Source organism: Trichomycterus rosablanca, chromosome 17, assembly GCF_030014385.1.
Source record: "Trichomycterus rosablanca isolate fTriRos1 chromosome 17, fTriRos1.hap1, whole genome shotgun sequence".
Taxonomy (NCBI): domain Eukaryota; kingdom Metazoa; phylum Chordata; class Actinopteri; order Siluriformes; family Trichomycteridae; genus Trichomycterus; species Trichomycterus rosablanca.
The window spans coordinates 23,083,893-23,298,310 of NC_086004.1; the positions used below are offsets into that span (position 1 = coordinate 23,083,893).

Below are 214,418 nucleotides of genomic sequence, written 5' to 3' on the forward strand. Positions count from 1 at the left end.
AGATTTCCCAAGCTTTAAACATCTCAAGGAGCACTGTGCAAGCGATCATATTGAAATGGAAGGAGTATCAGACCACTGCAAATCTACCAAGACCCGGCCGTCCCTCTAAACTTTCAGCTCAAACAAGGAGAAGACTGATCAGAGATGCAGCCAAGAGGCCCATGATCACTCTGAATGAACTGCAGAGATTTACAGCTGAGGTGGGAGAATCTGTCCATAGGACAACAATCAGTCGTACACTGCACAAATCTGGCCTTTATGGAAGAGTGGCAAGAAGAAAGCCATTTCTCAAAGATATCTATAAAAAGTCACCTGGGAGACACACCAAGCATGTGGAAGAAGGTGCTCCGGTCAGATAAAACCAAAATCGAACTTTTTGGCCACAACGCAAAACGTTATGTTTGGCGTAAAAGCAACACAGCTCATCACCCTGAACACACCATCCCCACTGTCAAACATGGTGGTGGCAGCATCATGGTTTGGGCCTGCTTTTCTTCAGCAGGGACAGGGAAGATGGTTAAAATTGATGGGAAGATGGATGGAGCCAAATACAGGACCATTCTGGAAGAAAACCTGTTGCAGTCTGCAAAAGACCTGAGACTGGGATGGAGATTTATCTTCCAACAAGACAATGATCCAAAACATAAAGCAAAATCTACAATGGAATGGTTCACAAATAAACGTATCCAGGTGTTAAAATGGCCAAGTCAAAGTCCAGACCTGAATCCCATCGAGAATCTGTGGAAAGAGCTGAAAACTGCTGTTCACAAACGCTCTCCATCCAACCTCACTGAGCTCGAGCTGTTTTGCAAGGAAGAATGGGCAAAAATTTCTGTCTCTCGATGTGCAAAACTGATAGAGACATACCCCAAGCGACTTGCAGCTGTAATCGCAGCAAAAGGTGGCGCTACAAAGTATTAACGCAAGGGGGCTGAATAATATTGCACGCCCCACTTTTCAGTTTTTTATTTCTAAAAAAAGTTTAAAATATCCAATAAATTTCGTTCCACTTCACGATTGTGTCCCACTTGTTGTTGATTCTTCACAAAAAATTACAATTTCATATCTTTATGTTTAAAGCCTGAAATGTGGCAAAAGGTTGAAAAGTTCAAGGGGGCTGAATACTTTTGCAAGGCACTGTATATATATACATATATGTAAAAAGACCTACACTGTTTACTCTTTGGTGTCTAGACTACTGCTTTGGCAGGTCTGACCCTATCTTTAAGCAGCAAGTAGTCAGAGATACAAGTCGGGGCATAGGAAAGTGGCAGCCAGAAAAACTTTGCATCCCAGCCAGGAGAGTAACGTGAGCGTGGGTGCACAGCTGAAACGGCATGCTCCATACAGCTCACAACCTTCATCGTGTCACCATCTGGCACCTTGGACAACTTCTCTTTCATCTTCTTCTCCACTAGAGTGCACAGTAAAATTCAATATTCACTTCTTGTTAATTAAACATTAAAATACAATTGAAGCTGCTGTTTGGTTTTTAGTTTTCACATTAATACCTTGGCTTAGGAATTTATCTCCATAGTCATCTTTTGTTTCTTTTGGCAGTCGCTCCCAAAGCATTCTAACATTCCTTAGTAGCACATCTGTGTCTGTCACACTGGTCTTAAAGAAACCTGGCTCGATACACAAAACCTTTACTCCAAATGGTTTCATGCACCTCCTGAATCCTCAAAAAAAAAAAATTGTCATGTTCTATCTTAACAGTAATTTCATTTAAATGGTACATGCCATCATGTTTATGTTACAGAAATAAATATTATTGATTTGGCTGTATAAACCACTGTTGTAAACATAAAACTATCCATACTGTACATTTGTAAAATAATCATAATTAGTTTGCACTGAGTATTCTTATCTCATTGTCTTTAAAGAGTTTGCAGGACTGTCTGTGGACTGTCTTAATTATTGTCTTAAATGTGCCTTTACAGTATTTACCATTAGCTCTGCTCAATAGCTATGGCCTGTTACCTAAACTGCACCAAACCCACCATGATAACCATCAGTAGAAAGTGGTTACTAAAGATTAATATTATATTTATATTAATATTATTTGTAGAACATTAAAGCAGCAATTGTGCAGTTCAAATTTTACCATCGTTGAGTATAAGCCAATATCAAGACAGTCCTAACGTTTTTTAAGTCAGTGTATCCACTTATATACAGTTATGTACTAATTATATGCCCACTGATTTTAAAAGGACTGCACCAATAGTTTGTTCAACTAATGCAAACTTTCAAACTTTTTACCTGAGGCTGTCGTTGAATGCTTCCACACCAAATTTGGATACACAGTATGGTCCCCCAGATAAACTGATCCGACCAGATACACTGGCCACATTCACAACACGTCCTCTTGCTTTCTTGATGAGGGGAAGGACACTCAGTGTGATTCCAATGACACCATCCAGGTTGACTTCAAGCAAGGACTTGTAATCCTGCAGGGTCAGCCAGTCACAGGGTCCCGTGGGTAAAGAGACCCCTGCATTATTCACTACTGCCCATAGACCTGGTGATTGCAGCAGAGTTTGTACAATGTATCTTCAGCAGAGAGCTAATGTTTTCTTTATTTAATATTTACAATAGATCTACAAATTATGAGACGTTTTATGTTTCATGTAATGCTATCATTCTTTTTTCAAAACCACCTTCTTTAAATTTGAGCATTCCTCAGTACAGCTACCGACCTGAGAGTATAAGAGCTAGACACCAATCAGCCACCCTGTCTGTTCAGGCTGAAACTTGTGCTGTGTTTTAATGCAAACTCATGTTTACTTGGCCCATTTTGTGCACATTATCTCACAGAAACCTAAGACTGGCTAGTATCACTCTGACTGACAAGGAAAACATGAGAAATGCCACATCTGAAATGTTTCTGTGCTGTGTAATCTTCTCACCTCTCTGCCCCACATGATCTTTAATAAAAGCTGCAGCCTTCTCAATACTTTCAGGTTTCCTCACATCCAGAGACACTGTAGACATTCTAGATGAGCAGGATTTTCTCAGCTCCTCTTCAGCCTTCTCAGTAAAACATCCTGCCACCACACAGAAGCCACACTTGTCCAGATGGCGTGCTAGAAGGTTTCCAAAGCCTGTGTCGCAGCCGGTGATGTACACATACTTTGTACCTCTGTCAGGGACTCGTTCCAACTCACGGAACCAGCGCATCACATAGTACAGCACAATCAGCACCAACACGTACATCCACATGACTGCACAGAACAGTTACAATAGTGTCATCATACATGGTGCAACTTCCTAAAACAGTTTTGTAAAATAAACCAAACATCAAAACATCTGGAGCCCTATCTGATTACATTCCATTGTAATTATTTAAGTTATCTAATTGAAATGACCCAATTTTAAGCTTAGTTGTGTGATAAAAATGAATACGCTAGAGACCAAATTATCTGTGATGAAATCCAATCATGTCATATAATATGTAAATGCCTGCTTTAGTGGTGTATAAATATATATATATATATACAGTGTATCACAAAAGTGAGTACACCCCTCACATTTCTGCAGATATTTAAGTATATCTTTTCATGGGACAACACTGACAAAATGACAATTTGACACAATGAAAAGTAGTCTGTGTGCAGCTTATATAACAGTGTAAATTTATTCTTCCCTCAAAATAACTCAATATACAGCCATTAATGTCTAAACCACCGGCAACAAAAGTGAGTACACCCCTAAGAGACTACATCCCTAAATGTCCAAATTGAGCACTGCTTGTCATTTTCCCTCCAAAATGTCATGTGACTCGTTAGTGTTACTAGGTCTCAGGTGTGCATAGGGAGCAGGTGTGTTCAATTTAGTAGTACAGCTCTCACACTCTCTCATACTGGTCACTGAAAGTTCCAACATGGCACCTCATGGCAAAGAACTCTCTGAGGATCTTAAAAGACGAATTGTTGCGCTACATGAAGATGGCCAAGGCTACAAGAAGATTGCCAACACCCTGAAACTGAGCTGCAGCACAGTGGCCAAGATCATCCAGCGTTTTAAAAGAGCAGGGTCCACTCAGAACAGACCTCGCGTTGGTCGTCCAAAGAAGCTGAGTGCACGTGCTCAGCGTCACATCCAACTGCTGTCTTTGAAAGATAGGCGCAGGAGTGCTGTCAGCATTGCTGCAGAGATTGAAAAGGTGGGGGGTCAGCCTGTCAGTGCTCAGACCATACGCCGCACACTACATCAAATTGGTCTGCATGGCTGTCACCCCAGAAGGAAGCTTCTTCTGAAGTCTCTACACAAGAAAGCCCGCAAACAGTTTGCTGAAGACATGTCAACAAAGAACATGGATAACTGGAACCATGTCCTATGGTCTGATGAGACCAAGATTAACTTGTTTGGTTCAGATGGTCTCAAGCATGTGTGGCGGCAATCAGGTGAGGAGTACAAAGATAAGTGTGTCATGCCTACAGTCAAGCATGGTGGTGGGAATGCCATGGTCTGGGGCTGCATGAGTGCAGCAGGTGTTGGGGAGTTACATTTCATTGAGAGACACATGAACTCCAATATGTACTGTGAAATACTGAAGCAGAGCATGATCCCCTCCCTCCGGAAACTGGGTCGCAGGGCAGTGTTCCAGCATGATAATGACCCCAAACACACCTCTAAGACGACCACTGCTTTATTGAAGAGGCTGAGGGTAAAGGTGATGGACTGGCCAAGCATGTCTCCAGACCTAAACCCAATAGAACATCTTTGGGGCATCCTCAAGCGGAAGGTGGAGGAGCGCAAAGTCTCGAATATCCGCCAGCTCCGTGATGTCGTCATGGAGTAGTGGAAAAGCATTCCAGTGGCAACCTGTGAAGCTCTGGTTAACTCCATGCCCAGGAGAGTTAAGGCAGTTCTGGGAAATAATGGTGGCCACACAAAATATTGACACTTCAGGAACTTTCACTAAGGGGTGTACTCACTTTTGTTGCCGGTGGTTTAGACATTAATGGCTGTATATTGAGTTATTTTGAGGGAAGAATAAATTGACACTGTTATATAAGCTGCACACAGACTACTTTTCATTGTGTCAAAGTGTCATTTTGTCAGTGTTGTCCCATGAAAAGATATACTTAAATATCTGCAGAAATGTGAGGGGTGTACTCACTTTTGTGATACACTGTATATATATATATATATATATATATTCTTCTTCATTCTTTATTTCATTAACCTTGGACACTAGGTGCAAGGCAGAAATACCCTGGACAGGCCACCAATCCATTGTAGGGCTTTAACACCCCCAAACACACACACACACACACACACACACACACACACACACACACATACACTCAAAATCAGTCATGTCTGTGACACTCGATAGCACAGCTGAGGTTTTGACTGAGGTATTTGGCATAATAGACCTGGATTTAACATTAGATGAGGTGAATATACTGTAGTTAATCAGTAGCAGGGACAGGGCTCAAAGCTCATCAGGTTTCTACATATCTTAGTTGCCTGAAACCAGTGTAAGAGGAAATGTCCTACAATGTCCTGCACAGTTTCAAAACTCGTTTACACTAATGTTTTCATTCACTAACACCTATGCTACAGTATTGCCAGTGTCCAACTCAATGACAGTACAGTGTATCCTTTCTGGAGGTTAGTAGTAAATCATATTGACATAAATGCTTCTACCCATGTGACTTTAATGTAAAACATACATTGTACTGATCATGATGCTAATTGGTTAGTGGGGCAGTTTACACAATTTTGAATTCAAACAAATACCCATTTTACAAAGTGGTTTAGTATTTTATCAGCATCTAGCACCAGATGGTAGAAGACATGTCCATATGGTTTTTTTCCAGGTACTCCTATTTCCTCCCACCTCTAAAAACATGCTGAAGGCCTCGTGCAATAGACAATGGTCTAGAATTTAAGTTCTGTATCAAGGTGTTTTCTGCCTTTCACCCAGTTAATCAGACATTATCAGGCAGGATAAAGCGGTAAAAGAGACAATGCATGAATGAATTATTGTATTTGTATCAATATTGACAATTTTTTATTTTAAACAAATAACAGTCACAGTTACACAGGTTATTTTGCTTCAAATAAATGACCATAAAAAAACCAAGAGTTCACTATTTAATAATTAATTGTTTTCATTGCAAAACAGTAAATGCAATAATTTTTAGCACTGAAATACAAATAAAAGAAATATAAAAGCTTACCATAGTGTGTGTTCTTTATTATGAGAATTTATATCTGTGTGTTGTTCAAAACATTTCTGAAAATCTATAGCTTGACCACCAGTCACAGCACAACATAAAATTAGAACAGATCACTTATTATATTATATTACAATATATATATATATATATGTATATTATCTTTATTTTGTAAATATATTTTATATATATTATCTTTAGAGGGCTCTGATGGTTCCACTTTTGTGACATGATTCAAAACTATGCAATTACTATGTCATTTGGTAGTAATTACTAACTACTACATGTTTTGTTTTAAATGAGATTTAAAACACAGGGTAATTTATACAGGACATGTATTGCTTTATTCTACAACACCATTATTAACATATTTTAATGCATTAACATGTATTTATTTTAAAGCGTATTTGATTCTAATAAATAAGTGCAAACAATTTAGATGCAATAATTTTCATATCATTGTGGAAAAAATGCAAACAAATCTAAGACTTATTTACTGCACATGAACCACAAGCATTATAATTTAAAAGTTCAAGAAACTGTACAGATCACAGAAGGTGGATCATACGTTTTCACAAGTAAGGACTATGAGCCATACTTATGTACAAAAAAATATAAAACAGGTCTGATTGCTAATGTTTGAGGGGAAAAAACTCCTATCATATATATCATATTTTTGGAAAACCAACAACAACGTATAAAATAACTTTAAAAAAGCTTCTCACTGTAAATGAGACAAAATCATTAATGTCTTAACACTGGCATTACATACATGTCAGAAGTGTAAGGTAATTCATATCTTTAAGACTTTACCAAATCAAAACTTTCTAACCTTGAGCAGTTTCTCTTCCCTAATGAGGGGGCCCGTACAGGCACGGTTTCCTGTGTAGGTTATCACTAGTGTTGTGCGATACTGCAAAATTTGGTATCGATCAGATACCAAGTAAGTACAGGGCCAGTATCGCCGATATCGATACCGTTACTGATACTTTTTAATAATCAAGGTAGATGCATCATTAAATTGCTAAATCTGAATGAATTTTAATGACATTTAAGTGTATTAATGTAATACATAAATTTTCTGTAAGTAGCTGCTATCAGCAGGGTTGTAAATAAATTCAGTTGTTTAAAGCGGTCCGATTTCTTGTTTCTGGTGCTTTACTTTCTCACAACGTTACCATCATGCAGAGGTGGAAAGAGTACTAAAATATTGTACTCAAGTAAAAGTACTATTACTTTAATGCATTTTTACTTAAGTACGAGTAAAATTACTAGTCTAAAAATCTACTCAAGTAAAAAGTAACTCATTTAAAATGTAGTAAATGTTACTTAGTTTTAACAGGAGAGGGTGTCTCTTCTGTGTAATGCAAACAAGACAAGTGGATATAAATCTTACAATAGTTGTTTTTAATTAAAATATAATAGAAAAAAACATGTTGATACAACATTTAAAACATTTAGGGATGTGTAATGTGTAATTTTAGTACAGACCATTCCATAAAACTTTTTCAAACTGTATAACCACTAGTGATGGGTCGTTCTCGAACAATCCGATTCTATTGAACGGCCCTTTAAAATGAACGAAAGGAACCGAGTCACGCCTCTGGGAGCCGTTATATATATATATATTTCTATTTGTGCACAGTTCTTATCGGTGGTAATCCACCCATTCCGCTTAGCAGAATCAAACACAGTATGTCTCTTCCCTGTAGTTTTTTCTCTATCATGTATTACCGAGTGGACCTTCAAAAGTCAAAGAACTTGTTTTTTTAATGCAAACTTGCCCTAAAGTTTGTAAATTTTACTAAATTGTTTTTGTGTTTTTAATGTTTTTTATGCTTGAAATGTAAGCCCAGTTTGGCTACAAGTTATACAACAGATGATTTATTGCAATTACTTTAAACTATTTTTGTTATTAAAATGTACTTGTTGTCAATTTGTATACTTTTGACAACAATCTTTTTTTCTCATTTAAGTGTTGTTTGAATTAGGCTTAAGGCAAGGTAGCAAAATGTGTTCATCATTGATGTTAATATCGGGTATAGTTACCCAGTAGCGCCTCTCGCTGCCTAAAAAAAGAACGAAGAGCCATTTTTTGAACAGTTTATTTTCCATCGCAGAATTCACTGCAGCAGTTTCCTAGACGCGATTTTTTTTGCGTTTTTTTTTTTTACTCAGTAACGGATGTTATTTAAAATGTAGTGAATTACAATTCTCAATACAAAACATACTTAAATAAAAGTAAAATTACTGGTACACAAAAAAATACTCAATTACAGTAACGCGAGTAAATGTAATTCGTTACTTTCCACCTCTGCCATCATGGTCACCACAAAGCGGCTAACACATAGTTGTGTTTGTTGGGTAAATACATTTGTACATTTTTAATAGTTACCGAATCCATGTGTCCTTGTTAATTTAAAATTGATGCTATTCTGTTTACATTTATAAGCACAAAGTCAAAAGAAAAAAGCTCTTATTCACCAAAACATGGAATAAGAGCCTCACTGCGCATGCTCCGATTCATGTACGTAAGGTGCGTCCGTACCTTATGTACGTATAGTTTACACCAGCCTTTCTCAACCGGGGTGCCGCGGCACACTGGGGTGCCATCTGGCTTCGTCAGGGGTGCCGTCAAAAATATTCTGATAATGATGGGTCATTCGCGAACGATCCGATTCTATTGAACGGCTATTTAAAATTAACAAAAGGAACCGAGTCGCGCCTCTGGGAGTCACTATATGTATTTTTATTTCTGCGCAGTTCTTATCGACTGTAATCCACCCATTCAGCTTCCATCAGTAGAGGGAATTAATCAGTCATAATAAGAGCTGTTTATTGTTGAAATTCAAATCCAAAAACAGAGAGCGGAGAGCGAGCGAGACACACACACACACACAAACACACACACACAGAGAGAGAGAGAGAGACACACACACACACACACACAAACTGATCGTTATTACTACCTCATTACTGTAAGTATAATCATTTTTATTGTTATTATTTTGCACTGTTTTTATTAATATTTTATTCAATTTTATATTTTTTGCACGTTACTGTTTTGTATATATTTGTTCTTTCTTACTGTTATTTTTTATTATTTCTCTCTAACTTGCTTTGACAATACGAATGTCTTTATTTGTCATGCCAATAAAGCTTCTTTTGAGTTTGACTTGAGAGAGCCGTAACCGAGCTACAGAGAGAACATGCAGAAAAGAAGCAGTACTCTTAGTATAATGACAAATAAACTATAAACTTAAGTAAACTATAAACTTGTTTAATTATGTTAAATCTGATCCATCCCATCACAGTAGTATCGATCCGATTTCAATACCAACGTTGGTGTAGATAATAGCGATATTTGGAACGATCTGCCCACCACTAGTTATCACAGTGCAGATCATGAAACTCCATGAACCTCGAGTGCAACACACTGTAAGCCATAAATCATGTGACATGCATATTTGAAGACCGTAAAAGTTGCTAAAGGACAAAAGACTCTGTGCTAAATTTATAGTTCTTAATGTGTCCCAAAATTTAGTTTACTATAAGCGCACTTTTAACACTTAGTTTTAAAGGGATTAAGACTAACGCTGCAAGTACAAGTTCAAGTACAAAACTAAACACTCTCAAACTCAAAATACTTCAACAAAACATGACTTGTTCTAACATGCATCTGAAAATAACGTTATTTAAAATAGGACTTGTAAAAAGAATGTTTATTTCGCGGGAGTATGCAGACTACATATTTCTGCTAAAGCTTAAAAAGTTCTGTCAATTTAAAGACACATAATACGTCAGACCTACCTGCTTCTCTGCGTCCAGAACAGACTGAACAGGTTCTGCGCAGTACTGAATTACACTGCCTGGCCAAAAAAACGTCACACGAATATTTTGTTGGACCGCCTTTAGCTTTGATTACGGCACGCATCGCTGTGGCATCGTTTCCACAAGCTCCTGCAATGTCACAACATTTATTTCTGTCCAGAGTTGCATTAATTTTTCCACAAGATCTTTTATAAATGATGGGAAATTTGGACCACTGCACAAAGACTTCTCCAGCACATCCCAAAGATTCTCAATGGGGTTCAGGTCTGGACTCTGTGGTGGCCAATCCATGTGTGAAAATGATGTCTCATGCTCCCTGAACCACTCTTTCACAATTTGAGCCCAATGAATCCTGGCATTGTCATCTTGGAATGTGCCATCAGAGAAGAAAAAATCCATTGATGGAATAACCTCGTTGTTCAGTATATTCAGGTAGTCAGCTGACCTTTCCTTGGGCACATAATGTTGCTGAACCTAGACCTGACCACCTGCAGCAACCCCAGATCATAGCACTGCCCCCACAGGCTTGTACGGTAGGCACTAGGCATGATGGGTGCATCACTTCAGCCGCCTTTCTTCTTACCCTGATGTGCCCATCATTCTGGAACAGGGTAAATCTGGACTCATCAGACCACATGACCTTCTTCCATTGCTCCAGAGTCCAATCTTTATGCTCCCTAGCAAATTGAAGCCGTTTTTGCCGGTTAGCCTCACTGACACGTGGTTTTCTTAAGGCTACACAGCTGTTTAGTCCCAATCCCTTGAGTTCCCTTCGCATTGTGCATGTGGAAATGCTCTTACTTTTACTATTAAACATATCCCTGAGTTCTACTGTTGTTTTTCTACGATTTCATTTCACCAAACGTTTAAGTAATCACCGATCACGATCATTCAAGATTTTTTTCCGACCACATTCCTTCCTCGAAGATGATGTTTCCCCACTGTCCTTCCACTTTTTAATAATGCGTTGGACAGTTCTTAACCCGATTTTAGTAGTTTCAGCTTCTCCTTAGATGTTTTCTCTGCTTGATGCATGTCAATAATTTGACCCTTCTGAAACAGATTAACATCTTTTCCACGACCACAGGATGTGTCTTTCGACATGGTTGTTTAACAAATGAGAAGCTACTCACTGCATCAGTTAGGGTTAAATAACTTGTTGCCAGCTGAAACATAATCACCCATGCAGTAATTATCCAATAGGAGACTCTTACCTATTTGCTTAGTTAAATCCAGGTGGTGACCTTTTTATTGGCCAGGAAGTGTATTTTCTTTATAGTAGTCAAAACCAAAGCCTCACAGTCAATCAGCACTGACTTCTCTGTCATGTGATCACTAGTTATACCCAGAGCCATAGAGAGAGAGTTGCAACACTCCTTGATGTTGCTACCACGCGGTCACGTGGTTCATGTAACCCTTCAATAGTTCCAAACAAACCCGGCGCTGTCATGTTCTCATATGGGACAGGCAGCAGTGAATGAAATATTCAACGGTAAATAATAAACATTTGTACAATTTCTGGGTATTTTCAACTGCGTTTACATTTACTGCATCTGCTTTAATGTCAATTTGGTATATAAAGTGGAAGACTGATGTTTATAATGACTTGTTAATAGGTTAATAAACTTGTTAACACACAGTACATTATATTAGCACACATTACATAATGTGATATCATTAAGTAGTAGAGACAATATACAGTACAGAGATTAAAGAGTTTTTTTGTTTTGTCTTTTTGCATGAACTAATCTCCCTTCACTTTCCTGAGGATTCATAATAATATTAATTTTGGCTAAACACTAAGCCATGTGGATGGATTTATAAGGTTTGCCTGCACTGAATGAACAGATTCATAAACACACCATACCAAACACACCATACCAAAACATTATAGTGCAGGTACAAGAAATAGCATTAATTCATGTCTTATTTCTTGAGTGATTAATAATTTATTCCTACATGTAATACATTAATGAATTAATTATGAATATGCACCAGTTCATTTTGTCTAATGTAAGTGGTGGACAAGGTACACAAACCATGTAGTTGAGTTAAAGTAGAGATATGCAAGGTAACATATTACTCCAGTAAAAGTAGTAGTAAAAGTAAAAATACTCTTTACCTCCACTTGAGTAGAAGAACTAAAGTATTTACCTTCAAATGTACTTAAGAATGAAAGTAAAAGTACCATGATTTATTATGGCTCTAATGTTTTATTATCATTTCTGTAACAAGACTCTTGATTAATCAACTCATTTTAGGTGAAAAGACTCTAGTGGCATTAATTAATCTGACACTAATGTTTATTAAAATTATCATCAGAACAAAACACTGGTGTGATCGCTTCACGCTTCTTTCATTTCCACAATGTTACATTTTTATTCAAACATAAACCAAAAGGAACCACAGATTGTTCATAATGTAGTGGAGAAAAATGTAAGACATTTAACTACCAAATGTGGTGGAGTTAACGTAAAAACTCACCCAAAATGGAAATGCAGATACACAAAAAAAACTATTTAAGTATAGTAACTAGTAACATTTGCTTAGTTACTGTCCACCACTGGTAATGTATGCCTTAATTAATGCAGGAGCAATATGTTAATTATTTTAGTAATTAAGGTACAAATGTCATCAGTTATTCATGAGATTCATACAGGTCATCAGGATGACCATCACAAATATGACCTCATGTCATGTTTGTGGTGCTTAAATTGAAAAGTAAAATATTCCTTATTTAATAATGTTCTGTTGAGGATTAAATAACTGAAAATGTGTCATGAAATCACTGAAAATGCTTGCTAAGTAGTGGAAATGAATGTGGCTCTATGGGTTGAAAGTGAATGTTTGGAACTATTCAGAGCTCCACAACCCGGAAGCTGCGCAGAAAAATTTCCCGCCCCCGTTAAAACGGTACCCTATGGGAGTGCCGCCACTCTGTTCTCTCTACCGCTCTGGTTATACCTATCTTTGTAATCGATGCTAAATGTTTACAGTTTGGTTGTCTTGGGCTCTCCTTTCTTCTAGTGTAAAAACAATCCTGAACTAGCTTCTAGGAGTTAGAATGCTTAAGTGTGTTTATTGTGAAATTTCTAAACATATGATAGGTCAAAATATCCACACAGAACCGTGCATATATACACAGTGGAGTTCATATATCTACTTAAAAAATCTATTACCAGTTATCCTTTATCAACTGGAGTCCATCCATTGAAACATTAATTGATTAGATATTGTTTGTAAAGGGACAGACCTGCGTCTATTGAGGCCCACATTTATATTGCATGGTCAGGTCCAACTCACGGAACCAGCGCATCACATAGTACAGCACAATCAGCACCAACACGTACATCCACATGACTGCACAGAACAGTTACAATAGTGTCATCATACATGGTGCAACTTCCTAAAACAGTTTTGTAAAATAAACCAAACCTCGTAAACTGGAGCCCTATCTGCTTACAAGTTATGAATCCAGGTTTTTGTGTAAAGTTTGCATGTTCTCCCTGTGTCTTGGGGTTCTGGTATAAACCCAGTTTGACACTAATCTTGAATTGAAGAATCATGTGTAATCTAACTACCTGCCCTGTCATGAATGTAAGTGTTAAACATGACATTAAAATCCTAATAAACAAAATTCTACAGTAGCTGCTGCCTTCTCAATACTGTCAGGTTTCGTCGCTTCCAGATATTTACTTTCTAAACACAGTGTCTGTGAAAGTGTGTATTTGATGTACTGAATTGAGACATTTGTTTTTATTACAACCAGACCTACCTTTATTAATGTTTTTCATTTTCACAGGAACAGGTCAAATAATTAATAACAAACTATTATTTGTATTAAATGTCCTATCTTAGTTGCATAAATACAGTGTAATAGGAAATGTCCTACACAGTTTCATCTTAATACATAAATATTTAATATTGATACTTGGGAAAACTCTGAACTAGACCACCATTGCATGCCTCATTTACTAAAACCTATTTTAAAGTATAGCCAGTGTACAACTCTAAAATACATACTGTATCCTGTTTGAAGGTAAGTAGTATTTCATATTGGAATAAATGTTTCTACCCACACACACACATATATGTATACACACACACACACACACACACACACACACACACACACATACAGTGTATCACAAAAGTGAGTACACCCCTCACATTTCTGCAGATATTTAAGTATATCTTTTCATGGGACAACACTGACAAAATGACACTTTGACACAATGAAAAGTAGTCTGTGTGCAGCTTATATAACAGTGTAAATTTATTCTTCCCTCAAAATAACTCAATATACAGCCATTAATGTCTAAACCACCGGCAACAAAAGTGAGTACACCCCTAAGAGACTACACCCCTAAATGTCCAAATTGAGCACTGCTTGTCATTTTCCCTCCAAAATGTCATGTGATTTGTTAGTGTTACTAGGTCTCAGGTGTGCATAGGGAGCAGGTGTGTTCAATTTAGTAGTACAGCTCTCACACTCTCTCATACTGGTCACTGAAAGTTCCAACATGGCACCTCATGGCAAAGAACTCTCTGAGGATCCTAAAAGACGAATTGTTGCGCTACATGAAGATGGCCAAGGCTACAAGAAGATTGCCAACACCCTGAAACTGGGCTGCAGCACAGTGGCCAAGATCATCCAGCGTTTTAAAAGAGCAGGGTCCACTCAGAACAGACCTCGCGTTGGTCGTCCAAAGAAGCTGAGTGCACGTGCTCAGCGTCACATCCAACTGCTGTCTTTGAAAGATAGGCGCAGGAGTGCTGTCAGCATTGCTGCAGAGATTGAAAAGGTGGGGGGTCAGCCTGTCAGTGCTCAGACCATACGCCGCACACTACATCAAATTGGTCTGCATGGCTGTCACCTCAGAAGGAAGCCTCTTCTGAAGTCTCTACACAAGAAAGCCTGCAAACAGTTTGCTGAAGACATGTCAACAAAGGACATGGATTACTGGAACCATGTCCTATGGTCTGATGAGACCAAGATTAATTTGTTTGGTTCAGATGGTCTCAAGCATGTGTGGCGGCAATCAGGTGAGGAGTACAAAGATAAGTGTGTCATGCCTACAGTCAAGCATGGTGGTGGGAATGCCATGGTCTGGGGCTGCATGAGTGCACCAGGTGTTGGGGGGTTACATTTCATTGAGGGACACATGAACTCCAACATGTACTGTGAAATACTGAAGCAGAGCATGATCCCCTCCCTCCGGAAACTGGGTGGCAGGGCAGTGTTCCAGCATGATAATGACCCCAAACACACCTCTAAGACGACCACTGCTTTATTGAAGAGGCTGAGGGTAAAGGTGATGGACTGGCCAAGCATGTCTCCAGACCTAAACCCAATAGAACATCTTTGGGGCATCCTCAAGCGGAAGGTGGAGGAGCGCAAAGTCTCGAATATCCGCCAGCTCCGTGATGTCGTCATGGAGGAGTGGAAAAGCATTCCAGTGGCAACCTGTGAAGCTCTGGTAAACTCCATGCCCAGGAGAGTTAAGGCAGTTCTGGGAAATAATGATGGCCACACAAAATATTGACACTTCAGGAACTTTCACTAAGGGGTGTACTCACTTTTGTTGCCGGTGGTTTAGACATTAATGGCTGTATATTGAGTTATTTTGAGGGAAGAATAAATTTACACTGTTATATAAGCTGCACACAGACTACTTTTCATTGTGTCAAAGTGTCATTTTGTCAGTGTTGTCCCATGAAAAGATATACTTAAATATCTGCAGAAATGTGAGGGGTGTACTCACATGGGTGTACTTTTGTGATACACTGTATATGTATACACACACACACACACACACACATATATATATGTATATATATACAGGTACATGCACATATACACACACAAACACACACACACACACATATACTGTATATATATACAGTGTATCACAAAAGTGAGTACACCCCTCACATTTCTGCAGATATTTAAGTATATCTTTTCATGGGACAACACTGACAAAATGACACTTTGACACAATGAAAAGTAGTCTGTGTGCAGCTTATATAACAGTGTAAATTTATTCTTCCCTCAAAAAAACTCAATATACAGCCATTAATGTCTAAACCACCGGCAACAAAAGTGAGTACACCCCTTAGTGAAAGTTCCTGAAGTGTCAATATTTTGTGTGGCCACCATTATTTCCCAGAACTGCCTTAACTCTCCTGGGCATGGAGTTTACCAGAGCTTCACAGGTTGCCACTGGAATGCTTTTCCACTCCTCCATGACGACATCACGGAGCTGGCGGATATTCGAGACTTTGCGCTCCTCCACCTTCCGCTTGAGGATGCCCCAAAGATGTTCTATTGGGTTTAGGTCTGGAGACATGCTTGGCCAGTCCATCACCTTTACCCTCAGCCTCTTCAATAAAGCAGTGGTCGTCTTAGAGGTGTGTTTGGGGTCATTATCATGCTGGAACACTGCCCTGCGACCCAGTTTCCGGAGGGAGGGGATCATGCTCTGCTTCAGTATTTCACAGTACATATTGGAGTTCATGTGTCTTTCAATGAAATGTAACTCCCCAACACCTGCTGCACTCATGCAGCCCCAGACCATGGCATTCCCACCACCATGCTTGACTGTAGGCATGACACACTTATCTTTGTACTCCTCACCTGATTGCCGCCACACATGCTTGAGACCATCTGAACCAAACAAATTAATCTTGGTCTCATCAGACCATAGGACATGGTTCCAGTAATCCATGTCCTTTGTTGACATGTCTTCAGCAAACTGTTTGCGGGCTTTCTTGTGTAGAGACTTCAGAAGAGGCTTCCTTCTGGGGTGACAGCCATGCAGACCAATTTGATGTAGTGTGCGGCGTATGGTCTGAGCACTGACAGGCTGACCCCCCACCTTTTCAATCTCTGCAGCAATGCTGACAGCACTCCTGCGCCTATCTTTCAAAGACAGCAGTTGGATGTGACGCTGAGCACGTGCACTCAGCTTCTTTGGACGACCAACTCGAGGTCTGTTCTGAGTGGACCCTGCTCTTTTAAAACGCTGGATAATCTTGGCCACTGTGCTGCAGCCCAGTTTCAGGGTGTTGGCAATCTTCTTGTAGCCTTGGCCATCTTCATGTAGCGCAACAATTCGTCTTTTAGGATCCTCAGAGAGTTCTTTGCCATGAGGTGCCATGTTGGAACTTTCATGACCAGTATGAGAGAGTGTGAGAGCTGTACTACTAAATTGAACACACCTGCTCCCTATGCACACCTGAGACCTAGTAACACTAACAAATCACATGACATTTTGGAGGGAAAATGACAAGCAGTGCTCAATTTGGACATTTAGGGGTGTAGTCTCTTAGGGGTGTACTCACTTTTGTTGCCGGTGGTTTAGACATTAATGGCTGTATATTGAGTTATTTTGAGGGAAGAATAAATTTACACTGTTATATAAGCTGCACACAGACTACTTTTCATTGTGTCAAAGTGTCATTTTGTCAGTGTTGTCCCATGAAAAGATATACTTAAATATCTGCAGAAATGTGAGGGGTGTACTCACTTTTGTGATACACTGTATATATATATATATACAGTATATACTGTACACTATATTGCCAAAAGTATTCACTCACCCATCCAAATAATTGAATTCAGGTGTTCCAATCACTTCCATGTCCACAGGTGTATAAAACCTCGGCATGCAGACTGCTTCTACAAACATTTGTGAAAGAATGGGTCGCTTTCAGGAGCTCAGTGAATACCAGCGTGGTACCGTGATGGGATGCCACCTGTGCAAGTCCAGTTGTGACATTTCCTCATTACTAAATATTCCACAGTCAACTGTCAGTGGTATTATAACAAAGTGGAAGTGAACGACAGCAACTCAGCCACAAAGTGGTAGACCTCCAAACTTCATGTGGCCTTCAGATTAGCTCAAGAACAGTGCGTAGAGAGCTTCATGAAATGGGTTTCCATGAGCGAGCAGCTGCATCCAAGCCTTACATCACCAAGCGCAATGCAAAGCATCAGATGCAGTGGTGTAAAGCACACCGCCACTGGACTGTAGAGCAGTGGAGACGTGTTCTCTGGAGTGACGATTCACGCTTCTCCAGCTGATCCGATGGATGAGTCTGGGTTTGGCGGTTGCCAGGAGAACGGTACTTGTCTGACTGCATTGTGCCAAGTGTAAAGTTTGGTGGAGGGGGGATTATGGTGTAGGGTTGTTTTTTTTAGGAGTTGGGCTCGGCCCCTTAGTTCCAGTGAAAGGAACTCTTAATGCTTCAGCATACCGAGAGATTTCGGACAATTTCATGCTCCCAACTTTGTGGGAACAGTTTGGGGATGGCCCCTTCCTGTTCCAACATGAGACTGTAAGCCAGGCCTTCTCATCCAACATCAGTGTCTGACCTCACAAATGCGCTTCTGGAAGAATGGTCAAAAATTCCCATAAACACACTCCTAGAACTTGTGGAAAGCCTTCCCAGAAGAGTTGAAGCTGTTATAGCTGCAAAGGGTGAGCCGACATCATTTAAACCCTATGGATTAACAATGGGTTGTCACTCAAGTTTATATGCGTGTGAAGGCAGACAAGTGAATACTTTTGGCAATATAGTGTACTGTATATTGGCCTAGTAATGTTGAGCAGGTTACACAGATTCCCAAAATCCCTGTGCTGTGTCTTACTATTCATCTTTTAGTTGTTTTAATATTTTACTTAACAAAAATATTGTCATGTTTTGACTTTCGTTATCATCGCACTTTACCGCTGATGTGTATTTGTGGTGTGTTACCATCTGCTTATTTCGTCCCAAACAATGATTTTCTCCAATCAAGCAGCTTAAAAGACAAATCCAGTATAAAAACTTTCTCAATGTGTTAAATGTCCCAGAGCATACAGTAATTGTTTACTAAACTAACGCTTAATACTTAATATTTAATACTTAAGGTTTAATGGGATTAGGACTAACAATGCAATATACAAGTACGAAGCAAATATAAACAAAACATTACCTGTTCAAACACCCTACATTCATCTGAAAATAACGTTACTTAAAACAGGAATTTTGTGGGAGAATGCAAAGTACATATTTCTGATGAAGCATAACAGGCTCAAAAATAACAAGAATAACAAGCTCTGCAAGGCAAGAAACTATTTTAATCAAAGCCAGACCGTCACAGCCAATCAGCACTGAGGTCGCTGTCATATGATCACTAATGATTTTTTAACACCTTTGTAAGTAAAGTCAAACGTTTGGGCGGCACCGTGGCTTAGTGGGTAGCACTGACGCCTAACAGCAAGAAGGTCCTGGGTTCGATTCCCAGGTGGGGCGGTTCGGGTCCTTTCTGTGCGGAGTTTGCATGTTCTCCCCGTGTCCGCGTGGGTTTCCTCCCATAGTCCCAAAACATGCCACCAGGCTAACTGGAAACACTGAATTGTCCTATAGATACCTAGCCGCTAGATGCACAAACCAGTGCATTGTAGTGCCGGTCCCAAGCCCGGATAAAATAGGGAGGGTTGTGTCAGGAAGGGCATCCGGCATAAAAATTAATGCGGATCATGATCCGCCGACCCCGCAACCGAACGGGACAGAGGCAGAAGAAGAAGAAGTAAGTAAGTAAAGTCAAACATTTACATACACTTCACAAGTTAACAAACAGTATCCGGCACAGATCCGGGTTGGATCTATCAATACAGCTGGCCCAGCACTGACCCAGATCTTTATGCTTAAATGATATCTTTGCAATATGTTTACAAGATATTATTGTACTTAAATAATAATTAGGGCAGTATTAAGAAATACACAAGGAATATTAATGCAATTTATTTAAATAATGAAATAAATATTCTTTAAAATTCCATTTAATGTGAAACGAAAAAAAATGAACCAATACCACATCAATGCTTTAATAAATAATATACAGTGGATATATAAAGTCTACACATCCCTTTTAAAATGGCACTTTTTTGTGATGTAAAAATCAAAGATAAATAATTTGATATTTATTTCCCTGTTTAAACTGAAAAACAAACAAGGGGAAAACTAATGTCATTGTATAAGTTTACATCCATTTTTTTATTTAGTTATGTGGCCGTGTCTATAATTAACCAATTATAAACACAGTAGTGTTTGTATTGACACAGCAGTCAATACACACCTGGCATGACTCTGATTAACCCAATACAAAATTTTGCTTTTTTTGTAGAATTTTCCTGATGTACTTAATTGCATCTCACAGCAAAGAGTTTACAAAGCATCAAAGATATCATTCATGAGAATGGTAAAAAAATTTGGTACAAAAAAGCATTACATACATCATGGAACACTAGTGTCACCTAAATAAGTATCTGTAAATAGAACTAGGCAATATTGACATGCTGCTTCCTGCTACTGCACCTGTGCCCAGGGTAAATTATCTTAAAGTCTTTCTACTTCAGTGTTGGTGGTGTCAGGGACACACAGCTCCTTTTCACAGCATCTATAATTAAAAAGAGATTGTCGTAATCAGCAATAATTTTTTATATTTAGTTCTAAATTGTTATCATATCATGTAATGTGCATAAGATCCTGGCCATCCATCACAACATGCATTCTGGACTTTAAGCAGCACATTAACCAAAAAATGAGTCCCTTTGCCTAGGGCCTAGGGCAAATTGTTTTTGTTCATGAGAATGTAAAGAACATTACACTCAGGAACACACAGCTGCTTCAGAAACCACTAAAATTATTTTAAACACTGTAATTCAAACCAAATGACTGATAAAACAATGACAATGAGAAGGAAAGGGTTGTTAAAGAATGACTTGGGCTGATAAAACATGGTTTGTGAATTTGCATATGTATGTATGTAAGGTGTTAATGGTCTTATTGTTATTGCCCGCCCTCAGTGCGTCTTGCTTTGTAGTAATGAGCTATATTTCTAAGAATGCTGTGCCGTTTTGGACTACAACTTTAACAATTGGTGCAAAATAACTCTGTTTTTGACTGTTTAACCACTAGTAATATGACCTGTAATATGACAGTTTTACCATCAGGTGGTGGTGTTTAAATAAATAGAATAGAATCTTTATAGACACTATACACAGGTACAATGAAAAGCATCTCTCCAATAGAGGTAGTAACAGCAGTATAGAATAGTAGCAATAATAAAAGCACAAAAATTATTTACACTCTTCAATAAAAAAAAATACATTTTTCATAAGTAATATACATGTGTAAGGTTTATGACTGGGATTAAGTAGTCACATGTTGTGGGTTTGCATGACCCGACATCTATTAAAGAACAACAAAAACAAAATAGCCCCTCTGGACCAGAGCTCATTTCATTTGAAAGACAGTGAAAATGTGTTTTGTGGTCAGAACATTGAGTTTTCCATGACAAAGATAAAAAGGACTATCTAGGTTGTTACTAGCAAAAGCTGCAAAAGTCACCAACTGACATGATATGGGGGTGCATTAGTGTCCATGGGTGACTTGCATATGTGTGAAGGTACCATTGATGCAAAGGTGTATATTTTGCTATTAAGGCAATGTATTTATGTGCTTCAACAGTGTGTATTCATAGACACAGAGTGTGTGTGCTTGACTGGCCTGCCTTCAGTCCAAATCTGTCTTATGTTGAAAATGTATGGTGCAACGTTAAGTGGAAAATCAGACAATGGCGATCATGGACTGTTAAGCAGCTAATCAGTGTCCTCAGTTCTCAAAACCATTAAAAAAGTTTTAATAATAGGACAGCTGATTAGTTGAAGAGAATTAAGGGTGTTCATTGAGTTACCAATGGTTTAGTCATGTTATAATTCAACTTTAGATCATACAGGCTAGCAGTAGGTTTTAAAATAATTCTCGTTATTGTGACCTTACTATTAACAAAATATCCAGAAACTTTAAAATACCACATCATTTTTTTTCTTTGTTTATTTGCTGCATTCATTTAATAAAGACTTAATTTATAGCAAAATCTAATTTTGCAACAACAGGTATACACACACCACAGGAATACTATATATAATGGCACTTAACTTTTTGTTATTGAGGAGAATTTAGGGTCATTTGTCTGTCACCATACAGCAAAACGATGATCCACAAAAACAACTATACAATAAAATTCAAATCTACATGGCTGAAACAGAGTATTTTGCATAAGTATGTGGACAACTGACCTGAATATTTAGTTCTTTTCAAACAGCAATGGGAGATCAACTTTTAATGGATTTGGAATAAAATGTTCTGCAAGCGTGTAATGTGTTCACATAATGTCAGCATGGTAGTGTAATCCCAAGCCAGAAACACAGGAGTGCAATGACCGATCAAACAGTTACCTTACTTTAAAGTACAGTCTGCAATGAAAACAATTCTATGAATTTCATCAGACTATCAACAGTCTCGTTAGTCTTATTTCAGCATTGGAACACATACAGTGCATTTAAAAGGTAGTTACACCCCTTTACTTTGGTGTAATTTATTGTGTTGTGGATTTGATTTTACATGGATAAACTGCCCATGTTACCAATCATTTAAACTTTAATGACCCATAATGATCATTAAAGGAAAATCTATTTATTAAAGCATTAAGACTCTTCACTGTGGCACAAATTGTGGTCATGTAAATTTATTTGCTTTAATTATCTTTTATTATCAATTATCCTTTATTAACTGGAGTCCACCTGTTGAGATCTGAATTGATCACATGCACACATCAGGATCTATAATGGTCCACAATTACACTGCATTGTCAGAACAAAAATTAAACCCTAGGAACGTTTTGTGGCAATACACAGATTAAAACAAGGATTTAAAACAATATCTAAGGCTTTGCGAGTTTCCAGGACTTGTGGCCTGAATAATATTGAAATGAAGCCTGGCACAATCTTGAACCTTCCTATGAACAAATTTACCATGAATTCACCAACTTTCACAAAAAGGAATTTATTTTTTTTCGTTCTACTATTGCTTTAGAAAATACCTGATAACATTAAGTATAAAATATTTAGTTAGTAATGAACCGGTATGCATGCGCATTTGTATTGTGCAACTGAATTCCTGATTCCTGAATGATTTTCTCAGCACTATTTGCACAAAATGGTCATTCACCCTGGCTGAAGCACAAACCTGCTGGACATTTACCTTGCATAGCATGAACAACCACATGCGCACACAGACGACACCTGCACAGATTCCATACCAGTTTCCTCAAACTTTGGTGCTCAGGAGATGACTAAATTGTAGCTGCACTGTGAGAATATATGGATATTGTATTTGCAGTGAAATTGATTTGGAGTTACAAAAACCATGCCAGGGTCTGTGAAGCTGAGGAGCATCAAGAGGTTTGGACAGGAGAATAATGCCTATGAGGTTTCAGAAGGTGAGGAGTGGGATCTGTAGGTTATAGCTGCATGGATGCTTCTGCTATGTAGTCTATATAGTTTAATCTGTTTCCATCATTGGTAGACTGTGGCTTTTTTGACATTTGATAGCCTTTTAGCTAATAAATGGCAAAGGCCAAAGCCAAAGGTTTACATGTAAATGAACATTTTGATGGAAGGAATATTTCTTTATGGCTATAGAGCTACATACGTGTTGTGCGAAAGGAAATTTAATTTATTCAGACAAACACAACCAGCATGATTACAATCTTAAATGCTGACTTTCCTGTCAGCAGACAACTGAAACTAACCTAAAAGCTGACACAATAACTTACAATGTAACAAAGTCAAAAGACTCACAGTCAAGATACCTTTCTGTTATCACAGATTCTAAAATTGTTTTAAATAAACATTGTGATAAAACATGTATACTTTCTTCCAATAAACAATTGGATATCTGTATTGACTCTTTCTTAGGTGTTGGATTTTTATTTAACAAAGGTGGTCTTGACTAAAGTCCTACAAAAATGCTAGATTAGTCCTTAAATGTATCAAAAGCTGTGCAATTGTAAATCACAACTAATGAAACAGATGAAGCTATACACTAATAAAAAGTTTGGTTAAAAGTGGTTAAGTAATTGTTAGTCTTTGTGGACAGTGTGTACCCAGTTATTGAAGAAGCCACATGAGAGCTGGATATTATTTTGGTATTTGTGATAAGTACATATTATAATATCCTAATCATATTCATTTCAGAATTAGAATGTATTGGTTTATAGAACAAAATATGTCAACCTTCTTTATGCCACTATCCTTTTAAATTGATTGTGTCTAAGGGTCAATCATGTTTTTAAAATGCACATTATATTTTATTTTCAGAGCCAAATGAAGATTACATGTAAGTCGATCCTTTTTTTGTTGTAACAGGTGGAATCTATGGATATGATGAGACTTGGTTTTCATGGTGGTCTTCTATATTTTGTTTTATTCACAAACCGCAATTCTAGAAAAATTGCATTTTTAGCATGGCATGTCTGATGTGTGCTTGAATATTGCTCTTAGTAATTTTTATTTAAAAATAACATACAGTGGTGTGCAAAAGTAATGCCCCCCTGTTGACTGTTCTCTGTTATTGCATAGTTCTCTAATTTTATGGATCTTAAACTTTAGCATTAAAACGATGCAGTTAAAGTTTCTACAGGAATCTTTCAGTGACATGAAGAAACTTCAGGGAAGCTGTTAAAGTGCATTCTATATATACTGTATAGAACACTACACTAAGTTGAGTTGAGTTATTATCTCCAAATAGAGGAAACTTGAAATGGTGGTAAATCTTTTTATGATCAGCCACTGAATTCCTTCAAGTAATCCCAGAAAAAAAACAATTTAACGATTTAACAAAAATCTACAGAACTGCAGATCTATTTGATTCATTCAGTCCAATCAATTTTGGTGGCAACACTTGAGATGAGCATTTTTTAAATATTACTCTGTAAAGCAACCCTGGGTATAAGAATGGTGCTATATAAAGTAAACCTTTATTACGAATTAATTTATAATTAATTACAGCATTATTAATAATAATAAATAATTTCTTCTTTTTTTCTTTTTGTTATTAGTGTGATTGCAGTAGGCAAGCACACTATTGTTATCCGTTAGTCATATTATTTTTCTTATTATTATTCCACCGTTTTTTGTCCGGCCTTCTTCTTCCGCAGTTTTCGAGATATCGACCCCGTTCCAACGCCAAATCGTCCGACCCATACGGGAATGGACGGCTTGTATACAGGTTTTCGATCCGCGAGCTTGTTCGCCCGCCACGCCCGTTTTTCCGAAAAATTTTTCCCATAGACTTCCATTCATTTTTTAAAAAATTTTGAGATATCGACGCCGTTCCAACTCTATATCGTCCGGCCCGTTATTGAAATAACTTCTTGTTTTTTGCTTTTCGATCCGCCCGCCCGTTCACCCGCCACGCCCGCTTTTTTACCGTTTTTTGGTCCCATTGACTTCCATTAATTTTTTCTGAATGGTTGTTGAATGGTTATTTCTACAACCTTTAATTAACCTACAAGAGTCCCATTCACTTCCATTCATTTTTTGAAAGTTTGAGATATCAACGCCATTCCAACTCTAAATTGTAAAGCTCACTGATGTAACCCCGACTCAGATAAAGCATGGGGATTCGAACCCACACCCACCTGCCACGCCCGGTTTTTGTCCCCATTCACTTCCATTCATTTTTTGAAAGTTTGAGATATCAACGCCATTCCAACTCTAAATCGTAAAGCCCACTGATGTAACCCCGACTCAGATACAGCATGGGGATTCGAACCCACACCCACCTGCCACGCCCGGTTTTTGTCCCCATTCACTTCCATTCATTTTTTGAAAGTTTGAGATATCAACGCCGTTCCAACTGTATATCGTTAAGCTCACTTATGTAACCCCGACTTGGGTACAGCATGGGGATTCGAACCCACACCCACCTGCCACGCCCGGTTTTTGTCCCCATTCACTTCCATTCATTTTTTGAAAGTTCGAGATATCAACGCCGTTCCAACTCTAAATCATAAAGCCCCCTGATGTAACCCCGACTCAGATACAGCATGGGGATTCGAACCCACACCCACCTGCCACGCCCGGTTTTTGGCCCCATTCACTTCCATTCATTTTTTGAAAGTTCGAGATATCAACGCCGTTCCAACTCTAAATCGGAAAACCCACTGATGTAACCCCGACTCAGATACAGCATGGGGATTCGAACCCATGCCGACCTGCCACGCCCATTTTCCGGCTCCATTCACTTCCATTCATTTTTTGAAAGTTTGAGATATCAACGCCGTTCCAACTCTAAATTGTAAAGCCCACTGATGTAACCCCGACACAGATACAGCCTGGGGATTCGAACCCACGCCCACCTGCCACGCCCGTTTTTCAGCTCCATTCACTTCCATTCATTTTTTGAAAGTTTGAGATATCAACGCCGTTCCAACTCTAAATTGTAAAGCCCACTGATTAAACCCCGACACAGATACAGCATGGGGATTCGAACCCACACCCACCTGCCACGCCCGTTTTTCAGCTCCATTCACTTCCATTCATTTTTTGAAAGTTTGAGATATCAACGCCGTTCCAACTCTAAATCGTAAAGCCCACTGATGTAACCCCGACTCAGATACAGCATGGGGATTCGAACCCACGCCCACCTGCCACGCCCGGTTTTTGTCCCCATTCACTTCCATTCATTTTTCGAAAGTTTGAGATATCAACGCCGTTCCAACTGTAAATCGTAAAGCTCACTTATGTAACCCCGACTTGGGTACAGCATGGGGATTCGAACCCACACCCACCTGCCACGCCCGGTTTTTGTCCCCATTCACTTCCATTCATTTTTTGAAAGTTCGAGATATCAACGCCGTTCCAACTCTATATCGTAAAGCTCACTGATGTAACCCCGACTCAGGTACAGCATGGGGATTCGAACCCACGCCCACCTGCCACGCCCGGTTTTCAGCCCCATTCACTTCCATTCATTTTTTGAAAGTTCGAGATATCGACGCCGTTCCAACTCTATATCGTAAAGCCCACTGATGACACCCTGACTTCGGTACAGCATGGGGATTCGAACCCACGCCCACCTGCCACGCCCGGTTTTTGTTTCCATTCACTTCCATTCATTTTTTGAAAGTTTGAGATATCAACGCCGTTCCAACTGTATATCGTTAAGCCCACTGATGTAACCCCGACTCAGATACAGCCTGGGGATTCGAACCCACGCCCACCTGCCACGCCCGGTTTTTGTCCCAATTCACTTCCATTCATTTTTTGAAAGTTTGAGATATCAACGCCGTTCCAACTGTATATCGTTAAGCCCACTGATGTAACCCCGACTCAAATACAGCATGGGGATTCGAACCCACGCCCACCTGCCACGCCCATTTTTCAGCCATATTCACTTCCATTCATTTTTTGAAAGTTCGAGATATTAACGCCGTTCCAACTCTAAATCGTAAAGCTCACTGATGTAACCCCGACTTGGGTACAGCATGGGGATTCGAACCCACACCCACCTGCCACGCCCGGTTTTTGTCCCCATTCACTTCCATTCATTTTTTGAAAGTTTGAGATATCAACGCCATTCCAACTCTAAATCGTAAAGCCCACTGATGTAACCCCGACTCAGATACAGCATGGGGATTCGAACCCACGCCCACCTGCCACGCCCGGTTTTTGTCCCCATTCACTTCCATTCATTTTTCGAAAGTTTGAGATATCAACGCCGTTCCAACTGTAAATCGTAAAGCTCACTTATGTAACCCCGACTTGGGTACAGCATGGGGATTCGAACCCACACCCACCTGCCACGCCCGGTTTTTGTCCCCATTCACTTCCATTCATTTTTTGAAAGTTCGAGATATCAACGCCGTTCCAACTCTAAATCATAAAGCCCCCTGATGTAACCCCGACTCAGATACAGCATGGGGATTCGAACCCACACCCACCTGCCACGCCCGGTTTTTGTCCCCATTCACTTCCATTCATTTTTTGAAAGTTCGAGATATCAACGCCGTTCCAACTCTAAATCGGAAAACCCACTGATGTAACCCCAACTTGGGTACAGCCTGGGGATTCGAACCCACGCCCACCTGCCACGCCCGGTTTTTGGTCCCATTCACTTCTATTAATTTTTTGAAAGTTTGATATATCAACGCCGTTCCAACTCTATATCGTAAAGCCCACTGATGTAACCCCGACTCAGGTACAGCATGGGGATTCGAACCCATGCCCACCTGCCACGCCCATTTTCCGGCTCCATTCACTTCCATTCATTTTTTGAAAGTTTGAGATATCAACGCCGTTCCAACTCTAAATTGTAAAGCCCACTGATTAAACCCCGACACAGATACAGCATGGGGATTCGAACCCACGCCCACCTGCCACGCCCGTTTTTCAGCTCCATTCACTTCCATTCATTTTTTGAAAGTTTGAGATATCAACGCCGTTCCAACTCTAAATTGTAAAGCCCACTGATTAAACCCCGACACAGATACAGCATGGGGATTCGAACCCACGCCCACCTGCCACGCCCGTTTTTCAGCCCCATTCACTTCCATTCATTTTTTGAAAGTTCGAGATATCAACGCCGTTCCAACTCTATATCGTAAAGCCCACTGATGTAACCCCGACTTGGGTACAGCATGGGGATTCGAACCCACGCCCACCTGCCACGCCCGGTTTTTGTCCCCATTCACTTCCATTCATTTTTTGAAAGTTCGAGATATCGACGCCGTTCCAACTCTATATCGTAAAGCTCACTGATGTAACCCCGACTCAGGTACAGCATGGGGATTCGAACCCACGCCCACCTGCCACGCCCGGTTTTCAGCCCCATTCACTTCCATTCATTTTTTGAAAGTTCGAGATATCGACGCCGTTCCAACTCTATATCGTAAAGCCCACTGATGACACCCTGACTTCGGTACAGCATGGGGATTCGAACCCACGCCCACCTGCCACGCCCGGTTTTTGTTTCCATTCACTTCCATTCATTTTTTGAAAGTTTGAGATATCAACGCCGTTCCAACTGTATATCGTTAAGCCCACTGATGTAACCCCGACTCAGATACAGCCTGGGGATTCGAACCCACGCCCACCTGCCACGCCCGGTTTTTGTCCCAATTCACTTCCATTCATTTTTTGAAAGTTTGAGATATCAACGCCGTTCCAACTGTATATCGTTAAGCCCACTGATGTAACCCCGACTCAAATACAGCATGGGGATTCGAACCCACGCCCACCTGCCACGCCCATTTTTCAGCCATATTCACTTCCATTCATTTTTTGAAAGTTCGAGATATTAACGCCGTTCCAACTCTAAATCGTAAAGCTCACTGATGTAACCCCGACTTGGGTACAGCATGGGGATTCGAACCCACACCCACCTGCCACGCCCGGTTTTTGTCCCCATTCACTTCCATTCATTTTTTGAAAGTTTGAGATATCAACGCCATTCCAACTCTAAATCGTAAAGCCCACTGATGTAACCCCGACTCAGATACAGCATGGGGATTCGAACCCACGCCCACCTGCCACGCCCGGTTTTTGTCCCCATTCACTTCCATTCATTTTTCGAAAGTTTGAGATATCAACGCCGTTCCAACTGTAAATCGTAAAGCTCACTTATGTAACCCCGACTTGGGTACAGCATGGGGATTCGAACCCACACCCACCTGCCACGCCCGGTTTTTGTCCCCATTCACTTCCATTCATTTTTTGAAAGTTCGAGATATCAACGCCGTTCCAACTCTATATCGTAAAGCTCACTGATGTAACCCCGACTCAGGTACAGCATGGGGATTCGAACCCACGCCCACCTGCCACGCCCGGTTTTCAGCCCCATTCACTTCCATTCATTTTTTGAAAGTTCGAGATATCGACGCCGTTCCAACTCTATATCGTAAAGCCCACTGATGACACCCTGACTTCGGTACAGCATGGGGATTCGAACCCACGCCCACCTGCCACGCCCGGTTTTTGTTTCCATTCACTTCCATTCATTTTTTGAAAGTTTGAGATATCAACGCCGTTCCAACTGTATATCGTTAAGCCCACTGATGTAACCCCGACTCAGATACAGCCTGGGGATTCGAACCCACGCCCACCTGCCACGCCCGGTTTTTGTCCCAATTCACTTCCATTCATTTTTTGAAAGTTTGAGATATCAACGCCGTTCCAACTGTATATCGTTAAGCCCACTGATGTAACCCCGACTCAAATACAGCATGGGGATTCGAACCCACGCCCACCTGCCACGCCCATTTTTCAGCCATATTCACTTCCATTCATTTTTTGAAAGTTCGAGATATTAACGCCGTTCCAACTCTAAATCGTAAAGCTCACTGATGTAACCCCGACTTGGGTACAGCATGGGGATTCGAACCCACACCCACCTGCCACGCCCGGTTTTTGTCCCCATTCACTTCCATTCATTTTTTGAAAGTTTGAGATATCAACGCCATTCCAACTCTAAATCGTAAAGCCCACTGATGTAACCCCGACTCAGATACAGCATGGGGATTCGAACCCACGCCCACCTGCCACGCCCGGTTTTTGTCCCCATTCACTTCCATTCATTTTTCGAAAGTTTGAGATATCAACGCCGTTCCAACTGTAAATCGTAAAGCTCACTTATGTAACCCCGACTTGGGTACAGCATGGGGATTCGAACCCACACCCACCTGCCACGCCCGGTTTTTGTCCCCATTCACTTCCATTCATTTTTTGAAAGTTCGAGATATCAACGCCGTTCCAACTCTAAATCATAAAGCCCCCTGATGTAACCCCGACTCAGATACAGCATGGGGATTCGAACCCACACCCACCTGCCACGCCCGGTTTTTGTCCCCATTCACTTCCATTCATTTTTTGAAAGTTCGAGATATCAACGCCGTTCCAACTCTAAATCGGAAAACCCACTGATGTAACCCCAACTTGGGTACAGCCTGGGGATTCGAACCCACGCCCACCTGCCACGCCCGGTTTTTGGTCCCATTCACTTCTATTAATTTTTTGAAAGTTTGATATATCAACGCCGTTCCAACTCTATATCGTAAAGCCCACTGATGTAACCCCGACTCAGGTACAGCATGGGGATTCGAACCCATGCCCACCTGCCACGCCCATTTTCCGGCTCCATTCACTTCCATTCATTTTTTGAAAGTTTGAGATATCAACGCCGTTCCAACTCTAAATTGTAAAGCCCACTGATGTAACCCCGACTCAGGTACAGCATGGAGATTCGAACCCATGCCCACCTGCCACGCCCGGTTTTTGGTCCCATTCACTTCCATTCATTTTTTGAAAGTTTGAGATATCAACGCCGTTCCAACTCTAAATTGTAAAGCCCCCTGATGTAACCCCGACTCAGGTACAGCATGGGGATTCGAACCCACGCCCACCTGCCACGCCCGGTTTTTGGTCCCATTCACTTCCATTCATTTTTTGAAAGTTTGAGATATCAACGCCGTTCCAACTCTAAATTGTAAAGCCCACTGATGTAACCCCGACTCAGGTACAGCATGGAGATTCGAACCCATGCCCACCTGCCACGCCCGGTTTTTGGTCCCATTCACTTCCATTCATTTTTTGAAAGTTTGAGATATCAACGCCGTTCCAACTCTAAATTGTAAAGCCCCCTGATGTAACCCCGACTCAGGTACAGCATGGGGATTCGAACCCACGCCCACCTGCCACGCCCGGTTTTTGGTCCCATTCACTTCCATTCATTTTTTGAAAGTTTGAGATATCAACGCCGTTCCAACTCTAAATCGTAAAGCCCCCTGATGTAACCCCGACTCAGATACAGCATGGGGATTCGAACCCACACCCACCTGCCACGCCCGGTTTTTGTCCCCATTCACTTCCATTCATTTTTTGAAAGTTTGAGATATCAACGCCGTTCCAACTCTAAATTGTAAAGCCCACTGATGTAACCCCGACTCAAATACAGCATGGGGATTCGAACCCACACCCACCTGCCACGCCCGGTTTTTGGTCCCATTCACTTCCATTCATTTTTTGAAAGTTTGAGATATCAACGCCGTTCCAACTCTAAATTGTAAAGCCCACTGATGTAACCCCGACTCAGGTACAGCATGGAGATTCGAACCCATGCCCACCTGCCACGCCCGTTTTTCGGCTCCATTCACTTCCATTCATTTTTTGAAAGTTCGAGATATCAACGCCGTTCCAACTCTAAATTGTAAAGCCCCCTTATGTAACCCCGACTTGGGTACGGCATGGGGATTCGAACCCACACCCACCTGCCACGCCCGATTTTCGGCTCCATTCACTTCCATTCATTTTTTGAAAGTTTGAGATATCAACGCCGTTCCAATTCTATATCGTAAAGCTCACTGATGTAACCCCGACATGGGTACAGCATGGGGATTCGAACCCACGCCCACCTGCCACGCCCGGTTTTGGGTCCCATTCACTTCCATTCATTTTTTGAAAGTTTGAGATATCGACACCGTTCCAACTCTATATCGTGAAGCCCACTGATGTAACCCTGACTCAGATACAGCATGGGGATTCGAACCTACGCCCACCTGCCACGCCCGGTTTTTGGTCCCATTCACTTCCATTCATTTTTTGAAAGTTTGAGATATCGACACCGTTCCAACTCTATATCGTAAAGCCCACTGATGTAACCCCGACTCAGATACAGCATGGGGATTCGAACCCACGCCCACCTGCCACGCCCGGTTTTTGGTCCCATTCACTTCCATTCATTTTTTGAAAGTTTGAGATATCAACTCCGTTCCAACTCTGAATTGTAAAGCCCCCTGATGTAACCCCGACTCAGGTACAGCATGGGGATTCGAACCCACGCCCATCTGCCACGCCCGTTTTTGGTCTCATTCACTTCCATTCATTTTTTGAAAGTTCGAGATATCGACGCCGTTCAAATTTTAAATCGTAAAGCCCACTGATGACACCCCAACTTGGATAAAGCATTGGGTTACGCGCGCCCGCCCGACCGGCACACGGCAATCACACTCGCATTTTCTCCGGAAATGCACATCTCTAGTTATTATTATTATTATTATTATTATTGTCATTATACATTTTCCTTTATCATTACAGGACAATGTCATCTGCTAAAAAGGATAAAAAGTAAGTAAGCATTTTCCCTTTTGTGTCAAAAACATCAGTTTGACATCAACAATACAGCTTTCTTGTCTTTGCAGGAACAAACCAGGGAAGGAGAAACAAGAAACAGTTATTCGTGTTGGGTGCTTTCAACTGGTAATTGTATCCATTTCAAAATAAATAAATGAGGAGAATGGCAAAACATTGTATGATTGTTTCATTGTTTTAAAATATCCCAATAAAAAAACATGCCTAGGGAAACTAGGGCCCAATCCTTGGCTCATTCCCAGACAGTGTCATAGCTACCTGTTTTCATAAGGCCAAGATTGCATTAATGTTTCTAGTAATCATCCCTATATTCAAAATAAATCCAAAATACAAATGGTTTCATACAAATGGTAGATTTGATAATAAGGAATTAAGAAAGTGATGAACATCATCATGTGCCCAGACAGCCTATATACACACTAAGCTTTGTTATTTACGTAACTTATGCACTGCATGTGCATTCTGTTTTTCTTATCACAGTTTCACTTTGCCACATGCCGGGAGATTGGAATGATGATTATTGGAAGTGTATGTGCCATCCTGCATGGCTCTGCACAGCCACTCATGCTGCTTGTGTTTGGAATGCTGACCGACACCTTTATTGACTATGACATTGAGCTGAATGAACTGCGTGATCCAGCCAAACATTGCCTTAATAACACCATTCAGTGGCGGAACCTCACAGCCGAGGAAAACATGGAGCTCAACATGACCAGAATCTGCGGGTAACGCTCTTTATAGTTCTTCTTGACAGTTGTGCACATTTAACAGTGGTTTCTGACCCTTTACATACTGACATTTCTACAAATTCCCTGAATCTTTTTACAATATTATGTATGGTAGATGATGAGGGACCTAAATTATTTGCTTCTTGTATGTGAACTGTTCTTTTTGAACTGAGTGACAATTCGTTCACAAACTTTGGCTAAAAGTGTTAAGCCACAACCCTTCTTTGCTTGCAAAAGACTGAGACTTTGGTGGATGCTTCTTTTATACCCAATCATGATTCCCTCACCTGTAACCAATTCATCTGTTCATGTTTTAAAACAGTGTAACAAATATTCTATAAATGTTTTGCTCTTATTTTTCCGAAGTCTAATTTTAAGTGTGTTGCAAGCATCAAATTCAAATATATTTATATTTACAAAATGCAATCAAATCAGTTAGCCAGAACCTTGGAAATCACTTCTGTATAAGGCTCAGGGTTAAAGTACAGATTGTTGATTCACTTTCAATCTCTTCTAGGATTTTAGATATAGAATTTGAGATGACTAATTTTGCTTACTACTATGTCGGCATTGGAATGGCTGTCTTAATCCTAGGATACTTACAAGTAAGTCATGTATGCAATATGTACCATGTATTCTAGGTAGATTAGCAAACTTGGCATGCAGTTCAATGTTCAACCCTAGTTTCTAGTTGTAAATCATATCTTATATTAAAAATGTGAACTTTCTAATATTTATTTAATGATTCTAAATATTCTGCATCAATAAAATGAATATTCATAATGTGAAAGAACAGTTTTAAATAATGCCTGACGCTGTTCAGATCTCGCTGTGGGTTGCAAGCGCTGCTCGACAGATCAAGATCATCCGCAGACTCTACTTCAGCAAGGTTATGAGGATGGAAATTGGCTGGTTTGACTGCAACTCTGTAGGAGAGATCAATACCCGCATGTCAGAGTAAGATGAACATGTAATCACACTCATATACCATTAAAGTCAAAACTTTACATACACTTGTAAGAACAAGTATGTCATGACATTCATGGAATTTCAATGATTTCTGCCATTGTTCTCTTATTTAAGGATAATTAATGATAATGAATTAATGAAACACGTCTTGTGTCACTTTGTCCAAATACGTCCAAATAAGTCATTAAATAATTTATTACAGTTAGTGAATATTGTGTGCTTATATAAAACAGATAGTTTAATTGTTCCCACAAGCATTACAATAAAAGCCTTTAAATCATTGTGCAGATCTTAGAAAGCCAATCATAGATTTTCACAATTTCTAAGCAACTTTATGTTTCAGGGTCAACAATAACCTCATTAGCTGTATTTAATCGCTAGCAAGAAACAAAGAGTCCATGCCACAATGTGTAATGTTAAAAAATAAACCATAAAAGAACTTAACTACATTCGTTTTTAAAAACAAAGATGTGCATGTTCCAACTGAAAACATTAGTAAAATTACTTTTAAAACTGCACTGCTATGACATTTATGTTCCTGACAGGTATATGCAATCCTTAATGGTACACTCATTACGATGAAAAGAATCCCTTAGCGTGTGTTGTACTGCACCTCTGTTTCATCTCCACCACAGTGATATCAACAAGATAAATGATGCCATGTCAGATCAAGTGGGGATCTTCATTCAGCGCTTCACCACTTTTGTATGTGGTTTTCTCATGGGCTTTGTGAAGGGATGGAAGCTGACTCTGGTCATTATCTCAGTGTCTCCACTTATTGGACTCGGAGCTGCTCTCATGGCTTTGGTGAGGACCATTCTTAGCCTACATACACTGTCAAAGAGAATGTTAGACATGAAATCCTTAATAACATTCTAAATTTAAGTCCTCAGAGGAAGATCACCTTAGGGAAATTAACTTGTTAGCAGTATGTGTTGGTTGTGCTTTTTTCAGTTTGTTGCAAAGCTGACAGGACGAGAGCTGCAGGCATATGCTAAAGCTGGTGCTGTGGCAGATGAAGTCCTCTCCTCCATCCGAACTGTGGCAGCCTTCGGAGGAGAGAAGAAAGAAGTTGAAAGGTTTGTAACATGAACTTTTTTTTTCCCTTGTGTACACATTCTAACAAAAGATATTAACAAAATATAGATTTAAGTAATATATTGCCTAAAACATATACAAATACACATTATGACACTATAGAAAAACTGGTCATCTGTATTTGTGATTGTAATAAATTAAGGCTTGATTTTTTTTCAACTAGGCCTAGCTAGTTTGTTAACCTTATACAAATCATGTATCTCTCATCTTTAAGATATTTATTTAGTATATATCGTGATTTTCTAAAAATATTTATTTTTGGCCAATATTCCAGCTTTTTTAACATCTCAATGCTGTTAATTCTCAATTTTTAAGGTATGATCACAATCTGATCTCAGCTCAGCGCTGGGGCACTAGGAAAGGCCTGATCATGGGATTCTTCACAGGCTACTTGTGGTTCATCATATTTCTTTGTTATGCACTGGCCTTTTGGTATGGCTCCAGTTTAGTTATCGACACATTAGAGTACAGTCCTGGAACTCTGCTACAGGTATCACATATATACACACATAGAAACACTGATAAAAAATCTTCCAGGATAAAATCCACACATGTGTTTTTATTACTGCTGTGTGTGTTCTGACTACAGGTGTTTTTTGGAGTGCTTGTTGCAGCACTAAATCTTGGGCAGGCATCTCCTTGTCTGGAGGCTTTTGCTGCAGGTCGAGGTGCTGCTACCATTATCTTTGAGACTATTGACAGGGTAAGAACCCATTCACAGAAGTATGGTTCATAAGTATTTGAACAGTGACTGCAAGGTTTTAGGTGAATACCATTTTACAGCATACACTAAATGTACAGCCAGAAAAATATCCATGGAACTGAATAAACACCTTCATGACCCAATATAAATAAACACTTAATGTAAATGTTTTTAAATGTACAAAGCTGGAATTAATGGAAGGACTGTCATTAGAGAATGTTAAATGTCAAAATCTGAAATTACTGTTAAAAAACACAAATGTCAGTGTAAGAAGCACAAAATCTGGGCCCCTAAGGTTCTTTTATATAATTTTGTCTGGGCAAATATCAGCAAAAACATTTAATGTCATGCAGAATTATTGGAATTATTTTTAGGAGCCCAAGATAGACTGTCTGTCTGAAGCTGGCTACAAACTGGACAAGGTAAAAGGAGATCTGGAGTTTCACAACGTGATATTCCACTATCCATCCAGACCAGAAGTCAAGGTAAAACGTTTGCAAAATATATTAAAAGTTGTTATATTTCACAGTGAATTAAGTGCAAAGTGTATTAAAAGTTAAGTTATATTTTGCATTAAATATTCATTTACATAAATTATCATATTTCACATGTGAATTTCATGTGAATATTTAATATGAAATATATAAACCCAATTTTTTTTAATTCAATAAAAAACAGACTCAGATTTCCATGCATAAAAAACATGATAAACAATCAAATTCACAGATCCTGGATCAGCTGAACCTGCAGGTAAAATCCGGGGAAACCACAGCATTTGTGGGGCCAAGTGGTGCTGGAAAAAGTACAGCTATACAGCTCATCCAGCGCTTCTATGACCCTAAAGAGGGCATGGTAAGAAGAAGGAATATTTATTTCACTCAGAATCTGTTGCAGACTGACATACATTTTCACATTTTAGCATCTAAGATTATTTAAAACATCTTACCTCATTATTCCTCTGTCTATTCTTAATTTTTTTTTATTGTAGGTCACTCTGGATGGTCATGACATACGTGGTTTGAATATTCAGTGGCTTCGCTCACTTATTGGAATTGTGGAACAAGAACCTGTTTTATTTGCTACCACTATTGCTGAGAATATTCGCTACGGACGCCCTGGTGTGTCTAATGAAGACATTATTAAAGCTGCCAAAGAAGCAAATGCCTACAATTTTATTATGGATTTACCACAGGTATGTAATGCCACTTAAAGTCTTAATCATCTGTGCACCCCTATCACAGACCTTCATGTATGTTTCATACTTTGAATCTTTAATTTCAGTGTCAATTTTTGGTCAAAATGGTGGGGCAATAAGATATTACTGAAGTAACTGTGATACTGAATTGCATTTCACAGCAACATGATAATATTTTGTTGATTTTGGGGATTGCTTATTAAGGATAAAACACAATACACATTCCAAAAAAAGTTGTTGAAGATGGTTCATTATCTTTATATATATATATTGTTATATTATTATTATATAAGTGTGGCACAAAGTGGTGAGCCACAACCCAATTTTGAGTCTTTGGGGAACCCAGTCACTATTTTGGCTCTGTCCCAACTTTTTTGAGTGTGTTGTAGCCATCAAATTGTAATTTTGTTTAAATGAAACAAATAAATGTTTATAGCCCTTAACAAATCACAAATACTCATTTTTATTCCATTTTACAAAATGATCAGTTGGTTGTATGCAAGGGTCAGAATTATGGATATATGATAATACAGTCCTAAATGTGAACTCATACCTGTTATTAAACAATTATTCATCAAGCTGTAGTAATAATTTCAGATAAAAATGCAGTTAAATCTCAGAAGAAAAGAAAATAATACATTTGTCCTTTTTATTGCCTTTCATTCTTGTTCTAATATCAGCAATTTGACACGCTGGTTGGGGAAGGTGGGGGTCAGATGAGTGGTGGCCAAAAGCAGCGAATAGCAATCGCTCGAGCACTGGTACGGAATCCCAGAATCCTTCTGCTGGACATGGCCACATCAGCACTCGACAATGAAAGTGAGGCTATAGTACAAGAGGCCTTAGACAAGGTCAGCAACAAATTCTTCTGCATCTGCTGTACAGATGTATTTATTACTTATTATACTGTGATGCTTCTTACTGTATCATCTCATCTTTGTCTTTCTGCTCAAGGTCCGAATGGGTCGTACCACTATTTCCATTGCCCACCGTCTATCTACAATAAAGAACGCTGATGTGATTGTGGGATTTGAGCATGGACGAGCTGTGGAGAGAGGCAAACACGACGAGCTGTTGGACAGAAAGGGTGTTTATTTTACACTCGTTACTCTACAGAGCCAGGGAGACAAAGCTCTCAATCAGAAAACCCAAAAAAGTAGGCCACACTCCATGTGTGTATATACCAAACCATGCAATCACACGCAATAAGGTTTTTAAAACATGAAATTATTTAGTAATTAGATGTGTTTTGTTCTCAGTGGCAGAAAATGTTGAAAATTCTGATGAGGAGATGATGAATCTTTCTCGGACTGGAAGTTATCGGGCAAGTCTAAGGTGACAAAGATTCAGTCAATGCAAAATAAAGTAAAAAATGTATTTTTTAAAGACAATAGTGTCTAACTGCATCTGCGGAAATGAAACATTAGCGACACAGTGCAGTACTGCACACAATGGCCGATTTCTAACTTAATTATATGACAATTTAACAAAATAACAAGCTTTTTCGCATGCTTTATAAATTGTTTACAATACACTCAACCTGTGTTTGGCAGCTACTACATAAGGCATTGTTTTAAAGTTAGCCAGCTTGGCTAATGACACCTCTCCAACAGTATATATTTAGTAGCAACTTTACTTACTAGCTAATTTTATGCTAACTATTGTGTAAGTAAACCTAGTAGTAAAGAACCACAGCCCCCCATCTTGTGGCTATAATACCAAAGAGAAACCTAAAAAATTATAATATAGCGAAACCATCTGATTACAATCTGGATGTAAGTAGATTACTAACTGTAATGATTATATGAATGTGATAATGTTAAAGTATGATGTAAATGAATATATTTGCTATTGGTTATGGGTGGTAATATTTCCATAATTCTCTTGTTTTTCTGCAGGGCTTCAATTCGCCAGCGGACTAAATCAGGGCTGTCAAACGTTATCCCAGAATCCTCAGTACCAATTACTGGAGAACTGGGTCCACAATCATATTCTGAATCCTACATTTCACAAGAAGATAGTAGAAAGGTCAGTGGCCATCAAAATTATTTAGGTCTACTAAACAAAAAGTCACATTTCACATTTAAAAAGAAGCTGTTTCAAATGCTGCTTCAAATAGAGAAACCTAAAAGCATTTCTGCTTCCAGTGGAAGAGTTTCATTCTCAACAATACAGCCATGCATGGTTAGAAGTCTAGAAAAGCTCTGACCATGATATTTCTGTACCCCGTAAAGATAAAAGTCTCAGACATCTGTAAGCTCATGAGTTCTAAAGGCAACAATTAACAGACTCACCAAGACAATTGATCTACCTAATGGTTATACATGAGCTGCAGTTTTAAGAAAGTGGTAGCTGACTTAATCTGTATTAGAGGAAGCACATTTTAGGCCTTATTTATCTAGGTTGTTAGGTAATACTTAGCTAGAAGGTGGGAATCAGCAACTATTGGGAAAAAAATATAAAATTGGACCAAACAAATTAATTATTGAATATGTTGAATAATATGTCTCTGTGTTGTTTATAGGCTGCACTTCCTGAAGATGAGGAAGAAGTGGAACCAGCCCCTGTGGCTCGAATTTTAAAGTACAATGCCCCTGAATGGCCTTATATGGTTATTGGTTCTATTGGAGCAGCTGTGAATGGAGGAGTCAATCCAGTATACTCTTTACTCTTCAGCCAGATCCTGGCAGTAAGTGCTGACCTAGTTCATGAATCAGTCTGAAATGAGCATTTTATTTATTTATTTATTTTCATTTTGGCAATTTGAATTCATAATTAAAAATAATTTGCACTTCTGTTTTTACATGCAGACGTTCTCAATGTCTGATCTGGTTGCCCAAAGAAAGGAGATTGATGGGATTTGTCTGTTCTTTGTGCTAATTGGTGTGATCTCATTTTTTACACAAGTGCTGCAGGTAAATACTATTTATTATACACCGACTAGGCATAACATTATGACCACTAGCATTATTAACCCTAGTGAATAACACTGATTATCTCTTCATCACGGCTGCTGTTAGTGGGTGGGATATATTGGGCAGCAAGTAAACATTTTATCCTCAAAGTTGATGTGTTAGAAGCAGGAAAAATGGGTGAGTGTAAGGATTTAAGGACCAAACTGTGATGGCTAGACAACTGGGTCAGAGCATCTCCAAAACTGCAGCTCTTGTGAGGTGTTCCCGGTCTGCAGTGGTCAGTATCTATCAAAAATGGTCCAAGGAAGGAACAGTGGTAAACCGGTGACAGGGTTATGGGCGGCCAAGGCTCATTAATGCATGTGAAGGGGATCTGTGGGATGTGCTAAACAAACAAGCACGATCCATGGAGGCCCAACCTCGCAACTTACAGGAGTTAAAGGATCTGCTGCTAACATCTTGGTGCCAGATACCACAGCACACCTTCAGGGGTCTAGTGGAGTCCATGCCTCAACGGGTCAGGGCTGTTTTGGCAGCAAAAGGGGGACCAACACAATATTAGGAAGGTGGTCATAATATTGTGCCTGATCGGTGTAAGTAATAATAATTATTTATTCTGCTAATTCTCATAATGTATTCTCCTATTCTCATACTCCTATTCTCCTATTTTCTCATACTGTTTTTCTCATAAAGCCAGGTCCTTGCATCTAAAACACACTGCACAAAAACACCATTTATTAATCACTAAAAACACACATTAATACATGTACTATCAGGCTACACATGCAAATTTGTACCATTTATTTACCATTTATATTTATATATAATATATACAGTGTATCACAAAAGTGAGTACACCCCTCACATTTCTGCAGATATTTAAGTATATCTTTTCATGGGACAACACTGACAAAATGACACTTTGACACAATGAAAAGTAGTCTGTGTGCAGCTTATATAACAGTGTAAATTTATTCTTCCCTCAAAATAACTCAATATACAGCCATTAATGTCTAAACCACCGGCAACAAAAGTGAGTACACCCCTAAGAGACTACACCCCTAAATGTCCAAATTGAGCACTGCTTGTCATTTTCCCTCCAAAATGTCATGTGATTCGTTAGTGTTACTAGGTCTCAGGTGTGCATAGGGAGCAGGTGTGTTCAATTTAGTAGTACAGCTCTCACACTCTCTCATACTGGTCACTGAAAGTTCCAACATGGCACCTCATGGCAAAGAACTCTCTGAGGATCTTAAAAGACGAATTGTTGCGCTACATGAAGATGGCCAAGGCTACAAGAAGATTGCCAACACCCTGAAACTGAGCTGCAGCACAGTGGCTAAGATCATCCAGCATTTTAAAAGAGCAGGGTCCACTCAGAACAGACCTCGCGTTGGTCGTCCAAAGAAGCTGAGTGCACGTGCTCAGCGTCACATCCAACTGCTGTTTTTGAAAGATAGGCGCAGGAGTGCTGTCAGCATTGCGGCAGAGATTGAAAAGGTGGGGGGTCAGCCTGTCAGTGCTCAGACCATACGCCGCACACTACATCAAATTGGTCTGCATGGCTGTCACCCCAGAAGGAAGCCTCTTCTGAAGTCTCTACACAAGAAAGCCCGCAAACAGTTTGCTGAAGACATGTCAACAAAGGACATGGATTACTGGAAGCATGTCCTATGGTCTGATGAGACCAAGATTAATTTGTTTGGTTCAGATGGTCTCAAGCATGTGTGGCGGCAATCAGGTGAGGAGTACAAAGATAAGTGTGTCATGCCTACAGTCAAGCATGGTGGTGGGAATGCCATGGTCTGGGGCTGCATGAGTGCAGCAGGTGTTGGGGAGTTACATTTCATTGAGGGACACATGAACTCCAATATGTACTGTGAAATACTGAAGCAGAGCATGATCCCCTCCCTCCGGAAACTGGGTCGCAGGGCAGTGTTCCAGCATGATAATGACCCCAAACACACCTCTAAGACGACCACTGCTTTATTGAAGAGGCTGAGGGTAAAGGTGATGGACTGGCCAAGCATGTTTCCAGACCTAAACCCAATAGAACATCTTTGGGGCATCCTCAAGCGGAAGGTGGAGGAGCGCAAAGTCTCGAATATCCGCCAGCTCCGTGATGTCGTCATGGAGGAGTGGAAAAGCATTCCAGTGGCAACCTGTGAAGCTCTGGTAAACTCCATGCCCAGGAGAGTTAAGGCAGTTCTGTGAAATAATGGTGGCCACACAAAATATTGACACTTCAGGAACTTTCACTAAGGGGTGTACTCACTTTTGTTGCCGGTGGTTTAGACATTAATGGCTGTATATTGAGTTATTTTGAGGGAAGAATAAATTTACACTGTTATATAAGCTGCACACAGACTACTTTTCATTGTGTCAAAGTGTAATTTTGTCAGTGTTGTCCCATGAAAAGATATACTTAAATATCTGCAGAAATGTGAGGGGTGTACTCCCTTTTGTGATACACTGTATATATATATATATATATATATAATTTGTATATATATATATATATATATATATATATAATTTGGTCTAATAAATAAAATAAAAAGGGAAAGAAAAAAAAGAACATCAAACAACAATAAAATTAAAATAAAATTATCAAGAAATATATATTATTCCACCTCTGCCTCTTAGGGTTATTCATTTTCCAAGTCTGGAGAGTTTCTGACACGTCGACTGAGGCGCCTGGGTTTCCATGCCATGTTAGGACAGGAGATCTGCTGGTTTGATGATCGCAGGAATAGTCCTGGTGCACTGACCACGAGACTGGCCACTGATGCTTCACAAGTCCAGGGAGTAAGTAAAATGAAAAGAAACCAACCAGCATCCTTTATACAAACTTGGTTAACTGAACTTTAAAATAAGATAATAAACTTATTTCTTTGCAGGCAACAGGCTCTCAGATTGGAATGATTGTGAACTCCCTGACAAATATTGGGGTGGCTATTATCATCTCCTTCTACTTTAACTGGAAGCTCAGCTTGGTCATCATCTGCTTCTTGCCTTTCCTTGCACTTTCCGGAGGCTTCCAGGCAAAGATGCTCACTGGGTTTGCAAAGCAGGATAAACAAGCAATGGAAGCAGCAGGACAGGTAGAGTTAAGCAAAGCTATTTAACCCTTAAAAATACTACACTTCGGAATTCTTTTTTGTTTTTAGCAAATAATTTGTCAGTTTTATTCCAGATATCCATGGCTGCTGTATAATGGCTGCTGCTATGTAGGGCATAGGAGTAGGTTATAAGAAAGCTAATAACTTCCACACTTCATGACTGCAGAGAGCGGAAGTGTACTGATTGTGCTGTCAAAATAAATCTTTAGTTATTTACTGTTTACAGATGTGGATGCCTTATGCAGATTCTGCATTTTGCCATAGCAGCAAATATACAAGCTGAGTGTAAGAGATGAGGTTTACTGTACTGTAGATCCAAGGAAGTGGCTTGGATGCAAGAGAACATGCCAAACTTCACAAACAGTAATAATATCATGGATTGAGTGGAGGAGTTTGGAGTTTGGCCTAGTTTCATAATTATATGTACTGGTCATTTCAATTGCATTCATTTCATTGCAATGGATTGCTGTATTGGGTATTCCTGCGTTTCGGCCAGAGTTCACGTTAGAACTGGACCTGCTGCAGTCCTGACCAGGATAAACAAACTAAATGTTATTAGATATAACATTAGATATAAAATGTTGTTCTCCATCCTTCACTGTGTGTATTATTGCAGATATCTGGTGAGGCACTGAACAACATCCGTACCATTGCTGGTCTGGGTAAAGAGCGTACGTTCGTGGAGCTATATGAGGCTCAGCTGGAGGCACCATACCAAGCTGCTTTAAAAAAGGCTGGTGTATATGGTGCCTGTTATGGATTTTCTCAGTGTGTAGTGTTCATGGCAAACTCAGCATCCTATCGGTTTGGGGGATACTTGGTCCGCCATGAAGGCCTCCATTTCAGTTTGGTTTTCAGGTAAGACTTTTCATTATATGCCTTAATAGTTTGCTTGAATAAGTGTGTGAAGGGAGCATTTAATAAAAAGTAATAGTTTGTTTATTAGGATTTTAACGTCATGTTTTACACTTTGGTTACATTCATGACAGGAACGGTAGTTACTTATTACACAAGGTTTATCAGTTCACAAGGTTATATCGAACACAGTCATGGACAATTTTGTCTCTCCAATTCACCTTACTTGCATGTCTTTGGACTGTGGGAGGAAACCGGAGCACCCGGAGTAAACCCACGCAGACACAGGGAGATCATGCAAACTCCACACAGAAAGAAAGTAATAGTAATATGGTTCTGGAATGGGTACAACAAAAAGTGTTTGACCAAGCATTGAGGTATTTCGAGTTTAATTTGATTCAAGTATTGACATACAGTAGGAGGAGTTCATCAGAGTTGGTGAAAAGCCTTTATAATAATCACATATAATTAAAAGTGACACAAATCAATATCAGACAACTGTGAGCTTGTTAGTAAAGATGGGGACAGTTAGTTCCCCCTTTCAGACATGTTAATCTCCACAAACATGAATGCTGAAATAAAAAAATAGGTAATTGGCAGTGACTAAACTGGGAGAAACAGGGTAAAATTAATTTATAATACAATACTACATTTAAATTAGTAAGCAATAATAGAAACCTCTCTTCATTTTGAAAGGGTAATCTCTGCCATTGTAACGAGTGGAACAGCCCTAGGCAGGGCCTCCTCATACACACCTGACTATGCCAAAGCCAAGATCTCAGCAGCACGCTTCTTCCAGCTGCTTGACCGTGTTCCCAAAATCAGTGTCTACAGTGACAAAGGCGACAAATGGGTGATTAACTGAACTAAAATGATTATAAAATATCATTAACCTTAAATGTGTAAATAAAATAATCAAACACTGTGTTATTTTTTTCTATATTTCTAGACTGATTTTAAAGGAGATATTGAGTTCATAGACTGTAAGTTCACCTATCCAAGCCGACCAGATATCCAGGTTTTAAATGGCCTAACTATCAGCGTGAAGCCTGGGCAGACTCTTGCCTTTGTGGGCAGCAGTGGTTGTGGAAAAAGTACCAGCATCCAGCTGCTTGAGAGGTTTTATGACCCAGACATTGGACGAGTGGTGAGAATACATTAAAACACAGTACACTTACACTGATTCTTTACTAATATGTGTACATTTAGGATTTTGTATACTCTGTTGGTTACTTCATGTCTGAACAGCTGTAATGAGAAAGGACATACTGTCAGCTTCATAATTACTGGCACCCTTGGTAAAGATAAAATGTTTTTGGGGTTGACTAGCTCAATCTACCAATGAAAATGACATTTAAAAAAAAATAAGACATAAGCAATTAACAGCAAATGACATTTAAAATGTTATTTTCTGTTGTATTAAAGTTATTTCAAGGAATTCAAACCTTCATCAAAAATAATTGTTTAAAAAACACATGGGTCGAGCGCCGAGATTCTGAACACCTCTGTTCGAAACTTGGTTTTGTCACCGGTCAGCTGGGTGTCCCTAGTGGGCATAATTGGCAGCGCCTGCAGCAGACACGGTTCTGCTAGGCGGGATGACCGGACTATGTGGGTAGGGTCTTCAAAACGCTGTGTAAGGACCCAGATTGGCAGATAGAGAGGTGCCTCTGCAGAGTGCATTGGTGAAAAAGGGTTCTGCAAAAAGGCTGTGCGTAGGTCGTCGGAGGTGTGAGCAGCAATATACCCACCTCAACTGCAATCAGGCATCCCCCAGCAGCGGAAGACAAATTGACTACGCTAAATTGGAAGAAAAATGGGAGAAAATGCATAAATACAATAGAAAAAAAAACACATGGGTCACAATTATTTTATATTAATTATTTATTATTTGCATCTCTACATTTACTATTTGCTATTTATTTACTGCACAAATTCCCTGAAGGTCAACACACTTCTTAATCTTACAATGTTGATAAAGTAGCCATGTGTCACCTCATATTTATACTACTTATGAATTATGACTTATGACCACTTATGAATTTTGTACACTATAAACTTTTAAAAGTGAAATATAAACACAATGTTGTTTAATTTGTTACATTATTTTGTTAAACATATTTTAATAGTGTTTTTAATAGGGATGTAACGATACACTCTACCCATGATGCGATACGATTCACGATACTGGGTTCACGATACGATTTTTTCCCGATTTTTTAAACTGAAATTGAACACAAATTATGAAGTTTCCTTTCATTATTTCTCTTATTTGTAATTATCTTTTATTTATCTAAATAATGAATGTCCTTTTAATTCTGAGGTAGGTACAAACTATGCAAAACAATTTTGAATTAAGCCCAATTTGGCTGAAAAACCCCGAATTTGGCAACCAGGCATATAGCGTCAGTGACATCAACCAAGCGAGATGTATAGCGCCAGTGCCCTCTGCTGTTTAAAATGAATATCGATTTATTTTTCATGTCAAATTGATTTGATTCGTGGAATTTTTTAATCGGTTGTTAACCGTTACATCCCTAGTTTTTAAAATAAATGTACTTACTTAAAAGTTTGATTTCTGTGAGAACTTAGAAATCACAAAGATATTTTAATAACATTTACTTCCTTCATCCAGTATTTAATCAAGAACAACAATAATTCTGGAGATGACTGTATTTTGGTTTTCTTTTGTTTTCCAGTTAATTGATGGACGTGATTCCACTTTTATCAATGTTCCATACCTGCGTTCTAAGATCGGGATTGTTTCTCAGGAGCCAGTTCTGTTTGACTGTAGCATTGCGGAGAACATTCGCTATGGGGATAATCAGAGAGAGCTCAGCATGAACGATGTGATCTCTGCAGCCAAGAAAGCCCAACTGCATGACTTTGTCATGTCACTTCCTGAGGTGGTCATGGTCAAGTCACTTTCCTGTAACAATGATTTAGCCACTTTATTCCAGATCATACTTTAGGTTATGAACCTCTGCTGGAGGCCCATGCTTGGAGTGATCACATTTTATTTTAGCAAATTAAGTGATCATGTTAAGGCATGTTTAATGTAATGGTCTTGGTTATTTCTTCATGTCAGTATAAGTATGTCTTGCACTTAACAGATTTAGAATAAATTGTGTCGTGGTGCAGCGTCCCATTGTGCTAGCTATCATTGTTATTAATAATCATATTGTGCTGTATATAAATGAACTGAAACATCAGTTCTGAGGCCGGACTTTTCGTCCAACATCAGTGCCTAACCACATTAATGCTGTTTTGACTGAATGGGCATAAACTCAACGGGCACACTCCAGAATCTTGTGCAAAGCCTTTCCTGTAGATTGGAGGCTCTTATAAAACAAAAAGAGATATTAATGGCCATAGTTTTGAAATAGGATTTTAAGTAAGCTTAGGGTCAGCCAGTACAGTGTTCTATGCAACCAGAACAGTACTCAGAATTGTTCTTTTCTCTTGTTATTTCCATACAGAAGTATGATACTAATGTAGGCTCCCAAGGTTCACAGCTCTCGCGTGGTCAGAAGCAGCGTATTGCCATTGCCAGAGCTATCATACGTGATCCAAAAATCCTCCTGCTGGATGAGGCTACATCAGCACTGGACACAGAGAGTGAGAAGGTAAGAGGAGAAGCAAACAGAAAGAGTTAAATATAATTGCAATTAAGAACTTTATAACCTCATACAGCATTTTTATTTGATTCAACAGACTGTACAAGAAGCTTTAGATAAAGCACGGGAAGGCCGTACTTGCATTGTCATTGCCCATCGCCTCTCCACCATCCAGAACTCTGACATCATAGCAGTGATGTCACGGGGCATCGTGATCGAGAAGGGCAGCCATGATCAGCTCATGGCTTTAAAAGGAGCTTATTACAAGCTGGTCACAACTGGCGCACCAATTAGCTAACTGCTTACCACTGATCCAACCAGTGTTTAGTGATTCCATGTAGTTGCATAAGCTACAATGAAAATTTATCTTTTAATTGCAATGAAACACATTTGAACCCTTTGTAATTACCTGAATTTCAGCACTAGTTACTCTATTGAATTTATTGAACACAGTGATGAGTCCTTACAGACAGAACTGGACAGAAACATATTTGGACTCTTGTATTTAGTAAGCAATGTACCCTTATTTTCAAGGAATTATATTTCTTATAGTTAATCCTCTGCTTTCATAAATCCTGTGCTGATACGAATTTTGGAATTTTAGACCATACAGGTATTTCTTGCGTTAACAGCCTTCTTTGGTCATGCCATAGCAGCTTGGTTGGGGTAAGGTCTGGATTTTTACTTGACTGTTTAAACACCATTTAAAAAACATTGTTGATTTACTAATGTGTCATTTTACACCTTATACGAAGTTTTTGGTGTTAGAGCGCTACTCAGATATTGTCTTGTAACATTTTTTACACAAATTTAAATTTACTATAAGGATTGCTGTTTAGGCAGTGATGATCCAAAAAGCCCCAAACCATGATGCCCACAATGCTTTACTGCTCTTTTTTTTTAAATAAAGCAATGGTTTTGTAATATTGTTACTTATAGTGTACATTTATTTTCCTATAATTGGGCAAACAACAAAAATATGTTTTGCTGTTACTTTAATCATTGTTTGTTTGTTTATAAGGATTTTAACATTATGTTTTACACTTTGGTTACATTCATGACAGGAACGGTATTTACTCATTACACAAGGTTCATCAGTTTACAAGGTTATATTGAACACAGTCATGGACAATTTAGTGTCTCCAGTTCACCTTACTTGCATGTCTTTGGACTGTGGGAGGAAACCGAGCACCCGTAGGAAACCCACGTGGACATGGGGAGAACATGCAAACTTCACACAGAAAGGATTCGGACCGCCCCACCTGGGAATCAAACTCAGGACCTTCTTGCTGTGAGGCGACAGTGCTACCCAATTAGCCCCTTTAATCATTGCACATTATGCTCTGGGTGTATTTGCTGGACACCCACTTGTAGGGAGAGTAACAAATGTCTGTTATAGAAAATTTGTCTGACTGTGTTTTGATAAGCACCCAAAATGCCTTTGTAGCTTTTTTCAGATTTACTCCTTAAAAGACTTAACATTTGTGAGCCTTTTGTAGGACAGGGTATCTTTACAAGCCACACCTCCAATCATATTGCCTTTAAGACATCTGGAAAAACCTAAACTGTGAATAATTCAAGCCCATTAATGTAGACAATCCAAAGGGTTCACAAACATCTTATAACTGTAGATTTAGGGAAACAAATGTATTGTTTTAAAACCATAGCATGAGAAGAAGTAAAGAATATATACATGAAGTTAACATCTAAATTTATTTTAAATAGTAATTTTTTTGGTGTTAGTAATGTATTGTAAAATCTGGACACATAATTTAATTTTAAATGTAACATTTATAGCAACACTGCTGAAAACCTAGAATTACAAATGTGAATTATGTTTAGAAATGCATAAACACATTTACTGTAGTTAAAGTTAAAAGTTGACGTACACTTGAAAGGGAAACTTAAAGATTGTATATATGTATACCTGCACATTAGTCCTAAGTTTTTAGGTCTTTTTGTACCTGAATGATTAAAAATTTCTTCAAATTCACCATGGATTTTCAACTAAGTCAAAAATATACACAAAGCAACACAAGACATTTAGTGTAGAAAGTATATGTGGATACATGTACAGTGTATTCAGAACTCCTGACCTTTTTGGACTTTATTGTGCTGTGGATTTCATTTCATTCAGTTAAATGGATATAATTGCCATCATTTTCCATTTTTAAGGTTGCAGTGAATTCAGATGGAAACATTGATGAAAGGCTCTCAATCAATCACAGAAAAATACAGGCCACCTGCTTCATGTTCATGACACAAGGAAAACATGCAAAACTTCTTACAGCCAGTAATTATAAGCGAGGATCAAACCCAGGACTTAAGGACACATGTTGTTTTGTCTAAAATATAAAAAATAGTAAATAAATGAGTCTGAATTATAAAATGAGTTCAATCAAGAAAATACATTAAATGGATAGTACTGGTTAAAACAATCACAACACTTGCAAACTCACCTATGAAAAAATATTGAGATCCTCTGCTATATAATAATAGAGTTGCTTCTATTCAAAATATACCACAGTATAGTTTACATAATGCTGTGATGTCATACACATTATATACATTTACACCAGGGTACTTTGGCAAGAAGAGTAGTATTATTAGTAGTATTGAGTACTTTTCACACTATCACTACCAACACTATTATTATTTCTACTATAATAATACTTTTGTTTATTTTCATTTGTCTTCAGTAATTGCTTTATCCCGGTCAGGCCTGCAGTGGGGCCAGGAACACTGGGCATGAGGCAAGTGTTTAATAAGGTGTGTGATTCTCCTCAGCAAGTGACTGGTTTGTCAGTGGACATAGAGTAATAGAATATATCCAAATTGTGAAAGAAATGTCAAAAAGAAGCATTTAAGATAAAAAAAAGACACATGTACTATATAATTACTACTACAACTAAAAAGGACATGAGAAATCTCAAACACTTAATCACAATTTATTGTTCTGCAGAATACATAAAAGAACAATTACTGAAATAATTATAAACTGAATTAACATCAACATTTATTCATTTTGTTGACTGTTGAAGAGTTAGAGGTGTTTGCTTGTAGCAGCTTGGGATTTGAACTCAATGCAGTGTGATTTTATGTCAAAAGTCTTATCCACTGAGCTACCCTTATATGCTGAAATATAAAGTCCATAACTGGTACATATAATCCTATTTGTGAAGCTGTAGTTAACTATGATAAGCTGGTATTTCCAGCAGGGAGTTCAAAGTCCTCTTTTTGATTGACCAGCTTGTCTATGTTCCGACCTGCTTCATCAAAAAAGGTCTCGATTGCTCTAAAATTCTGGGCTGCTAAGATTTGTGCTACGATTGCATTAATGATGTCTGGTGACTGGCAGGGGCTGTGGACCACTCGGTGTCTGACTTTTCTCATCGGTTCCGTTATTAAGAACCCAGCCTTAAACGGAGGTCCCTGGACGGCGGTTCTTTCCTTTACATTGTGTCGTAAGTATGAGGCATAAAGCTGAAGCAGTTTAGCTAATCCTGTTCTGTAAGACAACCGGAGAGACTCAGCAGACCCTTTGGGGACTGACAACAAACGAACCCCATGGAGTCTAATGTGCAGGTGAATGGCTGCGCCATTGATCCACTGTTTAACTGCAGCTGTGTTCAGCTTGCGATCAACAGTCATGCTGTTATAGAGTTTGATAAGTGCAAGCTTCAGCTTCCGGTCGTACATGTCTGTTAGATCTGCCATCACATCATTGTCATTTACCGACCGAGGAATGAGCCTTAGATACTCACAAGTGTTGTCGGAGATCTCTGAAGAGTTACCAGGTCCAAAAACTCTCTGACATGGGTCCACAGGCTCTGTGTCCATCTGTCCAACCATGGCAGCAACAAGTGTATCCAAAAGTAACGATACAGCAAGAGCCACAACCCCAACACCACCATAAGGTAGCTTAGTGCTCTGGCTGAAAATGGAGAATAAGTTGTTGTCTACTACAGCAAGTTGTTCTTTTGAGAGGCGCTCTTGGATGGTGCCATATTGATAGTTGAGAGCAAAACTCGAGTTCAAGGAGAGGTAATTAGACATTGTCCTATCAAGGGTAATGTCAGGAATGATACCACCAGCCTGACCAGCCATGAAAATGCTATCAACGATTTCAGGAGATGCACTGCAAGCATTATTTCCCATGTTTAGGATGCTGAATACTGTTCCTCACCAATCTTAAGTTGTGTATCACCCATTTAAGGTACCCATGACAAGTTCTTTCATAGTCTTGACTTTAGAGCTTTTAAAACTGCCAGACGAACAAAGGTCCCACAGTAAATTATTAGCTTATCCAAAGACAAATATCAACCCCAAAGTTTCAAGTTAAATATTAACACTAAAAAAGGGCAGTTCAGTTGGCACACTAGTTCATGGCCACACCAGGCAGTCAGTACATTTTGCCACCCTTTACAATTCCCTACACAATCAGACCTATTTGTATTCATTCCACATTAGTGGGAACAGAAAAATTAATTAATTAATTAGCATATTCACAAAGGGGTGACAAGGTCAATCCATAAGAATGGCAAAAAAAAAAAAAACCTTTAAGATTTCAATTTAAGGTTTGTTATTGTACCATAAACCGCAGGAGCTTTAGTTCTGAAAACTACTCAGCTGTCAATTATCATTATTAACATTATTAACCCACTCTGTGCTTGTAGTTTTAAATATTATTGGTCCATCTTACATTGAGCTGGTTAAAAGATCTCCCAATAGATTTCAAATAGTGTTTTGGTCAGTTTAAGTTTCTAGCCTGGATTTGCCTCGCTTACATTTTCATCCAAAATGTAGTTGTTGATCCCTTCTTTATTTTACTTGTGTAGCATTTCCTGTGCCACTGGCTGCCACTTAACACTACAACATAAAATACTCTCCATTTGCTTGGCAGTTGGCAAGATCCTTACTTTTTCACAACACAGCATTTATATTTAAAATGCATTTCTAAATATTTTTGCATAGTTTACAGTTTTTTTTGTTTTTAAAATGGGCTAGCAGATAATGCTTTTTTTTGGACGACTCTTCCCTGCACCTTGTGTTTAAACATTCAACATGGCACAGTAAAATCTTTGCTCTTTTTTGCATTCTCCAAATTTGCATATACTTCATTTCCCTGAATACGCCACCATTTCAAAAATATCCTCGCTGGTTTAGGAGGGACACAGGATAGCACATGCTCCCTTTAACATTGCTGTTACAAAATTAAATGCTTAGACTTGTGTTTACAGAACTTTACCTATTACTGTTACTCACTTACATGGTTTTCTTTTGTAAACTAATTTAATAGCTCTGCCTTGAAGAGTTTTAAGTTGTATAGTACTTAGTCAGGATTAACTCAGAGGGAACTGGGCAGATCTCGGTTCAGCCTCATAGCCAAAAGTTATGTAGGGTTCAGGTGTTTTAGCCACACTTATTGCTGCTTTTATCATATGGAGTGACTTAGGCTTCCAGCCATTAAAGAAAGCATTGAATTAGTAAATTAAGGGTAGCAGGGAACATGCAAATGGTCGATGTGTCCACCTTTTAAGAACATTTTTAAGGAAAATGTATACAGGGTAGTGGTCCATCAGATTGTTTATAACAGACGTTGAATGAAGCAATCAGACAAATCATGGCTGATGTAATGTGAAGGCTTGGGCCTGTTTGCTGCCTAATAGCCAAGACAGCTTGCAATTACTGAAGTAGTGTAGCAGCCCAAACCTAAAGCTTTATAAAAGATAAATAATGTTACAAATCAGAGATTTAAAAACACCACCACCATAGTTTAGAATTAAAATCTGTGTTTTGTTTAGTCCAGTCTGGGCTTTGTTTTTGCGGTGACATTGCTTAAAACTTCTACTTACTAGTGTGAAAGTCTAATCCTGAGCTATAGAAGTAGAAGACAGTAGTTCTTTGGATAATTAGTTTAGAAAGAATGTGTTAATCTATTATATTATAATGACAAATAAAAATCTGAACAAATTTTATAAACTATTACTACAGACATTTTGATTCACAACGCATTAAATAACAGGACTCAACGACTGTTTAGACTCAACATATGATGGTTTATTACAAAACATTGACTGGGCTGGCAAACAGGTGTAACGTTACAAAAAATAGATATAAAATTATTTTTACAAACCAGCACAGACCAAAAACAATGATCCTCAAACATCTCAAAAACAGAGGACGTCACTTTTGCATATAAAGGTACAAAACTAGGGTTTTGCTGGTCATCATCATAACTTTCCTGTTTGTTTTGACCAGTTCTGAAATGATGAAAATGAAAGAAAGACCAGTACCACCAATTCATGAAAACAAGTTTTAACAGAGGTTCAGGTGCTACACAACTAGTCTGAAAGAACGAATAATTTTTCCATCCACAATGTACAGTGAGCATTAATAGCTTAATAAACATAAGACTGGGACTGATTAAATCCACTGCAAATTTGACAGAAAGCCATTGGTTTGGTTAGACTGCACCAGGAGACACATACTGCACTTAGAATGCCATGCGAGCATTAATTGTGCGCTCACTATACAGTACATGCAGCATGCAATTATCTGAAGGTCTTAAAATTAGCCCGCGTTTGAAACATTAACCACATTAACCACTGTTAACCATGGAATGCATTACAGATTCAAACAGCACCAATAATAATAGCAAGATGCATTTATGCACTAGAACAGAGGCTCCAAAGTACCCATGTAGTTTTAATCTGAAGTTCTTAAACTCAATGTGTTGATCTCCAGTTGAAGTTCTTTAACTTTAGTTAAACTTCTGATAAAAGTAATTTACTGTAGTACCATTAAAAATGTAATCTTTTAGCAAAGAAACCAGGTTCAGTTCCGTAAGGAGACCTCAGTCATCCAGACAAACAGCAATATCTAGTTTTAGGCTACTGGACTATTTGTGCAATTTTTTTTGTTATGACTGAGACCTTTAGGCATCTTCATGTGCACTGCTCCTACTATCCGCATCTTACACCATTTAAAAATCCAGTTAGGAAGAGCGAGATATACATTGTGCATAAAGATTTGCACAGAAGCTCATATTCATGAAAAATGTAAACATTCTCCCTATACAAAAACAATGTTAAAAAAAACATTATATTCTCATGCATACATTAAGCACATCAATGTCCTTTAAAAGCAGGTAAATCTTTGTTAGGATGTCTTAAATAAGGTGTAATAAAAATGCACGGTGAGCCATTGATGATTTCATATCCTATGTAAAAGCTCTGTGTGCAATCCTTTAAAGAGACCTTAAAGAAACAGAACATTTAAAACACTAGGGGAAAAAAAGAAGATTTGAGATCACTTTTGGAAGTGTAACAGGAGCAAGTGATCCATTCAAGCTGACTGGTGAAAATGCTCTGCAGTTTTCCAGTAAGCATAGCATTCAAAAAGATTTGTTCACAATTTAAACAAATAACAATAATATCTACAATAATAATAATAATATCCTACAAGTGGTTAAATGGGTCACTATATCCACGTGTCAACTTTGAGGCACCACAATATCCAGCAGAACAAACTAAAAAAAAAAAAAACCTGAGCCCTTTTCCTGAACACCACCTTTGCAAACAATGTGAAAGTCCTACAGTCAAAGGCTTCGACAAAACGCAACCAAAATGTGGCCTGACTGTGTGAAATGCAGTGCATCATGTGAAATAAACATTAAACTAAACACAGCTGCAGTCAAACTGTGGGGTGGGGCCACCTGTGGGGGTGTGGGGGAATTGCTGGGGGAAAAGGAGTGAAATGGATTTTAGTTAAGCTTTTCCTAAAAATAACTTCAAACTGCTAAAAGGTTTTTACAGCTGAAGCCAAGTTTCACACTCTTGTAAACGCTGTGGGTAACAAGAGTCGTGGGATTTCAATGATTTCTGCAGCCTTTCTTTTTACATTACTGGGGATTCTATAACGTCTTTCAACTTTGTGACACAGACTGCTAATTGCTATGCTAAAACAAGGTTCTGTCTGCTTAACAGGTGCAGTCACACTAGCTCTTTATCCTGGTCAAAGTCACGGTGAATCTGGTAACCCTGGAATTACTGGGCACAATGAGGTACCACAATAGATGTAATCCATGAAGGGACATTAGCCAACCACCTATAAGACAGTGCCATTTGTGTCTGTATTGGATGATAACACCACCCAGACCAACCATGAATTTCAGCAGTAATGCGTTAGCGTAATTCACTGCTGTGCAACCTGAACACCCTATTAAATGAATTTATATTGGTGTTATATGGATCATTTTTGACCAAGCAGAACTCATAATATGTATGTACATCTTTTGGAAAATGTTTCATTTCATTGCTATCACAGCTCCATACAGGTCAGGGTCGCGAAAGGCCCAGTTCCACCACAAGGCACAATGCAGGATACCCTGGACAGGGCATCAATCCGTCCGTAGACATAGTAAGTCTGTTTAGTCGTCTGGCTGGCCGATAGTGCTGCTGAAATTCAAACCAGGGTCTCAGAACTGGTTGGCTAGCTTAATAGACCGCTGTGCCACCCAAAAACGTTTAGACAAAGAATCATGTTCCAATGATCACATCACATGTAAAAGAACAGGTGCAAAAGTCATGAATCATAAAATCCCAACACTGCTATGAGCATATGTAAACTTTGGAATTCAGCAGTAAATAACAGACAGTTGTAATAATCTCTATATAAATCATGAAATATAATATGTAAAATAAGCTAAATATGCGGATACGTGACACTTTAAGAATGAACAAGAGCTGCTGAATAAACAAAAATATTGATATGTTTGTTTAGGTTGAAAAACATAATTGATTGTGTGTGTACATTTGTTTAGCCCTCACTGAATCATAATTCTCTTACACACCTAGCCATGAGAATTCAAGCTACCATTTACAAATAAACTTTCTGTCCAAAAATACATTTTTCATAAAAATGTCAAGTCTTTGCCATTTTATGGTTTCGAAGAACAACTGGTTACCACAAGTTCTTCTTCACCGCTGGAATTCCAACACGCATTAAAAAATTATAAATAATCCCTGTAAAAATCTAGCTTACTTCACTTTCAAACAAATTTACAAAACACCAACTTGCACTCCAATCCACTCTGCATATTCTGTGAACATTTAGCAGGAGTGCTAAAAGAATAGTAGAGATCACCTGCTACATCATTAGCCCAGTCACTTCCCTTTAAGTTTCCCTTTCCTCGGACTCATCTTTGATGCTTCCTTTGAGTCAGCACTGTGATCTTTGCTTTTAGGTGCCGCTGCTGATGACATCCTGGAAGAGCAGGCACTTTCTGATGCTTCCTTGCTCTCTGTGTGTGATTCATTCCCTCCTTCGCCTTCTGTATGCGAATCCAGACTCACACTTTTGTTTTTCTCCATGTCCTCATCATCAGAGCAAGGCTGCCAGTCCTCTAGCTCTTCACTCTCTGAGCCCTGCACAGCAATCTGGGGAACCAGAGGAACCCTCCTCACAACACACTCCTCCATGGACTGAGAGTCTGGCACCATCCACTCTGCTTTGTGTTTGGGCCGGACATCAGCTGGTTTGGCTGAAGTCTGTCCGGCTCTTTCATCTGGCTCATCAAAACTCACTTCCTGTACAGCCTCCTGCTTTTTGAAGGAGTCGCGTCGCTCGGACAGATTGAGCTTTCGCATGACGACAATCTGGCCAGCTGAGAATCCGCCGAGTCTGCTGTGATCCGGGACGTACTGAAGCTCTGGCTGTCCATCCAAGCTACCGTCTTCACAATAAGGAACCTCTAAAGTGTGCCGCCGTGGACCATGAGTCTTCTTCTCTCCGTGAAAGATGCCAGAGAGCTTTTCAGCAGACTGTACTCTTTTCAGTAATGGTGAGACTGGGATCTCTGTGCTGCGGGGTCGAACCCCATGCCGGACAATAGTGGGAGGGGAGAGTGTTTTTCCATGGAAAGAGTGGATTGTTTTGGTGATGCTGGATAAAGGGGAAGATGAGTGCTGTGGAGACAGGGCCTGGGAGGAGGAGGTACAGGCAAGCGGTGAGGGAGGAATATTGCTGGTGGATTTGCGTCGACCAACTTTAGTGTAGCGCTGGGCATTCAATTTGGACCCAAGGCCGTGCAAAGAGCTGGGCCGCATTTGGACAGCTTGTGAATTTGGCGAGTTGGAGCATGAGGAACCACTCTGAGAAAAGTTTGCATCTAAAAACAAATGACACATACAAATAAAAATCAGCCTGCAAAAATACAGACAGACAGTGATTTTACAATTACTTAATCATCATCTTTCTTTTGGCTGCTCCTGTATTTTGGGTTCACCACAGCAGGCCGGCATAGCTGATTTGTCACTGTTTTACATTAGATGCCCTTCCAGTCGCAACCTTCCTAATTTTTTTCAGGCCTGGGACCAGCACTGAGCGTGCACTAATAAAAGTACCTCCCAAAAGCCAGGCAGGCTGGCCACCCAGCCGATAGCACCTCTGAGATTCGAACCCCAGATCACAGCGGTATTGTGCTAGTATATTTAACTGCGGGGCCACCTGAGCTTCCCATAAAAGACTTATTCATAGTATTTGGTCTGAAATAGATTCCTTGATAAACACTTTCATACTAATATCACAAAAGTCTATTAAATTATTTCAGAATTATATACTGTTAAGGTTAAGTGATTATTCTGAAAGGCCGCATGAACATCCCTCTTCAGGTTATGCCTCTCCTATCATTTAAGGTCACATTCTTTAAAACTATTCTGTAGTTTATCAACTTTTATATTATATAATTTTTATTTTTTTAGTACATAATGATAGTCCATCCCATAAAGCATAATAACAGTTTGCATTAACATCTTGTAAACTTTCTTATTAAAACTTTTAATCCATCGTTTCTAAATTATTGCAAGTTGGGGAAGGTAGAGGGGAGGGGTAAGCTGGTTGTGAGCATGAGCTTGAGTGCTTGCTGAGCTTTTCTAAATACCACCCTTCTATCCAATTCAACTAGTAATTATATGATTGTAAATAAAGGTTCAAAGAAATTAAATAAATGTTTAATAGAAATTACAGCATTCAGAGAATGACAGCATTAATGAAGCTGGAAAAAGTTAACCCTATATGTTATGGATTATACCTGCAGCGTGGTCTGGAATTGGGCTGCGGCATGGTGTGGAGGGTCCGGGGGACAGGCTGTGCGTGGGAGAGCCAGGTAGACTTTCACTTGAGGAAACTGAGTGATGGAGACCGGAAGAGAAGCTGCGGCTGCTGTGCATTACAGTGCTCTGCTTGGACAGCTTCTTTAAGACGCTTCGCCGTCTGAGGAAAGAACACAAAAGTTTTTGATCGTACGAGCTGAATGGCTTTTGTCCATTTAATATGAAATGTATGAATTGTATTTAGTGAGGATTCAAGAAAATTACTGACCGGTCCTGGTTGTCCTTCCTTTTGCTTTTCTTGCTTCGCCGGGCCATTTTACCCTTGTAGCTTGTTTTCCGTGCAGGCCCGACTTTTATTGTTGTGTCCTCCAGTGCAGTTGTTTGCAAGGCCACCTTGTTACCACTCTGTAAAACAATAGATTGTTTGTTAGTGCTGCTTAATTTTACTTCAAAGAATGTGCTACCGGCAGCACCCATTAGAGAAGCAGTCTTTGTAGGAGAATCAATCCAGCTATTGTGGATTGTTTGTATGTCCTACCTTAAGGAGAAGCTCCATCATTTCAGTGTGTACTAATCCCTGCACCGACTCTCCATTGACATGGGTGATCAGATCTCCTGCTCTAAGACCAGCTTCATGGGCTGGACTGCCTTCCTCTACACTCTATACAAAAACAGAATCGCATTACACTAGTAAACCTCACTAGTTTTAGTTCATGCTATTCAATACATAAAACCTTCTGTATCTTTTAAAAAGAAAAAAAAACATATTTAGACCATGATATATAAGAATTGCACTAAGCAAGTATTTGCTTGGATCCCCAGAAGTGTTATCAGCTGGTTGGGTGTCTATGTATAGATATGACTGGCAATATATTTTGGGGAGGTCTGTAAAGAATAGTCAGTTGCTACTCGTTTTACTTTATAATAACATCATTTATTTGTGTAATTTTATTAATGAAGAATCCAGTGACTTTTAAAGCCTGTAAAGGAAAATTAGAGTTCCTGTAGTCTGCTTACCGAGACCATGTGGTGGATGGTGTAGACGTCGCTGTTGCCCATGTAGACACGAATGGTCTGCAGAGTAAAGCCGTACTTCTTGCCAGAACTGTGGATGAATATGGGAGGTCGGAGGCTGGTGAGGCTCAGGGAGAGGTCTCGGTTTGGGGAGGAATCCCGGGATGAAGGGTTGGAGGAGACGGAGTGTGGGGATATCGGGCTGGCCTGAAGTCCTCCACTCATGTCATCTGTATTAAAAATAAATAAATCTACTTATTAAGCGAAGTTGTAAAACTAAAGAGGAAAAAGAAATAGTCCACTAAAGGAAATACAGTAAAACCTTAGTGCATAGTTTGTATTGCTGATTGAAGCATATCATGAGGGTACAAAACATACAATATCAAAGGGGAATGGTTGTTTGGCTATTTTTAATAGTGTAAAATGCTGACGCTACATACAGTGTATCACAGAAGTGAGTACACCCCTCACATTTCTGCAGATATTTAAGTATATCTTTTCATGGGACAACACTGACAAAATGACACTTTGACACAATGAAAAGTAGTCTGTGTGCAGCTTATATAACAGTGTAAATTTATTCTTCCCTCAAAATAACTCAATATACAGCCATTAATGTCTAAACCACTGGTAACAAAAGTGAGTACACCCCTTATTGAAAGTTCCTGAAGTGTCAATATTTTGTGTGGCCACCATTATTTCCCAGAACTGCCTTAACTCTCCTGGGCATGGAGTTTACCAGAGCTTCACAGGTTGCCACTGGAATGCTTTTCCACTCCTCCATGACGACATCACGGAGCTGGCGGATATTCGAGACTTTGCGCTCCTCCACCTTCCGCTTGAGGATGCCCCAAAGATGTTCTATTGGGTTTAGGTCTGGAGACATGCTTGGCCAGTCCATCACCTTTACCCTCAGCCTCTTCAATAAAGCAGTGGTCGTCTTAGAGGTGTGTTTGGGGTCATTATCATGCTGGAACACTGCCCTGCGACCCAGTTTCCGGAGGGAGGGGATCATGCTCTGCTTCAGTATTTCACAGTACATATTGGAGTTCATGTGTCCCTCAATGAAATGTAACTCCCCAACACCTGCTGCACTCATGCAGCCCCAGACCATGGCATTCCCACCACCATGCTTGACTGTAGGCATGACACACTTATCTTTGTACTCCTCACCTGATTGCCGCCACACATGCTTGAGACCATCTGAACCAAACAAATTAATCTTGGTCTCATCAGACCATAGGACATGGTTCCAGTAATCCATGTCCTTTGTTGACATGTCTTCAGCAAACTGTTTGCGGGCTTTCTTGTGTAGAGACTTCAGAAAAGGCTTCCTTCTGGGGTGACAGCCATGCAGACCAATTTGATGTAGTGTGCGGCGTATGGTCTGAGCACTGACAGGCTGACCCCCCACCTTTTCAATCTCTGCAGCAATGCTGACAGCACTCCTGCGCCTATCTTTCAAAGACAGCAGTTGGATGTGACGCTGAGCATGTGCACTCAGCTTCTTTGGACAACCAACGCGAGGTCTGTTCTGAGTGGATCCTGCTCTTTTAAAACGCTGGATGATCTTGGCCACTGTGCTGCAGCTCAGTTTCAGGGTGTTGGCAATCTTCTTGTAGTCTTGGCCATCTTCATGTAGCGCAACAATTCGTCTTTTAAGATCCTCAGAGAGTTATTTGCAATGAGGTGCCATGTTGGAACTTTCAGTGACCAGTATGAGAGAGTGTGAGAGCTGTACTACTAAATTGAACACACCTGCTCCCTATGCACACCTGAGACCTAGTAACACTAACAAATCACATGACATTTTGGAGGGAAAATGACAAGCAGTGCTCAATTTGGACATTTAGGGGTGTAATCTCTTAGGGGTGTACTCACTTTTGTTGCCGGTGGTTTAGACATTAATGGCTGTATATTGAGTTATTTTGAGGGAAGAATAAATTTACACTGTTATATAAGCTGCACACAGACTACTTTTCATTGTGTCAAAGTGTCATTTTGTCAGTGTTGTCCCATGAAAAGATATACTTAAATATCTGCAGAAATGTGAGGGGTGTACTCACTTTTGTGATACACTGTACTAATGCAGGAGTGGTGAAAATGTGCTATTTACCAGATAATATGCAACCGAAAGCAAGAGAAATCTGGACCAATGGCATCAGTGTGTCCGTAGAAGCCCAGATTACCTTTTCACTGATAAATCAACAGGGCAGTAGCCTAGTGGTTAAGGTACTGGACTAGTAGCCGAAAGGTCGCTGGTTCAAGCCTCATCACTGCCAGGTTGCCACTGTAGGGCACTTTAGCAAGGCCCTTTATTGTCCACTGCTTAGTAAGTATACTGTATATCACAGTACTGTAAGTCGCTTTGGATAAAAGCGTCTGCTAAATGCCGAAAATTTAAATAAATCAGACCTCATATTTCATGCCACAAAAAATCTTTGGAGTTGAATTTCAACAGAGAAGGTTTATCCAAGAACCCTCTACACAGCTATATCCATATAATGTCTTGGTTTGCTTCTCAGATCATTTATTTGATGAGATTGCTTAAATCGAACAACATAAGAAACATTAATGTCATGCCTTTATCATGGTGTGAGTCACATGTTGAGTCACTGCTGTCATATGCACAAGACTTGAGTCTGAAACATGAACAATTTCTCACCAGGAGTAATGATGAGGGACAGCGTAGATATGGAGGCGGATTTCGGCACTTTGCCCCCTGGAGAGAGATGCTGTCTGTCAGGGGTCTCGAGCTGGTTGCCAAAGCACCGGGGACTGGCGTGTTCCCTTGGAGATGAGTGCTTTGTTCCTGTGCTGTTGCTACGCAGCCTGATTCGCCGTAAGTTCGACACAACCACCTCAGCTGCAAAGTGAACGAGAATAAAAATTCCTTTTAATTTCCAGCTAGCATAGTGAGCCTTATGTCTGGGAGGTCTGTACACAAACTGTGCTTATAAAAGGTGTATAAGAGATACAGTAACAACTGATTTGTTGATACAAAAAGAAAGGAAAGGGCACACACTCTTTAATTTAAAAACTTTGTCTATTTCTGTTTAATGTAAAATCACACTTTTGGCCTAGAACTCTCACCTTCATCATCTGTGGAGAGGGCGAAGCGTGGCATGGCCTCAAGGCTGTGTGTACTGCTTGCCACCAGAGGGCTGACACATCTGTCTGACTGTGAAGAGCTGGATGAGGCTCGTGGCCGTAGACTGTAACACAAACAATTAGATATTTTAGAGTTTGTGAGGATAATAAACAAAAGAAAAAAATGCTAATGGGATTTCTGTCTGGGCACAGTTTGGGGAAAAATGCTTACAACTGTGCTTAAGATGCATTCCTTGGCAAGAGGACAACCATTAAAACTGTTTGAGTGGGATGGCTAAATAATAAAATAAACCACTAATTTTACACTACTGTTATAAACATTACTTTGCTCTTCAGCTCCAAAAGGGTATGTTAAAATTGATTGAAAGTCCAGCATTAATTAAAATAATAATAATAATAATAATAATAATAATAATAATAATAAGACAGTAAAAACTGACCCTGGTCTCTGTCCTGAAAGTCTCCTGTTGTCCTGAGCTCCTGTGCTGCTTTGTCGGTGCATTTCGCCAGGTGAGTGGCGCTCCCTGCTCTCTGCATGATCCTCATGCTCTTCACTGTGACTTCGGTCAGAAGAAAAACTTAGATTGGAAGGTGTGGCTAGATATTCGGTGCTGCTATACACCTAAAATATGAAAAATAATATATATAAAAGTTTTAGTGTGCGTTTTGAAGATCTAGTATTGTTACACATAGTTGTATTATTGCAGCATGAAACAATTCCAACCTTGCTAAAACGATTGGACCATGAGGAAAACCGGCGAATTTCAAGGGAAGACTCATCATCATTGGTTTCGTCATCTTCGTCAGATGCTAAATGATGGTATCGATCAGATCGAGCTGGATTTATGAAAAAAATACAATCAAGAGTATTACAGAAGTACAGATAACGTGGCAAAATTTTTTAAATTATTTTATAGATAGATAGATAAATAGATAGATAGACATGCTTTTCTAAGGTTTCAGAAAACCAACGTGTCACTCACTATCAAAATAACTAGTGTCATCCTCTCCTTCGATCTGAGGAATAAATTCAGCTTTTTGCCGAAGCAGCCCGTTCCAATCCAGACCAGTAAAAAACGTGTGCTGTTTGACCTCTGTTGCTCCTCCTGCACATTAAAAGAAACAGACATGTAATCTTGTAATTGCATTTAAGGAGCACTTATCAACATTTAATTGATTTTATTACTACAAGTAACATGGAAATATCTGCAGAATATAGTGAAGCAACTGTCCTCCTGAGAAAACAGAGAATGTAAAAATACAGTTCTCTGCTGGACAGCCGTGTTAAACTGGTGTCATGCATGTTAAACATGACCCAAGGGCATTCTTTAAATGCAAACACTTCAGTGCTTGATGGCAAAGTAAATTCAAAGTAATTCCAATGCAGTTTACCTTAAACAGTAAATTCTACCCAACACTCATTTATTAGGAACAGACATGCGAAAATCAAAGAGTGTAAAGGTGGTAGAGAAGCATGATTCCTGAGCTTGGTCCCAGCTTCCAGTGTTTTGCATGTTCTTCCTATGTCTGGTGGTTTCTTCTATATTTATTATATTTGAAATGGGTGTAGCAATAAAGTGCTTACATGCATTTGGCCATTAAGTGTACCAGTGCAATAAAGTCCATGATCAAATATTAGTACCGATTTAAAATCACTAAGATTACCTGTTCCAAGCCTTTCAAGTGGGCACTGTCTTAATAAACGTGTTATTAAATCCTGGGCATCAAATGGCAATGCATCATCCCCTTCTGGCCAAATAATCTCATCTGTAAAAAAGTACATTCAGTTAATTTAGTATTTAGTAAACCAAAATAATAAGGATTTAAAATGCTGATACGTTTTTATCCCAGTAAACAAACCAGCAAGATTTCATATTTTCATCTGGACTTACCACTGACCACCTGACCAAACAGCTCCTCTGGTGTGTCTCCAAAGAAAGGAACACAGCCCACCAGAAACTCATAAAGAATAATTCCCATGGCCCACCAGTCAACAGGCTTGCCATAACCCTGTCGTAGAATGACTTCTGGTGCAATGTACTCAGGTGTGCCACAAACCTAGAGTGGGATTCAGTATATATAAGAAGAACTGGCAAGCATATTAATCCTTAAATCTTAGAGAACCTTAAGTTAAAACATGGTAGCATCCTAATTCCAACACAGTCCATTAATTATGGTTAATGTCAGTTCTTTCAGCTCTAATTAAAGCATTACTGATAAGGTTCCTAATTCAATGTAATAGAATGAACTGGCTAAACTAACAACTGAAAAAAAGCAACAAAATATAGTAGAACAAAATGCTAAAAACAAGACAGGCTAATAAAGATACCACAAATTTAACACAACACTGTTTTGTTTCTAAATATTGTATACAATCAGGCACAAGCCCACTAACCTGTTTGTCAACGAACTCTCTGGTGTCTTTCTCAATATGGCCTTCATATAGGTTGGTTGTCATGTTCATCAGGCCGACTTTGGACAAGCCAAAATCTGTCAGCTTAATGTGGCCCATTGAAGTTATCAACAGGCTGTAATAGTTTTAAAATACTTTAATATAGAAACCTTTTATTGTGTAACTGAATACATACAGGAGTATTTAATGTACATGTGTGATTATTACATACTTGTCAGGTTTAAGATCTCTGTGTACTATGCCATAGCTGTGAAGATATTCCAAGGCCAGAACAGTCTCAGCAAAATATAATCGGGTCATATCAACTGGCAGTGGTCCCATGTTCTTGAGCAGATTTGCACAATCACCACCTGTTAATATTACAAAACTGAGTTAGTTTTGTTCAGATTAAAAAAAGTGGCTTTTACATTTATAACAAAAAGCATTTTTAATTTGCATTTATTTTAGGATGCAGTCAATTAAACTAAATACAATCTTTATTAATTAATACCAACTGTACCCATTATATCCCTCAGGATTAAAAGAAAAATGACATAACTGGTGGATACCAAACATCAACTGCTGTGATTTTAATTATTTCAGAATAAAACCAGCTGTTTAAGGATTCCACTACTAGTATCGGACTTTGGGATAAAGTTGTGGAAAGGCACAGACTCTCTCTCCATAGCGCTCTGTACCATTCAAAGCATTATTAACCAAACCATGATTCCATACATTTTTCCTCTACACTGAATGATTCCAGATTTGTTCTTCTATTTGATCTGGAAATAGACATCCCATTAATTAAAATTTTTTTTTTTTTTAAACATATGCCTCATGAAGTCACATGGTTCGGCAATTCATGAAGAACAGCTGTGTGCCATATCTGTGATTTGTTTATTAGCTATGAAGTAAAAAAATGTGAGTAAGAATTCTTAGTGTGGTGATTTCATTGTAGGTGTGCATATGCAAACAGACTGATGTCTGTATATAAAAAGGATTTTTTTTCTGACAACAGCTTGATTTTAAATAGCTTATCTATCATAAATGTTCAAATTTTTACATAAACTGTAGTTTGTGCCTACGTCATACCTTCCACATACTCCATCACCATGCAGAGATGTCTACGCGTCTCAAATGAGCAGAACATGCTGACGACAAATGGGTTCTCTGCAAACGTCAGGATGTCCCGCTCAACAAACACCTGCTGTATCTGGTTTCTCATGATCAGGTTCTGCCGGTTGATTTTTTTCATTGCAAACCGTTGACGGGTTTCTTTGTGCCTAACCAGGTGAACAGCCCTGAAAGAATCACACAAAAACAATGCAGAAGCTTCAATTTAAAAAATAAAAAAGTTACTTTATGCACTAAACAGACATGTCTGATTTTGGAAACAGACATGTGTATTTGGGAAATGTCTGAAACTATGACTCAGACAGACTTCAGAAGCATGTAAACAGTAAGCTGTGGTTTAAATCTTTTACAGGTTTTAATTAATCTGATTCCTGCAGTCATGTTCCAACACGTCAATAAAACTATCTACAAATAAGTGGAAGCTGCAGCAAGAGTAGAAATGTGCATTCCATAATCATGTCCATAGTTTTGGACATTACATACAGATGTACATACCCATAAGCTCCATTGCTGATCAGTTTTATGGTTTCAAAGTCACTCTCCAGTGGTTTTCTTCGTGGTGCAGTATGCACAGACTTGATCTGCTTGACAAAAAGCACCAAAAGGAAAAGTTTATTTTGCCCAGTTCGACTAAGGCTAGTATTAAAGTGAGCCAGGAAAACTTAAGACTAAACATTACACACCTCTGAGTCCTCATTATCTGCATTAAGGGTGGGCCCGGAATCATAGTGTTCCTCTAACTGATTCACCTCTGTAAAAAAAAAAGAAAAAAACAATATATCATTTAAAACAGCATGTTGTCAAGTGTGTTCAAACATTATGTTTATTTCATCAAACATGTTGTACCATCTAAGGGGTCTCGATTTAGACCCAGCTGACTAATAATGTATTGAGGAATGTCCGTTTTGATGCCTTGGCCAACTTTAGCATGACCCTCTGCTGCCTCCAGCAGATGATAAAAGCCTTCAGGGTCAAACTCCTGTTAATTAAAGACATTAAGATTAGTCAGACAGTGCTACCAGTATCCAAGCCTAAAATGATTAGCTTTTTTTTTTTTGTAAATGCATCCGCTTTAAATGTTGTGGGGTCTTACCAGACATTCTAACAGCCTTGCAGGACGTGCAATGATGATTAGAATCTTTTTCACCACCTGAGTAATGACTGTAACCTCCTCACTCTCAGAACGATCCAGTGCCTAACAGCACAAAAGCCATTTATATTATATACACAACAAAAACAAGTCAGTTGTATAAGAGTTTTTGGTGGTGTGTTGTGTTGTGTGGGTGAACATGAGTGATGCTAAGCACACGCCTTTATGATTTGGATACCACTTCATTGGAATAATGAACTGATTTAATATTAGTGCACGTGGCAAATGACTCAAAACTAATCTGTTGATGCATGCTCAATAATCCAGGTACACAAATCCACATTAATTATTTGACTCCCTTGAATTTACATTAAAATTAACATTTTTTATACTCTCCTATTTGCTGGCACTAATGTTAAGATGTTAAAGATTTGTGGTTTAAACTTGGCTTATTACCTGGACATTGGGCATCATGGAAACATCTGGCATTAAAGGACTGTGACTAGTTACACCTTAGTAATATATGCATGACTACAACTTTCTAAGAATTCAGTTAAAATGTGTGACGTCAATGTGTGCATGTTAATTATGCTTTTGCATGCATCATTGTGGTTCTACTGCTTTGATAGACTTCATTTAAATATTTTAAATATTTAGATTTCCCTAAGTGGCTAAAAAATCCAAAGTCAACAGTGTGTGAATATTAAAAGAAGAAATACGCAATTAAACTAAATTTAACAATACATTTTAAATATAATATAAAAAAAAAAAATTTTTTTGTATTTGGTATGCCCATATTTATATGAAGTAACAAGTGGTTGTTTACTTCCACGTGCTTAAAGATCTGCTGAAAAGGAATACGACCTTTTGTACAAAGTAATTGCCATGGTTAATTGGCCTGAGGTGTTTACTTACATTTTAGTAATGCCAAATACTAAGTACGGCATTTGTAATAAAATGGCTGGAGGAGTCAGGAGGAGTTCGGCATAATATTTTAGGTTAAGTAGGGCATGTGGCATAAACATATGGCAGGCCGTGCCCTTATCGTGTATCAAATTAAAGTATGATATTAAAATAATAGACCATTGTTTGCGATTCAACTGCCCTTTTGTCTAAAAACTCTTTAGAGAGAAACTAGCATCACATGCTTGCTCATTACTAATGTCATATGTTGTCACATTGTTCATTGTATGACAAAACAGTCTTTGTTTCTTTCAAGAAATGTCAACGTTTACATTCATGCCCAAGCAGGACACCAAGTAATGCATATTTGGAAGCCTTGAATGCATGCGGTGGATAAGCCTAGCTCAGCCTCAACACATAATGTCCACAGCAGCCCTGCGAATCTGACAGCCAGAGATGCGTCCTGCTTGGGGCTGTCTACACACAAGCCAGAAGGTGGGGGTTGCTATGGAAACTACAGCTCGCTAGAAGCACAGAGGAATCTTTTAGCCCAGATGGGGGAGATCAGCATACCAAACTCTAAGCCACAAGCGAGGATGACACAGAGGGAAATTCCCTTCCGAATGGCAGTGATCCCTTAGCTTTGTGAATAAGTGCTTCATTGTGAGTGACGATAATGTTTATTAAAAGCGGCTTTTACAGGGAGCTTTACATTTAACCTGTTGCAGCTTTCTTCTCTAAGAAGAGTAGCAGGTGTGAAGTGGAATGTTTTGAAAGTGTAAACTCAAGAGGCTGATGAGGTAAAAATGGGGCATTTGCATTTGCCAAACTGGCAACAGGCTTAGCATAGATGAGCGTGTTGTCGCCTCCCCTTTCTCTAACAGCAGGGGCTTTGTTCTGCTTGATTCTGCCTGGTACCAACACAAACTGCACAGCAGCAGACTTCAGATCACTGTCAAAGCGGTCTATGTCACAGATTAGCAATAACAAATATTGTATCCAAAGAAATGGCACCTGGATCCAGAAGAAAAACAAACCTGCTAGATCAGTGGATTCTATCATATAATATATAATATATAATATAATAAAATCAACAGCATTCTTTTGTTATGACATTCTTTTTCCAAAATAAATATTTGTAGCTCATGACTTGGTGTCCCAATCAAGTTGTGGCCAATTGCCCAGTGGAATCTTTCCCCCACTGCTGTAGACCCCTGTGCTGCCCATACCTAACTCACAGCCCCTCCAATACATGTGCAGCTACCAAACACTTCTTTTCACCAGCCCAAGAAGGATTCACACACAGAGCAGTAATGCATACAGAAAATCATGCACTGCTATTCATTATTCACAACGTCTTTGACAGCCAGCAAAGGCCGCAATTGCAGCCGCAACGAGAAATCAGTTTGACCATCCCTACTCATAGACACAGCCAATCATGCCTGTGTAGGTGTCCAGCTAGTCAATGGCACAGCTAAGATGTGAATTTGGATCCCAGTTAGCCCTACAATGTAAACACATTTTTTGTATTTTGGCCAAATGAAATTAAAGGTGTTGCAAAAGTTACAGACTAATTAAATCACATTGGTTGGGCCCTGGAAATAAATCTTTTTAAAGAAAACAAAAGTGGTGGCAGTGTTCCTTAGCGTTTTTTAACCCACACTATATGGACAAAAGTATTATTTTTTTTGCCTATTCATCCAGAAAACCATTTGAAAGATCAAACAGTGATGTTAGACAGGAAGACCACTCTTTGTTTCAATTTATTGCAAAGGTGTTTGGTTGGACTGATGTTAAAGAGAGACAGAGAGTGAGAGAGAAAAATTGTTGTCTAGATGATTTAATCTTACCTCATGCAGCAGCTTTTCCAGTTTCTCTTGCAGTTCTATGAAGTAGAGTGAAGTGATCAGGCCGTTCTCTGACTTGTCCAGACAGTCTCTGGCTAGCTCCACCAGCTGGTGCTGAATGAAGCCCAGTACTCCATCTCCCAGGGGCAAAGTGTTGTCTGCAGAAAAGTGTGTGATGATGTCCTGCAAGCGCTCCTCCATCTGCGCCGTGGCCTGCACACAACAGCTTGTCATTAGTTTACTTGTAGCACACAGGGATTAAAGTTGGATTTATTAAAAAAAAAAAAAAAAAAAAAAAAACATTATGACTAATACATTAAGCACAGATTCCCTTTAAACTGGTTTCTTTCCAGGGCCCAACCAATGTGATGTATAACTTTTACAACACCTTTAATTTAATTTAATTACAAGAAACAGGTTTACATTGTACGGCTAACTGATTTTTTAACTGTTATTCAGTGCATGTAAATTATTATTATTTTTTATTTTATTTTATTTCTATGAGTTGCTGACTGCAAATGTGTATGTATGGGGATAAAACGCTTGTGTTTGCAGTATAACAGATCTTACAAGATCATAGTAGGGCAGTAGAAAGTGTGTATAATAAGTAAATGTTGTTGTAAACTACACTAATATATATTATACTTACAAAAATCAACAAAACATGGAATTTAACATAGGGTGTCCAAACTCCTGCATAAAACTATACAATCTACATAATGATGATAAAATGTTTTCTATAATTAGCACTACTTTGACAATGGACAATACAATTACTACATTTAGAAAGAAGCAGGTCGAATGAACTGGAAAGTAAAGCTTCACTCCAGATTGTCACACGCACACAATTGAGATTGCTAACTGACTCATGTAAACTCAGGCTTCCAGGGATCACATTACTGAAATGAAAGTAAACCCAGTAATTTCACTCCAGCCATAATATTCTAATAATAATAATATCCTGTGCAATTCTACCAGCTGTGGCACTATACCACACACAATCCATTATAAAATAGGACACAGTCTCAAATAAAATCCCAGCTAAGCTAGCTGAACATGTGACTGACCACGATCTGAGTTTAAAGTTTATTATTTGAGAACTAGTCAGAAAGCATACCTTAGGAAACCTCTCCTTGTAAATGTGGTTCATCATCACAGTTTCATTATCAAACGAGCCACTTGTTCGCCCAGGACTGCAAAAAGACAAAAAATGTTGTTGTTTTTTTAACAATACATGTGTTTTTACATTACATTATTTCATCCTATTTAGTCATTTCCAATTCCCTGTTGGACTAATGACCCCTGCCACATGCACAACACACATGCTGGCCAAGTAGAAAACACCTTTCTGACATGTGAAACAGTCATCCTGTTCTTCTTTTTCACTATAGAGCAGCTGGTTCCTACAGAGCATTAACTCTATATTACTACACTTATGCTGGCAACTCAATAAGACAGTAGAAGTCAGTAGTGCAGCAGCTAAGAACTGACCCCCAATCTGGCCATTCTTCCCAGTCCAGTTTTACCAGGAAACAGTTTGCAAGGTTGGAATACCAGGGCTATAGCCATAACCCCCCACACCACCACCACCAAGACACAGCCAATCATGACTGTTGAAATGCTCAGCTTACTAATAGCACTATGGGCTGGTGGGCTAGCTTAACACATCACCTGAGCGCCTTTAATTCCTTTTTGTACATCTAAAAATTCCTAAAATGCAAGCGGGCTGTATTTTTTGTAAACAGTAGAAAAAAAAAATCACCCAACTGTGTTACTCATGAGTAGGTGGTGTTGGGAGTGTGTGCTTTAGAGTGGTAAGCCGTGTGTGGGAGAGAACCTAATCTACAGAGAACTGCTGAATCCTTTAGAGTGGGAAGATATAGAGGCTCAGATAGGCAAGCTAACAGCCTCAAACTAACACATGTCATAACATCATACAGCACAACAAAAACAATGCAGCATTTCAATTTACCCCAGTGAAACTCAATACATTTACATTTTCAGCATTTAGCAGACGCTTTTATCCAAAGCGACTTACACAATGAGCTGAACATGATGAGCAATTGAGGGTTAAGGGCCTTGCTCAGGGACCCAACAGTGGCAACTTGGTGGTGGTGGGGCTTGAACCTAGGCAACCTTCTAGGCAACCTTCTGGCAACCTTCTGTTTACTAGTCCAGTACCTTAACCACTGAGCTATCACTGGCCCCAATACGTTCTAATACAGCATCACAGATATTTGACCGCAGCTGTTGTTAATGAGATGCTTTACAATACTTTTCAGTCAACAAAGCAACAATACTATATTATAAAAATGTTCATACATTTATATTCAGTAACTGCTTTAGTTTGGGTTTATCAGGGTCACTTGCTCAGGTGGTGCAGCTGCCTATTGAGCTGCCCATCACCACTAAAACCCGGATTCAAATCTAAGTGGTGCATCGGCCGACTGGGCATCTTTATAGACATAACTGGCTATGTCTTGCAATGGATTGGCAGCCTGTTCAGAGTATTTCTTCTTTGCGGTCAGTGTTTGGTCGATAAAGTTAATCCCGTGACTATACTAAGTAATCTAAAACGGGGAGCTTATATGTGGTATCCTCTAACCCTTTATATCTGCAGCTCTTAATCATATAAAAAATTTATCCAACTAACATTTACAGTCAAACAATTGACAAGATTAGATAAAACAAAAATAAACACTGTAGTCAATATCACTTTGTGTATGTGTATACATAAGATTACCTGAGACTACGGGAGCGTGGGCGAATTAACGATGAGCATCGGCCATCATCATCGGTCACACTCTCCGAGCTACGGAAGTGTCTGAACAGGAAATGGAGCTCATCTTGTGTGGGTTGGTATGGAAGCTGGTGCAAGCGTTCTTGGGAGGAAGAGGAAGACTGCAACCAAAAGTTTTGTTATTTTCCAAGTTATTTCATGTGTATGATGTATTTAGCCCAGATCTTTTAAGAAATGACACTTACAGAGACAGTGGAGCTGGGTGGATTGGTGCCATAGCCAGATGATGAAGGAGATGCCACTGACCACCTTCTACCTTCCACTCTGGGGGAAAAAAACCATGTTGAAAATGCAATGAAAAAACATAACCTAACATGCATTTAAGTTATGCATTACAAAGGTAAATTCATTAACTAGCCCAGACACGGGACGAGAAGCTTATGTACATGCTTCTATACATTCAAATAGTATTGTCTAAATAATCATAATTCATAATAGGTCTGTCCTAGGTGCCTGGGCTTGTCCACTCCAGCAAGTACAGGGTTATTTACATACTGCACCATGCATTCTCAATAATAGTACTTGTCTGTGTTCTTGTAATTAAAAAAAAAATACATTACATATTAAAAGATTAATGGAATGCAGAGTAACACTGGTATTGATGAGATGTGTAGACAGTTGTACACCAAATTGTAAAAAATTCATCTTTAAAAAAAGTTTGTAGCCTCTGTAACCATGCATGTCACTGTGAATTTACATATTGCCTCATTATGCATACATGGTAAATATATGACTTATGTCACAATTGTCCAGGAGTGGTGTAAACTACACAGTGGTAATCTTCTAACCCAGCTGGTAAGGGTACCAATGTACAGAAAGGGCAACATTTGAATGCATGATATTACAACCTTTTTTTAATTAACATGGCTACATGTATTTGATATGTAAAGACACAATTTAAAAATAAAGACATGTATTTTTAATGAACACGTCTGTATAAATACGACACCAGAACCTGAACTAAGCCTGTTTAGAGCTATTTCATCAAGTGAAACTATGAAACCAGGAAATTACTGAATGTTCAGCTCATGCAAATTAACAAAAGAGAGATTGGCTACCTGTCAGCTCGAGCCAGGTGGCTGAGAGGACATAGAGAAGGGAAGTAAAGAAAAGACCATCAGAACAATGAAGGCTAAGGACAGTGAATGCTGATACTCGGTACTTTCAGGAACAAATGCACATTAAATCAAACAGCAACAAGCTTTGTGAATATGTCATTAAAGCAGCTACTTACCTTCGGGCAAAAGGAAAGTTGAGAGAGGCAACGGCAGACACATTTCTTGGACTGTCTAAAGGGCTGCTGGCAGCTAGAAAAAAAGTAATTAAAGATATGCCAAAAAATAAAACACTGTAAAGCAACACAATCTTTGTTAAGTACTATTATTGCCATTTTACATTGTTAACGAACAAGTGATCAGGTTTACTGGAATAGGCCACTTATTTACACAAGTCAGACGCAGTTTCTGGTAAGTTCATGATTAACAAAAGCAAAAAAGATCGAATACCTGGCTGTACTTCAAACTGCAAACTACTGCACTAAATAGATTGTCAAATTAGTACACTACCAACTGTGTCTTTATTATTTTAAACATATGCTACTACTTAAGAAGCAGTATAAGACTTGGGATGTGTATAAGAATGTAAGAATGTGAGAATGTGTGAATCTTGACTTAACTAGGGAATTTAGCTTTAAAACAGAACTTACCTGTGTGAACTGACAGGGGTGAGAGTGGACGCGTCGGTGATGGTGTCCCAACGCCAAGGTTTTTCCTACTGTTGCTGCGACAACTGTAAAAACAGACATAAAACAGAAGGGATACTAATTAAATTACATTACGCTAAAATGACAAATAGCTAGCCAGTACATAATCACCCAAAACCACCCAAACCAGCGTATACAAAAAGACATCACTGTTTTTGTACAAAAATCATTCTTTATTACAGCTGAAAGAATGACCTGGGTACAATTTGGCATATACATATGCTGACCAAAAAGTGCAATGCAAATAACCCTCATCTTCAACACTCATTCGCAAACTGCAATCATGTCTGCTTACAATGCAATACACAAAGGCATGCAAATAGGCTTTATCATAGACTCTTTCAAATCTCGGCTCCTGCCTTTAAAACACAAATTAAAACACATATATTCTCAAAGTGCTAAAATAACTACAGGGGCAGTTGTAGCCTAGCGGTTAAGGTACTGGACTAGTAAGCAGAAGGTCGCTGGTTCAAACCCCACCACTGCCAGGTTGCCAATGTTGGGTACTTCAGCAAGACCCTTAACCCTCAATTGCTTAGACTGTCTACTGTAAGTCGCTTTGGATAAAAAGCGTCTGCTAAATGCTGAAAATGTAAAACTAAGCAGGTATATAATTCTGTGTATTCTTTCCAGTCAGCACTTTCAAATGATCATTATTAAGCCTCCTTAATGACCGACTTTCTCTGCAAATGATCTTTCTTAGTGAGTGATGTTTATGTAAAAAGATTGTAATGTTTATTTCACAGTCATCTGTGATTGTGCAGTCAGTTTTACAGAGAAATCTTGAGTTTGAGAAAGGCTTGATACTTACTGACGTTTCTCTGTTCTGTTCCACAGAATCAATGCAATTAGATCAGTGATTCGTCAATTGAATCTGATAATGAATCTTAATAATATTCATTGTGAAGCAAATCAAGACCTTAGGCAGTGCTGCCATATCCACATGAACCACACGTTGCATTAAAATGAATGTATAAAAATAACGCCACATGCAATTGTCAGCGTACTTAGAAAAGTATAACTCAGCAGCACTTCAGTTTTATTACTTACCTTTTGGACCGCTTAAGCATTGCACCAGTGATGAAATGAGATTTGCTATTTGTTAATCCACTCCAGTTACTTGGGTCAGACATGGCATTAGTTTATCAAGCTGTTTTGCTCTGATATTAAGTTGTCTCGTTTATGTCGTTAAGCAAGCTTGCATTATCGAAGACAAATCCTCATCCTCTTGAGTTTGCTTCATGAAAGCAAACGAACCACACAAACAAAGAAAGTTGGTCAAAAGTTGGTCAAAAGTTTCCAAGCGAACCCATCTTGCTTTGTTAGTCAGCTGGGTAGCTAACTGGCTACGTAGACGAATTAGCGAGTTAGCTAGCTAGGTACAACTGGTGCCACCAGCCAACAAACTTTGAACTTCTTCATCTTGACTGAGGCGTTCTCCATAATTCTCGCGTCCAGTTAGTAAGTCAAACATTTAGCAGCACCAGTAAAGTTTTAATAAAAACTTTGCAACGCACACAAGACATGTTACAGTGTTTCCACTCTATCAGTTAGCTAGCAGCTCTTGCTTTAGTACGTGTGCAGGCTCTGTTGTGTAGACTGCCGGGCGATGACGTTAGACTATACCATCTCTGTGTAATATGGGGGAGACCAACGTGTATTTTCACCTAAAACTATATCTTATAACTATCTTTAATGATTTTTTAAAAAACATTCCTTACTGACCAGTGTAAACAAACTCCTTAGTTATTTTTGTTAGGTGTTATTTCTAAGGTTTGTTTTATCTCTTACACACGACAGTCAACAGTTTACATACATTTGTATGAGACGTTTGTCATGGCAGTCTTTGTATTTCAGTGAATTCTGCAAATGTTCTTTCTGTTTTTAAATATTAAATACTTACAACACTACTTTTTGTCACACAAAAATAAACATCACGACGTTTGTTTGTTTGTTTTATTAGGATTTTAACGTCATGTTTTGCACTTTGGTTACATTCATGACAGGAAGGGTAGTTACTCATTACACAAGGTTCATCAGTTCACAAGGTCACATCGAACACAGTCATGGACAATTTAGTGTCTCCAGTTCACCTCACTTGGATGTCTTTGGACTGTGGGAGGAAACCGGAGCACCCGGAGTAAACCCACACAGACACAGGGAGAACATGCAAACTTCACACAGAAAGGACCCGGAACGCCCCACCTGGGGATCGAACTCAGGACCTTCTTGCTGTGAGGCGACACGACAGTGCTACTCACTTAGCCACCAACATCATGACGTAAAACCTGCATACCAGCAGCTTCTGTTAATGACAGACCTGTTTTTATGTCCACTTTTCATAGCATGATACCCTATGATTTAAAACATTTCTAAACTTAGGGTCTTACATTTAGTTGTTTTCATTACTAAATCACCCATACTGTACCTAAGTACTCCTGGTTAATTTGGTTTCCCTTCTTGACCAGACACCATGTGCATCGCATGATACATTAATGTGTACCATGAATGTAAATGACTACAGCATACTGATGGGTGAAATGCAGTTAAGCAGTTATTTAAAAACTCAACTGTCATAGATTATAGTTTTATCATTCCAAATTTGGATGTGTACCGGATTGTACTGTAGGGTACTGTGCACTAAAAAAGGCTATTTTTTCACCTTTAGACAAAAGACCCCAGCTCCATGTACTGTGTACTTACGACCAATTGTAACTAATTAATTGATTATCTTAATTAATACAAACTGACTTGGGAGATCGTTAAACTCAGTTTTTTGAGATCTGTGCAGAATTACTCAAGACTTCATTGTCATAGTTGTTGCTCATAGTAATTGGTATGTATTTCTGACAGCAAATTTGGCCATATTTTTGGAAAACCCACAAGATAAGTAAGGGATAATAAGGTTGTCACAGGAGCCGATCATATTGTGACAACCAGTTGTCATTTCTGCGCTATCCCTTTTCTGTTCACTTTCACACGTCACAGGACACATTGTGCCGTGCTAAGCCCCACACCTGCAAGAACTGAAAATGAACCCAAGTTCAGGATATCTGACCTAGAAGCTAGAACAATATTGTGGCTACAATATCACTAAAAAAAAGGGGTGAACGAAATAATTAAAATAAGACCCTTAACCCTCAATTGCTCAAATTGAATTCATTCGCAATTGTTCTAAATACAATTGCGTAAAAGCATCTGCTAAATGCCATGAATGTAAAATTAACATATCGATCATCTGCACCTCCTGGGCCCCTCTGCCAGCCATAACTGGGATGGCAGCTGAAGAAAAATTCTGCAGTTAAAACCTTTGCACATATATAATGAATTAATAAATAAATATACACGTATATATGAGAATTAAATCCTGATGATTACTAGGCATTTAATTTAAGATTTTTTTGACTAAAATAACATTGCAGTTACCTTTGCTTTGCTTTTATCTTAAACCATAGTTTTAGGGTGTATAAACTAAATTTGTATGTTTTTAGTATATATAACGACTGTCTTACCTCCATGGGTGAAGGGTTTGTAAAGGGCTGCAGGGGCTGCATGGGCTGCAGGGGCTCAGGGTGATTGGGCTCTGGTTGGGTGACAAACTGAAAGTCAAGACATTTTCACATGCATTAGTGCACTGACCAAATCTGAGTTGCTTTCTGTTTCCCATCATGTCTGTTTTTGTATTAGCTGCCTTAAAAGCAGCTCACCTGTAATTATATTAGAAAGATGAATTCCAAATCAGATTAGGCTAGGTCTAAATCAATTTACATTGTCAAACTTTGTTTGGACTGTTGCATAGTATTTTTTATCAAGCACTTGATTTTAAACACTGGTTTGGACTTTAAACAAAATTTATATTTTAATTAATACTAGTATGATCAAATGTGCAATTGGCAATTAACACTAATTAAACCATAGCATTACTTTTTGAATACACAAATGCTGAACATGATTAAATACTTCTGGGTAACAGATTCTAAAAAAGATTTTGGTCAAACTGAGTTTATTGAAAAGGGTTTTACAAAGTATTACCAAACTCATGTGATTATAATGATTACAGAAGTATATTGGTTTTTAATGCAGTGCAATCTGAGAGGTCGATGATCACCGGCATTCAATATTGATTTGGGTATTTCCTAATGTACAGATATTTCTCTGAATTGTAAAAACCTAAGTAATTTGTTAATTCCCCTTTATGCCCAGTCATGGTAGAATCACATATGTATATGATGTACATTGCCACTGTCTTAACTTGTCAAAACAGTGGAAAAAAACACCCATGCATTTAAGCTAAGATGTGGCCAAGATCAGCAACTGGCCAGGTAAACAAGTGACTCACTTGTTGAGTAAAATGTTCTCGCTTTCTCCTGGGCAAAATCTGATCCTAAATCAGTCCCTAAAAATGCAGTTCTTTCTAGCAATTTTGTTCATTTCATTCAGATTTTTGTGTGACATTGTCAATTACAATTAGGTCTTAATATGTTACTACTGGGAAAAATCTTTTTTCTAGTGGCAACAGTCACAAAAACAAAATACAATGGTCAATCATAACCACAGGGCATTGTTGGAACTAGACTATAGAACCAGTCTATAATGTTGTCAACTGCAGTCACTAATGCAGAGACCTATTTTCTCAAAATGTTGCGCAAAGATGTCTTATTTGCTTCCCCCACTGTACCAGGTTTTTAAAAATTAAGTTTGTAACAAGAATACATTAAACCTTTTAGTAAATGTCTCATGCAGATGATGTTCAAGTCTTTAATATGAAATCCTAAGTTATCACTGTGCTTAAATTTACCACTGGAAATGTATCCACCTATATGTAATACAATATCATACAAAGTCCCTGCATCTCTTGTGGTAAATTTCATTACTGTCCCAAGTTCAACTAAGTGTCATGGAATCAATAGGCTAGTGTTGAGGACAACAGGTCTTTGAACAAATCGATTATTGTGCCTCAGTAACAGCACTGTCCTATCTTGACACTGGCAATACCAGCCTCTGCCCTCTATTACCTCAGAAATGTTTCACAATCTGCAAATAAACGCAACTGAACTGAAATCTGTAAAATTATTTTGTAATAGACATTATCTCAAAGCAACATTACAAACTCCATGTCCAAAGCCCCTAATGAGCATCTAAAAATAGTGGTGGTAAGGAAAAACTCCCTGAATTAAAAAAAAATATAATAAATCTAAAGAAGAACCAGACTCAATGTGGACTCCTCCTCCTTAGGATATTTGGATGAAATAAATGTAGATTCAGATTAAACTGAGATTTAACTGAATAAAAATGTAAATGTTATGCCTGGATAAAAGCAAATTGTACTCAGTCTGGCAGTAAAGAGCACATAACAGTGCAATGGATAGCAACATGTGCTGCAAAAACATGAAGGTGTTGTCATAGTGATGCGAGAGAACTGGAGAAAAACCAAGCGTGCACAAAACCCTCAGTGCTTTGCAATGCCATTAGTACGTTTGCTTAATCACTGCGTATGCTTACTGGTTGTGTGCTTATTTACACCTCAGTCTCTTTTATGAGTCATATTGTCATATACACACTGTTCCTGTTTAAGCATGAAGAAAAATAAAAAGGTAAACATGTATTTTGAATATCCTTATAACAAATGATACTGATGCCAAGCTGCTGATGTAAACCTGTTTTATGGATCAGCATCCTGTGGGTAGAGGAGGGCAGCTATATTTACATAGTTCCTGGAGTGGGAGGACAGAACATGAGTACTGCAGTGATCGTCTCCTAAAGCAGGCTGAAAGTGAGGTTAAGAAAGCAAGCAAACATACCTCATAAGTGTAAAAGAGAGATTAAAAACACTCAGCCTTTATGTATAATAAATACAATTTGTCCGTTGCTTGTGAATTCTTCTTCTTGTAACATATTCAAAGGTATAAGTATCATATTAGTTAATGCACATCCCCATAAACTCATTATAAGTCACTATGTAGGCACTCAACTGCTATACTTTATAGTACTAAAAAGGGCTGGGTGGAACGTGTACCTAGAGTGTATTACTGCCAACCCATGCGCTGATATACAATCTCTACAATTGGCAAAGATGGGTGAACAAAGATATAAAATATATTTGTACCTAATTAACAATAAATCTCACACTAAAAACATTAAAAACATTCTAACTTTAATCTATGGTTTGGTCTGAGGGCTAGGATGGCCATGACAAAAGCTTAATTTGTGAAAAGATTCCAACCATGACCATTTAAGGCTTCTCAGCAAAGGCAGACCATCCTCATTAACAATCTCGTGATTACTGTATTTTAATATACTTATTTATTCTAGTTCTTATGTACACCATATTACCCAAGAAACCTTAACTAAACAGGAGCCTACAAAATAATTTAGTTAGGGGAAACAAGCATTTAAGCACTTTTTTTCAAAGCCACAATTACAGCTTTATGAGATCTATGGTTAAAAAATACATGCTTTTGCCACATTGTGGTTTTCTTTTCAGGTTCTTCTTATGTGTAATGCAGGGAAGCAGTTCTATATCATGATGCTCCCACCTCCATACTTATTATTATCTGAGTTAAAATGCTGCCAAAGACTTTTATTCGTATTTGACAGTACATTGTATCCCAACATCTGTTAGCAGACAGTTAACCAGTCATTTTGGGACTGCAGCAGAGCAATGCCAGACAATCAATTGATTGTTATACAATCAGGAGTATTTATAAATTTGCTTATTAATCACTTTATGATGAACCCATTACATCTGGCAACACAAAACAGCCAACGAAACAATTATGTGTACACAGTCTGATATTATGGTATAGAGAGCATAGGGCATTACTTTCTATGCATTTACATTTACATCTTATGGCATTTAGCAGATGCTTTTATCCACAGTGACTTACAGTACTGTGATAGTATTTTGTTTAAGCAATTGAGGGTTAGAGCCTTTCTCAAGGGCCCAACAGTAACAACCTGGCAGTGGTGGGAATTAGCACCTTAACTGCTAGGCTACATACTGCCCTATGCATAATAATAATAATAATAGTAATAATAATAAGCAAAAAGGTGGCACAGCTGATAAATTAAATGCCCCACACCAACAATTTTATCCCTGTCTCTAACCACTATTTGTCATGAGTTTTACATGTTCTCCATGTGTCCACATGTGTTTTCCTTTTGGCACTGTGGTTTTCCTTCCTTCTTCCATAGAACTGACACCCTGTCCAGGGTATATTTTAATGTGGTGCCAGAGCCACCACAATCCTAAACAAAATGAAAATGTTAACAACGATAAATAAAAGAATGATATTCAAGGGGGAAATCAATTACAGGGCAACATACACTCACCTATTCAGTAACCTACTCATTTACTTATAGCTAAGGAAAAGTAAGGTAAGCCAATTTATCTGCATCTGGAGACAGACAATGACCAGAGGCAAGGATCAAAGCCAGAACCCTAGGACCCATGTTGCTGTGCAACAACCACTCAGCCAGATGTGCCATCATGTCACCATCAATAATAATAATAATAATAGTTGTTCAGATGGCTTGTTTTAAATCTTTTAACCTTAAATTGACTAGATCTTTAAATGCAATTTGTACTTTGAAACATCTGCTTAAACAGACATAATACAATTAAACACACATAATACAAAGAAGACACAGATATAAGCACCAAAAATTATTAGTGTCCCCCTCTCAGCCCCCCTACCCTATTTTGCTCAGCAGTAGTGAGGGTTTCCCCTCTTCTTCCAGCGGTTACTCCTAAATTATTCATCAACGATGGAGATTTTTTTATAAAAGTGAACTTACTCAAGAGTGAGGGAGGGGATCTTCAGTTTGTCTCTTCTCTTCATGCCTCCCAACAGCCGACAGCAACCCAAGAAGCGAAAGCTGCCTCAAATCTCACGGAAAACACAAGTGCAGCCGAAAACTACCCAACGATTTACACATCGCCATATTACTGATCAGCAGCTACTGTTATCACCATTACTGAAATATGACGAACAGTCGAGTTTAATGAAGTGAAGAGGAAGTGATCACAGGTTGAAGAACTGAAGCAGAATCTAAACACGCTTCCTACTGAATGATGCGCTCATCTGCTCTCTCTCTCTCTCTCTCTCTCTCTCTTTATCTCTCTCTCTCTCTCTCTCTCTCTCTCTTTATCTCTCTCTCTCTCTCTCAACACTAGAGGATGAGGTGGGTGATGGGCACGTCAGCATAATTTAACTATTTACACGATAAACTGTGTACATTCATTAATTCCTTTTAAATTACCGTTTTATCCTGATCAAAATAGCATTCAGCCCGACGCCACCCGAAAATGCTGAACGCATGGCATGGAAACACCCTGAACTGGGTACCAATCCATCATTTTTACTCACCAACTTATTCACTTACTTAGGCTGAGCACCAATTCAAAATACATTTACCTTCTGCTTGTTTTACAGTGGTGGGGATAATCGGAGTACCCATAGGAAACCAACACAGACATTAGGACATTAGGAACCATGTCGCTTTACAGCACCAGCACTATAAACCGTGCCACCTCAAACTCCAGTGTTGGGGGTATGGATAGCCTTTTGAGCATGTAGCAGGTAGAACCACTGAGACATAAACTCTTAAACTTAGACAGTATGCAAAGGGGGCTAGCGTGCTAAACTGCTGCAGATTCTGCCCAGTCTCCTCCTCCGTTTGGTCAGTGGTTTGTCCCTAATTATTTGCACTTGTGTCTACTTTAACAGTAGTTTGTGTATCCACCTTGTGTGCATGCCGGTAAGAAATGGATAGGTTGTTGGTTCAAGTCCCACCACTGCTAGATTGTCACTGTCCCCCCAAGCAAGGTGCTTTGGATTGATTCAGTCACAATCTCTTTTAGACATCTCTAGTTCTAGAACAACTTTAAAAGGTGCTATGTTATGATTCTAGATAGAACTTTTTTGATGCAGTAAATGCTAAATACTGCTCAATATGCTGCTGATTAAAATTCCATTTCCAGTTTATTTTAATATTAGATGCAAGCTCAGACAGCACATCATATGGTCTAAAGATCCAATAAGCAATCACACTGAAGTGCTGCAATCCAGTGCAGTGGAAAGAAAAACAAAGATCAGGGCTTTCCTTTCCATCATTCATCATATGCTAAAAGCCTCAGAGCTGCAAAATAATAGAGCGTGAGAGAAAGAAAGAGATAGGGGTTTCACAGTTACCATGGTGATGGAGGATTACCCATACCATGACTACCACTGTAGTCTGTTCCCTCACAGGGAGAAAAAAAACGTTTCCGACATTAGGGTATAAACAATACCCAGATGTTTCAGATCTTTACATTTAAAATAAGAAACAAATCAATCGAGTAAACACACAAAAAAGTTTCAGTACATTTAGTTGTTTTCATTACTAAATCACCCATACTGTACCTAAGTACTCCTGGTTAATTTGGTTTCCCTTCTTGACCAGACACCATGTGCATCGCATGATACATTAATGTGTACCATGAATGTAAATGACTACAGCATACTGATGGGTGAAATGCAGTTAAGCAGTTATTTAAAAACTCAACTGTCATAGATTATAGTTTTATCATTCCAAATTTGGATGTGTACCGGATTGTACTGTAGGGTACTGTGCACTAAAAAAGGCTATTTTTTCACCTTTAGACAAAAGACCCCAGCTCCATGTACTGTGTACTTACGACCAATTGTAACTAATTAATTGATTATCTTAATTAATACAAACTGACTTGGGAGATCGTTAAACTCAGTTTTTTGAGATCTGTGCAGAATTACTCAAGACTTCATTGTCATAGTTGTTGCTCATAGTAATTGGTATGTATTTTTGACAGCAAATTTGGCCATATTTTTGGAAAACCCACAAGATACGTAAGGGATAATAAGGTTGTCACAGGAGCCGATCATATTGTGACAACCAGTTGTCATTTCTGCGCTATCCCTTTTCTGTTCACTTTCACACGTCACAGGACACATTGTGCCGTGCTAAGCCCCACACCTGCAAGAACTGAAAATGAACCCAAGTTCAGGATATCTGACCTAGAAGCTAGAACAATATTGTGGCTACAATATCACTAAAAAAAAGGGGTGAACGAAATAATTAAAATAAGACCCTTAACCCTCAATTGCTCAAATTGAATTAATTCGCAATTGTTCTAAATACAATTGCGTAAAAGCATCTGCTAAATGCCATGAATGTAAAATTAACATATCGATCATCTGCACCTCCTGGGCCCCTCTGCCAGCCATAACTGGGATGGCAGCTGAAGAAAAATTCTGCAGTTAAAACCTTTGCACATATATAATAAATTAATAAATAAATATACACGTATATATGAGAATTAAATCCTGATGATTACTAGGCATTTAATTTAATGGTTAATTTAATGGTTTCACAGTTACCATGGTGATGGAGGATTACCCATACCATGACTACCACTGTAGTCTGTTCCCTCACAGGGAGAAAAAAAACGTTTCCGACATTAGGGTATAAACAATACCCAGATGTTTCAGATCTTTACATTTAAAATAAGAAACAAATCAATCGAGTAAACACACAAAAAAGTTTCAAAATCATCATTTCATTTAAGAAATAATGATGAAGTGAAAAACATTATCCCACACCAACTGGTATTAAACCTTTCCAGCAATGTGAAGTAGGATAAACAAGCAGTTACCAATGCTGCAAACAAAGAAAAATCCAGAAGTCATAAAAATACATTCATTTAAATGTATCAGTTTGGAAATTGTTACATAGCCAATTGGGTTAAGACCACCCAATTAATGTGACTAAGTTTACACTAATGTGTAAAGTTGCATCTTATCACTTATAATACAAGCAGTTGAAGTGTACGGGCCTTGCTTAAATCCTCATTACTAGTCCAGTACTTTAATTGCTGAACAACCACAGTCTTTTCTTAAATCTATGTTAATTGCTTTGGCAGGACCTTAAACAGACAGTTTATGCGTAAATAAATTGAGTTCTAATGTGGCTGCATGTAAGCAAATCTGCAAAAAGAGTGGGAAATAGTTCTTTCACATTAATGTGATGCAGTTGTTGCTAAAAGTGGCTCAGTTATTACGTTTACAGCCAATATGTAGGTGTGTATATAGGTGCAGATAGCTAGTTTCTTAAATAAAGACAATGTAATGTTTTTTCTTGTCATATATCACATTTTTATGAAGTTCTGAAACCATTGGGATACTTTAAAAATAGATTAAATAATGTGGGGGTAAAGACTTATCACTTCTCTAAATCACTGGTCTATAATCAATGAATGGGTTCAGCCCAGAATACATCTCAGAAATGTTTAGAGAATATAAACCTAGTAGATCTCTTAGATCCATGGACTCAGGTCAGCTAGTTGAGCCCAGAGTCCAAACTAAACATGGTGAAGCAGCATTTAGCTGTTGGGCTGCATATAACTGGAACAGACTGCCAGGAGATATTAGATGTTCCTTAAATGTAGAAATGTTTAAATCCAGGTTAAAAACTTTTATTTTTTCCTGTGTCTATGATTAAGCTCAAAATTTTTGCTATTACCCTCATTTTACCATATTTCTTTTAGTTTTTCATGCTCTTAATAATTCTTTTTATAGAGTAGTGTACATTCTAAATTGTAGGGTATATTTTACTATATTTTCTTTTAGTTTTTATGTTTTAATTGCTTATCTCTCTTGTTTTAATTTCGTATTTTCCAAATTGTAGGGTATATTTTACAATATTTTCTTTAAATTTTTCATGTTCTTAATTTTTTATCTCTCTTGTTTGAATTTCATGCTCTCTTAATTGTAACTAAATGTTTGCAAGAAGTCTTTCTGAGGTTCTAGATCTCAGGAATGTTTTAATGCTTTTAATTCATTTTTTTATTTATGTAAAGCACTTTGAATTGCCACTGTGTATGAAAGGTGCTATACAAATAAACTTGCCTTGCCTTGCCTTCTAAGGTTCAACCCAATTCTCTGGCCATCATGATTTAGCCCTTATCAAAGTCACTCAAGACTTAATGCCTGCCCTTATCTGATGCATTCAGTTTGTGTATTATGAGTAACTACAACAAGCCCAACATTCACTTTATATCCCTGACCATGACTTGCAAGTATCACAAAATAGGTATAGCCATTAAAATGACTAATATAGAACAAACAATAAACCATAATCTGTCTTACTGTATATATGGCATCAAATTCTAAGGTGTCGATTGTGGAAGTGCTTACCTTGTTTATGCACATTGGTTATTATATGATTATTATGATTATGTGCAACTGGTGTAGTTTATTTGCGTTTTGATTTTCAGTGTAAGGATTTCCCTTTTACTTCCCTTTCCATTTTATAAATTTTTTGTATGTATATTTATATTGTGTGAAATTTTTAAATGTGCGTTAGTAAACTTGTCCCAAATGGTTGCCCATTAAACACAAAGTGCACTACATAGGGTGTATAAAATATTATTTACTTATTTCGCACATATAGTGTTTAATCATTTATTTGCATTAACCCCTGGCATGTGTGTTTTCAAACATAAGATCATCACTTTCGTTTACATAGAGCCTCGTCCACAAGATGCCCACAAGATGGCAGTATTGTAATCAATCGCAGGGGTACAAACCTCTTTCGACCCGCAGCTCCTCAACCAAAATAAAAGGAAATGAAACATAGCGCCCCTCTAGTTACACCCTGTATAAAAGAAAATATTGCATGGCGACGCCATAAACATGAAGTCTAGTTTATGACTGTATTTAAAGGTCAGTTTAGATTTTTTTTTGTGATTAATTCAAAACATTAAAGCAAAACATTAATTTTTTCTTCTAAATAATCACATTGTCTGGTGAGAATAAGATCATAATACGTGGCCACCACATAGTCATGGGAATGAAATAAGGCCTAACCACGAGATATACAAAGATGTTATATCCTGGTTTGGGTTAAAACTTAAAGCATTAGCATAAATAAAGACAGGATTACCTATCTAGGACAGTCATATACATGAATGAAAGCAATTACTTTTGCTAACTGTATGTTGCTAACCATTTAGCAAGACAGCCTGCACTGTTTTTGTTTGTAAATTATAAATATTGTGAAGGATTCACAGTATTCTAAGATCATTTACAATATTTAATTCTTACAAAAACAGACTTCATTCATCAGCAAGTTTAGAAACCACCGGTTCCAGGAAACTATAGTGACCCACGTGCACCTTTGCATACATCATCGAAAGCAGATGTTGGTGGTTAGAGGTTGGTTTCATATGACCTTTAAGAGTACACGTATGAACTTGAGTTAGGTAAAATAATTATTGCTGCTTTTCTTTGTTATAAATTAAAATTACATATGACATACAAGAAAACATTATAATGTAATACCATGAAACAAAAAGAAATGAGTAATTACTTAAAAACTTGGAACATCTATGTAAAAGAGCACTTTTACTACTTTTTACTACTTTTAGTAGCAGTGTTCATCTTCAAATGCAGATTAAAAAGAAACATGCAACTTAGTTAAGGATGAAATTTAAATTTTAATTTTGAAATGTTTTATTACCAATTTACTACAGGCTCTGAGACTCCGGCAAACCATAGTCAGGGTAATGTTCTTTCAGTCGTGTCCTTTGTCTCAAGCCTTAGTATTAAGTTATTTCATAATTATATTTAATAGAGCAAAGGTCAGGGCTCTGTGCTGGCCACTGGAGTTCATCCAGACCAAACCAGTCAAACTGTTTTAATGGACTTTTTTTTACACCCATTAGCAATGTTTGAGAATTAAACACAAGACTTAGAAGGGAAAATAGGAGGGATGTCCACATATAGCATTACTAGCAACTACTGAACTAGTGCAATATGTTTTAACCTGGTACATTTATTTTGTAGGAGAATATTAAAAATCAGTGCTCCTTTCTCCTAACATCATTTTTAACCACAGACAAGTGGTTAAAAAAATCTGTCCTATCAACTTACCAACCACCACAAAAGCAGAAGTAAGACTCTTAATTCTAACCAGGAAACTAAAAGACAAGATGAATTCAGATATAAAAGAGACAGTACCACAAATCTGATTTTACATAATTACATCCATCAGTCTGTTTGGATATGTTTATACCAGCTTTGTTTACCTTGGTTGGGGAATATTTGTGCATTCCTTCTTGCAGAATAGTTTGAATTCTGTTGAATTTCATTATAAGTGGCAATGCAGTGCTTTTTTCAAGTCCATCCACTGAATTAGGTTAGGACTCTGACTTGGCCACTAAAGGACATTCACCTTTTGTGTGTGTGTGTGTGTGTGTGTGTGTGTGTGTGTGTGTGTGTGTGTGTGTTTAGTTCGTTGTCGTATTAAAAGGTAAATCTCCTCCCCGTCTTCAGCTTAGGGCTGCATGTCTTCCTTACAAATTTGGCAGCATCCATTTTCCCTTTAATTCTTACCAATTGTCCATTCCTGCCAAAGAGAAACATTGCTATAACATAGTGTTGCCACCACCGTGCTTCATGGTAGGTGTGGTGGTGTGCCACATGGCATTAGAATCTTTCAAGTCTTTCTAAGTTGTCTTTCTTTGCACAACTTTATCACAGAGCACCTTTAAAAGCACCTTTTCCACCATGGTGAATTTACATGTTACAATGCACTACTAACAGTGGAATCCTCAACCCCTTTAGAAGACCTGAGTAGGCACTCAAACCTCAGATTTTTACAGTAGTGATGGGATGCTGGTCTTTAGGGAAATGCAACAGGCTTTATTTAAAACAGAACAAAGATGTGAAACAAGTTTCAGGAGTCAAATCCTAGTTTTAAACCTAAAACCTAGTTTAATAATTAAACTTTTTTTTAAATCAGAATCTGCCCATGACAGTGAATTTTAAAATAAAGTATGATTACTCAGTGTCTAATTTCAGAGTTATCTTCAGTGTGCAGCTGCTCGGGTGTTTGAAAATGGCTTAAAATAAGGTAGATGTTTACTGCAAACCTACTGGCAGCTCATCTCATGTGAGTTATCATAAAAGTCCCCTCCCCAACATGTAGTGTGGTTTGTGGTCATGCACTTTGGATGTCTGTTCTTGTTAAAGAGATGCATTCTGACATGAGTAAACATAGGTTTCAGTTTGAGACAAAGACACAAATGTTACCTTTTGAAGTTTCTAAAGCATTTGCTTCAGTGTGCTGTAGCAGGTAGAGTCATGTGGCAGACTGTCGCTGATATATCAGTTTGAAAGACTCTGAAAGTGATGGAGATTATAGGAGTTTGGTTGCTGTTTTTTGCTTTATTTATTGATAAAGGTATGTGTGTATCTCGATCATTATACTTATTTAGATAATTAGATTAGATAAGTGACTAACTATTACTGGAAACACTTAAACTAATATTGAATCTGAGAGTCTACCTGACATAACTTATTGTAATGATAATGGCCAGATTTTAAATCTAGTTAACTGACATGACAAACTAAACCATTTAACCATGTCTCAAAAACAACATTTATTTTGCTGTTTTAGTGGGAGTTTTGCCACTGCATCACAAAGGTCACTTGGGGTTTTTTATACCTTAAGCAATACTCTAGCCAGTACCAAAATCAAAAGTATGTTTTTGTTAGTTGTTTTCCATGATGTCTTATTTTCCAACATGCTATACTGTTTCAAATATAAAATAATGACATGATATTTGAATAAAATTGACAAACTGCCATTTTACTAACTTACTTTATCTGCATAAATGATCAGATATTTGCACTTGCTGACAGTTTTAGACCTTGGAATGCAAAAATGTCTAAAATTATTTTTAATTAATTTTGTCTCTCCCTCAGACAAATGCAATCATTTATGTGTAAATGCCTGATAGCACTGCTGAGATTTGAACCTGGATCTCAAAGGTGGTGGGCAAATGTATTAGACAACAGTACCACCTGAGCACCTAGTTTCTTTAGACCATAATAAAATGGGATACAGCTTATGACAGTGGGCACCCAGTGGGTAGGGCTGTGGGCTATCAACCGATATATGACAAAGGCATTCAATTCAATCAATTAAATTTAAGTATCTATATTAATTGGGCTTTTCATAAAGCAGTAAATAAAGTAAAGCTACATTCTTGATCTTGATGTCATTGCAGGAGCAACATGCAGTGTCTCGAGTCCTGAATGTTATAAGAAAAGTACTCAACCTGATGAGGATTTTATATGTGAATGGGTGGATCAAGACAATTCTAAGGATGTAAATTATACTCTTTTTATGCAGTAAGTAAATCATTTTTATATTTCTTTGAACAGCATTTGACAGAAACAAAACAAGAATATTAAGAATACACATTTAGATTACTAAAAGATGCATTTTAAAAACTGTTAGCACAGTTACCTTTTATTATTTGCAATATTTAAAAATCATTCTACCTAAAATTGCTTTTCCAAACTCTATGTAAAAGAACACATGTTTGTGCTGTTAATTAAGGCTCAGACCTCCCATAGTAAGACACTAAAGGTTGCCAGATGCAAAATTTGGCTGCCTCTTTTTGTCACTGAACTGGAAATTGTGTAAACATTACATAATTGAGCATATATACTAAAACATGCACATGCATTATAAAGTTTCTATGTCTATGTTTCATGCTTCTCCTGCTCCCATTCCTAACATTAGGTATGAACATCATTACTTTATTATGTAATGCATTAGCAAATGGATTATTTAGAACAGTGGTTCTCAATCTTTTTAGACCGAGTACCACCCATTATCAAACCAAAACTTCCAAGTACCACCTATGTTTCTCATCACAGAACCACATATGGCACAAATTAATTAGGTGTGTGTGTGTGTTTATATATACAGTACAGGCCAAAAGTTTGGACACACCTTCTCTTCAATGTTTTTTCTTGATTATTTTTATTTTCTACATTGTAGATTAATACTGAAGACATCCAAACTATGAAGAATTATGTAGTGAACCAAAAAGTGTTAAACAAACCAGAATATGTTTTATATTTTACCAACTCTACCTCTGCACAACCCAACTGATGGTCTCAAACACATTAAAAAAGCAACAAATTCCAAAAATTCACTCTAGACAAGGCGCAAACATTCATTGAAAACCATTCCAGGTGGAAACCTAATAAAGCTGGTTGAGAAAATTTCAAAGAGTGTGCAAATCTGTCATTAAAGCAAAAGATGGCTACTTTGAAGAATCTAAAATATAAAACATATTCTGGTTTGTTTAACACTTTTTTGTTTACTACATAATTCCATATGTGTTCCTTCATAGTTTGGACGTCTTTAGTATTAATCTACAATGTAGAAAATTTAAAAAAAATTAAGAAAAACCACAGGAATGAGAAGGTGTGTCCAAACTTTTGGCCTGTACTGTATATATATTTATATATATATATATATATATATATATATATATATATATATATATATGTGTGTGTGTGTGTGTGTGTGTGTGTGTGTGATGGGAATTATGGCTTCTCGACGGGAGCCGGATCTTTTGGCTCGGTTCCTTTCAAAGAGCCGTTCAAAGAGTGACTCATCGCGCTACTAGGTCAACTATAAGACACGCCCTATATTAACATCAAATTTGAATTTGCATTAAATGTAGGCCTAATTCAAACATCACTTAAATTAGAAAGCTTAATTTCAAAACTACAGGGAAGAGACAGACTGTGGTTGCATTTCATTAAGTTTCAGAAAAATCCTCTCTTGTATAGAGATGTGACTGTGTTTGTTTCTGCTTTAAAACATAAGCACAATGAAATAATCAGATTTGACAGAATTAAACAAGTTTATAGTTTATTTCTCAATTATTTGTCATTATACTACCAGCTCTGTGTGTGTGTGTGTGTGTGTGCGTGCTCGTGTGTGTTTCGCTCTCCGCGATACTGAAAGTGTTTCGGATTTGAATATCGACAATAAACAGCTTTTATTACAACTTACGATCAATTTCCTTTACTGATGGAAGCTGAATGGGTGGATTACAGCCAATAAGAACTGTGCAGAAATAAATGACTCGGCTCCTTTCGTTCATTTCAAAGATCCGTTCAATAGAATCGGATCGTTCGTGAGCGACCCATCAGTTAGCGCTGAGCATGTGAGTGAGTGCGCGTGTTTAGCGGAGCAGCCTTGTGATGTCAGGAACGAGATCAGTGAGATTCAAACGCAGATCTGCTCTGACAAAAGCAAGAGAGCTACTGATAACTTTACTGATAACTTTACTGATAACTTTACTGATAACTTTACTGATAACTTTACTGATAACTTTACTGATAACTTTTTATTTATAATGATTTATACTGATTTATTTATTTATAATTATTAAATTATTTATTTTTTCGGTGCATGTAATTACTTTTCCGAGATTATCTGGCGTACCACCTCGTGCTGCTTCACGTACCACAGTTTGAGAACCACTGATTTAGAATATATGTGATATAATCTGACTTCTATATAGGGCGATTCAATTTACCATTGCAAACTTTTAAACCATATCCAAAAACAAGATCTACCTGAGCTTTAAAACACAAAATAATTAAATTGAACTTTATACAGTGCCATTTACAGCATTTATTGAAAAACCTTACTCGGTGAAAGTTTATTCAACTATAATATTATTTATCATGTTAGCAGTTGCAGAAATCACTGGCCCTCTAGATTCCTTGAAAATCCCTGTAATAATAAGAAACAGTTGGGCTTTTTTTCCAAATTAATAAATTATTATTTTAATAATATAATCATTAAACATATAAACATTACATTAAATGTTTCTTTTAATATGTCACTTTTTCAACTTTAAAAATACATTAAATACATTTATGTCAGTGTTTTTGTTTGCCAACACAATGTCTGTCATTTGCCTTTGTTATGTATTAAAGCAATTCTTTCTAACATTGGATGTTCGTAAATGATACTTTTTTAGGAACACGGACAGGATTTGTTCCTCATACAATAGTAATTTCTATGCTAAAGGAAAACGGTTGCAATTACCTTTGGAAGATCTACGCATAACATGTCTGCTGGATATTTGGGTGCAAAAGCGAGTAGGCCAAATGACCTGCAACTCTGAAAACACCTCTGTGGTCCTTAGTAATTCCGGTAAGAGTTTCAACCGAGAAATAAATGTCATTCATTTACTATGTGTTAAACTAACACACGTTTACAGTTGATTTTGATGATGTAGTTTTAGATTAATTAGAGTGACCTGTGATTGTACAGTATGTTAACTTATATGGCTGGTTAATTGTAAATAATTCTATGGAAAATTATAGCTGACGCTAGGTGGCTTAAGATGACATTAGCTATTTTAATTGGGTAATTGGGCAAGTCTGTGTAAAATCATGTCAAACTACAACAATAGTGACAAAAATCCACAGCCACAGCAGATTGTTTGTCTTCATATTTGAATTGGCACCTTTTGTACGCTGGCTACCCCTCCTGGTGCAACACTCAGTGTCTCCTCAGTGGTTAGAATCACGTTATGCCATGTGCCTTCTGTATTTGTGAGCTTAGCTCGTGAATATCAGCAACGTGGCTCCTACCATTACACCCCATAAGCTTACAAAAATAAGTAATTTAGATAATAAATATAAAATAAAATAAAAATATTATAATAATAAAATATTATCAGAATAATAAAATTTTTCATTGACAAAGTTCTCTGAACCTACATTTGTTCTATTATTCTACCAAATATTAGATGATGTAATTAAACTGAAATTACATTAAATTACATTGTTAAAATTAAATTACAGTATTCAATAATTAACGTAAATAACATTTATTACTTTTTTTAAAAACATGGATGCTATTCAAAGAATAATCTAATGTTTCTCATAATCAAATATTTATCATGTTTATGTTTTCTGTTGTGTTTTTCCTCACCTCAATGATTAGTCATTTCCCTCTGTTCATTCATCTCACACTGTTTTGGTCAGTTATTCAAAATGTACAGTACTGTATCACTTCAGTATATAATAGAATTGTGTTTGAAATATTATGTTTTATCGACAATTGTAGATAAAAATAAATATAATGATAAATGTAAAGGAATTTATATTATATAAATATATACACAAAATGTATACATCTCAGTCAAATAATAATGGTTTAAATTCACCTGTGTTTTCAGTCAAATATAATCCACCTATTGTAATAACAGTGAGAAATGCTGGAAATCTCACATTAAGCTGGGCCAGACCGAACGATAACAAGGGTGCTATTCATAAGATCAGATGGAAGAAGATTAATGGTTCATGGCAAAATGTAAGCCATTTCTATCTTTCTGTTTCTGGAAGTGTTGTAATTTGTTAATCTGATATATCATTTAATTACAGGAAATCTTTGCGACTTATGACAGAGTAAATAAAGGTAGGTTTGTCTACTTTTTAATCAAAGTTTAAATTCTAATAAACAGCTGCCACTGTTTATTAAAGCTGAGTATAAAGAAGCACAGATTCAGGTCCCCTCTAGAAAGGACCTCGATATGTTTGTTGGATGTTGGATGGGAAGGGTAATTGACACTCCAAATTATCCCCAAGATGTTTGGTGTGGTTGAGGTCACAAGCTCTTTTTTTCACTTGCTTGTCTGTTTATGTGTTTATGGGCCTTGCCTTGTGCACAGGGACACAGGGGCTGTTGCCAAAGTAAAGATATAGTTAGATATGTAACAGTTGGCTTCCATAGTGCCACTTTTAGATGTTGGTGAAAACCAAAATGGTCTAGGCTTCTTTTAATCTGTGTCAGTTATTACTTTGCAGTTCAGCATAATAAAGCCTTTGTGTAAGTAAGGTCCATAATGTATTGAGTTAGAAGTTTAATGTGGAAAAACCTTAAATTAAAAATCTTTGGGATAAATGATCCACATCAGATTTTTAAAGTCACCAATACTCTTATGTCAAACAAAAGTTTATCCCTGCATCATGATCCAAAATCTAGTGAAAGAAATGCAAAAAAAAAGTGAAGGGTGTTTCAGCAGCTAATCAGAGACTATGATGGGTGATGCATGTCCACAAACTTTTTTTTTTAATATAAATACATTTCATACATTATAGATAACTTAGAGACATACACAATGCAGCTAGAGAAGGATGCAGCGTACCAGGTCCAAGTTCGGCGGAAGGAAAAACAAAGCCTTCTGTGGAGTGACTGGAGTCAGATGCATGACATTCCCATTGGTGAGTCTTGCCATGTCTTTTTTATTTTAATGCTGGCACTACACTTGAAATAAAATAAGTTTGTGGGTTAGGTGAAACATCAATCCTTTTAATATTAAAGATTCAGTTTTTTTTAAGTCAATTTACAAATCACTGTTTTCTATTATTGTTAGCATTTCTTATGCTTTACCAGCAATTTTGAAATTGAGGTTTCTACACAATATGCTTGCAATACTTCTGATTCAGTAAGAAATTAAAGCATTAGTAAAATACTTTAGTAAAAAACCTAGAAAGTGATTTTATTGAATATGTCCTAGTACGAAAATCAGAACTTTTAGCATCAGTAATTTTGTATCATATTATTTTTATATGGCAATAGACAAAAACCTTTACTGAAAGCATTTTTAACACCCAGGACACACTGTGGTACCCTAACCAGATAATTAGATACACAATGCTTCCTTTTCTGGTGTGTATATAGTGCAGTAATACGACTGAGCTGTAATCTGGTGAAGCATTTTAGTAATCATTGCATTACAGCAGTGTAAGAGAGAACAGATGAAAGCATGACTCACATTCTTAGCATTTCAAATGTGTCTGTCGGGTTTTGTTTCACGAGTGAAATGGCCAGTCCTGGTAAATTATTCATTTGTGCTTTTTAAATGTTTCTCTGTTCAATTTAAGTCCTGCTTTTCATCGCAGGGTCAGTGCAAAAATATTTCACTCTAGTGTGTCCATGAATTAAACATCATGATTTTAAATTACAGATAAAATATAGGATTTAAATTAAACGTATTGTTCTTTAAATACAATACTAACCTACCAACCTAACCTTAAACCATTGATTTTAATTTCATAATATCACTTGGGTCAAATTATTAGACACAGTATAAGCGTTGATGAATACTTCTTTAGCCAGGCTTAAATAAACATTTAAACATGACAACTGATTACACCATTGATAGTGCACTAGTCTGACGTACTATTTAGTACAGTCATCTGTGGTTTAGGATGCAGCCAAAACTGTGGATTTTGTGGTTTGATGGTGAATATGGTAGAATCTTGACTACAGTGGTTACAACTCCATGTTATGTTTTCCCTGCAATCAGATTATCATAAGATGCAAAGCATTTGGCAAGGGAGTCTGCCATGTTTTATTCGTAAGCATTAAATATTTTGGTGGAGTAAAGGGCTTTTGAAGTTCTGGTTGTTACATGATTGGCAATATGAATGTAATGAAGCCAGCTGGGTTTTGTGTTTTTTAAATGCTGTTGATGCATTTGTTTAGATTCTGGCGATATTTTGACCTTAACTGCAGGGTGGCATGGTGGCGCACTGTTGCCTCACAGCAAGAAGGTCCTGGGTTTGGTTCTTTCTGTGAGGAGTTTGCATGTTCTCCCCAAGTCTGCGTGGGTTTACTCTGGGTGCTCCGGTTTCCTCCCACAGTCCAAAGACATGCAAGTGAGGTGAATTGGAGACACTGAATTGCCCTGTAGGTCAATGGGTGAGTGTTCCAAGTGTTCCAAGGCACTTTAATCTGTTTAGCAACTGTAAAACACTGTAACTGTCTGTTTTGCAGAAATTAAACCACTTGATGTCAAGTGGAGAGAAGAAAAGCTTTATGCAGGAAGACGGAAAATCATACTTTATTGGGATGTAAGTTTCCTACGTGAGCAATGGGAATATACAAAACATACAAAATACATATTTCTTACAAATATAGTTGGCTAAGTTTTGAAATTCAAAAATGTACATTAGGATTAAACCTTTGTTTAGTTTATGTACTGTCAGCACATATATTCACTGTAAATTTACATTAGAGTCATTAGATTCTGCACCTTGTTTAACTACTAAAGACGTTGCCCTTGGCTGGGAGGATTTTACACAGTAAGTAACATTAACGCTAATGAACAAAGAGCTTTCAATCAAACAATACAATATAAAACCTACAGGGCTAAACAAAACAGCTTACAATTGATTTGATCATTATAAAGTGGAAAGCGGATAGGTGTGTCACGCAAGATTTAACAACATGCTCACTGAGAGCAAGATAAAAGCGAAGCCACCAATGACTGACCTAAAAACAGCATAAACCACAGTTCCACGCTGTACAAAAATAAGCGTCACTGCAAACATCTTCATTTTTAAACCCCAAGCACAGGTCCCTTACACAAAAAGCACTGAATTTGCACACAAGCATTTTGACAGATCAGAACAATGGGCAGAAGGAACAAAAATACATCTTTTAGCATACTTAACTCTTAACTCATAAGAGAAAATCGTTTTAATGTATAAAAGTATCATAGCCACTTACATTATTCATTTATGCTGTTAAACTATTTCCCTCTTATGTTTTTAAAGGTATAGGTACAATGTCAAAAAGCAAAAGTGTAAAAAGTGGTTGAATCTTGCTGTATGTTAATAAACATGTATTTCTTTTTAGAAACCACCTCGTGAAGCTTCTTTTGGAGGTCTTACATACAAACTGACTCTACATCTACCTTGCCAAAACAAAACTGCAACCACTAACATTACGTCTTTTGAAATGTTTGTGACTTATTCTGGTGCCAGGGTGTCATTTGTTGCAACCAACAATGTGGGGAGCGTATCCTCTAAGCAGATCACCATTCCTCCTGTTAAACATTTACAGTGTAAGTGTGGGTTTGGATTTGTTTATGTGCAAAACATGAGATTGACAAACATTCCTCAATTCTTATTTCTCAACTGATATCTGTTTGTGTCTATTACAGACTGTCCCACAGATACACTACAAGAAATCCAACCCAAAAAACAATACTGCTTAGAGTGGTATGAGCTTAGAGATGGTAAGACTCGACCAAAAAAAGTAAACATGTTAAAGTTCACTAGGCTTGGGAGGATTAAAAAAGGTAAGTAGGTTAAAATGTCAACTAAAACTTAACAGAAAATATATATATATTTCATTTGATACACTATATAGCCAAAAGTATGTGGACACCCCTCCTAAATATCAAGTGTAGGCATTTTAGCCAGACCTTTTGTTAAAAAGTATATAAAAGTAATATAATAGCCCAGGTGGCGCAGCGGGATATTCCTCTAGCACACCAGCGCCGAGATTCTGAACTCCTCGGTTCGAAACTTGGCATTGCCACTGGTCGGCTGGGCGCCATCTAGAGGGCATGATTGGCTGTGCCTCTCAGGAGAGATGACCGGAATATGTGGGCAGGGTCTTCAAACACTTTGTAGGGACCCTGATTGGCGGATAGAGGCGCCTGTGCCGAGTGCATGGGTGGAAAAGGGTTCCGTTAAGGGCTGCGCACGGGTCGGAGGAGGCGTGAGCAGCAATAAATGCAAAAAAATAAGACAGCCCATGGTTTTGGAATGCATTTATTATTTATTACTTAAAGATGCGTAGTGTTTTGCATTAATCATGGATCGGCACTCTGTCCAAGGTGTTCCTGACTTGCGCCCAAACCAGGTCTGCCATGACCCTGATCAGGAGTTATTTAATGAAAGATAAAATTAAGACCAATGTATTTTTGCTCAGTAGACTTTTTGCACTTTGGAGAGATTTGTGTGTGTTCTTATTTCAAAAATAGATTTGTGTTTTAATTTCAGCCATAAACAAACTTGCACATAATAATTCAGAAATAGAAAAATTCGTGCGGCATTACTATTTTCTTCACACTGGGAAAGATCAACATCGAGCCACAGAAATCATGTGTCAATTTTATTCTACTGAAGGCAGTAAGTTATCCAATATTTAGTGCTGCAAATTGATTTTAAGAGAAAATATTGCAGTTAAAAGCATTGTTTGTTTGTTTTTTCCAGAACCTGCTAAAAGTCCACAAAATGTGACAATTTCAGATATTAAACAGGATTCAGCTACGCTGTCATGGAAATCTATTCCTGTGCAGGACCAGCATGGCTTCCTAAAGGACTATGTTATATGGATCTCAAGAAAAGGTCAAACAGATACAAGTGTGTGGACATTTTCGCTTTAATGTGACACAAGAGGATATTTGTTTCAACAAGTTACTGCAACAAGAGTTTTTATATACATTATGGCTTTGATTTCCTGCAAAAACACCTCCAAAACATTTTTGGCTAAATAGATTCTGTAATGTATAATCAGTTGGACTTCATACAGTTGTAACAGGGTGGGTCATGTCTTGCCAAAGACACACCACATAAAGCCCTTGCACCTGTGAGGTCGTAATATCTGAACCCAATATGCAGGATGTTTAACCAAGGCAGAACAATACTGTGGCTAAAGAGCCAGAAATGAAAAGGAGAAAACTACTAACAAAATACAGGTGGCCAAAAAACAGAAACTGAAAGCAAAAGTAAACAATGAGAAAGAAACTCTGTATTGAGGGGTGGCTAAAACTAAAAGGAATAGAGCAGTCAATCCACTCAACTGACTCAAATGGCATGGCAGGTGGGCATGATTCTGTAACCCACACCCCCTGCCATACAGCACCAAGTTTTAAAGAGACCTGAGTTGGAGCTTCACCTATATTCACAGTCTGTGAGAATTTGGCATATACAGTACTCCCTGTGACCATGTTGGCTATTTCCAGGTGGTCTGGTTTCTTTAGACTTTACACTGGGCACTCGCTTTGCTAGATGTGCAAACATGCCATCCAATTAAAAAATAAATGTATTAATTAAAAATGACAATATTATGTAGATAAGCAAATTTTAATATACTCTTTAAATATAGTTATATAATATAATTTTTAATATATCTCTGTTGTTTTTCAGCTTATCAAGTACCAGCAAATCAAACTAGTTTCCCTCTTAAAAATCTTGAGGCAAACATTTCTTACACAGTTTATATGGCTGGGAAAACTAAAATCGGAGCAGGACCTAAAATCAACGTGACCTTCACAACCATCTCTTCTGCTGACAATGGTGAAGTGTTTTTTGAATTATTACAAACTTACATACTATTTAATGTCATGATTGTCAACATTCACAGTGGCAGTAGAAAATCATCATACCCAATCAAATTTAAGCATTCCCAGGACCACAAAGACTTCATGGAAGAAACTTGGCACAATCTTAAACCAACCGTCTCTGCCTTTATAGCAGTGGCATGACAAAAGCCAAGGTTAGGTAAAAGGTATATGACAGCTTGCTTAGAGTTTGCTAATGGCAACATGAGGAAAAGATTCTCTGGTGTGAGGAGATGAGAAGTGGTCTCTTTGAGCTTTAACAGCAAGCACCATGTCTGGTCAATACTGATACAATTGCTACAGTGAAATATGGTGGTGGCAGCATTGTGCTATGGGGAGGGGGGGGGGGGGGGTTCTCAGCTGCAGGGACAGGGAAACTGGTAAGATATAAAAACAAAGGATAAATGCAGCAAATACAGTATTATCATTACAGAAAACCTCCCCCGCAGCACACACACACTTAGAGTGGGGTGACAGTTTATGTTTAAACATGAACAGTGAGCTGAGGTGAGGCTTCCAGGCAAGTCTCTGAATGTTCTTGAGTGACCCACTCAAAGCTAAGATTTAAACCTATTCAACATCTGTGGAGAGATCTGAAGCAGCTGGCAATCCAATCTGATGAAGCATTAGAGGATCTGCCGTGAAGAATGGGATAAACTGCCTTAAGTCTGCAAAGTTTTTAGGGATGTATCCAGATTTGCAGCTTTAACTGCTGCCAAAAAGCTTTGACAAAATATTAAATAATTGGTTTGAATACTTTTGTGAATAAGCAATTTTGTTGAGTTTTCATAAACTCTAAAAACAGGTTTTTACTTTGCTGATATCTATGAATAGATGGAGAGAGATGTGTAAATATGGGAAATATATTAATCTAAAATTGAAACCACACCACAATATGCTGTGCAAAAAGCCAATGGGTGTGTGTAAATCCCCTGTGTGTGTATATACAGTAGCAATCATATTATGTAACTGAATAGCATATACGACCTACACTGTTAACCACACTAATAAACTCCTGGCAACCGCACACACTTACACAAATCCATAAAGTGGTCTCAGTTGTTGTGGTGAAGGGGGGAGATCCCTTCAAACACACTAGTGATAGAATAATATATGTTCGTATATGTGTCTGAGCAGTTCTTTACCTCTGAGGGGTCCACAAAAAATCTTTACAACAGAAAAGAAAAAAATACTTTGACATTTCCAGCCTGTCATTTATTTTAATAATGCAGTAAAACAGCTAAAGAAATATTTACATTTGAGCCACCTGCAACTAAACCAAATTCTCCCAATTTATTTTATTATAAAAAATATATATTTTATAAAGTTTGGGATGACTTAAAATTTGGTAGTAAATTTTGCTTTTTAGTAAAATTAGTAATATTATTTTTTATTTAGTAAAAATATTTGTATTTTATTTATATATGTATTTTAAGGCTACATGATTAAAACGGATACATTTGTGGTAAATGTTTTGGCCACAATAGCAATTTAAATGTGTTTTCCAAAATGTAATGTTCAAGAAATGTGCTGTGGCTTTTCCATACTGTACTGACAATGGGTAATGTTATAATGCATGAAAATACACTGATCAGCCATAACATTAAAACCACCTCCTTGTTTCTACACTCACTGTCTATTTTATCAGCTCCATTTACCATATAGGAGCACTTTGTAGTTCTACAATTACTGACTGTAGTCGGTCTATTTCTCTGCATGCTTTGTTAGCCCCCTTTTATGCTGTTCTTCACCACAGAGCAGGTATTATTTGGGTGGTGGAAGATTCTCAGCACTGCAGTGACACTGACATGGTGGTGGTGTGTTAGTGTGTGTTGTGCTGGTATGAGTGGATCAGACACAGCAGCACTGCTGCAGTTTTTAAATACCGTGTCCACTTACTGTCCACTCTATTAGACACTCCTACCTAGTTGGTCCACCTTGTAGATGTAAAGTCAGAGACAATCGCTCATCTATTGCTGCTGTTTGAGTTGGTCATCTTCTAGATCTTCATCAGTGGTCACAGGACGCTGCCCACGGGGCGCTGTTGGCTGGATATTTTTGGTTGGTGGACTATTCTCAGTCCAGCAGGGACAGTGAAGTATTTAAAAACTCCATCAGCGCTGCTGTGTCTTATCCACTCATACCAGCACAACACACACTAACACAACACCACCATGTCAGTGTCACTGCAGTGCTGAGAATGATCCACCACCCAAATAATACCTACTCTGTGGTGGTCCTGACTATTAAAGAACAGCATGAAAAGGGGCTAACAAAGCATGCAGAGTAATAAATGGACTACAGTCAGTAATTGTAGAGCTACAAAGTGCTTCTATGTGGTAAGTGGAGCTGATAAAATGGACAGTGAGTGTAAAAACAAGGAGGTGGTTTTAATGTTATGGTTGATCTGTGTATGTTTTAATGTTTCCTTTATCCTTCAACTGCCAAACCCACATGCTAAAGTATAACTTCATACACTAACTGCATGTGTAAAATATTTGAGCTCTTTCTGTATAAGATGCAGGTATTGACAATATTTATTCTTTCTCTCTCAGGATTACTAAACAAGATCATTACAAGTCTGTGTGGATGTTTACTTTTACTTTCAATTGTATTCTCCATTGCTATTAGAAGGTAAGATCATCACATATCCTGTATTAGAGTTGAGTTTCCACAGGTGTAGAGAGGAGCTAATGCTAAAATTGCACTGCATCATTATGGAGCTCTGAGTGTTATGCGGGGCACATGTAGGGCAGGGTTTTATTTGCATAATATCCACTATAGGCAAGCAGTATTTAGTCCTGACCCAGTGTCTGGCAGTGCGAGTTACTCATAATGTCTGTACTTTCAGCTTCATTCTTTCTGACAAATAAAGTACAACATTATTATTATTATTCATTTCTTTATTTTGACTTATTATTCTGATCAGGGTGGGCCATGTGCCACCTTGATTACAAGGTATAAACCCTAAACAGAGCACCAATCCATCACAGGGCAACACCTACTTACCCTTTCACTCACTTACCTAAACCATGGAGCAGTCAGTGTACTTATTTGAGAACAGAAAGTGTGGGGTAACCAAACATACTTGGAGACAACCTACATGGACCCAGACAGAACATAAAACACGTAATAACACTTACCAGGAGGTGGATCTCTGCATCAGTGTTTGTTTTTGTTAGTTTTGTTTTTTGTGTTAGGTTAAAGGTAAGTGCTTGGTTCAACTGGGCAGTTGCTTAAACAAACTTTTGTCCTGAAAAAATCTTGCAACCTTAAAAGTACATGTTGGTGATATTTGAATAACCTACCAAGAACATGAATGGAGTTCTCCCTCATATATATAAAACTTAGATTGCACTCAGGAACTTTATTCAGTTTTCTCCAGTAGCTTGTCTCAGTTTTGTTAACTATGTAAAGAATATTAATTATTAGTTTTTTTAATTATTTATATTAAGTGTTAAAAATGTATTTTAATTATCTGATATGTCTTCTAGGCTACGGAATAAGCTGTTGCCAGCTATCCCAAGTCCAGTGATCACTACAACAGCTATTCATCTAGATGCCCAGGTTAGAATCTCTAATCGTTTCATTCTAATTATTTTTGAAAGTATTGCTGCATTTTTCAATTGGTTAGTTAGAACCACTGACAAAAGCAAAAACCTTTGTGTTCTCTATATTGACGACAGCAAGGCATGACCTAGAAAAGGATTTCCCCAATGTGGTTAAGTCATAAAAAAAAAAAAAAAAGTCCTATAACATCAGCAAAGTTCACTTCTAAAGGACATGGCAGTCTGGGGATTTTATTAACTTTGGCAGCTGTTGACTGTGATTGAATGATTGGAACACATTTTCCATAAAAACATTCATGAATTGAATTTTTTTTATGCATTTATTGTGGTTCTTTTTAAAATATATGACTAATAGACCTGCTGGGTAAAATCATTCAACAGAAAGTTAAAGTGGTGTAGAAAGTCAAAATATAATAATATAATTTAACATTGTGACAGGGTCAATAATTATGATTGACTACAGCTGGTGACTTTTCTGTGCCCATGTAAAAACCCTGGATAAGAACATGTCTGCCACAAATAAAAAGTTTATGGCCAAGCAAGTTTTATGTCGTGATGGGCTTAGAGTCTGGCAAATAAAAAAAAAAAGCCTTTGCTCTATAATCAGCCCCGGGAAGCTCAGCTAAAGATTGATGCTCATTACAAAGACAAAGTTAAAGCACAAGCAGGGTCTTCTTTCTGTTTGTGTTTTACAACTGTTCAGTCTCAGAATAAGAACTGTTGCAAAATTTATTAAAATCCCAAGCCTGCCATGACATAAGTGTCCCTTACGATTGTATAAAATCTTTTGACCTAAACTATAAGCAAGTAAGTGTATTCTCGAACTAACTGATTTATTTTTATAGAATATGAAATCCGTGACTGAGGAAGTGCATGATGTCATTCTTCTGCGCCACACTGATCAGCCTAAACAAAAACAGCACACTTTACTACAAGACTGTGAGAGCAGTGTTAATGACCACGAGGAGGATGAAATAGCTGAAACTCTTTTTACTTCTTTAATCATTCGTAATTCCTATCCGAACCCTAATTATAAAGGACAAACCATCACATTTTCTGAGCTTTTGGAGGTAGCAGATAAAAGTGAAGAGGAAACATGTGAGGTCAGCACACCCTTATACAAAAATGGCCTGTTTTTTGACAGTAGAGGGTCAGAAAGTGAAGAAACATCTGTGCAATTATAAAATGTGGTTAGTAATAAACACTGCTGGAGCACTACAGTCTAAAACCTCTGGTAAAACTATCACTGTGATTATAACTCTAAAACAACAACACTTCTTTTGCTCTGCTGAACAGTTAATCTCAAAAAGAAATCAACCACCTTCATTATATTTGGTGTAAGATGGTGCAGTCTTTTTTACTTAGTAATTTTTAATTTTCATGTAGTGTTTTTAATTTTGTATATATGATGTAAATGCTATTTTGTAACAGTGTGACATGTAATATTCAATATACACTTATAAGCCAAAACAGTTTGACCACCCTCCCTCCGAAATGCAAATACTAACTCCTATTTCATAACAAAAGTGCATGTCATGGTCAGTGATGTATTAAAAAGTTGGGCTAATTAAAGTTACATATTGTTTACGTGTTAAATGCAGCAGATATGTGCAGGTGTAAAGACCTGAGTGACTTTGATAAGGCCTAATTCCTATGGCCAACTGGGGTGAAGTTTCTCTAAAATAGCAAGTAATGCTATTTTCACTGGACTGTATTGAGCATGTTTGCGGCAGATCTGGACATGCTATGAAGGAACGTTGCCTAGTCTGGTAAATCCTATTATCTCCTAGATCATGTGGACCACCGGGTGTATGTGTGTGTCATTTGCACCAGGATTTGCACCAGGATGCACCAGGATGCACTGTAGGACTGTTCACCTCACATCACGTAGAAGTTGAAGGACTTGTGGGTAATTTTCTGATACCAGATACCACAGGATCTTTAGAGGTCTTGAGAAGTCCTAATCAGGTCATAATGTTTTGGCTCATCAGTGTAAATGAAAGTGTGGTTGGAACAACTAAACGAATACTCTCTAATTCTCTCATTTATTTGCTAAATATTTTAGTAATAAGGGCTGTACTGTTATTAAAATCAATCTTTTGTGAAAATCTAACCTGGAGACTTCAGTAGGTTACTATGTGAAGAAATGTGTGTTGACAGCACTAATCTCACCACAGATCACACATTTACACTATGTACACATTAAAGTCACATTTTATTACAGAAAATATGAAACTTTGAATTTACAACCCGGTCAGGCTTTGCTGTGTTTAGTTGTTTGAAGCCATAATCATTTATTTTTGTTGAGTAAATGAGTTTGCATGCTCTTTGGAGGAGGTTTATTCGACCATATTCCTATTTGGCTGCATTTATCTGTCTCTGCATTCTTACCAGTCTATGGTAGTATCTAAATGATGTGCAGTGCTTGTTTTTGTCAGTTATAGCACTTGCTGTTTTGCCTAAAAATGTCTTAACAGACTAGAGAATCTTTTCCCTCATGTTGCCAGAATCCTTGGTAAGCCTTCATATACCATATATCTGTTGTGCCACTGTCACAATTGTAAGACATTTTTTTTAATCATTTTTATACATCCTTTTTATCAGGATGCCCAATTTGAATAGACAGTCAACTCTAGGAAGGCTGAAGGTTGTTTCAAGCAACTTGGATTTTAAAATGTCACTGTGGTCCCAGAAACACTCAAAGTAATGTAACAGTGGGTGCCTTTCGAAACTATGTCCAATAAATTCACATTGGATTTCAAGGATAGTTTAAGCAAACAGAATGCAGCTGACCAGCTGAACGGCTATGAGGTAAAACTTGCCAAACCATTCTATGACTACGACATGATGCGAATGACGGTGTTAATGGGTTCTACATTTTTCTTTGCTACTAACATGTGAGGTTGGAAATAACCCAGTTATGAGAAACAACCTGTCATCTTCTCAGCAAACAGTTCAGTTGGCTGTGATTAGTCATACCAGCTCCCAGTTGTGGTAGCAGGTATGAATTTATTTTACTTCACTCTTAGAGTGAAACTGATTTAAAAAATAAAACATTGTTTTTGCATACACTTGATAGAGTAAAAATACAGTGCATGAAAACAGGTATTAAACCATATTTGTTTTTTGTTAAGTAGTAAAATTTCCTCTTGTAAATATGGATACAAATTCAGGATTTATAAGCATAAACAATGATAACGTTTTAGAAAATTAGGAAGTAATCAGTAACCTTATTAAGTTGCTCCTTAAAATCGTATATGTTAAAAGGTCACATAAAAATACATCAAGAACTGGACATTAAGCAAACACCTTAAATATCCCTGTCAGTACAATTGGTTCAATAATGCACAAGTTTAAAGTGTATGGAACCACGTGATCATCCCCAAATAGATTCACCACAAAAGAAAACAGAAACAGAAAGGACAACAGTTACACAGGAACAAAATACAATAAATTATATTAGTTATCTTAGTTTGTGCACACCATGCAGAACTTCTGCTAAAATATGAAAACGATACACATAAAAACTCTACAATTTGCAACCTATTAACAATAATTTAGAAATTTGGAAATTGCTAATTACTTTTACTCTAGATGTGTCAAAGCTATTATGGTCAATAACAACCTTTACAAAATACTATTATTAATTTGTGGTATCTGAATACTTAGATATTTTTGTTTTAGCTAATATATAAATATGTTCTTTATATTTCTAAAACTCACCTCAGAAACACACTTAATTTGTAGATTTGAAATGGTTGTATGCACTGCACATATGCTGTAAATGACGGCGATATATTTACTATATGAATGACTGAATGATATGGATCTAACCAGGAAACAAACTACACTAGGTTACTACACTTTAAATATTTGAGCATATCTGTGGCACTGATCTAACCCCAAATCAGATATGTTTACACAATATTAAGATAAGAATAAAGCAGAAATGTACTATATCTAAATGTGGTTGAAATGCAAATATAAGGTACGAATCAATGTAAGAAGTCTAATTTGCATATTTATTTATTTATACCAACCCGTACTGTATCCAAGATAACAAATACAGTGTGATGATTTGATTATAACAGAGTGATGACACAAAAATGCATAAAGAATACTTTAAATTCTGTAACATAATACAGCAACAAAAGTGGTGGCAGCTTGAAAATAGTATGTTTCACCTTCTCTAAATCAGCAACTTTTAGCAATGCACCAGCACCACTATCAGAACCAGGGCTGTGGTCTTGAATGAACGACCCTTTCAAACATGCTTTTGGTCTCTGTGGCTATCTAAATTGATTGTTTCCTCACCTGACAACAAAATTGTCCTCCAAAAACCCTCAGCCATTTTTGTTAAAGTAATAATAAACAAACTTTAAGTTCAACATACAGGAACACTGAGTGTAAGGCAGAGATAGGTCATAGAAAGAACATGTCAAACTCATAAGATAAAACGATTTGTAATATGCTTAATACTAAACCATATTCGGGTGTGTGTGTGTGTGTGTGTGCGTGCGTGCGTGCGCAAAAAAAAAAAGAAAAGAAAAATCATGTGGTTTCAAAGTGACTTCTACTGCCATCTGCTGCCACACATTACAACAGCACTGTGTGTCCTGTAGTTGTCAAACACCCACAGATTTTTGGCTATATTGTTCATATCTGTATGAGTACTACTGCCAGTCCTGAACAAGCTTGTTCCTGAAACTAAGACCTTTGTACTGCATTGGGGGCCAATGAAAAAAAACCCCATAATTTTCCATTTTCGTGTACTGTAAAATGTGACTTCTGTTCCAAGGACAGTGGCGTGATTACTGTTATTGCAACGTAAAATCAAATAGGGTACAGTAACACGGAGATACGTACTGAATGTAGCAGAGAAACAGTAAAACTAAAGTATCAATACTATCGGTATTTGGATCGATCTGCCCACCCCTAGTAATAAGGTTAAAATAGCCGTGTGAAGGTCAATACCTACCCTTGCCAACTAGTTCACAGCTGAGATACTGACTAAAACCCAAATAACTCATAAACCATAACTATTATTATTATGAAATATATATAATAAAGACTTGTGCACTTGTACACTAAGTATACGAAAGACATTACAGCTGTGAGCTAACAGCCAAGTTTAACAACACCAATACTTGTTAGCTTAGTTGCTAGTGTTAGCTGTTAAGCTAATTGCAGTGATTTTTGTTTCTGAAAGCACTCTGTAAATATAACTATCATATTAATATTGTAATACCACATACATTTTTGTAAGTAGCTGTTCTCAGTAGGGTTGTAAGGTAGGTCAGATTTCTTGTTTCTGGGTGTTTTACTTTCTTGTCATTTCTAAGGTAAAACGTTACCATCATGGCGTATCACCACCAAGCGGCTAACTAACTCAACACGTAGTTGTGCTTGCCAGGTGAATAAATATGTACATTTTAAATAGAGACCGAATATATGTGTCCTTGTTTATTTACATTTATAAATAGATGCTATTCTGTTAACATTTACAAGCACAAAGTCAAAAGAAAAGAGCACTTAATCATCAAAACACAAACACGCGGAATGAGAGCCTCACTGCGCATGCTCCGATTCACGAACCTGACCTAATTTAAAATGAATTTGCATAAGGTGCGCAAATATGGAAGTAAATCTGTCTCATCAGATTTTGAAATTTAAAAGCCTTTGAATTTTGATTACTGAACTTCAAGCCTTTGAATTTTGATTACTGAACTTTTTTGCCTCAGAATTCAACCCACACATTTTACAATAACTCATTTTCACTTTCATTTTTTGATGTTAACAAATTCAAAATCAAAAATTCAAGTTTATAAAATTCAAATAATATATATTCAGGTTGCTCAAATTCGATAGGTCAAATTCAGATCACAAAATTCAGATTAAAAAATTCAGACTAAACATCCGGGACACGCAGGATGAGCAATCGATTCCAGAGCCGTAGAGAGAACAGAGTAGCGACACTCCCATAGAGAACCGCTGTGACGGGGGCGGGACATTTCTCTGCACAGCTCCGGGTGGAGCTCTGTTCATTTCCACTACTGAGCAGCATTTTCAGCTGTATGTTGCTTTGTTTTAAAGAAATAATGAATTTGGTGTCATTAATATACTTAATACTGTTATTGTTTAGCATTTGCTCAGCACTAAATGTTACATGTTTATCTTATTTAATAGGTATAACTGAATTTAGCTGAGTCAGTTAAGCTTAATTAATGCCACTAGAGTCTTTTCACCTAAAATGAGTTGATTAATCAAGAGTCTTGTTACAGAAATGATAATAAAACATTAGAGCCATAATAAATCATGCTACTTTTACTTTCATACTTAAGTACATTTGAAGGTAAATACTTTAGTACTTTTACTCAGTGAAGTGGAGGTAAAGAGTATTTTACTTTTACTGGAGTAATATTTTACCTACTTCTAATCAACTACATGGTTTGTGTACCTTGTCCACCACTTACATTAGACAAAATGAACTAGTGCATATTATTATGAATTAATTCATGTATTACATGTAGGAATGAATTATTAATCACTCATGAAATAAGAGATGAATGAAGCTATTTCATGTACCTGCACTATAATGTTAAAGGTACGGTAATGTGTTTATCAATCTGTTCATTCAGTGCAGGTAAACCTTATGAATCCAGCCACATGGCTCAGTGTTTAACCAAAATGATTATTATTATTATTATTATGAATCCTCAGGAAAGTGAAGGGAGATTATAGTTTATGCAAAAAAAAAAGAAAGAAAAAAAGCTCTTTAATCTCTGTACTGTATATTGTTTATACTACTTAATGATATCACATTATGTAATGTATGCTAATATAATGTACTGTGTGTTAACAAGAACGATCTATTAAGTCATTATAAAAATCTTCCACTTCATATACCAAACTGACATTAAAGCAGATGCAGTAAATGTAAAGGCAGGTGAAAATACCCAGAAATTGTACAATATTTTATTATTTGCCGTTTAATATTTCACTCACTGCTGCTTGTCCCATGACAGCGCCGGGTTTGTTTGGAACTACTGGAGGGGTACATGAACCACGTGACCGCGAGAACAAGAAGTGTCGCAACTCTCTCTCTCTACGGCTCTGCTGTAAACGAAGCCGCTTCGTTGTCACTTGATCGCTGGAGTGTAACTTGATTGGCTGGGTGTCGGTTCGATTTGAGACAGAATCGATCAGAGCCGTAGATAGAGAGAGTTGCGACACTCCTTGTTCTCGCCGCCACACGGTCACGTGGTTTATGTATCCATCCAATAGTTTCAAAAAACCCCGCGCTGTCATGTTCTCATATCCCAGCTAGCACAATCATCTGGTCCAGCTCCCTCTTTTCTATCGGCACAGTCGGCCGAGTGTCAGAATCGGCCAGAATCAGTGTAGCCAGATCCGGTCCAGTTGTTACCACAGCTGGGTTTGGCTGGTGCTCGTAGAAACGCGGAACAACGTCACCATAGCAACAGTGCGATGCGAGCCGTTAAAAAAGAGGACTAATTATTTGTTCGTGTTTGGTAAATTAACGTTGAATCTTAACATTTTACTTAGCAAAATGTAAGCAGAAAGTCTATTAATGAGTTTTGGATTAAGATAGAGAGCAATTTGGAAATGGAAACTGTTAGGTAATGTTATCTATTGAGTTTCAGGTTAACTGGTAGTCTGAACTAATACACTTCAGGTAACGTTAGCTAAAAGGTAAACAGTTTCTTGCATTAGCCAACAGCTGCAAAATAATTAAAGCTCATTCAATAGTGTATTAAATACTTAATAATAATAATTAATAATATAAAATACTTATTTCCACCACTGTATATATATATATATATATATGTGTGTGTGTGTGTGTGTGTGTGTGTGTAAAATATTTATGGTATGTATGTAGGCTGTATTAGTAGATGTAGTTGTAGTAGTAGTATGTTTAGTAGTATTGTGTATGCGTAGTATAGTATGTATATTTACAATATTGTTCACTTTGATAATTATCATTCTTATATGCAATTATATGTTATTTTCTATATATAATATTAATATAGTTGTCATTTTGTTTCACTTTTATAATTTGTCTTATTTTTAATATTCTGATTATTATTATTATTATTATTATACTTGCTGCAATTATCTTAATAAAATACTTTCTGCTGCACAATCTGTAGTTAATCTGTAGTTAATCTGTAGAATAAATGTATTATTTTATCTATGAGGATGTGAAAGGAGAAGAAAATGGGAAATAAATGGTATCGCAGTGTTTTGGGGGCTATTCCGGCCCAGCTGCGCCGGAAGTGGGCCACAATTACAAGGCTAGCTGGGATGGGACAAGCAGCAGTGAATGAAGTATTAAACACTAAATAATAAACATTTGTACAATTTCTGGGTATTTTCAACTGCCTTTACATTTACTGCATTTGGTATATGAAGTGAAAGATTGATGTTTATAATGACTTATAATGAATAGATCGTTCTTGTTAACACACAGTACATTATATTAGCATACATTACATAATGTGATATCATTAAGTAGTATAAACAATATACAGTACAGAGATTAAAGAGCTTTTTTTCTTTCTTTTTTTTTTGCATAAACTATAATCTCCCTTCACTTTCCTGAGGATTCATAATAATAATAATAATAATCATTTTGGTTAAACACTGAGCCATGTGGCTGGATTCATAAGGTTTACCTGCACTGAATGAACAGATTGATAAACACATTACCGTACCTTTAACATTATAGTGCAGGTACATGAAATAGCTTCATTCATCTCTTATTTCATGAGTGATTAATAATTCATTCCTACATGTAATACATGAATTAATTCATAATAATATGCACTAGTTCATTTTGTCTAATGTAAGTGGTGGACAAGGTACACAAACCATGTAGTTGATTAGAAGTAGGTAAAATATTACTCCAGTAAAAGTAAAATACTCTTTACCTCCACTTCACTGAGTAAAAGTACTAAAGTATTTACCTTCAAATGTACTTAAGTATGAAAGTAAAAGTAGCATGATTTATTATGGCTCTAATGTTTTATTATCATTTCTGTAACAAGACTCTTGATTAATCACCTCATTTTAGGTGAAAAGACTCTAGTGGCATTAATTAAGCTTAACTGACTCAGCTAAATTCAGTTATACCTATTAAATAAGATAAACATGTAACATTTAGTGCTGAGCAAATGCTAAACAATAACAGTATTAAGTATATTAATGACACCAAATTCATTATTTCTTTAAAACAAAGCAACATACAGCTGAAAATGCTGCTCAGTAGTGGAAATGAACAGAGCTCCACCCGGAGCTGTGCAGAGAAATGTCCCGCCCCCGTCACAGCGGTTCTCTATGGGAGTGTCGCTACTCTGTTCTCTCTACGGCTCTGGAATCGATTGCTCATCCTGCGTGTCCCGGATGTTTAGTCTGAATTTTTTAATCTGAATTTTGTGATCTGAATTTGACCTATCGAATTTGAGCAACCTGAATATATATTATTTGAATTTTATAAACTTGAATTTTTGATTTTGAATTTGTTAACATCAAAAAATGAAAGTGAAAATGAGTTATTGTAAAATGTGTGGGTTGAATTCTGAGGCAAAAAAGTTCAGTAATCAAAATTCAAAGGCTTGAAGTTCAGTAATCAAAATTCAAAGGCTTTTAAATTCAAAATCTGATGAGACAGATTTACTTCCATACGCAAAGTGCGTTCATACTTCACGTACGTATAATTTACACTATCATTTCCATAAAATTGCTGCCTGTTTATGTATGTTCAATGAAAAATATTCAGAAACTTACACTCTTCTGTCAGAATTGAAAGAAGAACGAAAAAACTTTTTGTAAGATCCAGGAAAAAGTCTCAGCAGGGAGATTGATATAAGCTTCTGCTAGCTTTAAAAGTGGCACCAAGGACACAAAACAAAACCGTGGACTAACATTAAATGTGGTTTGCATTATTTATTTTTCTGACAATAATAAGAAATACATATGTATGTATTTATACGCTTATATGCCAGCGTAAATAGTGATTTTTTTTCCTGATTGGTACGCACTTTTCTAGTAATACCCTTTACTTTAAGTTTTTTTTTTGCTACTTCACCAAAATCACTAACTATGTACAAGCCTATTTAAGGTTTTTGTTATGGCTCATAATATGTTAAAAACAAAAGTAAAGTTTTAAAAAATGAACTGGTTGTTACTGAGCTTTATTATAATAAAGTTTATTCCGTTGATTAGCCTAGAGAAGTGTAGGTAGAAGTGTAGATAATGTTGTATAGTGTCTAATGGCCAGAAGGAGGCGGTATATAACACACTCACGTGTTATAACACTTACAGTTCTGAGCTGCAGCTGCTGGAACAGTTGAAGAGAATTTCCAGAGCTGAGGAACACAAATGTGGAGAGTAATCTCGTCTTCCACCAGTCTGCAACAAAGAAATCTCCTTCAGATTGCACTAAATAGCGAAAATATGGAGGAAATATCGCTAGAGACATTTACCCAACCAAGAAACTCTTTGTTCTTTTAAAATGAAAACCGAACGGACACACCAGTGGAGAAAAACTACTTTATGGTGCTGTTAGATCTGTTAGATCTGTTAGATCGCTGTTAAAGCAACTTCATACTCGAAGAAAAGGTTACAAAGGGAAAGTTGACGGTGGATTTACTTCACCTCAAACCAGTTGAGAAATATTTATCCAAACACATTCGTGGAAGATGGGGTAAGTAACTCTGTACAAGCCTATTTAAGGTTTTTTGTTTGTGATGTGATGAGAAGAAAATATCCAGTCATTGATCCAAATCGAGTACACAGATTCCTCTTACATTCTTATAAACGTGGCAGAGCAAATACTGAATGTTCACGCTGTTCCTAACAGCTTTCCTCCATCATCCACCTCTCTCACTTCCATATCACTGACTTTTGGTAAAACTAATAAATACCACTACAAACTGGTTCCTCATTCTAGTACCTCAAAAGATATTCTCATATATACAATATAAACTCAATTTTACCTGATATAAAACTATATAAACCACTGTGACCTGGACGTGAATTACAGAACACCAAGATATTTGAGTTCTTTTTGTATTGTATGTGTAGCATATGAAGTAATCAATTAATAGGTCATGTCAAATGTATTTGTAAATCACTTTATACAATAGACTTTGAAACAATAAAAAACCTATTGAGCAAGCCAAGGGCAACACGACAAGGAGACACTCCAATAAAATGTCAAGGAAGAAACCTTAAGAGGAACCAGACTCAACATGGACCCATCCTTTTTGGATGGCCAAGAATTAGTATAGGTGTACCATATCAATGCAAATTGGTTTTTTTTTTACTTTGTCCTCCAAAACTAAGAAAACCCAGTTCCCAACTTAATGTTTAGTATATATTTCAACTGTATATAAAACTCTGACTTGGTTCAAATCAAATCAAATCAAGGTTTATTTGTCACATACATAGTCATACATAGTACAACTGGCAGTAAAATGCTTTAGTGACTGCTCAGCCACATTAGTTACAAAAACGTACAATAGTCAAAATATATGTTATACAAAAAATATAGAAATGTTTTTAAAATGTAGAAAGTTAGATAATTTAAAAATATAATTAAAAAAATAGAAGCAATTAAAGTGAACAAGTGTGTAAAAGTGACAAGTAGTGCAGAAACTGTGCAACATAATGCGAGATGTGATTACTATACACAAATACAAATCTATACATATACATGGTTGTATTTTATGTACAGGACACTTACTGTACACTTACTGTGTTTGCAAAGTAGGGTGCATCTGGTCCTGTCAGTTTGCTTTTTTATTTTTGTGGCCTCATGTATGACTATGTGGACAATAAGATTTTCACCATTCCATTACAGATCCCCAACTGTACCAAACAGTTGACAGACATTATGGGTTGAAGTAACCCTTTAATAGCGTCCAGACGGAATGGTGAATGTTGACTCACAATATATCCTATATTTGTGATGCCTTAAAGTCAAGGTCATTTTTCACCTGGTGTGTCTTTTATTTTGCCCACATCTGTACAATTTGCCACACTTTTTATTGTTAGTAGGTGGTTTAGTGCAAAATAGAACAGTTATTTTAAGTCTGCCTTATTTTGTTGTTTAGATTGAGTAGATACATATGACCTATAGTTTTCATGTTGCTTTCTTTGACCATGTGTCTGTGGATAGTAATTTGTTTGAGCTACATTTATTGCTAATAACTCACTCCTGAGTTACAAACCAATACTGGAAACATTGCATTGTTTTTTATAAGCTTTGTGAAACAATCAAACTTGACCATAAAATCATCAAATACATTACCAAGTGTTGGCTAGACGGGTGTAAATCATTTTGCCGTAGGACTGGAGTGATAAATCAAGATTTACCATCTGGCACTTTGATGAATAAATGCCATTCCTTGTTACTGAGTGGAATGCATTACATTAAAAAAGTGTGAACATTGCACATTTACCATCCCACATCCTCATTTGCACTAGCTCATGGAGGGAAGTGAGCCAAAGTAAGAGGCTGTTCTAAAACAAATCCACTCTAGAGACCAGTGCAGAAGCTCTGGCTGTTGACTGTGTGGATAAGACGGATGGTGCCAATCAGATGGTGCCTTTCTTGCAAGCGAATAAAAATGTCTGGTTGTCCAGTAAAATATCTGGTTTTAGCTATAAACAACACCTCATATTCTTCATACCACTGGTGCAGCACTGATGACAGTTATAACCAATGTATCAACAGAGCGTTCTGAAGGAATTGTTTTTCTGTCAAGTATTATTTTAATGTCAGAGGTTACATTTGAATTTATAATTCATATAGTTTCAACTAATACAATACTTTTCACAGCTTGTTATAAATATTATAATCAGAGTTAGAGAGACTCATGTATTTAATACTTTAAAAACAATAAGCTCCTCTGACACTGCTCTAATACTTCAAGCAGGATTTTGGAGATCATTGTAGTGCCTCACATAGTAGTGCAACCAAGCTAGTTAAAAACTGTTCCTCACTGTAAGGTTTACATTTGCTTCCAGTTGTTAATTTTTTTTTTCTATTATTTTCATATGGGTGCACAAAATTCTTGTGTATTCCATTTTTTGATATCAATATTGTGATGATCCACAGGGAGCAGCCTCTCTTCAGTGCAAAGGCGCATGTCTTTCAGATTGATCCGGCCACTAAACGAAACTGGATTCCTGCCAGCAAGCATGGCCTCACTGTCTCTTTCTACTATGATGCCAGCAGAAGTGTGTACCGCATTATCAGTGTAGGAAGCACCAAGGTAAGATCACTGGATTTAGATCAGTAGCTTCAGCACCAAACTGTTAGCATCAGAGTCACCACCAAAATTACTTGCACTTTTGGTAAAAAAAAAAAAAATATGATTTTGTTACATTGTCCTTGTGGTTATTTATCTCAATTCCACACTAATATAAAAAGGATTTAATTTAGGCCCAAGACAATAAATGACATTCAGGATGAGAAAATATTATAACCAGGTCACAATTATCATAAACCATGCTTAGCAGCTTGCAAACCCTGCACAGCCAGTCTGGAAACAAAAAAAAGGAAAAGTTTCTACAACAGGACAGCGATTTAAGCATATCTTTAAATCAGTCATGAAGTACCTCAAGGATATTCTATTCTGCAAGGAAACTTGGCTAAGCATTCTTCAGCCATGAGTATAGCTAACTACAAACAGCATATGCAAGCTGTGATGTCTGCCAAAAGGAATGTTACTAAATACAGACTTAGTATTTCACACCTGCCACAACTTCTATTTTTTATATGTAAATGACTGTACATGACATTTGCAGAATAAAATGCATTAAATTGCTGCAGAGTTTGTGTTCTTCACTTTAAAAATCAACAAAATGTTTAAACTGGTCAAAGGTACACAAACTGAACATACAGCTATATATGTTGTAATTATCTTTGTTACAAAAAAGTTCATTTTGCATCCTTTTGGTATTCACTTTGACACAGGCAGTTATAAACAGTACAGTGACACCCAACATGACCTTCACCAAGACCTCACAGAAATTTGGCCAGTGGGCAGACAGCAGGGCCAACACAGTGTATGGCTTAGGCTTTTCTACAGAGCAGCAGCTTCAACAGGTAAAAGGCTTTTAAAAAAATAATTGATATTTAAGTAATTATTTAGCAATATTTCTTTGTTTGTGATTACAAACATTTTAATAGGCTGAATATTGTATTTAAAAGCTGCTTTTGACTAATCAGCCTATTTGTGGGATTGCATAACCACAAACTTTATCCATGCATTATGTACAGTTGTGTTAACATTTCATTGACAACAAATGCGTTAGAACACGTTCATCTCGAAGACGAGTTCGTTCAGAATCAGCTACTTATCACAAATCGACTGACTCGATTTTGTTAACTTCTCATACATTCCCCTAGCGTCAATGCATTTGCCCGTGGAAGCTGAGTGTCTATTCACTTCAACGGGACTGCATGGAACGGTTTTTTTCATTGCTTTGAAAACTTGGATAAATACCACAATTTTGTCCCGCCCCCGGACGCTGAGCGTCTCTGGGGGTGAATGGGGCTGTGGGCGGGTCTGGACACGGTCACTTAATTAGTGGGAGCTTCAGTCCCATCGCGGAGTTCATGATGTAAGCGAACAATTAGCTTCCCCTCTTTGAAAGACCAGCAGCCGCCACTGATATATACTGTATATATATATATATATATATATATATATATATATATATATATATATATATATATAAATATATTAAACCTTTCATACAAAATACATTTTCTTTTCTAATGCTCAAAATAATGGTAAAGGATTTAAAGGAATTGAAGTTCATTGACCTTTCTTCTGTGTATTTCAAAGTTCGCCGAACAGTTTAAAGAAGTGAAAGAAGCAGCACGTCTTGTGAGAGAGAAATCTCAAGAGAAGTTTGAGCTTATTAGTCCTGATCTAAACATTGCTGCACCTCAGGTCAATAAGCTTTTGTTAATAATTTACTGACTTTAATTCAGTTATGTCATTGTGTGCACCTTCTTTTCAGCCTGGAGTCCATTTGGATGTGTGAAAACAGTTTTTGAGATCCATTGTGGTCTCGGGTGTTGATTTCTGGTTGACCTGAAAACAACAATCAGGGTTTTAATTTAGATACGCTTGAGTGCTTAATTATGGCAAGCATTGTAACAAAGAAACAGTAGTTCAAAACGCAATGCATTGATTAATTCAACAGTAATATTATGCTCAGTGTATGTTGGAAAAATTAAAAAATCTAAAATGTAAGATTGCTTATATTTGCTCAACATTTTGATTTCTGCAAAATCTTACTTTCATTATATTAATATAATATTTATTAGATTAAATTCTAACATGATATAAAAAACTACTTATAAACTTACAATTTTATTTATTTCATAACATGTCTTTATACCAGATGCACTTCTGTTATTTCTGAAGAAGTTTATAGCCACTGAATTGAAGATATTTATTTTTAATCTGCCTGATTGTTCAAACACAGTTTGTGTGCCTAAAGTGCCTGGAAAATGTTTTTGTTCTAAATTAATAAAGCCTTTTGGGAGAGGTACTGTATGTGAAGCCAAGGGTGCTTAAAACATGAATGTAAATAAACAATGAGCTTCTGTACACACTCAGTGGCAATATAGTCTCAGCTATTCTTTCTGGGTAACTAAAAGGTTACCCAGTACCAGGCTGATCACACCACAGTGTATTAATATTTAACATTAAGTGTTAGCCTAGCAGTTAAGGTACTGGACTAGTAATAAAGGTCACTGGTTCACAAGAAATTATTGGATAGTTTTATTAAACAAAAGCAGCCATCTTTTGAATATATAACAGCCAAATACACTGACTGCATGTTTCTTGCATCAGAAATTAAATATGGTTTAGAAACCTCCTCCAGAACCATTGTAGAAGTTCCCATATTCAGGGCTTTCACTTGTAGGTTGCTTTACTTTTACCCCTTTGTCCTGTTCATCCTTATAAATTTTGGTTTCTTGTGTTTGATGTGCAGGCCCTGTCTGAAGATTGCCACTCTCCACCATCACCCCTGTCTATAAACGGCCCTGAAGAGGACAAGCAATTTCACAGCAGGAGCGCTGATATGGAGTCCATCTCAGAGAAACAGCATGTTATGAAGATGCACTTAAAAGGGTAATCCACTCTGAAGTAGTTACAATATTTCGTTTAAAAGTCATGTTTTCATACAGTTGCAAGAAAATTACAGGGTTGGATTTTTCATAAATTACTCTTATTACAGTGTAGAAACGCTGTAATAGACATACTCATTTGGCCCTTAAAAGACGAATTTTGGAGATTCATGAAGCAGAGTATTCTTGGATATTCATCACTCTACAACATGTAATTCAGCTGCTTTGTGACTAACCTATGGCGTAATCTGAAGTTGGTTGATGCAAGAAGACAGTGATCCAAAGTAAAAGAAAGTTTAAGAATATGTATGTATTATATGTAGCCTAGTAGTGTTAGTAGCTAAAACTCAGCCTTTTAGAATGCTGCTTAAGCTAAGGCCTGATGTTCAGGTGATTATACATAATTGGGTTTTATGCATGATTATTTAAATTTGCTGGTAATTATGCTTGATTGTCTTGACTTTTCTTTGATTAAGCATGATTGTTTTCTGCAGTACATTCAAAAATTAGGTCACAACACATCATTACAAACATTGTTTACAGCACAACTACAGTCCATAAATCTTATTTTGTGCACAGTGTTTTAGCTGTATTCATTATAGCGTAACATATCAAAATCATGTATTTAAGACAGTAAAAGCAAAAAAGCTGAAAAGTGTTATGGTAATAAATAAATTCATAGAAATACAAACAACTTTGACATTAAAATATAACGAAGATTTCACACAATATCAGGAAACTAAGAGATTGCTAAGCTAAATAAAAACATTTGCAACTGCTTTATAAGGCTGATTATAGATGATGCTTAATGAATGCTAACTGGTAGTTATTTATTTATTAGGATTTAATGTCATGTTTTACACACTTTGGCTACATTAATGACAGGACAGGTAGTTACTGGTTACACAAGATTCACCAGTTCCAGTTCTTTATTCTCAAACACAGTCACCACAATTTTGTATCTCCAATTCACCTCATGTTTTTGGACTGTGGGCGGAAACCGGAGCTCCTAGAGAAAAACCCATGCAGACAAGGGAAAAACATGCAAACTTCACAAAGAAAGGACCTGTACAGCTCCACCTGAGGATTGAACCCAGGACCTTTTTTGCTGTGAGACAACAGCTACCCGTGCTAATTGGTAATTGAGTTCCAAACCTTTGGTGCCTAAAAATTGAACGCTGCTTCACCCGTCACTTATGCTTCATCCTGGGAACAGACTACTACACTTCTGTAATTCATTATTCACTAGAATAGCTAAAACCACAACTGGCAGATTATAATTTGATCTCCATCTGTGGTATGGTTTTCTGTAGATCAGTATGTGAGGAAAACATGGAGACAGAGTTGAATACTCTAAGGGAGAGCAACGCTCAACTTGTAGCAGCACTTCATGAAGCCAACAGCAGCATCGAACAGTGGAAAAAGCAGCTAACCGAGTATCAGCAGGAAACGGACAGACTTCGAGAGCAGGTATGGGGTTGTTATTCCCCTTTATTGTTATAAGACAGTTGTTTATAAGAGGCAGTTTATATCTTTACATAACCAGTGATCAAGTGTTTAGCCACAGAATTATGTGTGTATTACTTTTTACATCTATATACCAGGTTGCAAATATAGACAGTTTGCCCATAACTAGACATGTTGACCACACACATCAATCCACCTGTTTATTCTTGGATGTTAAATCTTCTCTTACAAGCTATAAATGACCTCATTTCATAAGGATCTAAAAGGTAGATTGACAGGTAGATTAGCATCACATAACATACTATTCAGAACTTTTATAAGAGCATTCCACAAAAGATAAATATAAGCGTTAGTATATTCTTATGGGACATACCCAACCACTGTACTGTGCATAGGAAAACAAGTGGTGGTGGGAAGTAGTTTAGGTCTCATGGGAAGATATAAGAAAAGCTATTGCATTAGACTAGAACACTGACGTATAGAACACTATATTGCCCTGACGTAAGAATAGTGAAATACAGCAGGGAATTTGCTTTTAGTTTCATTTAACGCAAGCAGAAATATAAGCAGTGCTCTAAAGCCTGAGTGTGCTAAAAATGCCAGCAGTATCCTGACCTAGTTTGCTTTGCCTCGAGAGTAAACAAATTTTGCAAAAAGAGATTACTTATAAAGCATGGCACATTCTTACTTTGTTCTTTGCAAGATGTACATTGGAGGCACTGAAGGATTACAGTGTAAACTACGAGGACAGAAAGACTGAAAAAGAGCAGCAAAGAGCAGCCAAATGTCCAGTTTGCCCTTTAGAAATCTAATCTAAGGTGTTCCTGTTTGATATAACACTTCAGCTTCTCAACACTCCTGGATCTCCTTTGTCACATGCTGTGCTCAATAATGCGCCACATGTTTTCAATAGGAGCCAGGTCTCTGACAACTTTTGGTCCTCACTCTACATATGCTATCAGTTAGGTTAAACACATATACATGCTAAATTTGGGATTGTAGTAGGTTATTTACTCAGCTTTTGACCAATAAACTGTTATTTAAAGATGGTATTCATTAATTAGAATTGCATATTTTTTAAGGTAGCAGAGCTAGAAGAACAGAGTGGATATTCTGCTTCTTCTGAAAACAGTAAAGAGGAACTCTGCCAGTCTGTAAAAGAAATGGAGGCTCTTATAATGGTTAAAGATAAAGTAAGTGAACATCTTCCTGTATTTGAATGGGGATGTCATAGAATATTTTAGATATTCTGTAGCTAAACTTTAAAAAGGTAACCTTTTACATTCATGTGTTATCCTTTTCTGTGAATAAGACATTTTTACTTTCATTAGAGGACATAATGCAGAACAGTCATGGGTAAAAATATGCTTGCAGGACATTACCCAGCTACACTGTGGACAGTCTGATTTTGGAGAGCTGCAAAAAGAAAGGGAGGAGATTATTAGAAGAATGCATGTAAGTATGAGTTACATAATTAAAGCGTTTGCCACTGTTTTGCATGTTCTTTTTCTGTTAAGACAGCAGGTAATTTGAAAATTTGATTTAATTCAGGTGGCTGGTTTGCTTTGTGTTTAGGAGCTAGAGGAGAGGAACAACGAGCTAGAGCAGCAGGTGCAGAAAGCCGAGCAAAATTTGGCTTTTTCAATGGATGCTCAGCAGCAGGCAGAGAGTGAGGTGCGGAAAGTTATTGAAGTACTAGACGTCAAGATTTTGGACTTGAACAACTTGCGACAGAGTCTGGCCAAACTTGTAGATAACTAACAGTCACCACAGTGAAATGACTGATAAAGCATCAAGCAGTGAATGGCACGATTTCTAAAGAAAGCATTAAAAAGAAACGCCACTCTTCAGCATGTATCAATGAACGTTTGGGCTCACAGCAATATATTTGACTGTACTGGCGGTTTCACTTTCTGACTTATTTGTGTTTACTTGCAAGTGCAAAAACTGGTATGTTTTGGGAGAAAGAAGGAAGCCACAGTACCTGAGGGAATGCCTTATGGACAGTAACCTGAGACAAGAATTTAATCCAGGACCTTGTAGCTGTGCATAATCAACACTAACTACTGTGCCACCATTCTGCCCTTTAACTTGCACTTAATTCACTGAAGTAACACAGTTGCATGGCAGACCTGGGAGTTTTACATTTTTAGCTCATAGTCTAATGGTTTTGGCCTCATCATTCTTCCTGTTTTGCTTTTGATAAACAAACCTTTAAGGGTTTTCAGATGTGTGTGTGTGTGGTTGGGGGTTGTTCTGATTTGTTTATGTGTGCACCTAAGCTTTAGAAGCACAATGGAATTAAATAAAGATCAGAAATAAAAAGTTCAAATGTTTTAATTGACATAATTATACCAGTATGATTTTGTTAGAGATTATTGTGTACAACTATAAATACCATGTTTTGATGTTATTATAGATTATTGGTAATGAACAAAAGTCATTTTAATAAACACTGTTCATTTACATTTATTTCCATTAGCTGACCGAACCAGAAGAGCAGTAGAACGATTAAACAAGCGTTCGTCTACCATAGAAATCAGTTACACCGTCACCTAACATTCAGAAGACAGTTTTTAAGCTTAAAATAAGTTTATATTTGGTAATATTTATTTTAATAGAAATACGATTAAAATCACTGCATATTAATTCGAAATAGATAGCTATTTAAAGAGGAACTTTGTATAAACTTACATTTTTATTATAAAGACATTAATGCTTTAAAATGATAAGAATTATTTTAGGACGCTTTTAGCAAATAAAAATACACAAAACATAATGTTTACACATTTAGTTGCACAGTCCAGTATTTTCTGCTATATATCTGCATCTAGTTGTCTTATTAAAATTTTAAATAAAACATGTTTTTATCTGTGTAGAAGTATAATTTTAAATGTTTGTGTACAGATGTTTGTGTATAGATGTTTGCAGTATAAATCAGCGCCTCTCTTCGGTTTGTATGTGGAATTGCTGTAATATTCGATGTATTTTTACTTTCTTACCAATAGAAGGTGCTGTGGTGCTGTACAACACTAAACTGGTGACAGTGGTTTAAAATGAGAAACAGACCAAATTAATGCGAAAATGCATTTATGAAGCTACAGGATCATAAACTGTGATGATTACATTGTTACAGAATTAATGTTGCTGTTTAAATTCTCACCTGTAAGTTTCAACTATATCTATTACTGTTACATTTACACTGTGGGAAGAACAGCTGTAAAATATAAACACGTTAAATATAAACAATGAGAAAACTATTCATAAATTAAACTGTAATGCTTTAGTTTGATGTGATTTGTTTGGTGATAGTAAATGTAAAAGACTGAGTTGCGTTGTATTGCTCAGGCTGTACTGCAGCGTCTATTCACAGGCGCGATCCCACTACTGATCGGCACGGGGGCTTTGACCTGCTCCGTTTCCGACCTGGATCGGTTCACCCCTCCTTAGACGACCTGGAGGTCCCGAGCTCCCTCAGGAGCACCATATCGATACCGAACTTAGTGCGGACACCCGATCGACATAGTCCACAGCAGCCCAGAACCCCTGAGCTCAAACTCTCCGCCAGCCTCAGCCTCCCGGTAGCTTGGATTACAGGCACGCGCCACCGCGCCCGGCGAGAGCAGTACAGAGCTGAAGAGCATTTCAACACAAACTCAATCTGTTATACTCACAGCGCCATCTAGTGTTCGTTCTGACGACTACACTGACCCAGTGTTCATTCTTTAATTCCACGTTTTATTCTTTACCTAGAACAGCGGTTCCCAAAGTGTGGGGCGCGTCTGAGTGAAATTAAGCGCGGAACCAATATTTTAACGTCGGAATTTTTTTTACGGTGGTCGATAAACAAACCGTGTTTTCAGGTCTGTCAGGATTCATTCTGACAGAGAGTCTAGATCAGGAGTGCTTAATACATCGATCACACAGTACACGCTGGTAGATCGCGCCTCATTCAAACAGCTCAGCGTGACTGACATGAAATGTGGCCACTGTTTGTTTCATTTGCGGTTTGTTACCATGACTACACCTCATCCCCGCATAAAGCACCGCTCATTTATAAAGTTTTCTGAGGGAGATATTTTAATCTACAATCTGACATTTATATGAAGTCGAGGGCCTCTGCTGGACAATTCGGAACTGCCTTTTCCCACATAAAAATAATGAAGTGTAAATATGGGTCTATCCTTACTGATGAACACCTGAAAAACTGCTTGAGCATCAGTAGCTCCTGTCCAGATACATAAACCTGACTGATACCATTTAGAGCAAATCATCAGAATAAGGTCAGTGTGATTTATCAGTCACTTGCTCTGGAAAAGCTGAATATCAATACAGGAACTGAATCACATTTTAAACAGCTTTAAAGCTTTTTTTGAAAAATGATGAGGGGACCGTAAAAAGTAGATGGTGATGACCTGTAGTCTGAAATAGTAGATCTCAAGCCATGAAAGTGTGTGAACCCCTGGTCTAGATGTACAGAATGGAGAGGTAATTGACAGGGATAAAAAGAAAAACAGCCACTAATACAGTGATAAGACTTGAACTCTCACAAATTGGCAGAGATTGAACTCTGTTATCTTTTTTGCAAAGTGTTTGCAATTTTTTTTTTTTTTTTTTTTTGACATAGCAGACTGATTGAAGGAGCAGTTCAGTGATGTGTCAAAAGTGGTTTGATAAAGTCAAGTACAACAGAAATGACTGATATAAAGGTGAAAGGAACATTCATGATCTTTGAAGTTATATCAACAAAGTTAAAATTGGCCTTTTTTTAGTCAGCATTTTGTTGGGACGGGGGTGGAGGGGGCATGACAGATTTTCATCTTCCAAAGGGGGGCATGACAGAAAAAGTTTGGGAACCACTGACCTAAAAGTACATATTAATCAGGAAAATGATTCTAACCATAAAACAAGAATGTAGCCATGAATTACACATTAGTGGGGACCCGATTTTACCGAAAAAAAACTCATGGGAACACTGACAAATCTTAACATTACAGAAAACTAGTGAGGGAAATCTGTTTATTATGATTTTTCTTTATTTATTTTTTATTCAGTTTATTGAGGGGCATTTAGAGCATATCTGAATATTGGTGGGCATACTCCAGTACATATTGTGATAACAGCCCTGCCATAAACATATGATTATATAATTCATATGATTTATATTTGTCATTTATATTACATTTTGAAATTGTATTTGTAATTCAGTTTAGCTTAAGTTTGTTTTGTTTATTTTTAATCAAACATTTGTTTGTTTTAAACAATACTAGTCCCACTAAATAGTTTAATTATTTTTGTCTATTTTAGGATGCTTTTTAGCAGTTCATAAATACATAAAGCATATTGTTTACACACCACTTTTACAGTTCAGTATTTTGTGAACATTGTTTGCTATATACAGTGCCTTGCAAAAGTATTCGGCCCCCTTGAACTTTTCAACCTTTTGCCACATTTCAGGCTTCAAACATAACGATATGAAATTGTAATTTTTTGTGAAGAATCAACAACAAGTGGGACACAATCGTGAAGTGGAACGAAATTTATTGGATATTTTAAACTTTTTTTAGAAATAAAAAACTAAAAAGTGGGGCGTGCAATATTATTCAGCCCCTTTACTTTCAGTGCAGCAAACTCACTCCAGAAGTTCAGTGAGGATCTCTGAATGATCCAATGTTGACCTAAATGACTGATGGTGATAAATAGAATCCACCTGTGTGTAATCAAGTCTCCGTATAAATGCACCTGCTCTGTGATAGTCTCAGAGTTCTGTTTAAAGCGCAGAGAGCATCATGAAGACCAAGGAACACACCAGGCAGGTCCGAGATACTGTTGTGGAGAAGTTTAAAGCCGGATTTGGATACAAAAAGATTTCCCAAGCTTTAAACATCTCAAGGAGCACTGTGCAAGCGATCATATTGAAATGGAAGGAGTATCAGACCACTGCAAATCTACCAAGACCCGGCCGTCCCTCTAAACTTTCAGCTCAAACAAGGAGAAGACTGATCAGAGATGCAGCCAAGAGGCCCATGATCACTCTGAATGAACTGCAGAGATCTACAGCTGAGGTGGGAGACTCTGTCCATGGGACACAATCAGTCGTACACTGCACAAATCTGGCCTTTATGGAAGAGTGGCAAGAAGAAAGCCATTTCTCAAAGATATCCATAAAAAGTCACCTGGGAGACACACCAAACATGTGGAAGAAGGTGCTCTGGTCAGATGAAACCAAAATCGAACTTTTTGGCCACAATGCAAAACGTTATGTTTGGCGTAAAAGCAACACAGCTCATCACCCTGAACACACCATCCCCACTGTCAAACATGGTGGTGGCAGCATCATGGTTTGGGCCTGCTTTTCTTCAGCAGGGACAGGGAAGATGGTTAAAATTGATGGGAAGATGGATGGAGCCAAATACAGGACCATTCTGGAAGAAAACCTGTTGCAGTCTGCAAAAGACCTGAGACTGGGACGGAGATTTATCTTCCAACAAGACAATGAACCAAAACATAAAGCAAAATCTACAATGGAATGGTTCACAAATAAACGTATCCAGGTGTTAGAATGGCCAAGTCAAAGTCCAGACCTGAATCCCATCGAGAATCTGTGGAAAGAGCTGAAAACTGCTGTTCACAAACGCTCTCCATCCAACCTCACTGAGCTCGAGCTGTTTTGCAAGGAAGAATGGGCAAAAATTTCTGTCTCTCGATGTGCAAAACTGATAGAGACATACCCCAAGCGACTTGCAGCTGTAATCGCAGCAAAAGGTGGCGCTACAAAGTATTAACGCAAGGGGGCCGAATAATATTGCACGCCCCACTTTTCAGTTTTTTATTTCTAAAAAAAGTTTAATATATCCAATAAATTTCGTTCCACTTCACGATTGTGTCCCACTTGTTGTTGATTCTTCACAAAAAATTACAATTTCATATCGTTATGTTTGAAGCCTGAAATGTGGCAAAAGGTTGAAAAGTTCAAGGGGGCCGAATACTTTTGCAAGGCACTGTACCTGCATATAACTGCTTATTAGGGTTTTAAATAAAACATGTTTTTATCTGTGTAGAAGTAACTTTGTATAATTTCTCAAAAACGTACTTTTTGCAATATACAAACCAAATAGATGTTTGTGTATAAATGTTTGTGTATAGATGTTTGTGTATAGATGTTTGTGTATAGATGTTTGTGTATATATGTTTGTGTATAGATGTTTGTGTATATATGTTTGTGTATAGATGTTTGTGTATAGATGTTTGTGTATAGATGTTTGTGTATAGATGTTTGTGTATAGATGTTTGTGTATAAATGTTTGTGTATAAATGTTTGTGTATAGATGTTTGTGTATAAATGTTTGTGTATAAATGTTTGTGTATAAATGTTTGTGTGTATATGTGTGTGTATAGATGTTTGTGTATAAATGTTTGTGTATATACAGTGTATCACAAAAGTGAGTACACCCCTTACATTTCTGCAGATATTTAAGTATATCTTTTCATGGGACAACACTGACAAAATGACACTTTGACACAATGAAAAGTAGTCTGTGTGCAGCTTATATAACAGTGTAAATTTATTCTTCCCTCAAAATAACTCAATATACAGCCATTAATGTCTAAACCACCGGCAACAAAAGTGAGTACACCCCTTAGTGAAAGTTCCTGAAGTGTCAATATTTTGTGTGGCCACCATTATTTCCCAGAACTGCCTTAACTCTCCTGGGCATGGAGTTTACCAGAGCTTCACAGGTTGCCACTGGAATGCTTTTCCACTCCTCCATGACGACATCACGGAGCTGGCGGATATTCGAGACTTTGCGCTCCTCCACCTTCCGCTTGAGGATGCCCCAAAGATGTTCTATTGGGTTTAGGTCTGGAGACATGCTTGGCCAGTCCATCACCTTTACCCTCAGCCTCTTCAATAAAGCAGTGGTCGTCTTAGAGGTGTGTTTGGGGTCATTATCATGCTGGAACACTGCCCTGCGACCCAGTTTCCGGAGGGAGGGGATCAAAAGATATACTTAAATATCTGCAGAAATGTGAGGGGTGTACTCACTTATGTGATACACTGTATGTTTGTGTATAGATGTTTGTGTATAGATGTTTGTGTATGTATGTTTGTGTATAGATGTTTGTGTATAGATGTTTGTGTATGTATGTTTGTGTATAGATGTTTGTGTATAGATGTTTGTGTATAGATGTTTGTGTATAGATGTTTGTGTATAGATGTTTGTGTATATATGTTTGTGTATAGATGTTTGTGTATAGATGTTTGTGTATAGATGTTTGTTTGTGTATAGATGTTTGTGTATAGATGTTTGTGTATAGATGTTTGTGCATATATGTTTGTGCGTAGATGTTTGTGTGTAAATGTGTGTGTATATATGTTTGTGTATAGATGTTTGTGTATAGATGTTTGTGTATAGATGTTTGTGTACAGATGTTTGTGTATAAATGTTTGTGTACAGATGTTTGTGTATAGATGTTTGCAGTATAAATCAGCGCCTCTCTTCGGTTTGTATGTGGAATTGCTGTAATATTCGATGTATTTTTACTTTCTTACCAATAGAAGGTGCTGTGGTGCTGTACAACACTAAACTGGTAACAGTGGTTTAAAATGAGAAACAGACCAAATTAATGCGAAAATGCATTTATGAAGCTACAGGATCATAAACTGTGATGATTACATTGTTACAGAATTAATGTTGCTGTTTAAATTCTCACCTGTAAGTTTCAACTATATCTATTACTGTTACATTTACACTGTGGGAAGAACAGCTGTAAAATATAAACACGTTAAATATAAACAATGAGAAAACTATTCCTAAGTTAAACTGTAATGCTTTAGTTTGATGTGATTTGTTTGGTGATAGTAAATGTAAAAGACTGAGTTGCGTTGTATTGCTCAGGCTGTACTGCAGCGTCTATTCACAGGCGCGATCCCACTACTGATCGGCACGGGGGCTTTGACCTGCTCCGTTTCCGACCTGGATCGGTTCACCCCTCCTTAGACGACCTGGAGGTCCCGAGCTCCCTCAGGAGCACCATATCGATACCGAACTTAGTGCGGACACCCGATCGACATAGTCCACAGCAGCCCAGAACCCCTGAGCTCAAACTCTCCGCCAGCCTCAGCCTCCCGGTAGCTTGGATTACAGGCACGCGCCACCGCGCCCGGCGAGAGTAGCACAGAGCTGAAGAGCATTTAAACACAAACTCAATCTGTAATACTCACAGCGCCATCTAGTGTTCAGTGTGCTAATTTCAGACACTTGCAAACATAAACACTTGATTTCAACGGTAAATGCGACTTTCACTTACAATGCTCTTTTGTAAAATTATAAAATTAATATTGAGAGAACAAATACGATACATAATTTCAGTCCTATAACTTCCCATGCATGCTGTATTTGTGCTCACAGTGCAGATTGACTGCCTCCCTTTCAAAGCAGTTGTGTGTGTGTTCCAAATACCATCTCTTATGCTAGATAGTGTGCGATTTCCACCCATGGTGGGCCATACTGTTCCAAGCACACTGTATAGGATTGTGTGTGTAAATTAAGACCGGGCCCTCCAGTTTGACAGCTGAGCAGTGACCTTTTTGCAAATTATACAAAAATGATGTTGAGTTATTGTATGCATTCTGTAAAACAGTCTTCATTCTTTAAGTATTGCTCAGACCATCACATTTTAGTCCTGATCATGGACAGTATTAAACAGCTTGTATCTGTTTAATCTTTTAGACATCATCTGTTTGAGGTGTTTGCTTTGGCTCTAGCTATTACTATATATATTTGTCCCTGTAATTTTTTGGCAACATTTTTATCTTTACCATTTATTTGTACTGCCATTAATCTTTCTAAGCAATTACACAATTTGCATGTAAGCTTTTTTGCACCAGTAATATTCAACAGTGGAGCTGGAATTTTGTGGTACTTTGAGTTACAGGATAGAAAAAATGAATTGGACTAAATGGCAGGTTTAGTAACAGAAATGTGGGTTTGGTTTCTGGCAAGGAGTTTTTGGCCTGAGTTTAGAGGTGGTCTCATAGAAGTGCATGATTTAGCAACGGGTCAAGTAGCAGAAGTGCCTGGTGTAGTGGCTGACGGGGCTCTTGAGTTTAGTAAGCTTTGAATATGAAAATTGTTCTGCTAACAATTAAGAAATGTCAAAAATTAGACATGGGCAGTGCAATTTTCCTCCAGTTACTGTCTGTGAGATATGTTGAATGTTTCCCTAGTGTCAATCTGAATTTCACTTCTGGTTACCTCCCGCCTCCTGAAAAACCTGCAAAAGATGGATTTTTTTCCAAGGTGTATTCTTGCCCTGCGCCCAGACCCACCATAGCACTGATAAGACAGAAAGGTTGACTAATAATAAATGAATCAATAAAATAATTAGATGTTACAAAGCAGGTTGATGTATTTATTGGAACACTGCAGCACTCATTTACATATGCTACAATACTGTGCATCACACTTATTTAAACTCACATTTTTTAATTAGTGATCCCAAATCTCAACATTGACTTAGAGCAAAAACTGATAAAAAAAGATCCAGTGTACATTTTGATTACTGATTGTTACAAACTAAAATCTACTGAAAAATTGTTTGTCAATTATTTAAATAAATTATTCTCAATACAACACACTTTCATTGCTTTCTCATTTAAATTTAAAGCGTTTTCTACTGTACCATAACCCTCAGACCTCTCTTAGCTAAATCCTCCATTTACTTATTAGCATAAAACCGTCTTCTTTCTTGTCAAATTTGGATGATTTAGCTAATGATTTGCAGTATACACATATGTACATATATAACAAAGATTTGGGGTATGTAGAAAATAAAACTATTGCATTCGTATGATGATCCATGTTAGACCTAGAAATTCATGTTACTGGAAGTGTAATGGCACACATACAGCCAAGTCAAAGCTTCCCATACACTTGTAAGAGAAATGATTGTCATGGACATGGAAGTCTAGAGATTTCTATGATGTTGTTTTTTCTGACTGTGTGCCTGGAACACATGTTTCTTTGTTCAGAGACATACCTCATTTTTTATGACAAATTAAATCAAAAATACATAGGGCACACCACAAGTCTCTTTGCTTTTTTTACCCTGAGCAAACACTTTTGACAGCCATCAGCTTCCTGGTTAACTGTAGTTAAAATTTAACTTAAGAAAATTACCCGCACAGACTTGTCTTTTCAGTAGAGTCTGAAAGCTATTCCAAAAGCTTTCTTTGAAGTCTGATTTAGTATCTGCATTATGTATTTTGTTCTGAAAAGTCTTTTTTAGATTACAGCATTTTAGATTACATTTCAAGTGTGTTTTGACAGTGTTTATACAGACCACAGTTCACATACTATCATATCTTTTCTCAAAAGATAAGAAAATAGGTTCTTATTATACATTTAGCTCGCCAAATGCAGAAGACAGTATGGTGCTTTGTGGAATTAGGTTTTTTTTGCTGTATGCTCCACTAAAAGATTTAAGAACAAAACAGAATTTGAGAATATTGGTGCTGTTAATATTTATTAATATATTATGATTGCTATTATGTATGTTGTGAAATGCCAGTAAGTGTACAATATAAGAAGTGAATTTTCTAGTGATCTGAAAAAATGCACTTCCTTCTACAAAAATGCCTGAGACAAACCAGCAGTGTATCAAAACATTCTCTGACAGATGCTAAGAATAATGTGGTGAAGGCAGTCCGGTACATTAAACAGAATTAAAGTATAAAACTATTAATGAGACATCTATTGGATGTCTTAACCTGCCTCTACACCTGCATGTGCAAATAGTTAGACATGCTGAATACTTACAATAAAGTACAGCTTAGCATGCCATATATAACATGTCATCAGCAGTTTAAGTTCAACATCTGTAATAATATAATCACAAGTATTCGGTCAAGCTTACAGAACAGCTTTACTGATACACCTTTTCTTCCCCAGTAGATTTTAATTGTGTGCATGCATCATGCATGTAGCTTCTTAATCCACTCTTTAGAAAGTTTATGGGTTGAACAATATGCTCAGATCATCCAGCATCCTAACAGTAGGAATGTAGGTAGGTTTTCACACACCTTACCTTTATTTCCAGGGAATCAGTACATGGAATATATACAGTATACAGTGTATCACAAAAGTGAGTACACCCCTCACATTTCTGCAAATATTTTATTATATCTTTTCATGGGACAACACTATAGACATGAAACTTGGATATAACTTAGAGTAGTCAGTGTACATCTTGTATAGCAGTGTAGATTTACTGTCTTCTGAAAATAACTCAACACACAGCCATTACTGTCTAAATAGCTGGCAACATAAGTGAGTACACCCCACAGTGAACATGTCCAAATTGTGCCCAAATGTGTCGTTGTCCCTCCCTGGTGTCATGTGTCAAGGTCCCAGGTGTAAATGGGGAGCAGGGCTGTTAAATTTGGTGTTTTGGGTACAATTCTCTCATACTGGCCACTGGATATTCAACATGACACCTCATGGCAAAGAACTCTCTGAGGATGTGAGAAATAGAATTGTTGCTCTCCACAAAGATGGCCTGGGCTATAAGAAGATTGCTAACACCCTGAAACTGAGCTACAGCATGGTGGCCAAGGTCATACAGCGGTTTTCCAGGACAGGTTCCACTCGGAACAGGCTTCGCCAGGGTCGACCAAAGAAGTTGAGTCCACGTGTTCGGCGTCATATCCGGAGGTTGGCTTTAAAAAATAGACACATGAGTGCTGCCAGCTTTGCTGCAGAGGTTGAAGACGTGGGAGGTCAGCCTGTCAGTGCTCAGACCATACGCCGCACACTGCATCAACTCGGTCTGCATGGTCGTCATCCCAGAAGGAAGCTGACGCACAAGAAAGCCCGCAAACAGTTTGCTGAAGACAAGCAGTCCAAGAACATGGATTACTGGAATGCCCTGTGGTCTGACGAGACCAAGATAAACTTGTTTGGCTCAGATGGTGTCCAGCATGTGTGGCGGCGCCCTGGTGAGAAGTACCAAGACAACTGTATCTTGCCTACAGTCAAGCATGGTGGTGGTAGCATGGTCTTGGGCTGCATGAGTGTTGCTGGCACTGGGGAGCTGCAGTTCATTGAGGGAAACATGAATTCCAACATGTACTGTGACATTCTGAAACAGAGCATGATCCCCTCCCTTCGAAAACTGGGCCTCATGGCAGTTTTCCAACAGGATAACGACCCCAAACACAACCTCCAAGATGACAACTGCCTTGCTGAGGAAGCTGAAGGTAAAGGTGATGGACTAAACCCAATTGAGCACCTGTGGCGCATCCTCAAGTGGAAGGTGGAGGAGTTCAAGGTGTCTAACATCCACCAGCTCCGTGATGTCATCATGGAGGAGTGGAAGAGGATTCCAGTAGCAACCTGTGCAGCTCTGGTGAATTCCATGCCCAGGAGGGTTAAGGCAGTGCTGGATAATAATGGTGGTCACACAAAATATTGACACTTTGGGCACAATTTGGACATGTTCACTGTGGGGTGTACTCACTTATGTTGCCAGCCATTTAGACATTAATGGCTGTGTGTTGAGTTATTTTCAGAAGACAGTAAATCTACACTGCTATACAAGTTGTACACTGATTACTCTAACTTATATCCAAGTTTTATTTCTATAGTGTTGTCCCATGAAAAGATATAATAAAATATTTGCAGAAATGTGAGGGGTGTACTCACTTTTGTGATACACTGTATATATATACAGTATATTGTAATATGTAATATTTCTATAAGCAGACACTAATAAATAATATTAAGTGATCATGTGCATCAAAACAAATGATGACACATGATTGTGGTGACTACCATAACTTAATCAAGTGTTGTTTTATAATTATAAAAGAACTACTATTGCCTTTGATAAGTGTTTAAAACACATACAACAACAACATAAAATACATCGTACAATGTGTCTTAGACAATTAAATTGTTTTCTTGGATCTCCAGATCCAAATCAGATGGATTTAACCAGTCCTGTGTATTTGGCAGGACATCACATCTGATCCATTTTACAAAAAAAACCTTACATTTAAAAGACGCAAACACCATGTGTATGGCTTTCAATATGCCTGATGATAAATATGAGACTTGATTAGATCAGCTAAATAAATTACAGACAGTACCTACAACTAGCTCATTTACAGGCCAGCTTTCAGTTTTTTTCTTAATAAAGAAGAAGTGTGTGAATCTTCTTCCTTCTTCCTAGAATCTATAAATCCTCTGGCAACCACTTTATAAAGGCCTACGCTCTGAAGCTTCTCAACCAGATTCAAGCTGAAAATGTTTTTCTGCCGTTTCTCTTCTTGATGACCCCCACCTTTAACTTCATCCTGCAGACTTGTGTTGGAGGAGGGTCTGAGGATGGGCTGAGTCGCAGCAGAGATGCCTTGTTCCTGAAGCAGCTTGACAAGACCTTGCGAGGGTGTCGTGCTTGTGACTGTTCTATGGAGCAAACCATGATATGCTGGAAACTGCTGAATATCCGATGAAGTCCTTACATGCCCCCCACTTCCAGAAGAGGGCAAGTTACCCACTGCAAGGCTTTAAAATGACACATAACAAAAATGGCATCATAAATACTATTGCTAAACTTTTGGTTAATAGTAATATGTTAGTATATCACCAGCCAAAATACTTTAGACAAACCGGTTAAATAAAAACAGAAAGGGTTTGATGTTTTATGCCTGGTTTTGGGTGCAATAAGGGCTCATTTTGCCAGAAAATTGTGCATTATGTAAAAACTGGTTTAGGAGTTTAAACATGCAATTTAATTCAGTAGGCACATGCCAACATAAAAAAGTGCAGTTCTCTCTTTCATACATATGCATACAAGTGCAAATCATCTGTTTGTTCAGCAGCTTCCCAAATCAGTAGCAGGCTGAGAGCGGTTTAAATTGACTGATAATCCTAGACACAATTTGAGCGCTTATTTGTAAACATGCACTTTTTGCAAAACCTACACACATTTTGACGTCTAGCCTTGAGTGGGTTTACGTGCACACAACAAAATCTGATTGATGAATTTCTGCAGCCATGACATTATTCAAGTGGCCATGTAAACAGTATGTGAATGACCTAAAATATAATCAGAGTTGAATATATTAGCTAAAGGCACCTGGATTTTAATAATTGGGCTATTTAGTGATTGTTGACTACTAACTGGATCCCTATGAATATAGGTACAGCTTAATGAGGGCCTTGTAATAACATAATTTAAGAAAACACAGGCTAAATCACAAAACACATATTACATGACTAAATACTACGTAAAAAAAAAATGCTCAGTGTCAATTACTCATTAGTAACTAATAACTAACATTATCTTTTACCCGGCTCATGACTTAAACTGTTAAATGTAAATGTATGAAACAGTGCAGAGGGACATTAAACATGATTCACACATTCCAGGCAAACGTCATGCCGACTGGATTGCTTATTTCAGGATTAAACCAGGATTTAAGATAGAGTGGGTTTAAAATCAGACTTTTTACTTAAGAGTTGGATGGACTATCTGGCACCTTTCATTGTAGGTTCTTATTTTGTGGAGTTAAGTTTATCAGAGCTGTAAGAAGAGCTTTGACCATCGTTTCCTGTTACTGAAAGAGAGTGTATTAAAGAAGAAGAGAGAAAAATCTAAATAGTTGATTTGCCGTAACAGTTACCATAATGCTTCTTTAAAATACCAACAGTTAAACATTAGTGGAAGAGACAAATAAAATGAAGGCAAAATGGACATGAGAATGATGGAAAAAGCTTTAGTTGAAAGATCTAGTGACCAAGTCTTCTAGTATAAAATATTTGTCAGTCTAAACAAATAAGAGGACTATGGTGATTCTTACCTAGTGGAAAAGGAGGACAGCAGAATGGATGGATGAAGGATCTGAGAGTTGGTGATGGTGTGGGTGGGGCAGGTGTGAGAGAAGTTGGATCCAGATGAAGTGACTAAGATTTACACACACACAAAACTTACTAAAACACAAAACTAACAATAAATCTGGACTGCACAACATGTATACTAAACTGCACACAGCAAATAAATACATTAAGTATATCCTGTTCAGCAAGCTAAGGGTGACAATGGCATCCACACGAACACAATTGGCTGTGTTTGAGGGGGCGAAGGTACTACTTCCTACTGCCACTGCGATATGCAATCTTCTGGACTGGTCCTGGCGTCTGTGCGGGAAGGGGGGGGGGGGTGTTCACATGGAGCTTAACATGGGTCTACATATATTACATAGCGCTATGCGGAAACCCAACACTAGCAGCTGATTAAAAAGTGGCTGCAGATTGGACACATGTGCATGTGGTGATCTGGATCAGATTGTGGGTCGTGCAAATGGAAACGGATTCACATTTAGGAGTTACAAATGACTAAATCTGGAGATAAAGGTAGAGGGACCAGGAAAAAAACTGATGCGAGCTGTTGTGTATGATACCTGTTTTATTTGTAATTTTAGACCTGGTGTGTATATTCTCAAGCTGAATTCCTCACCTATTGGGTTCTGAGTGGAGTTAGAGAGTTTAGACCAATCTGGTTCATCCTCCTCAAGGTCGGTGAGGTTATAAACATCCTGAACGTCCACATCCAGCTCCTTGAAGTCTTTGGTGAGGATACCTGGTCGTGGTTCAAGGATGCCCCCTAAGTTGGGTTTAGCCAGTTGCTGCCAGTGGTGCAAGGTAACTGAACCTAAAGTACACACAGTGAAAATCCATGAGTACAGCTCTGTTGTTAAAAATAAAGGTAATGTTACACATCAAATTTGGAATATACAAAAATATATCATAGTAAAAATAGATAAATATGGTATTTCTGTACTGTTTTAATTTAATACATTCTATATATATTATAAAAAAGTTTACATATTAACATGAACCAATCTTTTTGTAAGTTTATATATATTACTGATTGATAAGTCTCCTTTTATTATTTAGAAACATCGGAATCTTGAAGCCCATCAAAGTATCTAATGCTTCTTTTAGATTTAATGAACGTTACTGGATTAGATTAGATGAAGATTTATAGTGTTAGTGTTTGCTGAAAAAAAAATGTAGCATAATATGTGGTGAGGCAAGGGGCCCAATGCACTGAATGTTCAGGGAATTCAAATCTGCTATCAGTTTTTATCTCTAACTTTTTTGTGAACATGTGAAAACTTTTCTATGTACTACTCATAATAAAACAGTGTCAACATCAAAATGTTATGTGTGTGTGTGCTTACCCTCTAGTGGTTTGACTATCTGCAGTCGTTCGGGTAGGTAGGAACGTGAGCCGGATGAAGCAGACGAAGGATGTGACATTCCTGAGTAGTTGGTTCCTGTTGAGGCCAAGCTGTCATTGGGAGTGAGGAAGCCACTAGAGCCTGCTGCACTGCTGCTGCCACCAACCAGTAACCTGAGCTTTCTCTCACGCTCCACCTCAAAGAACGGCCGATCAGAGGAATGGCTCTCCTGGCGTGCAGAAAGGGAACGCAGAGCCTCCTCAAGGTCCTGTCCACCTGGCATCCCCGGTTGACCCAGACGTTTAAACTCCACAAGACTGTTAGAGCCACACACAATTAATAAAATGTGATCCTCAATATTTTTATTAAAATAAAAGTATTGGGACACCCGACCATAAGCTTGTTGGACACCCTATTACAAAGCCATGGGCATTTTTATTGAATTGCTTCCTGTTTCCTTCCTAGCTTTAATATAATCTGGGAAGCCTTTCTATAAGACTTAGAAGTGTGTCTGTGGGAATTTGTGCCTATTTAGTCAATAGAGTCAGTGATGTCAGGCACTGTTGCCACAATGTTAAAAGCATATAATTAGTAATAAATAACTACTTTTGGCCATAAAGTTTCTCTTCTGACTCACCATGCTTCATAACATTGTCCCAAAGACCTGGGGCTTATTAGGGTGGTAACATTTGCCCTGTATTAACTTGCCTCAACAAACAGCTAAATTGGCATACCAATTAACTGAACTGGTTAAATTAATAATCGAGGGGCAAATATTTTACAAGACATCAGATCTCTGTACCTAACATGCTAGAAACAAAATGTATATAATAAAACCACCATCTTGCTTTCTTGCTCACCTCTGCTCATGTGAAGGTGTTACAAAGTGGGTTTTTTCTTCAAAGTTGAGGCTAACAGAGTCAGAGCCATAGTAGTTGGTGCGTGGTGTGCTGGTTCGACTAGACGGAGAAGAGGTGGGACTAGATCCAGGTATCTGAGGGGAGTGGCTGCAAGAGCGGAGCCGAGCAACCTGATTAGCCACCTTCACTGTCTCAAACACGCGATAAGGGTGGGTTCTATTAACAAATAAAAACAAGCAAAAAACAGTAACAAAAGTTTTTACATTAAATAAATCTCTAAATTGATTAAAATTGACATTCACTTGCATTTACTTACTCACTTAGGAAATATTTTTTATTAAAATATAACTAAATATATACAGTATATTATAATATATAACTAAAACTGGAAAAAAATTAAATAAAATATATAAATACACTTAAATATCCATATTAATCTCTTAATCTATTTGTAAAATTGGTAAGAACTTTATTCTAATCAGGGTCACAATTTCTAATTACAGAGCACTAGGTAGAAACACAACTTGAGACACCACCAGTCTATCACATTCTTATCCATTATCTTAAAAACTTACTTAGAGGGGCTTTAAAAAGTAGCCATTTACCTACTGGCATTATTTTGGAAGGAAAGTGGGAATCCATATAAACATGGGAAAACATGACTACAACACTTAGCACATTCAGACCACAGTGTGACCCAGATAAAGTCTGGTTTCTTTAGGAAATTATTAAAAATTACTAATATCCAGCTTTGTAAATAACTCTAAGATGTGCGTCTGCATGACTGACTTGTATTCTGAGGGAGCAGGACTGTCCAGGCCTTTGCGGAAAGTTCCTTCGATTTCGGCAGCGAGGGAGTCCATAGGAAACACGGCAGCGAGGGAACTGTAGCGCTGCACTGTGCTGTTGGGCAGGCTCTTATTGCGCAGGTTCTTGATATCCTCTCTGGCTTCCCATAGCATGTCTTTACACTCTGAGTACCTCTCCTGCACGTCCTTCAGCTGCACACATGAAGAGACAGACTTTTACAATTACAATGAACCTAATCTTTGATCGATTACAGTATAAAATAATAGTGCCAAGGGGGATCACATCAGTAGAATGTAAGCAGGGCAAACCTCTGTCCTGAGTTGTGACTGACTTTCTCGTGAAGCATTCAAATGCTGGGTCAGTTCCTCATTCTCTTTGATTTGCTGAAAGGCATTATGAATAATAGTTAAAAATGCAGAGCAGATTCATGCAGTGTCAATGTTCCATTTTAGCACATCTCTCTTACCACTTTACAGCGCTGCTGCAGGTCGACAACCTGGCCTAACAGAGAGCTAATCTCCTCCTGATGCCGGAGAGAGTCCTCAACCTTTCGAGCCAGCTCCTCAGACAGATCCACCACCTGCTTATTCACTGAAGCTGCACCAAGGGAAAGAAAAATCGTAAGATATGTTATGCATCTAATAATATATTATAAACAATGACTATATTTGTTACAGTAGGATTGCAGACCAAACCACTGTTTTAAAGATATAATACTTTGACAAAGTTTGTACACTTTGATACCCTTTGGTGCTTATTGGTTTTTAATGCATTTGTATCTATTTCTAATATATACAGTATATACATAATGCCATATGCAGAACTTTGGGATTTAGGGAAACTGATATTTGACTTACAGAGCTCTTCAACACACACCATCATCAGCTGCTGCTCTTGCTCCTCATAACTGGTGGTCTCTGATGTTAGTTCATTAGCCTGTAAGTAAAAAGAAATACACAAGAAAACTAATATCGCAATAAAATAAAGGGCAAAAGTAATTCTGAGGGTGCAGCACTGGTCTGTAAACAACAGTTTTTTAATTAGCATTAAAAGTGTTAAATTCAAAAGAGAAAAATTTGTATTATATAAAACAAAAAGTTGGACCAAATAACAGAACCTAAGCAGTATTTGTAAAATTACCTTAGCCCGCAGTTTGAAATTCTCCTCCTCCAAATTCTTAAGCTTCTGGTCTAGGAAGTCATAATTAATGTAGTTACTGAGAGAAGAGCTTGACTCAATTCTTCTAAACCTGAAACAAAAGCAACAAGCACAATGAACATCTCTAATACTGTAAATAACTGTAAATGTGTAAAGGTTGGTACATGCCATGTCATGTCCAAGAGTGTATGTTACACTTACAGTGAACACGATTCTGCAGAAGTTTCACCCTCCTCAGTCCCGGCATAGAATTGCAGAAGATCATCTCGCATGGAGAGCTCATGACGCAGCTGAGCTATCTGTGAGGTTACACAGTTCCATTACGTATTGCTCAGCGTGTATTAATATTTCATTTGAATTTAATTCAGTCATGATAAACAAGATGAGTAATTTAACATTCCACACACATATGTACAGTCTAGCTTGTTTACACACAATATTTTAGTCATACTACATGCTGACCTCTTCTTTCGCAATCTCCAGCTGTTCATCCAGCAGTTCATTCCGTTCTTTCAGTGTCTTGTTCTGTTTCAGCAGTGACTGGCCGATTCGAGCTGCCAGCTCTAAATCTCGTTCTTTCTGCATAAAATGCATTTGAGCATTTAGCACAGAGAAAAATGTAAAACACAAAATCACACAAACATTTTACATGTTTTTGTATTAAATTATTAATTGTTTGACACTGTGGCTCAACAAATATACATCATAAGTTTAGGGTCACTATAAGATAAGAATCAGGATGTAATCATCATATTGTGAAAAGATTTAGGGCAAGAACCATGACCACTTTTGAATGTGTGTGACGCTCAAGCCCTGAATAAGAATCCGTCAAGCTACTGTTCCCAAACAATTAAAAGAGTAATTAATAAGAAAGGGGATGTAATACAGTGGTAAACATGCCTCTGTCCCAACATATTTAGAGTTCGTTGCAGGCATATACTTCTAAATTTGTTTATATTTACAAAATACAATTAATATGGACAATAAAAAAACATTCGTCAAATAAATAAAGGTTTAAGAGAATTTACAAATCACAGATTCTTCTTCTGCATAATTTTGAAAGGTGGAACCACCCATACCACCAGCTACGTCACTGAGCTGCACCACATCATAATTTCTATAAGAATCTCTGGAGCTGGAGGAGGAGTGCCACAGAAGGGTGTGGAGGGCACGGTGCTTGCCCATTGAAGTGCGGACAAGGGGCTTTGCAGGAAGGTCACTTTGCAAAGGTTATAGCGTCCTGGGCAGCACTGGTGCACAGAAAAGGAAAGCCATCAGAAAAGCTTCAGAAGCAGCAGAGAAAGCTTCAAGATGGTTGTGGTTTAGGAGGGACAAACCGTGGGCTATTGCTATTTGGACACAGGCTGGGAACTGATCAATCCCGGTCAGGTCGCCTGGGTGAGGGTGTCTGTAGTTGAAAGACCCGAAACACCCTATGACCTCAGGTACTATCACTGATAATGTGTCCATGTGCATCACTAGATGGATAATGCAAATATGATCTGTTTATTCTTACCTCTTCCAAAAGGTGTGTGACAGCTTCTATATCATGGTATGTCTTTGTGACCTGTCCAACTCTCTCTGAACACAGTACTGTAAAGAAACATGCAGAAAAAAAGAGAGAGAGAAAGTAAGAGAAAAATGTTATGCATGAACTATTTACAAAGACAGGTTGAGGCACTGTAAACCTCAGTCAGACACTGGGTGTTATTTAGCACATGATACTGATACTGGGAAAAACAGACACTTAGTGTGCCCATTCTGAGCCTCTTAGAGTGATCTCATTAGGTTAAGTCCATCAGTCCTTTTCTAGTTGATAAATATATCCATGCTATCGACCAAACCTGCTGTTGGCAAACAGACCTAAGTAAAACAGCAGCAACATTTTTACGTTGTGATAAAATGAGTTGGTTTAAGGAATGAATTATTAATAAACTAAAACTAAAAATTAATCATATTAAATAATACATACAGTAAAATGCTCTTCCCTATCCACCCTTTAGCATCTTTATTGCTATGCACATGCGTTTTGTTAGAATTTTCTATGCCACTGATGTTCTGGACTCCGCCCATTGTCTCATTACGGGTATGCACCCATTTGCCAATCGACTTTTTTCCACTCAGTTCATTGTTTTTCATGAAGTACTGTCTGTTTAATTGCTGAAATTAAACAGATACCAATAGTTTTAGTTGTATGAGGCAGGAAACAAATTCAAATTTAAATGAGAATAAAGTTAAAGAAAAACCAATTGTGTATAACAATTAATAAACTAATTAAATCATTTAAATGTGCCAATACTTCAATGGGCCTGTTTTTCATGCATGGGTTAAACAAAGACCCAATGAAATTACTTCTGAAATCTTAGTGTTTTTCTAAATACCTAAATTACCAATGTTGCCAAATGACAAAAACATGATTAACATACATGTTAACATGCATTACTGTCCACTCAAAGTGACCAAACAATGTCTACAGTAAAAGATCAATGTAAATGATAAACCCACATAATAGAGATAAAACAACTGGGATTGATGAAGTTGGTTACTTGTTATGAAAAAAAGATCAAACACTTAATGATTAGAGATACCATTGTTAAGTTAGGGGTAATACAGTGGTGAGGGCAGCTAACAGCTCCAGGGTGTAGGTTTTATTCCTGGGGGGGCTGTGCTTTCTAATATACTTGCCTGTCTTGTTTTGTCCTTGCGTTTTGCTATGTTTCAACTGTATTTTTAAATGTTCAAATATAACCTTAACACACCGTTACAGGTCAGATAAAGGAGGACCATGCATGAGATGAAGCATTTATAATATTTCAGTGCTAAATACCAAATAAATAAAGATGGTGGATGTTGAAATAGGATCTATCGTGGAATTGTTAGGTTAAGTTTGTCTTAATTTTGTCTTAAGTTTGTCTTTGGTTTTAAGCTTGTCTTCCAGTCTGTGCGCTTGCTTCTCCAAAATTCAAACCAAACAGTCTACATTTATACACAGTAAAATACAATGATGAGTTTTGCAAGGCTAACAAAGTACATTTGTCCATTTTTTTATCCTGACTGCATAACATTAAACCAATGTCATATCTGATCATAAGAGCATTAAAGAAGCTACCAGCCTCCATAAAGGTCAGTAAGGTCAGACACTCTCTAAAGGTACAGTCTGGTGCAAGAAAGACTAAACAAAAACGCCATACAGTAATAAAATTTAGTAATAAAAAGTGTTGGTTACAACTATGAAAGAAAGTGGAACACATACAAAATTAGAATATTATATAATTAGAAAACTCAAGGAACATATGGGACAATTCTTAGTGATATGTAAAGGAACACATCAAACACAAAAGTAATAAATACACAACCTAATTAAGACTGCATGAGGGGTGGAGACAGGGTCTGATAACAGGTACAGTAACTGCAGTACATTCTAAAATGACCAGCCCTACACTTTAAAGTGGGATTGCCCACAGCAGCAATTTTTCATTCCAAACTAAAATGAGGGAAATGGTGTTTAAACTCTGCAGCAAACCATTTTAAAAACAATTTTATGACGGCTGCTCATGTCAGGGGTTGCCACAGCCGCTGTTTCATCAGCATATTTCTTTTTAGCAGGTTTTTGCTGTATGCTCGTTCTCACGCAACCCTTCCTGATGCAATATCGATTAGAAGATTGTGGATTTGAATCCTGACTCTGCCATGCAGCCACTGTTGGGCCATTCAGCATGGCTCTTAACCCTTTTAGTTCCAGTGGCACTGTACAATGGCTGACCTTGCACTCTGACCCTAGCTTTCAAGCAAGCTGGGATATACAGAAAAATAATTTAATTGTACTGTACCCGTGTATATGTATATACAGCAGATAAAGGCATTCTATTCTATTTCTAGCTCAAACTGTCAGCATCTTATATCACCACCCTATCACAGTCCTCTTCTTATGAAAGGTTCTTTCAGCTCTGCCCCCTTTTATGCACAGTATGTCAAGTTTGCCCCAAACAGCTGTCATTACCTTCCACCAGCTCTCTGCACAGACCCTCAGTGCTTTGCCCTGTTTCGTCTTCAGGCTCCTCTTCTTCCTCATCCTGACTTCCACTGCTCTCCTTCTCACTGTCGTCTCCTCCCGAGCTGCTCCACACCTCCATAACACTCCCTGCTGCCTTTTGCTAATGTTATTTAATTAGAACTTTTTTCTTCAGTCCACCTATTTAGGTCTGATTTGTTCAAGTTGGAAATCTTCTCTGTCTATTAATTCTGACTGACAGTCCGGTTGAATATCTGTAGTTCCTTTACAATCCAAACACACACACACTGATGCCTGCAAGCTCTCAGACTGTCTGCATGATGACGTTAAGGACAAATCCTCTCAGTGCTTTAGCTTGGCACTTACCTGGATTTTCTGAGCTCTGGGTACAAGATAAGATATAAAGAGGGGTGGAAGGGTAAAGGTAAACTCAATGGAACTAACAAAAAAAAAACAAATGACCCTGCCGGTGATTTAATAATAATATATTTTAATAATAAGATAAAGAGAGATCATTTGGTGAAAAGTTAAAATGAGATTAGAGGGGGATTTCAGTTTATAAACACCCCCTGCTTCCAAAGCTAATGGTATGCTCCATTTTGCTGCTTAAACAATTCATCAATAGATGCAATGCTGCTGCAGACTGGCACTGCTACACACTGTATCTGTGCATTTCAAAATTTCAGAACACTATAAAGAGCTGAATTTTGCTGTCTTTATTTGCTTACCAAGAAAATGTGAATACATTTTTGTTTACCTAGAATCAAACAGACAGCTTTCTAAAGTGTGTACTTTATATGCATCCATTCATTCATTATTTAAATACATTGATTATTTCCTTTATGTCACAGTTGCGGTAAGTTTGGTGCCACCTCAAAACAGTGCACAAGGTAAGAAAACACCCTGGCCATGTATATAGTGATTATACTCTTTTATTATCGATATGATATTGATGTCAGGCTTGTATTATTAGATAATACCCTGTACTGATTAAATTATGACATTTTTGTAACCAAACTTTTGTGAATGTGACATTCTATTAGGTCCCTTAAGATATACTGTAGATATAGATACTAATTCAGACTTTCATACCAGTATGTTATTAGTTGATGAAATAGTCCTGTAGGCTTGTTGTTTAGAGTAGACCACATGACAATTTTAGGTTATTTCTATCATCTCCGAAATTTGTTAACAATTACATGTATGTCTTCATAGCAATAACTGAGGAAACATTTGCACATCTAAACCTAGGTGATTGTGATAACTACTTTATTTTGTAATTACGAGAATTTGGACCACACCATGTTTTTGCCACCCTGTATCAAATATTTATGTCTGGCTTCATAAATTTTTCAGCTTCAGACTGGTCAGGTATGACACTGCTACCTCACTGATCTAAACTTCTGACTGGGGTTGGAATAGAAGTTCCATCTGCACTGCCTGTTGTACATTGAAATACTTAAAAAAGCAGGATGTTTTTAATTAAAGCCTGACAAACTAAAACTATCATATAGTAATATTAGGGCTGTCGAAGTTAACGCGATAATAACGCATTAACGCGATCTCAATTTAACGCGATTTAAAAAAATAGTGCCGTTAACGCAAATTCTAGTTCATGTTGAGACTTGACTGGTAGAACCAACGTTTTAATGTCGGACTTGCCACCGTTGTTCATTTGCGGTTTGTTAAAATAATATAACTGAGCGTCGTAGGGATGCACTTGCATAATAAAGAAATAAATACACGGTATATTCACAAGTTGTCGGGAGAAAAACACTTTAACTTATTCTGTTACGGCACTGAATACCGGAGTCAAGCACGCTAGTCCATGAACTATGGAAGCCCCAAAGGGTCAAAACACACTTACTTCGTGTAGAAACGTCCATCAAACCATTGTCACGATACAAGCACAGAAAAGTCTGTTACAATAACTACGCCTTATCCCACCTAAAGCACCGCTGATCTACAATGTTTGCTGATGGAGAAATTCTAACCTACAATCTGACATTTATACGAAGTCAAGGGTCTCTGCTGGATAGTATTACTGCCTAGTATGTGAGTGAATAAAACAATCTTACAGTTTTCTCTTGTCCCAGCAGTTTTTAACATAAGTACATTTAGCATAAAATGTGTTCACCATTTTAATGGTAACATTTCACTTAAAAAACCTTGTTTTCTATAACATTTACACAGATTTTATTTAATGCGATTAATCGCGATTAACTATATGAAATTCTGAGATTAATCGCGATTAAAAATTTTAATCGTTTGACAGCCCTAAGTAATATGTTTACTTTATAATGTTATGCTTGATGTAAATGAACAACGGTCTATATTGTTCAGCTTGTTGTTAATGAACTAAGGTCAAACCAAAGGCAGAACATGTTATACCTTGAAGAAAAGCTGAAGTTTAAGATGTCTTGACTTTAGTTCATAAGATTAGGTTGAGCTAGAAGACCCTAAAACATTCATTCACTGTTCTTGTAGATAAACATACTCATACAAGCCTCACACTCATTTACAAGAGTAAATTCAGCTATGAATTCATACCAACTGTATTACAGAAATTCTAGGTGAAGTCATGCATGTTGGTCGTAGCAAATTAATGTTTACAATTTAATGCAAGAAACCTGAGGCCACAGTCCAATTACTTTATGATTGACTTTTCTAAGAACTACAAAAGTTATAAAATATCAGTAAAGCTCCATTACAGCTGTTGTACTTGATGAAATATTTATGAAGAAGTTTTTTTTTTCTCACATTTCCTACCATCCACCCCTAAGTATATTCACACACACACACACACACACACACATACACACACACTTAAGCATGTGTTTTGCCACATTTCTCTCACAATTTCTGTTTCAGTATAGTGGGGTTGTATCAATCAAATAACTTTACACTTACAGTGAGTGTTAACAAGGTGTGTATTGCTAAAAAGATGCCAGTGTGTTTAAACAGTATTTAAAAAATCCCAACAACACTGCTACACCTGATACACTTATATCAGAACAACACATTTTACCATGTGTGCAGTGCTTAGAAAGGTTCACTACTCTAACATCTGGTCGGGGGAGGTTCAATAGGGGACCCTTCAGATTAATAAATTAGACACACAGGGTGACAAAATATACAGAGCAACAGACCGGCTACAGTCAGTAATTGAATACAAACCAGGTTGAATTGAATACCAGGTTATCTGTATGGTAGGTGTATTCAATGTATGTATCAGCTAGATGTAAATAATAAAGTGCTGAGTGAGTGTACACTGATGAGCCAAAACTTTTTGTAATAATCTGTCATGTCGTATATTCAATTAGATGGTAGTTACTTCTGGTACTTGTGTTACATGCAGCAAAAGGACCTGCTGGTAATGGCCTGGTACCAAATACCACATGATACCTTTAGTTTAAAACTGCAAAAACTTAGATGACACTGTCAGGTGCCATGGTACCAAAATAAACCATCAACTAATTTGGAAGTAAAAAAAATCATTAATAAAATATAAACAAGTTAGTTCAGCACTAGAAGAAACACTGGGTGGGACTGGATTGCTGTAGGGTTTTGTACATCAGTACTTTATTTGCATACTGTGGTCTGTGAACAGCTTTACCATGTAATGCCTTCAAATCTAACCTGTATGCATGTGCACCAAGACTGCTAGGTCTGTCCCTAAACACCAAAATAAACTAAGGGCTAATGCACTCACTTAGTTCAGCCAATCATTAAAGATCAGACGACAGCAACAAATGAGGTGATTTGTCAGTTATGACGTCAGTCCGGTCGAAACAAGGTCTGGGAAGAGTGTCGAGCACACAAGCTACTGAGACGGGGTTCTGGGACTGCTAAAGGAGGTCAGTTATTCTGACAATCAGCTAAAGCTAATCAGCTTAATGGTATCAGGCATCTGTATCTGTATGTAGGATAAAGCAGTGGTAAAACCATGGAAATAAAATGACATGAATACAAATGTTTCATATTCCATAAATGCATAATTCTTACATTAAATTACTGCTGAGATCTGCATATTCATTAACATTAATAAAACAAAGTACTCCTTAAATCCTGAATGGCCTCGTCTCATTGCACAGGTAAGTGAACACAAGCACAGATGGTAAGAAAGTGGACACTGAAAGAGGTTATAAAGGTGCAGACTTACAGAAGTATTTGAGTGTTTCCTCGATCTGCTCGTAGGTGAGTCCCAGAGCGGCCTCAGGTGGCAATAATGGAGTGTGTAGCCAGTCATCATGGTCGTACCCAAACACGTGATCTGCCCGCAGAGTGTATCTGGGTAACTCCTCTGTCAGCAAACTTACTATCTCCACCTCTGGCAGGTCCACACCGGAACACAGATCTGCATGTAGGTGATACAGGTCAAAATTAGAAAAAATATTTGGATTACCTCTGGCCTGTGATGAACTGTTGACCTGACAGGGGTGACAGGGGATCTTTCGCCCACTGAATAAGACCCACTGCAACCCTGACCAGGATAAATCAGTGGTAAAACAAACAATGAATGAATGAATGAGGATTTAGATGACCTTTGTTTTTCAGATTTCACTTGATGCCAATATTGCATCCATGCAAATAACATACAAAATTAATTTAACATGTTTTTTAAACTGTTAGCTCAGTCGCATATTGTATTTCTATAAAAAATAAATAAATAAAAGGGGCATTAAAAGTGGTTCACTTAATTCCTAAAATTTTTAAAAAAAATGATCAGTTCAGCAGTAGCTGAAGCCCCTACCTGTGAGAGTGGACACATCATTGTGTGTTTTATCCAGGGGCAGGCCATGGCTCAGGTTTCCGTGAGACAGGTAGAGGTCGTGGGTGAGGGGACCACATCCCTCCTCCTGGTCCCCGTTCAGGGTGAAGAATGCCCGCGACTCCAGCAGGGCCTTAAGGAGGCTGAACTGAGAAAAGGGAACCTAGGTGGGGTTGGAGCTGCTGCTGGGGTACACTAGAATTCAGGCTTCAGTGAACTTCTGAAAGCCTACTGTGAAGTGGTTGAGCTGATACCTGGTGGATCAGAGATAGAAAGAGAAGCACTGGGACAGGATCAGTGTGCACTTCTTTATCTGACCTACAAGAAAGAAAAGGTGGAGAACATTTAGAAAGAAGTATTTCTCCAGTCCGAATTTGTAAATATTTAATGCTAGAAAAGGCTATTTATTATTATTAATAGAAATGTCATATCCTGTCAGTTATGGACACAGTGACACTTGCCATACAGCTTTTTTTTACAGATATCAAAATGTCAATCATTTCTACACACTTCTTCTATAAATTGCTGGATGTATAGTTCACATATTTTAAGAAAACCCACAGTAAACTTATTTAAAAGCTTTTATTGCAACAGAAATGTGTCTAAACTTTTGACTTTAACTGTATATAACAATGTCTTCATTCATTTTTATTGTAATTAAGGGGAAAGACAAGAACAAACAACAGTGATGTTTTTGTGCAACCCATATCACATTTCTCCTAAAAGCAGACCAGCCTGCTCAATACCATTGATCTGAAACAGTAGACGCTTTTACAAATCTGCAGCAAGAAAGACCATGGCAGGACTGCATTCATCTCTCCTGGATCATATATCGAATCACTTGGTAGACTAAATAATTTATAGGTTATTTACTAACATCGGATGTTACTCGTGGGTACTTTTTTAAATGCCACAAACAAGTGTCTGGAGCTTGCTAAAAGCTATTAGAACTTTGACTTGAACTTAGTTCTGTCGTCAGGACAGTCTAACACAGCATTTTGGCAACAAACACAAAACTTTTGCTGATTTCTTTGAACTGATAACCAACTGTCAACCTATTGACAACTAGCTGACAAGCATATAGGATATAGAAAACACATCAGATAATAAAAAGCAAAGCAGTGTAACAACTGCAAATGTGGCAGTTAGGTGGAACAATTAAGATGAACATAAACACCATGAACAAAACCAGTTTAGTAAGACGTAGGTCCTACACAAACTCAGTAGCATAGAGTTCATTACAAGCATTAAATACACATGCTTATCATATTGAATAGAGATGCATTCTGTATATCAAAGATCTTCCAGACAACATAACGGTAGTTATAATAAGATTATAATCAGAGCGTTATCTTTATACTTGGGCATGATACAAAAATCCACATCACATTCAAAATTAAAATAAATAATGTTACTCATAGACCCACAAATGCAGAGTTTTTTTATGCAGTCTCAATAAATGTGCAAAACAGCTCCCTTTTTATGATTTTAATGTGTAATAGTGTAGCCATTCATAATTTAAATACTATAAATGCATGGAAAAGTTTTCCTGCTTGGATTTGAATCTCAAAATGTACAGACTGAATCTGGGCTCTCAATTGAAATCAAGCATCAGCTGTTTAAAATAAATGTAAATAACATTTTTACCAACAGAAGTAATGGAACAATGACTTCTTTTGGTTATCGGTAACCTTAAATATAAAGGTTACAACAAGCAATGTTTTACAACAACTAACGTATAATGTATAATAGCGTTAATTAATACATATAATTAATATACTACATAGTAATTACTATACTACATATTATAGTATTGCATACCAATCAATAATTACTAACAGTTCAGAACTCAATAAATGAGAATATCAATTTACTGGATACCCATGATACTTATAATAAAATAATATAATAATAATTATTATTATTATCATTTTTATTTAAAAAATAAACTATATTAAAATGTTACTTTATTATAAAAGGTATTTACATCTTAGGATTTAAGCTTTTATTTTGGCATTACAAAAAGTAATAATAATAATACTAATATAATTTATTTTAGCACCCATTTCACAGTCTTGAGGTCGCTTTACAGAGAACTCCGTTCAACTTTAGTGACATGAGGAGCAAAGTTGAACTGTAGGATATCTCTAGGCCAGTTAGCACCCACTCAGCAGAGCTCCCTGCCAACCGTGCTGGAGCAACAGACTGTGTACGTGTGTGCCGTCACACAACACAAGATATAAAGCTGCTGACAGGCTGAGAGAGAGAGAGAGAGCGAGCGAGCGAGCGAGCGAGCGAGAGAGAGAGAGAGAGAGAGAGAGAGAGAGAGAGAGAGAGAGAGAGAGAGAGAGAAAAACAGGGAAACAAAGAGCAACAGGACAAAGGGAAGTTCTTGAGCTTCTAAAGCCTCCTGTCACAACCACACTGAATAATGCACTTTAATTAGAGTAAGGGGTACTTTGTCTTTGATTGGCTAAAAAAGACATGCTGAATGGTTTCCTTGGTGACTGTGACCGGCTTGATCATGTAGTATCTATCTGTGGGGCTTCATGGTCAAAAAGCACAAACTACTTTGCCCAAACACAAGAACACTTCAACTTCCTACTGCACTGCATAAACCAATACTACCTGCTTATTGTGCATAGTGAAAATGTGCCAGATCAAAACATGGTGTAACTTAAACAAACTAATGTTACTGGTCTGTAGGACAAAGTAAATACAGTGTATCACAAAAGTGAGTACACCCCTCACATTTCTGCAAATATTTTATTATATCTTTTCATGGGACAACACTATAGAAATAAAACTTGGATATAACTTAGAGTAGTCAGTGTACAACTTGTATAGCAGTGTAGATTTACTGTCTTCTGAAAATAACTCAACACACAGCCATTAATGTCTAAATGGCTGGCAACATAAGTGAGTACACCCCACAGTGAACATGTCCAAATTGTGCCCAAAGTGTCAATATTTTGTGTGACCACCATTATTATCCAGCACTGCCTTAACCCTCCTGGGCATGGAATTCACCAGAGCTGCACAGGTTGCTACTGGAATCCTCTTCCACTCCTCCATGATGACATCACGGAGCTGGTGGATGTTAGACACCTTGAACTCCTCCACCTTCCACTTGAGGATGCGCCACAAGTGCTCAATTGGGTTTAGTCCATCAACTTTACCTTCAGCTTCCTCAGCAAGGCAGTTGTCATCTTGGAGGTTGTGTTTGGGGTCGTTATCCTGTTGGAAAACTGCCATGAGGCCCAGTTTTCGAAGGGAGGGGATCATGCTCTGTTTCAGAATGTCACAGTACATGTTGGAATTCATGTTTCCCTCAATGAACTGCAGCTCCCCAGTGCCGGCAACAATCATGCAGCCCAAGACCATGATGCTACCACCACCATGCTTGACTGTAGGCAAGATACAGTTGTCTTGGTACTTCTCACCAGGGCGCCGCCACACATGCTGGACACCATCTGAGCCAAACAAGTTTATCTTGGTCTCGTCAGACCACAGGGCATTCCAGTAATCCATGTTCTTGGACTGCTTGTCTTCAGCAAACTGTTTGCGGGCTTTCTTGTGCGTCAGCTTCCTTCTGGGATGACGACCATGCAGACCGAGTTGATGCAGTGTGCGGCGTATGGTCTGAGCACTGACAGGCTGACCTCCCACGTCTTCAACCTCTGCAGCAATGCTGGCAGCACTCATGTGTCTATTTTTTAAAGCCAACCTCTGGATATGACGCCGAACACGTGGACTCAACTTCTTTGGTCGACCCTGGCGAAGCCTGTTCCGAGTGGAAACTGTCCTGGAAAACCACTGTATGACCTTGGCCACCATGCTGTAGCTCAGTTTCAGGGTGTTAGCAATCTTCTTATAGCCCAGGCCATCTTTGTGGAGAGCAACAATTCTATTTCTCACATCCTCAGAGAGTTCTTTGCCATGAGGTGCCATGTTGAATATCCAGTGGCCAGTATGAGAGAATTGTACCCAAAACACCAAATTTAACAGCCCTGCTTCCCATTTACACCTGAGACCTTGACACATGACACCAGGGAGGGACAACGACACATTTGGGCACAATTTGGACATGTTCACTGTGGGGTGTACTCACTTATGTTGCCAGCTATTTAGACATTAATGGCTGTGTGTTGAGTTATTTTCAGAAGACAGTAAATCTACACTGCTATACAAGTTGTACACTGACTACTCTAAGTTATATCCAAGTTTAATTTCTATAGTGTTGTCCCATGAAAAGATATAATGAAATATTTGCAGAAATGTGAGGGGTGTACTCACTTTTGTGATACACTGTACATTGTGATTCAGAGCAGACATAAATTCACAGATAACTAGACAGAATTACCATAATTCTCTCCAAATAGGGCTATTATTTTAACAATGCACATTGTGTAAATTATCTTTAATAATAAAGGTTATGATTAAATAACCTTACTTTTAAATACAGAGCAAACAAAGTGAATTAAATGGTGATCCAAAGCAAATGTAATGAAACAGGATATTCCCTGTCCCATATTTGTAAATGAAAGACAATTTACTGTAGTTTTTACAGTGGACATAAATGCCCTGTTTCTTTTGCTTTACATATCTCCATTGCTTTCCAACCACTATCACCAACTGATTTTATTGGTGGTATAAAATGGCCAGACCTAGTGCACATCCACAGATAAGCTATTTACCATAAAGTGATTTACAGTTGGTGTCTTACTGTTCCAGTATCATGGATATGATGGTAATAATATTTTTTTTTTTAAATCAGTGTGTAAACAGATTCGGAAATTAAGCTTTTACAAGCAAACAGTCTATAATCTCTAGTAATAAAAGGAAAATAAAATAAAATTCTGGGCAGGATTTTTCCCCCTAAAGTCTTTTCCTTAGTCTTTGAATAGTGCAATAACATGTGGTAATATTTAGATATTTAATAATGCTGGTTGCAAAATTCCAAACATGTACCTTAAAGTCATTTAAGGTTCTGTTATGTTCATTTAACTTAAGTTTTTAAAACTAAAAAAACTCTTTTATATAAATGTTTTATACTAACCTAAGAGGAAGTTTATAAAAGCAAACACCTTTAATGAAATTCCCCTTATTCAGAGACACACCTTCACTTATTACACATTTATTACCTTAGTAATGTTGGCTATAAAACAGAAAAAGTAAACTGTCCGCATGCTGTCCTGCACACTCCACCCAGGGCTACAAGGAGAATACTGTACAAATAACTGAACTAAAAGACTAAATACACAGCATTAATGAATAACTAGGCTTACGTTTAGAAATGGGGCCATTTAAAGATATTCAAGATTATTATAAGCTTATTAAAGGATTTTACTCTACCCACTATAACAATGCCCATAAAGTGAAATGAATTCATTCTTAACTGGTGTCCAAATTCCCCTTTTCTATTTCCGCTACAACACCAATAACTGGCTGAAAGCTACACTAAATGTAAAGTGACATCACAGTATCAATGGTTTCTCTTTGCAAGCAAGTAATGTTAAACATTACAAACATGATGACGGTGGATCTGGAGCCTATCCTGGAAACTCTTAGTTCAAGGTAGTATTTAAGGATTACTTCTAAGTACACTAAAGTAGAGTCCTTATTTGCTCATTTGCAACAGAACATTAAAGTGAATTTAAAATAACATAAACCAATATTAACAAAACAAAGAGTGTAATAACAAAATGTAACAACAACAGCAACAGCAATCCTCAGATCTTAATGTCTGTAGACAGACCATTTGAACTTTTTGGGTCTTATTATGTCTGGCACAAGGTAAATACAGACTCTCTTTGTAAGAACACAGCGATAGTACAATGATGGGGTCATTTTCTGTTAGACAATGACCAGAGCACAAAGCTCACCTCTAAATTACTCAAAATAAACTGAATGTTTTGAAGTGCAATAGTCAAAGTCCTGACTAGCTATTAAGGTAAGGTAATTCCCTTATTAAGGTTACTTTTTTACAGCAGTGATAAGGATGTGGGAATGTTGTGTTTTTACTTCAGTTTGTGTATTATCATGTTTTGTCCTACATATCCTTTAAAGACAAAATTACAAATATTTGGTGGCTTTGGATTTAAAAAAAAAAAAACTTAATAAACTTAATAAACTTAAACTTAACTTAATCTTTGGGGCCAAAACTGATTTTTTTTTTAATTATATTTAAAAAAAACTAAACATTCTGTACATTCAAGTATTAATACTTGTCTTCTTAATTTCTGTAAACACAACACGCCCATTGTTCTATTGTGAGATAATTACTATGATTACTAGATAATTACTATGTCATGGGAATTTGGCATCAGAACATTTTACTTGCAGACTCATGATGAAATTACTAAAACATATTTTGTCTGTGAAAGTCACAAAAAGAAATTTATAAAATAGGGATGCAAACTGATTTATTTTGACCAATTACTGACCATCTTTAGTCAGCATTTTAGCATTCTTTTAAAATGTAAAACACATCTTCCAGTTTCCTATTAACAAGTTACAGAGGCTTTATTGATGAACGGTAAACATGGTATTAATGAAGAACAGTAAGAGGAAGAAAAACACTGTAAACAGAACTAGTTAAGAATTCAGTTCAGAATGTAGATAAGCAGATATCTACCTTTGTACAGAGACATGATGCAAAATATCCACATAATTTTTGTAATGCAATGTTATAAACTTCTCCATATGTGAAAAGTTTTATGTTAAGACTGCATAATGATGCTAACTAGCTTTGTTGTTTGTGATTTACAGTTCCAGCATTTCTTTTTTAAATAATATAAGTTTGTAATACTTTTTTTCCTGTTGGGGTTACAATCTCATTTTTAACTAATAGCATTAATGGAACAATGATTTCTTTTTCGGTTATTGTAGTGGTTAATCAATGACATTGAGAGTTCTACCCTGAACGTGGCCATTATACAGCATACTGTTAACATGTAGTCAAACAACAGTGGCTATAAATCTTGTAAAATGACTGCATCACAAGCATTTTTTTTCCTTGGACTCTCTCTGATTCGCTCTGCAAACCAGCCCACCAGATCAAACACATGCTCTACAATACAGAGTAGATGTTACACATTAACCTACCGTAGCTCTCCCATAAACCCTTTTCATTCTACCTGCCACTACAGTTCAGGATTCTGCCCACCAAGTCTTTTTAAATATGGGTCAAATAGATAAAGCATTTTCGTTTTAGAGGGAAAATATATTGTTTGACAAGTTTGATTGTGGTTGTGGAGGAACTTGGCTGGCCTGAACAGAGCCATGACCTCAACACCACTGAACACCTTTGTGATGAATTGGAAGGTTAATTGTGAATAAAACCATTGTGACCAAAGGCTGCCAAATCTTACAAATGTTTTGTAGACTCAAATTGCACAAATTCCCACAGTAACATCTACAATCTTGTCAAAAGTCTTCCCAGAGAATTGGAGCTTGCAATGGTTTCAAAAAGGGGGGACTTTATATAAATGCCTGGTTAAACCTGGGTTATAAGCATTAGAACTTTGGGTACTTAAATAGATTGAAATTGAACGCTGATCAAACCCTTCTGTTTTTCACTGTATCTTAGTATACTGTTAACTGTTTATCTACAACAGAATACTTAGTGTGCTAATGGAAGTATAATTAGTCACATGAATTCAGGTGAATATACTGATGAATAGGAAACAGAGTCCACATTCAAGATAATCTCACACCCTAATATGTAGTTTAAAATACTGCTGCAAAGCTTATCTTTCATTGATCTGTTCCAAAATACAAAAAATTATGAAACTGCTAGGGGAAGCAGTAACCACAATTTGTGGAAATGGGCAAAACCACTATGAAAAATATCTACAAAAATTTGAAGCTGGGGGAAGTGCCAAAAGCCTGCTTGACTGTGGACAGTTTCAAGCATGTTCAAGCAGCTTCTAATTCATAGCAGATCTGTTTTTGATGTGTGAATTACATCTGACCATCTGGACCATATCCTTTCAGCATAAGGTGACAGTTCATTTTCATGTGTTTTCCTGACCCTGGCAAAGAGACCACCGTACTGGCTCTATATACCTGGACACAGAGAGGTTACCAGATATAATAAGCAAGGCCATAATCAAAATAAGTATTTGATCCCCTGCTGATTTTGTAAGTTTACCCCCTTACAAAGACTTGAACAGTCTATAATTTTTATGAAAGATTTATTTTAACAGAGAGAGACAGAATATCAACAAAAAATCCAGAAAAAAAACATTAAATAAAAGTTATAAATTAATTTGTATTTAATTAAGGGAAATAAGTATTTGATCCCCTACTAACCAGCAAGAATTCTGACCCCCACAGACCGGTTATGTGCCCATGAGGTACACAAATTAGTCCTGTCCCTGTATAAAAGACTCCTGTCACAGAATCAGTTTCTTCCGTTCAAATCTCTCGACCACCATGGGCAAGACCAAAGAGCTATCAAAGGACGTCAGGGACAAGATTGTAGACCTGCACAAGGCTGGAATGGGCTACAAAAGCATCAGCAAGAAGCTTGGTGAGAAAGAGACCACTGTTGGTGCGATAATTCGAAAATTGAAGAAATACAAGATCACAGTCAATCACCCTCACTCTGGAGCTCCATGCAAGATCTCACCTGGTGGGGTAAGAATGATTCTGAGAAAGGTGAGGTCAGTCCAGAATTACACGGGAGGAGCTTGTCAATGATCTCAAGGGAGCTGGGAGCAGAGAAATGCTGGATATGACCCCAAGAACACCATCCCCAGCGGGCATTTCTTTGCCTACAAACACGGCGAGTGGAGTTGATGCCAAAGAGCTCAATTTTGGTCTCATCTGACCATATCACATTCTCCCAAGCTTTCTCTGAATCATTCAGGTGTTCATTGGCAAACTTCAGACGGGCCTGTACATGAGCCTTCTTGAGCAAAGGGACTTTGCGGGCACTGCAGGATCTCAATCCATTACGGCGAAGTGTGTTACTAATGGTTTTCTTGGTGACTGTGCTCCCAGCTCCCTTGAGATCATTGACAAGCTCCTCCCGTGTACTTCTGGACTGACCTCACCTTTCTCAGAATCATTCTTACCCCACCAGGTGAGATCTTGCATGGAGCTCCAGAGTGAGGGTGATTGACTGTGATCTTGTATTTCTTCCATTTTCGAATTATCGCACCAACAGTGGTCTCTTTCTCACCAAGCTTCTTGCTGATGGTCTTGTAGCCCATTCCAGCCTTGTGCAGGTCTACAATCTTGTCCCTGACGTCCTTTGATAGCTCTTTGGTCTTGCCCATGGTGGTCGAGAGATTTGAATGGAATAAACTGATTCTGTGACAGGAGTCTTTTATACAGGGACAGGACTAATTTGTGTACCTCATGGGCACATAACCGGTCTGTGGGGGTCAGAATTCTTGCTGGTTGGTAGGGGATCAAATACTTATTTCCCTTAATTAAATACAAATTAATTTATAACTTTTATTTAATGTTTTTTTTGTGGATTTTTTGTTGATATTCTGTCTCTCTCTGTTAAAATAAACCTTCCATAAAAATTATAGACTGTTCAAGTCTTTGTAAGGGGGTAAACTTACAAAATCAGCAGGGGATCAAATACTTATTTCCCCCACTGTATATTGGGGGGGACACATTCAATATTCAGATATGCTCAGTGTACCCCCCCCCCCCCCCCCCCCCATACTGATGTAAAAATTATTTTAAAAAAAACACAATTCTCTCACTAGCATTGCGCAATCTTAGGATCTCTCATTGTTTCCATTAGTTGTTTTACAATTGCAGGAAACACCCCCCCCCCCCCCCCCCCCCCCATGTTTAATTCATTCCTTGCTAATAAGGAAGCAGGAAGCCATGCAAAAACAAGTTAAAATACACTGTAAAACTTGTAACAACACCATATTATATATTATATGCATGACATGACATTTGACAAGACAAATTTTCAGAAAAAAAAAAAATTTCTGGACACAGACACACTCCAATCATTCAGTTAAAGAAAAAGAACAGTTGTAGCAACAATTAAAATCCAATGACTTAAAATACAAATCTAAATCTAAAATCATTTTCAATCTAGCCATGAGTATGACACTATTATAAACAAAGAATAGTAGTTGTAAACAGTGATAAAATATTATATAATATTTACAGTGATTTTGACATGTCTATTAACATGTCTTAAGTAGTGCGGGTTGTCAAAGGAATAACATCTTATATAAATGCATTTATTCTAATAGGTTACCATAGTAATAGCATTTTCAACATAGCAGCTTATTCACAGAAATGTGTTAGCTAGACGCTCCAAATTATTTAATGTAACCCATCAGTAAACAGAACAAAAACTAAAAGTCTGGTTTATTGCTGTTAGTTTTGGCTCACTTGCTCTTCAGCAGACTAAAAAGTAGTTCATTATTTTTTATGTAATACATACTGTATATATGAGCAAGACTTGATCATGATTTATTCCTTACTGACTGTGTGTATGTTTTTGGGTGTTAAAATTCACCCAGAAATTTGCAGCATGTAATAAATAATTGAAGCCATTTTTATGCTGATTGTAATGACAGAAATTATGTCTGTCATTGTTATCACTGTTTACTAAGGCATTGTATGTGAAACTACTATAAATGTTTACTTTAATAGCTAACGTTAATGTTAGCCTGTGCTAACTTGGGGCTGCTGCTGAATGTACCACCTGTCCTGGAAGGCAGATGACATTTAGCATACAGCTAATTCAGGAACAGACATTCCACTGCCCATATATCTATCATATAAACATGAGGACAAAATGGCCAGTGGCTCAGTGGTTAAGGTACTGGACTAGTAAACAGAAGGTTGCCGGTTCAAACCCCGCCACCACCAAGTTGCCACTGTTGGGTCCCTGAGCAAGGCCCTTAACCCTCAATTGCTCATTGTGTAAGTTGCTTTGGATAAAAGCGTCTGCTAAATGATGAAAATGTAAATGTAAAATAAGTGTGTGTGACTACAAAATGTCTAATCTAACACATGTTAAATTAGTAACAAGTGTTTTTTCTTTCATGTATATGTAGGAATAATTTAAGTAGTAAAGAAGTTAGTAAGGATTTGAAAGCAGTTCTGAGTATATTATAATAAACAGCAAGAAATAAGCAAGATCAAATCAGCATGAACTTTTTTATCCCTAAATTATCTAGAAACTGCAGAGATACACATAATACTACGAATAAAATTGTATGGTTAGAAGTGTGAATGTTCTTTGGGTTTACTTACCAAAGTTCCTGCATTGGGTTAAAGGACAGCCAAGCTGTTATAGTGACACCCTGGAAGTCACGTTCAAAAGCTGCTGTGCCTGTGTCCTCGACCTGTTCCCTCCCTGAGCTACATTCTCTTTCTCATGTCCCATGCAGTGAAAGCACCTCCTGTTCAGTGAAAGGGAGTGAAGGGGGGAGTCGGAGGGGGCAGGGGAGGAGAAATGGACAGCGATATCAGCGACTGAAGGAAATAGAAGGAGGAGACAAGGTGGGGGAGGGAGATATGAATAAAAGGTAGAGAGAGGTGGACAGTAGGTAAAAGAGTAAACAGAGAATGGGTGAGGCACATTTATATGAAGAAACCTGAATACGGAAGTAGAGAATGACATACATAAACAGGATAAAACCATGAGTCAGCATGGTCTGATTCTAATATGCAAACACAGCTGCTGGCACATGTTTTCTCCCTACTTAATTAATTCCAATAAATCAGACTGTCTACTAACAATATTCAGTTATTCTTATAGCTCCAGATCATTAACTTAAGTGTACTACCGTCTAAGCAGCCAGTATGCCAGTATGTCTATCCCAAAGCTGAATGTCCATTTCATAGATTTTGTGTTCCCTATCTGTTTTGACCACTTTGTATTTTAAAGTTGGACATTAGGATAAACTAATGATTGTATGTCATCAGGATCATAATGTTATTAGGATAAACATGTGTCCATCGGTTTCCCACTGAGACTCCAGCACGCAGCACAGACACTGATGCAAATCACTGGGTATTGTGTTTTGCATTGCTAAGGAATAGGCTCCACTCACACCTGCAAGAACCAACCACCCATTAAATATAAAAAGCTTCATTAATGCTCTGAAAAGCGTACTTTTATCTAATGTGAAATCACATTTTAATTTCCTTTTGTTTTTATCAACTATTTTGTCCTGGTCAGTGTCAGGGTGGGGGACACTGGACACAAAATAGGAAAGATAACACAACTGTCAGTCCATTGCAAGGCTTCGGCTACTTTCAGAAATGTCCCCTGGTCATATTTACAGTGGTTTTTACCCTGCAGTATGTAACACAACAGTGTTATCCGCACAGCTTACTTTTTACACTTACTTTTTACCTTTTACTTTTTACACACTACTTTTTACACGTTTTACACACTACTAGTCGACTAGTGCGTGTTCCCCACATCCAAATCCCTTTTTCATTAAAAAACATTGTCACACGCGGGGCACCAATGATGGCCTGAAGGCTAGCATACAGCTCCATACGATACATGTGCACCAGCAGATTTTTACACTGAGCAAATTACAAAACACAAAAAATACAAAAATACAAAAATACAAAAAAAGACATGGTCTCTACGATCCCCATCTTCTCATGCCGGCACCTCAACTAGACTGTAAGAGTGACTGTTGCAGCACCATGTACAGTGTATCACAAAAGTGAGTACACCCCTCACATTTCTGCAAATATTTCATTATATCTTTTCATGGGACAACACTATAGACATGAAACTTGGATATAACTTAGAGTAGTCAGTGTACAGCTTGTTTAGCAGTGTAGATTTACTGTCTTCTGAAAATAACTCAACACACAGCCATTAATGTCTAAATAGCTGGCAACATAAGTGAGTACACCCCACAGTGAACATGTCCAAGTTATATCCAAGTTTCATGTCTATAGTGTTGTCCCATGAAAAGATATAATAAAATATTTGCAGAAATGTGAGGGGTGTACTCAAGGACGGATTAAGGATAGTCTGGGCCCCTGGGCAAACATAAATAAATTAATACATTAAACAACCTGTCAATAACTAACCCTAACACAAGAATCTATTTTATATAAGTTTCTTTCTACTCTTCTTTCTTGCAAAGTCATCCACTAATTCATCAAAATTAAGCTGTCTGACCAAATCTGATTCAATGGCCAGAAGTGACAGTGAGTTCAGGCGGTTTTGGCGCATCCTAATCCTGAGTTCATTCTTAATACGAGCCAGTTTGGAGAATGAACGCTCCCCTTCACAATTTGTGATAGGCACAGTCAAAAAAAGTCTAAGTGCTATGTAGACATTTGGAAAGGTTGACTGTAAATTCAAATTTATCATGGTTTTGAGCATTTTACTAGGACATTTTTCTTTTTCTGTTATGAATGATTTGTATTGTATCAATTCATCTGCCAGGCTCATGTTCAGATCTGAAGGATCTGCTGCAGCGAGTGAGTTAGCCTTTAAAGTGAGCTCACTGTTGGACATATTGTCAGGCATGAAAAGAACATCAAATAGCTTAGTTAAGTGTGTGTATGCATTCAAACTGCTTGAAATTGCTTGTCTTAAATTTAAATAATTGCAAAATTGCTAAATTAATTTGTGTCTCTGCGCTTGTATTAATTTTGAAACAATACAAATTCAGAAACATTAAGTAAGGGCCTGAATCGCATATTTGCAACAAAACGTCTGTTATGAAATATGGTAGCTTGCCTGGCAATTTGTAGGTCCCTAGAAAGTCAAGGAGCCATGGTAAACGACTTCTATGGAAGTCAAGGGCCCCATAGCAGGGGCCCTCGTGATCAAGGGCCCTCTAATGGTATGCCCTGCTCTTCTCTAGGGCCCCCTGGTAGGGGCTCTCATAACCAGGGCCCTCTAAAAATATGCCCCCCTCTTTCCTAGGACCCCTAATAGCCAGAAGTCGAAGTCAGAGCAGTGCCACAACGCCTCATCCATTTTCATAAGGGGCCCAAAAGCATGGCTAGGGCCCAAAAGCATGGCTAGGGCCCCCAAAAGCATGGCTAGGGCCCAAAAGCATGGCTAAGGGCCCAAAAAGCATGGCTAGGGGCCCCAAAAGCATGGCTAGGGCCCCCAAGAGGCCCTGGGGTCAAAGTCCCTAATAGTCAGAGGATCCTTAAAATGGAGGGCCCTCGGAAATAAAAATATATTGTATCATAAATGTTGATAGGCATCGCAAAATGTTTTGGGCCAGGGCCCCCCCGGGGCCCCCTGACCTCAAGGGCCCCTGGGCGCTGGCCCCACTGGCCCGGTCAGTAATCCAGCCATGGGTGTACTCACTTTTGTGATACACTGTATGTGATTCAATGGATTTGGCTTTTATCCCTCAGACACTCCCGATTTGTATCTATAGTGCACCCGACCAGCTCAGTGCAGAGATCTGTGTTATGCTTTTGTTCAAACATCAGTCCACAAATCAGGGGCAGGGGACTTTAGGGTATTTTTTTTATTCGATTAGGTGTCACCTTGCAACACGTCTTACATACTGTAGATCATAAATACTGACCTTATTTGAGATGAGCTGGACTTGTCTAGTCTTAAAGCCAATTATCAATTAAATTTAGTTAACTGGCTTATGAAATTGCCATAAAAGCAATTTCATTTTCCTGGACATATTTGTACCTTTAATAAATGAAATGAACAATTTAAAACTATATTTAGTGTTTGCCCAAATTGCTTAATTACTTACTAATTAGTATTGGTTAGCAGAAACCCATAACTTAAGGTTACAAATGATTCCAAACTATGACAGTGAAATAAGGCCGCTCAGGTGGCACAGCGGTAAAACACGCTAGCACACCAGAGCTGACATTTCGAACTCGTTGGTTTGAAACTCAGCTCTGCCTTCCGGCTGGGCTAGGTGGCTACATGAACAATGATTGGCTTGTTGTTCTTACAGGGTGGGAGCTGGATAGGGACTCTTTCATAACTGATGCAATTACGACCTCTGCTGGCTGATTTATGGCGCCTACTGCACGCGTGTGTTAGTCTTGCTCTCCTCAATCAGAAGTGGAGATCAGCATCAGTGAAGAGGAAGCGTAATGCAATCGAGAAATTGGATATGACTAAGTTGGGGGGAAAATTGGGAGAAATGCAAAAAAAAAAGCTCCACGAAACTGTAACTGTGTTTGAACTTGAATTTATTAATCGTGTGTAATCTGACACTACCTGTCCTGTCATGAAGTTAACCAAAGTGACGACGTTAAAATCCTCACACACACACACACACACACACACACACACACTACAACAAACTCCCTGTGACTGAAGTAAAGTAAGTATTTAAGTCAAGTGGGTATAAACTCAGAAGACAATTTAAATCTTTTTACCATGGTAAACACGTTGTGTGGTGTTGATGTAACCTATAGGTCTATATTTCATTAGAACTCCTTTAACTGTGTTTTCATTGAAACCTGACCGGACAGACTCCGTTCCACCCTGCCCAAACCAAACCGGACAGGAGAAGTCGTTCACATCGGTTAATTACATACACAGATAAATATTACACCGTTCTTTTAAAAGTAGAACTGTATATGAGGTAAACTTACTTTTAATCCTGAACTGTGCTGTCACCCGACTTGTTCAGCTTTTATACACCGCTTCTGGGCTGTCAAAGTGTCGGCTTCGTCTTCGTATACTACCATACTACTCAGTGTGCCACACGCTATGTAGCGTACTATTTTAAAATACTATTTAGTACAGAAGTATGCTGCTTCTGCCATGGCTGGTTAGCATGAGCGACTTGGTTTGAAGCTTAAAATTATGGAGCATGTAGTCCGAAAGAGGGCATCCTCTCACTGAGAAAGGGTTTTATTTTCATTACTAAAACATTTTACAGCTGAACTTGCATAGCTGTCATTTTCGTCTAATTAAACTTTTTTAAGAACCCCCCTAAACCCATGGATTTCTGATTGATCTGCATTCAGCAGGTGAGGAAGTATATTTATATGGCTTATTTCATACACATTCGTTTTTTGTATGAAAGTGATTTATTATAAAATAATAAATAAAAGGTAAAAGAAAGTCCAGTAAAACTGAATTAAGCATAAATGACTAAAACACCATTAGTTGAAATATTTACAAGTTTGAAATATTTAAAAGTTAGAAAGTGCAACCATTGCCGCTCAGGTGGCGCAGCGGTAAAGTACGCTAGCTCACCAGAGTTGGGGTTTCGAATACATCATATCGAATCTCAGCTCTGCCTTTCCGACTAGGCTGGGCGGCTGTATGAACAACGATTGGCTGTTGGTCAGGGTTAGAAAGTCGGATCATAGGTCCTCATAACTGGTGCGACTGCGGCCCTTGCTGGCTGACTGATGGCGCCTGCACAGGACTGAGGAATAATGCTGATGGGGGTGTGGCCCTCCATACACAGTGCCCGTCAGTGTATGAACTCGACTCGTGCAGGTGAAAAATGCACTATCTGTACTGACTGTGCGTACCGGAGGGGGCTCAAGTCAGTTGAGAGGTGTCCTCAGTCAGCGGTGAAGGGTCGAATCAGTATAGAGGACGCATTCAGGGTAATTGGACATGACTAGACTGGGGGATAAAAATTGGGGGGGGAAGTGCGAACGTTTTATTTAACGTCTTATTTAAAGACCAAAAATCAGTTATATTAATATTTAAAACAGTACAGTTACATCATATAATGCTTTTGCTTTCCAGATTAAACTGTTTTACATGAGAGGTTCAAAGTATACCCAAATAATCTGTTAACTGGATGTCTCTAACTGCAGGAGCAGCTTGTTTGTTTAAATTTCTTCAATATTTTAAATATGGAATTTGTCAGTGCTCAATTGTAGTAAATATCTGATTAACATATTGTAGGGCTTTTTTGTTTGATCCTAAAAACTGAGTGGAACCTTTTTTGACTTACAAACTCCATTTCAAGAAAGGTTGAGACGTTGTGTATAACTAATAGAAAATTATAGAAGAAACTTAAAGTAACTACGATACTAAAACAGTGTACAATAAGCTTGTAAGGGGACCATAATTTATTATAAATGAAGATACACCAAGGGTCTTTTGCAAAGATAGTCCTACTATTGAGATGTTATCTGTGTAATGCAGCTAAATCACAGAATAAATGTGAGCGACTGCATTCCTTTGGGAAATGTCATTGTAAATTAGAACTACCACACTCTATTCTGTAGAACAAATAGAGCTCTGTTTGAGAAGTGTCTGTGCTGCTAAATGTCTCTCAGATCTAGCATGAGACTCAGCTGTAGCACATTCTGAGCTTTTATCTTTTTCTTTAACCAACTTGGTAAGAGCTCCGTGAAATATTGACATCTGACCCCCATGATGTTTACAGCTCTAGATCATTGAAATATGAGGACTTTCTCATATTTGCTTTATTACTATTGTATCTCACAAAATTTATAATTCCTACCTTTTAGAGAAAAAAGATATTAGCAATGTCACCAGATATCAGACATTTCAAAATAAAGCATCAAGGTATAATCATTCATTCGAAACTGAAAATCCCTGAACATTTATTCATTTGCACATTCATTATTTATTTATTCATTCATCCGTTTATTCAACCTCACTTGTGGTATTCAGATTCAAGTTGAATGACCTTAAGATGCTTTGAGGCCATGTTCTGGGTCTATACCAACCTTGTGCTACAAAGCTAATACATTGTATTGCCCAACATCGCATGACAATAACCCTGATTTAATTTCAATTTAGTTGATCTAATGCTATTTGTGTTCAAACCTGGGTTTGATCCTTGCTGCTGATTTGTAAAGAGTTTCATATGGGTTTCCTCTAAGGACTCTTGTTTTCTACCACCTCTAAAAATCATACAGAAGATGGATTGGCAACTCACTGAGTGAGTAAATTAAGTGTTGGCCTAGGATGAATTGGGTGGCCTAGAATAAGTGTTGGCCTAGGATGAAAGACAAAGGAACTGGTGGTGGACCTGAGGAGGGTCAAGGCACCGGTGACCCCTGTGTCCATCAGGGGGGTTAGTGTGGACATTGTGGAGGACTATAAATATTTGGGAGTGCACATTGATAATAAACTGGACTGGACTAAGAACACTGATGCCCTCTACAGGAAGGGCCAAAGTCGGCTCTATTTTTTGAGGCGCCTGAGGTCCTTCGACATCTGCCGGACTATGCTCAAGATCTTCTATGAGTCTGTGGTAGCGAGTGCTATCCTCTATGCTGTTGCATGCTGGGGAAGCAGGCTGAGGGTGGCAGATGCCAACAGACTCAACAAATTGATCCGCAAGGCCGGTGATGTTGTTGGTGTGGAGCTGGACTCCCTCACTGCAGTGTCGGAGAGGAGGACGCTGTCTAAGCTGCAGGTTATTATGAACAATGGCTCCCACCCACTTTATGACACGGTGATGAGACAAAGGAGCACATTCAGTGCAAGACTCATCCTACCAAAATGCACCACAGAGCGCCACAGGAAGTCTTTTCTACCTGTGGCCATCAAACTCTATAATTCCTCCCTTAATGTGTGACATTATGGTTTATCTGTGTAATATTCAGTATTGATATGTGCAATATTCAGTTTTGATATGTGCAATATTCAGTTTTCATACGTGCAATATTCAGTATTAATATGTGCAATGTTCAGTTTTTTCATATGTGCAATATTCAGTTTTCACATGGGCAATTTATAATAACGTAAGCATTTTAATTATTTAATTGTGTGTATATAACTTTTTAACTTTAAAATTTTCTTCTTTTTTCTTTGTTTTAAGAGAGTAGAGTGTTTATTATTTTGACATAAATGGGTGCTACTGTAAAAAACTGCAATTTCCCTCTGGGATCAATAAAGTATTCTGATTCTGATTCTGATTCTGATTCTGAATTGGCATTCTGTTCATGGTGTGTTTCTGCCTTGCAATCAGCATTTCAATGTGGCACCTCGACCTTCCTGACCCTAACTAGGATGTAGTGAAAATTAATAAATGAATGAATGAATAATTTATTCAATTAAATAATTTTGTACATTTACCACAAACGCTAGCACACAACTACCCATACACTAATTTCTTTATGTAATTTGACCAGCTGATGGCAACCTTCTCCTTTGTCACAGGTCGCTGGTGTAAAAACAACCACACCCTTTGCCTATCATGAACAGTAATTTGACACTATCTGAGGTCAAATGTTCACAAGGTAAATGAAGGTTTAAGATCGTTAATGATATTCAAACAATAATTTGCATTTACCAGAATAAATCAATGACCTTGAATAAATCAATTCAATAAATCAATGACCTTGAATAATTACCATTGGTGGATGCTGTGGAATATGCTATTTTTTTTTTAATCACTTACAATATAAGTATGTAAATCAAGACTACTTCACTAAAACCAGGTGTTTACCTGTTAAAACCATTTTCATTAATAAGCAAATTAACCTCTATTTTCCACGTGTAGATAGCATAATGTTACATGCTTTACTAGCCTTTATCGCACTTTCATCAACAGAACTAATGACTCTTCAAGTAAATAACATTGTATTTTAATGAATTAAAAGTCATTTTCATACTGATGGATCAGATTGGCCCATTAGGGTTTTATAAGATATTATTTACACCACTGACTGAACCCTTATTTGCTTTTACCATATAAAGCATGGTTAGCATGGTTAATTAAATATATATTGATGTCAATAAAGTAATTTGAACCAAGACTCTTAATAAAGCAAGAATAATTAAGGATAGACTTGTTAATACTATGAATATAATAAAGAAACAGGAAAGCATGATTAGCTTTATCCTCTTTTTATTTCAGTAGGCTTTACTCAGTGGCACAATGTAACCAGTTTGGTTCATGCTGTGTTTGCTTCACAGACACATTTTTCCTGCTCACTCAAATTTCAGCTAATGACAGAAGACATAAACGTTACTCACAGTGATAAAAAAAAACTCATCTGCACATTTTTTTTTTATAATTTACACCTCCTCAAAGCAAAACAACACTGAAAAAAACAATCATGGTAATAAAACAAACACAAATTATACTACTTAATGGCTATCCAGCTGACAGCTCGTGGGCTACTTTAGTTTGTGGTGCTGTGTGATAGCTCAGGCTGTATTCCTGATATGGACCACCAACAGCTTAGCCATCAAGTGGTAGGCCAAACAAAATCATAGAAAAGGGTCTTGAAGTGTTGAAGTGGATGTACAGTGTATGTTGGTTGCAACTACTGACGTCCTATAGAAACATCAGAACAAGAACCAATTGTCATGACTTTCATTGACTGGTTTTCCCATGTCGTCATGTGCAATGCCAAGCATCAGGTGGAGTGTGTTTTAAGTGATTTTAGCAAAATGCTACCTGAACTTGAACTGATGGTTTGGCCAAGTTTGCTTAGTTCTGGTAAAGGGAAACCTAATGCTAGAGCATATAGCTACATTCTAAACAATACCAATTTATGACAACAGTCTGGAAAAAACCCCAAACCATAAAACAATTGTTTAATGAATCTGTTGTGGAAAAACTTGACTAGCCAAAGCTAGGCAAAGACAAGGTCAACACCATAAAAACATTTTGGATGAACTGGAATGCTGGCGACAGTACCTTGTTCAACATCGATTATATGTACTACCAGATTATACACATTTATACTGGTAGGTACAAATCTAACACCTTTGGGATTATCAGAATGCTAGCTGCAATACAACATTACCTAACATTAGTGCCCAAATCTAGGAATAAGTCTAAGTTAAACCATGTTTAAACATCATGTGGCTAGCCAAGCCAAAGAAAGTTTTAGGACCCAGTGGAAGGTAACAAGTAAATATGAATGCAATTGAGTTTAGATTAAGTTGAAACAAGCACATAAGGGTTTGATGTTTAGGCTCATAGATGATAAATACTTGAGCAGAAACTTTGTGTGTAATACACAGACTTTCTGAGTGTATGATGCTCTTGGGTATTTGTTGCCTGTGAGTCATAAACCTGAGGCTAATTACCTGTAGTGTCATTCCAGGTGTGGCTGCTAGTGGAAACATGTCCTCAGATACCAACTGTTCTTACCAATTGTTTCTAAGCAACAAACCGGTTCAGCTGTGTTGAAAAAGAAAGAATGATCAGACTGATTTAACAGAACTACTGTATACACAACTTCAGTAAAATTTCTGAGTAGCATATAGTCACTAATTTTTTTCTTTGTGTGCTGACTCAAAGTAAAGAGACCTCTTTAAAGACATGGCAAACAAATTCCATGGCATTTGCATTAAGAATGTAAAGCAGACTACTAGCAGTGGACAGTTGTTAAATCAATTAATAAATGAATCTGTCAGTATATCACATTTATGTGAAATTAAGCATAAGAATGTATAGTTTTTAAACAACAACAGTTCTTGTGATTTTATAAAGACATACCTATTTGTACAGTTCAATAACAATATAAAATAAATATAATTTAGGCCAAATGACAAATCTCTAACCTGCAAAAAATTGCAAATATGTCATTTTCATACCGATGGGTCAGATTGGCCCATTGGGTTTTATAAGATACTAGTTACACAATTGACTGAACCCTCATTTGTTTTTACCATATAAAGAATGGTTAGCCTATTTTTAATTAAATATAATGATTTTAATAAAGTGATTTGAACCAAGACTCATAATAAAGCAAGAATAATAAAGCATAGACTTGTTTATACTATGAAAATAATAAGAGCACAGGAGAGCATGATTAGCTTTATCCTCTTTTTATTTCAGTAGGGTTTACTGAAACATCAAGCAACAGCACTTTTAAATGAAACTAAGCATCTGGCAACCCTGCGCGGAGTGCCTTAAGGAAAAGAGCCATTCTGTGAGGACAAAAAAAGTGTGCAATTATTTAACAATATTTTAAACAATATTTTAAACAATATTTGTAACAATATTTTTTGTGCAGCAGGTAGTGTGGATAGGACCTGGATTTAAACCTCACCTCTGGTCAACTCACCTGCAAGTTTGGTGTGTCCTAAGATAGACATGAGTGTCTTCTGAGTACTTGGGTTTTCCCCACAGCACAAAACATGCAGAAGGTGGATTTGCATCTAAAATGACCAGACGTGTAAGCATGTGGGTGCCATCAGGCAAACGTTTCAGAAGCATAAAGACTGACCAACAGTTTTTACCCACAGGCAGTCAGGCTTGTGAACAAAAATGGATTGTCACATACACAACCTACCTCATGAGCATTAAACCTCCTCTACAGTGCACTATTGCACATTAAAAGGACTGCTGCTACTTGCACATAATGTTGCATAATTTGCACCTTAAAATAACTGTTGCTATATTCTCAGCACTGCATAATTTCTCTGCACCTTATATGACTGCTGATATGTACCTTTTTTACTGCCTTAGTCTATTTCTATTTTTATTCCTTTGTATATAAAAAGTTTTATAGTTTAAGTCAAAGTCAAAGTAAACTTTATTGTCATTCAGACTTTACAGCTAGGAGTATACAGCTGATCGAGATTGCGTTTCTCAAGCTCCAATGTGCAGAATATGAAAAAAGAGCATACACAAGACAAAATATACATTAAGTTTAAAAAAAAAAAGATATGCATTAAGTAAATATATATATATATATATATATATATATATATATATATATATATATATATATATATTGCACAGACATTGTAGACAGACATAAAATACATGTTAAGTAAAGTAAAAAAAATATATACACTAAGTAAGACATATTGCACATAATTTCCAGTGGTGAGGTACCGGTGTAATAAATAAATAAAATGCCTAGTGTTAAACACTTAAGTTATTGCACAGAATATAATAGAAGAGTAGCAGCATGATGTAGGTATTTAAATTTTAATAAATAAATGTGGTTAGAAAGTCCGTTAGTGTGAGCAGGTATGTTGTGTGTGCTGTTATAGAGAGTTGAGTAATCTGGTGGCTTGTGGAAAAAAGCCAAAATATATTTAAAAAAAATATTAAATAAAAAAGCCAAAAATATTTAAATGTATATATTTTTTAAAAGTTTTTATACTAAGTTTTTATTCTGTTAGTTTAATTTTGTTTTATGTATAATACTTAATGATGTTTGGAGGACGAACAAAGTAAGAATTTCATTGTACAGTGTAACTGCTGGTTCTTCTGTGCACATGACAATAAAACTCTTAAATCTTGAATCTTGAAATGAGTAGATGAGCAAATGAGTTATTGTTCAATGAGCAGCCTTAGACAGCAAAAACTATAAGATGCACATAATATAGATTATTTAAAACTTTAATGAAAATGTAAAATAGATGTAACTAGTGTGTGTGTGTGTGTGTGTGTGTGTGTGTGTGTGTGAGTGTGTGAATGGGGGTTGGGATGGGTGTGGTGCGAGCGCGCTCACTCTCGTGGGCGGAGCTTATCAATCGACCCTGCCTGGTTTCTTTCATACGGCCGTTGAGGATTCAGGGAAAGTGCTGCGTTCAAGCTGGACGACACACTAAAGTTTAACGTACAAGTCCAGTTTTGTTCACATTTTGTATTGGGAATTGCGTGGACGACGAGTGAAAGGTAAGAAAAAACACTTAAATGTGAATGAAGTGTTGTTTTATTGTACTTAAAACCGTGTAGACCGGACTGCGTAGCCTGTTATTTAGCGTAGTCTGTGTTTTAAAAGTGTTTAAATTTCTCCTGTCAGCGTCGCGCTTGAAAAAATGCATTTAAAACTCATATTAAGTTACTTGCGGATACATCTGTGAGCTTTTCATCTTCTTGAAGTCCAAAATTAGGCTAAAGGTGTAGGTTTACCCACCTGCGGGAGGAATTCTCTCTCACTTCCGTGTGTCGGGTTTCAGCTAGTGCCAAGTTTCCCCTCAGCCATTCATGTAATGATATTGTGTTTGTGATGTGTTTTCATTAGTTCTGCTCCACCGCTGTGTGTTCTTTTATTACAGTCAAAAGGTTACGAATTAATGGGCATTGTTTTGTGCTGTCAAAAAAGCAACACGATGTATTTTCTAAATGCCAACTGTAATGTCAAAAGGTCTTTTAAAGCAAACTTATTAGTGTAACTTTACTCATGTTGCCTGTTACATGTACGGCTGAATTGGGTGTTATTATGAGTAACGTTTTTGCTCTGATGATCAGTCCGTTGTGAAAGTGAATCACCTCGGTTTACCTTTGATTCAGATCTTTAGTTTCGGCCGCAGATTGTGCAATAGGGGTTATTTTCATCAGCTCCCACAAACACAGATTTCTACTCTGAAGCCACACCTTGGTTACACATTTATGTGCTGTGATTGTGAACAATGCAGTCTTGTTGTTGCACGTTCGATTGGAGTAAAAGGTCACAAATTGTTTGGCCTTTTAACTAAGGTTGTACAGGATACAGCTAATAAAAACACCCCAGTTACAATAAATGGCAGAAATAAAATTGTTTGTACTTCATTTTCATGTTCTTCATTTTCCCAGGCATTGTTTTTACCTTGATAATGTTTTAAGTAGTTCTCAGATTCTCAGATTTTTTTGCCTCACTCCTGATCCAAATAGACTCTTTCTGAATGCTATTAACAAAGAGAACATAATGGCCAAACTGTAATCACAATATATTTTCTAATTTTGGGTGAAAAATAGCCACACACACACACACACACACACACACACACACACACACACACACACTACCACAGTTAAGATACCCATAATGCAAGACTCAATTTGGATTGTATTCCTATGGAAGTATTTGCATGGCTCAATAATTTCCCTCGGGATAAATGAAGTATCTGTCTATATGTCTAATGTCTATCTATCTATATGTCTATCTATTTATCTATTTATCTATCAATCAATCAATCAATCTATCAATCTATCTATCTATCTATCTAAATTTGCAGCATTTGCTTGAACCACATTAAAACATACCCAAGTAGGACGGTATATACAAGTCAAAATGCATATTTCTGTCCAGTACACGCACGACTGCCAAAATCCCTCTCAGTACATCACATTATTTTGCATATTTCTAATGTGTATATATTATTTTTTAGAGTACAAAACAAAACACTATGTGTACATATTTTAACTTAGTTGTATTTCTTTCTGTTTTTCCAGTCTTCCTACTGCTGTAACAAGTTAATTTCCCTAAGGGGATCAATAAAGTCTTATCTTATCTATCTTATCTTATCTTATTATGCAATGTGGTTCACTTCTGCTGAAGCTGGCTTAATTATAGAAATCAAAAAGCACCACAAAAATGATAATTTCTGCTGTCGTAAACAGTTCACATGAATAAGCTGCAGTGCTAGTCATAAAATAAGATGTCTTTTTTTTTTTTACTTTATTAATTTATTTTTGAATTTAATTTATTTGAAAAGTGAAAGTTTTCAGAAATAACTGACATTGTTACTCATAGTTTTTTTTCCCAAACCAGAGCCTTAAACTGGCTTAAACTGTATGCTTGATATACTATTTATTACAGTATTATGGATGTAAACATTTTAGGCACTTTCAGTTATCAGTGACTTTTTATCAAGCTGCCTTGCTTCCTCAAATGAAAGCTTATTGACCATATGAGACAATATGTCAAATGTCAGTTTTGACTGCTGATTTGCATACTCTGCTCAGTAGAATCAGATCATGTATTTCTCCACAAGTCTGAATGCATGTAGTTAAATGCGTCTGTGCCATGTGTATGGTTATGCATGTCAAAGCAGTCAGCATTTCACATACTCTAAGCATGAAAATGGATGAAAATTGGAATCACATGGTCGAACATTTTTTCCTGAAAGCGCTGTGGAGGTTCACACAATTTTTAAAATCCCACAATGCACTCCAAAATATAAGTAGAAAAAAAAAAAGATCAATTACAGAGTGCATCTGTTTGTCACTGCTTTGCATGTATGTGAGTATGGGTTTATGCTTATGGGTGAGGCTATGACATGTCTGATTTACACAGTCATTAATTTGGTGAGATCAGGTACCTGTCAGTATTCAACACTAAGACACTGATTAATTTCACATGCTGAAATGTTTCTTACCCTTTGCAATTAATACCACAAAAAAATCATGTCTGTTCTGATATCACTCTCAAAATTAATCACACATGTTTACACACTAATGCTGAATTAAAAGAAATAGGTTAACAAAACACTATATTTTTCCCCCCATAAGGGTTCTTCTTTGACATATTGTTAGCCAAAGTTATTCTTTTAAAACATTTTGTGCTGTGTGGGTGTTCTCTCTGTGTTAGGATGTAATTAACTTTGTGGGGGTGTAATGGGGGTTCCTGTTTTTTGTGGTGTGCTGTTTAGTAGTACAGTCAGGACGGGCTTTCTGTTTAGCTGTACATTCTAAACTAAGATTTACTGTATCTGGGTACAAACTGCCTCTTAAAATCGCCAGCAAGCATACATCCCTTATCCTGCCCTACATTTGGAACAAAAGACTCAGTGTTAGCCCCCTTTATAAATGAACTTTCAGACGTGAAAAGAGGATTAGAGTTTGACAATATTCGTTTTGCTATTGCAGTCTGTCACTATTAGTCAGTGATTACTTTTTGCCTGCTCACTGACAATCTGTCTGTTTTGTCTGAAACGATTAACCACTAATTGTGTTTATTTCACTGAAATGAAAACAAGACATTCAGTCTGTATTATATACAGTTCATTATTTGTGAGGCTAATTTGATAATCTGATGCATCTTAGTCATTTGTATGTTGTTGTTTCCCCACAGCATCATAATGCTCTTTCTAAGATTCTGCTTTAATCATTTACACTGGTACATTTTATCTCACTTTTTACACTTACTTGAGAAGTGCCATTAAAGAAGTAAATAGTTCCCAGGAAAGCCATAAAAAGGTGTAGCTACAATGCTTAGTTAGGCTGTAACATTAAAACTTCAACTGGAGGCCCAGTGTGTGCCAAGAAAGCTTTCCCAACACCATTATAGCACCAGCAGTCTGAACTCTTGACAGTGCGACATGTTGAGGCTACAGATTCATGCTTTTCATGACAATCACAATCCTACCATCTACATGTCACAACAGAAATAAAAAACATTATACCAGGCAACATTTTACAATCTTTAACTGTCCATTTTTGTGAGCCTGAATCCACTGTAGCTGCTATGTCTCGTCCCTGGTTGCCTGCAGTTGACCCAGATGTGTTTTTCTGCTTCCAGTCTATTTGACTTAAGGTTTGACATGTTGATTTCTAATGCTAATTTACGAAGCTATTTTTTAAAAAGTTTTTTTGAGTTACTTGACCTTTTTTGTTAGCTTAATCACGTTTGCACCTTCTACTAATTTGTCTCATCACTTAGACTTATTTTTTGCTGGGGTCTGTTTCTGTTTATGGATGAGTTAGAGAAGAGGACAAAGCATACAGAGTTTGCTACTCCGTGTCTACTAACTCTAAACACAAACTGACTGCTCTAGATTGCCCGAGGTGTAAAGTTTTGTGAATCTAGGTGTCTTAACCAAATTTGCCATCTTTAAAAAAAATTGCCTATTAAAAGTAATCATTTTAAAAACTGACTTCTCTTGGTGGCGTTTCTGTACCCTGTACTTCTTTGTACAGCTTTTCTCATGCATAATAGTGCAAAGTTTAGTTCCAATGCCCTGTTTACATCTTGTACAGTGATTTTTTTTGTAATGCTGTAAGGTGCAAAGTCTGCAGTTTCTACTTTATAAAATATTTATTTGTGACTGACGTTTGGTGAGTTTTACTTATGCGGTTTTTAAGTGATTTCCTGGTTGAATCCCAAACCGCATCTTGTATGCTGTGTGTAACTATACACAAATCAGGGCTCTAGAGTGCGACCTAATTTCTCAATGGTGCGACTAAAAAAAATCTCAGGCGTCCGAGGGAAAAAAAAAAACAACAGACACACATTAGGCCAATATCATGGTCTAAACCAATCAGAGATAGTGAAGGGCGGGACAATATTGTAGCGGTGATATGTGAGCGACATTCAGCTCAGCCAATCAGAATGCAGCACACACGTGCGTTCGGATGTTCTGCAGTAAGTTTAGTTTTGTATATGAGACTCGCCGGATGTCCCCAGAATGGAAGTTCGGGTTCTGGAGCTCGGCGGTGTAAAGTGTTGTAACGCTCACTTAAGTCCTGACTAAACAGTTAAAGTGACTCGACCCTGTCGTGTGCCTTTATTCCCGCACAGCAAAAGACCCGAAACATCCCCACCGGACAGCGGCTAGGTGAGCCGACCCTCTACAGTAGCATCTGGCTAATGCTAGCGGTAAAGTGCGGCGATAGTAAAGGAAGTAAAAACACGACAATATTTTCGTTAAGTAAAATATAAAAATAACTAAAAGACCATAATATATTACAATACATGTAGTCAAAATACACAGTGAGTGCACCGCAAGCGATTTTGGGAATCTGTGTAAAAGTAAAGCCGATAATATAATGCCCAGCATTTAAGATTACACTCACACTAGAGCCACATACACACACACACAAACATATACATATAATGTTAAATATACACACATATAAATAGATATACACACATACATACACATATACAAATTATAAAAATAATAATATAATGTGTAAAAGTGTGCTATAATTAGTCTATAATACTGTAGCGTCAGTGGGAGGAGCCGTGGTATCCAGGCTTACCGTCAGCGTGTATCCCAGTGTGGGAGACTGGGTGGCTGCGGTGAGAGCTGGATAGGTAGCTTATATGTTTGTCTGTTGTATGGATGTATGTGTGCATGAATGAGTGTACGTCCTAAACCACTGAGAGATCTGCCAAGGGCAGCTCACTCGAGGTCCCGACGCTCGCCTTCCTGCTCGCCGGCGCCACATTGGTGTCAGAAGTGGGATTGCGATGTCTGGGTGGCTCTGGTGGTTCGGTGGGCCAATATGCCCGATCTGTCTGAGTGCGCTGGCCCCGGGGTTGTTGCGAGGGCATGGAAAGCCAGGTGCAGCAGGGGTGTTGAAACAGCGGCTCGGCAGTGTAATGGGGTGAGGTCCGGACATGGAGCCACCCAGTGGTCGCTGGTGAGTAGGTCACCGGGACGGTTGACCTTTAGGGAGGGGGCTATGTAGCGTCAGTGGGAGGAGCCGTGGTATCCAGGCTTACCGTCAGCGTGTATCCCAGTGTGGGAGACTGGGTGGCTGCGGTGAGAGCTGGATAGGTAGCTTTGTCTGTTGTATGGATGTATGTGTGCATGAATGAGTGTACATCCTAAACCACTGAGAGATCTGCCAAGGGCAGCTCACTCGAGGCCCCGACGCTCGCCTTCCTGCTCGCCGGCGCCACAATACTATAATTAACTGTAAAGAGCATGGGAAGACAGTGGCCGGCAATAGTATATTTGTGACTGGTTCTAATACATTTCGAATTGAAAGGCTGAAAAAGCACAATGCATCTATAAAACACATTACATGCCACGATAAATGCACTGCCCAAGTGTCCCCTCTCCCCACTGCCTTTCAGTGGCAGGCAGCAGCAAACAGATCATCAGACGAGGCCATGTTGACCAGATTGTTAGTTATTTACAAGTCAATATTGCCTGTATGGACAGTGATTTAAAAAAAAAAAAAAGTGAACCTGTAAAACTGCGGTGTTAAATGCGATGCGGTCGAAAATTTGGGTGCACCTAACTTTAGGTGCACCAGTGCAAAACGTTAGTCTAGAGCCCTGCAAATACACTGCCTGCTTAACAGCCTGCTGTAACTACTATTGTTACTTCAGGTGATCTATTAATTCTTTGTTTCCATCCATCTTCAAACCAAAAATGCTCACCAGATTTTCCAGACAAGTCTGACCCCACCAGGCTAGTAATTAAGCAAATGGGTGAGTGTTGACCTGTAATCGAGTGACTGCCTATTTTTATCATACTTCTTTAACATGCATATGCCTTTAAATACATCCACTGAAACCTCACAAAGAGACTACAGTGTTCAAACAACTATAGCCATTATGTTTTAGTATTTTTTTTCATTCTCTTTTAGACATGTATCATCCAGGAACTAGACAAGGGTGGGGAAATGTACAATGATATACAGTGATTTGACACACCAGGGACAGTGTTACAAAGCTAATTTAGCATTTTAAAAATATATATTTTTAAAAACTTGTCATCTTCCCTACCGTATAGTGACATTTCATTTGACGTTAATATGGTTTTCCTTTATGCAATGCTAGTAAACATGTCCTCGTTCTGTGAGGACTGTGCTAAGCACTTAGCTGTCAATACACCAGCTCACCAGTCATGCTGTACTTCCTCCCTAATGTGAACAAAGTCAATTGCATCGTAAGGGAACTCTAATCAGAGACAGAAATGTGGCACAGCTAAAACTTAAACTTAGTTGCTTCCAGTAGCCTATATGAGGGCGTTGTTTTTTTCCTGTTTTTCCTCCATATAATGTAGTTAATGTAGGCAACTTCTCTTCATCTATTTTGGGATGTGTTTTTGCTATTGATTGACATGTAGCCTGACCACTAGAGTTTCTTTTCATGAAATATTTATTACATTTTGCAGAGCTCACCCTGTGAGACTGCTGTGTTCTTCAGTGTCTTGTTAGGTTTTGCTCTGCCTGCACAGCTTCCCATTGGGTCAATGAAATATTCACCGTCTGTCACTTTTTCTCACCTGTAAGATGCCAACTCATGTGTTTGTCTATCTGCTAGGTCAAAAAAGGCCATTGGTAGAGACTTAACATAATATAAAGCTAATAGGTGTTTTAGGAGCTGAAAGTCATTGAAATCTTTTGGGGTTGATTTACTCAGTGATATATCCGGAGTTGTAGTAATGACGTATAATCACGATGATAATGTGCTATTGGCTTAGATAGGTCTATTTAGATATGGTGTATAAATGTAAAATGTCATTTCATTTTCATCAGCTACTTTATCCTGGTCAGGGCCGTGACAGGTCCATGGGAAACACTGGACGCAAGGGAGAAATAACCTGGACAGGGTGCCAGTCCATAACAGGGCTTCAGCCATCCTCCCCTTAGACAAAGCCAGTCATGTCTGTGCAGATGCCCATCCAGTCGATAACGTGATGCTAATAATAAGTATTAACAGAGACTGGAATTTATGACTGTAGTCAAGTACTTGTCAGCAATGGCCAAACACAGTAAAATTGTTTTCCAAGCAGTAGTTTTATAAAGCAGTTTTTTTACTGTGCTATTTGTTGTTTAGCTTGCTGTTTACAGACAACCAATTAATCACACTTATCCCCGAACCAGATTTGAAAGTGCTTGTCAAAGCACAAGTCAGATTAGCTGAAACATATTACTGATTTTAAATAGCACCACAATCCAGAAAGCTTCTCCAAATGTGTATTTGAAGTGATTTGTCCCTTAAGGACACAGGATTATAATAATGTGAATTTCCTTGCAAGATTACGTAGAACAATAAGATTTTGGAATCTCCATCCAAATAGGAAGCCTGTTTTATGTAGGGGATAAAAGTTGTATAGTGCATAGTTGTTCACAGTCCAGACTTGGTCATGGTAAACTATACTTGGCCTCATTTTCACATCTCTTCTTCTCACACTTCTGTGAAGTGAATCAGCCATGGAGAATGAACCTGTTTCACTTCGCTCTGTCAGTCAAGCTTTTTCTCTTGTCTGGATTCTCTCCTCTGAAATGCAGAGAACAACTCTGTTGCTGTCTAATATTTTTCGTCAATTAAAAAAAGCATCAAGGCTTTTCTGACAGGGCTGTATTGACCTTCATCTTTTTGACACAGATGTGTATTATTCTCATAAAATGATCATTTTAAGTAACAGTATTAGGGTTAAAGTAAAAGAAATAAATTGAAACAAGAACATGAGGGGGGGGGGGGCTTTCCTTAACATTTCCAATTGACGATTTAAATTCCTTCACTAGTACACACACCTGTTTATTTAACAATATAATGCAACATGCCCATACAGATCTATTGCCCTTGGTAGCTTTATAGTCCTGGTCCTGGATTTGCTCTTTCATGCAAATGGTTAGCTTGTCACAGCATGTTGTGTGAAACTATGTCTCCAATGATGGAAACCTGGAATTCTTCAGTAGTATTACAGTGAAGCGCCATATGATTTCTCTGCCCACCTACTGTCATAAAGAACCATAATTTATTACGTTTTTCATCTGAGCTAAATTTTCCTGCCTATATATTTCGCCCATGTCATGTAAGTTATTACATTTTAGTTTAGACACAAGAAGAACAAGTCTGAAGAGTCTGAAGGTTTGTGTGTACCTTTTTTTTCTGTTCTAATGTAAATGTATCATATGTGGAGTTTCGTCATTAGAGCCTGGTATTTGAATAAGCAGAACACACGTGTATTTTGCTTGGAGTAAAGTTTAGCAGTCCAGCTCCAGCCACCTGCTCGCCCACATCTCGTTCTGGCTCAGCTGGAAACTAGCTTGTGTCTGGGGAGCACTCAGTGACCACAGGCTTTTGAGAGCATGAGCTCAGCTGGACATTATATTTGCTTCCAAAGCCATTAACTGTACAAGGGTGAGTGGGTGTGTGTGCTGAAATTCCTCTACTCAGCATTGCTTATGTACACAGACTGGACTTCCTTTTTTTAGCAGTAAATACCTTGGATGGATTTGATGTTAAATTGCAGAAGCTAATCAGATATTTTGTTCCGCCCTGTCAGATAATCAAACCCAGACACTTTTATGTATTGCTTTATTTGTTTTGAAATTTTCGGAACATTTATTTCTGTATTTTCACCCCTTTAGCTCCCAATCTATTAATTTCCAGTTCCTAATTGTGAATTCACTGTTGTAAATCCGATCTGATCAAGGAGAGCTGAATCACCTGCCAGTGTTGGGTTCCCCCTCACAGAGCTGTATTGTATATGGAAAGCCATGCTAGTCCCTATATTACTCCCCCACCAGTGATGGCATAGTTACCTTGAAAAAGTAATCTGATTACTGATTACTCCTTTAAAAAGTAACTTAGTTACTTTATGGATTACTTGATTTTAAAAGTAAAATCAAGGGGGCAGGGGGGTGGCCGGAGATTACTTTATGGTGGCCATGGCAACCACTGGCCACCCCTGGCTCCGCCCCTGCCAAGAAGAAAGCAAAAATATCTTTTCACCAAGGAAAATGACAAAAATAGTAACGCACAGTAATTTGGATAAGTAACTTTAATCTGATTACTGGATTGGAAATAGTAACGCGTTAGATTACTCGTTACTCGAAAAATGTGGTCAGATTAGAGTAACGCGTTACAGACCATCAGTGTCCCCCACCCCCACTTCCACTCATGCATGATCACCTGGACTAGTCCCACAGATTGCATATCACAATAGGAAGAGAGCCTGCCAGACCTGTCCTCCCTTAAACACCAGTTCTGTTTGTGTGGACACCCAGCCAGGTTGGTGGCTTTGCTGAGATTCGAATGCATGAGTTTGAAGACTCCACAATACTGTGTTAGCATGTTAGACTGCTGCACCACCTGAGCACCCTAAATTTATTCAGTGTTTGGCTTAAAAGATAGAGGGTTAGAATCCAAGCTATGGATTCTACTCATTCAGGTGTGCCTTACCACTAAAACACACCCATGCCACTCCTGAAGCTGCTGGTTCTTTTCTGCTCTGTGGGAAAGGAGGAGGGATAACTGAAACGTGTTTATTAAAGTTGCAAGTTGCTGCTGTTGTTTAATTATCTGACTTAGTCACTGCGATTTTTTTCGGGTGTGGCAGTGAGCGAGTGTCAGTCCGTTTCAGCGAGGTAGACATAGAATAAGCAAGCAAGTGAGAGAGTCGATGCGCTGGGTGAGGAATGTCACACCGGCATTACAGAAACTGGGCTTGGCTGCATTTGGTATGACGACATTCTACTACTTTGTAGCCAGGTCTAAAAACTTTACTAAAACACCCAGATTGCCTGAGGGTTTAGAACTGGGTGTGGCACTAAGCACCACCGTGCACCGTTTACAGGTGTGCCATTCTGGGTCAACGTTTAGCTGAAAAACACATGATATTCAGCCACTGTTATTTATTAACCACACTTAACCAGCCTTGGGTTCAAGTCCGAAGTCTGCACTGCAGCAGTTATCTGTCATATCAGTCGTATCGTAAATCAGCTCTGTACTGTACTTACAGCTACATAAAATTATAATATCACATGCAAAACTATACACACACGTCTACTTTTTGCCATATACTGAGTATTGCAAAGTATATAAATCAAAAGGAGCATTTATAGTATCCGATAGCAATGTTGGACACAAGGCCTGACTCTTAATCAACATTCCAATTCATCTCAAAGGCATTAAAATGGTCAGGGTTCTGTGACTCTGGCCACACTAGTTATTAGTGGTGTTTTCAAGATTGTATAGCCTTAAGGACATAGTAATAGTTTATAATAAATAACATTGCCTGTGGTTTGTTCAGTAGATTTTACTGCATGTGTGGATAAAATATTTTCAGAGCTGAATTGAGGGGTGAAAATCAGCTACCTCAGGCTCTTTCACTTCATAGCAGGAATAATGTGTGGAGCATAGCCTGCAAGGAGGGAAAGAAGCATCATGAGTATAGGGGTAGAGGGTGAGAAAAGACGTATTTATCTTCAGTTTTGTTATGTTACAAATAACTCTGCTGAGCTTATTAAACAAACCACACAGTATGAAATGCAAGATTATTGTGAGGGACGTAGGACTATAAAAAGAAGTACTTTTTTTTAGTACAGCAGAAACGTACTTAGTAGGTAATGCTTATGTTTAGAGATGGGACGATCGATCGGCTATGAATCGGTAACGGCCGATTTTTAATCAAAATATGCTATCGGCGATCGGCCGATATTTCCTAAAAGTAGCCGATCCGATCGTGTGATATATAAAGATCACGTTAAGTTAACAGCTCAGTGGATTGATCCAGACTTTGAGCTACGAAGCACCAACCATCACATCACCATTCATCAACAATCGTACAGAAACCATCGTACAGAAACCACAGTGAAAGCTCTTCATGACCTAAAATAACATCATTAATGTTGTGCATCATACATACGATGTAATTTTGCTGATTGTAATATTTACTTTAAAAAGATAATTCAACCCGGTCACATCTGAGTCGATTCTATCAGCACGTTATATAAACTCCTGGTTCACTTTGGTAAATCGTGAGCGGTTCTTACTTGTGATGTAGATGAGGACAGAAAACGTTACAGAGCCAATCCGAGGCAAAAGTTTATTCATTACCAAATTCATTAGTTCAGGATCATCTGCTGAACTTTTAGCTCCTTAGACGGAACGAGTCTGACGGTCGGTTACAGATCTGTGGTAATAGCAGTTTAATGAAGCTTTTTAATGTAAGAGAGTCACACAGAATGTTCTGTAGTAGCTGGTGTTTATTTAAAACCACGACATTTAATTAATAACAGTAAACACGGAGAGATAACTGAGAAGAGAAACTTACGCTTCGCGAAAAATGAATCGACTCGTGAATCAATGAATCACTTATAGCGATACTGTGAACAAAGCATCTCTTCTAAAGGCACACACACACACACGCGCGCGCGCGCGAAGTGCTTATCTTCACTGTGAGGCTCTTTTTAAGTTTATTTATTTTATTTACTGCCCCCCCCCCCCCCCCGGCTATCGGCCGATGTCCCTGAAAGGAGATTGGAATCGGTGCCAAAAACCCCGATCGGTACATCTCTACTTATGTTGTAGTAAGGAGCAACTTAATAAAGTGACTAGGCAATGACTCAGTAGTGCTGAACAAATTACTTGGGAAAGCAGCCACACCCCTCTGTTTACAGGAAAGTTGAGATGGTTCATTGTCCTCCACCCAAGAAGCAGCACACTAGTCATACCTGTTACACATTTCTGCATGTTATCAGTCCCATGGCAACAGTAAACAAGGTGGGTTTTAGGTTCATCTAAATAGTCCAATTCTTCCTAACTGTGCAAGTGATACTCAGTTGGTGCTAAACCATTAATCTACCATAAAAAGGCAAATGATTTTTACTAACTGTGACTAGCTGGTAAATAGAAAAAAGGACGAGTATATGCTAGTGGTCTCACATTAATGTCGTAAGGTCGGTACTGATTATATGCCAATTTATTATAGTCTGAACAACTTTATGAAACTGTTAGTTGCAACTGCTTTGTCGCAATGCAACTGTGGTTCCATATTATATTCCAAAATGTGAACACGCAACTTACATGTTGTACCACAACCGGCTTAAACCAGAAAAATACAAAATTACAGGTGGTAAAGGATTTAATCATTGTGTTCTGTTTGGCCTGTGTATACCACTGCATTTAGAAAACTTTCAAACATTTAAAGTTTTGTCAACTCTAGAATCTTGTGTGTGAAAATCCCAGATGATCTGACCTACTCAAACCAGCCTTTTTGGCGTCAACGGGCATGTTTTTATCAATTGCTTTATCCTGGCCAAGGTCGTGGCGGGCGCGTTTCCACTGAATACACTGAGCTCAAGGCATCATAGTTCTGTGGTCACAACACCCCAAACCTCCACTTTAATAAGCAGCCACGTCTGTGTCTGGTTAATAGCACCACACGTTTCAACTCTGGATCTCAGTGGTGGTGGACTAGACAGCTGTACCACCTGGGAAAATTTGCATCCCTAATGCTGATGTCATTGCAGAGCGGAGAATAGACCATCGTCCAATTTATAAATGTCTGCATCACACTTTATTTCATAAAAATGTGATTTTTACTGTGGGTTATCATACAGTAAAATTTTCATGCTATACAAACAAAGCTATACTCTAAAAGAATCAGAATGGATTTGGTCTAATTGTAGCAGATCAACTCATTACAGAACATTATCTTAAAGTCTATGCATAACAGGAACACCATAATTGGTGGAAGTGGAACATACAGTGCACAATAGAACAATCAGTTGTCTCGCCGCATCCCTACTGTCCATTGTTAAAGAAGCCAGTGTGCAAAAACTAACACATGCGTAATTATGTAGTTTTTTATCTGCCTAAGATTTGTAAGGGTTTTCCTGAAGCTTTGCTACAACCCACAATTTTCACCTTTAAAGCCCAATCATGTGTTTTATTTAAAAGAACATGGTACATTTACCCATGCATGTCTCAGCTTCACACATCACTTGTGACTTAATGATTTAGAAGCTGTCAGACTCAAATTTCTGCTATATAGACAAGTGCTGTAAATTCACTTCTGTGAACTACTTTTAGACAGATTGTGTAAAGTTGTGTGGTTATTATGACAGGCTGTGTAGTCAGCAAACATGGTACAATATACAGTATTTATTTATTCAATTATCCTAGTTCCATAAATCAGTTAATGGAAGAGAATCTTCTGTGCAATCAATACTTAATTTATGTTTAAATTATGTTTAAAGGTTTTTGTCCATAAACACGTCATGTAATTGCTGCAGATTTGTCATGTGTCCAGTGTACTGCCTTTTAAAGGTGCTTCATTTGATTTAGATCTGACAGCAGGGGAGACCATTAAAATTCACTGAATTGTCGTGTTCCTGAAACCGGTTTGAATGACTTGTGCTTTGTGAAGTGGTGCATTATTATTATTATTATTATTATTATTATTATTATTATTATTATTATTATTATTGAAAACTACCATTAAAGGATAAGTGAACAAACGACTGTTAAACATCACGAGTTGTTTGTACCTTAGAGCGGCGCACCCTGGTGTAAAAAAAAAAGGGGTGATTTAGATCTTTTTTAAGCATGCAGACACCCCCAACTCCTCCCCCATTATAGCTGTACCATTTCAGTTACGCCAAAGGTAGCCTCAGATTCCTTTTCTTGGCTGGCTGGAATGGAACCTGATGTGGTCTTCTGCAGTTGTAGTCTATCTCTTTTATAGTTCAACATGATGTGCTTATCTTCAGTCAATGGAATCTTCCGTGCATTAAAACATTAATAAAGTCGTCTTGATTTCAGATATGCAGACCTGTTAAAACAGTTATAGATTGTAGCATGGGTGGTAGTACTTTTGTCACATTGTATATTTTCCTGGCAGCTACATGCCTAGACATTTTACCTTGGATAAAGACATACTAGGATCTATGTGTGTGTTGTTTTAGAGGTTGATGCATTACAGTTTTGATGTAGGCTGCATCAAGTTTATTCCACTATGTTCATAACGTGGGAAATGTTTACACGCTGGCTTTTTACTGAACAGTCTGACCACATGTTCTAAGTTGTCGTATTGTTTATTTGTGACCGAAAGAGAAAAGGTTAAGCACCTCTCAGAGATAGCAGTATGTTAAAGCAAGTAATAAGATTTAATAGGCAAAGTTACTTCTTTAGCACCTCAAGGATTTAATGAAATTAATGCTGCTATTTTAAGCTTTTGTTCAGATTAGCAAGAAAACATGATGCGTGATACAGACTGTCGTGATACAGAGAGAATCCCAGGGTAGCATGAGGTGTGTGAAAGGAGAATCATGCCAAGCCAGTTGTATGAGCTGTTGTGGTCGTTACAGCTTGTTCTAATTCCATGCTGACGTTTTTTGGGTGTGTACATGGGTCAGATGTCCAAAAAAAAAAACCTCTGCAATTGGCATTCCTCTTTTGTAGCTGTGCTCCTCCCACTACCATCTATAGACAAACGACACACACCGACTTTGCTCCTGTTTTCATACACACTGTTCTCTGGAGACCTTTTTGCAGCTAAACACCCTTAAAGCCATTTAGATCAACAACTGATTCTTGAGACTGGGAAAGAATGAAAATAAACTGTGGCAAGAGTGATTGTCAATTTCTTAATGGTAACTAACAAGCTTTTTATCTTTCCAGGTTTTAAAAGTCGTTGAGGTTTGAGAAGAGGAAGTAGTTATGGCAATGCAAAGTAAGTCTACACTACTTACTAAATGAAAATAAAAAGTTATTTTGATTATTACATTATCTTAAAAAGTATATACCCCAACCCTTGCAAAGCATCATCTGGATATAATAGACTTTAATCAGGACTTTTATATTTTACACTTTTTCTCAGTATGATCAGAACGAACTGGTTATACAAAAAAGTCAACCGCTCCCCCCCCTTGTTTACTACTTATTGTATTAAACCTTCTTTGGCAGCTAAAACAATGAATCATCCTTTCGAATAGTCCTTGTTTCGAATAGACTTTGTTGCTTTAATTTTGCACACCTTGAACAATTTTTTTTTTGATATCACCCCCTTTATGACTGTTGTCAGATTTTATGCTTTATGCCTAAATTTACAAGATTAGATTGTATTTTTTATGGTTTGGGAATTATTAAAATGTCATTTTGTTTTTGTATGAATCTTGCAGTGCGCGATCGAGAGAGTGTAGGAAAGGTGTCTGAGTGGCAGTCAACATATTATGCAACAGATTCAGGAATCCAATCAGGGGCCACTACAGTGCGCACAGATGATGGCTCAAATTTCCACAAGAAATACACTCTTACCACCACAGGTAAAGAGAACCCTGCAGGTAAGCTACACACAAACACATACACACACATGCACAGGCAATGTTGTGTATACAACACACACACAAACTGAGCAAAAAGCTCAGTCATTGATGAGGGTCATTTATTACCAGGCCGCACAGAAAGAATAATTAGAGATCGCTACATCAGCAATGAAAACACTGCTTCTATTTCCAACACATGGGTGTTTATCATCTCATATCACCCTCAGGTGGAAGCAGTGAAAAAAGCTCATTTGTGAGCAGTATAGTTATTCTAATTTAAATTCTCCCACCCCCAGCGGTCCGTGAAATTTTATCTTATATGAAACCGGTCCGTGGTGCAAAAAAGGTTGGGGAGCGCTGTATTAGAAAATACACTATGAATTTCATTTCATTTTCATTAACCAGTTTATCTTGGTCAGGGTTGCAGTGGGTCTGATTCCACCAGGAATCACTGGGAGTAAGTCAAGGCACTGACGATTCATCCCAGGGCTTTGAACGCCGAACCCTCTCCCCATCCCCCAAGAAATAACATCATGTACACTAGAATTTCTTACCTCTAAACATTTAACACATAGCTTAGTCACATAGTCTTAAAAATAATAAAACAAAAACTTATCTATTAAATGTTTATAATAATAAACATCTTGAATACAAAGCCACTAAAATATGCCTCCATTACTTTTGGCAGATGATGATTTAGATTTGATTTAGCTTTTGTTCATAAGATATAAACACAGCTGTTTTATCTTTATTTAAATGGTTTTTGTGTCATATAAATGCAAATCTTGGGGACAACTCCTTTTTTTTGCCACTTTAAATCTGTTTTTACTTTCATTAAGCCTTGGACTCTCATTACACCATGACCCGGGCCAACCGAGTGAGGGAGGCTATGTTTCCTGAGACGATGATGGGAGAAACAACCCTTTTGTCCACACAGCTGGACCCATCCCAGCTGACCAACGTGCAAAAGCTGGCTGAACCCTCTCAGCTCCTTAAGACAGCCATCATGCACCTGATCAACTACCAAGATGATGCAGAACTGGCAACCCGCGCTATACCAGAGCTCACCAAACTGCTCAACGATGACGACCAGGTACGTGGAAGTTTTCTGCAACACATTACATTTGCTCTGAATATTAAGGTTCCTTATTCCTGTTGCCTTTAAGCACTTAACTCGGCACTACCTTGAGCATTATGAATAGTAAAACCACCCTATGCATGATCGTGAGAGGTGGAAGCTAACCTGAGTATGTGTAGGAAACCCAAGTGGACATGAGCAGAATGTGTGAAACTCAAAGGCGAGAATTAAGAATTGCCAGCTATAACATTAGACCACCCATGTTTTAAAACAACAACAAAAAGAAACCAGACGTAATTACATGTGAACTAGCATAGACATAATCCGAAAAAAAAGAATAGGGTTAAGTAAATGCCACAGTTTCATAAAGTCACCTGCAGATCACTGCTAGAAACAATAGTGTTTGTATCGTAAATAGCCCGATTCGTAACGTTTGTAACATTTGTTTGTAAAGTTATACTAAAAGTGTCCCAATATCATTTTTGTTTCACTTAATGTTGCCCTGTGGAATATACACAACTTTATGAAATATTTAATTAGTGTTTTGCTTTTAACTTCTGTATTAAAAATCTTGATCAACTTTATAAAATATCTAAATAGAGTTTCGCTTAAAAACAAATTTTTTTAAAAATCTTGATCGAATCCATGGATATTGAGAGAATTTATGCTAACCTCTGGTCCTGTTTGGCCATCCAGGTGGTGGTGAACAAAGCTGCACAGATTGTAAACCAGCTAACACGGAAGGATGCATCACGCCGTGCTCTGATGCAGTCACCACAGATGGTGGCAGCTGTGGTGAGGGCCATGCAGAACACCAGCGATTTGGAGACTGCACGTGCCACAGCCAGCATTCTGCACAATTTATCACACCAGCGTGAGGGTCTGCTGTCCATCTTCAAATCAGGAGGCATTCCAGCTCTGGTTCGCATGCTCAGGTAATTGAAATCCTGGTTGGCTCACTTTTTTACTCTGATCAAACTAGGGTTCACCCAGAAGCAGACAGAAGCTTTAACAAGCGCCTTCTAAATTGCCTGAATTGCTTGAATTGCCTGAGGCCGAGACCTGTAATTGCTCCCAGCACCCAAATCACTTCACTTGCCACTATAGCGGTCAGTCCACCAGCTGTGTCATTGTCTTTATGAACTTGGAACATTTGGGTTAGCTTGTGTGAATAAAGCCACATAATTTTTATGCAAGGAAACAAAGTTAAAAAGTCTCATCTGGCTCAAGTTCAACTTGCCAGTTCATCTTCATTTATGTATTACCTGGGCTTTTATTTTACACTATGTTTTATAAGGGACAAAACAACACAAACACAACCCCTTTGAGACACAGACCACTTTGTTAAAATCATATATGGATTACATTTAAAGCATTTAGTAGACACTTTCATAAAGATAAAGATGTTCAAATTCAGTGGGAAAAGTGCTAAGTTACATTGTTGATGAATAATGATAAACATTGATGATAAACAAAGAGTCTGCATATTGAATTTGTGATAAAATAATAACCATGCTGTCCATAGCCCTGTAAAAAGACAGCTTTCCAATGCACTCACCATCAAAGTGTGTTTTCTTTAACCTGCTGCACTGTTCTGTGTAAAAAAAAACCCAAAAAAACAAAAAAAACAAGCGAATGTGTGTGTTGCAGCTCTCCAATGGAGTCCGTGCTGTTTTATGCCATCACCACACTCCACAACCTGCTTTTACACCAGGAGGGAGCCAAGATGGCTGTGCGTCTTGCGGATGGTCTGCAAAGGATGGTACCACTGCTAAAGAAGAGCAACCCCAAGTTTCTGGCAATTACCACAGACTGCCTTCAGCTTCTGTCTTATGGCAACCAGGAGAGCAAGGTGTGTTTAGGGCACATGCAAATGTAAAATTGGATTTTGATTAGAACAGTAGGTTTAGGTTTGGAGTCTCAGCGGTGCTATCGGCTACACAAAATGAACTACGCAAAAGCTTTTTGTTTACATTATTTTGCAATTGAACGTGTTTGCGGAAGGAATGTTTAGACAGCGTATTTTGCCACTGTGATGTATATTCTCCAGGACTGGTCTGGGCCTGTGTGCGAGGTGGGGTGGTCATATGGAGCTTAGCGGGGCTGTGATACGGGCACTAAGCAATTTTCTGCTCAGTCTAGGCTAGCACTGATATAAAATGCTTCTTTAAGCTTTATACTGACATCTGTAGGCTGGTGGACGTAAAGGCGTGTTTTTATACTTCGGTTATCAAGTGTCAGTAATGTGGAATCAATCAAGTGGATCACATCAGTCACTGTACCATTTAGAAGGGAAGTACAGCAAAATCGGCTTTGTCTGAGGGAGGGAATAGGTTAATTGCTAATTTATTACTGTAAATTTGCACCCTCTGCTGTCTGGTCAAGGCACCTGTACTACTGGAGCATGTGGGCAGGTGAGAAAGATGCGTGTGCAGGATGGAGTGGTATTAGTGGAAAGATTTAATTGGGGGGAGAATTGGAGATGACATCATTAGTTGTTTAATGTTGATCACTGTTTCATGCCTTTAGGCTTTTGTTTGTCTGTTTCTTGCCAAAGCAATTATTTATTGCATATATAGGTCACAGTACTGTACGAGAAGTATATGTGTAAAATCCTAATCTGTTTTGCAGTTGATAATCCTGGCTAACGGTGGTCCTGAGGGTCTGGTGCAGATCATGAGAAACAACAACTATGAGAAGCTGCTGTGGACCACCAGCCGCGTGCTAAAAGTACTCTCTGTGTGTCCTAGCAACAAGCCGGCCATCGTTGAGGCTGGTAAGTGAGGGCAGAGGGACCCGTTGCTCTTGTAGTGCCACAATTAATCTGTGGGGAGTCACAGGCTCTTTGACAGCTCTCGGTCTTTTTGCTTTCAGTCTTTTTATTGCTGTATTGTTAGTTCATTCCTTTCTTTTTATGGCTTGACTTGTTTAGTAAAGAAATGAGAGATTACTGGCATATCTGATCTTTGCTGCTCAGTGCTGACAGGGCATGTTGGATTAAAATAACCCATATAAATATGTGTGTGTGTGTGTGTTAAATATATAATATATGTCAATCAAAAAATATTATATGTCAGAAAAAAGAGGTTATTAGTTTGTAGTATGTAGGTAAACACACTGTAACTACAACATCACTGCTAGATGAGACCTGAGTCTTGACACTTGTTGGAGGTAGTGTGTGTAATTAAATGTTTTGTGATTTACAGTTTCTGTGTCTCTCCCTTTATTTTATTTCTCTAACCACTCTCTCTGTTCCCTCTCTGACACCCCGCCCGTCGTCCCTCCTCCCTCCACTTTTTTCCCCAGGTGGAATGCAGGCTTTGGGGAAGCACATCAATAGCACTAGCCAGCGACTCACACAAAACTCTTTGTGGACTCTAAGGAACTTGTCTGATGTTGCCACCAAACAGGTCAGCATGGTCAGGTTCATTTCAAACCTAAATGTCATAACAGTGTTGATTTGTAAACCCACTATGAACTGTTCCCAAAAAAATCGATTGGGTTGGGGCAATTTAATTGTGTTCCAGTGATCCTATATATATATATATATATATATATATATACAGTATATACAGGGGTTGGACAATGAGACTGAAACACCTGTCATTTTAGTGTGGGAGGTTTCATGGCTAAATTGGACCAGTCTGGTGGCCAATCTTCATTAATTGCACATTGCACCAGTAAGAGCAGAGTGTGAAGGTTCAATAAGCAGGGTAAGAGCACAGTTTTGCTCAAAATATTGCAATGCACACAACATTATGGGTGACATACCAGAGTTCAAAAGAGGACAAATTGTTGGTGCACGTCTTGCTGGCGCATCTGTGACCAAGACAGCAAGTCTTTGTGATGTATCAAGAGCCACGGTATCCAGGGTAATGTCAGCATACCACCAAGAAGGACAAACCACATCCAACAGGATTAACTGTGGACGCAAGAGGAAGCTGTCTGAAAGGGATGTTCGGGTGCTAACCCGGATTGTATCCAAAAAACATAAAACCACGGCTGCCCAAATCACGGCAGAATTAAATGTGCACCTCGACTCTCCTGTTTCCACCAGAACTGTCCGTCGGGAGCTCCACAGGGTCAATATACACGGCCGGGCTGCTATAGCCAAACCTTTGGTCACTCGTGCCAATGCCAAACGTCGGTTTCAATGGTGCAAGGAGCGCAAATCTTGGGCTGTGGACAATGTGAAACATGTATTGTTCTCTGATGAGTCCACCTTTACTGTTTTCCCCACATCCGGGAGAGTTACGGTGTGGAGAAGCCCCAAAGAAGCGTACCACCCAGACTGTTGCATGCCCAGAGTGAAGCATGGGGGTGGATCAGTGATGGTTTGGGCTGCCATATCATGGCATTCCCTTGGCCCAATACTTGTGCTAGATGGGCGCGTCACTGCCAAGGACTACCGAACCATTCTGGAGGACCATGTGCATCCAATGGCGGTGCCGTGTATCAGGATGACAATGCACCAATACACACAGCAAGACTGGTGAAAGATTGGTTTGATGAACATGAAAGTGAAGTTGAACATCTCCCATGGCCTGCACAGTCACCAGATCTAAATATTATTGAGCCACTTTGGGGTGTTTTGGAGAAGCGAGTCAGGAAACGTTTTCCTCCACCAGCATCACGTAGTGACCTGGCCACTATCCTGCAAGAAGAATGGCTTAAAATCCCTCTGACCACTGTGCAGGACTTGTATATGTCATTATTAAGACGAATTGACGCTGTATTGGCCGCAAAAGGAGGCCCTACACCATACTAATAAATTATTGTGGTCTAAAACCAGGTGTTTCAGTTATTTTGTCCAACCCCTGTATATGTATATATGTTTGACCTGAACCTTTTTTTTCTGAAACAAAGATCTGCAGCTAGATTACACAATTAACTAAAACAGTAATAATTCTAGCATGTACAACTTAGTAATGTTACTAAGTTGGTAACAGACAAGCTGCAGATATAATTTAAATAATGCTCTAACTGCAATGGCACTTTTGTCCTGTTATAAGCTGACCACCGGCAAAAGAACTAAGGACTTTCTGTCTATAGAGAAATATTGCTTCCAGAACAGTTCTGCTTTCTGATATTGAAGCATATGTTTGCTGACCTTCACCATGGTGGTTTTACTCAGCACACACCATTACTAGAACAGGAGACTAATCATGGCTGATTAACCACTCTGTGTGTCTATCTGCATGCAGGATGGTCTGGAGGGACTGCTGCAAGTCCTGATTGGCCTCCTTTCCACAGACGACATGAACATGCTGTCATGTGTCTCTGGCACCCTGTCAAATCTGACTTGCAACAATGGACGCAACAAGGCGTTTGTGACCCAGAGTAACGGAGTGGAGGCCCTGATCCATTCACTGCTGCGTTCAGGAGACAACCAAGATGTGACTGAGCCGGCCACCTGCACACTTCGTCACCTCACCAGTCGCCACCCAGATGCAGAACAGGCACAGAACGCTGTGCGCTTACACTACGGCATCCCAGCTATCGTCAAGCTTCTTAACAAACCCTACCACTGGCCTGTTGTTAAGGTAGAAACCAAGCAGAGAAAGTCTTTACTTCTGGTTTTGTTTGATTTTTAAGAGGCTCTCATACTGGAAATTGTTTAACCACTGTTGGCATGACATACACAGTTCTCTACTTTGAGTTTGTTTTTAGTTGCTTACCAACCAGTTTACTTGTTATCAATGTAGCCAGTCTTATCACTGTTTATAAAACATGGACCGCTGTTTGAGAGATCAATGCAGCGATGCAGTCCAAAGTTGAAATATTTTTATAATTAAATTTATGCCGCAAAGTTTGTGATGCGAAAAATATTGTTTGGTTAATTTTGTGGATTTTAATGTGATTTTGGTACAACAATCTGATATTTAATACAGCTTAGTTGACCTCCATTTGGTGTTACAATAATATCAGATTATACTCAATTTAGTTTTAGTTTATTCCTATGTTTTTAGTGTTCTTACACTTACAACATGCAACATGTATCCATACCCAAAATCTTTAAAGACACATTTAACCAGGACAAGGCAGAGACTAATTCCTTAAATATATCAAAATTGAATGTTTATAAAAATGACTGATTGAAAACACTATATATCTTGCCATGGATTTAAACAATAAGAATTAAATGTTGTGCTGAAATCTAAATAAACAGTTTTGTATGTAGGGAGAAGGCACTCAAGTGGCACAGTGATTAAATTACACTAGCTCACTGGGTGGCACGGTGACTAAGTGGGTAGCACTGTCGCCTCACAGCAAGAAGGTCCTGGGTTTGAGCCCCAGGTGGGGCGGTCCGGGTCCGTTCTGTGTGGAGTTTGCATGTTCTCCCCGTGTCCCCGTGAATTGGGGACACTAAATTGTCCATGATCGTGTTCGATATAACCTTGTGAACTGATGAACCTTGTGTAATGAGTAACTACCGTTCCTGTCATGAATGTAACCAAAGTGTAAAACATGATGTTAAAATCCTAATAAACAACAACAACACTAGCTCACAACCGCTGGTATCCAGGGTTCGAATCTCCATAGTGCTACTTGACAATTGGGCGTCTACATAAGGGGCAATGGGTCGTCTACATAAGGGGCAATGGGTCAAGGCCCCACAATGGATCAGCGTCCTGTCCAGTGTATGTAACTGCATTGTGTCCAGCCTCTACTGCAACCCTAACTAGGACAAAGCAGTATTAAAACATAAAACATTAAATGATTGATTGGGATTTTGCATTGAGCCATAATTTTGATGCCATGTGTTATGTCTGAATGAAATGTTTAGTATTCTTTGAAAGGGTAATTGAAAGAATATGAATCACAATTTAAGAAAATGCTGAATGTAAATCATTGGTAAATGTAATAATGCATATTTTTAATTTGATCATCTGTTTTTTAGTCTGTGGCTGGCCTGATTAGAAACCTGGCACTGTGTGATGCCAATCAAGCACCTCTTAGAGATGCGGATGCCATTTCCAAACTGGTTGCTCTGCTAAGAAGCGCCCACCAGGATGCTCAGAAACACGGTTCAACCAGTCAGCAGACATTCCAGGTAGGCCGATAAATGATTTGGAGCACATTTTTACCAGACGGTATAAGTTTTATAAAAGGAAATGTTTAGTTTAGTGGTAGAATGCTCACTCACACAGTGTTGCTATTCTAACCTTTTATTGTTAAGAAAGTGACTTAATATACTTTAATAAGTACATTAACCTACCCATTCATGTTAAACGAACTGATCATCTCCATAATATTTACATACTGCACATTTCTATGTGTCCGCCTGCAATTAGATGTTCTGTAGAAATAACCTCAGGTATTATATATGTCATGTGAGTTGTACTTACAACAAAATGCAGTCACAGCCTCATTCAAAATAAATAGTCAAGCAGCCAAGTTCAATTTTTGTGTCAATACATTAGCTTTTTCAGCTCAATAATTGTACTTGTATTAACCAATGACTTCAGTTTCTGGATCTTATTATACAACCTCTTATCTGTCCTCCTCTCTGTGATGTGCTTTCAGGATGGTGTAAGAATGGAGGAGATTGTGGAGGGCTGCACAGGAGCACTGCACATCCTGGCCAGAGACCCCTATAACAGAAATATGATAGCTGATTTAAACACCATTCCACTGTTTGTGCAGGTTAATGTCGTACTATTTGATGGTACCAATGTTTTTCATCATTACTAGCGAACATTGTGGGTCAGTTTTTCTTTCTCATGACTTTCTCCAGAAGCTCTGTGGCTGGCATAATTTATGTTCTTTTTTTCTCTCGCTAGCTGCTGTATTCTCCGGTGGATAACATAAAGCGAGTGGCAGCTGGGGTTCTGTGTGAGCTGGCGCTGGATAAACAATCAGCCATGGCAATTGATAATGAGGGAGCATCATCTCCACTTATGGAACTGCTGCACTCCAACAACGAGGGCATTGGTATGTGAGACTGATGTGACTAAAGTGTGCAGAAAGCAAATTTCGCATTATCAACAATTGCACAATCCTCCATATAGATAATTCAGCCAGTTCATCTTTTGCATGTTTTGGGGCAGTGGTAGAAAAACCAGGACCCCGACAAAATTATAGCAATGGTAAAATATAAAAATGAATAGGTGACAAGGCACAAGCAGTTACTAACCCAACATAAATCTTACTTACGTTTAGTTTTATTTTGGCACATTTTTCATGTATTGTCTTACTTTTTCCACTTAGCCAAGCACTTTGCTATATCTAGTTTTTGAACACTTACATTTTTCAATTTAGATCATTGTTTGTTGTCAGTTAGTTAATGGCAAACCTTTAACTGCTTCGAATGCATTTGATTTTAAATTTGCAGTAGTTTATTTTTTAAACCTCCCTATCAAACCTCCCTGTTTGTCAATAAAAAGATACCAGAATTTCTGTAGATCTGAATGTAAATAATACTATATGAGCTACAGTGCCTTGCAAAAGTATTCAGCCCCCTTGAACTTTTCAACCTTTTGCCACATTTCAGGCTTCAAACATAAAGATATGAAATTGTAATTTTTTGTGAAGAATCAACAACAAGTGGGACACAATCGTGAAGTGGAACGAAATTTATTGGATATTTTCAACTTTTTTTAGAAATAAAAAACTGAAAAGTGGGGCGTGCAATATTATTCAGCCCCCTTGCGTTAATACTTTGTAGCGCCACCTTTTGCTGCGATTACAGCTGCAAGTCGCTTGGGGTATGTCTCTATCAGTTTTGCACATCGAGAGACAGAAATTTTTGCCCATTCTTCCTTGCAAAACAGCTCGAGCTCAGTGAGGTTGGATGGAGAGCGTTTGTGAACAGCAGTTTTCAGCTCTTTCCACAGATTCTCGATGGGATTCAGGTCTGGACTTTGACTTGGCCATTCTAACACCTGGATACGTTTATTTGTAAACCATTCCATTGTAGATTTTGCTTTATGTTTTGGATCATTGTCTTGTTGGAAGATAAATCTCCGTTCCAGTCTCAGGTCTTTTGTAGACTGCAACAGGTTTTCTTCCAGAATGGTCCTGTATTTGGCTCCATCCATCTTCCCATCAATTTTAACCATCTTCCCTGTCCCTGCTGAAGAAAAGCAGGCCCAAACCATGATGCTGCCACCACCATGTTTGACAGTGGGGATGGTGTGTTCAGGGTGATGAGCTGTGTTGCTTTTACGCCAAACATAACGTTTTGCATTGTGGCCAAAAAGTTCGATTTTGGTTTCATCTGACCAGAGCACCTTCTTCCACATGTTTGGTGTGTCTCCCAGGTGGCTTTTTATAGATATCTTTGAGAAATGGCTTTCTTCTTGCCACTCTTCCATAAAGGCCAGATTTGTGCAGTGTACGACTGATTGTGTCCTATGGACAGATTCTCCCACCTCAGCTGTAGATCTCTGCAGTTCATTCAGAGTGATCATGGGCCTCTTGGCTGCATCTCTGATCAGTCTTCTCCTTGTTTGAGCTGAAAGTTTAGAGGGACGGCCGGGTCTTGGTAGATTTGCAGTGGTCTGATACTCCTTCCATTTCAATATGATCGCTTGCACAGTGCTCCTTGAGATGTTTAAAGCTTGGGAAATCTTTTTGTATCCAAATTCGGCTTTAAACTTCTCCACGACAGTATCTCGGACCTGCCTGGTGTGTTCCTTGGTCTTCATGATGCTCTCTGCGCTTTAAACAGAACTCTGAGACTATCACAGAGCAGGTGCATTTATACGGAGACTTGATTACACACAGGTGGATTCTATTTATCACCATCAGTCATTTAGGTCAACATTGGATCATTCAGAGATCCTCACTGAACTTCTGGAGTGAGTTTGCTGCACTGAAAGTAAAGGGGCTGAATAATATTGCACGCCCCACTTTTTAGTTTTTTATTTCTAAAAAAAAGTTTAAAATATCCAATAAATTTCGTTCCACTTCACGATTGTGTCCCACTTGTTGTTGATTCTTCACAAAAAATTACAATTTCATATCGTTATGTTTGAAGCCTGAAATGTGGCAAAAGGTTGAAAAGTTCAAGGGGGCTGAATACTTTTGCAAGGCACTGTATCAACAAAATATTTATTCAAGGCACTCATGTGGTGCAACCGTCTATAACACTAGCCCACCATTCAAACCCGCATTTTAGCTGTGCTATCAGCCATCCCGTCATCTACAGACACAATTGCCAGTATCTGTGGGAAGGGGAGGATGGCTGAAGCCCTGCGATGAATTGGCAACTTGTCCATGGTATTCCTGCCTTGAAGAGAATTCCAAGTAACAGTGAATAAATAAACTCATTTGTTTCTCTCTCTCTTTGTCAGCTACGTATGCGGCTGCAGTGCTCTTCCGCATTTCCGACGACAAGAGCGCCGACTACAAGAAGCATGTGTCTGTGGAGCTCACCCACTCTCTCTTCAAACACGACCCTCAGTCATGGGACAGGGTGAGTGTGCTATCTGGCATTAACACTGCTTCTGGCTAGTGACTGGTTTCATTTAAATTAGTGCCGTAATATTTACTAGTGCTTTTCTGATCTTTTCAGGCTCACCAGGGGACATTAGACCTTGGTTATGATCAAGTAGCGGGTATGTAACTTTGTGTTTTTTTTGTGCTTTATTTGCATTGAAATGCTGACCATTTCAACACTGTCACAGGTGCATATGACTCTTATTTGCCTTAAAGCTGGTGGTATGATTAAAAAACTAATAACTGGCTGTGATTAGTCCAACTATCACATGGCTGTTTTGCACAGAGTAGCTGCTTGCTTTGTAGACCTATGCAGTGCATGGATGTCCAAAGGAGGAAAGAATAAACAAGGAAATAAAAGGAAAATGAACATTTGTACCAGCATTTTTTTGTGTTTTTGTTTTTTTTCCACATTTTGTTGTGGATGAGGAAAATATTTAATTCTGGGAAAAGGCACAAACTGTCAAGTTCACTAATGCATCCATTTTTTTTTATATAAAAGTAATTGCTGAATGTGCAACGGGGCGGCACGGTGGCTAAGTGGAAAGCGCACTGTCGCCTCACAGCAAGAAGGTCCTGGGTTCGATCCCCGGGTGGGGTGGTCCAGGTCCTTTCTGTGCGGAGTTTGCATGTCCTCCCCGTGTCTGCGTGGGTTTCCTCCGGGTGCTCCGGTTTCCTCCCACAGTCCAAAGACATGCCGCTAGGCTAATTGGAGACACTGAATTGTCCCGTAGTTACCTAGCCGCTGGGATGCACTGACCAGTGCATTGTAGTGCCAGTCCCAAGCCTGGATAAATAGGGAGGGTTGTGTCAGGAAGGGCATCCGGCGTAAAAACTGTGCCAAATCCCGCCGGCGACCCCTACAAGGGAAGAAGCCGGAAATGCCGACCCCGTAACCAAAAAATGGGACAAAAGGCTGAGGAACAAGAATTGCTGAATGTGCAACAATGTGTTTTTACAGAAGGGTTTGGATATGAAGCTGGGCCAGACCATCAATATTATGATGATGATCAACACTACCCTGATGCTTACTAACAGGTTACTACGTAAGTACAAACATCTTACTCTGTCACATTCCTCCTTCACTAACCTGCTTGTAGCTGCTGTCTACTACTGTTGTACTAATATCCTAAACCAACAAAGGGCGAGCTGTGCAGCCTAACAGGCATTTGTTTTATGCTACATGGGCAAATGTAGACAACTTTACTAACCAGTGTACCTGGCTATATTAGCCACACCCATTGCTAACAAGTACAGAAAAGCAAGCGGACTTTTAATCTTGATTGCACTTTATTGTGATGAAATTGATAGCTTGTTGAGCTACTGGAAAAATGTGGGTGGGTGTGGGTGTGGGTGGGTGTGGGTGTGGGTGTGTGTGGGTGGGGGTGGGTGTGGGTGGGTGGGTGGGTCTTCATACGCTGTGTAAGGACCCTTTTTGGCAGACAAGGTTAAGTGTGCTTAATTGAAAAAATATGCATTGAAAAAAAATCCAAGAGCAACATCAGCTCAGCATTTTGTTAAACACGTCAGATGAAACATTTTCTTCTGAGTTCCAAACTAATAAGCATACAAACAGTCGAGCAGTGGAGAGGTAAAAAAAAAAAATGTATTCTCTGCTAACTATGCTTTTATGCCTCACAACCCATCAGTCTGACCAACAAATTTGAGTTTGACAGTTAACATGAAAATGCTACATGCCTGACTGCATAGTGCCAGCTGTAAAATTTGATGGAGGGGAAATAAAGGTCATGGCTGCTTTTAATGGTTTGTACTGAAACCATTTAATCCAGTACTGAATAATCTTTATGCAACCGCATACAGTTTGATATGATCAAATGCTTCCAACATTGTGGCTGCAGTTTGGGGGAAGGTGCTGTAGTTTGAGTATGGAAAAACAGTGCTACTTCCTGTGGCTAGACAATCCCTGCAGACATTTTTGGTTCCAATTAAGACCAGTCTAGTTAATAATGGCTGTTTTGTTGGCATGTCTTTACAGAATGGTGAATTTGAGGAGTGGAACGGCTCTCTTGCGGCTATTACTTCAGTTTGAGAAGTTACTGGCTGTAGTTGCAGCTGGATTGCTGTGCTCACTGGCGCTGCACACACACTACTGTACTATTTGCAACTATCACTGTGTTGTGAGGGGTGGGATTGCATATTACTTAATACTGCCTACTGATAACTGCAATGGCACACTTTGACTTACCTTTGTAGAAAATGTATTTTAGGGTTCTTATTGGGTGTAAACACATTGGTGGCAAGAGGACTGGGAACCTGCCAAAGAGATTTTAGAGTTATATTGATAATCATGCTTTTACTACTATGTTTTTACTACACTCTTGACTGTTAAAATGCTGGCCACACTGATTAAACAGGGCAGATCAGCTGAGTTTGGACTTTCCACTTTGTTGTCATGTAATGGGCTGACATTGGATTTAAGGGAATTACGAATGCAAACTTTTTTTATTTTGCTATAAACAAGACAAAAAGGCAAAGCTGGAACTAAAGCATTAGCACTGTGCTATATAGGACAATATATCAATGTTAACCCATGTTTTTAATAATGCTAGAATTGTGATCATGTTTTGACCTGCAGGAAAAAGTTTTAATAAAATATTGATATCAAGTTGCAGATTTAATAACTTTAATTCATAGAAATGTAACGGTGACTTTTTTTCCATTGTGACCACATAAAAGATGAACATCTTAAATAATTATATTTTATACTGTCATACCATGCTTTTGGTTTTTTTTTTTTTATCCAATCACCTTGACTGCTGCAGCTTTATATACTGAGCTTGTTCATACTTGTTTTTCTTACAACACTTTTAAATGTTCTAAGATGTATAAATATTGTTTTAAAAGTTCAACTTCACACAAGTTTGAGATTGTATTTGCTTTTGCTTTTTACTACATATAAATGTAATGATTGTAAAGGACAAGCACTAACATGCCCAACATTTATGGAATTCCTTTGCATCAAAACATTCATTACATTTATAATTAACAGATTAAGGGAATAGAGTGACATACAGTTGTTATAATAGTGTTTCTATATCGAACTTTGTAACAAGAAAATAAAACCAGTTACTAACTGAACTTGTGTTAATTGTCTAATTCTGGGATCTATTGCATTAATGATGTCATTGTTTAGGGACCTTGATGATCTATAAATTCACTATATGAGGGTGCTTGGGTGATGTAGCAGTAAAAAAAACAACAAAACACTAGCTCACTACCACTGAAATCTAATCAGTGGGTTCTAATCCCCAGCGGTGCTATTGTACAATGGCTATGTCCAGTGAAGGACTGGTGTCCTGACTTGGCTGTTACTGCATTCCATCCAGTGATTCTGGGGAAGCCAGACCCACCGCATCACTGACCAGAATAAAGCACCAACATGAAATACACAATATGACTGAAAGTATGTAGACATGTTTATATTTCATATATATAAATTTAAACTGTATGCTTATGGTTTTTAAATGGATGTTCAACAATACATTCTCTTGATCATTAAGTGTACATTATTTATAAACTAACAAACTCTGGTCAGGAAATACTGAGCTTTGATATGTATTATCCTGTTCGATAATTTTGCTGAAAAGCTAGAACGGTTGTGCACATATCTGCCCAGAATGTTTAACCTGCTTTTGTGTTACCCTGTATCATTGTGGTCCATCCTACCAAGTGAAGGGCTTCTGTGCAGGTGCGTTAGAAAGACCGGGTCGTGTCTCAATCCACACAAGCTTAAGTAACCTTACTATTGGTAGCTCTAATCACATTTTATGATACAGAAGGTTATCTGGAAATGGTGTACGTGAAACTCGTCACACATTAAACTCCCATGCATCTGAGCCATCACCATGTACAGTACATCACTATCAGAGAAATTCAGCATGCTTTGCACACACAGCTGGATTTGCAAAAAGGCTGATTCATTCAAAAAGACCCTGTAAGGCTGATCTTGATGGCTGTCAATGTCTTTCAGAAATTTTGGTCTAGTTTCTTAAGCCCTACAGTACATTCAGGTCACCTTATTTTAGACTATTAGGACAGGATTTGAGGAAGGACTCAGGAAACAAAGAATAAGCTAGATTGACATCATGTGAATTACATTACGAGGGGCTAGTTTGCTACAAGCGACACAAAAGAGGGCATTGGAGAAAGCTGACCCATCTGTGCAGCCAACCATCACAAAGCAATGATGAGGTAGTGACATGATGTGAATTCAGAGACAGGTTTTAGAACCAACACCGTTCAGTGCTTATAAGTACTAAATTGCAGTCAATCATGTGCTTCTAGCCATCCAGTTCCACATATAATTGCACTTAGGCAAATTAATTTAAAAAATATTTCAAGAAAGTCATTATAACCCGAGCTATTAAAGTAAACACCAGAGTCTGTAACAACACATGGTTGCACAATAAAGTTAAAGAAAGGACCTGAATGTTAGACTGATGCATTACTCCGCTGGCTTTGCTTTAAACACTGTTCTTTATATTATCTGTAAATACTCCCAATACACAAACAGTAAAATCTATAATTACAGAAATATTTACAACTAAAATAAAAGCTAGGTTAAAAATCTGGTACATTTATTTAATAAAGTAAATGTACAATGTCCATTTTAAATAAAAATACCAAAAAATAAAAGTTCATAGATCACATTTCACAACTAAAATTCCTTCAAATTCTTGGAAGAAAAAAAAAAAAAAAAAGAAAAAAAATATTTTGCAAAAATTAAGCAACTCTATAAGAGGTAAAAGTCTCTCTTCACATTGTAATGGATTACAGATGATTATAGCTCATGTAGGAAGATTACGGCAGGCCCGCTGCCAGGATGCTGCCAAGTAAAGCCCGATCCTTTAATGCATGCTCCACATCCTTCTCTTCAATCTTCAAAGAGATCTGTAGATTAAAAAAAAAAAACGACTAAGCAAAGGACAAAATGATTCACAATGACTCTTGGCTTTTATTGTAAAGGATTTGATTAGTGATTAGATGTTTACCTTGGTGAGCCGAGCTTCTTTGGCTTTTTTTAGGGAGAAGATGCCTCTGCTCTCCAGCAGACTGCACAGTGAGAGACATTCACCCTGCCCCACGCCACTCACCTGCCTCTGCTGGCACAGTTTACTATAGGCCTCACACAGCTGTAAGCAAAAACAAGAAATGAACACAAATTAAGGAAAGCTACAAAAAAAAAAACACTTAATTGATAAACCACTGAGCCAAAGACTGCAGGTCCAGCCAAGGGCTTCTGTTTTTGTTTAAATAGGATGATCTGCTAAGACTAAAAGACATTTAACCATTTTTAAATCAATGTGCGCTATTACACCACTATTGACATCAGTAGTTTTAATACTACCGAGTTTGATACTAAGCTGTGCCACCCAACTGGCCAGGCATCAAACAGACACAGCAGGCCATGTCTGTGGGTAGCTTAGACTGTTATTTTTCTCATCTGCTTTTCTCATCCCCATCAGTAAATGAGAAGCTGGCCGAGCAGTGGGGAGAGTAAGGGATGAAGCACATGAATGACTCACAAAGATCTACATGAGCCCTCACTGCTCACCAATGAATAGGAAGTGCGTGAAAGTACGCAGGCATAATGGAATTGTGCAAACGGCAGAGGATTCCGATAAACATGAGAAAAGCAGGGGGGAATAAACGTACAATTGCTTTATGTATTACTAAAACTTACCTTGCCCAACTGCACCTCTCGAGTCTTGCCATTGCGTGTAAGCAGGAGCAGGCAGCACACCAGCAGTTTTTGCTGCAGGGGAAAACTTTCCCCGTCTCCGCCTCCACTAGATGCCATGCGGTCACCGTACACCTCCGACAGCACTCGGGCTACTTGAGGGACACTCACCCGTGTAGCTGCAACAAGGAAAAACATGTATCCCTGTCAAATAAACTGCAATAACAATTACATTTTAAATCACTGTACTTTGTCCTAACAACCTTTAAAAAAGCTTTTTTGTAAAAACATTGAATGTAACAATTTACACCACACTATACAAGGTATAATATGCAAATCATTGGAACTGTTCCTGTTGTACTTGTCAGTTAACTGAGAGTTTAAGAGCATTAACAACCCACATATTTAAATGTCCCAACTATGTGAGAGTTGTACATAATGTCATATTATACACCTAACAATTAGTCACAATAGTAGAACCATTTAACTCTATGTGCATGAAGCAGATTTTTAATTCCAGTAACTCTGCTTTTAAGGCTTCTAAAATAAAAGTTCAAAACTGAAGGCTCTGTAAGCATGTAAAAAAAAATGAAGCCATGACCGTTCAAGCCATTGCATTATTACCTTTAGTACAGTCCGTGGACTCAGATGACACTTTGGATCTGTTGCTAGACTCCACAATTTCTACAGCTCTCCTGTAAGAAAAGGCAAGAGTTTGACAATATCCAAAAAGCACAACTAGCAACCAAAAACGACAATTAACAATCACTTTCATACCTGCAAATATCTAGTGCTTTGCGTGCATCTCCCGACACCGCAGACACCTTTCGGGCACAGAACTGAACAGCAGCGGCATCTAGAATCCCATCTGCTGCTGACTGAAAACAAAAGTTAAAACAACATTAAGAAACTGACAGGAATTTACAAAAGTCTCATTATTCACAAACTTACATTCCAATAGTGCTATTTACGAAGACATTTGACCTGTGCGAGTCTGTCCTGAACGATAGCTGCCAGCTCTTGGCGGCTGTATGGAGGAAAGTGAAGAAGCTGTGGTCTGCAATGAGGCTTGGCCTGCAGTCTGGGCAAAATACGGTCCGTCAGATCCAGAGCATTGGCAATACCTAAGGATAGCAAGATTTTATATAGATTAAAAGAGGCGCAGTAAAAATGTCTAAAATGTATAATTTTATAGAAATATGTACAATCCTAAGAAAATTGAAAAAAATAAACATTTCAAACCTAGTTTAGGAGATTTTATACAGCTAACATTTTCCATATATTATTTACTTGAACTCACCAATGAGACACAATCGAGACTTGGGAAGATAAGGCCATTCAAAGATGGTATAGAGGACATCCTGTGACTTGCTGTCCAGCTGATCCATCTCATCCAAAACCAGCAGACTGCCATAGACACAAAGCCACAGTTACACACAACACACATAGCAGACATTTTTTTTTAGACCCTATTATGTGATTCTGCCTGCGGTTTTTAATAGCAAACTTACACAGTGGGACCTGAACTGGTGAGCAGTTTCTCAAGCTTGCTATCAGAGTGGCACCTGGAACTACCCAATTTCTCTGCCAGGAGAGGGAAAATGGAATGAGAGCTACGCAGCGTCATGCAGTTGATGACCACAGTCTGAACACCCTTAAGCAGAGCCTGAAAAAGCAACAAAAAAAAGATTTAGATGATTAGATGGGATGCAGCCGCACAATTAGGTACATTTTATAACAGGACCACAAGACTTGGCTTCCTTAAGGAAGTAAATCTAAGATTACAGTACTGCTAAATTCTTCTACCAACAAATAGTTTGTGCATTTTTTTTTTTTTTTTTTTTTATTATCTATTTTTTCCCACTTTTTCCCCCCAATTTTTATCCCCATTCTAGTCATATCCAATTACCCTGATTATGTCCTCTATACTGGTTCAACCCCTTGCCACTCAACCGAATTGCGCCCCCTCCGGCACGCAATCGGTACAGACTTGCATTTTACACCCGCACGAGCCGAGTTCATACACCGAGAGACACTGCGCACGGAGGGTCACACTCCCCTCAATGTTATTCCTCAGCCCTGTGCAGGCGCCATCAGTCAACCAGCAGGGGCCGCAGTTGCACCAGTTATGAGAACCAATGCTCCGACTCTACCCGCTAAACCCATGAACAACAGCCAAACGTTGTTCATACTGCCGCCCAACCCAGTCGGAAAGGTAGAGCTGAGTTTCGATACGATGTGTCTAGAAACCCAACTCTGGTGCACTAGCGTACTTTACCGCTGCGCCACCTGAGCGGCATTCATGGTGCATTTTAACCATGTTTTTAATTAGGATTATTTAAACACAAACACAAGATATAGAACAGGCATTGTGGACACAGCTAAACTGAGCTTTCTGAAAACTCACCTTGTTTTCTTGAAGCACACAATTCAGGCAGGCTGACTTTCCTGTACCAGGAGCTCCAGAGATGTACAGACTAGAAGGCTTGCCCAGCACCACATGGTTCTCCAAAAAAGAGACCATAGCAGCTCGTTCTGTCTCACGAGAGAGAAGTCGTTCAGGAACAGCTGTGTGCAGAGCCTGTTTCACAAACTGGTACTGTGACTCTAAAAATAGAAAAAAGACCAACATTTTAACCAACTCCTGTTAAACTTACAACTGTAAACATGTTTCACGTTTAAGGATTACAAGACCTGTTCTACAGTGCCCTACAGCTAAATGGATGAGAATTTTGAAGATCTCTAGGGCATAATCAGGACTGTGTGCCAAGTGTTTAATTAGTAATACTTCTTACATCAGCAAAACTCTATTTAAATAATCTGTGTTATTTGACTTGTTGAGTGGAGATGAACAGCATTAAAGAAAAGAAAAAAATACTAGTCTTAGTACTTAGTCATAGTATGTAGAGCTTTTTGACAGAGACAAGTATGTCAATTACTGAAGACAGTAAATAGCACTCACTTTGTTCAGTCAATGGTTGTGATGCCTGTGTCATCTCCAGAATATTTGAGTCAGCACTGGGGGGCTTCTTCCAGACTTTGGGAGTTAAGCAAGTAGGTGAGATTTTAAGATCTGTTGGGGTAGGCCGATTAGGCGACTTAAACACTGGGGCGTTCTCACTGAAAGACAGCTTGCGGGGTGAGCCCAGAGAGGGACGACTTTGTTTAGGAGGAGAACCCAAGAGAGACGCTGGTATGTTGCATCCATTTTCATCACCTAATAAAGAGAAGAACAGAAGACGTATGTTTGTACAAGCAATCACAAAAACCACAGTAGCTAACAAATTCACGTCTTTTCAAATACCTGTGCGCTTGCGGGGGCTCAGGGGGAGCCTCTCAGAAGGAGCGACGCTTTGGACCTTGGGGTGACGAGGTGAGATGGAAATGGACCGGACGTCCACAATGTTCGTCTTCCTAGGAGAAAGCGGGATGGCCTGTGCATCCACAATTGACTTCCTGGGTGAAAGAGGGGTGATTCTGACATTCTCAGTGTCAGGCTGTGATGATGTTTTAGATCGGGGTGTGATCTTGGACGACTTGCGTTTGGGAAACTGGAGAGTGGGTTGTCTCTGAGAGCGGGTGCAGGGCATTTTGACCAAATTAGGCTGTAGGTCAGATAAGAATAAAACACTTATCAGGGATGACAATACAGTTCAGACAAAGCATTATCTGATGAGGTGCAATACAGAAATTACATTGAATGAATACTTGCAAGAATGTTTAAGGAATTGTTTTGGTTATTATATCGAAGGCTTTATTGTTACTATAGTAGTCAATAAGGAGGTTTAAATCTAAATTTACCAACTGTTGCATCTGGAACACAATCCATTTAAACAACACTAGCACGAGTCAATGAACATGTGTATGTTATGGTAAGCACACATTTTCTGCTTAAGTAGTGAACAAAATCTAAGTCCCCACAACACCACTACTTTTAAATAAACCTCATCAATATAAAACCATTAAATATTTGCAACAAACACATTGCAAACAGCCAGTACATCACTAATGCTACTGATTTAACAATACTATGTAGTACAGTACTGCGTGGCTTGGGCCTTTGTCTGACGTTAGTCAGTCGTTTACAGTATTTTATAGTAGACGACACACAATCACCACAGTAAACTATAATTCCAACACATGATGTTTGAAGAATAAAACTATTAAATTCCATTGTCCAGGGTTTTAATAGCAGTTTGTTGACTAAACTAGCTACCAAATGCTGACCGAATCCCGCCAACACCAGCTACATGGCTAACCAACTAAAACAACGTTTAATTAATTAAAACTACAATGTTGCACACAAACACTTCACACATAAAATAAACACGTGTTCACATCTGTAACGCGGTCACACACAACTAGTCCGCGCATTAATATTTTAAAAGTAGTTCCAGTATTTGGCGCCAAGTTCTCACAGTCCCTAACCTAAACAAACATTATAAATAAGCATAATTTACTGAAATATCCTACAATCCCGATCATTCTAACATAAATAATACTTATATCTTACCTGTCGCTGGAATAAAACAAGAGAATTGAAGTTATTTTTAGATATAAATGGAAACCGAAGAAGCTCGTGCACCGCCGCTGATACAAACTGGCGCGCGCTCGAACTCACCAACGCTTTACACAGCTGTAGGCGAGCGTTCCTCTGGTGACGTAATACCAACATTCATTTCTGATTGGTTAGCTAAACCGCAACGTGCCGCAAACATCCAATCGAAATCACGATCTCCACGCTCCTGGGGGTGGAGCGAATGTGGTTGGTGGCGGGAAGTTCTTTTGTTGACACTCCGCGGGAAAAAAAAGTTCCCGGCAAATTTTCAAGGTTCGTATTGGATGGTGCTGTCCAGTAATCATTAAACAATCCAAGGTTCGTGTAGTAAACCAAAACCACACAAGATATGATGTACACTTTTGTTTGTCAGTCGTTTTATTTTTTGGTTTGTTACATTTATTACAACAGAAATTGTGTAAAATACCACATAAACCCACTATATGGTCAAAAGTATTGGCACACCCCCTTTAAGTAATCAATGCATCTGTTTCTGCCACAACAGTTGGTAATAGCTGTAACAAACCCATCAAATCAACAAAATTATATGCTTTAGATTTGCAACAACAGTTTAGGAGGGGGCCTTTTCTGTGCCTCTGCACAAAGCAAGGTCCATAGGACATGAAGTAAAGCTCGTTTTAAAGTAACTCCATTGGCTTACACAGAACCGTGACCTCAGCCTCACCGAACAGCTTTGAAATGAACTGGAACATCAACTGAGGCTTTCTTGGCATCAGTGCCGTTCCATACAAATGCGCTTTTGACTGGCACAGATTCCCACAGACATACTTTAAAATCTTGTAAGAAGTCTTCTCCGACGAACAGCTGTAGAAGTCACACAGAAGACTTTTATACATATAGAGAGGAGAGAAGGGGGAAGAATAAACAATAATAGAATTCCTTTGTTTACTTTAGGCTCTGCCTACAAAGCAAATATGGCCATGTCAATTTTACATTTACATTTACGTTTTCAGCAGACGCTTTTATCCAAAGCGACTTACACAGTGAGCGGAACACAATGAGCAATTGAGGGTTAAGGGCCTTGCTCAGGGACCCAACAGTGGCAACTTGGTGGTGGCAGGGCTTGAACCGGCAACCTTCTGTTTACTAGTCCAGTACCTTAACCACTGAGCTATCACTGACCCATCAAACATGCTTTCTTAGTTATACTGCACTACTGAGCAAACCCCAATAAAATAAGAGACTATTTGGTTATAACTGGATGGCCATTAACATTTCATAAATATTGTTAAACATGATGAATGTTTGAGTCATGATTAGGCTGGTTCAGTTTTTCATGACAGGTGAAAAATTAATGTATTTTAAAACAATAAATAAAAGTAGCATATGTTACACAATAATTTCACTAATTTACTGTATGTTTTCAGCTAGAATTCTGAGCTGGCTAAGAATTTGAAGTTTAAACATAGCACTCACTTTCTTAACCGCTTATCCAATTAGGGTCGCGGGGGTGCTGGAGCCTATCCCAGCTTTTTCATGAGTGCAAGGCACACAGCAACACCCTGGACAGGGCGCCAGTCCATCGCAGGGCAGACAGACATACACACCCATTCATCTTTAGGGCAATTCAGTGTCTCCAGTTAACCTGACTGCATGTTTTTGGACTGTGGAAGGAAACCGGAGCTCCTGGAGGAAACCCACGCAGACACAGGGAGAACATGCAAACTCCACACAGAAAGGACCCGAACCGCCCCGCCTGGGGATCACCT

General features: G+C 38.1%; 8 protein-coding genes and 1 long non-coding RNA gene across 17 annotated transcripts; 4 read left to right on the forward strand and 5 right to left on the reverse strand.

Moving 5' to 3' along the window:
• Nucleotides 1-1,190: 1,190 nt before the first annotated feature.
• LOC134331502 (retinol dehydrogenase 7-like) lies at nt 1,191-10,009 on the reverse strand. The gene is made up of 5 exons (XM_063012951.1): nt 10,002-10,009; nt 2,910-3,224; nt 2,263-2,521; nt 1,512-1,675; nt 1,191-1,414 (listed from the first exon to the last, which is right to left on the reverse strand). Exons 2-5 carry the CDS (start codon nt 3,220-3,222, stop codon nt 1,191-1,193), a joined length of 960 nt encoding a protein of 319 aa, XP_062869021.1. The 5' UTR covers nt 3,223-3,224; nt 10,002-10,009.
• A 13,097-nt stretch (nt 10,010-23,106) lies between these two features.
• On the forward strand, nt 23,107-49,187 carry abcb11b (ATP-binding cassette, sub-family B (MDR/TAP), member 11b). 4 transcript variants are annotated; one of them, XM_063013502.1, is made up of 28 exons: nt 23,120-23,355; nt 24,236-24,254; nt 33,008-33,037; nt 33,112-33,169; nt 33,542-33,786; nt 34,307-34,394; nt 34,613-34,746; nt 35,394-35,565; nt 35,713-35,837; nt 36,172-36,346; nt 36,446-36,559; nt 36,934-37,044; nt 37,286-37,411; nt 37,548-37,751; nt 38,435-38,605; nt 38,709-38,910; nt 39,014-39,089; nt 39,653-39,782; nt 40,279-40,443; nt 40,565-40,669; nt 43,316-43,477; nt 43,570-43,773; nt 44,408-44,649; nt 45,343-45,499; nt 45,596-45,793; nt 47,346-47,552; nt 48,126-48,272; nt 48,361-49,187. In XM_063013502.1, exons 1-28 carry the CDS (start codon nt 23,283-23,285, stop codon nt 48,559-48,561), a joined length of 4,041 nt encoding a protein of 1,346 aa, XP_062869572.1. In that variant the 5' UTR covers nt 23,120-23,282; the 3' UTR covers nt 48,562-49,187. The 4 variants fall into 4 exon arrangements, 3 of the variants coding, with proteins under 3 accessions (XP_062869572.1, XP_062869573.1, XP_062869574.1); XM_063013503.1 differs by lacking the exon at nt 24,236-24,254 and having other exon boundaries at nt 23,341-23,355; XR_010015184.1 differs by lacking the exons at nt 40,279-40,443; nt 40,565-40,669; nt 43,316-43,477; ... (5 more) ...; nt 48,126-48,272; nt 48,361-49,187 and having other exon boundaries at nt 23,107-23,355; nt 38,709-38,926; nt 39,653-39,739.
• A 5,114-nt stretch (nt 49,188-54,301) lies between these two features.
• Nucleotides 54,302-83,428, reverse strand: mast3b (microtubule associated serine/threonine kinase 3b). Of its 5 annotated transcripts, none has more exons than XM_063013497.1 (28): nt 83,228-83,428; nt 78,943-79,029; nt 75,374-75,456; nt 74,903-74,975; nt 74,727-74,747; nt 73,854-73,932; nt 73,612-73,769; nt 71,986-72,061; nt 70,872-71,081; nt 68,122-68,223; nt 67,875-68,007; nt 67,712-67,779; nt 67,524-67,609; nt 66,987-67,195; nt 66,127-66,265; nt 65,898-66,030; nt 65,395-65,560; nt 65,168-65,269; nt 64,486-64,608; nt 64,227-64,339; nt 63,943-64,124; nt 63,485-63,606; nt 63,057-63,257; nt 60,395-60,621; nt 59,916-60,038; nt 59,646-59,782; nt 59,356-59,537; nt 54,302-58,434 (listed from the first exon to the last, which is right to left on the reverse strand). In XM_063013497.1, exons 1-28 carry the CDS (start codon nt 83,269-83,271, stop codon nt 57,431-57,433), a joined length of 4,383 nt encoding a protein of 1,460 aa, XP_062869567.1. In that variant the 5' UTR covers nt 83,272-83,428; the 3' UTR covers nt 54,302-57,430. The 5 variants fall into 5 exon arrangements, with proteins under 5 accessions (XP_062869567.1, XP_062869566.1, XP_062869569.1 ...); XM_063013496.1 differs by having other exon boundaries at nt 67,524-67,612; XM_063013499.1 differs by lacking the exon at nt 74,727-74,747 and having other exon boundaries at nt 67,524-67,612.
• Nucleotides 83,429-83,925: 497 nt separating this feature from the next.
• il12rb1 (interleukin 12 receptor subunit beta 1) lies at nt 83,926-106,298 on the forward strand. Its single transcript, XM_063013427.1, has 15 exons — nt 83,926-83,983; nt 91,521-91,644; nt 94,311-94,486; nt 95,520-95,653; nt 95,725-95,758; nt 96,442-96,564; nt 98,123-98,199; nt 98,987-99,194; nt 99,294-99,368; nt 100,141-100,269; nt 100,354-100,503; nt 101,290-101,439; nt 104,039-104,117; nt 104,978-105,050; nt 105,898-106,298. Exons 1-15 carry the CDS (start codon nt 83,926-83,928, stop codon nt 106,234-106,236), a joined length of 1,929 nt encoding a protein of 642 aa, XP_062869497.1. The 3' UTR covers nt 106,237-106,298.
• Nucleotides 106,299-107,785: 1,487 nt separating this feature from the next.
• Nucleotides 107,786-125,079, forward strand: LOC134331891 (homer protein homolog 3-like). Its single transcript, XM_063013428.1, has 9 exons — nt 107,786-107,921; nt 118,106-118,353; nt 119,058-119,189; nt 119,935-120,042; nt 121,097-121,236; nt 122,546-122,702; nt 123,782-123,892; nt 124,074-124,154; nt 124,275-125,079. Exons 1-9 carry the CDS (start codon nt 107,786-107,788, stop codon nt 124,458-124,460), a joined length of 1,299 nt encoding a protein of 432 aa, XP_062869498.1. The 3' UTR covers nt 124,461-125,079.
• An 11,741-nt stretch (nt 125,080-136,820) lies between these two features.
• On the reverse strand, nt 136,821-146,911 carry hap1 (huntingtin associated protein 1). Its single transcript, XM_063012945.1, has 14 exons — nt 146,779-146,911; nt 144,295-144,371; nt 143,241-143,357; nt 142,980-143,077; nt 142,761-142,869; nt 142,478-142,556; nt 142,087-142,217; nt 141,929-142,003; nt 141,600-141,811; nt 140,811-141,026; nt 139,951-140,267; nt 139,224-139,418; nt 138,568-138,670; nt 136,821-137,269 (listed from the first exon to the last, which is right to left on the reverse strand). Exons 1-14 carry the CDS (start codon nt 146,909-146,911, stop codon nt 136,867-136,869), a joined length of 2,265 nt encoding a protein of 754 aa, XP_062869015.1. The 3' UTR covers nt 136,821-136,866.
• Nucleotides 146,912-173,274: 26,363 nt separating this feature from the next.
• LOC134331267 (uncharacterized) lies at nt 173,275-175,425 on the reverse strand. The gene is made up of 3 exons (XR_010015115.1): nt 175,322-175,425; nt 173,513-173,606; nt 173,275-173,375 (listed from the first exon to the last, which is right to left on the reverse strand). It is a non-coding gene; the product is annotated as an uncharacterized LOC134331267 (long non-coding RNA).
• On the forward strand, nt 174,977-205,528 carry jupa (junction plakoglobin a). 2 transcript variants are annotated; one of them, XM_063012606.1, is made up of 16 exons: nt 174,977-175,080; nt 190,265-190,316; nt 190,765-190,926; nt 191,748-192,001; nt 192,683-192,921; nt 193,637-193,838; nt 194,618-194,762; nt 195,293-195,396; nt 197,191-197,529; nt 198,888-199,040; nt 199,514-199,633; nt 199,771-199,921; nt 202,285-202,406; nt 202,506-202,548; nt 203,391-203,475; nt 204,426-205,528. In XM_063012606.1, the coding sequence occupies exons 2-15, from the start codon at nt 190,304-190,306 to the stop codon at nt 203,462-203,464; spliced, it is 2,121 nt and encodes a 706-aa protein (XP_062868676.1). In that variant the 5' UTR covers nt 174,977-175,080; nt 190,265-190,303; the 3' UTR covers nt 203,465-203,475; nt 204,426-205,528. The 2 variants fall into 2 exon arrangements, with proteins under 2 accessions (XP_062868676.1, XP_062868677.1); XM_063012607.1 differs by lacking the exon at nt 174,977-175,080 and adding an exon at nt 179,692-179,723.
• A 1,423-nt stretch (nt 205,529-206,951) lies between these two features.
• On the reverse strand, nt 206,952-212,717 carry cdc6 (cell division cycle 6 homolog (S. cerevisiae)). The gene is made up of 12 exons (XM_063012939.1): nt 212,644-212,717; nt 211,435-211,735; nt 211,093-211,347; nt 210,538-210,737; nt 209,642-209,796; nt 209,431-209,537; nt 209,115-209,254; nt 208,908-209,008; nt 208,755-208,825; nt 208,134-208,309; nt 207,442-207,582; nt 206,952-207,340 (listed from the first exon to the last, which is right to left on the reverse strand). Exons 2-12 carry the CDS (start codon nt 211,718-211,720, stop codon nt 207,251-207,253), a joined length of 1,722 nt encoding a protein of 573 aa, XP_062869009.1. The 5' UTR covers nt 211,721-211,735; nt 212,644-212,717; the 3' UTR covers nt 206,952-207,250.
• Between the last annotated feature and the right edge of the window lie 1,701 nt (nt 212,718-214,418).

Coding starts and splice junctions, on each gene's coding strand:
- LOC134331502 (XM_063012951.1), bottom strand. CDS start 3,222: ATGTGGATGTACGTGTTGGTGCTGATTGTGCTGTACTATGTGATGCGC. Junction 2,522..2,909: donor AGATCATGTGGGGCAGAGAG/GTGAGAAGATTA, acceptor TGCAATCACCAG/GTCTATGGGCAGTAGTGAAT. Junction 1,415..1,511: donor AGATAAATTCCTAAGCCAAG/GTATTAATGTGA, acceptor TGTGCACTCTAG/TGGAGAAGAAGATGAAAGAG.
- abcb11b (XM_063013502.1), top strand. CDS start 23,283: ATGCCAGGGTCTGTGAAGCTGAGGAGCATCAAGAGGTTTGGACAGGAG. Junction 37,045..37,285: donor CATCCAGACCAGAAGTCAAG/GTAAAACGTTTG, acceptor TCAAATTCACAG/ATCCTGGATCAGCTGAACCT. Junction 48,273..48,360: donor TGGACACAGAGAGTGAGAAG/GTAAGAGGAGAA, acceptor TTGATTCAACAG/ACTGTACAAGAAGCTTTAGA.
- mast3b (XM_063013496.1), bottom strand. CDS start 83,271: ATGAAGAGAAGAGACAAACTGAAGATCCCCTCCCTCACTCTTGA. Junction 68,224..70,871: donor TGGAAAAGCTGCTGCATGAG/GTAAGATTAAAT, acceptor TTGTGCTGTTAG/GCACTGGATCGTTCTGAGAG. Junction 58,435..59,355: donor AATTCCAGACCACGCTGCAG/GTATAATCCATA, acceptor ATTTGTTTTTAG/ATGCAAACTTTTCTCAGAGT.
- il12rb1 (XM_063013427.1), top strand. CDS start 83,926: ATGTCGCTTTACAGCACCAGCACTATAAACCGTGCCACCTCAAACTCC. Junction 95,759..96,441: donor TTATGACAGAGTAAATAAAG/GTAGGTTTGTCT, acceptor CATACATTATAG/ATAACTTAGAGACATACACA. Junction 98,200..98,986: donor AAATCATACTTTATTGGGAT/GTAAGTTTCCTA, acceptor ATTTCTTTTTAG/AAACCACCTCGTGAAGCTTC.
- LOC134331891 (XM_063013428.1), top strand. CDS start 107,786: ATGTCCAATAAATTCACATTGGATTTCAAGGATAGTTTAAGCAAACAG. Junction 120,043..121,096: donor TAAACATTGCTGCACCTCAG/GTCAATAAGCTT, acceptor TTTGATGTGCAG/GCCCTGTCTGAAGATTGCCA. Junction 123,893..124,073: donor TTATAATGGTTAAAGATAAA/GTAAGTGAACAT, acceptor ATATGCTTGCAG/GACATTACCCAGCTACACTG.
- hap1 (XM_063012945.1), bottom strand. CDS start 146,911: ATGGAGGTGTGGAGCAGCTCGGGAGGAGACGACAGTGAGAAGGAGAGC. Junction 144,372..146,778: donor GTGCAGAGAGCTGGTGGAAG/GTAATGACAGCT, acceptor GTTTCTTTACAG/TACTGTGTTCAGAGAGAGTT. Junction 139,419..139,950: donor GATAGTCAAACCACTAGAGG/GTAAGCACACAC, acceptor TGTGTACTTTAG/GTTCAGTTACCTTGCACCAC.
- jupa (XM_063012606.1), top strand. Junction 202,407..202,505: donor ACCCTCAGTCATGGGACAGG/GTGAGTGTGCTA, acceptor TGATCTTTTCAG/GCTCACCAGGGGACATTAGA. Junction 202,549..203,390: donor TGGTTATGATCAAGTAGCGG/GTATGTAACTTT, acceptor GTGTTTTTACAG/AAGGGTTTGGATATGAAGCT.
- cdc6 (XM_063012939.1), bottom strand. CDS start 211,720: ATGCCCTGCACCCGCTCTCAGAGACAACCCACTCTCCAGTTTCCCAAA. Junction 209,538..209,641: donor ACCAGTTCAGGTCCCACTGT/GTAAGTTTGCTA, acceptor TGTCTATGGCAG/TCTGCTGGTTTTGGATGAGA. Junction 209,255..209,430: donor GTCTCGATTGTGTCTCATTG/GTGAGTTCAAGT, acceptor TGCTATCCTTAG/GTATTGCCAATGCTCTGGAT.